Source organism: Corvus hawaiiensis, chromosome 4 (genome assembly GCF_020740725.1).
Source record: "Corvus hawaiiensis isolate bCorHaw1 chromosome 4, bCorHaw1.pri.cur, whole genome shotgun sequence".
Taxonomy (NCBI): Eukaryota; Metazoa; Chordata; class Aves; order Passeriformes; family Corvidae; genus Corvus; species Corvus hawaiiensis.
The window spans coordinates 24,376,873-24,665,230 of NC_063216.1; the positions used below are offsets into that span (position 1 = coordinate 24,376,873).

The window sequence follows — 288,358 nt, forward strand, 5'->3', positions numbered from 1 at the left end:
TGGAGGACAAATTGCATTTCTCTGCCTCCAGATGTGACCACCCCCAAATTTCCTGTGCCAGGTATTGCTAACAGAGCTTGGGCAAAAGAAATCATGAGAAGGTGGCTTTCCAAGCGCATACCATGAACAGTAGGACAAAGAAGTGATAGCTCTTGGCTGTAAAAATGAAAAGTGTAGATCCTAAATTATTGAATCTAAACACTTCAAGAAAGATTTAACAAGGGTAAAATCCTATTTCTTCTATAATCCTATTATTTAATAATGTAGGAAACCAACAACAAGGTAATAAATTTCAGAAAATATTATTCACAATAGACTGCTGTCAGTAACTTGACTTAATTCTGTGTATTCATTAACAGTTATACTCGATCAGAGCACTTTGAAGTAAGATGGCAAGTCTTGTCCTATTTTATCTGAGGAGGTAGAAGGGACAGACTCATCATACCAAAGGTTAAAGGAAGTATTGCTATAACTTGGAGTTTTGAACTCCAGTCCCTAAAGTGCACTGAGTAGTCCCTCATGGAGGGCTTCCATTAACTTTTGATATCCAGGGCCTCTGCCTCCTGCCCTCTGTCACAGATACACCTAAAGATATATAGGCACCTTGAACCTCAACCCCACAATTTATAGGCTGTGGATGAGGTGGAGTTCCAAGGACTTCATCTTTCATGGTGACAGGTTTGTGCTCTTGGACTGAGATCTCCATGCTACATTTTTTCTGAATCATAATAAATACTTTTTTTTTTCTGACCAGCATTCTGATAACTATGATGTTCAGAACATGATGTTCCTGAAAGACAGAAGAGAGGATATTTGCTTTGTCCTTTTGCTCTCCAATTGCCTTTTTATTATATGTGCACATTTTATAACACCTATACCTTGCGCTTTGAAACTTCCATAGGGTTACGGACTTAGCAGAGGCCTGGAAGATTAACTCACACTAAGTCTTATTTAACATCACTATCTATCTTTTGTGATTTCCAGCTTCCTGAGCTGCCCTAAGCAACCTTTTCCTGGATTGCAGAATGGTTTGTTTGATCAGACTCTGCATTGCTTAGAAGTAGGGCTATTAATTTTGGCTTGTAATTGTAACTAAGTATCAAATAAATGCAAAAATGGTAAAAAACCCCATCCCAAACATTGTGATGATAAACTGAGACTAAGTGCCACTTTCTGGGAAGTTTTTCTGTTCCATCAGGGTCTGAACATTCCCTTTTCTTCACAGATAGTGCTGGACATTCATGTCCTCTCTTTCCCACATGCCTCTGGGTACCACAGTTTGTCACTCTCATCTCAGACATTTGTCCTATCCTTCTTCTTTTCCTCAGTCCAGCATAGCTCTGGATGTGTCTGGATGTATCACTGCTGATGCTAGCCTTGCTGGAACAGTTTGTCCCCGGATATTTGAGGCTGCAGTCTAAAATTACCTTGCAGGAAGGATAGGGTTAAAAAGCATCATGGGGTTCACAGTAAAGTATTCTCTGGGCAAGGATAAGGCACATCTAATCTACAGGATGATCTTGCTTCACCAGTACCTTACAATTGTCCTACAGGACTAATTATAAATAGTTCAGTAATCATGAGCTGGGAAATGTTTTTAATGACAAACCTCACTTCCAGTGCTTCTGTGTCCCTTCTCCCTGGACAAACATGTGGCAATCTATTAATATTAAACCAAACGTTGCTTTTTTAACTGATAAATGGGAACCATGTTATTGGTTAACAGCTCTGTTTGGAAACAGTTTTAGAGGTGGTCATGTAACAAAATGGGAGGAAACCCAAGTGGCAGCACAGAGCCTTAAAGCTGAGGTGGCAACAAATGCAGGCAGTCAGATAGGAAAGGCTGTCAGAACTTACAAACAGGAGAACAGGGCTGTTTGATTTGGAAATCAGGTTTTAAGCCGTATTTTCTGATTGCACAATTGAATTTAACTCTTAGCTAACAAACAGACCTGGCATTTGAAGTTGCAAAGTCCAGGATGTTTTCCTCCTGGCTCATAAGAGTTATGAAGTAGACATTTTTTGTTTGTTTGTTTTTGTCACTGCAGTGTAGTTGATTTCAGAGAAGGCTTAAATAACATTGCAGAAGTCTTCCTTTCCAAAAGACGGCCAAAACTTCCTTGGCTCACCTGCCAGTTCTGTTCTGACTCTTGTGTGTCACACAGCTGTCAGTTCACACCACACAGTTGGATGACTACTGAGTTTATGAGAATATTTGTGACCACTCTTAATTTAGATGAAAGCTATGACTCCAGCAGCCAATGGCAGGCAAACATTGGCTGCCTAAAAGATAGGAGCACTTTCTTTTATAAAAATGCATTCTGGTTTCTGGCACTTCCTAGATGGCTGAGCTCAAGGGCTGGAGAATGTGAGGTTGGGACACTGTGATTCAGCTGTTTGCTGTATAGCATTCATTATTATCTTGTGTATTTTCCCACAAGGACAGTTATAAATAATTTTGTAGTGATCAGATGGGAAAAGTAAGCACAATCCTTACTCAGCACAACTGGAAAACAAGCAGTTCATCATCCCTCCCCCCCTTTCTCTCTCTGACATCCTTGTTTTTCCCTGACCACTTTTACTACTGGGGTAGTGGCCCCAGCCTGGGTGCTGGTGGTGCAGGGACTCCTCACCTGTGAGGGTGAACAGGAGGGCAAAGAACCATGAGGAATGCAAGGAACCTGACTCTGCCTCCACCTCCACATGCCAGCTAGATCAAATGGCTGTAGGTCTGATTCAGGGTCCTCTGAAGTCCATGCAAATATTTGTGTTGATTTCAGTGGCTTTGGATCAGCACCTGTGTACACAGATGAAAGTAAGGCTTTTTTTCCCATAAAAGGACAAAGTCATGTTTTCCTTTCATAGAGAGATGGGAAGCACCAATACTGCTTTCCCTGCTCTGGTCCTAGGATAGTCCCTCTTGGTGTTGCTGTGCATCCTGATTAGTCAGTCTAGCTGATCCCTAGAAAGTCTTACTCGTGCACGCCTCCATTCTTCTTGTTCCAAGACAAAGGAATGATGCATGTCTTTTTCCGCCTCATAGGTTTCAATGTTCAAGGGGTAATGAAAGCCCAGGAACATTTTATGGAATGTGTCCATTCCAAGAGAGGGAAAATTAAACCTTTTTGCCTAAGGCATCTGTAAGTGAGTGTGAGTGACACAACACCTTAATTCTTTAAAAGTGCATTCCACTTGTGCTACCGTGCGATTCCTGTTTTTCCTTTAAAGCCTTTGTACCTGAAGCTGTGTTTTAACTGATTTGTTTGGGTTTTTTTCTTGGAAGAATATAGATGAGGAACTCACAAGCAAATAAAATCTTAGGCTACACTCCAGATAAGTTTGCCATTTAAGTTCATGTTTATGTTCCTGCATCAAAAAAATTGTAATAAGGTCAAGCCCCAGGGACTTGCATGATTTTAAGAAAAAAAAGAAGAATTTATAGCCCATGATTCATCAGTTTGATTGACTGCTGTTGAGTTAATGATCTGTGTTTAATCCATTTGCTTCACTTTAATTCTGCGGTTTCAAAGTCTATCTCATAGGTTGATCAAGTCCCTCAGTATAAAGCCCTACTTTTAAATTTGGATCACAAAAACTTTCTTTTACATGTCATCAGGATCATAATGAAGTCAAAATGAAAAAGATTATGGCACTAATTCTGTGGGATTAAAAAATTATTTCATATTGTTTTTCAGCTGGAAGGAAAAGATGGCTTTCTGCATTCTTTTGAAATGCAAAGGAGTTCAGTTATTCTATTCCTGGAGTATGTTTCTATTGATCTCTTATGATTCATCTCTGGAAGAAGTCTCTAGATAAAACACTTCTAAATAAAAATCTTGTCGTTTGGGGGAAAATGGACATTAATGGTGTTTGGAGAACCCTTGCAAGGCTTTCATAAGTGACAGTACTTTGATGGAGGCTAAGATTCTGTGTTCTGGTCAATAGTACAAAATTTTCCAACTCTTTATGGAACACCAGTCTGGGGCAAAGTGATGGTGATGCGTTGCAGGAGGTGACGAAGGTAAGTATGTTTGTGTGCAAATAAGAAGAAATTAGGGAGACATTGGTAACAGGAATATGCAGCAATGACAGATTTGGAGGTCAGAGAATTGTGGAAAGTCAAAGATCACAGAAATTTAGAGAAGCATGGGGCATAGTGAACAGCATCACTTTGGAAGCCAGGAGGGTAAGTTGACCACAGAGAGGGAAAAAGTGAATGAGAGGAATGAGATTTGTTGACTCAAGAGCCAAAACCCTGTTTAGTCATGGGAGAAACATAAAGGGTGGTTGATTAAATATTAAGTGAATACTCGGAGAAGGTGAGTACATAAAGTTATACGAGATGCAATTGATCAGAGCAGAAATTGAGGCCACGTGATTTCTGCCAGGTTTCTGGAACGGTCAGGGCGAAAAATTGCTGGCAGACATCCTATGTCCTTACTCTTAGGCTATGTACAAATAATTCTTTACAGTCCCCAGACCTTTGTGAATCACCTTCAAGGCCATCTCTGGCACCATCCAGAATGCCTGACAGGTACAAAGGGTGAGGGTAGAAGTACCTGCTGAGCTGATGGAAGGAGCCTGGCCAAAGGACAGAAAGATCACTTTAGACATAATTGCTGTTTGGTTTTTATATTTATTTTGCATGTTAGAGCACAAGTAAGGGTTAGAGTTGAAGAAGCTTCTCTTTATTTTCTCTAGGTTTTTTTCCAGAATAATTATCTGAGGACCCAGCAAGCCTGATTTTTAAGCTCCTTACTAGTTCCAGAGAATTCTCAGACAAGTGAGGACAAATAATTTTCCTATATTAAGTGTCTGGTGCCATTTTTCCCTTTTTCAGCCTGGGTTCTCTGTGCCTCATGCTGGTAAACTCTGCTGCTTCAAATCTCTTGGTTGCCTCTCTGGAAAGGCTGGTTGAGACCCGGATGTGTGATAGGGGGTTGGGAGAGAGCACAGCAGAGATCAAGGCTCCAAGGTCTCAAAGGTAGCATGTGGTTGGGGTATGTGTTACACATAATTATGGAGAAACAGTTCATTTTGGCTGATGTTAATCGGCTGGCAAGGTTTAGTGAAGACACAGGGAAGAAGGAAGGCAAAATAAAGAGATGCAGGGGCAAGTTTTCCTGCCATGAACAGGGATAAACAAGGAAACCCACTAATTTTAGTGTCATCCCTGTAGGACTAGGTGGCACCAGTGGTATGTATTCACAATCTGGCAGAAGACCAGACTAAGAGCATTGTTGACCCAAGTCCCGAACTGTTTGAAAGGAGGGTGCTTGTCAGAAATTATGAAGGAAGGGCTCAAGAAATGTCTTCATTTGGAGCCTATCAAAGTTTTGTGTGTTGCCCTCAGAGCTTACAGACATACCTCTCTTCCTCAGAGAGTGTGGCATGAGCCTTGATGGCCAACCTGCCTTATCCACCAGAGACACTTCTTTGATTAAAGAATCCTGGCCCTTCTGGGTTGAGTCAAACTTTTGATACAGGGCAGAGTTGGTGGTTTTAGAATTGTGAGGTGCAAATATACCAGAAAAAAAAAAAGGCACTGTCTACTGAGTAGCAAAAGTTTTGGGAGTAAGACTACCTGTAAGCAAAACCAGACTAGATTTGGCTCAATTTAGGGTATTCTAAAAGCTTGGACTGTGAGGACAGATGGGGCATTTCAGCCAGATACCGTAACGAGCAGTGCTTGCAAACACTGCTTGAGAGGTGTGGATGTGACCAAACGGTAATTTAGGGTGTCTGTCAGAATCCCACTGCTTTCCAAAGAGTGATTTTGAGAGTGGAACATCATACTACTGTGACAAAATACTTGTGCTGCCTTATCCAGCTGTCTTAGCTCATGCATAAGGGACGAAAAAAGGAGAAGTTAGAAATAATGTAAAGTGTCTAGCATATGACAAAAAAAAGAAACTGTAATGAGTACAGGAAATAAAATTGAAATATAACATTATCTGATTATGAAACTACACAGTGGAAGGAGTGTGACAGTGGTAGCCTATTATGTTCAGTGAGCTGTTAATAATGGACTGTCTACTGGAAAAATTTAAGATCTGTGGCTGTGAATTCAAGAAGAACACTGAAGACTCACATGTCACCAAGCCCTGGAGATAAGTGGGAGCTGGGCTGTGCACATATCCACCGTGCTTGCAGACAAATAGACAGTCAAGCTGCCATGGCTGGGGACTTGGCCCTGGGCAGCAAAGGAACCAAAAAATCATTCTTGAATTTCTCTCACTAGGGACTGGAAAAGGGAGAGCTTGAGGCTGTGGTTACCTCTCATACCCCTGCTGCCAGATTTGCCTGAATATGATTGTAAATTTATATTGTGTCCCATTAAGACTTTAGCAACCTGCTACCTTCCTAGTGCTATATCAGTACCAACTAGTCTCTGCTCTCTGCACCCATTTTTCCTTGTCCCCTGCTTGTCTAGGAGAAAGATACTAGTGTTGCATATTAAGTAACTATATTCGAAATAAGACCCATAGCCTTTTTTAATTGTGTGACGATAAGAAGAAATATCCATAAAAAGACAAACACATTTGTTTAAAAATTATATCTGCTAAGGTATAATTTTATCTGCTAAGGTGGTACAATGCATTTATGTTTTAACCTGAAAATTTTCTCCTGCAAATGTGGACCTCTTGACGACTTTTTTTTTTTTGAGAAATTAGATCTAGATATTCAGCAAATATTCTCCCAAATCTCGAAGTGTTCTGAAAGTCTGGTTTGGATGGTGGGGTGAGAGTGGAGGATATGGGCTCTTCTAAAATGATGCCCTAAATCAACACTGAGGAATACTAATTTCCATTCACATTGAAGAAGTCTTTCCTGTAAGTCCTGTCTTAAAATAGAGTTTGAACTGGCTCATCCTTGTGGATTTTCTGATTTACTCTAAAAGTAGAAAAATTAAAATGGAATCAGTGGAGCTGGTTCTCTAATACAACAGGTTAGAGTTTGCAAGGCCAGCTGCTATTTCTCATATTCGAGGTAGTCAGGTAAAGGCCAAATAAACACCTGGAGTGATTATTCAGCAGAGAGGGGCTTGCATGGAGTGGAGGGAGATTAATTCTGGCAGAAGTCTCAAAAAAGGAAGATACAGGCAATCAAGGCATGATTCTTTTAAGAATCACCACAGGCTATTGCTTTGCGGGGTGGTCACAGTAAATCACTGCTGTCGCCAGTGCATATAGTGATATTAGGGGTTATAAAATTCATCTAATAATTAAGAGAGTGGCTCAAAATGAAGCACCAACAGTAGTCTAAAATGATGAGCTGAGCCAGACCAAGGTCTTAAGATTGTGAAAATAAGAATTAGAAGGGAGGATGGAGCTGAATGATCAGAATTTATACATACAGATTATAGAAGAAGACATATTATAAAAATTATGCTCAGGAAATATTTCATAGTTCAAGAGCGTAGAAGTACACAGCCTGATAAGGCAGGCTAGACTTGAGTTTTATGTAGGAAATTACTGTTTAGACTTATCTTTTCTAACCTCAAGGTTCTGTGTTTGAGGGAATTATTCTTGGCTTTTTTTGGGAAGCTAAGGTCTAGAAGTTGTTCTTTGCTAAAGAGACTTTTCTGGGACAATATTTTGCTCAACTTCTATCTTAGTTTCCCTTTTGAGTTATCTGCCTGTCATTATGGGATTTACATTCCATATACAAAACAAAGAAATCCAACACAAACATACTTAGGTGACATAGAACTAGTGAACATACATGGAAAATGATTCCTTTCTGTAAGCAGAAATGTAATATAAAAACATATTTAAATGAAAACAAAAATTATGGATCTGTAATTGTAGTATTTTTCATGTTGAAAGCTTACAGTTTTAGACATTGAACAGTACATAGGAAAAAACAATCTTGATTTCACACTACAATATCTGTGAGTGGTTTTTCTCATATAAGTAACTGTATTCCAGTGTGTAAGACCTCTGTTCTGCCACACTTCAGTGTGCAACTTCGTCAATTTTGTTTAGGACAGCCATCAACCCAAATGAGTAGCATATTTGGAGTCAAACTTCCCAAAAGGGGTAGAAAAGTTAAAGTTACTCACATATATAATAGGTTCTGTGTAACTGCTCAGATATGGACAGATATTTATGAATTTGCAGGATGGAATTATTAGATCTAGGCCTTATTTTAGATTCTGGTCCAGTTTATTACTTTGTCTGGCCAGAAATAAATTCATGTTTTAGATCTTAGGGATTAATCTTGCAAATGAGCAATGCAGATTTACTTTTACCATATCTGAAAAAGTTTTAAGGTATGTTAGTATTATCAGGCTAAGGTTCTCCGGGCAGGGGAAACCTGACTTTCTCATTGACTTTCAATTGGTATCAGCAGAGTCAGGATTTGCAGTGGTATCCATGATATATGAATTTATATCCATGATATAAACCATAAGGAATACATATACATTTTTAAGTGTCCTTTAGGGACTTTCAGACAACTTTCCTATAATCTTGTGTTTTGTTTCAGATCTTGCTTTCTGGCATACTTCTGCTCTAAAACCAAGATGCAAAAACATTTAAGGGAAGTAATAGCCATCTCATTTGCTGTCTGAATGATCATAATATTCGGTCAGTAATCAGAGGAAGAGGACTGAGGTTCTTGTGTAAAGGGGATGCATCTGTGAATAACATCTTCGTTGGCACGTCCTTAACAAAGACCAGATTGCTGATATCCACAGCTGGTTGCAGTGCTAGGTCTCAAGGAAAATTAAGGCTGACTACCTCAAGGAAGATGGGGCTTCTAGGAGTGTTTTTAGAAGGATTGTCATGATTAAATTTATAATTTTTTCTCTAAAGTCAGTAATGGAGGAGATATAATTTTATCACATTTTTAAGTGTAGGATAATGGATGAATTCAGGATGGAGGTGACTTCTTCTTTTTCTTCTTCTTGAGCAGGGCCAGCTCTGAGATCAGACCAGGTTGCTTAGAGCTTTATTTAGTCTGGTCTTGAAAACCTCCAGTCTTCCTAGGTCTCCACTGTTTAACTGTCCTACTAAAGAACATTTCTGTGAGGCAGCAGGAGATGCTGAGCTGGTTTATGTGCTTTCTTGGGGCAAGCCAGGAACAAGAGAAAATTGCTTTCCCAGATGAAGTTTTCAAGAACCAGGATGAGAAGGTCCCTGTGAGGGAAAGAGAGGTGAGTTGCAATTTATTTCTGTACATTCTGTTTCTAAGAGTGGTGGGAGCTTGGGTGTGGAGCAGCTGTGGGATGTGATTATTCTCTGTTGTGGTATATCTGCTTTCTTCAAAATAGTTTTGTGATACCAGCAGTGCTTGGAGAGTCAATTTCAAAACAATATAATTGAAATGTCAAATAGTTAACAGAAAGGGCAGTGGTTACTTAGTATAAGAACAGTAAAATTATTTTCATGCACCTGAGTGACAAAAATCACACTAATGTAGTAAAGCTGAATGACCAGCTCTCAGCTTTTAAAACAGTTGAATGCCATTCTGATAACTGTAAGGTGTTAAGCAGATCTACTGGAGGGGCATGGATAGTCTTATAACTGTATAGGTTATAATTATTGTGTAACAGTGAGAAATGTATCAAGGATGTAACACAACATTGCAGACTCTAGTTTACTGCCAAAACATACATACAACGGAAATAAACCTTTCCGTGCTCTGGGGAAGAAAGTTAAAGGGCTAGCAGACTTAGAATGTGCTAAATGAAGTCAGAAGTCAGTGAACTGATGGTATGGCCACTGTATACGTTTAGAAGGGAGGCAAAGATATCAAATAATCTCTTCGCCTGTGAGAAAAGCTGGAAAGGCCAAACCTACATTATTTCCTTAAATTATTATATTCTTTGACTTTTTTTCTCTGGTCTTTGGTTTTGGCATGTTGACTTAGAATCTTTTCCTTGGGCAGATAAGTTGAAGCGCTTTCACTGCAGGATTCCACTGACACATAAGATGTACCAAAATCTCTTTGACTGGAATTAATGATTGATGATGGCTTATTTGGGACAGAAATTATTATGTGTTATAAAAAATCTATGCAATGCATGCCAAGCAAAAAAAAAAAAAAAAAAGCCTTAAATTGAGTGAGAACTAATATCCAATTGGGATGAGTAAGGCTGGTTATTTAGGAAACCTACCATGATTCGTGCGTCGTGACAAAGGAATTTGACTGAACATGAGTAAGGTAACTGGACAAGTGGAAAGACTTCAAAAGAGAGAGGCCACCCAGAGATTCACAGCCTCATTACTATTTCTAAGCAGACCTATTCCCTGATTTATTATAAATATTCCACTGAGCATATTGCTAGGGGACGATAGTGAATGCTCCTGTGATTACAAGGGGAAAGACTCAGGAGACAGCCACAGAGGAGCTGAAACTAATTTTTCTCTGATTAAAAAAGAGTCCAAAATGAGACAAGTTTATGTGGATTGAGACTACACTTTGGGAACAAGATGATCTGTGGGCATATCCTTTCAACACATAGATTTGACTAAGATAGAACTGTACTCAGATTGGGAAATGCAACTGCTGGTTATTGGATTGACTTATGAGTGGTTTCATGTATATGTTTATAAATCACTTGAGGTAAAAACAGACCATATTACCACGGCAATCTATGTGATAGAAACTACTTCACAGATCACCCTTTTAGCCTCAGAAAGTGTCCATTTATCATGAAATTGATTAAAAAAAAGCTTTCAATTTGAAAAGGACATGATTAGAATATCCATGATTATGAGAGGAAGCATGAAGTGGTCTATGAGGGCTCTTTTCAGGGAGATCCTTGCCTAAGCATAGATTTTTGCAAAGGTGTTGGAAGTGAAATGGAACATGCTGAGATCGAGGGGGTGTCACTAGGTAGTGTCAAAATGTCCCTGTGCTGACTGTTGGAGAAGTGGTAATGGATTTTAAATAATCTTTTCTTCTCCTTAGGTCTCATAATGTGTAGCTTTCTTTGCTCCAAGGACCTGAGTATATTATCAGAGCTTAAGTATTAACAGGTTTCTAAGAAACAGAATGCTGATAGATAAACAAGAAGCTGAAACAATAGGAAGATCTTGCTTGCTTTTGTCTGAATTTGATTCATCATTTTGGATTACATTATTTTTTAATGAGAAGGGTTTTGTTTAAGTTGCTGTATGTTACATCTCAGAAAGCAACCAGTTATGAATTTGTATTATGATCTCCCTTCCCCCACATACAGGATTCCAGATGAATTAATAACCAATTGTGTTCAGCAGTCCATAAATTTCTACTCTTTTCAGCCAGCCTTTTATGAATATTTGCATGGGTTAGCAGAAATATTTTGGTTATGAGAATATATTCTGGAGCGTTTAACAAACTTATTCACATTGAGCACTGTTGCAAAACATCATACATCTCGCTGCACAGAGATGATGTTAGAGACTTCAGGGCAGAAGAACAGAGGTTTCAGTGCCAGAATGTAATGGGTTTCTTGAACTGAAGGTGGTTAACTGTGGTTAGCCAGAAGTACTATACATCAAGAATGACGAATTGGGCAGAAAATGAACTCCAAGAATGTACAATAGTTGCCATTAATGTCTCAGAGCATATTTCAGGCAAATCCATGGGACTTCCACTGAGGGAATAAGTTGATGATCTTAACAATGCCCTTTCTTATAAGCACTCATGATGGTAAAAGCTCTCAGAAGAGAATGTCAGGAGTCACTGGCTTTCTGTTTCTTGAGAACAAATGTGCCGCCCTTAGAAAAGGAAAGCCACAGGAACTGAGGGTAGAAACTTCCAGAAGTGCTCCCACTTCCAGAGCTGGCTGGGCAGCCTCATGAGCTTCAGAGTGCATGGTGACACTGTGATGGTAAACCGTGAGGAATAGAGGGGTTTACTGCTAACAGAGATCCCAAAGGCATCAGTAGAATCTGCTTATGACTGTGGGGAATTGTGAGAGTTTACCATGTTTTCTGTTCCATAGTTATTGATTTATTCTTTACTAATTGCTTGAATTCATCTGTGGTAGTTGTTAGTTTGGATTGAAACATTTGCTTTTCTTATCTAATTTTCCAAGATTAAGAAATATCTAGAGTGTAAGAGGATATAATTTAGCTACCAAACCCAGTAGCTGGGTCTTTTATGACCCAGCCCATATCCTATGGCTAATGCCAGGAAATACCAGCACTCCTTTGTGTTATATTGCAAGGTCTAAAATGCTGAAAGAATGTTATCTTTCATTAAATTAAACAATCCTTCAGCAGCTGCTCAGATAAGTCATACAAGCAGTAATTTTATGTACTGCAGTAAAAGCTGAGATGCCCATTTTGCAGCTCAGAATCTTCGCCCACTTTCCAAACTCTAATAGGACTTTTTTGATGGGTAATCTATTATTGCCCCAGTGCTACTGGTGCCCACTAACAGGGTACTACTGGTGTCATGTAACCATAAATATTTGTGTGAATGAACTCTTAGTAATGCCTCTGGCACATCACATCCCTTTCCAATGAAGCAATGTACCTATCTGAAAAAAAAAAAAGCCAATCAGGTTTAACTCTTCAGTGGTGTTTTGTCTGTGATAGTTCTCAGGTGCAAATAACTTTGCCTAGAAATATTTAAAAATATTTTTCAAGATATATTAGGACAAAATCATTTCATATCAAACATTCCTGATTATTCTGGATTATTGATCAGTATTTTTAATGTAATGAGACTGCTGCAGTCTTTTCCAATAAACTTCCTTTTTAAAATGTGCCTTCATGGTCTACTGCAGAACACTGAAATCTCATTCTTTATGTGCATACATTCACCCTTGATGAAAACCTTTATTTTTAAATAAAGTGTAAGCTCAACATTCTAGTGAAGAACGGCAGTAATAATATTCCTAGAAAATAGAAAAGTTCAGGTGATATTTTCTGCTTGTAAATAGAAGTGATGAAGCAGTTTCACAGTTAAATTGCACCTTCTTAATTAAAATACTTTTAATTTACTTCAATTGGTTGCTTAAGACTCTTTTGATGGCGTCTTGTTTTTTCATTATGAACAGTGAGAACAGTGACTTTATAAAAGCTCTTGCATGTCTTTACCTCCCATTTGTCTTTTTCAAGGCTGAAGAGGTCTAGATTTCTCCTCAAACATAGGCTACCCCACACTTTTCATACTTCTTGTCATCTTCTTTTATACTGTTTCTAGTTCTTGGTTTGGTTAGTTTATGCTGGGGCATTTTTGAGAAGAAGTCATCAGAACCACATGGTGGCTTCGTAATGTTCTTTGGTTTGGGTTTGAGAGTAGATACTTAGAGAAGTACATTAGAGAAGGTTATTGTACAGAATCCCTCTCTTCTCCCACTGCCTAGAGCTTGCTTTAGTAACAGAAGCTCTTTTGTCAGAAGTGTCTACAGCAAAGACTGACCCAAATTCTCTTATCTGATTCACTGGGTAGGCCTGCGTTTTTCAGGGCAAAAGTGGTTTGGTATAAAAAGGAAGAAAGGATCAGGGACTCCTTAATTTAGTAGGATGAAGCAGTGCAAAACTCTGACCTAGGATGTACATTCTGGATCAGGATTATAGAAGTTATCTTTTTTCTTAAATGTTACTTGGCCTGGAGGGGGAAGGTTCAGTGGTTGAACCCAAAATAAATAAGTACTTGTAGTCAGCCCAAAATAAAATTTTTGTGTGAATTGAAGCAAATAGTCATTACCAGTAGGAATGCTCAAACTCTTATGGATAAAATGCAGTTTCTACAGTCTGATCTCAACAGCAAAGGTTCTCAACAAATATTCACCTTTTGCACCGTATGCTTGCATGACACACAGTAACCCCACATCCTGTTGCTGTGAATAAGAATAAAGGCTTTCCTATACATGTTTTCATTTTTCCTGTTTCTGAAAGAAATGCAGTGTTGTTTAACAGCAAATCTAATTTGGATGTGATTATTACTGTTGAGAGAATAAGTGCTGGCTGGCTGGGTAGGGAGCCAGAAAAGGTTTCTAGCTACAAGCAAAGAAGTCAGAAACATGGAACTCAGCAACTCCATGCCCCTGATAAAAAAGAGAATACAAATTTTGAGAGAAGGTCTCTCTCACAGGCACAAAGACTTTTGCATGTTGGGTACTGAAGTATATCACTGGGTTGCTATGGTCCCAAAGAAGCTTTAAGCAAGTGGGAGAGATCATAAGCATTTGGTGTTTGTAATGAGAAGATAAGGTAAGAAAGGCACATAAGTCTCACTTCTTTAAACTTTTGTGTATCTGCAGAAAAAGCAGGGCTTTGTAACTTTTTCTGAGGGAGAAGACTCATGCTTTGGTCTGTTCACTAGTACCTGGCTGTGGTTGGTCTAAAACCTGGGAAGAAAGACTGAGTTTACAGTGGTATTACAGTGATATCCAACTCTGGGCAAAAATTTCCTAGTATGAGAAGAATAAATAAACACAAAATCACAGTGTGTTGGGGCTGAGGGGGAAGTAAGTGAGGAAATAGAGATATAGGTTTACCCCTCCCCCCCAGGCCCCTCCATCCTTGTAGAGGACCACTTCTGTAAGAATAACCAGCCAAGCATAATATAGTTATGTAGGCCCTGATAAGTAAATTATTTAACTCCACCCTGAAATTCCTCAGAATGCACACAGTCCCCAGATCCCCAGGTTCCTTGGAAATTCTCTTTGGCACAATTTTTAATGACAGTAGAGAGCAAGTGCAAGACAAAGTGAATGTAACAGAAGACTGGCAGAGTATGCAGTCAATAGTTTGTATAACCTGCATGATTCTGAAAGTCGCGTTTCACTTTATCTCGAGTGGGTTTGCTCCGAGTCAGTTACGATCTCTCAGAATCGCTCACCCCTCCATTGTGTGCTTGTATCACTACCAGCAACAGAAGTCATTTATTTTGCAAAGAAACCATGGTCTGTGCTAAGCCAGCAGCTGTTACTGTACATGCCTGGAGTTGTAGCACGACTGAGAACCCTCCCCCAGTTAAGCTGAAATGAAGGGTGTTCAGTAGATCTCTGGGGGACTCTGTGACTTGTAAGAATAAGAAAGCATGTCTTATGGCAGGAATTGTCATTGCCGATACACATTCTTTAACTTATAAAGGTTATGAAGAACTCACCATTGAAATAATTTAAGTAACTCTGTTGGAAATTCTTTTCCTTTAAAGATCTCAGCCAGAAAATTGGATGCATTTCTAAAGTTTTTTTTTAAAGACAACACAAAAAACCCCCTACAGAAAGCAAGTATCCTTGTGCAAAATTGTTGGTTTTGTTTGTTTCCCTTGCCAAATCCCCAATTTTCTATCACATAGTTTCAACAAATTTTTTTCTGAGAGCCCGAAGACCAAGAGAGATCACATGAAATCTATGAAGTGCTCTTAAAATTGAGAGGAGGGGAAAATCCTACAAAGAAAAAAATGTTAAGCTGTTTGGACCACAAAAGAATACTTGGGAAGTTTACTAAGACTTGTCTGTGTCTTGTTGATTTGCCCTGAAACTGCTAAACAGCTAATGAAGCAAAAGTTCAACTCGAACAGTTTAATCTAGAGCTGACGGAAAAAATACTTGGAGTAAAATATTTCAATATAAAATGGCTTTTTTCCAAAACCAGAACTTTCAGGAAAAGCTTTCAGTTTCTTCTAAATTTTCTTTTTTTTTAATTGGAAACAAAGATTTTGTGCTTCTATTAATATTTTTTTTCCTTCCTCCCTGCACCCTTCTTTCTTTTGCCTCTGAATGCGATGGAAAGACTAATGTCGAGGGACTACTCACTCCTGAAATTTTCTTTAAGATTTTCTTCCTTTGTTTCATAGGGGGTTTTGTTTGTTTATTTCTCAGCTTTGAAAAGACTTTAATGTAACAAATAGAGAAAGCTTTGAAAATTCGCAGATTAGATTTTCTGCTGAATAAAATTAATGCTGTCCAAAGAAAAAGAATGGGCTCAAAAATTGAAATTTAATTTAAAATTTGACGAAAGCTTCATCGTTCAAGCCACGTATGAACAAGCAATGTCAAAATGTTTTTTCCAGGCCATCAGATTATTCTGTTTTCTGTAGATTGCAGGCCATAGCATAGCACCAGTTATTCCTGCTAGAACTTAGTTACTGTGCGCAACAAATGTGGGACTTCTGGGATTGCTTGTGGACCTCCATTTTGTGTGTGAGCTTTCCAAGGTTGGCAGATGCTGTCAATTATCACTTGAAACTTGACTGATAACTTTGCCACTGTGCAGCAAAGACTGGAGAGCTATAGGCTTGCTCTGTATTTTCTTCAAAACTCACAATGCACTCATAGGAATGGTTGAATTTCCATCTAGATATGCCTGGGCTCCTTAGAAATGCCTGGGTTTGACACCAGGAGTCAAGACTGCAAAACAAGCACAAGGACCCAGGTGGATGCTTAGACATTTTGTCTGTGCTGAGCTTCAGTCTGCTGCAGATGGACTCCTGCCTGAGGCACCTTAGGTCTCTCTGCACAGCTGTTCTCACTGCTGAACAGAGATATCTTTAGAGGAAAGCTTAAATATTTTACTGACCCTAGACCTCAGTTAATGTGAAATATCAGTCAGAGGACTCCGTGCTTCTGGGAGCACAATCAACCAGCATAAGCCACAGACTGAACACAAATGAAACATGAATGCTAATTGAACATCTGAAGCAGACCCCCAAAGAAGGACAGCAAATAACTGCTGGTCTTGGGTGAAAATAGGTGTCAGGCTGTGGAAGTGTCAGGCTCTCCCTGAGGTCTCACTGCAAAATCTCAAGGTTTACCAAGTTTTCTATCCTGCCGGTTTGCAAGGACCAGTACTGTGCTCCCATCATGGTGGAACCCACTGGCATTGGTGTAAGAACTCTATTCCACACCCCTTGGCTGTGAATAACCTAGGTGTTCCCCCTTACTGTTGTTTTTATTTGAGAATGGGTAGTGGAGAGCCTGGGAGAAGAGTCAAGGGACACAGAGACAAGAAACAATGGAACTGGGTTATGATTATGAAAGAAACAGGAAAGATTTTTTTGTGGAACCCTGAATTTTAAAGGATGGGTGCAGGAAAAATATGTCAAGAGAAGGCAATGAGTAACTGTGAGATTAGGAAGAAGTCCAAGAATTATTCTAGATTTTAAACAATATGGGACCAAGTGTATGAAAGAAAACAATTCAAAGGAGTAAGTGAATCAAACAGAAGAGCATTTGGTAGTTTTGAGGAAGGAGGAAAAATATGTAGGAGAGGAGAATTTAAAGCAGAGAAACTTAACATTGGAAAGAAAAATAATGATTTGAGAAATGTGTGTCAAATTTGCTTCAGAAATAATAGTTTGAGTAGGTGTGAAGGGAAGAAAAAAGCTCACAGAGGAAGTGGTAGGGGCTGCAGAAAACACATGGAGATGTGAAAAGTGTCAGGAGCTCAGAGAAATATAACAATGAATTGTGAGGAGGAGTATTTTGGGGTGAAAGGCATACAAAGAAACAATTTTTTTTTCCCTCTTTTTTTTTTTTCTCTGTTGTTTGTTTATTCCACTGCAGACAATGTGATCTTTCTCTCCCTGTCCATGCTCTTGTATCTCTGGCTTTGCTGGTGTGATAGCCATCCCTATCACTAGAGGATTTGGTGTGCAAAAACTAGAAGGATATGACTGTGCATAGTGTCAATTGTGTGTGCTTGCTAACAGCACAGGAATCAAGGCTAGACTGACTCTAGCAAATTAAACAATGCCAGGGAATGTTCCTGAGAGCTGAAGACCACTTTTTGCCACTACATTTTTAGCATGGATGCTGGCAACACTCTGACCCAGGTCAGATAGCACTGTCCTAGATGATTCCCAAATATTGCTCAGGAGTTACTGCATGCCAAGGGCAGCTCCCAGTAGGCAGTTTGGATGCACTTGCCCCAGTTTGGCAGGTAAAGGACGTGAATGGGATTGAGGCAGCCTGTTCTGTGCCAGATGTTGCTGTGGGCCAGGGAACATTCCTTAGTACATTTAGTTTACTAGCATGGATGCAGCCAAAGAGTGCATTGTTTCCTCTCTTTAAAAGAGAGGATGCAGTTGCTCCTTAGCTTAGAACAAGATCACCTTCCTTTAGATAGAAAAGGTAAAGAGTTAGAAAGCTTCTGGAAGAAACACGTGAAAAGGAAGAGACAAGATACACACAAAAGAGTAGAAGCATCTCCAGGCAATGGAAGAATGGGAAACTACAAAACTAGAAGTGCCTGTATAAATCTTGGGTGGGGAGGGGAACCAAACTGAAGCTAGAGTTGTATCTGGATATGCTGAAACCATTGCCTACCCTGATGAAAATATCAGTGCTGTATTTGTACAGGTGTACATGTGAGGTCTTTTCTGTGCTTACAAGCACTAGGACAGAGTATCAGACATGGGAGGGGACAGTGTCACTTGTTTATCATCCTCTGTAAAGGCTGTGCTCATGAAAGGAAATGTAGTGAATTATGCTGCTGTAGGCAGAACATGCAGTCCAGAAGCAACATGAATCTAGTGGGATATGTGAAAATGCTGAACTTGCAAACTGGCAGATGATCGGATGGAGATACTTGGATGTTAGGTACAACTAGATCTGGAAGTATGTACACAGTTTTCAGGTCATTCTTCACTTCCTGCTAGCATTAGTTAAAGTCCACATGTTGATGAAAAATGTTTTATAAAATTATAATTAATGTATTTAAAAATGGTATTGTTTTACTGGCTTGCGTAAATTGTGCCTTTGTACCTAGATCCATCCAGTCAGCTAAAAGAAATTACTGATTACAAACAGCTTTTAATGTGAATACCCTGACAATGAATACAATCTTCTGGTGTGCCAGAAGTGTCGCTTTGCTCTGTTAGCAAGGAGAGTCTACAGGAAGATCCTGCATGTTTGCAGGACATTGGAGAGTTTAACAATGGAGCGCGGTGCTGTGATCTTGTCAAGTGAAATCCTCTGGCCTCGTATTCTCCATCTGTTTCCATTCAGGTCAAGTGCACGTGCTTCTCATTTATTACTGTCTGTCATCTGCATGACAGGAATACTGAGAGGCCCCACCTGAGATCAGCTCCTGCCGATTCTAGATATTGTGCAGACACTCATACTTAGTTTATAGCACAAATGGCTGGGACAAAAAGAAAAGGATGAAATAAAGAGCTTCAGGTGGAAGATCAAGAGCTCCAATGCAAGTAGACTAAGATGAAATCCTGCCCTCATGTCACTAAGAGTTTTGTCATTCATTTCCATGTGACCTGGATTTCTACCCTGGCTGATTTGTGCAAAACTCTAGGGGAAATCTGCATCAGAGACAGGAATTGAACCCTGAGTCCTCATCCCGTGACATCGCCCTTCCTGACAAAGGGGTGGGGTGATTAGATCTGCTCCATGTATGGTTCTCTCCACAAAATTGATGGAAGCTGTTTATGTTGAGGGACTACAGGCTTGGTCTGTTTGTTCCTTGTAAATCTTTCCCCTTCATCTCTTAGTAGAACCTCTGAGTTCTGACTGTGTGAGATGAGTAAACCCAGCAGGTTCACAAAGAAGGCACATATGAACCTTCTACAGCCTGAATGAGAGCTTAAGGTTGGAAGAAATCCAAAACCTCAAAAGGAAATTCAGCTGAAATGACCAACTTTTGCCTGGTTTGGGGTCAAAACCTAGGGAAAACAACACTTCAGATGGTTTCTATATAAAAAAACATGAAGCCACCCAGGTTTATAGAAAACCACTTCAAATTTTCTTACTGTGCAGCCAGGTTCAGAAAGAAAGTATGGAAAATTGAGTAATACTGCTCAAGTTCCAGATTGATGGCACAGATTCAAAATATTTTAAACCTGCTGTACTCTAGGTTCATTTCGCTTTCAAAGCTTGGCAGAAATCCAGTAGCTACCTCAAATGGTATCGTACCAAGATACTTACCAGACATTTGTAGTCTTCTCCACCAAACCATTTGCTAAGCTTTTTTAGTTTTTGTTTTTTTTTTTTTTTGACATTTACATTTAAACCTCAGGGACTCATGTTGATCCTCCCAGAAAACTCATGGCTTCTCATGTTCCTTGGAGTTTTACTCTCAAGAATTTTGATTTCAGACAGGTCCACCCAAGCAAAGGAGACATAATGCTAAGGTCTAAACTAAATACAATCCAAGAGTTCTCCTTAATGATACACCATCAGCCTACAGTGCCTGTAAAAAGACAAGACTACAGGAATGCAGTAAATCAGTAGTTTTGGTAGAGCTAGAGCTCACGAATGCTTGTTCTTCCAGCAGTTGACAGTTGTCAGCTTCATCTTCAGAAGTATGCGAGAGCCTTTTTGTCATGGTGAAATGTGAGACAATAATCCTTCCTGTGGACTAAAAATGTGTTTGCTAAAACTTCACGGCGTTAGATAAGGGTCTGCAAACAATGATATATTGGCCACTTACATAGAGCAAAAGCCTGGAAAAGAAAAAACCTCTTAAGAGGAAACGGTCCTGATTCAAATCTCACTGCAAATATTTGCATTGCTTTCCTCATAGAATCTGAGTACTGTGCTTAACGCTGAACTAGATAGTCACTAGCTTGGAATTAAGTCAGGTGAAAAAAAAATCACTGTGATTTCAATAAAGCCTTTCTTCTTGGGAAAATCTACTAATGATGACACTTGAATGAAGCATTAAAAAAAAAGAATTTGAATTCATTAAATCTTTTCTAACTGAAAGGTTGTATGCACAGACATTATTGAAGGATCTCAGGTAGAAGTTTTGTTACCTCTGGTTCTGATGCTGCCTGTTATCCATTATGAGCTGAGAAAAACTACTCTTCATAGCATTTGAGCAATGTTCTTATCACAAATGTGAATCAGGATAGCATATTTAGTCCATGAATAAGACACAAAAGCAGGTAACACAGAGATAAAAAGTAACTTCTCTGTAAGACAACACCTTACACTCTGTGTGTTTTTAGCAGCCCCCAGGCTGCCTTTAGCCTTCTCTGAACCAAGAACAAGATTTCCATAGAAAATAAATGCTCTTTTCACCTTTACTAAATTTAAAGTTTGCTAATGTTAGCAGTCACATTATGTGAATAACATTCCTTCTGCTAGTCTCTTTTATAATGATGAGAAACAAAATTGAAATGGAGGAGAAAAAAATAAGGAGGATATAAGCTGCAAGTGAATTAGATAGCACCTAATCTATGAAAGAAGAGGGCCCATCTTTCACCATTGTACTTCTGTTTGTATTGTGCTGTCAGATATTACAGAAGCTTGTAGGATACAGATGCCCCAGGGAATTACCTGCCATTAAATCCTACCACTGCTACAAAGGAAGAATTTTGTCCAACTTATGAGAGAGAGATAAGTGCTTAGATAAGAAAACTTCTGATTTCATTTCAGTGCTACCATCTGGTGGGCAAAATGCACACAACAAATATCCCATTGCTGTAACACTGGAACATTCTGATACAGTGAGTTTTTGTTTTATTTTGTGAAGGAAACATAAGATATTATTAAAACAACTTGAACATCTGGTTTGGGGATAAAGTCATTTTGCAGTGTTGCTGCCAACCCTCAGGGCCAAGTGCAAAGAGAACAACCTTCCCTTCCAGACTCTCCATAATGCATAACACCAAACTAAAATTTCATGTCCAACACAAATGAAGAACAAAATATACTGGAGCTGGAGCTGTACACATCTAGGGAAATTCAGCTGATAGCTTGAAAGCCAGAGAATTGTATGAGATTGAAGCTGCAGAATTTAAAAAACGAACAGCAGGGAAGAGGAGTCATGTTTATTATGGGTAAGTTAAAGACAAAGTTACATCAGGCATTTTGAGGAAAAGAAAGGAAAATCACTAGGAAATCTATGTAATTAGTTATTGAAAGGATCTGTTGAGACACCATAATGAAGAGCGGTGCTGTTTTCTTTGGTACACTTAGAACTTATGCTGTGAAGGTGGAAATAAGGGTAAGATCCAATCTTCTGCAACTACTGCCTGAGCTTTTGAGATCTGGAAGAAAAGGGACTAATAGTTCCAATTTTGTTACTTACTTTCAAATGAATCTAACCCAAAACCTCAAACATTTATGCAAACTCCTTGCCTGTTAAGATGTACGTAACTGTCATAACCACACAACTTAAATTTTTACAAAACTTTGGGAGCGTTTTTGCTGAAAATACTTCTTCGGGGTAGAAGTTCTGGTGTCATTTAACCTTAGTATGGCTGAGATTTTACCCTTGGCATTCTTCAACTTTCCTATACTGTAATTTTCTTAGATGTAAACAAGAATTAGCCACTGATATTTCAAATGCTTCCAGTCCCTACTCGAATGCTCTTTTTGGCCGTCTGCCTGCATGCAAAAATGAACTGTATTTTAAAAAGTGATTGAAGTTGTATTATACCATCAGGGATTTCTGTCACCTTTAACCTGGCATAAATATATTAAAAGGAAGCCCAGCTACAAAAATTTAATCAATAATGAGGTTTTTAGGCAGGTGTGAATAGTGGTCTCTTAGATTGATATATTCAATCCTGTGATTTAACTTGGCAAGCTTTAGAATAAAAATCTTCAGTGATTAAATGCTGATATTGGTATTTTTTGAGTCTTGGGTAATGTAAATCTACTACTTCAAAAGATCAGCTAGTAGGTGACTTAGTGTCTCTAAGAACTTCCACTAATGAGGACAACAGTAATTCATGATAATTTCAGCCTTGGTAATCAGGTTCACAGAGATCTGGTCAAGCATTCCAGAACTCCAGCTTCATCAGGAAATTTGTACTGTGGTTGAATGAGAATAAATAACCTTCTCTGAGATTTGTCTCTTATATTGTTCTACTGAGTTCCTGCCAGCCTGTCAACTAGAACAAATATTCATTTCTTCCAGTATACATTAAAGTGATTTCTATTTTTCCTACTACAGGCTTGGCTCTTGACTTAGAAGTGATAGAGATCAGATGCAAGAAAGACTGAGATGAGTTACTGTGTTATATGTAAAGAAATGGAAACCATTCTTTGTCTCTTGATAAAAAATGTTCCTGAGGTTTCTGAGGTTTAAGCCCCTCTACACATTTTATGATGAAAAGGTGAATAAATAATAGAAATTCACAGATTTTAATGCCAGAAGAGCAGAAAGAACAACTGCTGTTCATTTAATCAGATTTCCCACAGCAAGTATTTCAAGGGAATATGGAAGTTTGTGGAGTTTGTGGTGTGTTTTGGTTTCCTTTTATTTTTAAATGCAAGTGTATTATCTTTTGAGATATCTCTTTTTTGCAGTACCCCAGAAAGTCAATGATTCAATGATTACTCACATTAAGACCCATACAGAGGAAATGACACATGCTGGCTCAGAGATGCTACTTCTCTCATGCATGCTGTTCTGTATTTTTGGTGGAGCAACACTGATCAGAATATCTTTTGCCAAATGCTGAGCTTGAAAGGCACTCTGGGAGTTTGATAGAATGTACTTTCCCTTCAGTTTAAAGAGTTAACTAGGCATTTATTGTCAGAGACAGACTACCGGGTTTGGCAGAGCTTCTCTGACCCTGTGCTTGTGTTTATTAGCACACTCAGGTGAGGCCCAGTTACTGCTTTCCTTTATGGCAAAATCACCTCAAACCCCATGAGGCCAAAAGTAGAGCTGCTGCATGTATGGCATGGAGCAGCTTGGCTGCCTCTCTCCTGGGACAGAGGCCTCAGAGGAATCTGGGGGTCTGGAGCAGCTGCCTCAGGACAGAGGCCATATCCCGACTTAGTGGTATTGGCTCTTGGACCCAGCTGAATTCAAAGTTTACCATATGCCCCAACTCCTATGGGGATGGATTCTTCTCTGCTTGAGAGAAAAATTATTTTGTATCCCCCTTTACTGACCTATATTGAACCTTTCTCTTTCATTTCAAGCCCTCCTGCATCATCCCAGCCACAAGTTATTCCCTAGAAATTGCTTTATTTAGCGTATTTCTTCATTTTGATTGCTATGGTATCTTTTAGAAGGAGATCTTGTTCTGATTTGAAAACTTGACTTGATAAGTTTTCCTTCGTCTCCTCAACGTTCAGGAACCCTACTACATATGTGTGCATACGTTTATTTATTCTTTGGCCTTGAGTTAGGATAGTACATGTCCAGGGAAAAGACATAAAAACATGGCCAAAAGAAAAGGATGAAAAGAAAACTGCAAGGATTTCTTACTCAGGCTTTAGTGCCTTTTGAAGAAAATTCTTTTTGACATTTTTTCACAGTTTTTGGCTTGGGCTTTGTGGTAGTTTGCAATAACCATTTTGAGGTAAATACTCCTTAGAGAGCATGACTGGAAAGATCTCCATGTCGTGATAAGGTGCTGGTAATACTTACTATAGAAACAATGTTCATTTGAGATGATCTATGAGATCTGCTAGTTTTTCTGTTGCATCATTCCATTTTTTTCTGATGACCCACTCAGATGGGTGCATGAAAGTTGTCTTGGGCTCTGGTCTTCCATAGAAGGCATGATTGTCACCATTGAAATGACCTGCTCCTTAATGAAGCTTTTCTGGCCTTCATAATTTTCTTCATAGCAGACTACTGGCCTTGCTGCTAGTGTCCATGTCATTAGGTGTGCTCAGAGCTGCTTGTTTCCTCCACAGGGAGCCCAAGTTGATTTTTAAACTGAGAGTAGCAAAGATGGAGTTCTGCAAATACTGTGTATTTTTTGATATGTCTAGCAATACTAGATTTGAGAGAGGCAATTTCCTGTATTTAATGTTTTAGCATGCTGAGTGGTGAAGTAATGACTATTTTCAATAACTGATTTTTTTTTTTTTCCAGTGGAAGCTCATTCCCTTTTCATACAGCAGCTGCTTCCTACAGGGCGACTTTAAGGCTGCAGACATTACAAAGAGGTATTGAAAGCCACAATGGCTGGATGTGCTTCAAGTACATCGGAAGAGAACCCTATTGGCCCTCAAAGTGCCTGGGATGGGTGGCATGGGATTAGAGGATGGAGAATGGTACTCCTATTGGATCAGAAGCTGGATCCCAAGAGTCCATCTGTTCTGGGCTTTTGTTGTTTATCCATGCATTAGCAATAATTTCACATATATTCTGCCAATTCCCCAGGCTTGTCTGGTTGTAGGGTTCCTTCTGCCAGATTTTTCTGCCTGTCTTCTGGAGCCCTTCTCTGGGGGATCACTCCCACTTCCTTTATGTCAGAATGGATAACAAGGCACTTACCTCAGTAAGCCAGCAGAGTCTATCCAACCTTTCCCTGCAGGCTTTGCCTTGGATAACGAAGGGGATTGTCTCAGTGTCTTGTGATAGAGTCCTTTTAAAAGCTGTGGTGAAATAGGGTTTACAGTGATACTGGCTATTGAGAATTTGATTTCTCTGGTGCTGTTAATAGAGTTGTTTTTTTCCTCCTTCAGCTTTTTGTCTCATAGCAATACTATCCATTCATTTTATGAACATATGAATGCTTTTATGATCTTTCACGGCCAACAATGACGTCTGGCACTAGAACATTTGATCATGGACAGCAGAACAGAAAGTGAAAATGTAACCTCCCTATAGAAATTTTAGAGATTTCAGGGGGGATATATGGAAAATACAGATTAGAGGAGAACCTTCCTGCAGAAATGGCTGGCTTTCCAGGCTCTTCTTATTGATGCAGTATATAATAAATGGTACTATATCACCATTTAACTTTTTGCTGCTGTATTTTGAATAGTACCACAGCCTAATGAGTGAAAATCTTGGATTCCAGTACTAGCTTTTTCAAGACCCAGTAGATTCTAGTGAAATTCCTTTTTCTATATTTTTCTTTTCTATAGTATTAAACTATGGAGACAAGCATTTCACCAGACCTATGGAACACATTCTAACAACTTTCCTGAGTCTTACATTACACATCAGCTCTATAGATGTGAGGGGGGGAAAAAAAAGCCAGTCTCTTTTAGAAGGCTTAATTAATAATAAACAGAGTGGGTAAAAACTGCTTCTTATTTCACTGGACCTGGGATAAAGATGATGAGTATACAGTATTTCCAGTGTAAATCCTCCTATATACCTATGTTTGTAGCCACAGTGTCTTTATTTGTAACATAAGTTTACTCAAAAGTCACAGATAACTGTAAGAGAGACAGGAGACGAAACTGCAAGCAAACAACTAAAAAAAATCAGAAACCAAAAGACCAAACCATAGACAATACATTTCTATAAGGGCAAGATGAAGTTCAAAGAGAGAGCTCAGACATTCATTTATGAGAGATTTACAACTGTACTGGAGAAATATTTAAATATGACAGTTCCTTTGTTTATGGGCAAAATAGCATGTTCCCATGCAGATAAATAAAATGCATTTCAATATTATTAAACTAGTCTTTGTTTATATGAGTTTATTCCAGAATTCAGACTAAAGATAAGGGTTTGCTACTGCAAATAACTAAAGATTAACCCAGATGTTGGTGTTGTTTCTTAGAGGAGTAGAAAGGAGATTTATTGAAAGCAGTGGACCTGCTGTTGATGGTTTCTTATCTTTGGTATTACATTTTGTAATGTGTGGCAGAGATGAAAGCAGTGCATGGAATGGATGAATGATATTTAAGTAGTTTGTATGGAGCAGTTAGTAAGAAACACATTTTGTACTGGATGGCGGATAATCTTGAAACACCCAGCCTTATCTTTAGTGCTTCTGTTGAATTATATATCCTTATTAAAAATCTCATTTTCCTTATGTCTCTTTCATTGTTATAGAGAAAAACGTTGTGTTTTTTCCATTAAGAGTTGTGGTGTTTCTTTTTCAGGAAAAAAAAGGTGCTGTTCTGCTCTCTAAATCTGAATGCCATGCTAAAGAATGGGATGGAATGTGACTTTACCATGGATTAACAGATAGGGAAAAACCTGCTCACTCCTAGTGCACAGAAGGACAGCTGCTACTCACTGACTGTAATCTCCCGGGAACCATGGAAGCTGGAGGCCCCATTCAGTCTGATAACCAGTTTGTGCTCTTGGCTCATACTTACGTAGGAGAAATACCAATAGCCACTCAACGAGACCATGAACAACAGAGTGGGGAATGCAGGGAGAGGAGCATCAAAGCTCCACTTATTCTTCCAGAAATTTGAAACCTTTTAGTTTCCAGCCCAACTTTAGTCCCAGACAATGTGCAACCACTGACACTGTTATTGTCTAGATTTTCAAATTTCTTCTCTCTATCTAGTTTATACTTTTCCTTATGTCTGCTGAGCTTACAATCATTGGGACATCCAGCAGCCTTTGACTTGCTGGGCTGAACAACCAGTTGGTTTCGGTCTTCTTCTATAAGGCAGGTTCTGATCAGCTGTGTGGCCATTCTCTGTACCTGCTTCATTTTCTACATCTTTGCCACACGTGGGTGGTCAGAATTGTATTGTATTCAGAGTGGAGGCTTGCCAAAGCTTTCTGGGATGACAATAACGCTTCCCTTTCTTTAGCAAGACATGCTAGAGTCATAGCTGTCATCTTCTTTGTGGCTGCATTTCATTAATGACTAATCATCAGCCCTTTCCCCCCTTCTGTCCTGTTTGTGCTGTCCTAAGATCTGTAGCTGCGCACTGTAACTGGTAAGATAGGTTTGGGGTTTTTTGCAAGGCAGTGCTTGGACATTGCCATAAAACTTTCAAAAGAGAAGTTCATTCTGTTGACACTTTTTAGGAAAAAATCACTGCTCATTCTGATCTCAGTAGCCAAAAGATTATTTTAATAGGTGTGGCATTTGCAGGTAAAATTTAACAAGTGAGGTTGGTTTGTGGCTGTTTTTTCCCCTTTTTCATGCTTCGGTGTGATTATGATGAAAGATCCAGAGGTTCAGATGAGCAGAGTCAGCCTGTGTCAGATGGTCCCACATCTTCTTGATTCACAGAGGGAAAGGATTCACCAGCTGAGTAGCAGGACCACATTATTTAGGTGACTGACATTTTCCTAGACAGTGCCATTTGGCAGCTGTGCTCATGGCCAGAGTTGGAGGCTGCTTAGCCCTGCCTGCCTTCCCTCACACCAGCCTGAAGGAGCTGCCTGGACCAGGGGTCAGTTATTGAGAAATACACACAAACTCTCACAGGCGTGGGGGAACAGAAAAGCAGAACAGTCAGGGGTCCCCTCATTCTCTCAGTAGAACACACCTTGGTGTTCCCTTATATCCCAAATCACCATCTGCTACCTAATGGGCCCCAATGCCCACCTCTCAAATTCTTAGTTTCATAATGCCTATGCAACTACAGAGATCATAGAATCATATAATGGTTTGGATTGGAAGGGACCTTTAATGGTCATTTCATTCAAGCCACCTGATGTGGACCACATGTTGATTCGTCTTCTCTCTAGGAAACAAATTTAAATCAGTCTCTATTGTTCTCTGTGTTGTGGTCATGACAGTCACCATAAGGTGGAGTCTGGGACATTTGAGTAGTTGCTGCAAACTCTTATCAATAGGATCCAGCACCACCAGTCCTTGATTCCTGGTTGATATAATGCCCCAAGGCTGTTTCCCCAAATTTTTAGGGAAGAAGCCTCCATGTTATTTCAAGGATTCTTGGGACATTGGTTCTTCACAAGGAAAAAAAAGTCAGTGGAGAGGCAGATCTTTTGTTAACTGGATCTTTTGTTAGTCTCTAAAGACCCCCTTCTCTCTCCCTTAACCTCAGAATAGCTGCAGGCATTTCCAGGGCGCATCCCAAATCTCTACTGGTTTGTATTCTTCTCCAAAGAAAGTATAGAAAAGCAAGAGGAAGCTCCTGGCCAGAACAGCTAACAGCCCACGAAGCCAGGCCTGTAGATAGCAGAGGATCAGCAACAACAGCATCTCTTTTTCCTTGCCTTTGCCTAACTCTTAACTTGTTAGAGGATTTTAAGAAGCCTGGATAATCCTCTGCCCCTGCTTCCAGTGTTAGGAGCTTAAAATCCTGACAAACTAAGCCCTAGTCAATGTCTTCAGAATGGATTAGGTGGAATGCTCTAGGATTTACTAGAACTCCATTGGGAATACACTAGGAATAGTTTATCTCTTCACAGCCTATTGATACATTAATACTGCTACTGCTACTACTATAAACACCAATAATCATAAATATTGCAGCTTATCTTGTACCAGATATACAGGTATCTGAAGGACACCTAAAACTGATATAAAATACCAGGTATATTTTGGATAACAATTCAATTTTTAATCTACTTTATGTTTACTTTCCTTGGGCATTTGCTGTTGACACTGGTTACCTTGTCACTGTAGCCCAAATTGCTTTTCAAGGCATAATTCTCTGCCTTCTTCTCTTGAGCAATTTGTTTTGATTTCCAGTTTCTTTTCCAGTGGGTGGAAAATATGGCCATCAGCAACAAGTGATTCTTTTGCATTGAAGACACGGGGCTCTCTTTTTTTTTTTGGTAAGACTACTTTGGTGCGTAAAAGCAGCTTTACTGCTCTGTTCCAAATCCTGTGATCCCAAAGCATTTGATCAAGGCTCTCAGTGGTTTCTCTGCCACCAGAAGGTCCCTTCCTTATGCTGCTCTTAGCTCCCAAAGGGCTGTTTCTTGAGCTAGAGTGTAATAAGGCTATAAGGTCTTTCCACTTACACTGTTATCTTGCTGCCCTACCCAACGCTGGGACTTGAGCTGAGTGCTGCAGTATTCCCAAACTGCCATCCTCCATAACCCAGAGCCCTTTTCAAAGCCTGTGGAGCCAGGTGTGAGGTGTGTTTATGTCCCTGGGTTGCTGCACAGTAGTCTTGCCGGAGCTGGCAGGCTGGCCTGGACCATAAGGGTGTTCTGAGAGGCAGGCAATTCAGAAACTCAGGAGCCACTTCTCTGCGTGCTGGCCACAATTCCTGTTTCCCCTGCCAATGTGCTTATGGTTTGGCATTTGTAGACACACCGCAGCTGTCCAGTTGATAAACTGACACACTCTGGGTGGCCCTCATCTCTTGAGATTTTACAACTGCTGTTTGCTCCACCAGACATGAATTGAAGTCTTCCAAACTCTCCCACAGAGACTTTCCTGGTACTCTGGTGTCAAGTTCAGAACAAGAATCTGGAGCAGACTTTTTATTCCTAGTAACACTTGTTTTCCTACAGTGTTGCTCTCCTTCAGCTAACCGGTGCCTGTGATGAACACGTGTTTCTGTTCACTGGTTCGTCCTGCTCAGCAGAAGTCAGAAGTTATTTACAGAACCCTGCAATCCATTAGCCCTCTACCCTTGAAGAAAAAAGGTCTGTGTATGCACAGCGAAACTCAGGATTACAGATCAAATGTGTTGCTGTGCATGTACATTTTTATGACCCTTGTGGCTCTTTCTGGTGTTTCCTGCATGCTCGTTGTCCAGGTTAAAGAAAGAGGCATCACTTACTCATGCACAGTAAAATAACATTGAAAAATGCCATCTGTGTAGCAGTGATGTTGAGAAATACAACTGCTGGGTTGCCTGCATGTAAGGTGAATTGTGTAGCATCTTTCAGTGTGTGGTATGTGTCTCTCATACAATTTTTGCTTTACTCACATATTACTCCTGGAATATGTGGCTACTTCATCTAGTAGAAAAGAAAGAAAATAAATAACACCAATAGGAGGTGATGTTTCAAGCACAGGGAAATGAAATAGCTTTAGTTTTCAGTGGCCACCATCAAAATCTTGTCAGTCTGGTTCTTTTCCAGCTCCACATCACGGCATTCAGGTAGCAGTGAAATGGATTTACAGATAACTCTCATTTAATGCCAAATTGATGCCATGGTGGAGCAACTGTTGGATTGCAGACAGAAAGAGAGGTATTCATTTCCTTTTGCTTCTGCAGTAGATTCACTGAAATGTGTTAGCTCAGCTGTGTGCATATATGCTGATGTAATCAAGCCAGGTGCATGCACAGGATTTTCTAACAGGAGGTGGAGATGAGTCTGGATCATGTAAAGAGGAGCTGGAGAACTGTGCAGGATGTTTAAAGGTCACAAGGATGCTTAGCATTTTGTATCAGACAGGTGAGGAAGAAAAATAGCACAGGGGTAGAGTCATTAATGTGCTGAATGGCAAGAAGGGTACAAGTTGAGCATTTCAAGGTCCAGAATTCCAGATTATGTATGGTGCATGGGAGAGAGGAGGGGACTATGCTCCATTCTGAGTTTTGATAGAAAAGGTTAACGAAACTGGGCCTCTTATAGGAAAGGCAGGGAATTGAGTAAGGATTATTTAGGGAACAGTTTACTATGCCACTTGAACCCAACCGAACTTTTTGGTAGGCAAATATTTGTTTCAAGCAAAACAGACTCTGAAGCAGCTCTTATAAAATGTATAAGGTTTTTTTTCCTTGTCCAAATACTGCATTCTAGTTCAGTCTGTTGATTTTCTTTGTCTTCTCAGGAGCAAAGAGAGAGATGGGACAATGGTGTACAAGAGGACGGGCAGATAAACAAGGCTGAGTTTGTAGAGAAGGCTCTCCAGACTGATTCTTGTCACCAGAGACTTGTACACCATTAAAATTCTTCGATATCTTCTCAGATTGTATAAGTGAAAAAGACATTACATAAACTGCCAGCATTTTTCTCCTTTTTCACTTTGAGAACCACCCTTGTGGGACAATTGTAAGGAATTTAGTGGGGTTGGCTCTAATAAGTTTCTGTGGATAGTACTCTAAAAATACAGACACAAGAGGAAGCAGTGTTGGGTTTTTCCGGTTTTGTTTTTAAACAGTTACAGAATTCTACAAAAGGGATACAATTCTTTTAAAAAGCTTTATAGGTTACTGTGAGAAACCTTTCAGTTTTCATTGCATTCTGTTCTGCTTTCAGTACAAGGAGGCGCTGGCAGGTATTTTCAGTGGAAGTGAGTATGTGCATTCAGTTCTCACCAAATCCCAGCTGGATCATGTGTTTAATCCACAAAACTTCATGTGACCTGATAACTGCAGGTTGCTTCAGTTTTGCATTCTTAAAGAGTTCACCACTTTGACAGGGATTGTTATTCCATCCCTACAAGAAATGGCATGCTGCTGCAGCCCCAGAAAGCCTGAGTGTCCAGCTACATATTCACTGAAAGACTAGTTGAATAAGGAAGTAAGTCATGTCCCTCCATGCTGGTGATCAAGGGTGGCCATCACAAATTATTATCACCTTTGGCCACCCCAAGCAATAACTCCCTATGTTCACCCTTCCTTCTAGATCACAACTGCTGTCTCTTAATATTAGTGGTAGTATCCCAGTAGTCTGGGACAGCAATAGTCTGGGATAGAAAAAACCCTCTTTTTTTCTAGTTTCAGGAAAAGTTTTGTGACCCATGAAAACTTGCATGGAATCCAAATCCAGTTACTTTAGTTTCCAGGTTATATGGAGGTCTGAGGTCAGCTTCTCACAAAGAACTGGGATGCAGGGCAATGTGTGGTCTCACACAGAGCTCTGGCACTGGGTCATATAGGAAAGCCCTGGCTCATAGCTGTCCCTCTTCAGCTGTCTCTCTTTTTCCCCCATGGGGTTACTCAAAATGAACTGACTTATGCAACGAAAGCTGACCGAGGTCTCTGTTGGTAAATCCAGTATTACAGGCCTTTGCATAATAGTTCCAGGATCGGTCTTTCTCTCCATCTTCCCAGAAATTTGATAGTTAAAGATTATGACACCTCTGCAGAGTGACTTTTCCAGAGCACTGACCATTCCCTATGAAAGTTTCTTCTGTCACTGCGTTTACAGTAACTTTGGAAACAATTTCTTCTCTCCTTTTTTACCTACACCAGTTTGGTATTAGTAATGTTGTTTCCAAGGTCAAATCTATAGCAGTATTCATTTTCATGAGGATCACTAGTAACCTCTTAAACAAATGACCTCATAAATGACACTTTTTGTCAAAGGCTTTTCAGGGAGAGCAGTGCCATAGACACATACGCACACACTCTGCAGCTGGGAAAAAAGCTCTTCTCAGCACTCTTCTTCATGTATATTTTTTGTAGCCAAAAACTAGAGTGGGAAAGAAAAAGATAACATCTGAGTTGGGATGACCAAAGTACATGGAGAGAACAATTTAGTCTCTTAAAACAATGCAAGAAGTTAGATTCCAGTAGTAATTCAAGTGAAGGCAGGAGGTTGGGCCAGATCCAAACATCTATGCAGTCCCAGTGACCCAAACTATCACATGTGATATACCTCACTTCTTTATTTGCTTGTTTATTCTGAATGACTACAAGGGCACTGGATGTGATAAAAAGTGGACAATGTCCTGAGTTCAGCTGGAGTGAGTTAGGATATTATCTTTCTGGAGCTTGTCCCTACAGTAATGATGATACCCGTTTTGGGGTTAATTTTCTGTTGAATAAGCACGTCAGGTTTTAAGGCACAGGTCCAGACTGTAAACAAGTCAGTCTCTTTGGAGCCTGCTTTGGCAGCTCTGCTGAGGTTGCTATTTGTATTAAAATATTTGCTAACCTATTCTTCATAAAGCCAGGTATGTTTCCGTGAAAAGGAGAGGCAATGTTGACATCTGTCCTCTTGCCAGCAGCAGCAATCATATTACCTTGCTATCTCAGCTAGTCCTCCCCCATGCTGATGCCCTAAATAAGGGACTGCTGAAATTCTGACCCAGGGCTCATTACATTTCTGGTCCACACACAATTTTGAGTCTCTGTGCAAAATTTAGTCCCAGAATTTCAGTGGCACCGAGATCAGAAGAAACCTTACTGCTGAGAGAAATCAGTGATAGAAAACTCTGGGATGTAAATTTTAGATGAGCTAGACATTTTCACATGTGGCTGACAAGCAATTTAAAGCACTAAGGAGAGTTCAAGAGGGAGTTAAGTGGTCCACGTAGATATACGGATACTGGAATAATTTGGATGCATTTAGGATACAGGATAGACAAAGAATTCATCTCATCCCTGAGCTCTTTGGGGCTGTGACTGCATTTTGGTTCTCAGCTTGTATTAAGTTTTCTGTAGCAAGTCCGACCCCAGCTCTAATAGATCATTGTAATGGCTCTGTTCACATGACGAGGCTGGGGAGTGGAAAGAAAACAACCTAAACAATGTAAGACCACCACAATCACTTCAATTTTTTTTATAGGTTGCCCATAAAATTGTGGGCACTTTTCAGACATAGAAAGTAGCATAGACTTGGACTTAGATCTTTTAGCCTAAAGCTTTAGCCCAGTGCCTATTCCTTGCACTTTCAATACTCCCATTGATGGGAGTAGTAGATCTAGCTCAGGATTATTATTTATGTTCCAAGATTAAATGAGGTGTCTACAAGAAGAAAAAGAACCAGCCTCTGGGGACAGAAGGTTGCTGTCCCTTTAGTATAAATGTGCAATCTGGAGTGCAATAGTAGGTTTTACCTGGTCAAGGGTTTGATCCTTCCATTTGCCATTGGGTAGAATAGCTAGTGATAACTTTGCTTTCCTGTTCTCCATTTCTTTTCTTTTGATATACAGTTCAAAGTCTGATGAAGAAATGTGAAAAATATTTGATGCCGTATACACAAAACAGGAGTTAATTCATGCACTCTGGTGTTTGATTTTTAAAAGATGGTATATATATCTATAAGGCACAGAATTTTTTCTTTGAAATAGGTAAGATTTTTCAAAGCTGGCCTCATCCTGCTCCCACCAAAATGACAGGTTAAGGTTTCCTTTCTCTTCAATAGGAGCAAATATGCATTATGAGCATATTTGGGAGCATTCCCTGTCAAGAAATTAGGACTAAGCATCGCTGCTGGGCAGATCCTGAAGTGATTTATCAGCTGATGAAATTAGATGTGCGTACACTTTACTCAGTGTAGCTGAGTTAATTTATATCTGACCATTTGTTCTGGGAATTCCTAGTGACTTATTGATATAACTATGACAGGTTAAGTAAACAGGAGAAATTAATTTTGTGGGAAGCGGTGGTATGGTTGTTACTCCCACTTATATTGTTGGAAGTTCCAACAACCGTCAGGGCATTTCAAATCCTTTTCCCATTTTATACCTGAAGGTTGATCTATTTTTCTGAAGGCATGTTTATTTTTTTCCTAATGGTATTAGTTGTACTGATGTGAGATACTATCTTTCTCTGCAAACTTAGATACGGGGATTTCTTCAAGATGTGATTGTTACAGCTTTTTCTCAGGTGTCAGTATCATACACAGCTGCCTCATTTTTTTCACTAATTTCTGCTGCTCTTAATTTCAGCCCATTTTCTTCTCTCCTTCCCAGTTCTGCCCATTCCCATCCATTAGGCTTCCCTTTTGGCAATCTTTATGCTGAACTCCTCTTAATTTTTTTTCCTTATTTGGTGGTATGAATGAGCTTCCTCCACAAAAGACAAAGTACTCCACAGTATCTTTATTATGCGTTTTGGCATTTTTTGATTCTCACGTAATTATAGGCTGAGTTACTTTGATATGGATCTGATCCAGCTTCTGAGTATTTTGTTGGTTTGCATACACTCAGTGTTAAAAATTACTTTTTCCTTTTAAAGTGAGAAGCTTCCCATATTTTTCCCATCTTTTTTTTATTAGCTTTTCTTGACAGTAGGTCAGGTTAGGTGCTTTGCCACCTCTGCTGCTTCTGTCATCTCCTAATGTTGAAGCTGACTTCTACAGAGGCTGTTTTTTTTATCTTTGAGCTTTCAGAGTAAGGTCTGTATGAGAGGTAGTTTTGGTTTTTTTTCTTTCTCTGCCTTCTTTGCTGTCTCTGCTTCTTGTCTTTTGGTTTGGCTTTTGTCTTTCTGGTTTTTTGGCTCGGATGTATGGTAGTAGAGACACAGTTACTGTGAGCTGGCCGAGAGAAAATACAAGACGGAGAAGCTCTTCCATAATTTAGTTTGATGTGAGATCTTCCATTTTAAGGTTGATTTTGAACCCCACCCTGACTTTGTCAAGCTGAAATTAATCCACCTGAAATTGCACAGGGAAACTTCTATGTCAGACTACAATTTTCCAGGAAAACGTGACTGATACTAGGCAAAATATTTGGGAGATACAAAGATATTTTACAAAGTGGGGTGATCTCACTTTTTGGATGATTTCCTGATGTTTATTTTAAAGAAATGTCATGACTCAAAGCTATCTTGACCGAGAAACTCCAAACTTAGGTTACTTTATTGTCCCTGGCAAGGATTGGTACTTTGGACTTGGTTTGGAAGGTGTGGGGGGGGAGTGTTTATAATTTAGATATTACTTGCAACAACATCCACATACATTAGAAACACATCAGCTCTCCAAATACCACATTCTGGCTTGTGCATTGTTTATAAACCACCGACCCAGGAGCCTTTGTGCTCTTTGACCAGCGTGCAGCTCTACACACTCCTTTGGAAGCACATAGCCAAAGGCTACCAGATGCCTGAACAGTTGCTATTATATCCATTGAGCAGGATGTAAGAAGCACTCAGTTTGAAGCATCTTCTGATCTCCACAGGAGTTTCTACAGAGTCTGTCAACTTCTTGGGCATCCTTAGGATTGTGCTGGCTGAGAAGACCTCTCAGTGCCTCCCAAACGTGAGGTCTCAATGAACCCTCCTCCTAGCCCACTGCTTGACTGGGAGTAGTTCTCTGCATTAACTGTGGCTTTTAGGAAGCACTTAAACATTTCTCTTAAGCCCCAGAATGCTGAAATAAGGACATTCTCTAACCTAGAATTGAGTCCAAGGAAAAAAAGAGTAGTTGAAAGGGGATGTGGAAGTACTTGTGGATAAAAGGATAATCCTGAAATTATGTCATTACTCAAACTGCTCAGGTACTGGCAAATAAACATATGAAAAGCACAGAATTAGGGCAAACTGGACCTAAACATCCTGATAGAGAAAATGATTTTGTTATGCCTGAATTTTAGTACATTCAAAGACAACTTGTTCTGCCATGGAAGGACTGCACAGCCTCTAAATATTCTGGTCCATATTTCCTGGAGTCCCAAGCCTGCTTTTTGTGTTCTTCTGCTCTCAATAAAACTGATGTAGGTCAGGCAAGTACTTTATTAACTGGTCTTACTATGGCACATACTAGGACATCTTAGGAGTGAGTTTTGAGTGAGCTGTGATTCCACTGAAACGTGGAGGTGGCAGACTTGGCCTCCAGCTGCGGATGAGTGCCAGCAGGACAATTCTGGTCATGGGAGCAGGAAATTCAGCAGAGGCTGCAAAACTCTCCCAAGATGGGCAAATTAGCCCTTACTAAGCTCCTTGCTGGCACAGTGAGTCAGCTACCGGTGTGCAAGCAAGGCAGCTTAGGTTAGATAAGTTTACATTGCAAAACCATTCCATCTGCCACGTAGAGAAATGTTGAAACATTTTGAAATTCCTCTAATAGCAGTACCTTTATTCATTATGAGTCTGGGAAATTGTACCACCTAGTAAAACCATAGTCCAGACTTATTCAGTGTGCAAATAGTCCCAGTAATTAATTCAAACTAGTGCGATCAAATCCATTTCCAAAAAAAGGAGACCACACACCTCCAAGATAGCGGTTTGAATGCTTCTCTTTTGAACATCCCAGGGGTCAGGGGAAAGTAGTGAAGCTGAAATGCTCCATTCTAAAATCTTCCATAGAGAAGTGCACCAACAAGGAAAAGTTGTCCTGTTGTGAAATACATGCATTTTGCTATTTTGGATCCAAGACCTCTGTTCCACTCTGGAGGAATGAGAAACAAATTTATTACATTAGTGAAAGGGGCAATGGCTGCCTCTTCAGTAGAGACCTTGTGTACTCCAGTGATTAGATTTGGGATAAGTTGTCCAGGCAAAAGAAAAATGGAGCTAACAAATTTAAGTGCATCTTCTGAGAAGCACGAACTACCTTTTGCCCTGGGAGGGGGAAATTTTGACTGGTTAGGATTTTCTAGAACACAATATTTCCTTCATGAAGAACATCTCCTTCAAAATCAGTCTCAACTGTGTTTGCTGTGTGTTTCAAACAACAACAGAAACACTTTGGGGATAAAGGATAATTTTCTAGAGAATGCTTTGGTAAAACAAAGGGTCTCTAGCCAAATACGACAATAGTCAACATAGTTCCTTTTGTAGTTCACAGTTAAGTAATGTTACTGAAAGTTCAAAGGATTGGATTAAATTCCTCTTGGATTTCCTGTGATAATCTCAGTTGGATCATCTGCTCCTACATGCTAGAGTTCACAATGTCTGAATCTGTTAAGGAAATATGACATTTATTAGACACAACTTTCTTTTACAAACCTTCCTCATCTGACTGGGACAACATATGCTATTTAAAGGTCTGTCCTGCAACTAATGAGAATTTTGCATAGATAACCAAAAAATGATGTCAGATGGGAAATAATGAACTCCATTAGCCCTTTACCATTAAAAAAAAAAAAAAGTGATTTTGGACTTGGTTTCTCTCTCTCCATGTGTTAGAATCCATTTATTTTATACTGCAATTTCAGGGGGGTTTTAGCAAAGGTTAAATTCATCTGGCCTTGCATTACTGTATGACAAGTAGTTTGGTGAACTTTAAGGATCAGAGTCCTTGGATATAGACTTGTATTTCAGGAGATGTGGTTTGTGGGGTTTGAAGGATAAAACATCAATCAAACGGATTTCTTTTGAGCAGAAGAATTATTCTTTGAATTTGCTCTTTGTATATTTATTGGCAACCCTCATTAGCTATTTTAAGGACACTTACACTTTGCAAAGGATGTTTATATGTTTGTTGTGTTAAAATCTAAGTGGGCAAGTACTAAATGTTCAGCTAATAGAGATTAACATAACACCACTAATATTAAATTTACTCAGCTAATTATCTCTTCTGTTGTCTGTGAAGTAATTGGAAATTCTCCTGTCAACTTTAGAGGACCAGTTTTTGCTCTTTCAAATGTTCAAACAACTATATTTAGGAATTGCTATGCTGGTGAGTGCTTTGAATTCATTTGATAAAGAAAGTTTGTAATTTGTTGCTCCATGTGGTGAGAATGCATACATTGATATTTTGTTTGGTTTAATCTATTTTTATAGAGTACTTGGGGAGAAATGCATAAATTTGTATAGTTTAGTCTTTAAGTCAAGTGAGTGTAGTGACCTCTTTTTGGCTAGTTCTTAGTTTCTCTATTTCTAATGCAGAATTTCTCTCATAAAGGTTTTCCTTTATGACAGAGGCAAGGTTGCTAATTCTGCCTATTAACAAATATGGTTTTTACTTGAGCAAGGTTAAATGACTGATAGTGATCTGTGTCATGACACAAATACAGGTATGGAAGGAAGTTTGTGCTGCCTTCCCTGAAAGAATGCCTTTGCTGATTTTTATAGGATTCATCCAAAACTCAATAAGAGAACTCTTCAGTGCTGTTAGAGAGGCAGAAACATTTCCAAGAAAAAGGAAAATTTGAAAATCTGCATTTTCAGCAGTGACTATTACCAGTTATTCCTCAGTCTCAAAGTTCACAAACAGAGAATTCAAAGGAAAATTTGGAAGAAAATCCAAATGAAAAGGGGCCCCAGTTTTCTGCTTCTCAGACTCTTCTTTTGAAGTGCCTCCACCCAGACAACTGAAGCACTAGTCATTTTAGAACTCTCAATCTCATTCTTCTCTTTTCCTCATCTTTTTCTCTTTTCCTCTTCTCTTTTCTATTAAGGTCAAATCCTGCTTCTCCTGATGCCAATAATAAAACTCCCATTGATTTCAACATCACCAGGAAATATGCAGTTTGTTATTTACCACAACCACCACAATGAATCTCTGGGAAGAATTCATTTATATTCATTCCAACAATGCCATGAAAAATGGGCTCTTGCTATTTTATCACATCCAAACTGTTGCTCTAACTCTAACATCCTAGCTGTTGCTAACAAGTCAGTGATGATTTGTAAACCAACAATTTATGGTAACCACATTCCATCCCCATTATGATATGTGGTTTGGAAATGGAAAAGTAATCAAGACCTCCTGTTAAGAGACTTTATTTCAGTTGAGGGTTTCTGTAAATAAAAGCATTTTGAAAGGATCATTGCTATATGATTCTAACTCCAAATTGTTCATTTGATCTAGGCCCCATCTACGCTCCAAATTCCTGCCAGGCTCTGTCTGTCAGGAGTGTGAGATCCCCAACAGTGGCATGAGCATACTGGCAAAACTGTTTTTATCAGTACAAGTATTTTCACTCAACTGGATAGTTTCACTAGACTGGAACAGCAGTTCCATTTCTTGGAGACAGCTATGTCCATTCCTTGGAATACTTTGCAATACTTTATCAGCACACTATAAGGGTACTCTGACATAAATAAAGGCCTCCTACTACAGTTACAGTAAGAGATGAAGGATTGCAGTCAGCCCCATGGTATGTAGTGATGCCCTGGGGAACGAAGAGCCTGCGTAGTTTGTGCAACACTTTGTCTTGGTTGTAAGGATTGTGGGCAGTCACTATGACACTGAGGAGGGCTTTCCAGCACTTTGGTGGGAGACCACCTAGAATCACTGGTAAATAAACCCAAACAAGGGAATTTTGTTTCTGTACTAGGTTCTGGTACCAGCCAGGTTGAAAACCTTCTTTTGATCTCTTTGGCACTAACACACCATGTCCTCTCAACCCTGTGTAGGAAGCCCAGCAGCCTGGCTTTGAGGCTAGAGACACTTTGCTTAGTGACCTGTTGAAAGAGAGAGCAATTTAGGCAGTCTAGAGAGTAATCAGCCCTAAGTATTACATGATATGACGGTAGAGACCACACTAATTAGGAGAGAAAGCTCTCTTTTTACCTTTTCCTCTCCAGCAAAAATCACTATTTGATTAAGTTACATATCCCAGAATTGAGCACAATTCACTGAGGGTAGGATGTCACCTCAAAGGGTTTTGCTCTGATTTTCTATTGAACAGAAGACTGACTACTAAAAATCACTCTTAAAATTTACTTTTATTTTGTGACCTAATTCTTTGAAGATGATTTGAGCATGTATGAATCCTCATGAGTTGTTCATTAGCTTGGCTGTATTTTAATGGTACAAAAATGAATAGATATTTTGTTATTAAGTAACTTTTTAAGTAGTTATCTCTGTAACATTAAGGTGAATTACATGGTTTAAAGGAAATTTTACCTCATTTAGTAAAATAGACTGAAAAATAAGACACAAATCCTGGCAGGAGAGCTTGTTCAACAGCAGAAACTAAGCATATATCCATGCTAAAAATGGTTCATGGGGTTAGCTCTGGTTTAATGTGTTTCTCCCCCCTCCCAACCCTCTGCTGTAAGTAGAATGTCTGCTTGTTTGTGATGGCACAGCAGTTCATGAACCTGCGTTGGACTGCTGGAATTTGGTTAAGGAAAAACAGTTTGTATAATGGAGGGAATAATAATGGCAAAAGAGTTTCCTGATCTGTCATAGTTGTGCTGCCAGGTGTGGTGTGTAGCAATGAGTGCAGAAAGGCAGAGAAGGTTTTAGATGGGACTGTCTGAAACCAGTAGTAGTAGCAGTGCCAAGGACAAAACTTAAACTAGTTTTAGAAAAGAGCTCAAATATTTCACTAGAGAGATGCCCAGTGTGTTGTCCTACAAGCTGCTAGACATGGATTCTGGTGGGCCTTGAAAGGACAATCTGTCACACTCTGCAGCCACTTGAGTGTGATGATAGGGACCGCTGCAGCCCAGACTGCTTCATCCCCCTGGAGCAGCATTTGATAATATCTGGCCTCCCCAGTTCTGGAAACAAGTCAAAATCCCAAAGCTGGATTACATGATTTTATCCCTATCACTCATTCTTTCCACACGGCCCTTTGGGGCATGGAATAGATATCTCTTCTTTATTCTCAAATATTTATTCTCACAGATATATTAGGCCTTTGGCGTAATACATCATGCTGTTCTTTAGAAAGTCAGTGAAAAGGAAGAATATTGCCCACATTTTTTCAGTAGTAGGAGTGCGTCAAGTAACAGGGCAGGAGCTCAGCCAAGCCCCGTGTTTACATTAATCTGATGCTGCGCTACCACCTTGTGGGCAAAAGGTAAATAGCGCTGAGCTGCTCGACGCGCAGGGACAGGGTCCTGGGAACAAACACGGCAGTGTATGGGCAGGCGACGGTGGGTGGTCTGCTTGATAAGGACAGCACAGTCTGAATCCTCCAGGCTGAGGCAGTTTGGGATCTGGGCAGCCAAGAGAAGCCGAGCAGATTGTGAAAATCTGCTGGAGCTCTGAAGTGTGATAGCAGGTGAAGGGTACCCTTCAAAGGGTTGTGACAGCCTGGTATTCCTGTAGGATATAAAGAGAAGCAAGTAGGATGAAATCATGTTCCTATTATGCTAGAGTACCAGTGCCTTTATATAAGTAACACTTCTGATCTGCTTGCTCTTAACCACAATCCTCAGAGCTACTTACAAGTTCCTTGACTGGCTTCCACCTGCTAACTCCAGCGACAAGTCTCTTGGCAGTGTGTTGCCTTGGAGTACCAACACCTCCATGGTGTTCTCTCCACATTCCAGGATTACTACAGCTCTCTTGAATTTCAGTGCCGTGCTTCAGGGAAGAATAGAAATAAGAAAGCCACCTAAAAGTCAAGTTATTGAATATGTTAGTAATAAGAGTATTACTGGTAGCCTCTTCATCCCATCAGGATTTAGTACCCCATGGCACTTAACAGATTCCAAGAGAAGACGTATTCAAAACATCATCTTCTTTTTCCTTAAATCCCCCTGCACATCTGAGACTCTGCACAATCAGATGTAGTGTCTGATGTGCCTCCTCACACATAACTACAGAGGGATTTAAAATACAAGTGTTTCTCTGACATCTGTTACATGCCAAAGACTTCCCTGGAATTGTTCAAGGAATGACTTGGCCTGGCACTTAGTGCTGTGATTTAATTGATACGGTGACAGCTGGTCAAAGGTTGGATCTTGGAGGTTTTTACCGACCTAAAGATTCCATGGCTCTGAGATTGGCTGAAGGTGAAAGCATTTGAGGAACTGCGACTCCTGTTTGCCAACAGGTCAGAGTTCCAGATTTACACCAATGCCCAATTCTGGGATGGGATGTTATGCAAAATCTTACTGAGGATTTCCACATCCAGAGAACCTGTCCAACGAGCCCAGTTAATTTGATATTACAGAACAAACCTTTCTCAGTTGCTCTTCATTTAGAGCAGTCCGCATCATAAATGAGGTGTCTGCTGGAGTAAGCACATAAACTTGGGTCTCTAACATGACTACAGGTTGTCTTAGTAGAAAGCAGTAGAATTCTTTCTGCTTTCCTTCTGTCTCACCTCCCCCATCTCTACATTTTCATAAGACAGTTTGAGCATTTTGTCCAGGATTGCCTCTTCCAAGCTCAAGAATGATCCATCCTGACAGACAGGAAGCCAAGGAAAGATGGCAGGAGGCCTGCATGGATGAAACAGAAGCTCCAGAAAAAGCTCAAACACAAAAAAAGAAACATGCAAGAGGTGGAATTAGTTTCAGATCTCCCATAAGGAATATAGACACATTATATCACGCAAGGATGAGGTTAGGAAAACGAAAGCCCAGCTGGAGTTGAATCTGGTGAGGGATATAAAGGAAAACAGGAAGGGCTTCTACGAGTGTATTTACAGGAAAAGAAAAAAAAAAAGGGGGGGGACTGTGAAATGTAGGCTTGCTGCTGAATGAGACCATGGAAAAGCCTGATGAACTCACTGAATTCTTGGCTGGAGATATGGGACAACCAAAATCTTGGTGAAACACTGCACCTTATGATGATTAGCCCCAGGCACCACTGCAGACCAGGGAGATCCACCAGCTGCAAAGCAGCTTGGCAGAAAGGGCCTGATGGCCTGAGAGTGCTGGTGGACAACCAATTGACCATAAGCCAGGAATCTGCCCTTGAAACAAAGATGGCCAGCAGCATCCTGGATGGCATTAAGAAGGCCACTGCAGGCAGATGGGGTTGGGTGAACCTTCCTTTGTGCTCACCACTGCTGAAACAACGTCTGGAGTGCTGCAGCCACAAGGATAAGGACAAATATACACGGGCAAGTCTAATGAAGGAACATGAAGATTATCCATGGATTGGAGCATGTGACATACAGGAAGACACTGAGAAAGCTGGAATGGTTTTCAGCCTGGGAAAGAAGGCTCAGTGGGATCTGAACAATCTGTATAAATACCTGATGGAGACAGTAAAGAAGCAATATCCTGTGAAAAGAATCAAGACAATGGGCACAAAATCAAATATATGAAATTCAAATTTTAAAAGCTTTTTTAAAATTATTGTGAATGGTCAAATGCTAAAACAGGCTTCCCTGAGAGTTTGTGTAGTCTCTATCCTAGGAGATGTTCAAAACCTGACTAGACATGATACTGACCAACATGGTCTAGCTGATGTCTCTGGGTAGGGTGCTGGAGAAGACAATCTCCAGAGGTCCCTTCCAAACTCAGTGATTCTGTACAGTAACACATTTATTATTCCAGGCACAGTTCTGATAGGACTGATGCCTCTTTGTAAAACTTCTTTTTCCCTTTTTGGCAGAGAGATGAAAAACATTTCTATCTTTTGATTTCTGCTTTCAGGATAACATTCAACTCACAGTTATTGTGGGACATGAGTCCTATGTGCTGTCTTCCGCAGTTTTCCCTGCCCTACTTCTCCTGTTGCCCAAGGAAACTTACTGAAGCATCACAGCTCACCTCTAGCCCCAGCTTCTGTCTTACAAGGACATGGAAAAGACTCAAGTATATATTATCTTTTCATGTGCTGTAAGCACAGGACATGCTTGAGGCATGTAGAACAGTATGTGCTCTGCAGGCACTCGTCCACTCCAGCTCTGTGTGAGAGTGGTCCTTTAACTCAGGAGTAGATCACTCACCCCTTACTCTGCCTCAAGCATGGCAAAATTGCTGCTCAGAACTACCATGTATCCAGGACTCTCCCATTTTTTTACACCTGCTGTCCTTTTGCTTCTCTCTTCCACTGTCCAACAGTGTGAAATAGCATAGCTGCTGTGGAGTAACAGGTTGTGTACTACAGCTCTTAATCTTGAAGATGTGCTAATTTCATCTACCAAGATCTTGTTAGTGAAAGATTTTCATGTCATGCTTGAAATAACTCCTTTGCTGAGGGTGGAAGTCTGTTAATGTGACAAATGCTGAACCTGTTTCTCTGGAGAGAAAATTGCTAGCAGAAGACTGTGATGGTGTTGTAGGAGGAATTCAGGGTAAAACAGTTCTTGCTGGTTTTTGTTGGTCCCCTCAGCCACAGGAGTACATTCTTCCTCACTCATATGAGTGGGGCTCCATATGTAAAAAAAAACTTCTTCTCGCTCCATTTTTCCTAAATGATACAATTTATCTTGCTTTGTGTTGTACACAAATATAAACAGGATTTCACAATCTCAAAGCTGTTACATTAGAAAGCAACCTGAACTTCCTTTCCTGAATTCTCAGGCAACATAGTACACCATAGAGCATAGCCTAAGACAGCTCTTCTGAAATTCTGTTCTAATACCACTTTTTATCAGCTTAGATATAGAACTAAGCCATCTTTGGGAATCACATGGGGCCCTGCAGTCCTCTGTAACAATTTTAGTGTCTTCAACTGTTAGTCAACACTCAAAGTCTTTGGTAAACTTCTTGAATGTGAGGAAGAATTTTCAGAAGGTGAGGAAAGTCTTCATACAGCCCATCTTTTCCATTTAAGTAGTAAAGAGTGATGTGTTCTCTAGGTTTCTGTATAATGACATCATTGCTTCTTTGCTTCACGTTTTCAGTCTGGTTCTTGGACAAATAGAGACATCAAGGCAGTCGGAAATCAATTTTCTCCATGCAATTTTTTTTTTTTAAATCTATCTTTAGCTCCATTTAACCGAGTAATATAGCAATACAGAAACTAATGATGTATCACAAAGTACAGAGAAATTGTTCTTGAATGGCTTGCCCATACCACAGACAGGCAATATCATCAGAAAGCCAGTACCTCATTAGTGATGGCGTGGAATTATTCCCAAAGTGTGTATGCACATGATAGCAATATTGGATGATACATTTGTAACAGAAAACCCACTCTGGTAACCTTTAATTTGTTTCCTGACCAAGGATAAAGATTGTAATTGGAGGAAAGTTACTAAGCAACAGTGGCTAGCACATTTCATTTACAACACTCCATCCTCCTCAACCTCCCTGCAGCTCACACAGTATTTCACGAAGGGGCTAAACCTCAGATTCAGTTGCAAAGTTTGCCTTTGTAGGACACTAGACACAGAAATCAAGTTAAATCATTTTATTTGCTCAGATTTAAACCAAGAAATATGAACTAATTCAAGAGTCAGAACCAAATTGAAATGTCTGAAGTACAAGAATTAAACACAACAAAATTCATATCATCATCCAGCACACATTCCATTTCTAACCCATCAGTTTTGGGATTCATTCAGGAAATACTTAAAAACAGGCCTTTTTTCCCTTTTTTCTTTTTCTTTACTTTTTTTTTTTTTAATAATTTTTTAAAAATTTTTTTTATTTTACAGGTTCTATTGAGGCTGCTCCTAACAGACTTGTACAAAACACAATGTTGATCATCTCTGTCATCTTGTGAGATGTTATTGAAAGACAGCATTTGTTAATTAATAGATTAATAGATATTTTCCTTCTATTAATTCATTTTAATTGTCTATTTATATCAGAGTATCCAAAGTGTGCCAGTCTACCACTTCAAGAAATATTGAATAATACTAACAGTGGGGTTTTTTTTTCTCTGTCAGTAAATATAAGAGGAAAGTACTAAATGATGCACAGTGGTATGACTGTAAATGGATCCTTTATTTTTACTTCCACATTGTAGCCATTAGCCTACTCAACAGAAATTTAGCTGTTGATTCTGAGTCTGCAAGTCAGATCAGTCAAACTGGCTTCACTAAAACCAGTTTTATTGCACACCATGCCTGAACTCTACAACTTCAGCAACAGCTGAAATAGACCACATCACAGTAAATGGTATCCAAATTTTTATTAAGCAGGATTCTTCTAGTTACTGTACCTGTACTGTACCTGACAAGTGTTAGCTGCTATGGTTTATATTTAGATGTTTATGTTTAAATCTATCACGGTTAATGTTGTGAAAGGCGTACCTTGAAGATTAGCACCACTGGTTATGGATGGGAGCAGAGATTTGTTTTGGATACATCAGAGGGTAGCTGTCACTTTCTTTACCCAAGTGTAACCATTTTGCCAGGTCTTAATTGCCTTCATCAAGGGCCAGGTTTAAGTTTAAGAGTGTCCATGTGTTGGTCAAGTTCCACCCAAAACCCTGGGAAAATAATCTTGAACTTTCTTGTGTTCAAAGAGCTGGTTTTCCCCATTTGCAAGCACAAATCAAAAGGATCGATAAATAACATTTTAAACTAATAGAAATAAGAAAGCTCTTGACAAAATAGTTAAACAGGGTAAAAGACAGCACCTAGCATATAGTTATAGAAACAATAATTTTACAGTCTTCTGCTGAGAGGGCAGTGCTTGGCCAGCTGCTCACTTTTCCTTCCTAAGGCAGCCTTCACTTAAAATTTAGGACTACTCTGTCTTGCAAGGCAGTAAGGCCTTGTCACCTTCATCTTTCACAGAATTGTAGAATCACAGAATTGTCAAGGTTGGAAGAGACCTTCAGGATCATCCAGTCCCACTGTCCACCCAGAACTACCATTGTAACTCCTGAATGATTAAACCACGTCCCCTAGTGCCAGATCCAGATACCTCTTGACCACCTCCAGGAATGGTAACTCCATCACCTTCCTGGGCAACCTATTCCAATGCCTGACCACCCTAGCAGGGAACAAATTTTTCAGATATCTCACCTGAATCTCCCCTGTCTCAGCTGAAGGCCACTTCCTCTTGTCCTCTCACTGCAGGTACAGCAGAAGAGACTGACCCTCCCTCCCTACACCCTCCTTCCAGGGAGTTGTAGAGAGTGACAAGGTCCCCCAAAACTCTTATTCTTGAGACTAAACAAACCCATCTCCCTCAGCTGTTACTCATAAGACATTTTCTAAACCCTTCACAAGACTTTTTGCCCTTCTCTGGTGTGTTGTTTCTACACACCACAACTCTTTTCTAAAGACCTCTTTCTGCTCTCCAGCTTTTGTATCCCATGTCGAAAGTAAATGCCTTAGATAAAGCTAACACTCCTCAGGCACGGTTAAAAAGTCTTAAGTGACCTTGACTCCTCCACACTCTCACAGGTACAAAATTTCCTCATTTATGCTAAAAAGCTCCCGTTCAGACAGAAATGTTTCTCTAATATAATGAAGCAGCATATGCAAAGCAAGCATGTTTCAGGCATATCTACTGGTCCTTTCTGTTCCTCATCCCTTTGCTCCGCCAGTTGTCAGCCTTTCTGCTTCTTTTCCAGTCTGTCTTTCTTTCCCCTGGGGAATATGTGTGGTGGCAGAGGGTGCCAGAGATTTGCTTTCACTTTGGGCCTCAGCCACCAGCTTTACCCAAACCTAATGTATATTTAATATGATACAGCCAATAACCCTTTCTGCCAGCTTCTGATCATGTGCCAGCTGAAGAATGCTGCGAAGTAATGTGTTCTGACTAAATCTCAAAGCCCACGTATAAACTCCTGATTAGGGGTGGGTGAGATTACTGGGGATGTGTGTATATACCCCTCTGCTTCTATGCCAACTGGAATTTCTCCATACTGTAGGATATGTACGGAAGCAGACTCCAGAGAACCTTCTGTTTTTGCAGTAGGTGCGGAAGGCAAAGCTGCTGCAGGGTTTTTCCTGGTAGCTTCACTTCCTGACTCAAGAAGTCGTGTAACACTTCTGTGCACGGTTAATTAGTGGTCGTGATTTACTTGGGGAATGATGGCGTTTCAGTCATGGGCATAAGGAGATCTTCATGTGTGGATTGTACACACTGGAAGAATACAATGCAGGTTTCTTTGGGAATACACTATCTATTCCATGGAAGCTTGATATGTTTTCTTCTTTCTTCATGGATCAGCAGAGATAAAGAAGACTGAGGGTAATGAAGTTTCCCTTCTTGGAAGGTCATTTTCTTTTTTCTTTTTTTTTTTTTTTTCTTTTTCTGCTCACCCCTCCTTCCCCTCACCCCCACCCCAGCCTTTCTTGAAGGGGTTAAGAAAGGTTTATATTCACCAGGTAGTACAAAGATCAAAATGTTAAGGGAACCAGAGGGAAGTGATGGAGAAGGTCTTTCTGAGGATGACAGCTCTGCCTTGTGATACAATACTATTTCTCATGGGAGTGGGTGGGAGGCCAGCCTAAATTTCCTCTTCCTGTCCTGCCAAATTCCCCAAATTGCATAACTGTGTATTCTCCTTACACAGTGGTACCCTTGGCATCCCTAGCAAATCTGCAGGGAAGCAGTGAAGCAGCTGGAGGCTTGAAGGTGGACCAAAATTGGTAGAGGACAGACTTGGTTAGCCAAAAAACAAAACAAACCCAAACCCACAAACTGAATTTACTAACTCTCCCATCTATAACAGAACAGCACAATACAGATTTAATAACATACACTATTTTGTTCTAAATGCACTCCATCTAGGAAAAATAAGTTTATCGGGATAAGCAAAGGGCCCATGGGGAGTTCATCAGTTCAGATTCAAGTCACAAGATGTGTTTTACTTGGCTTTGGAACCTTCTTGTGCAAGATTAATATGAAACTGCTGAAATGCAAACTGACAAAAAGGCATATTTTTACTGGTTGGTGCTTTTTCCTCTGTGCCATTATTTTAATTGGGAGGCCCCATTGCTGCCTTTCCCATCACTGCTGCCTTAGACTGACAGGAGGATGAGGTATTTGTTGGCTTCTGTGAGGAAATGAAAGAATGACTATTGGAAGAGCAGAATGACCAGTGTAACTCATAAGGATGTAACCCTGAAGGCTTTTGTTTTGTCACTACACTGAATCAAAAGAAAAGAATGTGGACCTTTTCAGAGGGGAGCGTCAAACATGGCTAGCCTGGGGTAGGTTCTGCCTGAGTAAGGAGGGAAGATTTACCTCCTTTGGAAAAATATCTACACACCTTAAAAGTTCAGGTAGCCAAATCCATTACTTTTGTAGCTTCACCAAGTTTCACTGCAGCCTACCCTAGCCATGTATGCCAGCTGACTATCACTAAGACAAGGAAAAAGAAAGTACACCCACTGTGGTTTTGATAATCTTGCTCTTATTGCCTATGTGCAGCACCTTAAACAGGCTCAGAGCTGTTGCTTGAGATTGCTTGAGAGGCTGGGTACTACTCAGCATGTGTAAGGGTGGGAGAATCTGGCTCCAAAATGGTTTCTTTTTCTCTCCTTGCTACAGGAACTGGAAAAGACAAGGGTGTGTGGGCGGGCCTGGAGTCCCTCCAAAGAAAGTGTGAGGCCTTGGGCAAAACAAATCCATCAGGTCTCTGATTTCTTCCAAATATAGGTCTGTTCTGAGTAATAGCCAAACTCAAGTCTAAATTCCACATTCAACCATTTCAGAGGGAATACTTGAAAAAGACCCTATGGCCCAGAGTCCGTCTATAGAAAATATTTTGATAGCTCTTCCGCTCTGGTGTTATCTTCCACTTAAAAAGAAAGAAAAGGAAAACACACAGAATTGGAGCACATGATTCAATTTGCACTGTAAAAGAACTGATTGATGAAAATAATACTTCTGAAAACAATCTGTTGTGAGCTATCAAATATTTTTGCCTATGCACCAATTGGCAGGAAGCAGACAGATAAATTACTACAAGATGTAAGGAAACAAATTGCTCTGAGGAGGAATGGTATTTGTGTGTGTGTGTTTATGAGCAGGATAAGTAGAATTAAACCCATAAAAGCATGCTGAGAGATCATCTTCCATCACAGCAGAAATATACTGGAAGCAAAGGAACTCACTTCAGCTCTGTCTCTGGCTGAATTTCTAGCAAAACAGGGCTTATGATATGCAAGTGTTCTCCTGGAGTAGAATTTTTTAAAAAATTAAAATAAAAAAGGAGCTTGGAATGTTCCTGCTGTTGAGAGGAAGGGGGTCTCACAGCCACTTTTGCCAAGATACTTCCAAATTTTTCAGGCATCACCACATTTTAATAAAATGGAGCAGTTGCAGCAGGTCCCCAGATCCTGAATATTACTGCCCATGGGAAAATTTTCTGAAGTGCTGTAGACATGAAGGTTTAAGAGACCGCATTCTTTTGACTTTCAATAAGACAGTTTCTATAGAGCCTGACAAGTGGAAAAATTACAGTGAGATAAGGTCTGTATGAAATAACAGCCTGTGGCTTTCTCTGTGGTGACTGTGTACATTTTCCTATCTCACAGTGAGCAGCTCAGGCAGAGTTGGTGAGTCCTTTTCCCATAACTCCTTTTCCATCAAGAGCCAAACCACCTCACACTTTCCTCAGAGCTCAGACCCTGTACACTGGCAGCTAGTGGGTAGCAGTGGACAAGGCAGCCACATGCTAAACACAATTTTGAATAAATAAACAGAGCTTCCAAGCGGCACGGGATAAATCTACCTTACATTTGTGGATAACTATCACCCAGCCTGCGCCATGAGATCCACATTTTCCCTGCTTATGCCATGCCTGTAACCTGCATTGACCCCATGGGCTCGCACTGCTGCTAAGAGCAGAGGGACCCTTTCTGGTCTTGGGCATCATCTTCTTTTCCTGAACTACCCTCTATTTGTGCACAGTAGAGGAAGGAAGGGGATATGAACAGCATGGAAGTCTGGAAGAGGAGACTGATTCTGGGAAACAAAACCTGTGGAGTATAAATAAATTTCAGGCACATCTCAGAGAGGGGTTGGAGGGGGAGACAAGATGGGTTGGAGAACATATCAGATATTTTTTCCATAGCAAGGCTATACAGCTGCTAGTGGCTGATCTTAGGTTTTCCACTAGGTGTTCCATAGATTTGGCGTTTTGATTATTACTACAGTCATCATGATACTAATAAGAAGCAAAGATTTCTAAAGGTATCCAGGAGAATCTGAATGCCATGAAAAAAGCAATGCAAGCCTATTTGCTAAAGGCCTCTTTGCAAATCTTTCCTTACACAAGAATTTCCTTCCCAAAATTTAAATTTCCCATTCAAAGTAAGCATCCTTGTATGTGACAGAGCCAGAGCATCTTGAGCCTTTTATTTTCTGCCTTCTTTTTAATCAAGATACAACTATTCTGTGATCTTAAGTGTGACAAGAAATTATTTTGTCATATTTGCAGGCTACTGAATGAGATGAGTACTTAAATAGTGAGCAGAAGTGCTGCTCTTACAAGCTCTTCTATTTGCATATTTTAAGGGGACCATTCATAGTGTGTGGGCAATAGCTGATGCTAATTGCTAGCAGAAAGGAGTTAGCTGCAAGGACTGCTGACTGTAGGCAGCTAGCCAGCCTCAGAGGTTGTGATCATGTCATTAAGGCAGCAAGTAAAACACTGTGGGGATGGAAAGTTACCCTGCTATTTTGTGACAGATAACTTGAAAAGGTGGCAGGGGAAGGAAAAAAACCTGTAAGAGTCCCGTAACACTACAAACAGATGTAGCTCATATCACCTACCAAAAATTGGAGTAAGCTGATCTTGTTTGTTGTTGAAACATTCTAAGCAGGAGCCCATTATTTTGTCTAAGTCAGCAGCCTAAAATATAGTGAAAAGATTATCTGAACTGAGCTGGTTTGTGCATTTAAGATTTCTGCCTGTGAGTACCTCTTCATCACTAAGCCTTCAAGAGCTAGCACCACCTACAAGTATCTCAGTGACAGGTGAGTTGTATTGCTGCGGTTTTAAGAGAGGTTTTCAAGGGACAAGCAGAGGTTTTTCAGTTCCTCTTTTATCTGGTGGAGTGCCCTCTTGACTTTCTGTGGTGTGTTCAGAACCTCTATGCGGCTGGTGAAGGGGTCATAGTGCAGAGCAAAAGGCTTCTTGATCTTCATCGTGTAGTTCCTGTGGGGAGACAGGACAGAGCTTCTAGTGCAAGAGGCATTTCCTTAAGTGCAAAACCTGCAGGACCTAATTTCTCAGTTTGTAGTCATGGCCTTACTGGGGAGCCGAGGCTGCTGTGACACCTCCTCACTGCATCTCCTGAGCTTTGCCTGGTGCAGTACATCCTGCCCACAGCTCAGCCACATGCAGCCCCAAAGATCTGCAGTGCCTCATCTCAGCCTGGCTGGCTTAAACCCATCTGTGCTCTCACAGCTCCGCGTTCACACAATTCAGAGTTATTACAACCACAAGCTGAGGAATGCAGGAGCACAGCATGTCTGCCGCCTTCACTTCCAAGAAATAACCTGGAGCAGCTCTTTCTGTGTAATTTTCTAAAAACCTGTTGATACTAGGCATCCTGGGCTATTTTTCTGTCTCTATTAAAAGAAAAAACCATGATTGCTTGCCATTTTTTGACAATATTTCCATTAAGTACATGCTGGTAGGAACCCCCTGTGCTGATGTTGCCTTATGTTTTCTGTGCTGACAGATTCTTGTGCCTTCAGTCATTTTGAGCAGCCTTGGCTGTGCAACTGCCTTGAAAAAATGTATGAAAAAGCTTCATGTCTGAGAGTGGTGTATTCCTTGTCCTCATACATTCTTTTCAGGTTTGCCTGAGTCAAATACTCTGCAAGTCCTCTCTCTTCTACCAGTGAGTACTCACCCACGTTTTTACACATACTTAAAATTTAATGTGAACATTCAGATTTAAGATGAGGAGCCTAATTAGCCATGTCTATAGCCCCAGCAAACAGTGCTTCTAGGGAAGAGGGAGAGAGAGTAGGGAAGAAGTCTGGCTCAGGTTCTCTTCCTCTAATAAATTCCTCATTTCAGCTCCTACATGCTCCCCAGTAGCTCCACAACTAACATACTGCCTCCAGCCAGAATTGGTCCTGTTGTTCTAACTGTTGGAGATGAAGGCCAGAATTTAAACCCTGCTTACTTAAAAACACAAAGAAAAAGAAAAAACCATCCATCCTTACTGCACAACATCACAGTTAAGGAAATGTGTTTAGAAACACCTCAAGCTAATTTGAAATAATGTTATCTAGGTTGCAGACAGCTACTTTGTTGAAATTAGATTGCCTGTGAATGCTGATTCTGCATTCTTGTGCAGATATAATCAGAGGAGAAAGGCAATCTTGTTTTTAAGCCCCCTGCTGATCCATGTTAATTCCAGAGACTGCTATAAAATTTCCATGTGACCCTGGGTAAATCAGTTCTTCACGACCTCCTGTTTGTATGGACTAGCACATAGGGTGGGATTGCACTCTCACAGTTCAGTTACAGAATTTACTTCAGAAGCTGCTAAAATGAAGCATTGTTAAGATGAAGCATGGAGCACAGCATAGCAGAATATAATTCTGAATTCCTATGAACCTTTTCTGAGATAAACAAGCCCATGCTCAACTTTGTTGTACAAAAGCCACTATGCAGATGCAATGAGATAGCCTGACATGGTTGTTGCAAAAGTAGTAGATGTATTTGAGATTAAGAATCAACCCAGTGTGCCCCCCTCAATGAAAACACCCACAAACACTTTACTTACTGAAGCTTGACTTTGGCATCTTCCAAATTTTCTGCTATGAAATAGACAGGCTGGAAGGCTTGATCCTGATAGGGGTGAACTGCAGTCACTTCTGGATCAAAAGGCTTGTACTCTGGCTCGTTTGACAAGGCATACTTTGTAGCAGCAGCAACACAGGTTAGAGCACGTGAATGAATAGAGAAAGAATTAGTCCCTGCTGGTCTGTGAAATTCTCTCTAGGGAATAGTTAGGGGCAATATAAAGTCCTGTACTTTCATAGGTCAAAGCTGGGTTTCATAATTAGCAGTTAATAAACCAAATAATAAATATTTTTTAAGAGGGGAAAAAAAAAAGAAAAAAAAAGAAATATATGTTTAGCATGATGTAAAATTGGATAGCATAGCCATGTTCTCAGACAGGGAGGGGAAGGTCTATGGCACCCCCCAAAATACAAATATCTAGAAGAAAAAAATAATATCATGCTGCTACTTTTTGAATAGCATTGTAGAATATTTGCAGTCCTATCCAGCATTACTTTAAAGTCCCCTAGCCCGTGTCACAAATTTCACAGTTCCTGGTGCACTGAAGAACAGATGACAGAATGTGTCTGGTATTTAATGCACAGCTTCCAGGCCAGTATAGAAGCCTAAAATCTTCCCCGAAATCCAAGATATATTTTTGGACCCACAGAGGTTCTTCTATATGTTCTTCTCAAGTTCTTGTACATTGTCTCCTCAAGCCAACAGGAGGCTTATGGAAGCCACTTCTGTCCACAGTGCAGTCCATAGGTATCTCTGTACCGTTCGTTTATATTTACTGGAAATGCCTTTTAAACCAGCCACCTGCACAGAGTCCTGGGAAGGCAGCTCTGCTTAGGCTTAAAGTGAGTTCCCAAACACCTTGTCTGCTCGTGAAACCCAAGTGATGAACTTTAAACCTAGCTCAGCCCCAGTGACATTTGAGCTGCACCACAGATGTGCCTAAAACTGACTGGCCTCCAGCTGGCCAGGTTGGTGAAGTGTCCTGGGTACAAACCAAAAGGAAAAAGGCAACTCATCCCATCAATGCTGAGACCTTTTTTTCCACCTTCAGACTGGACAGTGGCTCCCACCCACCTGGAGACAGTCTTTTAGTACCCACCCTTCTCTGAGATCTGCCTCTTTGCCTTTCTCTCTTCTTCCCCAGTCTTCAGAAGGCTCCCTTCACCATTTTATAATCCAAATGTCAACTCCCAGGGTACTACTTGTAAATAACTGGTTAAGATGCTGCACAAGACTTTTAGTTCAATCTGCTAGCTGGAAAAATTCAGACAGTACTCCTAAGCACATATTTAGACATTTCACTGAACTGGTGCAGAAATAAATACCAGGCTTTAAAAAAAAAACCCTAAAAAAACACAAAGCCCAAAAAACCCCCAAGAATAAATAAAAGATGGTGTTTTTCTTGCTCTTAATTTGCAGTGTGTAATTGAAGAATAAACCTTGGATAGCACTCATACAATCTAAGATGGTTGGTATACACAAACATGAGGCTGCTCTTAGAATCTTAGAAGCTCTGGGGAACTAAAGGGAAAAGATTTCAGTAACTCAAAACCTGACAGGGGTCCCACTGTATTGTCAGTGTTGAAGCAGAACTGAAATCCCATTGATTTCAGTGGAAGTTCAGCTCGAAACCGGATGGCCTTAAAGGCCTCTACAAGTTAAGTACTGGTTGTGCTGCAAGAAAAGCATATGTAGCACTGAGTGTTGCCAGAAGTGTGGTATGAGCCATAAGATTTTACAGTATGTAGGACAGAGTCCATGTGAGTGTTAACAGAAGAAGCATTTTGGATAATGTAGAACAGCTGACAGAATATAGTGAAATAAATAGTGCAATGCTGAGAGCTGTTGGAGAGGAATTCTTACAGTTCAGAGGAGGCAAGTTTGGCCAGCAGTCAGACCCATTACAACTGCTCCGTTTAGACTCAGGGATGGTTATCCTTCTGATACCTAGCTGCTGTTACTAAATGCTTCGTTAGATAACAGGGATTCAAGTGCAAGACTCATGCAGAGAGTGTCTAGCTCTACCTCTCATCTTCTGCCTTTCCCCCAAATTAGGAGGCCCTGAGTTTGGGCAGGATCAACTCATCCAGAGAAAGTATCTACCTGAAGCTGAGTTCGAACTGGTAAGAGTGGATGCTGTGGAGGAAAGGGAAATGTTTTGAAGATTTCACAGTCAGGATGTGGTTCCCTTGGTTACAGTCACACACCCACAGAGAGTCAGTCCAGGCTGCAGTTCAGGGATGTTCCCAGGCTTCTTGCTGATGCTAAGCTCTCATATAACATGAGCTGGATAACTGCTGCTTGCCCTCTCCCGCTGGTTAGTTGTTATCTTCTTGTAGCCAACCATCTAACCGTAGTAACTCATGCCCTTATTCCCTCCTTGGTGACTGAATCATTCTGCTATTCCTGGCCTAGAAGCCTTCAGGGACAAGGAAACCCCTCCCTTGCACAGACTGCTGCAGTGTGTCTCCTTCAACACACGAACTGCAGTGAGAATCCTACAGTACTTGCTATATTCACTGCCAACAAAGTGCCAAAACTTCATCGCCTCTGCCAAATAAGTTGATCAGCTAAATGATAGGGAATCAAGTCTGGGACCTCCATGCAGAAGTCTGTGTCTGGGCCCACTGAGAAGACTGGCAGATAATTATTAGGTTGGATTATGGCTTTCTGACAAGCAGCAACTAAACTTATCTAGAGCAACAAAATGAAGTCTATCACGAGCCTCACTATCTTCCAATCTTCATCTTCTCTAACAGATCTGTCTAGACACTGCTTTACTTCTAAAAAAATCCCTCCTGTGAAATAGGTACTGCACTACACAAATCTTCTCTCTTCAGCTGTAAAAGAAGCAGTTGGTACATGTTTGCAATTTGCTAGCGGGTGCTTAGGCATTGGACCTCACTGCTTTACTCCCACTGCCAGTGTCTGTACTGGACTTAGAATCAGATGCTCAGGCAGACTAGAATGAATAAATGGAAATATTTCTATATAATAAAAATCTACGAGATGAAATCAGCTAAAGAAGGAAATTTCAGCACTTAAGTTCATGTGTATTATTATCTTGTGTACAACAAGTTTCAGGAGCTCGAGGTGGAACGCATGGAACCACTAAGCCATTGTCCCGGAAGGTGCACAGTGAGGAACTTGCAGAGCTCACAAAGGGATTGTGCAGGGTGCATTAGAGACATTGCTGGTTAACTGCTTGCCCATCTTCAGATTTAGGTGTTATTTATGAAAGGGACATGCTGCAAGGGGGATAATCCTTATTCATTACCTGTTAAATACAAATGCTATCATCCCTGCGTGCATTTTCAGTAATATGATGGATGAAGACACAGGTAGACCCATCTCTATCAAAAGTTTATCCAGTAGCTTTACCCAACAACTACCAGTGATAAAAGCAACAAAAAACTGCCATTTATCAGCTCAAGGACAGTTAGGACTTCCATTGTCAGCTTCAGAGGTAGGGAGTTTGAGATGCAGTTGTGCTTTCATGTTCTATATCACACGGTTTTGTGCACAAGCAGTCCTCGCCTGCAGTTTTAAGCAAAAGCAGAAGAGCTTATTGGTGTCTGGGGAAGAAAAGGGTGGAAATAGAGGAGAGAGAGCACAAGGCTGGTGCATTTGACTCCAGACACCAAAGCGGAACATTTCTGATGAGATCTTTACCTTCTTTTGAGTCAAACTTAAACAGAAAAAGGAGGTAACCACATGCAGATAGATTTTGTCATGCATATTGCTATGAAAGCTACATAAATGCCATCAATATCATTACCTCTGCTCTTTAGTACCCTGTTTAACATGTACATGACTTTGATTTAAAACCATAAAGTATTAAGCCAGGCAGAGTAGAATAAACATTGCCTTGAATTGTGCTTTGATTGGACATTTCTGATTTTACTGGGTAAATAAAAGCAAGTTTCTATTTTCTGTTTGTTGTCTGTGAATATAGCAAGTACTGAAGGATTACCAGATAAACAGGAGCTTCAGCAGTACATAGTGTAAGCACACTTCTGCTGAAGTTGATGAGCAGTCAGGCCAAGCTCAGGCTTCTATGTAGAAAGGAAGTCACGTCTGTTCCTCTAGAGGGCTAATGAACAAGCAGATCTTTCAGCTTATCAAGAGAGAAAGCTCTCCACAGATTTTCCTCACAAAAATCTTCAAATTGCAAGTGTCATGAGGAAAAACAGTGCTGAACTCAGCAAGTGGTAGAAATTAAGGTTGATGTCTGGGACGGTTTCCCTTTCTTTGTGTTAATTTCAGCTGCTCTTCTGTGGGGACTCCTACTTGAAATGTCTTGAGATACATCAAAATGTTGTTTTTTCCTCCTGTCAATTGACTGGGAAGTGGGTTGACCTGTACACCATTGGGAGAGTTTTGTAAAATGTTTACTGTCATAACAACCCAACCATCTCCAGTTCTGGGAGTCCAAGCTATGCTAATTCAGCCACAATTCCATGTGAATGTATCATGTATCTGGCTGTTAGGCTGCTGAATTTATGTATTAAGCTTAAAATATATCTCCCATGAAAAAAGAGAAAAAGGTTTCTGGTTCATAAAAATGCTTGAAAAGAGTGGTATTTATTTTCCTTTGGCTCTTACCAACTAAAAAAAAATCATCCAGTATCTGCACAGCTTGAAGCCTTTGAGCCCTACTGATAACAGCTTAGGGTTTTTGCAATTAAAAAGTGATCAACTGCTTCAGTGTTCTTCAAAACTAAGGAGAAATTAATATCTCTCCTATCAGCTGTTTGGTCAAAGGAGGGGAAACCCATAAGCTTTCTGAAAAAATGTATACAAGTCCTCTTTCTACAGTTAATTTAACTGAGCAAGGCAGTATGAAACCTGTGCACACAGACTTTGATCTATGTAAAACTAGAGCTGAAATTAATTTTGAAATTTGTTTAGGAATGAAAAATACTAAAGCATTTTCTTTTTGTCAGTGTCCATGCTATCTCCAGTTTCTTTGCACTTCATTTGGTCCAATCAGTCAGTGCATTTCCAGTTCATATGTGTGTGAATGTCAATGGCATGGACAAAAAAGCCAAGCTCATAATAGGCATAATATTGCCCTCTAGTGAGTAATTCAGAAGGGAACGTGAGTTTTATGTCAGTCAGCTGCATTACTACTGGCAGGAGCAGGAAGAAACAAATCTAATATTTTATAGGATGGTTGCTTTCATTGCATTTCATCTCTTTAGATGGAAGACAGGTAGAATACCACAGTATTTTTCCCTACTCAGTAACTTCTGGGAAGGGAGAATTAATTTCTTTGTGAAAGAAAAACCTGAATTTCAAATCATATTGATTTTTTGTAGAAAAACATAGTTTGCTTTTACCAGAGTTCAGGAAACTGGATTATAGAAATCTTTCTATACTATGTATTTGACACATACCATCAGCTCCCCATAGGATGAAAGCAGTCCTGCCCCGTAAGCTTTGATCAATCCATTTTGCTTGCAGAGGCCAAATTCCACAGTGAACCAATAAAGCTGGGAATAAGAACAACTTGTGAAAAACAGTCTGAAAAGGCTTTTAAGCTTCTCATCTTTCCTTTAATTTTCTTTTATCTTCATTCCTTAATATCTTTGTGTCTTCAAATTTTATAGTTGCATATTTTAAGAAAATTTTTTTTTCCCCCTCAACATATAACACACACTAAATATAACATGTATTTTTTAAAAACTTGCTGTCCCACTCAAAAAAAGAAAGTTAAAAATTTTGAATGACAATACATGGGTAGATAAAGTCATATCCTTTTCTTTCTTTGGAAGATGTTACAAATTACCCTGCAACCTCTTAGCCCTGAGCCTCTTCATAGCCAGTGGAAGCTGACAGATTTCCACCCACAGTCCCCAGAAGGACAGGTAGATCCTGACAGAGGGTTTAAGACCTTTGGAAAGGTACTTGAAAGGAGAGTTTCCCTCCTTCTTTGTCCATGTGATCTCATTCAGAAGAATTGAAGAATGCCTTTTTCCATATTGTGCCAATTATAGCTTAGTCATGCTCCAGAAGAAAATAATGATACATTTCTCTGGGCTTTTCTTGTGATAAAGCATACTTAACACCATAAGTCCTTTGCCTGCTGGACAGTAGTGGGATGAAAGCAACTCTTGGCTCTGCCAAACTTTTAGTCCTTCCCTTATCAAAAACTCCAAGGAAATGGACATTGGAGAACCAGTTCTGGACGCAGCCTGATGCCCTGAGAAGCTGGATAGGCATTGTGCAAAGGGAAAACATGGTAAATGAAGCATTTCCAGAGTATGGTTTCATGCCACAACTCTTCAAGGTTCCTTTAGAGACAGAGAGCACTTTGCTGCCTCAGACACAGCAGGAGAGCTTGGCTTCACAAGTATGGTGTTTCAGGACCCTGCTTAAAGAACTGCAGACAATTTGTAAAACAGTGTGAAGCTCTGTATTATTCTGTCTATTCTGCCTCTTTCATACATTCTCTTTCTTTCTCCCACCCTCTCTCATACACCTTTTCATTCTGATGACTTGGTTTTAGCCTTCAAATTTATCACTGAAGAAACAACAGGCCAGGATCTTTCTTTTTGCAGGATCCTGAGTTGCTTTCTCTAGAGTTCAGCAAATAATTCAGCATTTATATTCTGTAAATGATCTTGATCCTTATTATTTCACAGTGAAAAGTCTTTTGAGTATCTCCTCATTGTGCAGGAGGCTTTTTTGGCCGCAGAATGAGACATGGGAGGAGGAGGAATTTTTTTAGTGCTTCTTAAGATATCCTGTATTTGGCTTTTGGTTAGTGAGGTTCCTTCAAGCTCTCACTGTTTTAACAGAGTACAAAAAATGTATTAGTGGCACTCTGGATGACAAGGACACTGGCAGTTTCCCATCTCTGGTGCATGGATCCACCTGCTTAGAGAAGTCACGGGCCTGAATGAAATAATGGCATTTCAAAATTTGTCTTACAAATGTTGTAGACCATAGCAACAAACAATTTTGAGATTCTTTAAAGAAACTTCTAAACTAATTGCTAACATTCTCTTTATAAAGAACAGGGAATGACAGGAACTTCCAGAGATAATGATGGAATTCATGTTAGACTTTCATGTCAGGATAATATATACACTTCAAGTTCCTCTCTATCTTCACTTTCTAGAAAAGGAACTCAAACAGTAAGTCTTGATTAGGTATATAAATTTTAAACATTTTAATACTGAGATGTTAATCCAGAATAGGTTTACTGTTCAGAATACTTGATGGCACTTATAAATTTTATTCTCACAGACCCTGAACCACAGGTAGCCCTTTCAAAAAGGTGCCCTTATTCTACATGGCCAAACCCTGGATGACACTATGAAAGTTTCAGACACGAGACCCATTATTCTTCTAATCTTAACCCTATCTCTTTTCTAGTCCTACTCAGTTCAGAATCAGGAAGAGGTGCTTGCAGAGGAATGCTTTATAAGCCATGGGCCTTAACCCAATTTCACCAAGACCTGGGGAATGATGCAAAATGGCTCTCTAGGACTTAGAATTTTTTCACCCTAGCAAAGGCATGGATCTTAATCTCACTCTAACCTCTCTAGACCCAGACAGTGGAAGAGGAAATGTGGACTGCCACTGTCATAGTCTCCTCCCATCACTAGCCCAGGATCTGTATGATGTTACAAAGAATTCAGCACTCATACCTTTTGCCCTCCAAACTTCAAAAATAATGGTAGTGTTACTTAATCCTAACCCAAGGATGGATATCTGCAGATGGATTTTAGGTGAGCCACAATCTCCTTCCTGAGTGGGACTGTGGACTGGGTAAGGAATTTCAGGAGTGACATTCTCCTGTCATTCACTACCTGTACTAAATGAGTTTCACACAGCTGGGTAAGGGTAAGACTCTTCTCCTCCCCTGAAAAAATCATCAGGACTGGTAAATGGCTTCAATTATCAGAAAAAAAAAAAGTCACCTGGCCTCCAGATGACTTTCATAATAAGTTTAGATGGCAGTAAGGGGCTGTACAAATCGTTTTGACAGTTGTAGACAGCCTAGTGACTCAGAACTGAATGGCAGTACCTGCTCTCAAACTGTTTTTAAGTGCTCACCTGTTTGGTGAGGTTAATGAATAGGGGGTGAACCAAATTCTGATGGTTTTCTGCACCTTGTGTAGGAGAAGATATAGGTATCACACTGGGTATTTAGTCTTTTAGATGAATCTGGAAAGTGAGTTGGGACCATCATATGGCTGAAATTGTGAAAACTTGTAAGAAGAAATTTTATTTCTTATAAAATCAAGAAGAGTAAGCATTTCCTCAGATGGAATCACATGATTCTGGGCTCCCCCAGAGGGACACCAGTCCCTACTCCAGCATTTTACTAACCTGTGGAGGAGAAGAGACAATCCTGCTGATGCTCCCATTTTTGTAGTTAATCTGAGACACAAAAAGAGCCTTCCCTGCACAGTAAGGGATATCCAGTGAATCATTTGGGGTTTGCCTCCAATATTAAACTGCCATCTGTACTTACTGTGGCCAGTTTCTCAATCTCCTCTTCAGATGATCCAAGAGAAGCCAGTCCAATATCCTAAAGCAAGTAAGTGAGCAGACAGTGTTACACTAGTGTGATTATTCAGCCCAAGGGAGAGAAAGAGGGGAAGGGAGGGCCACATAATTTCTAGCATGAATAGCATGAACTATTCATTGTTTTTGTCACCCAAAATGACCTTCCATGGCTTCCAGGATGCCTACCTCTCCCTGGCCCCCAGCTACATACCACTGGGAGTCGCATTAGATGAGTGTTTAATCCTCAGTGTTCTTTGTGTAAAATTAACCACCTCTTGTCTTAATGCTGGACTATCTACCGCGGGCAAAAATTTACAGGGAGGCATGAGAAGGGTTTTATCTTTGCCATTACCTTTCTATCCCTCACTCTTTCTGACAGCCCTTATGAGTGGGTCAGATCTGTGGAGCGATGATTCTGTTTACTTTCATCTGTGCTCCCTGTTAAATGTTATTTTCACAATAGGAATCTGTAGATGTCTCTTTTTTGCTATCCCAGGAGCCATATCATGCAACAAACAAATAAAATTAGGGCATTCTCACCATTCATCGTCTCATATTGAATGGAACAAAAAAGAGCTTTCATGGGGTGAATTTCAACTATGAAAATACTTTGAGGGGAAAAAAAAAAGTGAAATGTGAAAATTCAATGAATGTTATCCCATGTTGTATAGTCTGAGTTATTGATAGGAAAAGAAGAAAACTGAAAGCTTTGAAATTGCTATAATCTCTTATTTCTAATGTGTCTTAAGTTGCAGTATTGAACTGAAGAGGTTTCTTCCAGAAGAAATTAAAGACGACTAGGATACTTAAAGTACTACTCTTCTGATTCTGATAATAACCAATATTTATGATCAAAATGGCAACTGGCATGTATTCAAGTTGATATGACCGGAAATCACATCATATGAGGTGAACTGCTTTTCTTTTACAGATATTTCTTCAGAGATCTTCAGAGATCATGTTGGGACCTACATCATGTTACCCCTCTGATCTTATTGCCAGTTTCCACACTGGCCACTGATTGATAAGCCTGGACAATGAGATATCTTCTTCCCTCTGCCGTGGTTTTGAGGAACACTCATAGTTCTGAAGTCTTTAATTATGAGAAGTTATTGAGTTCACTCGGGTCTGACACTGACTGCTCATACTAAATAGCCCCTTATTGTACAAAGAAGCTCTGTTTGCTTTTTGGAGCCTCCTCACCAGTGTGAGCAATGCTGTGAGAATCTGGTGAGCTGTAAAGGGAAAAACAATTCTGATGAATGACATAGTGATGGACACAATTAAAGTCTCATGTGAGACAAGAATGTACATCCAGAGACAGAACCAGCTTGGAGGCTTGGCAGCTGTTGCTGTGTAGGTTCATGTGGTGTAGGACAGGAAGCCAGGGGAGCAGCTCAGTCAGTAGAGCTCAGACTTCAGCCCTACAGAGACAGCCTTCTCCAGACTGACACAGCCCTCCCACAGAGAAATCTCACAAGCTCTGCCTGCTCTGCCCTTCCTTCCACACCATGTCTGTAGGGAGCAGTGTTACCACTCCCTTGGAGTAAATGTCTCCCAGGGCACTGCTAGCCCACCACGCCTGGAGGCCATGACTCAGGCAGAATCCAGTCTTAAAATTGCATTTCGTGGTGAGCTGCATGTATTTAAGGCACCTCTGGCCTGCTATCCAGAGCAGTTGGTTAAAAAGCCAGCAGAAAATGTTCTTACCTGTGAGAACTGGGCAAACTCCTTGTCAGCCAGCATGGGAACATGACCCAACAACTCATGGCAGCAGTCTCTGGAAAATAAGTGACCTTCTTGTTTATTAAAGGCTTCCTTTTTCTGCCCTTCATGAATTCCCCGTGAAGGACTTTAGCCAACAGACCCCAAAGGGAGCTGATGTTAGTGGCTGCCTCCATACCTGGCCTGATTCTGCAAGGATCAGAGCATTCCCTCCTGCCACAGGCAGCCAGCTGCCCCCTGCCACCTTGTCTATTGTCTGCTTGGGATGGCATGGGCACTAACCTTCTATGTCACAACATCTTTGAAAGGTCCCTGTTTTGTCCCAGCATACAACAAAAGCATCTGTGTGAACTTGTAATTTTTCATGAAATGTAATTCCCGTTGTCTGGCCAGCACTTACTGGGAGAGTTTCACAGCAGGAAATCAAACCCCAACAGATGGTAACTGAAGGCAGGATGAAAAGATTAAACCACATATTCTTCAGTCTTTTCCTTCCCCAGACAACTTTGCAAGAGAGACAGAGAACCACACCCTCTCATGCATGACTTCCCCTTCTAACTCTCTGGCTACCAGTTTCTCAAATTGTTTCATTCTGTGGACTACTGGATAGAACTCCAGAGCCAGTCCCAAGAGAATGATCCCAAACACATACAGAAGGATGGAATTATGCCACGGCATCAAACTTACGGTTCTGGGGAATACATGGGAGAAGAGAAATGCCTAATATACTGTGTGCACTGGAAGACACGAAATGCCAGGCTGGCAAGGAAGTCACGAGCAGACAGCAGTCCTGCAGCTGGTGTCAGCTGGAAACCTGTTCTCTCTGCAAAGGGACACCAAATTTAGCTGTTTCTAGGGTTAACTACACAGCACATTTACTTTAGCTATAGATTCAGGGATCCTTCCTGCTCTGTTGCAATAGTTCCCTCCACCAAGCATAGCAGGCACACCCTGGCTTATCATTAATGTGCCCTTGTACTGTTATGGGGCCAGCTCCTGCAGCATGGAAACACCTACCCATCCAGCCTGTGTGTATTCACACAGCAATGAGATGAGGTGTGGCAGTACTGCCCACCCCAGTTCACATTTTTTGCACATTTACACACATTTACCTATGTTCCACATGACAGTGGTGTGTCTGAGATCACACATGGTCCCTACAGTCAAGCAGGGAACAGAATCTGCATCTGGATTTTTTTTTTCTTTTTTTTTCTTTTTTTGCCATTATGTTTGTCTAGAAGTCACTACACAGCCTTCCAGTGATGTGATCATAGGTGTTTTGCTTTGCACGTGTCTACAGAACAGGACAGAGGAATGCAACATTTCTGCACTGTGATTTCAGCTTGTACATCCAGTGTTACCCCGGAGCACCCTGCATTACCATGAAAGGACTGTGAGAGACAACTAGAAAAAATAACCAGTCTGGTGGTCAATAGAACACACAATCTACATCTCCATGGGAAACATGTTGGTGGTCTGCAAAGCTAAGAAAATTGAAAATCACTGCTTTCAAAGTGAGCCAACAATAATCTTTCTGAAGTCCTATATTCAAAATCTGTGCTGCATTCTCAGCTCCCATAAATGACATGTCATCTTCTTTAAAGCATAAAACTACATTTTAAAAAAATTAGAAATGGCTTTATTCTCAATTCTTTATCCATATTCTAATGTGTCAGGAATCCTGTAACCTTTTTTTTTTGTGTGTGTGTGTGTAAACAAAGAAAAAAAATCCCACCCAGAAACCAAGCCATTTTCAAGATTTGTTTTCGTTTGTTTTTTCATGTTTCTTCCAGAATTTCTTGTCTTACTCTGTCAGGCTATTAGTACTTTTCCCATTAAAAAAAAAAGAAACAACAAAACAAAGCAAAAAAAGCACACAGAGAAAAAAAAAAAGGGAAAAAACCAAAGAAGTGACAAAACATATGAAGAAATATAGGAATGAGAGGACAGCAAGGAGTGCTTCTACCTGACATTGAGATGGACTAGGCGGTGGGCATTTGTCAAAGTTATCTTCTACTGCTCCACTCAATTCAAAGGTAATCAGTACAGAACTACCTCAGAAGTGAGCAATATAAAGAAAACCCTATGGAGATTATGTATCTATCTTTGTCTATATGCTAGTCCAATCCAGAGGAATGTGAAAATTTCAGAATCTGGTAATCTTTGGGCTGAATTCTGAGTGAAGTGAAAATTGCACTGGCTGAAAAATATATTGTATGAAAACCAAGACCTTAGTAACTCAATTTTGGAAGGACTATGAAAGAGTCTAGGGAAATTTATACAGCTTTAGCATCCATGTTGGAGGAGAAGGAGAGAAAATGAAAATTACGGCTTGTGCTCCCTGAGATGTCCTTTTAAATATAGGCCAGTGAATCAGACAGTCTGCTGATGGAAGAGACTTGGCCAGCTGCCTTGAAAAGCCCCAGGAAAAAGTTATCTGCTGAAGGTAATATCTGCAAAATCTGAACTTCTAGTTCATGACTGCACAATAAAACCAGCAATCAGTAGAGAATTGGGGGTGTGGCTGGTTGGACCTGCTGCCCGAAGATCTGGGAAATCAAAATGCATTGAAGAGAAGGTCTGGAGCAGTTGACCTAAAGTGATCTGCAAGGCTTAATTCTTGGCCTAAAAACTGGTGTATACAGGCGGCCTGTGCATTGTAGTGTGAGCTTGCTTGAGTTCACTGGCTGTAATTTCTTCCAGCTGTGGAGCACAATGACTGCCTACATCCAAACATCTTTCCTAGAAAGAAAGATGTGCCTAGGTTCATCTAGTTAACCCTTTGGAAAAACACTTGCCATGTGTAAATAATCACACTGTTAACCACTTAATTCCCTTTAAGTAATTATGAAATATTTGTGAAGTACAGTTCATTTCTTTTCAAACCAGCCTCACTAATAGGTAATAACAGACAGCTCTCATGCTGAATCAAAAGGAATTGATTTCTTAAGGTTACAGATATTGCTAAGTTAAAGAGAAGATGGAAGTTTATCTGGCTGTATGGGCTGGTTTTAACACGAGCACTTTCTTTCCAGGTTATCCCCCTCTCTCTCTCTTCCTCCTATAGTTTATTGTTTTCAAAGCTGTCCAAGGGGAGGTTCAGAATGGACATTCAGAAGCTTTTCTTTACTGAGAGGGTGGTCGAACACTGGAATAGGCTCCCTAGCAAAGTAGTCAATGCCCCAAGCCTGACAGCATTTAAGAGGAGTTTGGACAATGCCCTTAACAACATGCTTTAACTTTTGGTCAGATTTTAGACCTTGCAGTTGCTTCTGACTCAGACTAAGTCTCGGCCGTGTGTTGGTGTGACCCAGCCCCCTGCGGGGCTGGGGCAGCGAGATGCCAATCAATCCCAGCCCATCCCCTGGATGGAGTTCCCCAAGAGGCAGACTCAGAGGTCGAGGGGCAACTCAGAAGCCTAAGCCGCATCCCCTGGGCCGTGCCTGGGTCCAAGCCACCTCCCCCGGTTCGGGAAAATCCTCGGTTACTCGGTTGTTCACTGGTTCTCTGTTGTCACTCCTGCTTCTCAGTTTCCCCCAGTGGTTCTTGTTAAATTGTATCCTCCCCCTGGCTTGTAACTCATTGGTTGTTTTCCCCTTTCACTGGGGTTTTCAAATTCCCTATAAAACTGAGGACGAGCTCGGGCAGAGCCATCCCATGCCATCGAATTAAACCTGTTGGAAGCCAGACCCGAACAGCCTCTCTCTTCCTTTGTCTCTGAGCTAACATGAGCCGATGCCATCGGCTCCTGCTGTGTTCCCTCTGCACAGAAGCCAGCTAGCTAGCCAGCCCAGCCAGCAGCTCTTTTCCTGATGCCGAAGTTGCTTCAGCGACACACAGAAGTAGCACAGCTGGACTGTCTCTGACCTGGGGCATGCCAGAGTCTGTGCCTCGAGCACCCTAACACTGTGTTAGCTGTCCAATGATGTCAATCTTCATGCTATTCTAGAAAGTATTCTGCCTAGTGAAATGACATAGTTAGAGGAAAGCAAGGTAGGACATCCATTCAAAGCCTCCTATAATGGGACAAAAATAGTTTCCTCTCTTTTGTCTCCTAATTGTCCAGCTGTTAACACAGCTCTTCTGAAAATATTTTGTTTCATTCGTGCATAACCCGTAGGCTAAAGTAATCCAGTTTTAATCTACAGTTTAATGAGGGTAGGACCAGTGGTTCCAAGAACCATTCTTTCCATTATCCTTAGCCATCCATTCCAGAATGGAATAAAATGCCTCTGAAATGCTTGATTCTCACTCCCAGTTAGTTCACACAATTAGCTTACAGTAGACACCTTGTGTTTATAGTAAATGAGTTGAAACTCACTGAGAACACCTTTCCAAATATTATTGGCAGATTTTTCAGCATTGCTGTTTGGGTTTTTTGGGTTTTTTTGGTTATGACACAGAGAAAATTTAGAACCAGAGCCTGTACAAGAAGTGAGCAGACTCCATGCAATCAAATCCTGTCAACCAACATGAACAATACAAATAGGTTTATGACAGGACAGTCTCACAGTATTCTAAATTCTCCCACTTTGATATCACCTGATACACTTCAAGGGTATGAATATCTGTGGTAATCAAGTCAGAATCACAATTCCTGGAGCTCCCTCCTGTCAGTTACTGTGTAAATTAAATGAGATCAATACTTCAAGAGAAAAATATTTATCAGCCCAATTATTGTAACAGGGAAGTAAGGTGGGTAGTTGAATAGAAGGGAGAATACATGAGAAAGTACATAATGCCTACACAGAAAAATTCCCACAGCTGGGTGCAATGGTGTTCGTGGAAGATGCTTTTCACATAGCAACCCTCCCTTCCCTTACACTAAACATGCAATAAAAGCCTTGTCATCAAACAGCTTAGTCTTCATTAGAAATGCTAATGTCTTAAAAACTCTTCAGTAGCAGAAAGCTTATTCAAGCTAACTTGTATCCCCTACTCTTATACAGAGCAGGTCTCTTGCTTTTCTGAGTATTGTATTTAAATATAATTTATTTAAAGTTAAGCCATATTTTTTATTGTTTATTTCATCATAGTGATAAGCTGTCTTCTCTCTGGCACATCTTTTCACTGAGGAGGAAGAAGGCAGCTTTAAAGTTCACCTTTCTTTACTAATTCTTGATAATCAGGTGGTTTACACAAAAGCACCTGGCCTTGGGTGCAGCCTGTGGCCTCATAAAGATAATGCAGGCTCCCTTGCTCTCCTGCTCTTTGCTAGTCAGCCCCCAGCTAACAGGTCAGCCTAGCAAACTTGTGTGTTCTTTTTCCAAGGCTGCATCTTCATGCCTTTATGGACTAACACCACAGCCTTTGTGCTCTCCTGTCAGCCACATGGTAGGCACCAACAAGTTTAGTGTGGCAAATGGTGCTACGGAGAAGCAGAGTTGTTTCAAAGCAGCTGCTGATTGACTAGAAGAATCTCCTGGAAATATTTTTCTCCAGCACACATTCCCATCCTGCCTCATGCACCAGGAACAAAGTGTACTTGAGAGGTATGTACCTGTACTTGTGTTTGGGTCTTACTGTCAGCATGGCTATAGAAGCATAAAACAGCAAAAAGGCTGTGAGGAAGTCATGCTGAGCAGTGTCTGCTGTGACTGTAGTGCTGCTAGCCCTGGGATTAGCTGGTTACTGCCACACAACTGCTGCCACTCACAGAACAGGCACAAACTTACAGCCTGGTCCCTCAGTGTGCCTGGTGTGAATGTCCTGTGCTACAGCTCCCTGCGCCTGAGGGAATGCTACAGCTCATCAGCTCTGCTCACCAGCCTGTTTCCTAGGAAATGGTTTGTGGTGCACAAATTTGTGCAGGAAACCCTAGAATAAGCCACGGTTTTTAGTGACCTGACCTTTTAAAAATCTGGAGACATCCTGAAGTTGAGGTATGTTATCCTCTCGGTAGCCACAGTGTTTCTCGAGCTGCTGGAAAGCATCCAGGTACTGTGTACAGGCGTGAGTAGGGTAAAGGCTCCTCAGCTTCCTGTAGACTTCTCCCCTGAAAATCAAAAACTGTACAGCATGAGACCCCTTAATAAATGAGTCCTTATCCGTCCTATCTACAGATCCACAGAGAGATGTAAACCCCCAGCAGACATCGTGGTCTGAAAATATGAGCTCAGGACACCTGGTGCTTGAAAGCTGGTGCTGGTTGGGTGTAGCAAACCAGAAGGGCTTTGTGCTTCACTTTTCCTTCAGAAGGTGTCCTTTAAGGACACCTTTAAGGACTCTAATACTCATACAGAAGTGTTTCTTGATTAGGCACCTTCTTCCTTACGGTGTTGGAGGCATCAGGGAAATCCCAGGGAGAGAGCTGAATCTGGGATACTCTGTTGTTCAGTTTAGGAACGGAATGAATCGGGTATTCTTCCCTTTCAATACTGGGGTAGAACTTGGAATGCTGGTCCTTCCTTTTCCATGCTGAAGCCTAGCCTAGATTTGCCTCTCAAAAACCTCAGAAAAAGCACCTTTTCTGATACTGAAGAGTAATATCTGGACAGGTGAAGAGGTTTGTATTTTTGCAGTTCGAAATGCCTGGCACGGGCTATGTGTTTGAAAGATATGCCAGCTTCTTGAAATATTTATCCCATTAAACAGAAAGAGACCAGCTGAAAATAATATATGTAACCTGATTTGGGCACAGGTTTTAAGCTTCTCACAAACTTGATGGTGCTTGGATTTAGAGTTGTGGTTTGGAATATATTTAGCTGTTGCAAAATAAGCAAGTAATAATAGGATGGCAAAGAACCTTATAGAAATGGTTATTTTTGTTCAGACGTGGCCCTAGGGTGTTAACAACTTTATAAACATTGTTTTATGAAAATTGAGATCATTCTTGGAAATGCTGGGTACGGGAAATGACCTTTGGTTGGTTTTGTAATTTTTCTTTTTTTTTTACTATTATTATTATTACTCTCTTTTTTTGTGATGCTATTGTTGCTATGGAGGTGATAGCCAGTCCTTGGTAAAAGCTCTTTATTTTTACGAATGTCTTGCGCAGCATGGGAGTAATGAACCAGAATGAAGCGGGGAGGAAAACCTTAGGAGGAAAAAAAGTTAAAAGAACAGAGGGAAACAGTGGCTGCTGTCACTATTGCAAAAGCCACAGGAGACTGGGCCATTTCCATGGAAGAATTAGGAAAAAATGAGGAGGACTAGAGATCAAGTGTTGCCCTGGCTTATTTCCTCATAGAATACCACTGACTTCAGTGGGGTTGCATGGGATTTGAACCAGCGCATGGTTCATGCCCAGACTGGAGTCTAGAGAGAGCAGGCTTGTTTACACTTCTGCACATATGGTCTCTTTTATCAAAGTGTCATTCTGCTGTGTGTCCAAACATTGGCTACCACAGAAATGCAGGCGGTCCCAGAGACCAGTGATGAACTATCCAAAGCTAAATGTACCTCTAAGACAATCATCTGAGTATTCTCCAAAGTCAAGGGAATAGCAAGTATGAAAGAACTGCTGGAAGCAGAGTCTATGGAACACTCTAGAAAGGAGATTCCTAACAAAAGATGGAGCCAGATGCTTGAAAGACTTTGAAGGCAATAACCTTATTTTACATAATTTCCTTATTGTTCAGGAAAAAAAAAAGTGGCACTATTCAACTTCATTATGAAGATGTGACAGGTGCATCCCCATAATTTTGTCCTGAATTCTCTGTTTTTCTTACACAGCTTTTACCCATATGGCATCTCTGACTGCTTAGATTCAGGGCCTTCCAAGAAGTTGTTTTGAAAACAAAAGCTCAGATCATCTGTACCCTCTGTTTTCTGAAAGTCTTATTTCTTCACTGGCTTGGTTTTCATTTTTATAACCATGTTGCTTCAAACTGAAGGCATCCAGCAACTCTTCAGAGTGACACCAAGGGAATTTAGTCTGTGCTACAAATTTTGCCTGCAATTGCACAGTGCTCAATTAAGTTGTGCTGTAATGCAGCTGACCTCAGGGTACGGCCTCAGGGGGCTGAGATAACAATTGGGAAGGCTAATTTTGGAAACAGCTTTACTTAACAAGGCAACCTGGGTTGCTGGGGTTGGCTGTTTAGGGAAATGGGCAGATACTCCTTTAAAAGTCTATTCTGTTGCCACAATGGGTCTAATTCTAGGTGGAGAAGAGCTGGAATGACGAAGGTTGGCAACAAAAGAGAAAAACAGGAAAGAACACAAAATTAAATTTTCTTAAATGTGACATTCCCACACGCCATCCCATGCCAAGATTGTTGGCTGGTGGTAGTAATCATGAGCATGACACTGACCATCAATCTTTGACTATTGAAAGATGCTATAAAAACCTATTTGAGCTTAATAAAAATGTGTCCTCCTGGATGAGTTGGATGCAAGGTTTTTATGTGGTCATGGCTTTCTGTGGCACAGTAGATTTTATTTTAAATAAAGTAAGTATTGAAAGAGATGGGATGGCAGTGTGGTTGAGGTTCTGGCATGACACAGCTAGTCTATGGATTTAAATTCTGGCATTGGAATAAACTTTGCATGTGATTTAGGGCAAATTACTGAAGTTCTCAAGTTTTCAGTTGCGCAGTTAGAAAATGTGGTCTTCATTCCTCCTTTCTCCCACCTAAGGCCTTCTTTCCATTTATATTGTAAACTTTTGAGAACAAAGACTCTCCTATGTGCACATGTGGCACCTTGCACAATCCCAGGACTCTGCTCTTACTTGAGGCATTTGGACATATTAATGCTTTGTAGTAACATGCAAATGTGTAATTCCTGCTGCTTACTGATATATTTTAAAGTCAGTGGGAGAAAGTGGAAACAGGGGTATTTCAAATCTGCTCTATTTCAAATCTGCCACATACTTCACATAATGTTTAAAAATATACTTTGAATTTTAATTTTGTTTAATTCATTGGTTGATTTTTTTGTTGTGTTGGGGTTTTTTTGGGTTTTTTTGGTGTTGGTTTTTTTTTGTTGTTGTTGTTGTTTTGGTTTGGTTTGGTTTTTTCTGAGTGGCAAACCTTCAGGAAAAACAAAGCCCCAGTGAAGAAATGCTGTACCCTTGTAAAAGTAACTTACCATCATTTCATATGATATCTAAGGCCCTTTTACAGTTTAAATAATGTACCCTGGAAGGGTATTTCAAAATTTCCTCTACTTTCAGTTTGAGAAAATGATATGTATTCACATTAAAAGCAATGAATACTTGTAGGAGAGCAAGCTATTCTGTGAATATTGAGTTAGCCATATCCTCTGAGTGAATTTCCATCCCATGAGTGAGCATTTTTCTCCTGGGAACAGGTTTGAAAAGGTGGTATTTTTGCCAGCACCATGGCTATGGTAAATTAGAGGTCAGTTAGAAGTTATTCTATAGGCTCCAGGTGTTTTCTGGGGATCAGCAGGAAGGGAGATGGTCAGGAAAATGCCTTTTGCTCTAGGATGTGAATAGTTAAGACCAGCCCAGAGAATGGCATTCTGCAAAACAAATGTCCAGAAGATGACATTTAACCAAAGAGTAAAATGTGGGGTGGATGAATACAGTTTTAAAAAGGTTATAGCTGTCTCACACTGCCAGTCTATCCAGGGACCGTTGTGGAATGGCACAGGAATTGGAGCAAAAGTACCAAACTCACCAAGTTGCTGTTTCCTGTGCTGTGTACTCGATGTGAGGTAAAGGGTCTCCTCTGTAATGAAGAGAAAAAATATGACATGTGTCTCAAGAAAGTTTCAAGTTCAGTTTCCAAGTACTATATTTTTGTTTTGCCTGCACCATGAATATTTGCTGGAATGAAAATAGAAACAGTAAAATAGTAAATAAGGAACTATTTTTTTGTCTTGGTCAGCTCTGATGTTGGCATTCTCTGCTCTGTTACAATGTGGGGAGGAAACAGAGGGATATGTAAGAAAGAGATCTGTGTTCAGAAGGTTTACAGATGGAATAAGAGACCTTCAGGCTTGCCATCACCTCTGCTGAAGGCAATCTAGCAAGCAAAACACAGTGTGTGCCTGGAGGGTCCCCCCAGAGGATGTGATCAGCACAGTACTGTCACAGAGAACTTTCATAAAGCCGTGAGCAGAGAGCTGCCCAGGCATTCACTGCATGGTTAGCACTGACTTCTCTGATGGGTGTTTTTTTCTCCTCTTCCTCACTGTTGCTTCTTCTGTAGCTCTGAGTCAGTTCAGTTCTGCTCTTGGGCTGTTCTGAGCTGGACTGACTCTGGTATTTGATGGCAGAGAGAAAACTGTATTCAGAAGTCTCACAAGACTTTGGAGACTCCACCAGTTCTTGGATGCCATGAGGCTGATAATCCACGATCAGTTTTACCTATACCTTTGATTTACCCTATCAGAAAGCAGTGTAATTCTGGTGAAGGCTTGCACATAAAGGTGGAAACATTTTTATTCTCTTACACAAGAACTGAGAGCTTTGTATATTTTTAGGTAGTTAATGTGCGTAGATGGAGACATTTAAAAAAGGAAATAACAAAAATAATAAATTGCTTTCCACTGTCAAATATATATATGTTAGTAAATAGTGTTCCTTAAATTTCCCTGAAAAAGATTAGCCTCAGCTCAGGACCGAGTCCTAAAAGGAACTAGAAAATTGAAATAAAGAGGCATATTGAAATCAATTCTGCTAAAACAAAATCCGGCACTGGGCTGGGATATGTGAACACAATCTTAAGATTTTTGCCTTAAAATGTATTTGCTGTGTTGTCACAAATGCCAATTTTGTATGGAGTGAAAGCTTTTGTGCCTGAATTTTGTTCTCTCAAAAGTGGCCCCACTGATACATTAACAAAATATTACATCTCTGACATTTCTTGCACATGAAGTCTGAAAGTACATGAGGAGCACTGAACTGTCTCTTCAGCAGCCTTGTACTTACACTCTGTAATTAAAGGCCAGGTCAGCAAAGAACGCCCTCCGTTTGTTATACTCCAGGTCAGCGTATCCCTGGGTTAGAAAACAATTTGGGGGAAAAAAAAGCCTTACATTATGAGAGATCTGTGGGCATAAGTAGAAATCAACAGAACCAGCACTGGATCTGTAGGAAGTACGGGCTCCCCACCCAATCTCCCCTGTGCATTTATTACTATGTTGTGAAAAACAGACTCAGCGGTATCTGTTTAAAGGGGAAGTTTACCTACTGAATACCAGAATTTTCCTTCTGCTCCTTCTGTGTTTACTAGAATTTAAACTTCAAGCAGGCTTTGCCAGCTATTGAATATGCATACTGACATGGAATCACATTCCTTTTAATTTTACATCATTCATAATAGGAATTAAAACTGAAATCTGAAACTGTGTGCTAATATAACTCATAAAACAGAGTTGATCAGCATCACTGTTCAAATATTTATTATTCTAAAATATTCAGAACTTACTGGAACCACTTGGTATACTACAAGCCAAATTTGTCCCTTAGGTTTATTCGCACAATTTTTAGTGTAGCAATAATACCAGTAAGCCTGCAGTTAATGAGTGTTGTGTGCGTGAATCTGAGGAAAGGGCTGGATCCTGGGAACATGTTTATTTTGTCATGTGCTGTGGATAATATGTTCATTCAGACGCCACCCTTGCTTGTCAGTGGCTGTAACAAGTCCATTTACACGAAAAAACACGAAGAACTGTTGGGCCAGGTTTACATAGATGCTGTGACCTCTCAGCTTTGCCCCTGCTGTTCTGAGGGCTCTGCACCCACCCTCTGAGCAGCAGGAGCCTCCCTGGGGGACCTGCAGCCAGTGACAGGGTGGCCCAGAAACTGGTGTCACAATGACATCAGTTTGATTGGTTTCAGCCAGTAAAGAGAAAGTAAAGAACAAACTGAAGGTGTGGAGATAAACAACCCAAACTGTCTACTTGGTAGGAAATGTTTATGCAAAATCTTTCCTGAGCTACCTTGAGCTACCTGTACATCAGCTTCTTCTGTGCTTTCCCCCAGCCTCTCCATTTTTTGAGCCCTGCTCAGAAGCATGATAAGCCCATGCTGTGCTCTCTCCTGCCACAGACAAGCGATGTTCAGTGCCTGAGGTAACTTGTTTTCAACTTGTTAGGGATTTCTAAATTGCACTACATTCTGCAATTTAAATTTATCCCCACTCAATACTTTGGTTACTCTGCACCACTGCTGCTTTCTCTCAACTTCTTCAGTGCTCACACCTTCTATTTGGCAAAGATGAGGGGAACTTGGTCCAGTTCAAAGAATTCCCAATACATGTTAATTTGTCTAATGAGAAACAGCCTAAGAGCTCAGGAAAATTACAAATACTTGGACTGTTTGCATCAGAAAGAAATGAGGAAGAATTAAATATGCCCTGATTATTGAAGATATGAAGCTCTCCTAGAGCATTATAGTTGAATAAGTGATCCTCAAAACAGAAGACAGACATAGACTTGGAAAGGCCTATTTCATATTACACAGGACTGTACATAGCTCACAACAAAATATGGTTTAAGGTTAATGAAAGGGACTAAATAGAATTCAGACATGTAGAGAAGGGAATGACAAAAACTTTCTTGTAGATTCTGTTGACACGTATCTACACCTGCACTGCATTTCTCAGTGCAAAGTATGTCCTTTTTCTTTCCTTTCCATGCATCCCTTCTGTGTGATGCTTGACAGGACACAATGCTGCTGTGACCTGCCTTGTCGATTGGCAAACGGCCCTTTGGAGTCCCTTTTGTGTCTGTGTCTAACTCACACCTCATCTGTACTAAAGCTGGGAAACTTTGATGAGAAATGAGTGTTTGTTTGTTTGTTCCCAGTACTTTGCCTTAATATTATCACTAGAGCAGGACTCCACAGTGCATTTTCCCCTTCCCTCTCTTAGAGTTTGTGCTTAGGGCATGGCTAAGAATACACATATAAAGCTCTTACAGTAAAACCCTTTTTGTGGTCCACTCCTGCAGGGACTCATGCAGTCCTTAATTCCACTGAAGATGAGTTTTTATCTGCCCCTTTGTTTTTGCTCTTCGTTCTAGAGTATTTCTTTACTCTTGAAGTTTCCCTTACAACAATCTCCCTACAGAGAGTTTCTCTTTTAAAGATGAAATAACAGTAATGTTAAACTTACAGGCTGGCCATGGTCCAAACTGGGATCATACTTCGTGATCAGATGGTGGCACTTGTCCAGATCTTGGATTTTTCTAGGGAACCAGGGCACTGGAGAGAAAGCAGAGAGTTAAACAAAAGAGTATCAAATAAATTTTAGAAGACAGAGTAAATAAAAGCTGTGATAAAGATTAAAAGCTTTCTTTTTATCAATATCTAAGAATATTCATATCTACATGTTACCATAATTGTCATCATACATGCCAAGTTGACTTGTTTCCTGGCCAAACTGGCAGATTGGATGAAAAATTATCTGAAATTAACTTGCTGTGATAATCTCTCAGTTTTAATTAGTAGAAACAATTTTTAAAGGCAAAAATATCTTTTAGATCAAATGTGCTGTTCTGTTTGACACAGGACAGCAAATTTATTTCAACATTCTGGATTTAAGAGTATATTTTGATCTTGTCTAAAAAGCAGTCTTACATTTTCATACCTTTAAAAGTGAAACAATATTTTAAAAGGAAAACGTGAAATTTCTAAAATTTCTAGAAACTGAACAGGTGAAAAAGCATCTTCAAGTTTTTTCCTTCTGGCTCATTTTTTTTTTTCCAGCAACATTATTCTTTAGCTAAACTTCCAAACAGCTTCCTTCTCATGAAGTGGGAAGCTTTTCCAGTGACTAAAACTAAAATAAAGTGTGAACTTTTTAATTTAAATGTCAGTATTTATGAGAAATTAATTTAAAAGGAAGTGTTGGAAAAACACAAAGTTGATTTTGCTTTCGGAGGTCAGACTGATGCTGTAATCAAACTTTCTGCGGTACAACTCAGGTCCATTTGGGGTCACCCTTAATCTCATACTGGACAAGACATCAGACATCTCTGTACTGAATGTTAAATTTAACTTTTGCTGTATTATATTATATCCAGGCACATCAAGTTTAGAAAAGTACAAACCTAAAAATACTCAGATATTGGGGAAACTCCATTTTTTTCATGTCTTACAACCAATTCTGTGATACAACAGAAGAAATACCTGTTTGACAGATGTCTTATGTGCACCCAGAACTTTTTTCTGAGCCTTTGTCTCTGGCTGTACCAGTGGTTCTGCATGCAAGGTACCTTTCCAGCCATCTATTACCATATCCGCTCAAAACCTGTACCTGATCACAGCTGCCCCCGGGTATGTCCCCACACACATCTTGCCTGTTCCTTGCAGAATTGAATGTAAACACACCCTCTTTCAACAGTGCCTTGTTTTTATTGTAGTTCCACATCCTGGCACATCTGAAACCTCCCAAGTCCCAAGGAAATCCTAAAGAAATGCTTCTCCAGCTCCTAAACCCTCTTTGGCTCTCCAGTTTCCCTGATAATAGTGATGCCCTCTTGATATCCCCACGGTTCCTGAGAACAGCTTGGCGTGGACTGCATCTTGTAGTTAGCCTGACAGTGAATTTCAAACAATACCCAAAGGTGCCCAAATGGGTCTGTATTAGTTAAAAGTGCTCTGGGAATGTCTGTCTGGCCTTGTCAAGGGAGGGAAACCCCATGGCAATTCTGTATTCAGAGAACTCAGCCTGTGAGCTGGACCCTCAGCCTTCTCTTCTGTCATCCTCAGGATTGTATTAGTCTCTAACGGCTGTATTCACCCATTCCTGCCTGCAAACAGGAAAAATACCTGTCTGCCCCTGTATTTTTCTTGAAGCAACCAGTTCTCTGCACAGCTCTCAGCACACAATCTTCCTGTCATTGAGGAGTTTCTAGTTTCTCCTCAGCTTTTTGTTCTGCTGCTCTTTCTCATCTCCCTCTTTGCTGGAACACTTTTCTCACCTCAGTTCTGCTGGCTATGATGAAGTGCTTCTTTTTCTGAACTAATGGCAATGGAAAGCAGCCATGCAGAGACAAATAATGAATGCACAGTCACTGGCTTTCCAGACAAATTAAATTACTATCATGAAGCTGAAGCTAAAACTAAAAAAGTTACTCCGAAAGAACAGCACTAATAGATGCATACATTGCTTACCTTTGTCTTCTCTGCTGGCTTTCACATCCTTTGCTACTCTCTTTAAGGTGGTGATGAGGATACCAACATCAGCACTGTGAACTTCACATTCAACAAAAATGTCAAGACCATCAGCAGAGTTCTTGGACTTTTTGGTTCGACGGGTTTCAAAGTGATAGATTTGAGTTTCAAACATCTGCAAGAGCCAAGTGTTCATATGATGAAGCTTCTCCAAAGACTGAAAATCCAGGTAAGTCTAGATACACTTCCACAGTGTCTTTAAAAGGTGACTAAAAGAAGTATTAATTAGAAGTGCATGTTAAGCAATGAAGACCAATAATGTCTGGTTTAGAAAGAGCTAAAATACAGACAGAGCTAAAGATTAAACACTGTAGAAATGGGTAGAGAGAGAATGAGATGAATGATGAATACTGTTGACTGTAGAATTTCATCTGTGCAGAAACAGTAAACGAATGGCCGGGTAACTTAAAACCCTGCCAGAATGAAAGCAGATCTATTGATGTCTAATAGCACCATAATCATTAAAAAATTGGGAAAATAAATAACAAGTACAATGCTTTTCTTTAGAGTTATTCATTTTCCCAGATGAGAGTGAGCACCTGGTGGGGGTACTTCAAGTGCCCAGACTACATAATGCCTGTGTGGTTCACAGCTCTTATAGTCTTTGTATCTCCTGCCAAATATGCAGTGAAAATTCACTGGCTTCTAACATCTCCACAGTCTGAGTGCTTGAAATGCTGGCCACCACAACTGCTAGAAAGAAACAACAGATTGGTATCTGCTCTAAACAACCCTTGCATAAAATGTTGATTCTTCTAAGAGACTGTGCCTAGATGCTCCCTTCCCCCAGAGCACTCTCCCTCTTTGCCCTGAGACCAGGCCGCCTCTCTGAGCAGCTGGAGCAAAACCAGGACAGTGAGAAAGGGGGAAGGCAGCACAAGGTGCAAGTCAGGCAGGGAGCAGGAGAAGGGTGAGAGAGGGAGAGATGTAGACTGGGAGACATGAAGGCAGTAGGGGCAGAAGAGAGGGCTCAGCAAAGGAAGGGAATATTGAGGTCTGTACCTCAAAGACTTCAGCTGCCTTAGAGAGCTCAATCTTCCTCACGTTGTAGAGGGTGAGGGTCAGAATGAGAGAACCTCTGTCATCTTCCCTGTTGGAGTCCAGGCTGCCTTGGCTGTTCAATGACTGTAAGCCACACATCTTCTCCTTGTTGGCCTCTTCTTTTGGGCCTGAGATCCCCACCAAATCCATCTTCATTGGGAGATAGGGGAGGGGATTGCAATAGCCAGGTGTTGAGTGGAAACTGCCTGAGGGTGAGGGAGAAATGGCCCAGGGAATTGGTGGGACTGGAGATGCAGGGTGTCTGTGTGGGCGGTGAGCTCAGAGCTGCCAGAAGCAGGGAGACAAGTCTGTTGCTGTGTGTCAGGCGTAGGGATGTTTATGTTGGTCGTGCCAGACGCATCAAGGGAAGCCGCCTGTATGGGATGTGCGCAAGACTCAAAGATGGCCCTCCTCCCCTTGGTGCCTTCAAAGTGCTATCCTTCTGCTCTGCTTGAAGGTGTCTGCAAGCTGTTCAGCCCTGGATGGGGATTCCTTTGTGGAGAGGCAATCAATTAGCCTGAACTTCATTTACATCTCCCAGTCTGGACTGACCTGCACAGTGTCTGAGACTGTCCTGCCTCCTCACTCTCTCACCTCACTGGGGCCCTCTCGGTATTGTCTACAGCCCCAGTGAACCAATGGGGTCTTCTCCCAAATCACAGCCCAATCCAAGTATTGTCTTCCCTGCACAGACACAATTCTGGGAGTGGCAGAGACATCTCAGCCAGAGTCAGAACTCATTGCCTACTTCTGAGCTTTTCCTGCTCACAGGACCTGAACCTTTTCTACCCTACCCCTCCAAGAGACGAGTGCTTCCTCCAGGCTACATTCCTCAGTTGGAACTTGTTTCATGATTTTATCTCCAGCGAAATAGGCTCTTAAAAAAAAACAGGGTCGCACCTTTTTCACGGGTGGCAGGACAAGGTCCAGCGGAATTCAGCTCTGCTCCTGACAGGGCAGGCACATCTTCCCTTCCCTTTTACTTGACATCAACAAACCTGGTTTTGGATATGAGCATCTATATCTTCATACCCCAAGTTACAGTGGGCCAGACACCCTGTGAAGGTCATCCTGCAGGTCCAGAGATAAGACCACCCCTCTGGCCTCCCTTTGGAGATAGAGCCATTTTTTATGTCCCCCTTAGCTTATCCTGGCTCGATCACACCCCCAAGTGCTATAGTGCTCTTGCCTCTTCCCTGGCCAGGGAAGAGAAACAAAATTTTGTTCTAAAAGGATCATGACAGCACCATGGGTTCCCTTGGGCCAAGACAGAGTACTGGGAAGGTCTCAATTTCCTCATCTACATTGCTGACAGACAAACCCATGGTGAATTTCACAGCACCATGCCCAGGAGGCAGGTCTCAGCATCCTGAGGAATGTTGGCTCCGCCAGACCTCAGGCACAGTGGGCTTTGCAGGGTGTGGTGAGTGCCAGCCTAGGAAGAGGCATCTCCCAGCCATGCCCAGCCTGGGCCCAGGGCTCATGAGACAGGCTACAGTCTGCCATGCAGAACACAGCCCTGTTGCCCACTGCAGCACCCTCCAGGCCTGGCTTGTGTCCCAGGTGACGCCAGGAGGGCAAGGGGGCATCTGAGAGGTGGTGAATGGCAGCTGCAACTGAATTAATTGGGTGGAGAAGTGGGCTTTAAAAGGGGAAAAGGCTCTTCCTACTCCCACATTCCCCAGCAGTGGTGGCAAGGCTGGGCACAGGAGAAGAAGGCCATGTCTGATCACCACAACCAACCTGCCCTTTTTTACTGTGCTACCACTGCAGATATCTCCACCCTGTATGAGCAGAGTGCCACTCATTTGAGATGGATGCAGCATTAATATTTTTAGTTTATTTAGGTTAATTTAGATGGTTACATCTGAACATCAAAATTCTGTGACAGCTGCTGGCATGGTTTGAAGCAGCAGAGGGACGTTCAAAAAGGATCCACTCCTGTGGACTGCTCCTGTGCTTAACCCCTTTTTCAACAATTTCTGCATTCTTTGGGGAATAAAATGTCCCCTCTCCAAGGCTGGTGTCAGATCTAGGCATCTTAAGACACCCACAGGAGTCCACTAGTGTTGACAAGCCCTCCCTCCATTACAATGATTGACCCGGGCCAAGGTCACTGTAAAGGAAAGAGCTTTATTAAAGGGCTTCTTCGATCACCTGAAACTGAGTTGGAGGTGGGGACACCAAGAAATTATTGTGGGATAGAAGAGATGAAGGCTACTCAAAAGATTAGCTTGGGATAGCTTAGTCAGAGTAGCACTCAAAGATTTATGGAGTGTGCAAATGCAGAGAAAGCTGGGCTTTGTTGTGCATTTCTAGGTAATGATACACATTAAGAAGGTTTTTTGTTTGTATCTGTTGTGAGACGGTCGGCGATGAAAGAGACGGGGCAGATTGCTTGGATGCAATAAGCCGATTTTATTGATACAGAGCTGAGCATTTATACCTTTTTTGCAGTTATATAAGCAGTTATATAAGCAGCAAACACTATAACAACCATATCTATGTTTCTTAATAACATTGCAAAACCAGAAGCTAGCACTATCACAGGTACATACCCAGCATGCCTTTTATGCTGACTGTTTCATTATAGGCCTTACTGCCTGCCACGGTTTGCGGCCTAGCAGCGCTAGCGCGTCTGCTTCTGACATGAGTTTAGCAGTGCTCTCACTTCTGCTTTCTAGCTGTATCTCCACATGTATCAGTCTCATAATCTTGGCTGGATGAGTGACAATCAGCTAGTGCAAGAGAGCCTTTTTTTGTGTTGGGGAACACCTCAGACGGGCATGCCCTCCTACCTGGGTATCTAGTTCTGGTTGACTTGTGTGATTACCATACAGGAGGAATTACACTGTTCAGATAATGCAAAAAGCATTTTCCTACACAGCTGTAGCTTTCTTTAAGCACGGAAATAAGAAGTCACCCATTAAGGAGTACTATTTAAAATGTGATTTATTTGCAGTATTTGGAGTACTTATGTACAAGCTATTTGTTCTGCAAGAAAATCTACTTTCCATACATTTCCTCTGCTTTTAAAATGCTGAACATTTAACTTTTTCTCATCTCTGTCTTGCTGAGCAGCCATGCTATGCTGCTTTGGCTGGAGCTATTGCTCATTTAAACCTGCATTAAGGGACAGAGAATGAGACATGTGGCATCAATATTCTCTAACTATTCCACTTGCACATAAAAGAAAATCATGAATCCTGGGTTCTCAATATCACCATGTAACTACTGTCATTCATAGCAACAACCAGAAGCAGAGGAGCTTGGAAAGCTGTCTGAGGATTAGTTTGAAAGACTTTACCCTTGGGATGAAATTGTCTCTTTGTAGCATACAGTTACCGCATGGGTCCTATTATATTAAGAGAGAAAAAGATGGGCTACTTTCTCACTGAAAATACATGTCAAGTGGGATTGAAAGATCTAGAGGGACATTGTGATGAGAAAAAAAGGAATAAAAAAGATAGAGATAAAAAGGATTACTTCAAAGCATCAAAATGATACCATTTTGCATAAGTATATGTGTATTAAAAAGAGTTCCAGCTGGTATCCTTAGATTAATGTTATTACCTACCATATATATAATGAAAACAGATGCACTTTCTATCTTCCTAAAAGATGATGCTTACATTAAAGCAGTATTGATTTTCAAACTATAAATACGAAATCAATACTACAGCAGGTATGAGACTCATGGACTTTCAAATGCCTCTCTGACTGTCCTAACAGAAATGTGACCCGAGTCATGTTAGTGTCATGATGCAAAATTGTTTCAGGCTGGAAATACTGTTCAGCTTTGCTTTCCTCCCTTCTGCTCCAATGTTCAAGTGCTGATTCCCTCCTTCAGCCAGGAGGTATTCTACAATGCAGACCAGTCTGAGAGGGCATTTAGCTGATTTGAGTGAAATTTATTGGATAAACACAGAAACAGCTTCCTGAACGGCAAAACTCTTCTCTCTCCATGCTCAGCCATTGAGTTAAGCTGGAATCACCTTTGGTTCCATTTGCTGACTCAGCTGAGATATACTCCAGGAAAAATAAAACTGCTTTCACCAAAAAAAGGGAGATTAAAACTCAAATGGGCAGTGGAGATTCAAAAAGGTGTCCTCACTTAGGGCCTGTCTTGAAAGATAACATGTTTGGATTTGAATGCAGTTAGATGGGACATAGCTGACCCAGGTCTTCCACAGCTTTGGTGGGGCCTCTAGCCACAGATAGTGGGTGAGTTAGGGGTTGGAAGGCTCTGATGTCTTCAGCTGCGTTGCAACAAGCACTTCCTCTCCATTTCAAAGGTGCTGGTTTCTACCTTCTAGGTTGTGAGAGCAGAAAGTTAGGAGACACCTCGCAGCAGTATTGAATAAGGCACTCTCAGGGAAGGACACGCACAAAAAAATGTAGCCTTCACACATCAGCCTTCCACAGTGAGTAGCTGAGTATGTCTATTAAGAGAAATCTCCCACTATACCCTGAAAGATCTCCCTTTCAGGATATAAGATGAAAAGTGAAGTGTTTCAGACTCCGTGGAAACCTTGGACAACTGGGAGGGACTGAGGGGAGAGTGACTGTGACAGAAGGCAAAGAGGATTACTCTGTTCATCATTGACATCCCATTCCTGGTCCCAGACCTCACAGGTGCAGCAGATTATTGCTCTGCATGGTGAAGATCTCCTCCTTCTGCTAACCTTTGGCACAAAACATATACAGGCTTCCCCCAGATTCCCAGAAATAAGGTAATTTTTATACATTAGTGAGAAAAAAATGGATTAGTGGCTGAAGGCCAGAAGAGTTGAGGGTCACCTGCAGATGTCTGTTTCATTGATAATCTCTAATAATTAAGATATATAGCATAAGCATTCCTGCACTACCCTGCAAGATAAAAGATTGAGGCTAGACAAATACTGGCACTTGCACATGGTAGCTTCTAGTCACTAGCAAGTTACAGCAAATCTTCATTTTATCTTCTGGAGGGCGTTGCAAAGGATCCCAATCTCACCTGCAAAGGAAATAATCAGAGCAGTTAATTCCATAGCTAGCCCATTTCTAACACTCCTGTATATTTTTTACCCTTTATCTCCATTCTCTTAAAGAATAGGGTGGGCAGAGAAGTGCTGAATTGGACATATTTATTAGGGTATTACTGGAGTCAGGTCTGCAGAGTCAGCCTTTTGGCTTCATCAGCCATACAAGGTTGGCTCACAGGATCAGAGGAGCTGGCTCTCTGCAGGCTAGCCAATGTGAGGGGGAAAATGTGATTAAACCCACGTTTCTCCTTCTCTTCCTTACCAAAACCAGCTAGACCCACACATCAGGATCCACCTCAAGGCCATCTGACCTTCCCTAGCATCTCCCTCAAAACTGGGTCTTTCAGATTTAAGAAGCTACAGTCAAGTGAAAATGCTTGTTGAAGCTTGGTTAGAATTGGGAAGTTATTTTTTCATGAGAAAGGAGATGTGTGCTGCCTTATCTTGGATAGGCTCAGAGCATTAAATGCAACCAGATGGAATCTGCCTTGTGGTTCCTATTTCTGACCCAAGTTTTGAGGAATTCAAGGTAAAAAATCAGTAATTTCTTACTATTGATGGTGTCAGCTAAGTTCTTCAGCTGCTTTGCATTGTCCAAGACTTCAATCCTCTGGGTGTAGGGATTATACCGAACAGAGAAAGGACGAGGGATTGTTTGAGCAAATTTCCTGATGAAAAAAGCCATAAACAAATGTGCAGTTGAATTTTTTTTTCCACTAACTCTTTTCTCGGTGTGTGCATTTGTTGATTGTGGGGATAAGAAAATCTATGGGAGGAAATAACTGAAATTCCTGCTGAGTGATCTGAGACCTGTAACGTTCTGCAACACACTTGAAACTGCATTTGTCCTTATCACCTCTGTTTTTCCTGAACAGCACTAATTAAGCCATTGACATGGCAACACCACTCCTGGTATAGGCCAACTATGTAGCAACCAGGATCTGCCAAGCTTGAAAACCTATTTTCCTTTCAGTAGTGCAAAATGTAGGAGTTCTAATCCAAGTCTGAGTTTCTGGGAAAATAAGGTCAAGTCTCTATGCCATCCTGGTGTGCCAAGGTGCAAGCAGAGACCTACCTTCAGGTATGGTTTGTAATAGCTTCCAGGTAATTTAAGAGCTAGAAGATGGTTAATGGAGTGAAGCAGCATTCTCTGTTGCAAAATAGTTAATTCCATGTCAGAAGCATTAAGATTTTGGTATCTTGGAAAAATATTAATTTGCATAATCACAGAACTGTGGAAAGAAGGACTCTGAATGAGATGAGATGAGATGAGATGAGATGAGATGAGATGAGATGAGATGAGATGGTCAGAGCTATTGTTCCAGGCTCCTTGTAGACCCCAGCAGGATACTGGCTTATATATCTGCTTTGTATTACTGAAGTTATTGCTGAAAGAGGAAGGGAAGCACGCAGGAGCTGATTATGGAGCCCCACTACACAGACTGTCACTCAGCAGGGTAAATCCCCTACACCCAGAACAGTGGAATATGCTGGATAGCACCCCCATAATGCTTCTTCAGTTTAAACCTAATTATTATCAGCTAAGGACATTGTCTCCAGCAGAATTCAGTGTGAAAAGGCCACAAGGTGTGACAGTGAAAAAGTATTACGTTGACTATGATGAATTTAGCAGCATTGGTATAGTTTTTCTAAGAGGAGAGATCACATTAGAAGATAGCTTTCCTAAATCTCAGCTGAAGGTAAGATGCCTGTTAGAAGATGAATGCCTTAAGCTGAGATCTTTTAGGTCAGTATAAGAATAATTCTTCAGAAAGGTATTCTGTTACACACAAACACACATGTCCAGATGCAAGCCACTAACACAGGCATTGGGCCAAGCCCCAAAACCTCTATCTCAATTTAACCACTTTTGTAATTTGGCCACTGAAACAAGTAAAAAAAGCTCCAAGATATTCTGTTGCTACTAACTAAGGCAGCATCTTCCACTTCCTCAAGGAACTTGCTACTCAGTTGGAGATGTATACAGAGAAGATAGAAGCTGTGTGCAGGATATTAATAGCACAGACCAGAAGAGAAGGCCATTTTTCCCAGGTATTTCCCCAGAGAAAAGGGCACAAGGAGAAGCTGCAGGCTTATGACAACTAAGGAAGCAGCAGGGGAGAGAGCTAGGAAGGCCTCAGAGCTGGGGAGCCTGAGGTAGCAGAATATCTTGGGATGCAACATAGTTTATCTGTGAATGGTACAAAGATAAGGGACTGCAGGTCTGGGACAAGTCCCTGTGTGGCATCTCCAAGTGAAAAATCTGTTGAGTGTGAACCAAGGCTAACTCCCAGTGGCTTGACTAACATCCAGAAATATGGTGTGGTGTGTTGTGTTTCAACAGGAATAGAAATTCTGTCAAGGTGAAAACCAAGCTGAAGCCCAAACACGGGCTGAGATATCCCTGTTACAAGAACCAGAACTGAACCTGGACATAAGTTCAGAGGAAAAGGAGTGGATGCCACGAGAATTTTTTACAAGAACTGATAATTCTAGTAATGGTAAATTTACTTGGTTTGCATTAATTAGACAGATTTAACCTTAAATGTTGGTGTAATTGCAATTGAACTGATAATTTTTTTGTTGCATTTTGGTTAGAGAGATGAAACTCTTAGTTACACTAAGCACAATTCTTGGCTTCATACATAAGGTATACTCCTGTTATTGCTCATTTTTGCCCAAGATTCTGAAAATGTAAGATGTTTATCATCTTTAGGCATTGCAGAATTTTTTCTAATGCCTCTCAAAACATGATTGTAAACCCAAGACCCCTTATGGCAATGGGATCCAATGTATTTGCAACAGATAAGAATGGGTTCTTCTCTGGAATGACTGGATTACCTCAGCTTTTCTTTTGCATCTTTAAAACTTTCAGCAACATAGTAGATAGGCTGGAACTCAGTTACGGGGTATTTCTGCACGGAAGTCTTCTCCAGGATTAGAGGCTGAATCTCAGGCTTACTTGATAAACAATACTATGAACAAAAAGGTAAGAAATTTATTTCAGTTTAAGAGGGTTTGAATGTGCTGTGAAAGAAATAAAGAGCCACCCCATTTCAGACAGGGAAGAGTTATCATTATAAAATGATAATGTGATTTATTGGGAAAGAAGCAGGTGTGAGTTCCCTGTGTATCCATACACTTACACATTTATCAGAGCTCTACAATGAAGCACCACATTTCATGCTACTTCTATGCACAAAGTATGAAGCGACACCAAAGATCTGAAGACATTCAGAAAATAAATTTGAATAATTCTAAAGATATTTGAAATATTTTCTAGAACACACCTGCAGCTCCCCAAATGAAGACAGCAGCCCCGCACCATATGCCTTGAGGGAATCTCCTTCCTTACACAGTCCAAACTCAACTGTAAACCAATAAACCTGGAAAGAAAATGAGACAGAGACTTACAATTCCTTGGTCAAAAGTAATATGTGTACACCATTTATTTGAAGACATTTGGAGTTTACATTTCTACATAAAATGTTGTCGTGTCAAATCCAAGTGTATAAATGCAATAAATGTTCCTTCAGATTGAAATTTTCCTGGGACAAGCACAGCACTAGATTCTGTGTGCCTGGGAATCAGTTCAGTTCCCTGACAAACAAAGCTGTGTTTTACTGTGCTTATCTTTGTCAGCAGGGGCAATGAAACTATAGTAATAAAGCTTTACTTTGGCTGGCCAACCCAGGGGACGTTTGAACATTAGTTTAGAAAAGTTTGAGTCCTGCTTCATACGGGGCATCTGACTGCAGCAGGGGCTTAACAGGCTCTTGGTGCAATAGGGAAGGAAGATGGTGTGTGGCCCAATTTGACTCCTGGGTCTGTCCTTTTGGAGAGATACCTGCCCTGATTCAGGAAAACTACCCCATCTATCAGACACGTCAAAGCTGGTGAAACTCTTTGTCCAGCTGGCCCCCAGTTGGCATTGGGGTGCTAATCTCAGAGGAACACCCTCGTTTTTATTCGAAGTTTGCAGTTCTGGGTCTCAGTAGTCTCAGAGGTAGCATCCAGGTGAGCTATGTTGACTGCAGAGGACATGATCTGCCTGGCAAAGTGCAAGAGATGCTTGAAGGTAAAACAACTACAGAAGCTGTCTCTTGAAATTTCCTGTGGGGATGTAGTAACATACAATCTTTTCTTGCCCAATATGTTTGTGCTGGAGGAAATCTAGTTTGGGCTTCTGTGTTTAATCACAACTGTCACTTTGAATAAGGGGTGCCAAAGCTATTTTCCTTTAATGCAACTGTTTCAGGGTGGGGTTTTCCAATCGTGCTCTTCCCTCTGATCCCATTCAGCTCTATGGGAGTTCTATCAGTGACTTCAGTGGCAGCAGAATTAAGGCAACACAGGGTGCATTGGAAAATTGAGCCCTCATTTATTAAATTACCGTAGCAAGTTTCTCGATGAAATCATCTGGAGCTCCCAGAGATGCCAGTCCAATTTCCTGTAACAATAAACCACTATTCTTCAAGCTGTTTATTGCAAACATTGTTCCTGCCCCCTCTTATGTCATTGCTCACATTTTAAATGTTACCATTGCTTACTACCACACACAAATGTTTACAGGACACGTTCCTATCATGCAAGATCAATTTTAAACCAGAAATCTCGCCAAAAATGAACAAAGGGTCTTGTCCAAATGTCATTTACAAGGCATGATCCTTTGTGCCTGGTACAAAGCCCATTGAAGTCAAATAAAATTTTCCTCTTGCATTGACAGGCTTTTGATCAAGTCTACAATGAACATCTGAGAGAATGATAGGGGTAAAAGGAGGCAAATCAATCACACCTACATACCTTATATATTTCTCTTTGTTTTGATGGGTCCTGATTAAAGGAGTTTTCCTGGAGCCTTGAATGAGCTATTTTTTCTGAATGACAGGGCATGATTTGAAAGAGTTTATTCATACCTTGGAAGATAAAGGAGATTTTTCTGGGAGGCATGCACTAGCTGGATTCAAAAGACAGACACGTGAGACTACGTATAACCAGGTTCCTTTCTTGATTTGCTCTAGGGAGGACTGCATAGTGCAAAAATCAGAGGGCTCCCCCCACACACGGAAAAGACATTGGAGCAGCTGTCACCATGTCAAATCCTACTAAGCCAAGGTACAGTAGCAAGTTGTCTAGAAGGAAAAACCAGTTCTGGGAAAGGACAAAGCCTGAATATGATACTGAGACCTTACTAAGATCAAACTGACTTTAAAATTTTGAGATGTTACATCAAGCCAGCCTTCCTGCCTTCCTTGTTTTCCTCATTCCCTCTTCCTCATTCCTCTTTTTCTTTTTTTGTTCTTTTTTCACTCTTTCCTTTCTCTCTTTCTTTTCTCTTTTTTGTTCCCTTTTTTCTCTTTCCTTTCTCTCTTTTCTCTCTCTTTTTCGTTCCCTTTTTCAATCTTTCTCTTTCTTTTTGTTCTCCTTTTCTCTCTTTTCTTTCTTTCCTTTCTTTTTTTTATTCCCTTCTTCCCCCGTTCCCCACCTCTCATTCGCTGCTCTCTTGTTCCCTTCTTCCCCCATTCCCCTTCTCTCATTCGTTGCTCTCCCTTTCTCCTTCCCTTCTTCCCCCTTTCCCTTCACTCATTCTTTTCTCTCTTTCTCTTTCCCTTCTCCCTTTCCCTTCACTCTTTTTGTTCTTGTTTTCTCTCTTTTCTTTCTCTCTTTCTTTTCTCTTTTTTGTTCTTTTTCCCTCTTTCTTTCTTGTCTTTTTTCTCTTTTTTCTTTCTCCCTTTCTTTTCCTCTCTTTTCTCTTTTCATCTTTTTCTCTTTTCATCTTTCTCTTTTTCTCTTTTCTTTCTCACTTTCTTTTTCTCTATTTCTCTTTTTTTCACTTTTCTTTCTCTGTCTTTTTCTTTCCTTCTTTTTTTCTCTCTCTTTCTTTTCCTTTTTCATTTTTCTCTCTTTCTTTTCCTTTTTCATTTTTTTCTCTCTCTTACTTTCTCTTTTTCTCTTTCTTTCTCTCTCCTTGTCTCTTTTTTTTTTCTCTCTTTCAGTCTTTCTGTCTTTATGCCTTTCTCTCTTCATGTATTTTCCTGTTTTCTGGTACAATGCAGCCAAAATTTTACTGCTTCACAAGGTTTGGCTTCTTTTCCAGAGACATCAGCACTACCAAAACGAAAGCTCCTCTCCAGACTTCTCCCATGCTTAGAGCTGGGACAGTTCCTCACTTTACTCAGCCTCCAATGTTGCTCCAATAGAAAACAAAACAAAATCTCCACTTCCCCTAACATTTGAACATCATGGTGAGGTAATAACCCATCTGATTCATGAGCTATGTGACTTCACTCAGAAGGATCAACATCTGCAGAAAGGTTTTAAGATGATGGCTTCACAGGGCCTGTCACAGGCAACTCACACAGGATCATGTTTGGAGTTGGACTTCATGATTTCACCTATGTGAATTGTGTCCAGATTTCAAGCAATAAATAAATCATCTCAGCAACTCTTAAACAGTATGTTTAAGATGAATCTGCACCACCCTTCACCGGTCTTGGATCATCCTCTAAATTACTGTGTGTTTAATTATATAAATAATATAACCACTGAGTAACTTACCTGGGAAAACTGAGCAAAACTGGGATCAGCAAAAAGAGGAACGTGTCCTAGCAGCTCATGACAAATATCACTGCAGGAAAACATTACATGTGAATAACTGTGATTCAGGAAAAGTCCAGCAATGCTGGAATAATGCCCTAGAGCCAGCACATAGTCAAGAGCCCAGTGAATTTGCTCCTACCAGCAGCTATCATTCATAGGAAAACATTTTGCTCTAAAATTATTCTTGTGATGGAAGTGCTTGCAAACCCCAGGGTTTTCTGTGTTTTTGCATCATACATCACTCAGCATGGACTGTTGGATTTTTCAAATACAGAGAAGTGATTTGGTGAGATGGAAAGGGGAAAGAGATAAGACATCCAAAAAAGGCAAAGTCTATGGAAGACATTACAGGCTGGCTTTGTGCATGATGACAATAGGGTAAAGAAAAGCAGGAAGGAAAATCACAAGAATCAAAAATAGAAAAAAGAAAGGGAAAAGATTTTGTGGAAAGTAGAAAGCAAAAAATCAAGGAAGAATTGCAACTATATGAAGCAGAATAAGAAATCTCTTTTAAAAATGGCAAGTGGAAAAGGGCAATGGATGGGGACAGAGAGAAACTGAAATGAAAAAGGGATGGGTTCAATGGTCTGGGTTTCTCCTATCTTACTGCCAGAAGTAAGTATTGCTTGCAATATATCGAGTCCTCCCTGTGCTAGATTTCATACCACTATTTGGGTGCTAATAGCTTAGCTAAATGCCATTGTACACTGCTCTCTTGCATCCCAGCCACCACACGAAGAGGCCTTCAGTAGCAAAACTGTCTCATCTGCCCCAGGAGAACTTGCAGAAATGGATGCAGATTGCTAAACAGAGTAGAAATGCTCTGTAAATGTTTTCACAAGAGAGCAGTCCCTTGGCTGCTCTCCATTAGCTCTGTTCCCAGGAGTGCTCCAGAGTCCCAAATGGTTATTCCGAGTTGGACCTGCTGTTGGAGTGCTGCAGCTTTCCACACTTCTCGTGCCAGAGTACTTACGGCTCTGGGGTGTACATGGGCTTGGATGCGTGGCGGATGTACTGCGTCGAGTGGAACACCCGAAACGCCAGCCCGGCCAGGAAATCCCGAGAGGAGAGCAAGCCTGCAACAGGACGCAGGCGGAACCCAGTGCAGCCTGAAGGGAGACAAAAAGACAGCGTCTTAAAAACAGCTGATGTGTTGACTTATCTTTATCCAGACTCCTCACAGTGGGAAAAGTCTGTTGGTTGGTTGGTTGTTTTGAATCTCCTTATGTTAAATAGCATTTAATTGTGTCACGGCAGGCAATTTTCTGCCCATGTATGCCACCAGCACAGCATCTGAGCATCTGTCCCATTATGCCCCTGGAAGCATTAGAGAAAGACCTGGGACACAGGATAAGTGATGTGCCCAAATATTATAGGAAGCCTTTGATAAATCGGGGATTGTTTTTCCTTCTCTGGAAGCACCACCCCCACTGATAGCTGAGGCCTTTCATTTCATTTGGTTCTTTAAGGTGCTTCAAACTTACTCTGCAAGAAATTTGAAATATCTTCAAGCTGGGGAATATTGTCCTCCCGGTAGCCACAGTACTTCTCCAGAAGTGGGAACACGTGGTTGTGTTCATAGCAAGCATGAGTTGGATACAGAGTCTTCAGCTCCCTGAAGACAGTGCCCCAGGTTTTCTTTTCCTCTTCCGTATAGGTGACACGAGGAATAGGTTGGCCGCTAGACAGAAAATTGATACCCTCAATAGCAACAACTGAAAATGTCCTATGCCACCAACATCATGCTCTTTGTCCTTTCCCATCTGCCATTTTTGAAGCATATTGCATTGTGCTTCATATTGCAGCTTTACTAGGACTGGCCAGGAGCTGCTGGTGCAGGAGGGGAGATGCTTTTGGGCGGACATACAGGTGCAAAAGGAGCCTCACTTGTCCCTAGGCACTGGCTGGAAAGGAATCTACTGACCTTGGCTGAGACAATGGCCTTCAGACAGCTCCTTGCATTATTGTGCTAAAAATAAATCAGTGTTTATTTGTCTTCTAAAGGTGTTCTTCTAAAAATACTTGCTGGCTGTTGGTTTCAACTTATTTTTCCTTCTAGATATGAAGGAGCCATTTTATTTCTTGCTCTAAAGAGCATTATATTTTTTCAAAAAAAACCAGGGAAACCATCAGCTCCATAAAACTGTGCCATAAAAGACTCAGACTCCAGCCAGTTTGACTTTTTGTAATTGTAAGGAGTAATTATGAGTTAAATCCCACCCTCAGGCCTCCACATGCTTAGCTCATGCTGAAGCTAACAGGAGTTATACAATCCCAAGCAATGCAGTTCGGCCTCCTGTGAATAACCAATTCCTTTGCAATAGTGTTAGGGCCATAGGTGAATCCAGCAGCTTTGAAAAATCAAAGGGTTTTAAGTAACTTAATAGGGTTAACATCACTGCTGGAATAATGCTAGAGTTTTCCAAGCCCCAAAGACCCACTGTGAAACTCTTGATGACACCCCACCATCTCCCACTCCCTCATTTTTTTCTTGAGCCTCAGGGCAGCTCCTCTGGAGAATGATCATTTTCTGCCTCTCTGTATTAGCTCTCCTTGATCTGTGGAGCTTTAAACATCAGGTTGAATTATGAGGATTGCAGGGGGATTTTTGTTCCTATAGCACTCCTAAATAATCCTCAACCACCTTCCAGGGCTACAGGGGGAAGCTATGGCTTAAAAACCTTTCAAATTTCAACTAAAAAAAAAAAATCTGGGGATCAATGGGGCCAGAAGCAAAGGAAGGCAGAGGAAAAAGGCAAGCTAAAAGCAAAGGAAGTCCAAGAACTTCACATTAAAGGTGCATTTGGGACTTCAGTCCAGGTCTGTACAGACTGTTTCCAATGTGTCTGAGGATCTGGATAACAGAATGAATATTAATAAGTCACATCTTGGAATATACTGGTTTCAGTTTGAATCTCAGGGGGAAGGGGTAGTTAATATTTTTAATTTTTTGTAGGACTTGGTGAAACTCTGCAAACTAGAAACTAGAATTTGTGATCCATTACGCAGGAAAGGTAAATCTTCTGTGGGATATCTATGAACAGACACTAGATCTGTTCACACCTGGACAGAAAATCTTATCCAAATTTTCTAGCTACAAACTGGGCTTCTGCCTTTTTTCACCTGACATTCTGTACTTTTCATCAACCAGTCCAATTTTGTCTCTCATTTTGTGATTACATTATTAGCTCTTTGGCTCAGGGGCTATCTTTTCATCCTGTGCAAAGTGTAGCACAAAATTTACAATATATGTTAATTTTCTCTTTGCAATCACAGTTTTTATCAGTCCCAGCAAGAATCAGGCCCAGTAGTACTGATCTATACACAAGTGTCTCTGAGAACAGAATTTTTTCTCCTCCAGATCTGATCATTGAAAGCAATCAATCAAGCCTGTTCTAACTGAATTTATCATCTCTATTAATTTATTTTTCTTGGGAAATGAAAGCATAAATTGCTGATTGCAGCTGGATTAGACATGATAAAAGTAGAGTATCAGACACTGAATTAGCATCAGAACCATAAGTTATTCATTATTTTAATAGTCTATGCAGATCCTGCTTTAATGTTAATGATAGGCACTCCTCCCCCAGCCCTGGTTTAATGGGGAACACCAGATTTATTCAATGCTCAGGTCTTTGTAGTAGCAACAGTCTGCTGCTCAATTAGACAACAAAGCTGGGAGAGAGGGGTGTTGTGGGGAGGGAAGGGAGATGATGTCTCTTCTGAACGTGTGCCTGGAACAATTTACTTTTGTTTTGCTGCGATTTGGGGATAAATGCACGAACAGGAAGATCTAAACACATGGCAGAGAAAAGCCAACAGATGCTTGTGGAAAAGCAGGGATTGCCAGCAGGATGAGCACCCTAGGAGAGGGCAAGAGATGAGGGCTTGCTTTCTGCCCATGCAGTGGGTACTCACTGTCTGTAGTTGTAGGCGATATCCGCGAACTCCTTCCTCCGGGCCCGGTACACAGGATCTTTGAACCCCTGAAGAGAAACAGCCACGGTCACTGCATGCATAAGGGAAAAGGTGAAGAGCCTTCCTCCCAGTGAGCACCGTCAGGTATGGCTGGTGAAGTCCAAGAAGTGCAGCAAGATCAGTGGGAAAGCTGCCTCTGTTCTGCCCGGCTCCACTCACACAGGGCACCGCTCCTTCTCGGGCTGCAGAGCCCCCGGAGCAGCCACTCAGCCACAGTCCCTCACCACCCCTCGCCACCCAAGTCCTTTTGTTTTCTCATTTCCCCTTCCTATAACATAGAGAAACTTGCTCCTTTACAGCAACAACAAGGTGCTCCTGGCAAGAGCAGCACAGAATTATCAGTAGTTGGATAACCCTGCCCTTCTTGTTTCCCTTGAAGCTTGCTGCTGTCCCTGGCACAGCTGGGCTGCTCTAGAGGAGCAGAATCAAAACACATTAGAAACACATTCATCAACTCAGTCAGACTTCTTAGGCAGATTTTCAGCATGAACCACACTTAAAAGCGTTCATTTTCAAACTGCTAGAGGATCAGTAGCCATTTAGCAGGCCAAAAACCCCCTATTTGTAGTACAAATTCAACCATTTGAAGGGAATTAATGACTACAAAGAATGTTTAATAGACCTTGTGGTTGGGAGCTTGACCTTTGCAGCTAATTACCAATAAAACCAAGGATAAGAAATAAAACCTCTAAATCTTCATCTGGGATAATCATTCTTCTACCCCAGTGTGCCTGCTGTTTAGACTAAAAGATCCCCAGGACCAGGAGTGCCTTCATGACCTGGAGTGTAGAAACATCCTCCTTCCAAGCTAGGATGCCTTTCTGCAAAGCAAATAGGAACAGCTCCCTGGGCACTGCATCCCTTAGTGGTGAATAGCACAACTGGACTGAGAGGCCACAAAACACAACCAAGAACAGGAGGTAGCTGAAGTGGAGTGTAAATTCAAGAGTGTGGATCAAAAAGATGTAGCCAATGGCCAAAAAAATGCACTGTCCAAGATTAACCTTTCATGGAGGTCGTTGTGATTAAATTCCGTGCATCACTTAACTACAAAAACACAGGCTCCTTTAATGTCTCTTGTTCTGCACTCTGTGGACTGTCACACCTATTTACCCCAGCAGCTGGATTTCTTTTTCAAGGCACAAGTGCTCACTAACTAATTCTAGGAACTGGAAGAGAGACGCTTCATTCCTTTATACATATTTTTCTTTTTATATATTTTTCTTTTCTTTTTTGGATTCTTTTTTTTTTCAAATACAATCTTGGTCTATTCCTGCGTGACACACAAGGGGGCCACTGGCTCAGTGTACCTCCTTTCATTCTGCCTTTCATGTGACCACAGTGAACATCATGAATCATTGTACATGGTACATAACACGTCTCGAATTAAGCAATAGGTAGTGAATGACTAATCACCCCATCTCAATTAAACTAATAGCAGCAATTTTTGTTGCACTGCATGTAATTTATTTATAATCATCCTGTCTCAATTAAACTAATAGCAGCAATTTCTGGTGCATTGCATGGAACTCAGTGTGTTTTGACAAATGAAAGTGAGTTGTTGTTTGCTTGGAGAGGGAATAGAGGCAGAAAATATTCTTGTATGTGAACAAAACTGAAAAACTGCAAAACAAATTTTTTTATCGCTAAGTCAATGAACAAAACTTTCTGATGCTACCATTTAAACCACACACTTTTTGAACCAAGAACCTCTTCTTTTGTCATGTCTCACCACAAAAGTACCATGTCAGAGTTAACAAGCACATAACAATACACTGAGCTAAATCATGTGTATGTAATCAAGGATGAAAAACTTTCTATCTCTGGGCTATAATATGTTGCTTCTTTTTCTTGTTAGTGACACACAAAGTGAGCCTGAAATCACTACATCAGAGCCTCTTGGGAAAACTAGAGGTGTCCTTGTGGTGGCCCTGTGCTCTGAAAACCACTACGACTTTTAAGATCTCCTGGCATTTGCTCAATGATAACAACCTTTGGTTTGATTTACTCCATAATCAGGGATTGGGCTGATTCTAACCCTAGAAATGTGGTAACCTTCTTGTCCTGTACCATGTGAGATTTAGTCTACTAGATCTGTACTAAAGCAAAGCAAATGTAAATGAGAGAAACATCTGTCCCAATAAATAGAAAAAATGCTAAAAAAAATTCTTACAGGATGATCAGCATCCAATTCTGCTCCATAGCTTAGGATCTGATTGGCAAACCTGTCCAGTTCCTGGATACTTCTCGGGAACCACGGCACTGCAAAACAGAAAAGAAATAGAGACTGGTGTATTTCTTTGTTACGTGGTTTTGGGCCTTCTGATATTTTCATCTTTTCATCATAAATATAAAGAAACGTGCTAAATTCTTTCAATCCTTTTCCCTGTAGTAGGAGACAAGAACAAACCAAGTAAGTTGCCTTGAATTTGTAGTTGTTTTGCACTGTTGGAAGAATACAGAGCATCAAGAGTGTCTGACCCTTGGTGCAGAGACTGCTTGTAACGTTTGTGATTTTCTGTTTATTACTTCTGTTCTCTTGGCTTGTCAAAATGTAGAAAATTTTCACAATAAGCCAGAATCACCCCTTTCAAAGGAACAACAAGAAACCCCACAACAAGGATACAGAATTTTTGTGCTCTCTGAAACTCTCTTTCTAAGACCTACTCGGTGGCCCCACTTGAGCTAGGATTCTGAAACAAAACTATCAATGGCATTCTAATACCTCAGACTAGCATTGGATCACTGCAGTCGTTACGCAATAATGCATTAACTTGATTAACTTTCCTGGCCTGGTTCTCTATTGCCTTGTAACTCATATTCTATACAGGCTGTCTATAGCCCAGCCAGCAGGAGAGAAGGACCATGTTGACTACACAGCGTGTATGCCCATGCGACCCTCTCTTTACCGAAGGACATAAGGTGAAGGACAAAGGAGAAGCACAGGGACATCCAGATGTGATGTGTTGCGAGAGAAAAAAGAGTAAGTCGAGTGTGTTCATGGCAATTCAGTACAAGGACTGAACAGGGGCAGCCTGTATCAGTAAAAGTTTGCAATTCATTGAGACACTTTCTTGCACAAATGGGTGTTGCTTGCTCAGCCAGTGCTTGGAAAACATCTGATCCCCCTCTGTGCCTCTCTGCTCAGCTGGGAGCCCTGCTGCTCGGCCATACCTCCCCATCTTACGTGGGGAGGTTGTGCCAAGTGAACCCGATCCTCGGCCAGCAGCTGCTGAACGAGTTCCCTGCAGTGCCTTGGTGATGGGGCTCATACCACACCTGATGGACCACCTACGGGATCGGAGGATCTCTCTGTCTCCGGGACTATTCAGCCGTGCTTTGTGCTGAGCCTCACAGCACGGAAGGCACTGGTGGCACTGGGTTTCTGCGAGGCACCTGCGCAGAGGCGCTGCAGCAGCCTTTCAGGGCACACTTTGGCCGCAGAGAGAGCGCCCGCTCCCCTGACTGCTGTCCCACCGCCAGCCTGGCTCCGTGCAGCGCTCCCGCTGGGAGCCTTCACATCAGTTTCCGACAGGCCAGGAGGAGCAGGCAGCTGGCGGCTGCTGGCCAGGAAGATCCTGGGCTGCCCGGACTTCCCGGGATACAGAGACCCGCCGCGGCGCTCAGCGGTACCCCCGGCCGTGCCTCCCCTTCTCCCGCCTAGCAGAAGTGCGATTTGCTCCGCCCCTCTCCAGGATGCGCACGCTTCTCTTTGCCATGAAAACCAGACTTGAGCAAGTCACTAGATGGCAGCAGCAGACCCAGGAAAGTCCCCAAATGGATTTCTTCGCTGCTGGATGTACCGCTGGTTCTTCTAGTTGCTCCAGAAACACTCTCCCCCCTCGCTGTTAGAAACTTTCCGGCACCTCCAACTCCTTCACGTAAACTGGTCATAGGGGGGAGTAGAAAAAGGTGTGTTTGATCCATAGGGAGGGGTCACTACTTAGACCAAGTGTAAGGTGAGCACACGCAGCCATCCTGCCCATTTTCTATATGGCTTTATCTCCTGGCTGTATCACTGAGTTTTCTGTGATGGTGGGGAATTGCTTCACTGGTCTGTGCTTCAGACTCCCCACTACCAACCTGAGGTGAGGCACACTGGTGAATGGTTTTGTATTAGGCGCTAGGAAAGAAAGCTGCCTGGCAGTCCCACAGCAAAGGATTTGTCAGTGTGAGAGAGAATAACCACTCTTCTCAAGGATGCACCATGACCTGAAGGGTCGAGGCTGTGCAGAAAAATTGCTGGTGGGGGCTGAAGTCTGCACTGCATTTCAGCAGTGATGTCTGTAGGGCTTTGCTGGCCTGAATCTGGAAGGTCTCACTGGGCAGGGTTTGAATCATTGCTGACTTAGTTTCCACGCTGACTTACTTTCATTAAACGTTTTATTCTCAAGATTGCCTTAGTACTTGGTGCAGAGCTCATGATAAACTCGAGGAAAAACTGACTCTAGGCTGATGTGGTGTCGGTCCTGGCTGTGGAGATAGCTGACTTCCTTTTTCCCTACACAGGCGCAGCAATTTGTCTTCCTGGCATGTAGTACTGATCCTGCCTACCCAAACACCAGCAGCAGCTAAATGAGAGCAGCTCTGAGCTTGCAGAGTTGGGTGAAAGTGGCAGGCTGTGAAAGGGAAATCCCAAGGATACTTCATGCTGTTTGCACTGGCATAACTGGTGTTAAGTTGGGTCCTGGAAAGTGCTGGAAAGAGCCTTCTCAGCTCTCATGGAAACAAGAACCAAAGATTCTGAGCAGAGTCCTGGGGCAAACACTGCGCTAAGTCCATAGAGCCTTCACATCGAGGGCCAGGGTGAAAAAAGGCTACTGGTGGGTCTTCTGCCTAGATATGATGTGCCAGGATGCTGTCCCCAGGCCTCCCAGAAACTATTGAAAAGACCAAATCAGATTACCCCCCGGCTGAATCTATCCCATATTTTGTTTGCAACATCCTCCTCCAGCCCATTCACCAGACTCGCTGTCTGTCTGCACAGCCATTAATGAATTGCCAGGGCGAGCTCTTGCAACAGTGGGCCTCTGTGAAGGTCTGAGGAGCAAACGTGGGCTGATCAGTAATAAATATTGATTTGTCTGTAAGTGAAACAGCAGCATTTATGGGATGGTGCTGGACACCCAAGTGGTGACCAAATTACCGTGGGGTCAAATGCTGAGCAGAATGCTAATAAGCCATTTATATGAGAGGCAGCGAAGCAGGGGCAACGAGGACTTCTGCAGAATCCTCCATTTGGACCATAGTGAGGAGGGTCAAAGACAGGTCTATGCAATTTATAGCAGTTCAAGGCCCAGGTTTAGCCCTTTTTTAAACAGTCTCAAATGCTCCGGGCCAGCCTCAGGGTCTAGCAAACAAGGCCCCTATAGATCCTCAACTCCCAGCTTGTTTCAGAAATGCAATAAATTGTCTGCATTTCCCTAATGCTGCAACAGAGTAATATTTAATTATTTTTATTTATGGGCTCCAAGTTTTTGGAAACAAGATACCCATCTTGTTTCCAAAAAGAGCCATTAAGAGATGCACTGTGTTTTTACAACACATCTTTCCATCTACACAAAGAGCTTTGGGCCCAGCAACTGCCAGCCCTTCTCATCTGAAGCTCTAAAGCTACATTTGGATTTAGAGCATTATGCTGGCCTGCTCTCACCTAAAATTACACTGTTGATCCAAATCTGATATTTGTAACTATTTAAATGTGTCAGTTAAATTTTGCATTTAGTTACGGAAAGATATTAAAAGCAGTTACAGGGACCCAAAAAAAAAAAAAAAGAAAAAGCCATTCATTTATCCCTTGCCCAATAAAGCACATATACACAGTGTTTAACACTGAGCTATACAGAAGGGACAGAATATAGAAATTTCCTCTGAGTGCCCACAAAGCAGTGCCCCAAGAATGGGACTGTGTGCTTCCCACAGGAAACAGAAAAATAAGGTTTTTCTTTCTCAAATCAAGAGCATGAGCAAAATGAATCCTTAGCAGGGAAGAAATAAGAGCATCTTAGGCAGTGGTAAAAGAATCAGTCCCACGGGATCCCAGACTTCCTCTGGAAGAAAACCTTCCCAGCCTTTACCTGCCCACTGAGACAAGTGTGGCAATAGCCCCACAAACCATATGTCTGAGATTTTGCTCCCTGCAGGCACAGTGGTCTTGTTCTGTGTTTTGGGAATACGATTTCACACAGGCACATCTGTGGACTAGGACCAGATTTGCCAGAAGGATACGTTTGAAAGACAAGCTGGCCTAAAATGCACCACAAGGCCTGTTATTTGTAATGCCATCACTGATAAAGGAGAGCATCTTACCACACTTCCTACAGCTCGGGCTGTCCCCATCTCACTCTGCCCTTGTAGCTGCCTCTGCCCAGGATTTGCCACCCACAGTTCATCCCCTAAGCAGGGCTTGTTTGACCTTTCAAAATATGGTCCTTTGGGGATTTCAGTTTGACTGGACCCTTATTACTCATGAGAGGAGTTGAAATCAAAAAAAAAAAGAGAGAACGGACAAAAAGAAATATCACTCTTCCTCTCTCTCCTCAGCAATAAATTGTTCCCGTTTCATACTATTTCTGAATTACTGAAACTAACAAACAAATACAAGTTATCCTCTCAAACAGAAGGGGATCAAGTCCCTTTTTGAAGCACTGACAGGATAATCTAGCTCAAAAACTCCTTTGATCAACACAGTAACATGCAGTGAAATCCTAATCCTACAGCTGACCACAGAAGTTTTTACTTCTGTGAGGTCAGAATTTCACATGCAAGACTTTCTTGGATGATATTTAGAGCTGTATCTCTGACTCTCGCATATGTTTATAAAAAACTTTATTATTTAATAAAATTTAATATGAACTTCTTCATAGTAACTGGAAAAATTAATGTTAAGCCCTGGTAGGTGCTGTAGCTTTCTTCTGGAGATAAAAAAGCCCCCAAAAGTGAACCTCTTCAATCTGACACGATCATAAATCACCTAATCAACCTTTTGTCCCCTTGTCTCACGAACAGAGAAAACTGACTCCAAAGAGAATCTGCCTTCTTCTTTTTCATCTTCAAATGTAATGTCATGGGTAGGACACAAAGGAAACAGTAAAAGGATTACCAGCATTGATCTCAAGAAGGTATTAATGTCCTTTCATGTTGTTCCTAGGAAGGAAGAGGAAGATCCAGACCAAAAGTATTTAAAGTCTGAAATCCTATTAAAATCACATCTGTTATCTGAAGAGGCATTTAAGTAAGTCTCAGACTATCTGCTGGGCACCACTGCACCAAGCAGCCTCAACTCCAGTAAATCTCTGAGAATTAGAAGCATGAACAACCCACAAAATCTTTCCTTTTTTCCCTCCAAAGGCAGAACTGCAACTGACCTCCCTGGGATTTCTTACAGTAATGGAGAGTTAGTCCTGTTCCCACCAAACTGGATGGCAGAGCATCCTCTAGCTTCCCAGAAGACCTAGTCAGAAGCATGGCAAAAAGTTTACACTGACAGAAAATCTCCAAATGAAAAAGTTTACAGTATAGGAAAATTAGGCACAGAGAGGGAAATGTAGCCATAAAGATCCAAGAGGATCTCCATCACTACAGGAAAAATAAGTAATTTCAGTATGTGACATGAATAGTCCACATCAATGTTAACCTTGTCAGCGCATCCTTACCAGTGTCCTTCTTCTTTGTCCGTGAAAGCTCATGGACTGTTGCTCCAATATCACTTCTCAAGGACTTGATGATCGCGTCCAGTGCTGGGACATTCTTGCCTTCCAAGTTAATGAAGAATTCATACTCATCTTTGTTGAGACGGGAAGGTCGGGACTCAATGTGGGTCAAGTTTATGCCTTTTTCCTACGAGAAAGAGAAAATTTGGTCCCATGGTTTTTGGGGGAAGGAATATGACATAAAGACTGGATAAATACATGTGTCAGTCAACAAACCATACTGTACAATCCAAATAAAAGTACACACTCGCCTCTTGTGGCCACTGGACTTGAGGACCTTCACAGCAGAGAGAGAACCAGAAAGGAAGAATGAGAAATATGTGGGATTCACCCTTGTCCAGAGCACTATCACAAAGAATATGCACTAGTTAAGGCTTAGAGAAAGGTGGAAGCAGGATACAAATTGTAAACAGGCTTTGTATTGTAAACAGCAACTCCAGTTCCTCAAGTACATAATGAGAGCTTGTCTGTGTTGACAAAGACTTTTCCCCAGGATCAACACAGGAAGTAGGCATTCCACCTGTAGAGTACCCTCTCATGGGAAACTGAATGCTGTATTGATGAGCATCTTGAAAGAAGATTGGACGAGCAAGCAGCTGGGCACCCTGTGAGATAAGCTTCTGCAAAGCCACCTGCACAGTTTCCAGGGCTGTGAGCAGCTGTTGGGCAGAGATCCAATGGGAAACATGGATCTGCACCAAAAAAGGCAGCCCAGGTTTGTGCAAATAAAAAAATAGGTGATTCAAACCACAGAGTTGCTGAGGTTGAACAGGACCTCTGTAGAGCAGCAAGTACAATAATCTGCTCAGGTTGCCTGAGCAGATTGGCCAGGGCTATGTCCAGTCAAGTTTTGAGACTCCTCAGTCTCTCTGGGCAACAGCTCACAAGTTTAATCACCCTCACAGAGAAGAATTATTTTCTTTAGTGCAGAAATTCAAGTTCTGTCTCGCCAAATATCTCTGCTGACCATCAGCAGTCTCTTAGCTCTGAAGAAAGAGATCATTGGCAACTATAGCACTCACAACTACAGCCAGTGGGAACCCGACCTCAGACATGCTGTTGTGTTGATGTGTAAGCAACAAGTAGCTAAAAATCCTATTTTTCCAACAAAAAAGTAAACAAAAATGTTGGGGTCTCCCCCTCCTGCCATGTGGTCCTGGGAGAGGGGCCCTGGGGGGAGGCACGGGGTTTCCCTGCGCCTGCTCAGCCTCGTTCCCCATTGGTTGTTTCGTGTTTCCCGGCACGGGCAGGGACCCTCAGGTCCCGTGATTGAGCAGTTCCCCAGCAGAGCCCCAGCCATGCAGCTGGAGAAATAAACATCTCTGAAACATCTACCAAGAATCAGTCCATAGATATTTCTTTCCATGGGCCTCGTTGTCTGATACACGTGTTGCAGTATTCCCCACTGTAACACAAAAAAAGTCCAGGAAAACAAAAAAGACCAGGAAAAAAACAAAACAGAAAGTCCAAAAGAAAAGTCCAGCAACATCTTCCCCAGTTAACTGAACTCAAATATTTTCTTGAGCACTATAATTTGAATATAAAAATGCTGCTTGGTTTGTTTGGGTTTTTCTTCCTTTTTGAGAAAAACCTTATAAACCGGTTTCAGTGGACACTGCATGCCATGGCCAGGTCTGGGCTTTTGTCGCCTGGGAGGAATATACAAATCCCTGGAGGACATCTGGGCCTGAAGATCACAGAATCATAGAATCATTACCCACAGAAGAGTTAGAGGGGTTGACACATGGTGCTCAGCAACCCTAGAGAAACTTTCGTTTTTCTTCTTTCAAGCTAAAGAAGACCCCAAACTACATGGGGTGAGGTATTGGCCCTGCTGGTGTCAATGTCAAACCCCCTGCTACAGTGGGGTCAGGATTTCATCCATGAAGTAACACTGTGAGGATCTACTTTTGACCTACAAGGAAGAAAAAGGGAAGATTTTTTTATCTGTAAATTCCTCTTTCTGAGCCTCTTTAGGGTTTTCTTTGCTCCTCTCAGTTCTTGCACAGTGCAGGAGGGCATCTGGCCATCAGCAGCAAAGGCCTAATTTACTCCTCCACAAAAGGCAGTTCATTCCTTGGTAGGAAATGTATATGTCATTCCTCTGTTTCCTGAGCACTGCACACTACAGATGAACTCAAATTGTTTGGCTAGATACCAATACAATGAGTTGAAAAGGTCAAAAGCACATTCATCAACTGCTGCTCTCGAGAGATGCCGTCCTCGCAGAGCCGTCTGCGGGAGAGAACGGCCACCACTGTCCTTGGCGCTGGGGACAGTTTGTTTTAGGCCTGCAAAGCCTGTTTCCCAAACAGACTGCACATTGTATCCTCTGCATGGTGAGGCACTGGGAGCTCCTGACAGAGAGCAGGCAAGGGAGCTGCTGTGCCTTTGCTGTGTCTCATCATCCTCATCATAAAAGTTTTCATCCTTATGCCTTGTCTGCATCTACACTCTTTTAGTTTAAAACCATTACCCCATGCACCATCACAAAAGGCCTTGCTAAAAACCCTGTCCCCATCTTTCTTTCTTGTAGGACCTCTCTGAGTACTGGAGGGCCACAATAAGATCACCCCAGCACCTTATCTTCTCGGGAAGAGAAGGCTCCTTAACTTCATCCCTTTGTTTTTTGATCAGGTGACCTTTCTGCTGTACCAGCTCTCCAGTCAGGCTCAGTGAGTAGCTGCACAGATGGCAGTGTCCCCAAAATGAATGGAATGATGGAGGGGTTGGGAATGAAGAGATAAGCTGCAGGGTGGGCGTGAGGCATGCTTAAGGCAGCAGGAGTATGAGTACCTCTCAAACTATCACAACCTAGGACAGTGAGAAAAATGGGGGGAAAAAAAGAAGATGGAGGAAGGAGCTCATGGAGAGAGTGACCTCCTTTCTTACACCTGAGAGAAGCAGCACAACAGCTGCCCACAGAGCATCAAGCTGCTTTGCTGTTTATTTGAGGGATATCTGCCACTCAGCAACGTGCAGAGCCAACCTGTTACATCTTTGTGCCATGGCTTCAGGACCTCACAACAGAGAAGCTGAAGGGAGAACCCTTCTGGTGACTGTTTTTAGAGCAAGAATCCAGCAGCATATGTCCAGCTCCCTGAACTGACGCTCCTGGAAGAATATGTTCTTGTGTGCTGTGCCTTGCTACTAAGCCCTTGATTTCAAAATATATACAGTGGCTCTGTTACTAGAGTTGCTTTACAAATCACAATTTCATTCTAGGCCAACTACTCCATCTAGTGTTTAATCTTCATAGTTTCATATTGTTCACTTTTCTGTAGCCTTGATGTTGCCAAAGCTTGGAATTACATCCATTTTCTCACAATAGTTGATGTTTTATTTAAAACTCCAACTTCTGGAGACAGACAGTTACCTAACAAAGGAGAATGGGGGCATTTTTTTGGTTTAGTTGTACATTTGGAACAGTTATCAATCTCTATCTGTTTTTTTAGTAGAGTTTGAAATCTTGACAATGGATGCCTTCAAAAGTCAGCTAATAAAAGTTATTTCAGTTCTATGAGCTATTTTTTGTTTATGGAACCTAAATCCCAGCCTAACACCTTTGGAAGATCTCAACTGTCATATGTTTGTGGCTGGATTCACACTTGAACTATTAATATTGATCTCTTCTGCCCTTCCCGTTTCAGAGCTGGTAGGAATCAGATGAGCCCGTAGATTGAGATTAGATGTGTCTTTGCTGAATTCACCCCATCATCCATTGCAGCTGCAAAGAGCTTTGAGAGCAGACTGGTACTTTGCTCCTTCTCTTCAGGTTTATGACCAATAGAGAGGTAGAGTCTCTCCTCTGTGGACACATCCTGTCATACAACCACATGTCTGCTGCAGTGATTCTGTGTCAGTAGAGAGGAGGGGTAGCTGTTCACCTTGCTCTGTTTCAAAGCAGTCTACTAGGCCATTTCTAACATAAATTTTGCAAGTGTTAGCAATTCTGAACAGATTTTGCACTGAGGATTGAGGGTAGCATTAGGCATAACAACTAATAGAAATTACAGGAGTATAGTACTGACAGATCCCTTGAAGTTAGTCACTCCCAATTTCTTGCCTTTTTTCTTAAAACCCGCACTCCTAGGGGTAGAAGAACTCAACTTTCATTATTTTAATACCCAATTTAACAGTACCTCTATCACTGCCCATTAGAGAAGGAAGTCTCAAGACATGTTCTCGGAGCTCAAAAATCAAGCTAGAATTAGTCCTAACCAAGTCAGAAGGGGGTAGCAATACAAATATCAACTTAAAGCACAGACAGTAGTGGATACAGGGAGGAGATTGCCCATGCTCCTCCCTGCCTTACCTCACAGTGCTGGATCTCAGCCTTGGCTGCCTCTCAGAGTCTGTGAAGAAGCTCCAGCCCCTTGCCCAGGTTATTCCAGTTATCCCATCCTGACCGAGCGCCACTTAGGCTGCAGCTGCCCCACATCAGTAATCAGACTGGTGTTACACTACACCAGCAGTCTTGCAGTGATCCCTGCCAAGAGAACTTAGTGCCACCCTCTGCTTAATGGCCTGGCCACTGGGAAAGGAAAGTTGTGTGTTCAAAGCTACACAGGGAAGCTTTCAGTAAGGATGGATACTTTCTGGAAATGTTATGGGTTACTACTTCCCATGACACACACACATCCTTCTGTTTACTTATTACTAAATGCTCCTATGCATGGCTCTAAAACTAAGTACAGCTGTGAAATCCAGCTGCAGCTTGTTTTCATGACTGTTGTCATTAAGTTTGGCTTCATCAGGAGACCCCACACTGTTACCAGATGAAGAACTTTTGACAACACTGTGGTGCCACTAATCAACATTTAGTGAGAATCTGGGTAAAATATCCAAGAATAAGGATTTTAGTTGTACTTCCTGATACCAAAAATAAAAGGTGAGATTTTTTTAACCCTTGCCATGAGCTAGTTCAGGGTTTCCTGAAGGAGGACACTTTCAAAAGCACAAGTATAAGCTCAGTGCTTAATATTCATAGATGAGATGACTTAGGAAGTTACAGGAAGTTACAGCCACGGATTCCCAAGGCAAAGGCAAAGGCAACCATCAGCTTTACTGGCCAAGGGCCTGTCTACTTCTCAGCTAAAGACAGTGCTTCCCCATCTTCTCCTTCACATCTGTCAGGGTCTTCCTTCCAAGCTCATGGAAGAAAAGTGTCCCAGAGCAGGTCCCTGCCAGCAAACAGCTCCAGAAGGCAGCTGGCCCTGGAGCAGCCCCTGGTGTCCATCATTCAACACTTCTCCTCCAACCCTAAAATTTGGTGTGACACTTGCAGCACAGTCTGGCTACAAAACGTGAAGCAAGACAAACCAAAAACATGTGACAGCATGTGGCATTGCACAAGCACCTGTGAAGAGGCCATTCTTCTCTTTAAATCCACATTGGTTTAGTAGAAGTCCTGCTCTTGTGGCCCTAGGAAGAGGAGGGATAAGACCAAGGATGGAGATTTGGAGCACTGTAATGAAATGATAGTAGCTGTGCATATGTACAGTATAATGAAAAAACAATCTTGGTAGGGGCAAGCCTGGCCTGTTCACCTATTGCTGTGGACACTTCCAATGCACCCCCTGGCCAAAGTGACTGTTTTATTCCCCTGATTTGGAAACAACCCAAACCACCGCGGAGCCAATACCTTCCCGGGGGACAAAGAGAGGACAGTCACATAGGACTTTCTGTGGAATGAAGTTCCTAAAGAGAAACAGAGCCCAGTTACCTCTGCTGACTCTGAAAGTGCCAGGTTTCATTTAGTACAGCCTCTTACTCCCATCCCATCCTTCCATGGAGCAGTAATTTACCCCCATGGAGCAGTAACTTACCCTGGGAGCAGGAGTATTCAGTGCAAATCAACTTTTTTTTTTTTTTTTTTTTTGCTTTTGAGCTAGACCCCCACCCACTGATGGCTTTACCTTGTACTGAAGTCCTGCTCTGTATCTGAGAAAGTCCCATCAGGGAAGAAAAAATTGAATGGTCCTCTCTGAGAATGGGTTGAGCAAATTTGTAATGTATTCCAATGTTTGCCACTTAAAATATCTGATGATCTGCTACTTGTAAATCCATCAGAAAAAGAACTTCAGAGAAGATTAATGTGTTCACAAATTCATGTGGAAAATCGGCAATTGAAACTGAAGGCAATCCTTTTTGTATATGGAAATTCTTATTTCTGGTATTTTTAATGATGAATTTAACTACAGAAAAGCCAGTCTTTGAGGGGGAACGATGTGGGGGTTTTTCTTCACTTTTTTTTCCTTTCAGAATGAACTTTGTTGTTTAAAAAAGTTACCTCAATTTCAATAGGCTTTTATCACTACAGACAAATAAGTATTTCTACCAAGTGTAACACTTGGGTCAACCCAAAGTGCTCAGCTTTGCTTTTTCAGTTTTGATTAGAAACCTGGAAGATTTCTCTTTTCTTGGCCTCAACTTCTGCTCAGTACATTTTTGATGTGTCCAGTGAATCAAAAAAGAAACACAATTTCATGATGACTGTTCTGTCTTCCTGATTTTAAGCATGATATTTTACTCATGTGTGCTATTCTGTTTCAGATGAAGGTATTTATTCAAGTTTTGGCTGCCTAGCTGTCATCTTCTACAACACAAATAAACAGCACATGGCTGCACCAAGGAGTACCGCAGTGTACAGCAGATCCCATTAAAATGAAGTTGGTGTAAAGACCCTGCTGGTGGGTTTGTGCTGTCTCTACAGCCACCCTCAAGCCTGCCACAGGGACAGAGGTGGCAAATGGGCTTTTCAAGTGCAAAACAATTGGGTTTGACAAGCAAAAAGTAAATGTCTGCCACATCCCAATATACAAACAGAGCAGCTAGGGTGGAAGCAAAGTGGATTCAGTTTTAACAATCTGCTTATTGGTGAGGATGATTGAGCTGCTATCACTTTACAGCACATCAGAGTGTGAGTCTGGCCCTACAGACACATCTCTCCACAGGACAGATGAAGAAGAACTGCAGGAGCTGTACTGCCAGCAGTGGCATAGAGCACTCCAGGAGGAACAGATTCATGCAGTCAGGAGAGGATTCACAAGGAGAGAAGAGACAAGAGCCAGGGATCAGAAAAGCTTAGAAGCCTGCTGAGGTCTGGTGTTCAGATGGATCTTCCTGAGTAAACATAAGAAAAAAGTGGAAACAATCAAGTATGTTTTGGGCATAAAGCCAGCAGACATAAAGAGCTGAGTACATTGAGGAGATTCCTCAGGCAAAAAACCTTCAAGCCACATAGGAAAATCAACAGTTGTCACTGTAGCCACATACTTGTATGCACTGGGACCTGAACAGAAAACTAGAGTTTGGATCTTTGAGCAAAAAAAGAAATGTGAGAGCGTGCAGTACTCTGTCAACTGCATGAGCAGCCCTGAAGGATGCTTGAGTAGGACAAACATTACTGTTTCCACAAAACACATTGGAATTCTCTTAAACTTGGTGTCTCAGAGGATGGAATTCTGTGCCATGAGCACTTCACAGCCCTTAGCCTTGTGCCTTCCCCTACCTTCAGTCCATCCTGGCTCCCATAATGGGGGCTCACCCCTTCCATCTGGGCTGTGTTTGGACACTAATTCCTTTCCTGGTTGGTGTGCCCCGTGGGTGAGTACAGATTCCATCTGCCATGATGCTTGTTGAGCCAGAAGTCCTAGACCTCATGATATAGAGGTGCAGACCCAGGCTAGAGCACACCAGAGCTCCCTTTGGGCTCTTGCACAACAAGCTGTGATAGGAGCTAAAGTCTGGCAAGTTTCACCCCAGCACAGGAGTAGGACATGGGCAGGATGTGAACCTGGGAGCGCACAGCAGGGAGGGTCTCAAGAGTGGCTGAACAATCCTGCCAGAGTAACAAATTTTTTTTTCAGTTCTTAAACCAAGGAGAGGATGAACCTTCCCAGGTCAACATGGACACCTCCTCTACAGAAAGGCATCCTGTGTGCTCATGGCACCTCAAGATCTCTCCTTTCTTTAGGCATCCCCTCAGTTCCCTGTGTCTCACTCTGGATCTTTCATCCATGCTTGCTTCCCTGGTAGAAAGGGTTTATTTTCAATTCTTTCATATTTGCAGCTCACTCAGCCCTCTTCCTCTCCCCTTCATGTCCCAGAGTAGTTTTACAGACTGTCTAGACAAGAGGCAAAATCCTCAAAGCCAGTGCTGGAGGCACCGTCCCTTAGACCACTCCCAAATCCGAGCTGGGAGGAGAGGGTTGAGCTGTGCTCTCTGCCTGCATTCTCATTCACGAGTGCCCCAGAGAGATTCCAGGAGTCTGGGCAGCTCCCAGCCTCAGCAAGGAGCAGAGAGTTTACAGACATGCAACACATGGCCATCAGCACTGGCAGCTGCACAAGGTGTGGACCCCCTCCATGAGGTCAACAATTGCAGTGCCATATCTGCTCCTGGGAACAGCCTGATCCCATTCTGTGGTTTGTCAGTTTTCTCTTTTCCTACTTCATGCAGTTGCATGAGGCCATAACAGCCAGAGCAGCCATCCTCATATCTCCTCTTGTGATGCCCCTCTGAGACAAACCCACCGCATTTCCACAGGCCAGCAACAAGTTGGTGACACATACCTGGGGACAAGGCTGGGTATCTCCCTGCCCAAGGAGCCCACCCACAGAGAGTCTGAGCTAACTCCTGTAGCATCTCACAGTTGATGTTATTAGGCAGTGAAGGAGTACAAGATGAAAAAATTCTCTCAGGCTCTTCCTGTTTGTTCCTATTCACCTGCATATCACATATTTTCCCTGTCTATGCTGTGGATGAGCACAAAGTCTGTGTCTCTGGGGCACCATGGCTATGGCTCAAGTGGAAAAGGGGGGAGGTTATCTCAGCTGTGCATGTACATAAGACTTACACCTCTGTGCAGCTCTTGGAACGGAGTTAGAACAGCCCACAGACTGCTCTGGCTTACACCAGGAATTCACTAACAGCCCTGAGGAGCTGTTCTTGTACTATTAAATCCCATCCATTCACCTCCCCACTACAATGCCAGATGTAAAACTGATAAAAGAGCACCTATGCCAGGTCTCTTGTCAAGCCTTGGTGCTGGAGGAGACTGAAAATTAGCACAGAAAGCATTGGCTTTGTTGGGATGGAAAACCAAGTGAGTTTGGGAAACCAACGAACCCCTCAGAGGCCCTCAGGATCACAGGGTAAAACCATGATTCAGATGGTCTAGCTGCAGTATCTGCTTTGGGGCAAGAACAATCACGTCCAAAGAACTGGATATTTCTCTCTTTCCTATACTAGTTCTCCCAAAACTTTCTCTTTAGAGCTGATAGCACTTTAGTTAGTAGACAGCAATGCATTTAATGAGATAATATCAACAGCCTCCTTAATTCACTTACAGACATGCACATCACTGACATATGGACATTTTCCAGGACTGTATCACAGTGGTCAGTTCACAGATTTAGGCTTGCTCTGCTGTTGTTGGTGTGAGTGTCCTTTTATCCTAATGAATCAAATATGTCCTGTAACTCATAATTATTTTTCCTTTACCAATAACACACAACCTTTCATTTCCCAGTAAATTCAATTTATGAATGGAAAATATGCAGGCCACAACTTCTTAGAGTGTTCTAAAGAAATCACTGTTTTCAGGCACAACTATTACATGAAAACAAAAAGCCACAGAACCAATATAACAGTGTATTTGCTCGGGAGCACAGAGAACACAGCTGTGTGTGTTGCAACACAACCATCCTGCATTTCAAGGATTTTGTGCTTTTCAAACAACATTCATGACATCTGGGAAATATTTCTGCAAGAATAAAGAGGCACACAATGTCCTGAAAGGTAAATGGCTCCTTGTTTCCCCAAAAGCTTTCCAAATCACTCAGCATAAGTTACTGAGTCCCTTTGGTGTAAAAAAAAGTCCTGTCACTTTTATGCTGTTCTGTAGGTACCCTCTACCCACTCTGTAGAAGTGCTGCAGGTGGGAGCTGATAGAATTTTTTATATCAGATTTGTTGAGGAGGACAAGAGCTAAGAGGTGCCCCCAGCAGAAATACCTCATGCAACATGCACTGTCAGTCACATGGCTCACATGCAGGGTATATTTGCCTTACAAGTTATAAGGCAAATTATTTGGTTAAAAGTCAATCTCACGTCACAGCCCAACTCACTCCCACCTGTTACTAAAGCAGTTATGATGAAGTATTTCCCTCGTAAGTTGGAAAAATGCATTTTTCCCACCCTTGTGTCAGTTAAAGATAGAGGTTTTCATTTTAAAAAGCTACTTCTGCTCCAAGACTTTAAGGGATTTTAAGCCCAGAAAAGAAATGCAGGCTGCTTTCTCCTGCAACAGCAATGAAATAGAACCACAAACACAATCTCAAAGACCCCAAGAAAATGTTGCTGCCATACAAAATTGTAAAGACCTGAAGGAAAATATTTACCTCAAATGTGCGCAGGACTTTAGCCAATGCCCCAACTTCTTCTTTCAGAGAGAAAATCAAAGAAATCACACCATTTTTATTGGAGGAGTCTTCAATGTACCTAGATTCCTGAAAGGAAAGAAAAAACACACAAATAAAAATGATTAACATTCACCCTAGTGAGTTTTGCCTTTCTCCATTCCCCTTTTGCACAGCACCAGCAATGCAAAGAGGGTATAAAATAGCTCTAAGTGGGAATCAGGGCAACCACTGCTGCCAGAAGCAGAGCAGATCTCAGGTTGCTCTGATTTATGATGGTAGAGATACAAATCCCTTCCCTCAAACTAGAGCCCTTGTGAGAGCAAGGTAGTCAAAAAGGACATGCAAATAGCCTAATATTATCTTTGCCTTGCTTCACCTCTCAGGGATGACCGGAAATATTACCCCACTTTGGTTTCAGCTATAGTGCAAATTCCTTCCCTCAGGCTTCCTTTTCATCAACACTCAGGGTTAAGCAGAGCAATGTAGATGAGCTCTGTGCAGAGGTGCAGACCATGATCTATGTTTCCCTTCAGTTCTGCTTGTACCTTCCAGGCATCCCCAGGAGCAAAGTAGTATTCACAGGAAGGATATGGAAGGTGATTTTAAAACAAAATAACAACATCAAGGAAAGAAAATAAAAGGCGGAAAAAAAAAAAAAAGAAAAATGTTGGAGCAAACATTTAGATCTTCCCTAAATCCCACCATGAGTAGACTCAGGGCAAAATGTGGTTTTGTTTGTTTGTTCCCTTTCTCTCATTGATTTTCTGCTCTGCAAATTCCAGTACTCTCAAAGGTTTATTTTCATTATCTTCATGGTTCTCATTACTAGAATGTCTTTGCATGTCTCTACATGTGTTTCTTTTCACAAAAGCCCTGTTAAGCAGGGAAGAACTATTTCACCACTTCAGAAACAGGAAACTGAGCCCTGGAGTGGAAGCAGATCTTAAAAGCAATCTGGGTACTTGGCATGGCAGGTAAATGCTGCTGAGATTTCAAGAATCACTTAATTTTTCTGATATCAGAGTAAATTTGATGCACAACCATCACAAACTTTTGGAGGTCACATTAGTGTCATATTTGCTTGTTTGTTTTATTTTTTGACCATCTACTGGCCTCAGACAAATTGCCTGTGGTTGGTATTTCAAGGATCACACAGACATCTGCAACACAGATGGGTCCTGGTGTAACAAGTGCTGGGCTAAAGCTATGTTCAAGATACCCATTCAAAAATTCTTTATAAACATCTGTATTTTCACTCAGAGTCTGTCCTCATTATGGCTACTGCTCAATTGAACATATAAATCAGATTTTAAAGAGTCCCAGTTCCCAAATATTGTCCTCAGTAAAGACAGCCTTTGTAGAAGACAAATTAATGATCTAATCCAGCTGCCCTGAAGCCATAAAGTTCTTGGTGGGCCTACATGTCCTGAGGCAGAGCTATGAAGAGCTGCCTTCTTTTGTAAAGTAAATAATTGCTGATGCTTCGAGTTGTCTCCAAGGCTGCTGCTAACAGACTGGCCACACATTTTTCTATCTGGCTCTGTTTCCAGAGGCTGTGGTGTTTTCCAAATGACTTCCAGCTTTATGAGGGACCTCTAGTGGGAGCTGTAGTAGAAGTGCTGGCTTTATGTACCAGAAGGAAGATTGCCACCTGTTCACTTGTGACACTTCCTGCAGCATCTCTGTGTCTCCTGAGTCCTCATCCAGCCAGGGAGTCAGCCCAGCTCTTACATGGGGAGGACCAAGAGGAAAAGCAGCTGGAAGTGATGTGTCAGCTGGCTAATGAAACCCATTTACACCTCAGCAATCACAAGGGAAAACATGACAGGAGTCTGGCAAAAGTCAAAACAAATGTCTGTACTACTGAAATTTTATGATAGTGTGACCAAAACTGTCATCTCAAATACTGTCCATGCATTGCTTTTTCCTTCTGTTTTCACCCACCACAGCCAAAACTGATCTTAAGGACAGAACTGGCTCCACCACTGTCTGTCCAATGGATTGAGATTTTGGTTTTCACTGTCTGCAATGAAACTGCTCTAAAAGGCATGCAGCTATATCTTTTAAATATTCTTGCCAAGTCATGCCGTGAGGACCAACTTATATGACAGATTGATTTGAATGTGTGTGACAAATGAAGAATTTGTGGTTTGGATACTTGCAGGGGATATAATGCAAAGTTGAAGTCCTGCAAGGTAATTCTGATAATAATTATTGATCCCTTTGTACAACGAGATTACATAAAAAACTTTTCCAAACTCATTGGTATCTAGCCTTGATTTGTTGAGATCAGCTGCTTTAAATCTGTCCACAATCATTTTCCCACTCTTGCAAATTGATTTATACTGGTGCTTAAGAGAAAGACACATTGCAGTAGGGAGCAGGCACTAATGCCATAAACAGCCTCGTAATTGCTTAACTTCTTGCACACCTGCATACGCACTCAGTTCACTGGAAGGTCTTTTAACAACCATCAGTTCACACCTGAGAGGTGATGTCACATCTCTGAGAGGTGACATCTTTAATTGCAAAGGGGGAGAAGACTAAAATTACTGCTTTCCTGATACCCAGTTCTTATCAGTATATATGGGGGCAGTGTGCATCAATACAGTACACTGCAGGCAAACCTCAACACATGCACTGGAGGTGATACACAGCAGCACAAACACAACATTATTGTTGAGCTTTTTCTACTACTTATGCATACTTTTAACTGTTAAACAGCTTTCCCATTCCCATTCTCAATTTCCCATTCATTTTGGACTTTAACTTCTCATTCCTCAACATACATGAAGGAATTGCAGCTTTAGGGTAGTTTAACTCTTGTGTTACTATTGTGATTATGATTCAGAGTTGAAGAAATAATTTCATTGAAAATAAAATTGTGTGTTGAAATTTTGTCTCTGATATGTATATGTGATTTATAAATATATTGTGCAATGAATTCAGCTCTATTTTTCTTCCAGCTCTGGTTTTTTTCTAGGAAGTAAAATAAGAACCAGTTGATGAGCATGAAAAACCATTCCTGGACCTAATACAACCTCAAAGAAAGTCATATGTAGATGCAAGAATAGGCTTACCTGAGCACAAATCTGCATTTTTAGTTAACCACTTTGCACATACATTGATATTGCCTTTCTGACACAGGTGACAGTATTAGGAGTCAATAACATAATCCTGTCAGCTTTCTAATCTGTTGCTGAGACATTTAGCTAAAGCCCTTCAGAGTGAATTCCAACACTGTTAAAGCCAGAGAAAGTTTTCCTTGCAATTTCAGGGACATAAAATTTTCACCTCTGCGTTGTAAAGTTCAAACTTACTAGATATGCAAAATAGTAGGGGAAAAAAAGGGGAAAAGTATTTCAAATTAGAAGATTCCTAAGTTATTTGTGAAAATAGAACTAGCTTCCAAGGCAGATTTCTTAAGGCATTTAAATGCTGATCACCACAGTTATCATTGGAACCAAGCAATTACACAAGTATGATAAGCAGCAAGGTGAGACCCTAGAGAAATGTTGTGGGAGTTCAACCGCAGCACACAAAGCAGTAGGAATAGAGGCTTCCTTGGCATCTCTGCTCTTAAAAAAATAGAAGCCCCTTTTTTTGCACATCTCATGCAGCTTGTCTCTGGCTTCGGCAGCATTGCATAGGACACATAAGTGCAGAATTCAGTCCTAATAATTAACCATGCTGGCCTTAGGTTACATCACTTACCCCTGCAGTAACATCAGTGCCTGTATTCAGAAGGCACGAACTTCAGACTTTCCTGTATTTCCCAAAGCAAAGAGTTCAAAGTCAAGCAGTAAACATTAAAAAAGAGGACATCAGAGTCCCAAAATTTAACAAAAAGCCCCGCCAGAAAAGAACATAACTTCATCTGTTTTCCTTTAACAAAAGAAGACAGATTTCTTTCATCACATACATTTAAGACCTTTAATAAGCTTCTGATTCTTTCTCTTTGCCATGTATGCAAGGATACTGTTGCAATGTTTCTTTGCATTCTCACTGCACTCTTGTGAGCACAGTTAACAGCAGACAAGTACAGGGGCTGCCAAAAGTGTTCACGTACTGAAAAGCATCAAGACAGGCCACCTTGATTCTTCCCTTCTTGGGTCACACTGCATCTCAGAGAGTGGAGGACAAGAACAGGAGCGCAGGAGTGAGGCAGGACACCCCTCCACCTCTGCAAAAAGCAGGCAGAGATCCCATTGCTTACCTGGAAAGGGTCACCACTCATTTTGCAGTGCTGTGAGTCCATGTTGCAGAGGCAGCAATGCCCACACAGGGAGGCCCTTTCACTACAGCAGGTAAAGCCTTCTGACCTAACTGCAGTGGCCAGAGATCTGTGCAAAGGTATTTAAAGTGGAGCAAGCAAGGCAAAGCCATCCCCTTCCCCAGCTCCCTCCCCTGGACGGCATGCCAAGGGGGCGTTCTCCCTGCATGCCCACCACACCCACCCCTGGCACACGAACCAGCCACTCCACGTCGGCCATCCCCTACAAGTCCCACGCCTGCGTGGAGAGACTCTCCAGCAGATTGTTTCTATCTGCACTCAACGTGGATGAGCAGCATGCTCTGAATTAACAGCGTTCCTCCTCCTGATCAACATCAGCTGTTTTCATTTCTTCACATCAACACATCGTTTTCAGTTCAGCCTCCTGCCCATTTCTTCCCGCTGCAGCTGTGTGCTCAGCCTCAGGTGGGATTCCCTTCGGGGTCACTCCCCTTGAACAGACATCAGACGTTCTCCAGGATCTACTCTTTGGATGTCAAACGCCAGGCATGGAAGGCTCTGGCAAAGCACAGCTGAGGGTTTTGTCCTTTAGCAGGGCCTCTGGGTCTGCTTCCAAAGAGGTCAGAGAGCAGGAGACATCGCTCCACTCACCAGACATTGGAGAGACACGCAGTGCGAGGGAAGCATGAAACAGGAGTTTCACACACTGGGATATGAGCCAGAACATGGGGAAAGGGAAGAAGGTAAAGGAAGGAAAGGAGCAGGCAAGAGTAGGTCAGAGCTCTAGGGCAGGAGGATGTAGAACTGCAGATGGTGTGTGTGTGCCTGCATATAGTGTCAGCCATGGAAAGCACAAGGGGAAGAGGGTGGGGCACATAAATGATTTCAGGGAAGGTTAGTAAAGTACTGATACAAAAGAGCCCAGATTTGGTTTAATAAGAGTCACGAAATGGGGTAAGAGAAATTGGAAAGCTGTAGCCTGATATCAGAGGGCGGGTGAAAAAATGAAGCAACTAGGCAAGTATCTCTCTTGCTCTTTGGGAAGATGAAGTCTTAGACAAATTGTGTCAAGGCAGGTGATCTTGCTATATTTTCCTGATGAAGACAAATTGTCTTTACAGTTCTTTTATCCTTGAAGGAAGCTCTACTACACACACCTGTGGCAACTCAGATTGGTGAACACTAGCGAAGACTTACTGTGAATTGTTCATACATGTAAAATCCAGTAGCCTTACAGTGGGGAAACTGAGTGGAGCCATTTTCATGGTTCTCGGTCCAAATCCATGTTGAACCCCATGACTGTGGAGCCAGCATCCATCCCACTGAAATGATCAACTATATAACATGCACCTGAAGTAACTCAGAGTTTTGGGTGCAAATACATACATTTTTCAGAAGAGCTGCTTCTTTGTGCATCCTGAAACTGCATGTAGGGATAGAAAGTTAATTTCTGAAGTGATCAGCAAGCCTGTGGTATGGGCTGGCAGGTCAAGATAGACAGCCAAATGTGATGCACACTAAATACACTGGACCCTGCTGACATGGCAGTAGGACAGGGCAAGGAAAGATGGAGCGGTAGGGGAAAATATCCCCAGTAATTGCCAGCAGCATATAAACTACTGTTTAACTACTCAGCCAGTAACTTCATTAAAGTAGCCAGTATTTTGTATCCTGTGTTTGTGCAGCACAAGGCATAGCCCTATCCACGATAGGGACACTGAAGGCCACCTTGGAAAAAAATAACAGTGAGATGAGGATGGTGACAACACTGATTATAGTCCCTGTGCAGGACAAGACAGACTCCAGCAACTAGTCTTGTTTACTTTCCCCACCCACCATGCCTTGCCACCTGGTGTATTTTCCAGTGAGATAAACTATTCTTTCATCTGTTTGTGCCTTCCTCTTTCTTTCCTTATCCCTTTTCTTTTCACTAAACTTTCATCTCTCTCTTTTACTTCTTTGTGGCTTTTACATGCTCTTTGTTTTTCTCTTTTTCCATCCCTTTTCTTATGTATGTTCACTCTAGCTAACGGTAATGGCAAGACAAAGTAAAATATCAAATACCCAAAATAATGCTCATGCCAAATCACTGTAATTATGTATTTTGCCTCCTCCTACCCCCCTGCTTTTTTTTTTTGTATTTATTTTGCAAATTTCTCTCTTACCCTCATTGTTATACAACCATAATAATATTGCCGGTGTATTGCCACCAGTTCACTCAGTCTGCATTGTCAGAGGTTGCCTGGTAGCAAAAGGCACTGGCTGGAGGAAGCAAAGCTCCATCTTGCCAGGAGGAATTCCAAAATTCTCCTGTTTTGGAGCAAAGTGGTGTGTGGGGGTGTGTGAGTGTGTGTGTGCTCAGTGACGTTACTCTAGGAATATGCAATTGCATCAGTGTCTGTTACCTTGGGCCATTTCGGAGTCCAAATTGCTGGAGCTTCCCTGTCCTCTTTGAAGTACTAGTTCAGCATACCAAGCATCAGTTCATCCCCCTGCAGTGACACTGCCAACCAGGTTTTCCCACTTGGGTTTCAAGTTTCCTCATGTGCCTGATTCTCCAGCCCGTGTGAGCACCTGAGCTTTAAGTCTGTTTGTCCTGCTCTGGGCTTTTGCTGCAGCGCTGTTCAGCCCCTCTCCTTTCAACCATATGCAGATATGCACTGATGTCCCACCTTGCGTTTGCCTAAAAATACGTTCTTCCTCAGAAACACAATTTCTTTGGGTACACACACATACGCACGTGTCACATGCATCCCTTTCTGGCTGTGCTCTCAGCCACAGCTCACAGGGCTCTTCGCGCTGAAGTTGGCAGGCTCTCCTGGCCAGCACGATGCGAGTTCAAGGGGCCACGGACTTTGGCTGCTTTTCAGACTGCTCTTTGCCGCCCTTGCCTTTAGCCAGTATTTGCAGACTGGCAGCTTCCCTGGAGCTGTGAGTCTTCGTGTCTGGGCAAGGATGTTCCTTCCTGTGCCAGGACACTGTGCCTATCCTTGGCCTGCAGTTCCCTGCCTTCCCTCCTGGTTCAGGATGTCCCAGTAAATGTGAGGGAGCAGTGAGCAGTGGAAGAGGAATTTTCTAGTGAAAACAGAAGCTGGCGGGAAAAATTCCCAAATGAGGATTCCATGAATGTTTCAGGTGGTTTGTGTGCGTGTGTGCACGGCAGGGGGCCATCCCGCTTATCAGTATCGTGAATGCATTTACCAGAGGTCTCAGGGTGCTGTAGCTCTCCTTTACACCCCAGACACGCAGGATTTCCTCACACCTCCCTCTGCTTCGTGGTGGCAAAGCCGCCCAGCCATATCCCCTCTCACTGCAGAGCCGGGCTCCCCGAGACCTCAAGGCTTTTTTGGCTGCACCCCATCCATCCCGTCCCCGGTGGATTTCCCTGACTCCTTGCCGCCGGGGCACGGGTGGCCGGGAGGTGGCACTGTGTCCTCGCGGCAGAGACGGCTGGCGGGCGCGGGGGATCCCGGCTGTCCCCGCTGCCTGGCCTCCCCGGGAATAGGGGGGGATCCTCTTCCCAGCCTGCGCAGGCATCACCCAAACCCTCTCCTACCCTTCCTGCCAGGGGACCACTGCTTCGGAGGAGAGGGGAACAAACTACCCCCCACCCAAAAAATTCAGCTCTCCAAAAAGGGGCGATGGGGATATGCGGGGGGGCAGTCCGGTTTGATTTATACCCCGGGGCTGTGACGGACGTACAACTCGTGGCCGCACAATGGGGCCACCCGGCAGAGCCGGCAGCGAAGGACCCCGCTCCGCGGGCGCGGAAGGCAGGGGAGCAGCGGCGGGACCCGCGGGAGCTGCGGAGGAGAGAGCGGGACGGGGCCGCGGGGGGAAAAGCTGCCTCGGCGGCTGGCTTGGTTTGGGGGGGGGTTTCTCTGGTTTTTTTGGGGGGGTTTTTTGCAGCCCTATATGCAAACTGTCACTTCAGGTTAGCGCAAGACCTGATGTAGCTCATTAGCATGAGCTGTATCTAATATGCTTAAAACCTCTAATTATTTATTATGCGCTAATTGGCAGCCCAAAAAATGTCTGCGAAGTGATGAGTGTTCATCCCAAGACGCCTTTTGAGGAGAGTTCAGCAGTGTCCCTGGTCAAACGTCATTTTTAGTTCTTCATTGGGGCACAGGCTTTATTGCTCTTGTAGATGATGCAACACCAAGAAAACTCGAACTTGCTATCCCGATAAACAGCCTCCTCCACTCTGGGCAGGATGGGCAACAATTACTCAAGAATAAGGTTTAACGCTAAAGTTCTTATTTCCATAAAGGGATGCTTAGGAAGAGGCATTAAATTTTATCAAGTATACAAAAGTGCAAAAAAACGGTCCTTCAAAATTACTTACCCAAAGGAACATCTCGCCTTTTCAGGAGAAAATCACTTTCCTGACTTCTAAAAGTAGCAAATTTTGAAAATTATATTCACGTGGAAACTGTTTCAAAATAAGTTTACCTCTCTGGGGTTGACCCCCCCACACTCCCTTCTAAGTGCCTCTTTTTTTTTTCCTTCCAAGTCTGTATTATGTTTCTTCGGGCAGCACCAACTATTTATTTATCTTTATTCTTTCTGTCTTTCTTTTCATTCATTATTCGCTCTCCCTCTCTTTTTTCCCCCCTTCCTTGTGTGTGTGGCTTCTCGGTCTGATCTGTAGCTTGTTACCACCCACTGCACGCTCTCTCCTGCAGCCGAGGTGTTTCTATACAAACTTCAGCGTCCAGTTGTCATATTAATTATTACACTGAGTAATGACTGAAATAGTCAAAATAAGGGGAGACTCAAGAGAGCTTTTTCTTGCTGCTCAAAGATTCAGCAAAGAAGCCTTGCAACAAAGCACTAATTGGTCCCCAGAAATACTCTGACAAGGCATGGAAGATAGGTTTCATAAAGCCCAGCAATTGTGAAGGGGGAAAAGATCCTTGAATAGACCCCACGCTTCTTTTCTAAACTCTCTTGCTGAGCAAAAAATGGACTGCTTCTTGAATACTGGACTGATCTTGAATGCTATACCCAGCAGAGAAAAAAATGCACCATTTATTGTAAGTTTTTTTCCAGCTATTCATGTGTTCTATGTGGAGAATAAGCTGGTTTTGTTTACCATGAAAGACCTTTTACTTTATTTTCACTCTTGGGGGGGAAGCTGGAAAGGAGAGGGGGAGGGCGAGGGGAGGGAGAGAAACACATGTGCCCAAATCCAGACGAGCTGCCTACTGTAACAAAATGGAGTGTAACAAATCCTACAGAAGTCCCTAATGTATCGATTCTTTGAAGATCTATATAGATTAACGACTTTCGTTCTGCTTTTCCAAGACAGCATTTAATCATAACGTAAATGGCCTTTAAAAAAGAAAAGAAGTGGGAAGAAAAAAAAAAAAGCATACCAGAGTAGGTATTTTTTAAAAAAGGCAAGGACTTCAAAAGACCTTATGAGTGTGGCTACAATTTAGGCACACAAGAAAGTCACTATAACATAAGGAAAGTTCAAGATTTAACAAATAAATAAACAAATAAATAAATAAGACCAAAATAAAAGTGCCACATGAAAAGGGCAAGGGCTATTTATCATTATATTAGAATTAAGAATTTTAAGGTGCAGGTGCAGGACTGTGCATAGGACTGGATGGAGGCAGGGGACCTTGGAACAATATTTATTATTTAGGAATCTGGTCCCTTACTCTGCACAGTGAGCAGAGCCCCAGAGCCCTTACCCTGCGCAGTGAGCACACAGAGGAGCTGGTGAGATTGGAATCATCTCAGACATGAGGGGTGAGTTTGTTCCCAGGTGGCAGTGAGTGGAAAAGGACCATGATGAGACAAGGGAGGAAAAGGCTCGGCCCCCCTCATCCATCCCCCCCACACACACATACCCTGACCCAGGGTAGCCAAATGGGTACAGGGCCACGGAGGCACAATTACAGGAGTTACACTTGGTGACCTCTGGGACTCATAGGTTTTGCCTTTTTAAGAGCCCTCTGAGACTGGAGAAGAAGGGACCCGGAAATTCCAGTCTCATACTGCCACTTCCAGGAAAAAGGGCAGGGCTGTCCCTATGTGCTGTTTCTACACCAGTTCTAGAAATGGGCTGCTCCAGAAGAATTAGTCTGTTTAAATATATTTATAGTTTACAGGGCTGCAATTAATTTGATATTTCTGTTAGCACTTCCCAAAGTCACAATGCGGAGCTGGTGATGCAACAACTGCTTCCAGTGCAGTCAGTTCTGACATCAGACAAGGGATGTTGAACAAACCATCCAGAAGACTTGGAACTGCCTGGAAAAGGGAGAGCTGGCCAAACAGGAAATACAAGCAAATACGTTATCCTGCTAAGGTCTGGTTGGCCTGCCCAAGAGCAGATAAAATAAGTTAAAACATTTCACATGTGATGAGACAGTAGGCTAAAAGTCAGAAACTGGTCTGTGATCAGTGAAGAGGCCCCAAATAAATATTACCACACAGAACTACTTCACATTTTTCATCACACCTGCATTAAAAGCCAACATGTTAAAAAACTACTAAAACACTAGTTAGCAGGTGCACATTAAGGTTCTCCTGTGCTATGTTTCTGGTTATCACTGTTTAAACTCACACACACAGCCAGGGTCAGGGATCCAGTGGCAGATGAGAAGTGATTCCTGCAGCTCCAGGCTGCTGTAATTGAGGTCAACAACAGCACAGGGCTTACTTTTGCAGTAATTTCCACCGAAACCTGAACATGGACCCTGCAGGTCCCCTCCTTCCATGCTTTGGAGCTGCTGTGAGTAACCAGGGATTAAAGCCACCTGCCAGGGACTTCCTAGAGCTGTAATATGACCATGGCAAGACTGTCATACCATGGCTCTGCTCTTTTTAGTGGGTTAGAGAGCACACATATGAGTTTGCAGAATAGAAAGGTGCAGAGAGAAGTGGAAGTGAGACAGAGCTGAAGAAAATGTGTTAAAGGTTTCAGAAAAACACGGATATGTGAAAGGCAGGAGGGCAGGGAGAGAATGCCAAGATCATCATTATCCGGTGCTGAGCCTGGTCATGTCTCCCAGGCTGCCTACACCCCTGCAGCCCCAAGGGTCAGTGTGACCCCCAAGGCACACCAGCCTCAAACTCTCAGCACCTCAGTGCTGCTTTTCCTCATTTGGTCCTGAACCACAAGTGAGACTCCACCTGGGAGGAGCAATAATTTCCCCTGCATAGGCCGGGTCCATCCTGACTCCCCAGTTACAAGCCAATGCCATTGCCTGCTTGGAAAGCTGGTGACCTACTTCCACATTGTGGGGTGCAGTGGGAGGAGCAGGGGATCAGTAGGTTCCCCGGGACCAGCAAGCAGACTGTGTGGCCTGGGAAATGGGATCTGGCAGTGAAGGGCGGGCTGGCTGCACACCTGCCGGCTCTGCCCAGCACACCCATAATTTATGAGACAAACCTCCTCTCTCCCTGTGCTGGACCTTACAGGGACCGTCCGCGTGGGACGTGCTCAAGACTGGTTTGTTTTTCCTCTCCTGACAGGCTCACCCCATGGTGCTCAGCATTCCAGAGGGGTAATTCAAGGTGACTTCTCCCGAGAAATCTTTACCCTGCCCTGCTCTCAGCCGTCCTCCTCCTATCACCCAGCCCGGCTCACCCGCCGTTGTCGCTGGCTAATAGAGCCATCAGGCCGTCCGCGGGGCGTGTGCGGGGCCGGGCACACGCGGCGTCGGCCGCTGGAAGCGGGCGGGGGGGGGGGACGACAGCCCCCGGCGGTGGGTCTGGGACACTCACGGAGCTCAGCCTGGCAGCGCTCGGTGAGCGAAGGGAGCGATACCAGGCGTCCCGGTGCTCTCTAGGCACAACGGGAAGCCGAGGTCCCGCACACGAAGTTTCCCTTCCCGGCGGCCCCTGAACGCGCCGCGTCCCGCAACGGCAAGGGCGCTTCTCCCACGGGGGCGCACCGCTCTGCCTGTTCACGCCGCGGGACGCCCCCGTGCCTACGCATCCCGCACCGCCGCTCTGCCCCCCTCCAAACTCCGGCAGGTGCCGCTGAGGTGGCCCCAGTAGAGAATGCCCTGCCCACGCTGGGGCTCCGCCGGGAGTCACCCGCTGCCTCTCCCTCAGCCCGCCGCCGCAGCGCTCCGGCCCGCACCCCATCTCGGACACCCCTCGGCGGGCGGGCAGGGCTCCCCCCTTTCCCTTTCTCCCTCACGCTCTCCCGCCCCCGCGCCGCCCTCCCGCCCCCCCCCGCGCCGCCCACGCGCGCCGCCCCCGCCCCGCCCCCGGCCCGCGCGGCGCCCCGGCGCGGGTGTTTGCTCAGGGCCGGGAGCGCGGCACGCGCCGGGCGCACGCACTTGCGACAACAAACCCGCGAGCGGCGGGGGCGGCGCGCGGGGCGGGGGAGCGGCGCCGGGGGGCGGCGGGGGGGGCGGGGCGGCGCGGCCGCCAGCGCGTGTGCGGCGGGGGGCGCGGGGGCTCGTGTGTGTGTGTCCGTGTGTCCGTCTGTCTGTCTGTCTCTGGGGGGGTGTGTGTGTGTGTGTGTGTGTCCCGCGCTGAAAAGGCGGCGGCGCTCCGCGCATCGCGGCCGGTAAAGCCGGGGGAGCGTGGAAGGCGCAAGGTGCAGGGTGTGCGTGTGTGTGAGCGCGGGGGGTGGCGGGGGGGAGAGTGCGTGTGTGTGTGTGTGTGTGTGTGTGCGTGTAGGAGAAGGGGGGGGGGGGGGGGGCGAGCCCCGTCCGCCCCTTATAAGAGACACAATCCTCAGCCACTTTTTTGCAAAAGGGGCTTTGCAAAGCAGCCTGCGCACACGCGAGCGCCACGAGCCTCCCCGCGGCCGCCGCACGGAGGGCGAAAGGGAGGGGGGCGGGCAGAGCCGCCCGCCGTCCCCGCTGCCCGCCCGGCTCCGCCGTCCGCTCCCGTCGGTCGCCGCTGTCCCTTTCCCCTGCCGTCTGTCTCCTAGCTCTTTTTTTTTTTTTTTAATTTTAAACTGAACGTCGCAAGTTTTTCCTTTTTCTCTTTTTGATTTTTTTTTTCCTTTTTTTTTGTGGTGGTGGTGGGGGGACGGGGACCGGCCGTCACTCGGGCGCCCCCGCCTCGCAGGACGCCCCCGCGCCCATGGCCAGCGGCAGCCCCGCCAGGATGTCCAGCGCCACCGGGCAGCCGCCCTTCCTGCAGCCGGCGTGCTTCTTCGCCGCGGCGGTGGCCGCCGCCGCTGCCGCCGCCCCTCCGGGGCCGCCCCCGGGGGCGCCGCCGCCGCAGCTCAGCCCGGCGGGCGGGCAGCCCTCTCCGGGCGGCAAGCCCTCGGCGCCGCGGGCGGCCAAGCGGCAGCGCTCGGCCTCGCCGGAGCTGATGCGCTGCAAGAGGAGGCTCAACTTCAGCGGGTTTGGGTACAGCCTGCCGCAGCAGCAGCCGGCCGCCGTGGCGCGGCGCAACGAGCGGGAGCGCAACCGGGTGAAGCTGGTGAACCTGGGCTTCGCCACGCTGCGGGAGCACGTCCCCAACGGCGCTGCCAACAAGAAGATGAGCAAGGTGGAGACGCTCCGCTCCGCCGTCGAGTACATCCGCGCCCTGCAGCAGCTGCTCGACGAGCATGACGCCGTCAGCGCCGCCTTCCAGGCAGGCGTCCTCTCGCCCACCATCTCGCCTAGTTACTCCCATGACATGAACTCCATGGCGGGCTCCCCCGTCTCCTCCTACTCCTCCGACGAGGGCTCCTACGACCCACTCAGCCCTGAGGAGCAGGAGCTTCTTGACTTCACCAGCTGGTTCTGAACGCCGGCCGCCCTCTCGGCAGGTGGGTAGGCGCCCGCCGAGGGCCGGGGGATGCCGGGGGGATAGCGGGGGGGACGGACGCGGGGCGGCGGGGTCGCAGCCCCCTGGGGAGGGGGCGCAGCTGGGGCTGCCCCCGCGGGCGGGCACCGCGTGTCCCGCGGTACTTACGAGCGGCTCTGAGGCCCGGAGCTGCACCGGTCCCGGCGCGGCTCTGATCTCCTCTCTCTTTTATTGTTACAGGACAGTTGCAAAAGGGAAAAAAAATAAAAACCAAAAAAAAACACGCAAAACCAGATCACACACAGAGTGACAAAAATCCACCTGTTGCATTTCCAGCTCCCTTGCCGTCGGAGGGCGGTGCGGGCACGTCTCTCGGCGAGTGGGCACAGCGCTGCGCGCCGCGGGGGTGGTCGGGGCGGTCGCCCCCCGCCCTGGAGACCGGCCGGCCTTTGCACTCCGTCGTACTGCCACGGACTGCGCCCCGGCGGAGCGGGTGTCCGACGGGGGAGCCCCGGGCCGCGGAAAAGGGCGCTGCGCCCCTCGGCCGGCGGAGGAGCTCTTCTTCCTCTTCCTCCTCCTCAGCAGAAAGGCGGCCCTCTCCGCACCTCGCCGCCACCGCGGCCCTTCAGAGACTGGCGTTCATCATCTGCGGACAAAGTTAGTTTCCCGATGTCTGTGGAGATGCTGAAGTTAAGCTATGCTGTACTCAAAGAAGTCCCTGGAGCCCCGTCTACCCGCCATGTACCCGTGCCTCTCCCTCCCCTCGATCCAAGCTTTTCCTCTCGTTTCCACCATAGAATGCTTCCAATCTTTTTTTTTTTTGGTGAATTTTTTTATGATAAGAAAATCTATTTGTATCTATCCTAACCCCGTTGGGGATATATTAAGCTATTTTTGTACATAAGAGAGAGAGAGATTTATAGAGGTTTTGTACAAATGGTTTAAAATGTGTATATCTTGATACTTTTTTTAATATGTAATGCTTATTACCTCTTCATGTTTAGACTCGTAGTCAACGTTACCTTACAACTGCCATTTTTGTATGTGGTTTTGTAAAGGACTTGGATTTCCTCCAGATGTACTTTAGCACCAATGTGTCTTACTTTATAGAAACTTTGTTAATGTATTAATAATGTCATTAAACAATGTTCAAAGTGAACAAAGTTTATGCAGCTATTGTCCAAACGCAAAACGGTAGCCATTTGTTTTCATATGCTGCCTTTTGGGAAAAAAAAAAAAAAAAGGAAAAAAAAGAAAAACCAGAGAAGCAAACAAACAAACAAAAAAAACCCCGACACCACTGCCTTTTCTTACTGTTTTATTAAAAACTTACAAAGGTCCTGTATAACCCTATTTTATACCAACTAGTTTCGTAATAAAACTTTTTTAAAATTAAAATGATCAGCTGCCTACCGCATGCAGTTTTTTTTTTTCTTTCTGCTGTTGACAACGGTGAATGTAAGGACAGAATGTTAATTGATGTTATACCGGAGCTAAGTTGCATATGAAGTGTTTGTATCTGATGGATGTAACATATATATCTTTATCTATCTCTATATAAATATGCAAAGATGTAGCGCTATCACCATTGTTTTCTTGCCCTTCTGTGTTGCAAATGTGTACCCAAATCAAAAGGCGAGGGGATGATTAATGCTTGCATTGTCCTTCCTGAAATCACTGCACATTACAGAATTCTCCCCAAAGCCCAACTCTTAAAAAAAGAGGGCGCTCCATGCCGCGTTTCGGCGGTGTGACCCTGTCCTCCTCCGCGGCTCTGACCCAACGGGACAGAAAAATACGGGGGATGGCACAGCCGCCGCCACCCAAAACATGGGGCGCTGTGTTGCCTCTGCGGAGGCAGTGGCTGGGTAAATAAAACCGTCGCGGGAAAGAAGGGAAGCGAGGCGAAGGGAGATAAAATTAAATAAATAAATTGACTAGTAGAAATAGGTGGCAGCGTAGAGATATCGGTCTTTCCAAACTTGTTATTCTGCCCAAATAGCGTGATCTGCCTGTAAAAGTATCCCATTACCAAGACTCAAAAAGAAATTGTACTCTTCCCCCCATTCCCCGCTTTTTTTTTTTTTTTTTTTTTTTTTTTTTTGGCTAGCCTGCTTGTTGTCAGTTAGTAAGGACGTGACCAGAATTCGCCTTCTTTTCGCCTGGCTCCTGCATCACTTGCAAATTCAGTTTGCGTGCACCAAGCCAAGCGGAAAGCAAAGCGCAAAATGCATCTTACAAAAAAAAAAAAAAAAAGAAAAAGAAAAAAAAAGAGAAAAAAAACCCAACAAAGACAGGGGAGAGCCAGTGTGTCGTACGGAGTTAAAAAGAAAAAAAAAAAATCTAGCCTGCTCCGCTACAAATGTGCCGTCGAGTTGTGAGGGATGAGCTATTTTTAAAAAAGAAGAGGGAAAAACTTTGGTGGAGGAGCCCGGAATTTTCCTTTCCTCTGTGTGTGTGTGTATGTGTAACTATAGATTAGAGATAGAGATAGATATGTGCAAGGACGCATATGCACACATGGATGTTTATACGTGTGTATGTCAATGTCCTTCCTACATTGCTTTAAAAGTATACACACATTTGCCCCTTCGCCTCCTCCCCCCATGCCCTGAAATGATCAATACGTGATTTAATCGCGGGGGGGGGGGAGGGAAGAGAGGGGGGAGGACGGGACGGAAGGACGGGACACGGTGGGGTCACGAAATCCCTCATTACTTTAGCACAAACACTCATTGTTTTAACCGCTCGTGGAACTAATGTTTAGTTATGAAAATAATAACCGTTATATGCCGCCATCCGCTCTCCCTTTACAGCATCTCCCTTTTTATTTACCCACTTTTGCAAGTGCACAGATAAGGTATGCAAAGAAAGTGTAGCGAGTAATTTATAGCTATGAATATAACATTAGGATAATGTTTCATTCTGTTACAAAGGCGAAATTTCTCTTCCTTGTGTAGACAGGTGTTCTTTTTTGCTCACTTCTGAATAGTAAATATCCAGACTCATTAAACTAAAGGCAAAGTTACGCTGTTGTTCGCTACAATGTATAAGACAGGCTCAGAAATTCACCACCTCCTCCCTCCCTTTTCCCCTCAGCCCCCTCCAGAAAGAAAGACAGAAAGAAAGAAAGAAAACACACACACACAATTTTACTCAAGATAGGGAAAGGGCAAAGCAGGATTGGGGTAAATCTCATTACATCTGCTCTAATCGCTTAGCAACACAAAGCCTTTTCTTGTATTAGCGCGGAGAGCCTTTCAGCGCTGCCTGACAGACAGTATTCAGTTAGCATTAGTAAACTCCATAAATCAGGGACTTCTTTGGGCGCAGTATAAGTTTTAGAACTACTCAGGATTTGGTGGGGGGGAAGAGGAGCGGAGAGGGGATGTGTGTGCAGATGAAGGTTGCTTTGCCACGGATTTATTAATTTATCTACCTGTGTGTTTATTTATCGTAATGCAGGAAAAGTGTCCCGTTAACACATGCCAATCCCGGGGTGTGTGCCCTCCCCCAAGCCAAGACCCTCGGGCAGCGGCGAGGTAGCACGGCGAGGCCCGCGGAGGCAGGCAGCCCTGCCCCCGCCTCCCCACACCACGGCCCGCGAGATCCGCGCCCGCGGAGCCGGGTGGGAGTCGGGGGGAGCCTCCCCGCGGCGTGGAATTTCCCCTCACTCCCCATTCCTGCTCCTCCGCTGCCCTCTCCCCACAGCCTCCCCTGTGATGCTATATTATGCCCAAACTTTTTTACGCACGCGGGAGCAGCGCCGGCCCCGCGGAGCCTCCGCGCCCTCCACCCCTCCCGCACAGGTAAGAATGGAGGGGGAAGCCCCCCAGGTCCGGTCCCCGGGAAGGCCTGTGGGCACCCCTATGAGCCTCCTCTTGCCCCCAGCCCTCCTCTCACCTTCCCCTCAGAGAGAGGCGCCGACCCGCACCCAGCCCCGCTAGCACTGGGTTTTGGGGAGCCCGGGGATTCTGTCCCTGCTTTAAAAATCTTTCTTTTCCCCCTCTCTTTTTCCCTTTTTTTTTTTTGTTTGTTTGTTTGTTTGTTCCCCCTCCTTCTTCCTTTTTCTTTCCTGCCCCTCCCCGCGGCGCAGGTCCTGCCTTTTGTGTGCGGGCTCGCAGGGGCAGGCGGGGGGGCGGCGGGGGCCGGGCAGGCAGCGGGCAGCGCTGTCCCCGCGCGTGTCGTGCCTCAGCCTTTATCCCGGCGGCGGCGGCGCGGCGGGGGCCCGCCGGGCTCGGGGGCGGCGTGCGCCCGCCGCAGCTGCCGCCCGCCCGCTCTCCCCGCCCCGCTCCGCTCCGCGCTGCCCGGGCCGAGCGGCGGCCGGGGCCGGCAGCACGCGAGGGGAGCGGGCACCTGCCCAAGGCGAGGCGGGCGCGGCCGGGCGGGGGCGGGGGGGACACACACGGGACGCCCTGGCTCACCGCTCCATAATGCAGCGCGTATTACTCAGTGCATTCAGGGATTAGCCCGACTTGAAGTGTGGGGCGATTCTGCGTCTCCCTGCTTCTCGCCTCTTGGAAAGGGGAGAGGGGAGAAGCGGCCCCCCGGTCGCCCCCACCCCCCCTGGTCCGTCCCAGTGCGCAGCAACTTCGAGCTCCCAAGCGAGCGAGCTCTTAGCGTGTCAGGCCGCACAATGCGGGGCTAATTCCTGCTGCAAAAGGCAAGTGGTGAAGAATCAATCGCAGGCTTTATACAATCAAAAGGGATGATGGGCTTAGGGTTGCGAATATTTTTTTTTTAAAGTTCCCTGCCCCAGTCTGAATTTCTCCTGCTCCTTACCCCCGTCCTATTAATAATCCCATGCAGGAGATTGCAGACCGAGGTAAAGCTATCATTTGTATGCGCCTGAAGATTAATTTCCCCCATGTACCAACTCAACGGCATAGTTATCTCTTTAACAGGGAAAACAGTTTGGCTCCATTGTCGGGTTGCCAAGACCGCCTTTTGAGAAAGGGAGCCCGGCTAGCCTCTGATCAAACTCAAAGGTTAGTTAAAAGACAAAAACAGCTGAAAATCTTCATGAATAATGCTGTTTCCCCGAGCCCAGTGTAGTGCAAGCGCACATTTCAATGCCACAGCATTTTGTTATGCTGCTCGCCTAAGTCAGAATTTCACAGAAAAGGCAGAGAAGAAAAGCTCCAACAATTAGAGGAGGCCTGTCAGAAAACATTAACGCCTTCCTCGCCCAGCCTGTCAAGCGTGCTGGAAATAAAAAACGGGCATAGCGAATCGCACCTCCACCCTCTGGAGCTGCAGGGCGGGGGGGGTGGGGGGGGGGGGGGGGCGGGCTTGGGTTAGGGACAGAGAAGTAAAGAGAGAGAGATACAAATGGACAGGCCTGGGCAGTTAACAGTCCCCCTCAGCTTTGCAGTTCATCCAAAAGCTGAAAAAAGAAGGGGAAAGGACCTGCAGCTGGATGCTCTAACTTGATATTCATCTTTCTGTTTCATGTTCCAGAATTATATTTGCTCTCAGGACCATCACACACACACACACACACACACACACATACACACACATACACATGCGCTCACACTGTCCCTCTGCACCTTCAACATTTTCCTGCACCAGCCCTGCAAAACACATGAGGTACCTGGTGAAATAGCAGCACGGCATTTCTAAGTTTCCATGTCTGTGGCCATGCAGATGTCCAGTGTGGCCAGCCTGCAGCTGGGCTGAAGGACCTCATGTCAGAGAAGATGTGCTCATGTATAGCACCAGAGCCATCTTACTCTTTAGAAATTTTTAGGAAAATGTGTTTTAAATGTACAGCTTTAGCTAGCCAGATCAACAACCCATATGCTTGAGTCCTTTTCCCTAGTTAAATACCTATTGACAAGGATACTAAAATATTTAAAGCTTCCCCTGCACTGATGTTCATTGCTGTAAGTGAACAGTTAGACTTTGACTTTCCTGGCCAAAGCACAGATTTTTACCAGTCATTTAAATAACAAGAGAGCTCTGGTTCTTCTCTTACTGGGAGCAAAACCTCAGACCATCACTTAAATTCTTTTTTTTTTCTTTTGCCCTTGTTGCCTTTGTTGTCTCATTGCAAATACGTGCATATGTTAATAACTGATAAGGAGCAGATCAGTACTCTGCAGCTTCTATACTCAGCCTTCTGCTGGGTGGGAAAGTGTGGAAGAGATTACTGCTGTGCATTGTAGCATTGATACGTGGATTGAAAAAATGTAATTCCAGCAAAATACAAAGTGACTGAAGGAAAGGAGTATCTCCAACCCTCCAATCTGAGGTGTTCTAGGGGTTATATCTGTAAAGGGATACAGCAACACAGTTCAGACAGAATGTGAAAGACATCAGACTTTGCCCGTGGTTAGAGAGCTGGGTGATTCCTAAATATCCTGTGGGGAAGAAACTAACCTTGGGGACAGGGGCCCCAGCCCTCCATCCCACGCACACCCTGGAGCAGCACAGCACATCCAGGCAAAATGGTACTTGCTGCTCTCCTTCAGAGAAGGCAGGGATTTCCTGTGGCTTTGGAGCCAGATATGTCCCTTGAAGGATGTAAGCGAAAGAAAAGCCTCGCTGAGCACGGGGACTTTCACTGGCTCTGAGTCCTCTGTCCTGGAGAAACACAGGCAGCCATTAGGAGAGGGGAGAAGTCTCAAGAGATACTTTTTCTCCCTCTATCTGGCTACCTGGTACTTATTATTCTAATTGCAGAGGGCTAAGATGGACAAAAATGCAGGGATGGTAAACTAAGGGCATTGATCCTGGACTGAAGCTATCTAGATTCATTGCTGGCTGTGACTTTGTCCTAACTCAATGCATTTTAGCCCGAGATCCACAAGTGCTAAACAGAGACCACAAGTAGTTTCTCACAGGTGCCTGGGGATATGCAGCATTGGACGAACATGAGAAAACTGGCAAGATCGAGGGGATCTCTGATCCAGACTCTGCTTTGTGCAAGGTGCTGTGGGAAGAGCCAGTGCATGCTAATAGTCTGCCTTATTTTGCTGGGGGACAGACAACCCATGTTTCCTTTTATCCCACTGCAAACACAGTTCAAGCCAGTTTTTCATCTTCACCTACTACCCAGAAAATGACAGTTACATATCCTAGAACATCAGAGTAAACATCTGTATGTTGCCCAATATGTTACCTGCAAGTTGCTTCAGAGCAAAATTCCTTTGAAAATGTCACCCAACAAAAAATGTGTTTCGATCTTCTCTTAGACCCTGTAAACAACTGCAGCAGTCAAGTTGCAAAGTTTTCCACTGGTCACTCCTGCTTTACACAAACATGTAGCTTTCTTGCTTTCTGCTTCTATATAGTCCCAATAGCACTGGGGAAGGAAAGGTAAACTTCCCAAAGACACCCTATAACCAGCCCCAGTGGCATAATCCAGGCCTCTGCTAAAGGGGCGGGGAACTTTCTTCTGAAATGGAGCCCAAACTCATTTGGTCTAGTTTCACAGAAGCAGATCACAGAAAGACCACAGGTTCCAGTTTTGGGATGGGGTCCTCCTCCCTCCCCACCAGTCACACCATTCTTTTGCTCACTCTCCCCTCCTGCTGCTGGTCACAGCTTGGAGCTCTTTTAATTTGCACTTGCTGGACTGGCAGGATGATATTACTCTGGAACAGGAAAGGAAAAGCCCCATATTAGTAAAGTGTGAAATGCAGTTTTGACTGAAAAGGGAAGCCATTTCGACATGATTATACCGTGACAGTACAGATTAAAACCCTGCCATATGGCCTAAGATAGGTTTGTTCTTACTTTCAGGTAACAACACATTGCTAATTAAGTGGTGATGACATTTCCAAATGAAAAAGATAAAAAGAAAAAAAAAAGCCACCTGTTTGTGAAATAAAGACAGTCAAGAGAAGGGAAGACATCAATCGGTGCTCATAATAGTGGAAATCAGCTCTCTTTTATCATTGTGGTTTGCTTTGAATAGGAGAGAATTTGTTTGATTGGTTATTGAGTAAACAATAATTCATGTGTGCACTTGTAGATGTGAACACAGTGCTCCTGAAAGGCACCTGACTGACAGTGCGGGAGCGCAAAGTCCTGCGTCACATCCAGGACAAACACAGCCTGGGCAACAGCACAGGGAGGTTCCCCACCCTGCTTTGCCAAGGGCCTGCAAGAGGGTGATGGAGGTTTCTGTGAGCAAGGCAGGAAGGCAGCCTGCCTCTTAAATGGCAGTCACATTTAAGCACATACTTTAGTGTCTCTGTACTGGAGATCTTTGCTTTTGCATCTCAGGGGATACAGCAGCAAATGATGGTAGAACCAGCTGATACAAAACCCAGAGTCCTGCCTACATCCACTACTGTGTCTCTGTGGGATAGCAGTAGATTTAAGACAATAAATGGAATAATAGCAGACTGTTGGTCTACAAGCAAAGGGTCACTTTAACCACTAATAACCAGCCCTTTGAAACTTTCAGATGAAAGGCATTGTTTAAAGACCCAAGAGTTTACTTGCAGTTTCTTTTAGTTGCACATATATGTATGTGTATAAATTCCTCCATGCCATACAGACTCCATTTGGAGCAGCTGATCAAAAAGTCTGAAATACAGGCAGTGGGACATACTTTACTTCATCTTAAGTTTCATAGCAAAGCACATTTTAGGTTACTCTGATGCACACCATGTGGGCCTACCTAGTTATGACTCCTGACTTAGCAAGGACATTTACAGTGCCTATGAAAAAAAAAGGAGGCACAACTTCCATACTGCCAGAGTATCACTTCCATCTCTTCCTGGCTGTGTTGCTGCTCAGATGAACTCCAGAGTTTCATGTGGTTCTCACAGATTTTGCATGCTCGATGATTTGAAGTTGGAATTCAGTAGCCAATTAAGGTTCTAGACAGATGTATGTCCATGGATGAGCCTGGCAGCACTTTATAATTTCTGCTCTCAGTTTTTTGTTTCCTTCTCCTCTACCTCTTTGGCCTCCTGCTTTTCATATCTGGGGCTGCACCAACTTGAGAGTTATGCCTGAACCAGCTTCCAGGGTAAATATCCATTTGCAAACATCTTCATGTAGACATTCTCACATCTCTCACTAGCACAGCATATTGAGAATAAGTGTGGGATGGAAGGAGACCAGAAAATCAAGAAGAAAGCACAGATGAAGCCTTCAGAAGGATCTAATAAGCAGGTACTACCTACAGGAATCCCAAATCCCCCTGGTCTTCACCAAATGTTTGGCTTCTGCCCCTTAGGGTCTTGTGGGTGAGGATGGTGGCCAACTTCTTCTGCCTCTGAGACCAGCAAGCCTGTAGAAAATAATGCTGGGTAAAAATGCTGGCAATTGTCTCTTCATGTGCAAGGAAAGGAGGATGGAATGGACCTGCAGTGTCAGGATGCAGTGCAAGAGGCTGTGGCAGAAAGTCACAGATATCATGACAGGGAGAGGGGGTCTTAGGGGGTCTTAGCAAACAGCAGCGCCATGTACAGCACAGAGCAGGGCTCTGATGAGTAAGATGGGAGTGTACAGAAAGAGCAATGCTGAGCAGATACTCCTGACACCCTGGCAGTGCCAGCCCCAGGGGACTATTCTGTAGCAGTCAGCAGCACCCCAGGGCTCCTGCAGGTCCCTCTCCTTGTGTTCATGCACATGTCAGAAGAGATGTGTTAGTGCAAATCAAGAATCTTGTGGAGAAGGCTGGCAGGAGTGTGAAATAAACAAAGGAGGATGATGGCTTTGTCCTTAATTCACCTATTTGTTCTCTTTCTGAAGGCAGATGTATTTTCAGATATATTTTCTTCTTCTCCAACACCCTGTGGCTATCACTGTGAGGAGATTACAATGTACAGACAAACAGAAATAAAATAGCTGCTGGAGAAAGCAGTGAGCAAACCTCCTTCCCTCCTCCCCTGCTCCAAAGTTTAACCTCAGAAGACCACTGCAGCCCCAGGGCAGGTGATGAGGACAATGACAGATCCAAGAGGGGCACTTTACTCAGTCTGGGTTGTCCCTTGGCTTCTCTGCATGGCCAACCCCCATCTTCTTGGCACTTCACTTCTAGTTACCACTACTCCTCTCTCTCTGTGTGGGGAACTGCTACGGACCAATGGAGCATTCATAAATAGAACAATGTTTAATTAACACAACAGTAGGACAGACTTGTTGAAATACTTCCCAGACAGCAGGCAAGGGTCCTGACAAGGAGACTATTATGGGAATTTTAATGAATCCTTCCAGAGTGGGACAGCTTCCATACACCTACATTGCAATGACTAATTTTGTTTGTGAAAATTGTATTGGTAAATGATGCAGAGTGACAATAATGTTGGGGACCAGCAAACTGAATAAAGTCACTGGGTTACTGTGTGAAATACTGCCTACAGACAGAGCAGAGTGCTTACTAAATGCACTGCAGTCATGGGTCCGAGTGCCCAAAAGCCCAGCTACAAATGGAGTTTGCGTTAGGCAGGCAAAGAAGCAATTAAATAACCCAAACAAGGATCTAGCTGTGCCAGATGACACCACAGCATGAAAGGAAGCAGGGGCTGAACAGCTACTTCTGTGAGACATGACCAGGAGCATGAGCCTTATTAACACCACTGTTAAATGCATGCCTGCTAGCTGCTGCTGCTGTAATTCAGACCACTCACAGGTATCCTTGCCATCTCCCTTTCTAAGAAAACAGGAAATTAAAATTGTCTGCCCCAGTGATGGGCCTGTGTAAGGTTCCCACCTGATACAGCAGCCTACTTCTTCTAACAGGGATGTGAGAAATGTGAATCAAGGGGCACTGGAAGGACAAGGTGTACAATGTCAGTGCATTCCCTTGAGCTCACCTCCTCCTAGCTCTGTAAACTTTTCTTGCTCCTCTAGCAGGGACATTGTACACCATCAGTAACCCAGTGGCTGCAAACAGTAAGTACTAATGAGCTGAGAATTACAGAAAGAGGTTTTTATCCTTAGAAGTCTTAAGAAACGAAGCCCCCAGGAATACAGTCTGCAATGACAAATGAGTTATTCTTGAATTTTCCAGTTCAGCTGTCCACTGCTGTGGTGTATAGACAGTAGCCAGCAAGGGACTCTCTGCAAGCCCTGTTCTTCTGACTTCATCGTTATACATTTGAGGTATTTTTTCACCAAAGATCTAGATTTTAATGAATGGATCCAAGATATGCCTTATCTATCCAGGAAGTCTGGCCACCACCAGTTTTCTTCTCTAATTTTGCCATTGTCTCTTCCTTACAGGCACGTCACATTTTTTTCTGGAGTACAACAAATTAGGTGAATGCATATGACTATTGAAACATGTTGCAATGCATTCAAAACAAAACAGTGTTAGAAGGTTAGCTTTGCATGGAAGTGTATGCAAGAATAGTAAGAAGAGCAATCAGATAAAGGTTTTGGCACATTACTTCACAAATTCAGGAGCAAAATCATCTCGGAATTGTTGGGCTGCTTGACAATGATGTACACAGACCTGACCAAGAAAGCCAACAAAATTATTGCTGGAAACTTCAGTAACACATGAGGATTTCACTGAACTGGACTCAAACTTTGCAAACTGCTTACCATAAGCTTTCATTTGCTGAGGAAAAGAGATGAGGAAGGAGAGGATATATTCTTTCTACTGCTACAGACGCTGCATTCAGAGGTGCAGGTTGCAAAAACATTGATTAATTTTTATCCCCACGCATCTGTTTCCTGTTGAATTCTTCCTTTTGCATAATGTGGAGACTTGCCTGTCAGATTAACGCAATGCTTCACCCCCAGACAAAAGTGCTGGCCTCTGACAAATCCATCTAGAGCACACCTAGCTCCATCAGTGGGCATATTATAAAAGGTAATGAGCTTGACACTCCCCCCAGCTCCAGCTGCTGCAGCAGCGTGTAATGAGCCCTGCTCTACGGGCTCCGACACTCGCACTAAAACACCATTGAGAACTGAGACAGCATGCCACTGAATTTAATTTACTGCTTAGCATCAGCTGGCCCCAGATGATGGAAGGTCATCTGTATGGAGGGTCAAGTGGGATAAACAGCTCCAAATCTCCCTTCTGCCCAAGGGCTCGGAGCTGGTAAGCCCCACAGCAAGCAGGCACAGACGTGATGGGGGCATGGTGGCTAAGCAGGCTCCACAGGCAGATTCCTTTGGAGCATCTGTTCTCCCAGATGAGGAACCCCTCCCATTGATCATATCCTACCAGCATTTTCACAGAAATTTAGAGAAAATCCCATGCAATAGGCCAGGTTCCTTGGAGGAGTTAGTCTGCCATTGTAGGTATTTCTTTTCTGATGGAGTAACTTTCCTACCTTCATAACAGCACATCACATCGTATTTTGCTTGTAAGGTATTGAGAATTTTCAGATCACAAAGTACCATCATTCTGTTTCAAGAAAGTGAGGCTGGAGGGAAGGTTTGAGTAGTTCAGAAAGGGCCAATGCCAGAGGTAGAGGGAAAAAAATAACAAAAGAGAAGCACATGGTGATACTACCTTCAGTGGCTCCAAGGATGTGAGTAGCCAAGGCAGCGACATTGTATTTAATTGCTCCCAGAGATTTTTTTCTGCCGTGGGTTTGTATAAATATGTTGTAAGTGACTCTAAGCTTTGGGTGGATATAGAACTAAACCCAGTCACTGAGAAAATTTAAAAGATTAATTTGCTGTGTTCAACCTAAGGGTTGGACCTGCCTCTGCTGACAGAGACTAACTAGTCATAACTGGCAGAAGATCTTGGGAGAGCAGGACTGAGAAACACCAGTCTGGCAGGGAAGAGGGGCTCTTTCCATCTGAGAAGATGGGTAATGCTCTTTAAGGATGTCCCAGACTTAAACCAAGAGATGTGACTATGCAATAAGAAATAGCACAGCCAGATCCAGGCCCCTGAAAAGCAGAAAGATGTTAATGTGGATGGGGGCCTGGGGCATGGTGTGCTCCAGGCAATTTCTGCATCTGCTCTTCAAAGACACAGCTATTGAATCCAATGAGACCACCTGAGGAGTAGGAAACCTTCCTGAGAGAGCAACACAGGCAGGATCAGACCCCCAGGGAGTGTAATATAGGTCTTTAAAAATTTGCCTCACTGTGTGGTGGCAGGTTTCTCGCTGGCTTCTTTGCCTGCGCGCCCGCTCGCGTGTCCGTACTGCGCGGTGCATGTGCTTCGCTTGATGCAGCCCTTATGTGTGCATGTTCTTCCACTGTTCACAGGACACCAGGGGCTTCAGACAGGCCACAGACACACACGTGAGCCTGGCAGGGCCCAAAGACAGAGCTGCACAACTACCTCCATATGGGCAGGCTGTGCGGCACAAAGACAGGTACCATCGCTCTGCCTGCATACTGGTACTGCACAGACTGAGATCACATTCATACCCCAAACATTTCCCTTTCTTTAGGTATTGCCACCTCTTCCAGTGCAGACAAAGACCTGTTGTGAGGCTATGCTCCTGTTCTGTGCAGATGACAGGTGGGAATGGAGGTTTGATATAAATATACCCTGGTCTGAAGTGGATTTGGAGCAGAATCTGGTCTAATTTTACACCCTGAACAAACAATTTTGCTTTGCTCAAAACTTTTTCTAAAAAGAATAAGCTCAATTAAGAAAACCACAACAGCACAACTTTTAAAAAATACCATCGTTATTGTTCGTGTGGGTTTTGGGTGGGCTGTGGAAATTGATTTACGAGTCAACCACTTTTCTCTTTTCTTGCCATCTCTCGCTTGAGTGGTTTGTAGGCCTTGGCCCTTTCTTTCACTCAAGGAGAATAAGGTTGTCTATGGAAGAGGTCAGCATTTCAAATTGGTGGAGTTCAACTGCACAAATGACATAGAACTGACAAGAAAAGACAGGGGGTTTGGAGGTCATAGACTGCATAGGTCCTGGTTAGGGTTTTCGCTTTGTGATGGGACCTGGCACCAAAATGAATTAAATAACAGGCTTAAGGACTATTGAGGGAGGGCTGAATGCAAATCAAAGATAAGTAGAAGTTTTCTTTCCTAAAAGGGGAATAATTTTTTTCCTTACCTCCCCCTTTCCATATCTGCACAGGCAAGGTCTGCATGTTAAACATGATTTAGCAGGCATTATTCTGGAGCCTTTTCATCAGGTTTCTGCAGTGATTGCCTATCTTGGCCTATGATTAATGATCTGCTGTGCAATTTGGAGGCTATAATGACTCAACAATCCACACACAAACTATATAGTCGCATTCCTTTTGCAGATTTGCCAAGCTGTTACCAAGGGGCCCACAACCAAGCAGGATTGTTAGAGAGATAGCTAAACATTTCTGCAAATGCCATTCTGCTCTTATCTTGCTGAGAAGTGCGTTGGGCAGCAGGCTCCTTTACAAAATTCAAAGCCTAGATTTTAGCGGTTCCTTAAAAAAAAAAAAAATCTGGACTGAAATAATCATTAAAAAGGCTGGTAAGAAAAGATCCTGGTATATGGCCTCTCAGTGATTATACAGACAAAATACTTTCTTTGTTTCCAAATTTTGAATCTGATTAATTGAGGCCTAATGCTATTAATGCAGTTTGAAAGCAAAAAAGTCAATCTTTGGAAACCCATGCCATAAATGCAATCTGAAAATCCAAGCAGATTTTGAAATGAAAGCTTTGTCTCCATTTCAGTTTCTATACAGAAATAGGTTGTAGGATTTATTTGTAGAATGCAACTGGACCTGTATCCAGATAAAAACTGTCCATAGAAAACTAGTTCATAAACTTTTTTTTAAAGCATAGGCCTTGATGAGGATGATCTTGGAAAATCCAGATTCTGTTTATAAGGTTGTTTTCAATAAAAGTAAATGTGAAAAGGAAAAGTGAAGACAGCTACCAATGGAGTCTGTCTTTCAGACAAAAGTTATCATAAGCAAAATAATTTTAGAATGATATATATATGTCCCTGTTTCCATTATTAATTATTAGCCGAAGCTCAAATAATTCCACCATGACCAAAAAGAGTTCTCATATTAGCTGGGTTGCAGTCACATTTAGGTTAATAATTCATCTAGTTTTAGTTTCTGCCTTTTTTGTAGGCAAGAGGAGATGCGAACTAGAAGCGCATATAGCATGTCCCTGCACCCATGTACATCCATGTCTATGTTATTGTTGTTACTATTATTATTATTAAAGTGCTTGGGAGCTTTAAACACTGTGCTGATACTGAATCCTCATAATAACATTGAGTTCTCTTGAAGAAAGATATCTCCTAGTCCTGTACATAATGCCCTGAGACCCTGATTGTAAAAAGCCTTCATGGTCCTAGATTTAAGTACAAGTGATTCTCTGCGTCCAGGCTTAAGCAAATACATCACAGTTTAGCCTGTGTCAGAGTGAAGACACAGATGTCTCCAAGCCTTTGGGAAGAAGGCCTTTCTGATTCCACTGTAGGCAACATCAAGCCTCAGAGCCCGTTGCGTTAGAGAGCACCTGTTTAAAGAAACATTTTTTATGCCATAACACAAATAGGAAAAATACAATATGCAACTTGAAGACTCAGAGCAGTCACAGTTTCCTACTCCTTTCCTCTTGCAGGGACCAGGAGTAAGAAAAATCCAGTTAGGACCACAAACAAGCAAAGCAGCATTTACCCTGTAGGCTTTCAGCCTTATGCCAAGAGTCAGCCCACAGCTATGCACTGTGGATATCCTACTGTTTTATAGGTTTTAAACTAATCTTTGCCTCAAATATGTACATAAATAAATAAAATCAGCTGTGAGCAGATTGCTGTACAGCCATGATAGTGTTGCTGTGCATGTAAGTCTATTAATCTATGAATGGTTGTGTAGCTGACACTGCCTTCAGGGCAAAGGATTGGACTAGACGAGGGTCAACAGCCTTTCAGTGATGCTCTTCTAGCCTGTGGTTATCAGCACCAAAGTAGGGGTTAGGCAGGACAGACAGAGACCATTGGTAGCTGGAAGATACTGCCTCAGAAAGGCAGAAACCTGCTGCTGCAGTGGGATCATTGGCCTGAGCGAGACAAACACTTTCCTGAGTCAGGGGGTGAAGCAAAGGCAGCAGCAGGGAGCCCTTCCACTCTCAGCATGCCATGGCCTCTGGCTCCCAGCCTTGCCTATGCCTCTGAAAATCAGTGACTGTCTTCTCAGGTAGATGGTGTCTCCAAGTCTGTTTGGGACTCCTTTGACTTCACTGGAGTTAGGAAGCAACAAAAGTATGCAATTTCCTCACAATAAAAATAGAATCAGAGCACACCTTTACAGAGGAAATATTTTGTTTGGGAGCCCACAGGTGATTCTGAGAAAGATGAAAAAGTCAACAAAAAATTAATGCTAATTTAAAAGCATCTTTAGTTGCTTCCTATGTGTGAAAGTTCCTCCGCACATTCACATCCATATGGATAATAACTTGGATGGGAGCAAGGCAAGGATCCCCACTGGCATCAGACCTCCACCACCCTCTGTATAGGATGGCACTAAGAGGGACACAGAGTCTCCACCACAGCCATGTCCTTGGCTTTTCTACTGGAACCAGCTGTTACAGGTGGGACGTGCTTCCTGTGAGACAGCCAGCTGCCTGCTGGGCAGTGTGATCAGCTCAGCCTTATTTCACACCTCTCACCCTCTGTCTCTTTAGCTAGCTTAGTCTGAACTGTTGCTTAAAGGTGAACCGGAGAGAGATTTCCAGAGATCTTGGGTGGCTGAAGACCATGGTGTCTGGGTATGCAAGAGACACAGTTTATATTCCAAGAATGACTTGCATATGGACACAAGAGAAATAAGAATCACTCCAGCTTTGCTCATGGCAACTTTTCATAGTCCAGGTGTTTCAGGAGGAAAGACTGTGGTCTTCAGTGATGGCTCAGCATTTCTGGAGGGCTAGAGTTCAAGTGCTGGAATTCAAGTCTTAAGGAAGTTAGAGACTTTTACAGGTGCCTGCAAGGCACAAACTAACATGTTTTGGGATATGAGAATGACTTAAGTCATACTTCTCCTTCGGTGAAAGTAAATTTTGTACCCCCGAGAATGTGGACAGATGTGTAATTTTACACATGGCAGTGAGATGAGAAAACTGAATTTCATCAGAAGCTGAAAATCTGCCCCAGAATCACCCAAAATCACTTCAAGCACTGGCATATCTATCAATGAGTAGTCACCAAACTAACACACAGTGACTCTCTCAGCTAATAGATCATTTATTCAAAATGGGTGTAAGAGACAATCACACTGGCTGTTAGCAAACAGTGGCTGACAGCTGCAAACACCATTTTCACGGGTTGTTTTTAAAGTGAAAATTGTATAATTTGAGACAGGCAAGCAGGGATGACCACAGACATTTCTACGTAAGCCTGTCCACAGAACAGCTTGCCCAGAGTTGTATCTCTCTGTTCACTTGGGAACCATCATTTTTGCCCAGCTTACGGAATCACATTTAGGATGCATGTCAGCCACTTGCAAAGGCAGGAGCTAGAAGTTAACCCTTTTAAATAAACAGAAAGTATTGAGTGATCAGTTCTTCTATAGAGAATCCCTTTCTCCATGCCTTTTTTAAAGTTAGTTGAGCACCTTTATGTGCTAAAGATAGGTTAAATGGGGTCATAGGGCTAAAATAGCTAAGAACTTCAGAGAGACTTGGAAAAGGAATATAAATACCTCTTTCCTACACTGCCTCTAGTCATGCAGAAGGACAACAGTGTATGTTCCAGAAATAAAAATCTTGGCCTTCTGAAATATTTTGCTTTATAGTTGCTAACTAAACACAGGGCAAGGCAGAAATCCTGATTATGTCTTGTGTACTTCATTGGTTTTAGTAGGAACTACGGGACAGACGTTCCACAGACCAAGCTGGTAGGTTTTGATGTATTTGCCCCAAGACAAGCAGTGTAATCCAGAGATTAATAGAATAAATATCAAGGACTGAAACATAGTATTTTTCAAAGCTATGAACAGTTGTGTTATATGGACTGTGCCAGAAATCTGAGCTTCAGATTACTTAGATAGGGGATCAGAAACACATAAAGTGTTAATATCTGCTCTTCCAGATGTGAACTTCATTAATTTAATCTAAAACATCTTGAGAGATAATAATACACGTATTTCCAATTACAACAGTTATTTAAACAGCCCTAATCTTGCACTTCATGAAACCATTTACATTCACTGTAATGTCAAGCTCTACAGGGGAATACGTTAACAGAGAAAATTTAGCACCTTCTAATTACAGTACTTCTATGAAACAGAAACAAAACTGAGATTTGAAGGTTGAGCTGAAAGCAGGAACTATTCCATGGCAGATAGGAATGCAAAAGCACCAGGGCAGATAGATGGGTATACTACTTTTCACTTCTCTGTGGAGACACTGGCACACAAGTCTGGGAAAAGATGTATTATCAAAAAACCCACATGTAATTTTGGAGTAAGAACACTTTCTCATTGAATGAGTAGATTCCATAGTTGTAGGTCATCAAAGAGAGCTACCATGTAGTTATATGCTCTAATCTTTCTAAAAGTCTGACACAGCTCATCAGAGAGTCACATCCCAAAATCATATACAGGATGAGTTGCATCTATGCAATATTTTCGGATTCTTGCTCAGAATGAGAAAGTCAGCTCTGATCTTGGCCATCTACTGGGGAGAGAGAGCAGCAAATGGCAGCACAGTATTTCCCTGTCAGTCAGACCTGAGGCTATCTGAAAGTACCAGTCCCATTTCACTCCTGGGGCTTTGCTTCAGCTCTGAAGGCCTCCATGCTGCTCCCATGACAGGCAGCTGACTCAGGCTGGCCTCCTGCTTGGCTCTGGGAAGCTCAGCTCTTGGGGCTACCACAGCAGTGTGGAAAGGACAGCTAAGAAAAAAGTCCCAGGGCCAGGATGTCACGTTAATGTACTGAAGCCTAAAGGACATGTCAGTAAACACAGTGTGAGTCTGCAGATGGGAAAATTTCAGATTATTACTCCAGACATGGTGCTGGCACTGCATCAGTGTGTTGTCCTCCATGGCACCGGGAATGCACCCACTGCTATCATGGATACGTGGGTGGGCAGCTCAGAGATGTTCATGGTCCGTTGAAATTCACAGTGAGTTGGGTACCACATGGCTTCAGCAGTCTTTGTAAATCTTGGCCCTACTTACATTTTCTGGTTATCTGATAAGGTTTTCCCAAAAGTGACAATGACTTTACTGCTTTGTAGCAGTAACAATCTGCAAGTGATACGATAGCAGGCAAAGACACCAGCTTAGGCTGGAACATTTTCTATGACATCACACAAAGAACAAAGACTATTTCTATCAAGCAAGACTTGCTGTAAAAAGCTTTTCTCTCATATCACTACATTTGATCACCAAAATACACATGCAACTTTTTTGAGATGCAGCAGCTTAGTTCCCTCTTTGAACTTGACTGAACCACTGACTGTCTATAGCTGACAAAATGACAGCAGAAATGCAAGCATAGGAATATGTAATTCCTGAAATAAATCCAGTGCACCCACAACACGTGATTACCTCAACCCTTTGGTGATGTTGATGTTGGGGGTGCCATGTCTATACTGCACAGGTATATAACTGACCCCCTTCCCACCCTACATCCCCCTTGGTAACTGGTCATTTGCTGGTGGACAGCACAAGAAGTATGGTGGTTCCTGTAAGGGCTCTGGCGCGCACAAAGAAATCAAAATCTGTCTTAAAATAATGAAGCAATCTTTTGTGCAAAAAGATTCAAAGTGGAGCAAAAGCTCATCCATCTAATAAATGGCCCCCACCCACCTGCCAGGGGAAAGGCTCAGCAGTGCAGGGGACAGAGGCTGAAAGAAGATGATAGGGAGGGATTTTTTTTTTTCCGAATTGCAATTGTTTGGGTTTCTGATCCAAGGTAAATGACAAGAAATCGAAAAACACCCCCAACACACATATTTCAACTAAAGTAAGTGCTTGGGATTATTTTTTCCCCCTCTGTGTCTGTTTGAAGGTATTCTCTGAAGTTGACAAGCACGTGTTTTGGAGACCATTGAAAAGTTTCTGCCATAAATAGAGGAGGCAGCTTGGCTTAAGTGTTGCTAGGGAATACCTGGCAACAGGCAACAATAGTCCTTTTAGAGAGCCCAGGGCAAACAGTGACCGTGGTAATGGGGTGGGCTTAAGGGAGGCTCCTTGCCCAAAGCCCCTCCACTCACACTGCGCCTCCAGCCCTGGGCTGTGTTCCGGAAATTCCCTGCACAAAGCCTGCCATTCAATGGGAGGTGGGCCCGTGCGTGTGCTTTTCTGGCAGGGAGGGGGCTTTCAGAGGGAGGGGGCCTGCTTGCCAAAAAAAAAATCCAAACTTTTTTTTTTTTTTTTTTTGCAAAGGCTAAGAGAAGCACAGAAAGTGCTAAGTTTGTAAAAGAAGCTGAAAAGGTTCAGAAAGGAGCATAATGGGGCCAGGGAATGCCCCATGAATTTTGAACAGAAAGCAGAAAAGAGACCCTAAAAAGCAATTAGTGATGCTGCTTGTCGCTGAAGAGGGAGCTTGAAGGAGGTGGGAAGGCGCAAAAGGAAGAGGGCAACTCCAATCACTTAGTAAAGTACGAGGGAAAGGGGGGGCAGGCATAGAGAGAGAGAGAGAGACTGGCGCCTTCGGGAATTTTTATAGTAAATGTAGATGGAGGCACACGGCAAGGGCAGCATCCAAGGAGCATCTAGAGCCGAAGGCACATGCCAAGATGCCTTTTAGCTTTGCCTCCCCTGCCCATTTCTGCAAAACCAGGGAAGCAGCAGGGCCGGGCTGCTGTCTCTCTGCTAGCCCAATGTGCCACAGGCTCAGCCTCAAATCCTCACGCATCCCTGAGAAGAGGATTCCTTAGCCAAGGGTCTCTGCCTGACAGTTGAAGGCGATGGGGACATTTCTAAAAGACCTCCACTCTCTCTCCCTTTGCTTTCCTCACCCCATTCCAATTTCCAGAGCCTTGCACAGACGCCTATTTAGCCATATATTCCCTGCACAAAATAAAAGTAATGCTGTCTGCTCATTAGCTGGGAGTTGTTAGGGGGAAAAAAAAGAAGGAAAAAAGGGCTGTCTGAACAGGGCTGAATAGCTATAACCTTAATGGGTTGTCAGAAGTCTGCAGGCAGCAGGGTGAGGGGAGCCAATCCCCCTCTAGTCTTTTGTCCTGGACATTGTTTAGGATCAGTGGTAGCTCATTAGGTCGGGACAGTAATATTCCTAACGATTCTGTGGGGCTGAGGCCTCAGAATGTGTCTTCAGCTGTTTTCCTGATGTCAATCTGATTCATGGGGAGGCATTTATCTCGACAGAGATCTTTGGTAGAAAGCGTTATTTACCTTTCATACCCTGATTACTAACCTTTGACAAAAGTTGCAGCTGGAAGGGGAAAAGGGGGAAGCCGAGAGTCCTGTTGGCATAAACTGAGGTGTGTTATAGTGAAAGGCAAGCTGGAAAAGCCAAGTAGATGGGGCCTTGGCCTACAATTTGACCTTACAGCTTGCCTCCTTGTATTTCGGATTCCATCGGTAAAGTAAGGATAATCACCCATTTTGTGTTCTGGTAGTGGTGGAGAAGAAAACACTGGAGTGTGAGGTTTCCAGGCAATGGGCCAGAGAAGTAGCTAAATTAATACCTTTTCTGTATTCAGGCATCCTAGAAGGGCTGGGATTTTTTTGTTAGTCGTTTGCTTTTTCTGGTTCCTAACAAAAACAAAAACCAAAACCCAACTGAATTAAACTGTAAATCAGAATGGATTTTTCAGTTGTGTATGATTTCGCTTACATCCTATACTTATTTTCAGCCTAGAAACATGAATCTGCTGAGGCAGGGAGCAAAGTTAAACTCCCACTTTCCCTCAGGCATTTCTGCAGGCATGGGGCTGAAGCAGATGCTGTTCACTGACACAGGCCAAATCCCCCTCATTGGTCATTTGTGTTGTCCAACAGCGTCACAAATCCAAAATGACATATTATTAAAATGATGAAATTAAAGAATAACTGATCACATGGCAGATTTCCTTGTGATTAGGCAACACATTACATATCCATTTGCCAGTCCTGCCAAACACAGAGAGCAAAGTACATTGTCATTCTCTACCCTCTCCAAGACTTTGCTTCTTGTATTTAAGGCCTGGGGTTTTCTAAGGAAACTCTCAAAGCTCCATGCAGCTGCCCTACATCCCTATTAAAAAACAGCCAAACTAACAAGTAATGATGAAATTATTTCCTTATTTATTTTGTGTTAGAAAACAGAGTGGACAATGAACTGCTCTCTGAAACAAAGGGGCAAGAACTACTCGTCCCTTTCACTCCAGTAAGAGGAGGGTAAGTACGCAAAGGTCAGTGTACAGACACTGAAAGGTTCAAACCAAGAGCACGAGGCAATGGAAACAACATCCCCACATCCTCAGTGAGTGCAAAGCAGCTGCCTCCGTGGTGCTCCAGAGCTGGCCAGAGCTGGAGCAGCTGCCGTGGGCATCCCGTGAGCCAAAATAGCCCCCAGTGGCTCTGTCACATTCCCTATGCTAAGACCCTGGGGAAGGATTTGGTACCCCATAGGACACCATCAAAACACATGGACAGATGCAGAGAAAAAGCTTTGGGTTTCTCCACAGAGGCTTAGCTGTGATTTGGGTAACTCTAATACCTGGGGTGAGCTGCAAAGGAACATTGTGAATGATGAGGTCTCCACAAAGAACCCTCCCACCACCCCAAGGAGGGATGGAATTTCAGACCCACATTTTTATATTCTTCCTGTGGGAAGCATTATTCAGCTGCCAGTGAAAAGCCTGCTGGGCTAAATGTTATTCTTCACAGGTTACCTATTTTTGAGAGAGCATGAGCAGCAAGAGGTATCTGCCACCAGCAGACCATGACAGAGTGAGCAGGTCATGCCTCTTGAATAGATCCAGAATGGTTTTCTAGGTGATGAGCAGCAAAAGAAATGCTGCCCAGAAATGAAGCAATGCGATATATCTCATCATCTGCAAGACAGCTTTTGCTCATCAATTTTACTGGTTTCTCTCTTACCAGAAATATTAAATATCAATTTCCATACCTGGGCTACAACTGGCAGAGGTGTCTGTGCCCATATTCACATGAATGAATCAAGCTTGGCAGGCTGTAGCAAAAAGGGTGTTTTTAGTAGCAAGCTATTAAATAACCAGCAGCATTGTTATTATATGACAGAAATACTACAATAACTAATGGGACACATCCTGCTCTCTACCAGAACCAAGCAGAGAAAAAAAACAATCAGCAGAATCACTCAAAGGTTTCTGAAATATTTCAATCTCTTTTAAGATCGTCTCTGTGTGGTATTTCTAGCAGGGGAAGTAAAGGGATATGAAGACAATACTAACTCATACAGTGTTCCCTGGTCCATACTGATTTTTCTATCTTGTGCGAGGCTTAATAACTGCAGGCCTGTAAGGCACTTTTGAGAGTTGCACTGAGATTCTGACTGTGTGTAATGATGTCAAATGATATAATTTTTAAATTTTATTGTAAAAAGAGACTTGTGAGCCACTGGGTCGGGTTGCCCGAAGAAGTTGTGGATGCTACATCCCTGACAGTCTCCAAGGCCAGGATGAATGGACCTTGGAGCAACTTGGTCTAGTGGGAGGTATCCCTGCTCATGGTGGGGGGGCTGGAACTAAGTGATCCTTCAGGTCCCTTCCAGCCCAACCCATTCTGTAGTTCTGTGATTCCATGATGCACCTAACGCGTAATCACACCCAGGGCCCATCTGCACACATTTACACCCCACTCACGCTCACACCCGTGCTCACACACGAGTGCACAGACCCGCGCACGCCTCCCGCTCGGGGCAGCACCACGGACAGCGCCCGCCGCCCGCCCGCGCCCGGCCCGGCCCGGCCCGGCCCGCTCCGGCAGCCAGCCCCGGAGCGCCCGCTCACCGCGGGGCTGGCAGCCGTGCTTGGGAAGCACGGAAACTTTTCTGGGAGCCACAGGCAAAACCACGCTGGAAACGCTTCCAGTTCCCAGCAAAATGCGCGAGACCAAATCCCTGCCGGGTCCCTTTGGTTTCAAAGGGGCTATTTTTAGAATCACCTCGTTTAAACACTGAGGAAACATGCCTACCTGGAAAACATCCCTACGGCTGAGCACATCAAGAAAAGCTCCCAGGCTGCACCTCAGGACAGCAAAGGCACAGACATTTTGCCTGCGATGGCCTTGTGTTCTCAGGTACATGTCTAATACTTTTTATGCAGCATGGTGATACAAGCCATAGCAACATCGCACCCCCTCATGCTCCAGCATGAGCCCACAAAATAGCTTCTCCCTTAGCCAGTGAAGACTTCAGAAGTGATCGCCTGGTTGAGATGACATTCCTAGCTTAGAGATGAATGTGGCTGTGGTTCTTGCTGAACATGTAATGGTTAAAAGATGCTTGACTTTACTGGGACACAACAGCTGGAGTTCACCAGGCTTAGTGCTCACTACTTGGGCACAAAAGAGGCTTCTTCAGCAGCAAGACTGAATGAGCTGAGGCTGCTGGCAATGTTTAGAAAAGCAGATTCATAGATGGATGACATACAGTCTATGTGTAGAAATTAACACCATGACTGGCAGGCAGGTCTGAGGGACATCAGCACCCTGAGAGTGACTGGCTGTGGGCTGTGCAAATTCTGCATGGGTCTAGATGTACTGCAGAGTTCACAGAGCTCAGGTGAAAAGTGTAATCTAGCATCTTCAGCATCAACTACTCAATATCTTTTTTGATCAACTATACAGACACTATTTTCTATATCAACTCCCCCTTACATGACACCAGAAGAAACAGATTTTGGGTGCTATACAGCAGTATGCAGCCAGCCAAGCCCTGAGCTTTGTAGAACCAGGGATGTGAGACTGAAACCAGTTAAACTGTGATTCTCAGGTACCATGTGTGGCCATTTCTCTAGGATTTTTAGAATACATCTAACAGAAAGGGTATACTGAGTTTCTGTGAATGTGCTGTGCAGAGCATGGATTTTGTCCAACGACCATGAGACCCTTCAGAGTGCTCTGTGGTGTTCAGCCATCCATAAACACCTCCAGAATCTCTTGAATTAGCAATGTTTATGAGAAATAAGGGTGTAGATGTGCCAGATACAACCCCTTCACAGCTGTAACAGATCTGACAGTTTAAATGAGCACCAGGTGGGAGAAAGAAAGCTTTGCATTCACACTTTTACAGCAAGTGACCTGTCCATTCCCCAAATCAGTTTGAAGCTGGGGCAGAGCCCAGCAGAGCACAGTGCTCAGGGGGCCTGTCCCTCCGTGGGAGAGCATGCTGCCATGCAGACACACTTGCAGCAGGATGAGCAGCTTTATCAGCCTGACACACACACACATAGGCTTTTCCTTTCAGCCAGGAGAATTTGCCTGGGCTCAGCTCAGCTCTCTGTCAACACATGCACAGCCTTGAACTAGCAAATTCAGAGCCAACAGGGTGTCTTTTCACTGAGCTCCCTCACAATGCAGCCATGATCTCTCTCACCCTGTCTGAGGCTCAGCCAAGCATGCAGAGTAAAAGACCCTCCACTATCCCTCCCCTTCATGCTTTCTGGTTGTTCTGTGAGGTATGATGGGAGACAGGGAAAGAAACTCCTGTCATTTATTACCAATCCAAACTTCTTTGATTTATTTGTAATCATCTTCCATGACAAACACAGTACCAGATACTGTGTACCATGCTGTAACAAAGTACTGGCTTTATTACTGCATTTTTATTTTCAGCCTTGTGGCTGTCAAACAGCATTTGGGTCTAATTCATGGCATCACCACAGAGGCTGAATGCAGGCAATACAGAGCTGGGCAGCATGTGATGCAGCACGTGCTTAAAAAGCCCAAGCTGGCCTTTGCTCAGAGAGGAAGCAAGTTTGCAGTAGCCCAAAACCTTAAACAGCTTATCCCCTCCTCCCTGCTGCAGCACAGGAGGCAACAGTGCAGTAAGGACTCCAGCCCCTGCCTGCTGATGCAGAGATGCTTTGGACTAGTACAAGGTTAGGATGTTCAGCAGAAACCTAAGAAACTGAAGAGGAAGATCTCTGATCTGAGTTCTCAGAGAGGAGAATTGAACACACATCTTCCAAAGACAGAGGACCAGGTGCACAAACATAGTTGGAGGTGAGCACCACTTTGCTCTGGTGGGTAGCTGGTTAGTGATGCAGACTCTGACGTCCCAGAATGAATATAGATCCTATGCAGCCTGGAAAACAGGGCACCTAGTTACAGTTTGAACCTCCTGGCTGGGACTAAACAACCTGAGTATTACAGCCTGAAGAGTGGAAAACCCTTCAATGATGTGAGCCAATCTATTCCTACCTAGATAATCCTGTGGCAATTAAAACATCATAATCAAAAATCCTCTTAAGGAAGGGTGGGTTGTGATTTGTAGAGCTCATTGAAAGGAAAAGAGTGAGATGAAGAAGTATGAAGGCCTTAAAGGACAAATTATCATCTCCCAGCCTAAATCATTGGTCAAGAAACTTTCCACAAAAAGAATAAACATAGAAAAGCATTTTCAAAATAAGTGTGGAAAAAAGGCAAATGTCCAGTAATGTATTAGGAATATTTTTCTCCAAAGTAATATATGAAGTGGCTGCATAAAAGAGAGGAAATGCAATTTTAGGTAGAGCTGTCTGAAATGAATCTGACAAGAAAACAAGATAAAATTGCCTGTTTATACTGTACGAAAAGATGTTCGCCACTCTAGCTGTGATGGTGGTGTCAGATGTGCGTTTGCCCTATTCCCACATGGATTCATGGTGGCTGCACAGAGCCAGGCAAATGTGAGAGTGCTGGTGGCAGCTCCTCCGAACTCCCACCTGGCCAAGACCCATCACACGCCTGCCCAGATATGTGGTCTGTCAGACCTGGAGAAGGTTCACATGGACACCCTCATGAAGCAGTGTGGACCTAACCTTGTGTCCACCACAGCACGTTCCAGAGCTTCCCACTGATTCTGACCATCACAGGGCCATGCTCTGAAACACGTCAGCAACTAAAACACAGTATCCCCTCAGTGGCTGCTCTGTATCACGAGACATGTGTGAGCACACCAGGGAAGAAAAGGAAAATCTTGTCCTTGATTTTAAATAGCCACAAGGGTATAGATCACAGCAGCAGCAGCAGCCAGCTAACAGGCTCTCTCAACTAGGAAAAAAGCTGTCTTTTCCCAGGCAGAAATATCAACATGGTTTTTTTTCTTTCAGCTGTTGGATCAATAAATCCTTTCAGACTAGGACAATTAGCCTCTGAAATAACTAATTCTTCAAGGGAGAAAAGGGACAGACTCTTTCTCTTTGCTGAGGTAAGTGCTGCAAAAGTAGGCCTTTTCTTGCGGGCTTACCACTTATTAAGAAATTATGTCCTTTCCCCTTGATGCTGGAGGCTGAAGCTGAACCCATCTTTTTTGCTTAGTTGTTCCATGCCAGTTTAAAAAGCTTTATTTGTCCAAGCAAAGTTTCTCTGTCACTGCAATTCACCTGAAGAGATACTTCTTCAATGGTGACCCATCACTATGGGGCAAAAATTCCAACTCTAATTCTTGAAAAAGACTGATTTCTGTAGCGCTGAAAGAGAAATTGAGAAACCACATATTTTGGGGCGTAGCAAAACATTCAAGAAACAAGTGGGAAATCATTGTTCAGCTTGTTTTTAGGAAGCATGTAGAAGAGTCTTTAGTGCAATAAATGACCAATGCTTGCTGAAAATTAATCTTAAAATTTTCATGAGCTGTTTTCAGCACTGTTACCAAGTTTTGGTATTTTCTTTTCTCAGAAATGTAGACTTCTTTTCTCTCTGTCTCTCTCTCTCATTTTCTTAAAAAAAATTATAGCTTTTTTAGTAAAGAAAATCAGTGAATTTTGAATTCAAAACCATTCTGACAGTCAAGGATGCTGTCCATCTCCTCCAAACAGAAATTGTGTCTTCACTCTGATGCTCCCATCCCTCCCAACACTCACTTTACCACAGGAAACCTTCTCTTTTTGAAGTTTCTCTTGGCTTAGATCAGTCTCTAAGAAGGAGAAGATCCTTTCTGCCCCATCCCTTGTAGTGCTGGCTCTTTCCTGTGTGAGATCACTTTGAGTAATTGATTTCTAAAAAGCCTGTGCCTGTATTTGCACTGTAAACACAAACACTGCATCAGAAATCTCCTTTCAGTACATTCTGCTAAGCTTAAACAAAATTCTTGATTTTGGAAACACTAGACAAGCCGTTGTAAATCACCACCTTTGAAGGCATAAGTCAATGCCTTCCTTTTGCTAAGTACACTTGTAAAAGTGCACACGGACATTTTCCAGAACTTTGAACAATTCATTCTACCAGTTAGACGAAAAATGGTTTGCATACACCTGTATGGAAAGTGATATCTAATCTTTTATGTTTGCCATTGGAGAGTGCTCAGGTCAATCAACATGCAATAGAAGGTAGTGGTAACTCTTATTTTTTATTTAATTTTACAGTCAAGGTTGAGTATTTGTTTTTGAAAGATTGGAGGAGTTGGTTGGCAGTGCCAGGGAATCGGACTCTTTTTATCTTTAGTGTGCTTGTTATGAGGAGGAGGCAGGTGCAAAGCAAGCTTTCTAACACCGTCAGCAGCAATAATCCCCACCTGAGCACTGCCTGGCCACCTGCTCTCCAGGCACAGAGATAACCCAAGCTCTAAGTTCGTGCACTTCTAAGTCTTTGCTAAGTAAAGACTCATAAAAGACTCAAATTACAGTAACATCAGTGGGTATGACAATATATCAATATTTGATCCCTGACAGTGATTTCTTCCGGATTCATCCCAAGGCGTGCAGCCCAGTCTGAAAGGGCCTAACCCAATATAATGCACCTGTGGTTTATGGAGAGCCTGTTCAAAGCCTTGCTGAAGATGGCATCTAACTTCCTGATAACCCTCATGCCACCAGCCACCCAGCTTGTTCTTACAGCCAAGGCATCCTCAAAGCTACTGAATGCTGAGCTTGTCTTTCAGTCAGTAGTTAAAATCCATAAGCTTCTCATGCAGAGACTGGCCTTCAATTTACAGTGGGATTTGTCATTTTTATGGGAAATTACTTTCTCCCTGCTTAGTGACACACCCATCCTAAAACACAGTGTGAGGTGGCTGCGAAGAGGTGCAGCAGACAGGAGAAAGCAGAGATGTGCAGAAGCAAGTTTTTTAGCAGGCAATGCAACTTCTCTTATGTAGGGTAAAAAAAAGAAAAGAAAAGACAGATGAGGCTTGGCTTCATTTTTCTGTTATCTAAATAGATTCATTTATAGCCTGTAAATTACAACTGTCTGCAGGCAAACATTCCTTACTCCCCAGTCCTGATACAACCACGTTCCTTCCCACAGGTTGAACTACCAGGTTTTACTCTCCTGAGAGATTTTAAAGCTGCACTTTACAGAGATGCCACAAAATACACCAAGGAAACCAACTGCAGCAAGGAAGCCCTGCAGAAATAGAGCTTAACCTGCCGGTTTGCTTATTCCCTTCACAAAAATATGCTACATGCCATTGAAAGACCTGCCAGCTAAAAATCCTTGTTTACATCACTCTCCTGCAGGGCAGACATCCGTGGGCTAAGGGGAGGTGGCAATAGGAGAGCAGTTCTGGAGTCTGAGCTCAGCTGAGAGGATTGGAGGAAGATGTGTGAAGTAAAAAATACTCACTAAAACCCTCGTTAGCACATAATTAAGAAGCAGAGAAAGTTATTTGAGGCTGATTTTACGACTATGACAGGGGAAAATGAAATAAAGGCATTGACTTCCCCAAGTTTGCAAGGGACAAACTTGTCCCTTGGACATGATAAAAATGAGACAGTAAATGAACTGGTCATTGCTGACTCCTTACATGGACCCAGCTCAACAAACCCACTGTAAAAATCTAGCCCAAACCATCAAATTTTCCCTCATCCACTCCCCTCAGGAAACTGCTAAAATTCACAGCCTACTCTCTGAACTGCAGGTGAAGCAGGGAGTTACCAGTACCACCTTTCACAATGCTGTTGGCTTCTTTGATATGGCTCTCTGGGATGAGCTGCAGGTCTCATTATCACCACAGTGCACACAGATAGGGAATGGAGAGGTTGGATGAAACTGGGATAAAAATGGAGGGGAGAAAATTAAGCTATCTGGTGAAAATTAATGACAGGTATGTACTGCTGGTGAAAGATGGACTAGCATAAAATTGTGAAGGTTTCTAGTACTCTTTCACTGGAGATTATGCAAAAATATTTTAAACTTTTAAACGTTTTGGGTTTGTTTTTTTTTTTATCAAAGCATTATTTATTCCACCCCACTCTTTCAAGCAATGGGGAAAAGTAAAATAAATTTAAAAATTAAAGCCAAAGAAATCAGCAACTCTTCCGCTAACCTTGTTAGCAGACCTTTTGATGCTACTATCCTCACTACCTATAAGCCCTTCAAACCTCACAAAAATTTTAAAAATATCTTAAATCCACTTGAAAAGCACCATTAAGAAAACAAAGTCATGGTCTCACATATTCTAGGACCTCTAGAAACTATAATTTGTGAACTCTGTAAATGTTGTTGGTCACCATACCGCATGTCTCCAGCCTATTGACATTGTGTGTTCCATTTGTCAGAGCTTGTCTTTCATTCTGTTCATACGTGATACCTTTCCAAAACAAGTGCTGCCAATGGATGACTGAGGATATGCAGGCAATAAGAGTACAGGAAACTGCAGCAACACTGTAACTTTCACTGTTCCATAAGGTGGAACAAGGCCAAGGATATTTTAGCATATTCAGGAAGAAGAAGAAAAAGAAAACAGCATGCAGAGAACCATTCTACGCTCAGTAGAAGTACAGTTACTTCATGCTGGATTTATCTCAGCACAACATAACAGCTTTCCACAAAGTGGTTTAGATGGAATTCCCAGGTGACTTGTTGTGTATTTAAATACTGCCTGCCTGAGATTTAAATAAACAGCTTTTATATTAATTAGAAACAAATCCTCTCAATTGGAAGGTATTAACTGTTTCTAAATTGCACACACAACACTTACTCAGACTTTGATTCAGTTACATGCTTTTAACTTGCCAGCCACTCGTAGTCTAATATGCTATAACCACAGTTTACAGCAGTGCAATAAAATATTGATTCAACTGTTTTAACCTTTCATCGATCGGCATAACACGTAATTAAGTCCTAGGAGCAAGCGAGCAGCTCATTGCTAGCACACCAGCCTAGGTATATATTTACAGCCTAAGCCCAGAAGAATTGTTTGATGCATGTCTTGCAGTAATACACATGCCAATTATCTCTTTGCTGGCTTCTGATTGCAGTTTAATCAAAGACACTCCACACCGCGCAAGTAGGACCTGAACATGGACCGCCAGGCTCTTCACTGACCGAGTGCATTGATTTCACCAGCTGAGAACCTGACTCAGATGCTTTGTACTACACTGATTGCACAACCCCTGTAAAAGGGCCTGTGGCTTCCAGAAAGCACAGGAGTTTTTAGTTCCACCTGATACTGGGAATACGAACTCCCTCTAAAGGCCGAACAAAGCTCCCTCCTTAAATTCACTGGGTTATTTAGTAGCTCTAAAGTTTTTAGAGCCTCAGAATCATCCCTCTCCCTAAGGTAACCACCTTGTCTGGCTCCCAGGAACAATGTTCTGCTTTTCTCAGCTTTGACCCCATTAGGTAAATCCATGTGGATTTTTTTTCTGGCTGACTAGCTGAAAAAAAGATGTTTTTTCTCTTGGTTTACCTCACACCATTCAAAAAAGCTAAACAGATTCTCAAAATGTTTATGATCAGATTGAATAGGCCAAATTAATCCTTTGTGCTTGCAGCCTGTTTTTCGTTAATTAGTGGAAACCCAACCTGACAATATTCAATATCACAGTTTCCAGACTAAGAGTGCATTGCTGAGATAAATGGAGTAGAAGGAAGATGTCAGTTCCTGGCATTATCATCCTCCTGTACAATAGCATTTTGTTTGTTTGTTGGAATATATATGATAGTGGCAGATAATTTTTTTTTTTCAGAGCCTAGGACATTTCAATAAATTCATGTAAATAAAATATACAGACAAAGAAAAATTGTGGTTATACAGCTCTTTTTGAAATCTCCATAATCTTGTACAAATCTCCTCTCTTTTGGGTGCCCTCACAGACATGTTGAACTCTGCTCAAGCCAGCTGTGAGAGGTAAAGATGACCATGGTGAGAATATTACTTTTTCTAGATATTGTCCTTTTTGAAATGAACACACTGGCAAGACATTTTAGAATTCTTTAAAATGGCTCCAGAAAAAAAGACTTTCAAGTGAGGAGCAGGTATTAAAAAAACCCCAACTCAATAAACAAACAAAAGAATCCAACAAAACAAAGCTAAAGTTATCCTGTCTCCTTTGTAACCTTCCTCCCTTGCTATGGAAGAGTGAAAGTTTTTCTTGAAAGCCAAACCCCTGTGGGTTTGCAGATTATTCCCTGCACACAGTGATCAAAGAGCAGGCTGTGGTTCTGAGCAGACCACAGAAATGATGGCCAGAGGCCTTGGACTGTCAGCAAGGCTGACACGCTGCCCCAGCAGTGCTGCACGACAGCACCTCCATCACTTCCAGCCACTGGGACACCTGACTTTTTGTGCCACACAAGGCAGTCTGACAGCCAGCACTTTTCCCATCCTTTTTATTCCCTTGAAACTGGAAAATAAGCTGCAGTTTCTCTTTTGCAAGGATCCATTTCTCCATTAGTCGTAGTTTCCTGGGCTTTCACATTACTTCTGGACAGAGTTTTACTCACTGTTGTGACAAGCGCTGTGCTCTGTACCCCACACATATTCCTGTCGTACAGCACTTTTATAAAGCACAATGTACCTGAATTTTTTACTAAGGGGTTCATCCCAGCCCACTTGACCAATAGTCATCTCTATTTAAGGAAAATTCTCCATGCTCTAATTGGGTCATTTTGTAGTCAATGTGTCTGAACTTCAATTACAAATTAAATGTTTAACAGATGCAAGGGGGTTGCCTCTGGAACAGAGTCTTTACTCTCCTAGGTTTTTTTGATGAGTCCTATGAACTCACTAATCCAAAATCTAGGCAAGTTCTGTGGCCAGACCCCATTGTTAATGGAAAACTGGAATCATCCATGCAGAACCACTGATTTGTGTCCCCTAGCAGTCTGTCTTATATTAAATGAGATTAAATAGTGGGTTTTTAAGCTATTGCAGAAAACGCTAAGAATGACTTTCTCAGGCTGACAACAAACTCCATTTTGCTGACATCCTTCTCAGTGGAACATTCTTGAAAGACATGGTGCCCCACAAGAGGTCAAAGGAATGAGGTGCTGTCCCAGCAGGCCAGCAGGGGACTTGGATCTGCATTTTCTTCACCTCTCCACAGATCCTCTGCCAGTAAAGTACAGCTGAGATTAGGTTTCAGGCTTTCTGAATCTTTCTGGTAAGAAAGATTCATCTGGCTGTTTCTCTTCTAGCCAAGCAGACAAGTTCAAAAAATTGAGACCTGGAGCCAGCTTAATCATGCATTGCTTCCTAGGGAACAGGGCTAAAAAGGAGGAATACAAAAGAACTGCACCATATCCATACCCATGCATCAAACCCCAGGCAAAGCAGCGAGGCAGAAATACTTTGATTGGCAAGCTTTGCTGTCAGCCATATCTAATGAAAGAATGTCTTCTCTTGGACACCTCTGCTGATCCCAGCTACTGCATTATCACACAGGAGGTACAAATTTTCTAGCAGAGCTTGACCTTCAGGAACATGAAATATTCACCCACTAGAAACTGTCCTGAGAACCATATAACTAGACTTACCCTGCATTTTCAAATTAAATACTTTCTTGTTAGGCAATACAGATCCTGCCAACAAAACTGAGTTTACTGTTTGGTTTTTTTTTTTTACTAAGAACAGGAAACAAAAATTTGTTTAGATAATGCCAAAACATTTTGTTTCAGTAAAGTTGTTCCAAAACATAAAGAAGTGCTATTTATTCAAATGTATACATATTCAAATGTATAGAAATGAAAAAGTAACTCAAAGGGAATTGATTCCTGATTTCTGAGTTCCTCTAAACCTAGATGTGATCTCAGATGTCCCCTCTTGGCTACATTATGACACAAAGTGAGATAACGACGTTTAGTTACTGTCATCAAGTCAACACCACTGTGTTAAATTCAGATAGAATCTGAATCAGATTTAAACTCAGATAGAATCAAATCTGATTGACCACAAAGCATACTGTGTGTGTTATCTCAGGGCTCTTTCTGGGACAGGAAAGTGCCAGTCCTTCACAGCCCTGGCTGGAGGACTCAGAGCATGTCAGCTGAAGGAGTAGGATCAAAACGACAATCAGAAGGGTGACGGGTCTTGCTGGGATGACAGGCAGGGCGTGCATGGGGAGTGAGCACATACATGTGTACTCTGTTGCCCCTAAACTCCCCGCTGGCCCTTTTCTTGTGAGCCAGCGGGGCACCAAGCCCGCTGAGAGGACTGACTTGTGCAATTTCAATGCCCTTTAGTGATGCACAAGAACAGAGCCGACAGGAAAACAGAGGAGATGGGGCATCGCAAGGCTGCTGTTTATTTGCACAGCCGCAAAGCCCACGATCTGCCCATGATTCAGGGACCATGATTTGCACAAGATTCAGGCACCAGCAATTGCAGATATTTATACTGATAATTCTTTGTAGCAAATATTCTAAGGAGATCTCCTTTCAGAGACTGCTACATTCTAATAATGAAACAAAGCAATAGATGCCTTCAAAGTCTCGCTTAGAATCACAGAAATCCCATTTGTAGGCATTAGTCAGGGGGAACATCAATACGTCATCCCAAGCCTGTCCTACCCACCTATTATTCTTACACATCTTTGGGGGGACCAAAGTGGTAGTCAGCAGCCTATAGTTACCCAGAGGTTTACGTCAAAAGCAGTCAGTAAACTAAAATATGCCCCTGTTCTCAGTGACAGACAGCAGACAAAGGTAACACAGAAATCTGAGATGGGCCGCTTTCCTCAGTGACCCAAATTCTTGCTTCCTTCCTTGACCCAAAGTATTGCTTTCTTCCACCACAAAATGTTCCTGAAGCTACCACGTGAGAAAAGAGGGCAGAATACCCAAATGTCCCATTCTCTCCCTCCCCAAATTATTCTAGATATCCATATCCAAATCCTCAGCAGCTTTGTTTGTGGTAATTAACTGTAAATACTGAAATGCATCTCTTGATACATTTCATACTCAAAGGTGGCACCAAAAACTTTCTCCAAGTTTAGTCTTGCAAAGTAACGCTGCAAAAGTACATCATTATTTTCTGAAGAGATTAAGAAATATCCATGTGGCTCTAACAAATAAATCAACACAAATACAGACAAAAAAGGTGACATCATGTGCTTATGTTGACTGTTTCGCTGGTAAAGATGTTTTAACTTCATTTAGAAATGCCTTCCTCTCTCTTTCTGGATACACATGTGGAACATTCAAAAAGGAGTCCCAGCTTGCAACACCCAGTTTGCAAAAGGAGTTCTTGGGAAGCAAATTTCAGGGTCTATATTCTTCTTATGAGTCACTTTATCCACTGCAAAACTATTGCAATGAAAAGATTTTTTTTTTTTTTTTGAGGTAAAGCACAATTAAAATGACCTCCTTTGCTTAAGTTAAAACAGGAGTGAAATGAAGAATCTGACCCATTCCTCTAATTTTACAGGCTCAATAGTAATCTAGCTATGCTATTCACTTAGAGAAACCATTAATTTTGCTATGTGACTGAAACTAGAAGGCTTCAGCTTTCTTTCTCTCATTTTCCTCCCCTCTTTTTGCTCTTTGTCTATGCACCTGTTTGCACCACTTTACCATCCCATCTGAAAAACTTTGAGTAATCCTCTGGCACTAACCCTGGTGTGATAATACTTCTGTTATTCAGCAGCATAATTACAAAGGACAACACAGATAAAACAAGTCTTTCACTTCTGCTGTGAATATGCCAGTTTTGCCAGTCTTCAAGGTGAATGATTTCTAAAACCTTCTGTATTTAATGTTAATCTAAATTCTCCACACAATGAAATTTCCAGCACTTTAGGGAAAAATGGTTACTTTTGATACATCAAAGTGAATGCTAATGGTTGAAACTTTTACAGCAGCTTCTTTAGCAGCAACCTCTTCCCCAAAATACTTTATCAACCTTGAACGGATCTGCTGAGAGACAGTTCAGTATTAGATTTTGCTTTGACAAGGGGAAGCTACAGCAGAGGGAAGTGTAATGCTGGAACCAGGCAGCAGACCAGTGATATAGGCAGAAATAATTCCTTTCGCTGCTGCATCATAACCCTTTGGACCTTTGTAATATCACCAAAAATTATGAATTGGGTGGTGTTTGTTTTCTTTTGGTTTTTGGGACAACTTTAACTAACTTATCTTCCACCTACAAGAAAGTTTGCTACCCAGTTAAAAGCTCAGCAAGACAATTAAATCTTGCCTAGTTCCCTAGCTCCTATTAGGGATAGGGAAAGTCAACGTCTTCACATCCCTTTTTCCCTCCTGCTTTGTCCCTCAACAGGGAAGGTGAAACTGCATTATTCTGTGTTTTCTGAGCAGGTTTGGATCATTTGGGCTGGAATCAAGGGGGAAGAGTCCTGGTGGCTTGGGTCTCTCCTCATGGATTTCAAACTGGTGGCTACTCTTGTTAAACCCCCAGATGCATTTTCCTGAAGGTCTTATGTAGGTTCAAGGGGTGAAACATGACTCAAGAAGAAACCTCACTCCAACAGGCAACAGGGAGCACATGGAGAGCTATAAAACAAGATAAATCACCCTGTACTCTCTTTTCCATAGCCTAAACAAATCATCTAAGTTTAGAACCAGTTTTTCTCCCCCACAGATAGACAAATATTATTCCCTTGTGCTCCTCACGCATGCTGTATTTTTGTCAGACTGCTGAGCTGTTTGGGGCCAGACAGCTGTTCTAGAGCCATGCTTAGCTCTGGGCCCACATCTGGGCATGGTGATGATACAGTGGTAGCAGCAGCAAATTTAACAGGTAAGAGGAATTACAAGTAAGTACCCATCTGCCATGAATCTTTAAAATATTTGTGATTGTTTTTTCTGGAACGTTTGCTCAGCCAGAGAGAGTCCCCAAGGACAGGGCTTGCCAGACAGGAGCCAGTCTAGCACAGCCTCCTGTGATCTCTAAGAGAAAAGAATAAAGTTACTGATCAGTGCCTAGAAGAAAGTCAACCACGTTTCGTGGTCCAAGTCAGCAGGGAGAGCTTTGGGTACTCTCAAGGTCATCTCCAAACTAGTGGATTTTACCTTGCCCCCCAGAGAACTGAATAAGGCCTAAGGAGAAGAAGGACATCTTCAGCTGGTTCTTCACAGGCTTCTCAACAACCTTTTTAGCCAAACTAGGAAAATTGTCACACAGGAGCAATAATTGGCCACAATGTCAGCAAAAGGTAAGCTAAAACAGAGGGAAACATTAACCTCTCCATCCACGAGGGTTTTGCTCCTCACAGGCTGTTCCAGCATCTCCAATTGCTCTGTGACAACATCCAGCCTAAATCAAACCATGTGTGATGGGGAACAGATCTCCATATAGTCTTTCTAGCACTTGCAGAAAAGCAGTGATCGTTTCCAAATCCTGTCATTTTCCACTCAAGGAAACCACGGGATTGAGAAGTTGTTTCAATGTCTGAATCAAACCAGAAACTATCTAGGTTTGCAGCTTATTGTCCATGAAAACTTGAAATGCATAAAAAACATTATCCCAAATAGAGCACAAATAGCCTGTGTATATATCAATTCCATGAGGAGCCTTCCAAGGGCACGAAAAAATAACATCTTCTGCACAAAAAAGGCAAAAAAGAAACCTAATGAGTTAATTCTCTGTACACAGGTTCATCAGGTGAAGGATGTCAGTTATTTTGTGCATGGGCATAATTTCAAAGTTTCAATTTAATTAGGATAATTTTCTAACAGTTTGGCTGTTCATCAGAACCTCATCAGGATAGAAATTGGGCAGAAACCCTTCTAGAACAGACCTGATTGTGAGAGATCTTTCATTCCATGGTCCTAGCCAGCTGGAAACACTGTGAATAGCCTCTTCAATGGTATTTCAGTCTCCTGCTTTTGGACCCAGATGAAACCAGGAAGTGCTGTGAAACCATAAATACCATTAAAAGACAGAGAGGGAGAAAGATTAACCAGATTCTGGCCAAGCTCCAAAACTCTGCATTTCAGTTTGGGGCAAAGTTTCAGGCTGGTTTTCACAGATCAGTTTGTCCACCTCAGTTATTTCCCACTCTGACATGATATAAAGTGCCTTTGCTTGTCTTTTGTTCCCTTATAGACAAAGTGCTGGTCATATTCCTTATACATCAGGCAATGCATGTGCAGAAAGAGAAAGAGGACTGAAAGCATGGCAAGACTCCACAGCTAATTTAGGATCAGAAATAGTGGGCGGGAGAAGCTGATTCCAGCTGCAAGGGGTTATATGGAAATATCCCTCTCAATTTTTCAAAGTCTTGTCCCATGTAGCACTGTTGGTCATTAGCTAGAAATAATAATATGTATTATTGATCACAAATGAATAGAGAAATTCATTATATAGATCAGCAGAGACAAAGAAAAGGTTTTTTGTTCTGGTTGTTAACAGAGAGAGGAGCCAGGAGGAGTCCTTTCCCTCTTACCTGGTCCTGTGTCCCAAGAGTCAGACACATGGTAGGAGATGGTAGGAGCAAGGAAGGAGGGCTGCTGACTCCTTAACCCCCTGGGTTTTAAAACAGCTGCTCAAATGCTTTTAAACACAAATGTAAGTGGTGTCCTAAGCAGAGATTGGTGTATTCTCTTACATTTGGAAACACTCTTCTCAGATGCTGAGCGGCTCCTGCACCCACAGGGTACCTTCAGCACTCAGCCTCAAACTGCAGCGTGGGGTACTGCCTCAGGATTTGAAATTGTGTTGTGGGATCATCTGAATGGGATAAACTGACTACTTCAGTGCCCACGGGGCTCCAGTGAAAGCACAGCCACAGATCCTGAACACACCACTTGCCACTGCTGAAACAATATGGAGTGGACAGACACATCTGGAGCAGACTGAGGCAACATCAACAAAAATGGCAGGTAGAAAGCAGCATATGATTTTCCAGAAATGATTTTCACACAAATATATTTACTTTTCCTTTTGGGGAGAGCAGGGGAAAAGAGAGCTGCACATCCTTTACAAACAGTGCTGGTATTATTCACACTGCCAACCAAACCACTTAAGCGACAGAACCTTTGCAGTACCACAAGTGTAATACAAAAAAACAACCAAAAACCACTTACTTCCTTTTTTTCCCCCCTGAGTATTGACATTCTTGTGCAGTATTAGGAGAGCTAATTTAGCTTCCAGTTCTAAGAATTTTTGAATCTATAGCCAGTAATTATTTGCATTCAGGGGTACAAAAGAGGAAAACAAAGCCCACAAATTCTAGCACATTCATGTGGGATTGGGAGTTGAATTAGGATCCTCACACCCCATTGAATTATCGGCCCCCCTATTAGAGCCTTATTAAAATGGTAATGATTATAATGCCAGTCATAGGCAGGCTGTCGCACCTGTCAAAAAAAATACCCCGATTATCCTGTTCATTCAACTGTCTGGCATTCGAATCCATGTCTCAGGTTTACTGTTCTATGAAGTTTTTCTTTCTCTTTCTTTATGTTTTTTTCCTTTTTATGAAGAAAAAGAAAAGATACAAGAACAAACACTTTCACAAAGGTGATAAAAAAAAATCCCCTCTAATTTAGCACATCTACTACACATGTGGTGTTAAGGTATCTAGGACAGCAGTCTGAGGACATAGATACAATTTCACTGAATTTCTCTATAATGAGGAAGAATACAGAGGGCTACACTAAAATCTCTTTAAAAAAAGGAACGCTGCTTTTTAAGAAGAAAAAGAACTGTTGGCCTTCCTCTTTCCCCACACACACGCTCCATTTCTACACACAGCCATGATTACGTTACTCAGAGCATTAAAGTCTTTCTTCATACACAAAATAAACACCTTGGATGGTTTAAAGGGACAGTCCTGAAAAGATCAACATTAATCCACAGGCTTTGCTAAGGATGAAATTGCATTAATTCATTTTCTCCTTTGAAAGTAGTGAACATATAATTCGAAATAAGCAACACTAATCTAGGGTCTAATCGTGAACACATTTAGTAAAAGGACACTGGGGCTTGAAGACCTCTACCAGCTTTCAATTTAAAATCCTACAGTGATTATTCCAATAACCTGTTGTTAATAGCAAAAACAACATTAAGTTTAATAAAGATATATGGATACTTGGCTATCCCTAAAGTAGAAAAACAGCACAGACATGTTCCTGAGAATTTAAGTGACAGTCAGGTGGAGAGAAGATTAAATATTTTCCACCCCATTCAAAAGATGCCTTTTTCCTTTCCTCCAGCCCCGTTGTATGAGTTTTTCAAATACCACAGCATAAAAGAACGTCAGTGGAAGAGCATTTAGGGGCTGAATGCCTTCAATAGCATCTAAGACAGATGCTGTGTCACTGAGTGCCCTGGACCCTTTTGGGAAGTGAAGCAACCAACAAAAGACCGGTTGGATTCTGTTTGTTTTGGTTTGTTCCAGAAAAACATTTTTGATGAAACATGAAAAAAAAAAAAAAGCTAGCGTTTTCTTAGCATTGGGAATAATGAAACGTGTAAGAACTGCACTTAGCAGCTCCTGAGTGCATAAAGCACTGGATTTTTTCCTGTTTTCACAGAAGTAACTAGGAAAAAATGCCTTTATTTTAGAAGACCACATGTAAACTTGTAATGACTCCCGTTCTAAGATGATAGGGGTTGTATCTAAATGTTATTTTTTTAGTCATTCATTGTGTTTCTAAATACAGTTTTTCTGAGCTTACAACAGCTAAAATAATATTTTTAAGGTGAAAGGGAACAGAATTTGAAGGATGTTATAGTGAAAAACAAGAAGTAACCATAGAATTGTAGCAAATAAATGAGTGAGCAAACAGCATGCAGCTGCTGCCTATTACCTCCTTGGTTTAAACACACACACATTTTTATTTTTGGACCTGATGCTCCTCAATATTCTGTTTTCTGCTTTTTTAGATGGTAAATACTTAACAGTAGAGATGGATGCTGCTTGTTCAGTGCCTGCAAAGGGAACACCAGGCCTTAAAGAGGACTTTGGAATGATGCAGTGATTCCTTTCTTTAAAATCCCAGTTATCTCCATGCAAGTAGAGTTGGGTCAAGCTCAGAAATCCTGTCTATAAACAACCATGCTCACTCAACCCAATCACTCACACAGTCAGAGACATTTGAGCAATGTGTTTGAACAGTGAGAAATAAGCATGATTTCCATTCTCCACTCCTAAATTCAAGGGGTGACCAGAAGGCTGAAGCATCAAATTTAAGTTTGAAGATCAGATGAGCTTTGGCAAAGGGTAAATGATGCCCTGAGACCACACCACTAACCTCACAGCACGTGCTGTCCCAACCCTGCTGCCTACTCTTTCTTGCGTTAACTGGCCTCTGCAAGCTCAGAGCTCCTTATCCCCCATCCCTGTCTCCTCACTGTCTAAATTGCTGGAATAAAGATTCTCCCTTCTGCATGCTGACCTCAGGAGAGCTGCAGCACCCAAAAGTGATAGCAGGGAGCTGCAAGTGCTTGAAGGAATGAGAGAAACTAGAGAGGATGGAGAGACTGGGACAGGATAGATGCAGGTGCTGCCTGAACATGTTTCTGCAGGTGGCACATTGCTTGGATCAGGTGAGGAGCAGCTGGAGCAGTGGGACCACAGGCTGTTTCCCACTATCTTAATGCACCTCCTTTCAGATGCTTCAATCAAACAGCTGCAAGAAAATTCAGCAATCTGTCTTCTGAGAGCATTACTGAGTGAAAGCTGGAACTGATTAAACACTACCATAGCAATGGTGACAAATGACTTCACTGAGAAGGGTCTCAAGATCACTTCACCAATGACTCACTAGCCCAGAATTTGCCTGTCAGAGCCCAGAATGTGAATATTTTGAGGCAGTGCCCCAGGTTGCACCCTCCTCTTTGAGGCATTTTCCCGCTTGAATTTCACCAAGACTCATGTGGTTCTGTGGCTTTTAATCTTGAGTGAATGAGTGTTGCCACCCTTGTGGATGTGGTAGCTAGAGAAACTATCCATTCCTTAAAAAAATCCTCAACCAGAAACAGACCACCTACCCATTATTAACCAGGGTTACCAGTTAAAAACGTATGAAGGGGGTCACATGAATGGACAGCAGTGTGTATGTTTTATTAGTTTGAACAACAAGGGAATAGATGGATGAAAGATAAGGTAATGATTTGTGACAGGAGCCCAAAATTTGATTTCAACAATTAAATTACCCTTCTAAGAGATCCCCAAGGAAATCTATTAAAATACCATCTTCCCCTATCCCCAAAGTATACAAAAGCTGCCTAGTAACTGTCCAGTATCACTGCCTTTGTGACATGTTGGATGATTCCCAAGACAAAAACCATATGCTGTCCGATGAATGGTAGAGCAATCAACAAGGAAAGGCTATTCTTTAAGTTACTTGCCCTAAGGAAATAAAAAAAGAGAGAGAAACCACCACAAAGTTTGCACTAAAACATAGGGTTTGGTTTTGCTCACTTGGTTTTTCACCAGATAATTAGAAGTACTCCCAAGTCACAAAACCACATCCCTAGAAAGTGTGAGAGGATTTTCACTTTTGACGCCGTAAAACTCTGCATCAGTGGCAATCCCCCATGTTCAGAGGAGCATGCAGCAGTGAAAAGTGCCTAATGCTTGCTCATCATATTAACCCTTTCACCAGTTCCCTGGGACTGTTACTGAACCCTAAGCTTTCCCTCTCACCACCACTCTTTAGTTACCTTGTAGTGTTATATTTAAGGTTACCCCTGCTGCATAAATATTGCTGTTTAAACTCAGAAATTTCAGATGTGCAGCAAAGATGAAACAAAAGAACATATTATGAACATCTGCATCATTACAGAGCTAAGGGAGATCCTTGGTTTGACTCAAGCTAGATATACCTGTTTGGCCTAAAAATAACACTTGCAGACAAATGCAGAATTCAAAGACTGAGCAACAGAGGGCTTAGGTTCTTACTTACCTATGGCACATCTCAGGTCCTCAATTTGCTTACTCACACTGAAAAATCTGTCTGCTGATGATAAGAAGCCACAATTCAGAAGTGGCATTTTGAAATACCAGCATGGTATCTGCTACAAGAAATCAATATCATGCACTGATGTGGTTGGTATCAGGAACAAAGCTTGCTCCTAGTCAGTTGCCCAGTATAGTTCAGAGTACTTCCCTACAAGCTACTTTCATTATAGATTATATTTAAAGAAACCAACTGCCAATCATCATTTCTCTATGCAATGAAACATTATGTGTTCAGATGTGATTTTAGAAGCTATGAATAAAAGGCATTTTTTTAGTGAGAAACCTCAATTTTTTGAGGCAAGCATATATTTCAGTTTACTGCTTTGTCCACACGCATCCTCCAAATCCACAAATTTTGGCATTCACATAACTTTCACTGAACGTCTCTTTCAGAATAACAAAACCTCATCAAAATGTGCAGAATTTTAAGCAAAGGAGACGTTTATGTCTAGGCAGATGCATACAATTAAGTGTTTGCAGGACTAGGACTTAAGAGGTCTGGTATCTAGCTGTAGAGGGCTACGTGCATCTCAAGGAGGAGCTTTGTAAAGAGCACCAGAATGCTTTACCTACCTAGCCTGGAGCACTTTCAATTCCAAAGCTCTCGAGTCTATTCAACTAATCAACAATCTCATAAAATTGCTGCAAAATTCAACAACAACAGAAAAAAAGAATAAAAAGATAATTTTTTACACAACATGATTTCCCTTCTCTTAGAGAAAACTTTCAGCTCTTAGGAAAATGAAAGAAATTTTAAAGTATGATATCTATAACTTTTCCAGATACACTTTCCCTCTATATTATTACTTATGATACTGAAGCCAAAAACCCAGATCTGAAAACCGCTCAAACCCTTCTTCAGTCTGGCCCCAAGTCTAGTTAGCATTCTGTTCAGAATATCCTGCTTTGACTGTGAAAAGGAGCAGTTACCTCTTTTATAAGCTGCTTTAGAGAGGAAAAAAAAAAAAAAAAAAGAGAAAAAGAAAGAAAGAAAGAAAAGAAAAAAGAAAAATTCTGTCCTTGAAAAGCTTGAATAGATGCATACCATTATGAGTCTGGTAGGAGTGACTGGGACAAGTACCTGAAAACACACTGAGGCCAAAACCTCCTCTGATTTACCACAGCCAGGGTTTTACTCCATTACTCCATTTCTTACTACACATAAACACATAAATTCTGCAAAGCTGCTGCCTAACCCCAGGGACAGGTGGGGTCCCTGTTCTAGTATTTCTAAGGCCCCCTAAAGATGATGTGTTGATATGGGGATGCCCATTAAGGTCCTGATGTCTGGAATGCACTTAGACTACACCTGAACGCAACGAGATTCCTTGTTGTGATGTTCTCCTGCTTATCTTGTCTGAAAGACCTGACAATCAGTGATCCCTGTGCCCATCAGTAACTTGCAAAATGCAGCAAGGCAAGAAGAATCACCTGCCCTGCTGCGGTATCGGTTGGGTGTAACTCTCGAATAGATAATTACGAATCTCACATACAGCCCACTTTCCAAAGCCAGTCCTTTGGGACTGCAGAAGATCTTAAAGTGACAACAAGAAACACAACACTTACAAAATCAACTGTCGCAGACTGTCAGTTTGTGACTGTTTTTGAATGGCAATGATCACATAAAACATGGCCTAAAAATGCTCATCATGGCATCACTATTACCTTTGATGTTGGAGACTGCTGTAGGTCTACACCCAAAACTTTTGTAAGGAAATGTGTTTGATACATGTGCAATGCTTCTTGGTACTTTTATAATACTCCAAGCCATAAAGTGGATACTGACCTGTTAGGAAAAAAGAGTAAAGGCAGTCAATTTTTTTTCCCATTAAAATTATTTCAACAGGTAAAAAGAGAAGCCTCTAGTTGATATACAGCATAAAATGGAATAGAAGACCATTTCTCAGTGCTTGCACTGAAAAGCATCTTTGGCTATGATTGTGGTTTACAAAAAGCTTAATTTTTCAGTGACAGACAAAAAAAAAAAATCACCTTTACTTTTCTTATGAACACCTTTTGTCACCTTATAACTTCCTGGCATGTTAAAATGACCAGGAAGAGACTGTAGGATACTCACAGAGATTTCCAAATGTTTCCAAAAATTTCCAAATCAAATCCTTTTGACTGGAATTTAGCCATTAGTCCTGACTCAGGAAAAATCAACAGTGTGAACTCTACAGAGCAGCACATGGTAAGGAAGGGGTGGAAGAGCACAGCAAGCTCTCTGCCATGTGCCCAGCCAACATCTGACGTTAAGCACCGTGGCCACAGCGCAGTCTTTCTGCATCATCCCAAGTGTATCATTTGGAGGATGCTTGGGGCGTACGGAGCATGTCTGGACAGTAGTCAGTACACGATAAATGAATGTCTGATTTGCTTAGCAGTTAAGCAGGCAGGATTCTGCCCACTCAGTGGCAATGTAGGAAAGAACACAACACCATAGAAGTAATACATAAACTGACAAACACACACACACACATGCATGTTTTAGCTTTGATTCTCATCTGTGGCTTTTACAGTATGACCCTGGTAAAGCCACTACACCTTCAGATCTCATGTTTCCAGGTGTGAGATATCCATTCACTCTCCATTTAGCACAACAAGGGCTAAATTCTAGCCTAATACAAATAACAAGCAGCAGGTATATGCTTCCAGGAAGCATTTTGCCAGTCATGTTTCCAGTAGCCAGGAAAAATTCTGGTTATCCCCATGAATGGAAGGAGGGGAGCTTGCCCAGGGGCACCCTGTCTCTATACCTCTTGGATCCCAGTAATGTAAGAGCTGCCTGTGCCTCCATGCCAAAACCAAGGGATTGTTTCCAAATCTGTGAGCCAAAAGTGTGATTATACTTTTTTTGGACACACCTCCATTTCCCTGGTTGCTCCTTCCTGCACCTCTAGTTCCAGCAGAAATCTCATTGTCTCTTATCTTTCCTCCACAGGATCTTGTCTATTTTTAGCCAGAGCAACGATGGATTTTATTTTCTCTTCTTTCCCTCCATCCAATCCCCTCACCACAACCCCCCCACTGCCATCCTATGCATTTGCAACAAAAGTGGAAACTTCAGAAACTATTTGTATTTCATGGGCATTCACACATTGTGCCAAAATGATGGCCCAAAAGTTTGGCGGGTAATCTCAACCCTAGAATTCGTGAGCTGATGATGAATGGCTGTGAAGCCTTTGTGATTGCTCAGGCTCCATTGTGGCTGGAACAATGGAGGAGGACACAAGTCTGGCTCAGGAGAGCAACGGATAAAACTGTTGGGGAGAATAGCGGGCTCCTGCCGACATGACCACTTGTTGACATTGAAAGGATTCAAAAACAAGTGAGCAGAAACAGAAACGATTCTGTTCGGCAAGGCTATTAGTTGCAACGTGTGGCAGTGGAGCGGTCACTCCTGATGTGTTTCCTCGCTAATGAGCCCTGAATGCCCTATTAAACTGGGATGCTATAGGCCCAGCGCCACTGGGACAATGCTATGCATGAACGACTCCCCCAGCACCTATTGGCTGCCCGCATGAAGGAAGCAACTGGCAACACTCAGATTTAAACGGGGCTGACAGTACAGTTAAATGATCATTAATTAGAGTTGCTGAACAGATAGGGACTCCAAGCAATTCTTAATGACAAGATAACAGTCTAGTATTACTCAGCTTTGTGCAAGTTCAAGCTCAGACCCCATCTCGGTCTTTGTACTGTACATGATGAGTGTCAAGTTGATTTTGGTTTCATTCCTATATTCACAAACCATCAGAAATCCTGACTGTGTGTTGAGGCAGAAATAGAGATTTTCATATGTAAAGATGAAAATAATCCTGTGTTAGGAATAGATTTTGTGCAGAAAAATTCATATTAGAAAACCGAAAATAGAACAGTAAAAAGAATATCACTTCTATCAACATGTCTGTAAATGAATCCATAGGGAAGTCACCACTCACCCATTTTCTGTGCCCTTTCATCAGCCTCTCTCCCCAGTACTTAACACGATCTATTCATCCAACTTCACTCCAGCCTTACAGCTCAAACCCCTGGTTTGTTCCATCAATCACTCAATACTAATCTGGGAAAATAAGAGAACACATCACCAAACTATCAAGCATTAGAAGCAAAAAGTCAGAGCAAGACATGAGCTCTGGCTTGAGGGCATCATTCCCCAACCATGGGTTTGGGAAGAGCCTTACTCTAAGAGTACATTACGTCCTAATCACCAGCTTCTGAGCTCTTCTGAGCTGGTGACATCATTTGGTGAAACAACATGTATAGCCCCTCCTTGCAACAGGATATTGGATTAGCACGGGTCTGATTTTCTACAAGAAATCCTGTTCGCTGAAGATTATTATTGACTGTATACAGTCTAGGATACAGTATAGTTCACAACCACACAGTACGGCTCCTAAAGGCTTACAGGCCCAGGGCACTTGTGAAAGTTCTCCCACCAAGGACTGAAGTGGTGAGACAAGCAATGTGCATTTGTGATTAGAATAGTGATTATAAGTATTTGGCATTCATATTTTCATTTGGCATTGTGGGTTTTGTTAGAAAGTCTTCTTAAATTGTGAAAAGTATACTGCAATAGCCACCTTAGTTCTGCAGTAGGTTAGGTAGGAACACATGTATATAAGTGATACTGAAAACTAAGAAAAAGTTTCTTGATTGAAACGTAAGATTACATAAACTCTTAGTAGCACATTATTCTGAAACTTTTTATAGCTTTATTTGCACATTTTAACAAAGATACTGTAGAGAGGGAGGTAGATCATGGCTATGACAAGATTGTTGCAGATTGTTGAGCAACTCACTTTAGCAATTATTCATATTTCTTATGGAATTCTCTGACATGATGCATACAATATAACATGAGTACGTTCTACGAATCTTAAAGCACCTCCATATAGGCCCTAATACAAGTAGTCCCTGATCCAGAGGATTTCTGAGGCAGCACTGAATGCAACTGCCAAGTAAACAAATTTCTTCTTTCATCTCTTCCCTCCTCATCTCTGTTGAAGGAGGTAGCCTTTTTAAAGGAAATGAGAATGTCATGGTAAATGCTATCATATCACCCAAGAAATTTCTTATCTGCTTTTAATTTTTCTTATGGCAGATTTGGGGGCGGGGGGAGGGGTGTTGTTCTTTTCCTTTGCAAATCAGTCTGTGAAAGCCTTCCCCAGAACATGCAATCTACATCCAGAGTATTAATTTCTCCAAAGGGAAAGGAGGTGAATGACAGTCAAGCCTGGGATTATGGGAGGAATATGGTTCTTCCTTTAGCAGCAGGGCAGCAGGCATTGCTCTACAATCACTACTGAGGTGCAAAACAACTTGTGAAATGGCATTCTGCTTAGTAGGCTCTAAACCTTGATTTCTAAGTGTAAAATTTTCCCAGCTAAAGAGGAATCAGAAAGATTCCAATACAAAGAATAGTATTACTTTTCAGGTAGTGTGAGTCTTATCATGCTCCACTGATCAACAGGATGAGTGGAGACAAGGATGAGGCTGCCTCCCTACCTCCCTCTTTATTTCCCCTTTCTCCCTCAACAGTACTGCATCCTTCCAGCACATACAGACTCAGCAGCACAGAGTGGACTTACACATTTTGATCCATTAAATGCTGGGCCAGGACATGGCAAAACTCACTCTGACATCATGAGATTGAGGATCTATTTTACAGAGGCAGCAGGTGGTTGGGCTCTTTGTCTGGCAGGAAAGGCAGTCTATCTACATCAAATTCCAGCACTGAGACTCTCAATCACATCTGAATTTTCAATGTCCCAAGAAAATCTGTTCTTTTATTTCTGACTTCTAGGCATTAAACATAGTCTCAGATAGTAAATCTCTAGATTTGTAGAGCCTGTCATAACATTGGGGTTTTTCTAAATGAACAAAATTTAGGCACCTCCCTGGAACTGTGAAATACTAGGATTGATTGACAAAGTGAAAACAGAGCCTAAAACCTTGCATTCTTCTGAAGACGCTCACTGATTTTATAATTCTCTCAAGATTTACATGACATATTCTGTGAGACTTTACACAAAGCAGGTGAAAACATGAGGGGACCCTGTGAGAAACACAACAGGAGTGACATAGATAAAGATTTGACTATTTGGGTATTCATTTCTATTTAAAGTTTTACAGAAACTGAGATACAACTGCGCCATTGAGCACTTGCCTCAGACAATTTGTAAGTCAGCTTGTTGTGTTATTATTTGTACAATAATCCCCAGTTTACTTTTCCAGTTCAGGCCTCTGTCACACATGTGGTTGCTGCGATGTTCAGAGCTCCCAGCTAAGAGGGGCCCCAGGAAGCTGGGTGCAGGATGAACATATAGGCTTTATTATGTTAAAGCCCACACAACAATTACATCCTCCTCTTGGCAAAGGGATCATTGAGGAGGTGTATTGTTCGTTTGCTATTGTCTCTCCCTCGTTTGATGCCTGGGTTGAGCTCTCATTAGGCCTAATTGGACATTTGCAGCATGCCCTCAGTGGAGGGTATACCTGTGTGTTCTCCATGCCCAAGGGCTGACTGGAAAACGGGATGGCTCCTTCAGGGAGGCTCTGGGGCCACGTTGTGCTGGCCAGATGAAGATCTCTGAGGGCCAACGCTGCCAGAGCACAGCTGACAGGCCCCATGAGCAGTGCTTGGGGTTGAGACCTCAGCAAGAGCAAGGCAGAGAACTGCAGCATCCCCAGAAACCCCCTTGCTTCATCTGGAGAAGGAGAGGGATGTCTAAGCCATGTGCAGTTTGTCCCAGAGGGTTTAATTTTTTCACTTTTTCTAAAGCAGTATTACAGCTTTCAGGTCAGACTTCCTCCATGGCACTCAGGCAGCCTGTTAGATTGGGTTTATTTATGACAAAACCAAACAAACCTTGCCCTTTTGCTTATGGTGGGCTCTGTTTTAGTTGTTAAGATCAGGAAAAATAATATTGCATTTAAGGTAAGCTCGGAGGAAATACGTAGCCAGCCTTCCTACCCACCTAATGTATCTGTTACAGGCCTCCTCTGTTGATTTAAACCTCGGTGTTCATTTATACTCCGAGATGAAAACCAACACCAAAACAAACCCCACTTTTGTCAAGGAATATTCAAAGGAATGTCGTGTCAGCAAAACTTCAATGAAAGCAAGGAGCATTGAGATGCATAAAACTATAATGTCTCCAGTTCCACATAGCTCTGTACCATATGGCCAGAGAGAAGCAGATGGGCCAGGTCACAGCGGGGGAAGAGAGACAGAGGCTTGGGATTGTTATCTGACCCAGTGGGCCAACACTAACAGACTGTCCCCAGTGACCAGGCTATTATTATCAGAAAGAGTTGATAAGAATGTGATCCCCACATTTATTTGCCCTCAGGTAGTTTTCACATGGGACACCTCATCAAAATGACCTTTTTTTTGCAGACGTTTATTTTGAGGCTGGAAGGGAAGATTTGACTCATGAAGAAGCCATGAATTGCACTGCACTTGTCTTTTATTGATTTTAGATACCAGCTATTCATATCTGTTTACTTGACTAAAGTTCAGAAACTTGCTTGTCTAAACAAGATAAATTCAATAAATAATGCAAAAATTTTTTTAAAAAATTATTACTATTATTGCTGTTACATGGCTGTGTAAACATCAGCCCAACAAAAATAGAATTGAATAGCATGGTTATTGACAGAGAAATCCTGGGATGTCTGAAATGATTTCAGCAGGAGAGTTCTATGTTATTGTGTTTCTCAGTGAGCTGCCCAGTATTAGCAATAAGAAAAGTTCCCCAAACTATTAAAGTTCAAGGTATAGTTACCTAAACATTGCACGGGAGGATTTTTGGAAGCATTATTTCAGGAAAAAAAAAAACCACAATAAAACCAACAACAAAAAGGTACAAAACTGCATGAAAAAATACTTGCATAGGAAAGTTGGAGACAGAAATCAGCTATTCCTGCTTATGATTCAAAGATGCCAAATATTTCACCTGAGATGCAGAATGGACCCATTAAGAGTAGTGACACTGCAGGTTTTACTCATGAGATTATCTGTGTTGCATTTTATGGCTTTTGCTCTCGAACACCTTACAGCTCCCAGCTGACACCTTCCTGGAGGCCCAAGTACCACTACTCTTAACTTTGCATCTAAGAGAGCTCAGCATCTGCCCCATGGGGGGGTGCAGACTTCCTGACCTCCTGGATCCCAGCTCTTCAAATCACAGCCATCCTTGTTCCTACTGCTGAAAGAGGGACCTCAGCCACGAACATGAGGGACCGATGCTCTTGCTAGAGCCAGGTGCCCCTGTGCTTGGAACAGTGGGGATCATGTCACCGCTCGGTATCTCCAACCAGCTGGAACATTTACCATGGTTTCTTTTTGCCCAGGACTGGATGCTGACATTCCTTTTGGGTGAGTTATTTCTTAGCTGTGCGACTTGGATAAACAATAGGTGGAGATGGAGAAGTCAATTTTACAACAATGATATCATTTGTTCCTCCCATTCTAAGCTGTTTTGCATAATGGAGACTTTGCTGACCAGATATTGCTGCTTGACCTTATGCACAACTAACTAGTTATTATGGGCTGCAAAAGCAGGAAAGCTCTGTGTCCAGAATCTCTAAACCTTATTAAAATGGCCATTTGGGACAATGTCACTCTAATTTAAACAGAGACTTATTGCTGCTAAATGACATTACTAGAGCTCATGGAATTTAGGCAGATCGTTACCTCTTGCTGAGCTTGGAGCCTCTGGCTGACCTCGATGTGCATCCTCTCCTCGATACACCATCCTTGGGAAACTCAGCACTTGCACTGAGCCAGGGATTTGGCATGGAGAGGGGTGATTTTCTGTTTCCCACAGCACTTACTCCAGGTTGGAGATGTGTTAGGGAAGGGGGGTGTGTCTGTGTGTGTGCATCTGCATATGGGTAGGGGAGGTGGACAAGGGGTAATCAAGCCCTTCAAAGAGAATTTTGTCTGTCCAGGATAGTCTACACCACTCACCAGTGTTTGGGGCCATGGACTAGCTCAGGATTAGGATCCAATGCATACTGTGGCTGAGCACAGATTTTGCTGAGTGATACATCATAACTATTCATTGCAGCCTTTGTGGGCTTGAATTAAACTTTTCTGCTATTGACTTCCAATAGGAAAAGCATTCCTAAACTACAGGAGCATGTAAGGAAAGCCCATTCCTCATCTGTAGAGGTGTCAAGAGTACATCTAAGAGAGAAAAAGGAAGATGTTTGTTGGCTTACCACTCCTGGATTTTCTCCTCTGCTGAAAATGGTAAGGTTTCTACTGAAAATTAAGGTTATTCAAGGTAATTTGAACATTTCTGGGTAAAAGAAGTCCTGGAGTCCCTGCTGTGAGCATGGATGTGAGGACACAATACCTCTGGACGTGCCCCAGTGGAGCTGGTAACCCTCTTGTGGGAGACACACAGCACCTACCTCAGCCATATGCTGCCAAGTTACACAGACTGACATAGAGATACAGCATAGTCACAATAGACTACCTTTATTTTCAGTTCCATGGAGGCTCATTTCACCTCATCTCTACTTTTGTAAAGTATTTTTGCTCTTGTGCCTCTGAGGTAACTTGATCCAGTTATTTTTATTTAGTCTAATCTTAAAAATACTATAAACCAGCTCTGATTTGAATACCTGACTGATTTGCTTTAAGGATACTCTTTGCTCTTCTGGACTGACTGTCTTTTCTCTCCATGTCCCCTACTTTACAAGAAAAAGCTTCCATTGACTGGTCAGACACAGAAATACTTCTGAAACGCAAGCAGCTAGACTTCTGGGAAAGGGAATGATATATTCAGAAACGTCCTAGAAATGACAAAAAGCTATATGAGGGTGCCAAAACTCTGATCACTTACAAGAACTCTTTCAGTATACACACAGAAGCAAGAATGACAAAGAACAAAGAAAACAGAAGATGTAAAGAGGGCAAGAAAACTAATTCCCAAAGTATTAAATGTTTAGAGACAGAATATTGGTCATTTAGTGAAAGTGATTTCCCCTGGTGACCGGGAATGCGGTAGAAACAAAAATCAAAGTATAACTCTGCTTAATATACATTGTCTCAGCTTGATGCTGCAAAGGACATTTCATTACAAGCCAAAAGAACAGCCCTCACTGATGCTTGCTCGAATGCTTCAGTTTCTGGATTAAGCTGTCCCATTGTTTTGAAGCATAGTTATGGTTTAGAGATCAATGGGGCATAGACTATCCTAATCTACTATGAACAGCCCATAGCAGAGAAGGGACACTCTGCACTAGAGAGCCATCTAAGTCTTCTAATTACTTTGGCTACTGATAGATTGGCTCTTACCCCCTTGAATTCCTTTGTCACTGAGGAGTTAAAATTCATGAGCGTCTATGCTGCTGAATGCTTACTCCAGTGCTGCTATTTTCTGCGCCAAGCTAGCCATCACCGCAAAGAGTCGGAGGTCTGTCAGGCCATCTGTTACATAATAGTCAACAATCTCTAAAATCTGGGGAAACTGAGATGGAGAGAGCAAAGATGATGAAGGGTTTAAAAAGAACAGATTGCTGCCTTGCTTGGAAGGGAGGGAGGCAGGGGGAAGGGGGAAATAAAAAGCCCTGATGGAAGCAGAGACAAACCCGATTAGCACAGCCAGCAAAACAGTCCCCCCAAAATATTAATGCACCAGACTGGTGGGGAAAACAATGTTTTAGCGCTGGACAGCTGAAGGAGGCCACAAAAAATTACAACTGTAATTTAGGCATTGTCATAGACAAGCAGACACTGAAGATCATTTGAGAACATCCTCTAAATCAGTAAAGAAGACCACTGCAAATATTTCTGTCTCTGTGTTATACAACACACTGTTGCTGTACCACAGGAAAGTAAGTGTAGTATTTTCATTCCACTCTTTTCCTTTCCTCATTTCCCTCTCCCTTTGCAAAGAGGTGTTTGCTGATTTTAAGGCATCAGAAAGGTGATGACTCGGAAGTAGGGCTCAGCTACCTTGCATTTGTCTTGCTACGTGTCCACATTTTAAAAAAGACTGACTCTCAGAAGAAATATTATCCATTTAACTGCCTCTCCAGCCACTGAAATTGTACCAGCGGTAATACTGGCTGGGTGAGCCACCCAGCTGCATTTAAACTCTCCTAACATGAGCTGACTTCTAGTCTGCTCTGCCCAGTTGTGTCTGTTCTTATCCTTGCTCCCCTCTCTAAAGCTTGCAGAGCTTACTCTACCAGCAATAACCATAATGCTGGTGTCTTCTTGATCTCCTCTTATGGGGATGTGTCAGACTAAGCACACTGCAGGTCTCAGCACCAGACTCCTTGGAGCTTCCTCCAAATGGATGTCCATTCTACATCAAGGTACAAATTTCACCCCCAGACTCTCTTGACATGAAAATCCACTGAGAATCAGAGGTCTTATGGCAGTTTCAGGAAGCTGTTTCTGTTTGAACAGAAACGTGAAGCACCAAGCAGACTCAGGCTGTGGTTCTGTCAGCCCTCTGTCTTTCAGGGACTAGGTCCTACCCACGGGATTCAGTGGCCTCTCACATGAAAACACATGATCTTTACTCCTGTAAAGTTCATGTGCTTCAGACCATTTCATCAGACAACACTGGAATACTCATTATGTATGTGCTCTCTAGCTCAAGTGCTTTGCTTTGTTACCCCTTTGATCAAATAATTTTTAAACTACAGCAGAAAACACAATACATGGCAGTTGAGGAAGGGAGAGGAAAGGGATATTTTCTGAATGCACATAAACAACTAAAGATGCAGGGATAAATTTGCTGGTTAACTTTTCATATGACAGTAACCAATGCCAAAGCAAACACATCATAATGGAAGCAAGTAAAATCTGTGTTCATTCACTCATTGCTGCTACTATAGGTTAAGGTGGTTCATTAACTGATATACAAGTGCATAGTGTAATGCACCCCTCTTAGCTGTGTTAATGGATCACATAAGATAATGCTGACAGATGGAAAAGATGAGCTTTATTGGTCTGATAAAAATAAACAATAAATGCAGGCAGTGCTGAACTGGATTATCATAGTGCCACATGAGTTGTGTAATGATGTTAGCACTGGCGCCTGCCTCAGAACTGATGCTTCGGAATACTAACATTGAGCCACTTGATACGTGTTTGATGTCTAAACAAGTCACATCCTTTGCTGAGAGGAACAAATTGCGATGGAGACTGGCTGTGGGGCTTCAAGTTTCAGATAAAAACCTGGCCAGAAGAATTCCATCCAAATAATTGTCCAAAAGACTTTCTACTTTTAATCGTATGAAATATGTGGTTGGACCCTTTTTGCTTCTTTTGTTGGTTTTTTTTAAACATCCAAATAACTTGGTCCCTGCTCTAGTGCTAAAGCCTTGTCTAACATTTCGTGCTGGGAATGCAAAGCAGGGCACCAAGTACAGTAGTACAAATAACACTTTATTTACAGTTTCATGGCTTTCAGATTTCCTGTCTCCATAATCACTTCCTACTAATTTCCTTCTGTTTTGTTTGAAATGGTAGTCTTTTCAAAGAAAGTGCCCAAAGAAACAACGCCTTTGTAAGGTTTGGATTAAATCACGGAGGTTTTTATACTTCTTTTTCTGTATTTCCCAGTACCGGTTTTCTGCATTAACAGAGTTTGTGCTGTATGTCTGGATGGTTCAAACAAGATCGTGATAAGAGAACTGCAAAAAGGCCAGCACTGAAGGGCCAAAGTCTCAGCTGGAGGAAGCTGGCACAGCTCCATCAATGTGCATCAGCTACAAACCAGCCTCACTTGAAGAACCAAATAAATGTTTTAATGCTGGACATGAAAAACTTTCAAGCACTACCATGACACTTGGAAAATTTGCTAATACTTGATCACATACAAAACATTAAGATAAAATCAAATATCTGTGTTGTAGGAAGTAAATAAAAGCAACTACCACAGAAGTGGTGTTTCTATACAGGAAGAGCAGCTCAATCTGAAATTAAATCCGCAGAGTATTTGACATATTTTTATCTTCTCTAGTGGTTTCAGTTGCCTAATGAGCAACATCTCCTACAGCTATATTTAGACTCCTCTACATTATGCCAAGTTGGCTGACCAAAATGGGACAGATCCCAAATCCTCTGTCACTTTTCAAACTGAAGCTAACAAAAAAAAAAAAAAAAAAAAAAAAAAAAAAAAAAAAAAAAAAAAAAAAAATCTGTGCAAAGCCTTAACGCTGAGTAGCATGAGTAGACTGTACCCTTAATATTACCTCCTTGTTATATCCCAACTACCTGGCCAAAATTACCTGTATAAAAATGAAGGCATACACCCCGTTTCCACTGCTGACCTCTGGCCTTCCCCTTCCTTCAGAGCTCTGATTTTTCTCCAGGCCTTCCAGACCCTGAACACTACCCTTACTTCCGAAAACAGAAGGGTAAGGAATGTGTGTTATTTAATTTATTAGTGGGTTATCTATAGAATTGTTTAATTAAAAAAAAAAACCTCATACATATGCCAGTGCTGCTGCTGGTCAGTGTTGACCAACCAAATATCACAAAAATGAAGATATGAATACTGGAAATGTTTGCCACCCTTCTCACACTTTTCCACGAATGGATCTTTGACTTTACTTACACTGTAAGTCAATAAAAGGGCAACTTCTTTCAAGACCATCAAAACTTGCTAGGGGTTCAAGTACCCATCTCATCAGCATCCTCTTGCAAGGACCCTCATAATATATTAGTTTCCAGAAAATTAGACAGTCGCCTCTGGGCAGAGCTCCAGTGTCTCCAAATGTGGCTTTTACAATGCGTAGTTAAGCTCTGCTTTCATTTTTCAAGTTGAGGGAAAACCCTCAAAACCTTTTACTCTTTCCCTTCACTGAACACAAAAGCACAGAAGTTTAGCTTTTTTTGGCTCCACACCACCTTCTTCATCAATTAGTCATTTCTCAATATGTAATACAACAGTAGTAGTAGTAGTAGTAGTAGTAGAAGAAGGAGAAGAAGAACTTTGAAAAATCAAAAATTTTATGAATACACAGAATTTCTGAAAGAAAGGAAGGATTTGATATCTGTCTATGGCTTTCCATTATACTAAGCTAAAATGCACTACAGTATTTCTACAGAGATACTAACATTCATTACTTTTCTCAGTGAGATGATACATCAGATATTTACAGGTACTGCACAGTCCAAATGGCTTTATGATCTTCTGGAGAGGACATAGAGACAGAGAAGAAAAGATCTGAACAGGCAAGAAGTGATGTGATTTACAGCTTCTTTACTTACACTTTTTACTTAAAAGTCATTCACATGTAAGACTAATACCTTTTTCTTTTTTTTTTTTTTTACCCCAGCTATCTCTCATGGAGCTTCACTGCTTACCTGGATAATTATGAGGAGCACCCAGCTTTTGACTGGAAAAATCCTTACAATAATCTACAGCACATTTACTAGATTTGAAAGATCCAAGTCACACGGGAGATGATGGTCATGCCTGCATCGCAAACTGGAGGACACTGCAGAGATTCCACAGCAGATGGAGCCCTGAAGAGCTATACCTCTAAGTTTCAGTGCCCCACAGCCTACACCAACCAGCATGGTTCTGGGAACAACTTATCCACAGTACAGGCGGTGCTGCTGTTGAATCTACACGTCATCCTCCACAGGACATGTTAGACTGTGCACCTTCTAACACAGCTGCTGAGTGTCTGGGCCTGCTTTGCCTCACACCCAGCTGAGTTGGCTCCCTCTGGACCACAGATTCTTACAAATCCACTTTGAGGTTTACATGAATTAAGGTAAGTAAATGTGATCAGTGGAGACAATCTGTTCATATTGAGAGTATATTCTCTGATTACGCTTGAAGCTTTACCACTCTCGTCTTAGTCAGACCGGCATACTTAAAATACACATTCCTCACAGGATCATTATAAAACATTCCCTCTTTAGATTCAACAATCCATGTAGGACATGGTGTAGGGTTGTGAGCTCTCTTAGAAGTCTGTGTTCAATCTTCTGTTTACTGTCTCTGGGAGTTAGAGCAGAAGCAAGATCAATTTTCTCTCATTGTAGTGATAGGCAGAAAGGCTTTTCTGGAGAAGAGCTTAAATAGGGGCAGGACTGATCTCTTAGAGACTTTTATCAGACTCTGCCGGTGCTTAGAACCTCCAAAAATAATTAGTAATGGCAATTTTAAAAACCCAAACAAAACTCCCTCCATACTAAAATAGGTCTTGGTTACAAACCAGGAATGTCTTTTCTAGGAAAAGGACATAAAAGCTGAAGTTGTAATGCAGACATTGGGCACGGAGAGTATAGTTTCTGTTTTATGGGGAGAGAGAGCAAATATGGAGGCATTCCGTGCTTCTTATAACCACAAAGTTGTGGACTGCCTCCCCTGCTCTCAAGTTCACCAGGTGTGCTAGTTTATACTTGCAGTTCTATCAAGATGAAAATGAAGTAATAGCATTCAGGAAATGACACATAGAAAGGAAGAACCAAGTGAAAAAGTAGTATCAGGCATAACCTGAAACTTGAGCATCCTACTTCAATCAACTTTATATCCCAAGTAAATGTGAGAGCTTAGCAAATCTTTTAAATATGCCTTTGATCTGTTCAGATGCTCAAGAGAGAGTCCAAGACCAGAAACCTGGCACCCAGGGGAGCTTTTGTCTAAAGAAAGGTGCTCTTCAGGTCTCCACTGAATGAGAGAGGGGCAGAAGCTCTGTGGGAGGTGTTCTCCAGCTGTGGAGAGATGCAAACACTTTGCTGCTGTCCTAATATTTCACACTCCAGACCAGGCCACAAGACAAACAACCCGGGTGTTGTTTCAACTGTCTAATTTGACATGGTTTAACACTACAAGAAGTGAAAGAAAACCTTAGCACCCCTCCCACCCCTCTCCTTGGACCAACTGAGCTGTCACTGTCTGCACAGAAAGTGATTATTCGGTTGAAAACACATTTCGGCCTGATGCGAATGGAACAGACTTAAAAAGTGGAGTTTCCTTTTGTGCCTCTCCTCCAAGGAGAGTGAAAAGCAGCAAGAAGAGATGCAGGAGGGAAGGAGGTGACCACTGTGCACCATCAGCACTCCATGCTGCCTGTTCTGCAGCCCACCCTCAGCAGGCAGCCCCAAAGGCAGCCAGCTGTGGCCTTGCCAGTGGGGTGAAGAGTCTTGTGCAGGCAGTGACAGATATTTTCAGGGGGAAATGTACAGAGGGAGCTGGAAAAAAGTGTTGGCGTGATGGAGTTTCAAAACCAGAGCTTTGCTAAGCAGCAGGCTGCAACCTTTGGTTAAAGTTTATCTTGCAGAGGTTGATAGCTTAGCAACAAGGAGTATTTTCATTTGTTTTGTACAAACAGAAGAAGCAGCATCAGGCATGTCAGAGTACAGATGTGTCAAGGCATCAGGGGAGAATCACTGGGGAGCAGTGATTTGCAGCACGGATGAGCAGGGATACCCATCTCCAGCAACATGGGACTCTCCTTCACACATGAGAATGAAATTGCCAGGACACAGAAAGGATTTTCAAGATCCCATCCAGAGTAAAGTCATTTTACTTATATATGCTAAGAGTCTATTTTCGATTTTAATGATGTCCATGAAGCAAACTTCATGGAGTTGACTTCCTATTTTGAAGAATATCCCTGACTACTAAAGCTCACTTTAATCTGGGTGCAGAAGGATGTAATATATGAGGAAAAAAAAAAAGCAAGTCATATATGCAAGTAGCAAATAGCTGCTCTGCCATCATACAAACTGAGAATTTGTATCTTGGGGTGTTTTTGCAGCCTAACTGGACAATTGACCTCTGTCCCCATTCAACATCTTTCCAGGCAGCAGTTTTTACTTTCAGCTCAGTACTGAAAATCAAGAGTGAAGAAGCTGTCACATCCCACCACATCATGTCCTTCATTCACTCCCCTAAGAATCTGCACACACAGCCAGTATCTCTTCCTGTTCAAGTCAATAAATATTTTGATGGCTGAATACCAGTGCATTTCACAAACTCTCAACAGAGAAAGTACAGCAGCAGAAAGGAAAAGATGCCCTAATTATTCACAGGTAATGATCTCAGGTTCTCACTACACATTTATATCCCTACCCTCTGTTAATGAATTCATAATGTGGTAAGAGTTGAGCAACAGCAGAAAGCACACCTTACACAGCCAGTCTGATGTACAGCTGTGACACTGTTGCATAGGTCCTCCTCTGCTCCAGTAAGTTTTCACCTTAAAAAGGTGAAACAAATTTCTCCAGAGCTTTCCATTCAGCAGAACTTAGGGGAAGCAAAGCCAGAGTACCCTACACCAGCAGATGCCTGGGGGACCACTCAGTGCTCCCATGGGATACTGCCTCCTCTCCATGTACCTGCCAGACATGCAGTGAACAAGGCAGGGCTCCAAAGAAGAGGGGAACTTTCACCATTAGCACCAGGGCATTCCTCTTAGACATTTTGAAGAGAAGCATACTGTACAGAAATGCCCTCTGACAAATTTGTGCAAACAGCCTTCAGACCACAGGCTGACACAGGTCTTACTGACACTGGCAGCACCACGGGGTCGTTTGCACACGGATGGTCGGGGCCTGGCAGCACATTAAGGACTAAGGCTTTTGTTACACTCTGCCACAAAGATCTTGTTGTATGGAAGTGTGCTTGAGCAAGCTCAGTTATCAATGTGGAAACTGATGCAACTGAGTGATTAGAAAGCATAGTTCCTTCTTCCTATCCAGTCACTAAACCATCTTTCACTGTCTTGGAAAACACTGTTTTTTCTGCAAAAATATTGTGGAAAGAGAGCAAAGTGGACTTAGGACACCACTAGGATAAGCTTGCCAGCTCCTTACATTCGAACATCTTGAAGTGGACCTTCCTAATCCAGAAGTCTGGTGAACATGTTATGGGTTGGTAGTGCTGGGGGCAGGGGAAGGTAAAGCATTGGTGTATTGCTTGTTTTAGTTTTATGTATTCAACTTCTCTCTCTTTTAGACACACACACAAATACACATCTTTCACAATTTGTGTGATATACAACAACATGAATTTTGTCAGGTTGCACAAACATTTATCCTAAGAAAACAAGTGTTTCTACTACTTGCACGAGCTCCCAATAAACAGAAGGTTCCAGCAGATCTACAGTGGCACCTTACCTGAAAAAAATTTCAGTGTTCAACTTCATCTCACCCAAAGCTTTCAAAGGATCAGAAATATGAAAGCAAATGGTCACACCTTAAGAATTCCATTGGATTCAAAACTTACAACCTGCCAGATTAAAATCTTCTATAGCAATGATCCATGCCATCAACACCTGAAATTTTACGAACAGTCTTGTTTTCTTGAAAGGAAAATCTTGTTTTCTTATACCCATTTGTGATTGTTTTGCAGATCTACAGAAGGTCTTCCACTTCCACAGCAAGGCCAAAACACCTTCATTATGCACAGCACAACCCAATAAAATGTCCCCACCATGATGTAAGAGAGAGAACTCTCACTAATCAGCACACATTCTGAAAGACACAGCCCAAATTACATGAATCAAAATCTAAATGTAATTCCAGACTCAATATTCTAAATTCAAAGTGACTCCTATAATTATAACTTTTCCATATTTAAAACAATAGGTTGAGTGAACAGGAGAAAAGAAGGGCGTTGAATGAAATAAAGAGAAGAAGGATCTCTGTGTCATAGTGAGTCACAGATTTGTCTCATTCAGTAATATTCACAGATGAACGAAACACTCCTCTTCCTGGCCGGAAGCACTAAGCTCAAGTGAGCAAATACCTAGCAGGAGAAGCAGTCATTCAATTAGAAAAAGTTTAAAAAAGAAAAGAATCAGAGTCTCTCATAGAATTGGAAATTATGGAGGACTGGAGAGGCAAAGTTCAGGTCAGCGTCTGAAGGCTCATAATTCAGGGTTAAGAATAGGATTTTCTGCTGTTAGACAGGGACGTGACCAATGAAGGTGACAGAAGAGATGAAAGTTCATGTGAGATTGGCCAAGAAAGACAGAAATGTGAGCTAGAAAGATGATGCAGATGTGAAAAATATGATGTAAGGTCTGTTGAGGAGGGTATTTACAGTAGAGAATTACCAGTAAGTAGCAGCGGACTTATTTTGTGCTGATGGCTGGAGGTTTACTTACCCCCTTCCAGATTGCCAGAGACCCCTCTCTGATCACCCCAAAAGGCTTGCTGCCAGTCCCCTGCTCCTGGGGCTGAGCTGCAGGGTCAGCCCTGATGTGGCACCACTGGCCAACATGGCTGATTGGACTGAGGGGAGCCTCACCGGGGCCTCAAGCAGGAGCTCCGGATCTGTGTTTAAGCTCCCACACTTGCCCTTGGACCCCACATGAGCGACATTGTTGACCCTGACCTGTGGTCTGACTCCTTGGCTTGACCTCAGACCTGCCTCATTGCTATGGATGTGTCTAGAGCCATTAGGCTGCATTTGACCCTGGTGACTGCCAGTGGAGGATGTGACCTGCTCTCCTCTCTTCAGTGCTGTGGGGCTTGCCAGGGAGCTCACTGCCCTGCCCATCCTGCTGCCCTGCCTCACCCTTGATTCCCAGCTCTCCTGCCCTTGCTGTGCCCAGATGCAGGAGGAGAGAGCCTACCTGGAGCAGGTTCAGGGTGATGAAAGGAGCACAAGGGATACTGACAGGGCCTGCTTTGGCCAGCCTGGCAATACCAGAGCTCTGAGCTGGAGCACAGCCCCCTCACTAAATATCTCTAAGGTAAGCAGGCGGAAAAAGGAACAAGCTAAACAAGCTGGCAGTGTTAGCATGAAAACAAATGTCATTTGGAAATTAGACACAGATTTCTTACCATCAAAGCAGCTTGTGTCTTGAAAGGCCTGCTAATCAGTGCAGAGGGAGCAGGAACGACAGCTTTTAGATAGAGCTTGAACAGCTCACAGAAATGATTATATGACAGGCAGAGCAAGTGCCAGATCCAAGCTCTTATTTGTGCAATGAACACAACAATGCTCAGCACATCCCTAGGGCTGGCAGCAGACTGGATACCTGAGGAAGCCAAACTTTTTCTTCTCACTTGTCTTTTCACTACAACCTTTGTGCCTTGTTTCCTTGCTTCCTTCTCTACACTGCACATTCCTGGCATTGTGACTCCACCACAGCTGGCTAAGGGGAAGGAGAGAGAAGTCCCCATTTATCTTTTTGGCAAATTCCCCCTTGTTTTAAACACTTTGCTTTTTTTGAATATTAGTGCTACCATGCTCGTATTAGATGTGCCTGATTAATTCCTTGGTGTTTTACCTGGTGAATACTGAAGTTAATTACAGTCAGCATGCTCACTGCAATAGACATTTTTCTCTGCACTGTTCTCTCACAGTGAGCTAAAGAGAAAGCCTGAGCCCATATTTGAAATCCTCATTCAAATACTGCATTCAGTCAAGCAGTTTAAAATTGCTTTTAGGGAGGGAGGGAGGAGAGAGGGAGGAGGCTTGGGGGGAGTGTGGTCTTGTACTTGGTGACTGCTGCAAGCTGGAACAGCACGGAGAAGGAAGGGCCTGTTTTTTGATATTCATAGCAGGGAATTTAATTTAAGGCTGATGTGTTGCTGGTTGGAAATATGTATTAAATACCCAGATGCAAGAGAAATGGGTAGAGAAAACAGCAAAATAAATACAGGATATTGGCTCATCTATGCCGAGTGCTGATTTCCTAAACCTGGCACATTGGGGATTCACTGCCTGCCCTGATTTTGTGTGTCACTGATTTGGCTAGGATCTAAACACAGAGCTTCACAGTTACTGAACCACTGTCCCAGACCCAGCCAAGGCTGAGCACAAAGCAGGCCTGAACAAACCAGCAGGCAGACTACAAAGGAAAAGCAATTGTTCTGCTTAGCAGCAGCGCTGTTTCTGCTATGCTTAGCATAGGAACAAGTTAATTTGGGAGCACAATCTTCTTAAAAGGAAGAGCTCCTTAGCCCAGCTATCCCTAGGTTTCATGCAGTGTGCTGCCCTTTTTACTGTGCATGAGCCATGGATGTTACTCACAATGTATTTTTTATTACTCAAATAGTATAAAAGCTTCTGATAAAAATCAGCTCTCTTAAACCTCTGGCTGGCATCTTGTTAAAAACTGACATCATGTTTCCCTGTCATCATTGGCTCACGAGGAAGTTTCTGCCATGATTTAATAAGCAAGAAGAAGGATTTTACTGTTAAGACAAAATAAACTGCAATATCAAAACTTTCATATAATTTTTTTCTCCAGTGCCCTTGGTCTAAACTATTTGGTCTTAACTGACTCTCCACAGAGGTAAAGATACATCATCGTGAGTACAAAACATGCCTAAAAAATATAGAGCAGAGCCTCTAAATGCACACAAGCTGTCCACAGCTCCATCCGTATTAACAGAGGTGTAGAGACCACCAGTGTCCAGAAATGAGCCCCAAGACAGTTAAGCAGCCGAGAGCAAAGCAAGGAGGGGGCACCTGAGCACACAGACTCACTGTGCTGAGATCTGCAGTGTCCAGCATGGCCAGAGGAGCCTCAGAGTAAACAAACTCCCTTGGCATAGGGGATGGAGGGCATTGTCCTGCTAGCAGTGCAGCACAGGCACCCCCATTCTCTCCACAGGGTGTGCAGGCAGTTCTGTCAGGAAGGAAGAGATACAATCTTGTCTCTTCTTTGCTATAGTGATCATCTGCAGATGGTTTCACATTTCTTGGGGGCAGCTAATATAAATTAGAGCAATTTTCAACCCCCTCTAAGACATCCAGGGCATCCAACACTGGGCTGCCAGAGATGCAGCTCGCACTTTTCACTCACTGCTGGCTTAAGCTGTGCTCTCCTCAGCTGCCTGAGCTGCTCCTTTGCTACCCTTGACAAGCTATCCCATAGCTGTGTACCACTATACTTTGTTCTCCCACATTTTTTTGTAACAGCCTGCAAAATGCCACAAAAGGAGGACAAGCAGATCCTTGGACCCACTGTTTCTCACCTGCCAGGGAGCAGGGGACACTGCAGGGAACACAGGGCAAGATGGTGAGACTTCCTTCCCTCCTCTGCAAAGCAGCAGAGGTCTAAATTCCACTCTGTCCTCATTCAGCAGAGCCAGCAGCTGCACAAGGGCTGAACGAAGACCCCAAAGCCCAGCCCCACACTTGGTGTTGTGCAGGCAGTGGGGCAGTGCTGCCCTTCAGCCATGCCAGGGGCCATTCCAGAGCCATCAGCTGCCGTGGATGGAGCGGAGGCACCGAGCCCTGCTCGGGCACTCAGGGAATGAACAAAGTGAGTGCTGGATATAGCACCCTCATTCAAACAGCATTGCATTTTAGCACCAGAAATAGTATCTTTTTCTTTCTTCTTTTTTTTTTTTTCAGTGAAACTACTGGCAGAGAAAGATACAACTTAGCATGAAAATAAGTATCAGAATAAGGCCCTAGCTGAATAGTCGGTACTCTGCATAATTCTCTCTTTTCATCCCTTCAGCCTAGATCCTCTCCAAATATTCAGATCAAAATTTGCAAAGTAGGTCCAGCATTTTGGCCATCCAAGTAAAAGCTGGAACATTTGGATTCTGCCTCCATCATATCCCTCTACTTTGAATAAAATCAGCTCTCTGATTTTGCCATCAGGCTAATTATGAAGTCTCTGTCCCTTTCTTTCTCTCTCTCTGTCAAAGATCAAAGAGCCAAAAGATATACACTTACTAGTAATAAAGAAAAGAAATATACCATTTTAAGGAATGCATTCAATTCTCCTCTCTACTAGTACTTTGTGCATTCAACATCTTACTTCATCTTCAGCATATGAAAAATCATGTAAGAGGAAGGACAGAGAAAACCACAGGTCAGGATAAACTGTGGAATGATATTCCTGCCATTTAATGGCAAAAGTCTGTTTCAAAGATCCCAACATGCTTTACAGAGTCTACATTTAAATGATGCATTGTTAGACAGTGGAGAAGACCAGCAGAGGGAAGTAGTCTCAAATTATAAGTGAAAATTAAAAATTACAAGCAAAAATACAGAACAGGAGACAAATCCAACCACACAATTTTCATTTTAACTCTCTGGACAGTACAGTAAAAGGGCCAGCACACACTCCCATCAAAAGCAGTGGGCATAACCTTTAGAGCCATCTTTCTTAAATCACAGATGAATTCAAATGGGAAGAGGCACGCAACAACAAAAAAAATAGTTGTTAATGCATAAAACTACTGTATGACTTCCAATAGCTGGACTCAAGAACCCTGGTTAAATACTGACTTTCTTTCAGAGTCAATCAGATAATAAGACCCCTTTAGAAGCACAGAATAGTTAAATTCATCACCATAATTTAATTGTAGAAGGTTATTAAAGAGCACTTCGACTCCCCTCCTGCTTCGGCGCTGCTTTTGTGTATTAAACTCAGACTAATCAAATTGCAGATTCCAAGAGTACTGTATTAGTCATCCCCATCCCTTTTAATTTGTTTAATGGCCTCCTTTTTTCTCCCCCCTCTTGTGTGTGTGTTCTGACTGGCTGTGCAGTGCTTAGGCTCACGACATGTAAATAAAGACTGGATAGGGGAACAGTTCGTCGAAAAGAATAAAGCGTGCCTCCATTCTAAAGTTACATTTGATGTCAGCGTAATTCATGGGACGTGTACTGCAAGCAATGGTGCTTATTATTTCTGCTTAGCTGTCTACAGACACAGGAGAAGAGGGAGAGGGGGAAAAAAAGGAAGAAAGGAAAAGAAAAGAAGTCTGAATTTACACTTACTGCTTCAAAAGCCCTTTTGTGCTTCGCCAACTTCTCCTGGCTGAAGATGCAGTATTTTGCCAAAAAGTCGACCGCAAGAGCAGACAAAAAAAGGATAAAATAGCCCATTTTCCCCACTTTTCCTTAAGCATTTTTGTAAACCACTATAAAGAGAACTATTTTTTTAGATGCACAACAACACTGGCCACAGACACCTCCCCTTACAGAAATTTCAATTTATGGTTTGCTTCTTGTGTTTTGGTGGGTGTTGTTGTGGGTTTTCCTTTTTCTTTTCCCCTTCTCTTTCTTATTTGGAAATGTCTTTTCACCTGGCCCAGGGCACAAAGTCAAAGTTAGCTGTGAATAGGAGATGTTTAACATGTATAAAGCATAAGAGCTCCATCCTGGTCAGGCAGTAGGCTGGGAGTGTGGCGAGGGCTTGTTGTTGTTTGTTTTAAATGTTAAAGAAAATAACCTCTTCAGACTCGAGATCTGCAGAGTGGCATCCTCCATAGATACTCCCAAAGATACCACTAGAAATTAAATTCCTTTGGTTTGTTCCAGTCAGAAAAGACAGGTATTCAAATAAACTTTTCTCTTTCAGTATTAAGGAGCTATATCACAGAAAAGACACACCTTTTCCTACTTCTCTCTTACTGAGGTCAAGTAGGACACATTAAACCACTAAAAAATACCATGCAGGATTCCCTATCCTCAAGTTTTTTGCTTGTTTCCAGGTCTATCACCCAAGAAGACAAAGTATGAAGCTGGCCTTGCTTCCTCACAGAATGAAAAACTGCTGAGAGTAGGATGAGAAAATTGGAGGGAAAAGTCTGGTCATGCCACGAACACAGGCGGAGCTCATGAGCTCTGTGGATGGGACCAACTCTGCCACCTCTGCATTCAAACTCCTCCTAATACTTATTAGTTCCTTTCCAATGTCTTTCTCTCCGTCCCTAGGCTGCTACTTCTACCACCTCATCACCACCTTCATAGGAAAGAAACCCTACTTTCACATCAAGGGAAACCGCCAGGAGATTCAGGACCTGATGGGGGAAAAGTGTTGGGTCTCATCTCTTGCAATTTCCTGTTCATTTAGAATGAGAACTGGAAAATAGAGATAATCATTTGCAAAAGCGTGCCAGAAAAATAATCTGAATTACCATCATCATCATTATCAGTAAAATTATTTTACTATAAAGAGAGAAGGAGTGATTCACAGTGCTGTGGCAATGTGGTATTCTGGCTGGTATCTAAACAAGCTTGCAACATAAATCTCTTGTTTCCTTTTAAAAGAGTACATTTGTCTTCAGGTTCTGTTTTGGGGTATGAGCAAGAAAGGTTCCTATTGGGAGGGAATGTTCATTGTTTGTTTATTGCTGTGTCCTGAATGGTACAATAGGACAAATAAAGATGCCTGAATGCCATTGTTTCATATTCTATAAACCCCAGATGAACCAAATCTGTGTGATAAAAACAACAAAAATATCTTGGCTTTTCATGTCAAAACAGCAGCAGAGATTTCTATTTCAAGCACGAATTGACAGATGCTCCAACATTGCTGTTATCACATGGTGTTTTTTCTAATTCTAAACTAAACTATGACGCTGAAAGGAATGAGAAAACTAATTTCTGGCCAAACTGGTTTTGCACAGGTCTATCTTACTGTCAGCCTCTAAGAAAGTTTTAAGTCAAAGACAACCAAAGCACTAATCGCATAGGTTCTGGAAAAGAATTGCACTGTGCTTAGGATTCAGCACTTCCCTAGGACCTAATACCTGTTTTTACCACAAAAAATTTTCAGAAGTTGCCCTTTTTTTGTTTGCACACCGACATGGGCTTGGGAGATGTGGAGTTCCAACCCTCTGGGAAACATCACTTCTGGGAAGATCTGCATTGGCGCCCTCTGGTGATTCTGGAAAACAGCAAACCATGAAAGAAAAACTGTCATTTCACTTGTAATAAAACCTTAATGTTTCTTCTCATCCAAGTATTTCATAAAGTTGCAACTCCCCTTGCAACTGAGTGGTTAACCAAATAGCCCTGTAACAATTTCAGGAGGGGAAAGATGGAGGCTCATGTCTCTCCCAGAAATGTAGGATCAGGAAAGAAAACTTCAGTTCTTATTTAAGCAGTTTTAAGGTCAGATTAGGATCTTAAACAATGTATTCTGCTTTGGTGAATGACAAAGGCCAAAGGATGCAATATTTTCCTGTGTAACTGGTCCAATTATTTGTACCTAGCCAAAGCACAGTTTTCAGGAAGACTTTCCTGTGTTGGTCTGAAGCTGGCAGAATATGGAGAATCCCATATAGATGTATGGTACACTTTTTTGAAGACCAATGTTTGGCTTACATGACACTTGAACTTGTTTTAAATCTCAACAAAATCAGTTTTTCCAAGGTTAAAGAACCCTTTTTGTAGTATATCCCCCCTGCAAAATTACTTACATGCTGTAGTTAAAGATGATGCCTGGAGGAAATTAAATGAAGGTCAGTCAGTATTTCTGTCAGACATTTTTACCATTCCTTAAAAGATTTTTTGGTGATTCTTGTCCCCCTAAAAAGACTGACAACTTTTTAAAACATGGACACCAAACGGTATGGACAGCCTCACCAGCACCATTGATCTCTCCTTACTTATTCTTTTCCTCCAGTATGGCCAAAGGGGCAAACAAAGAGCAGATTTCTATTCCAATCTTGGGCAATAACTTCAGCTTTAGGAAAAGGTTTTTCTCCAGCCATGTTCCACACGCATCTGTTTCTCTCTCTTTGTTTATTCTCCCCATCCCCAGGAAGTTTTTAAATCGTTGATCAATTTTGACCAAGTGAGACAGAGGAATAGATGGTTGACAGGAATTAAGTACCTACAAGTTTCATGAAAATAGGCAGCAGAGTAGAGGGAGGGAGGGAGGCCCTATTAATTCCCTCATTGAGGGAAAGACCTCAGCATGAGCTCAACCTTTGTTACAGCCTGGAAATCCACACGAGAGAGAAATCCTGGAAAGCAGCCATCATTAGTAGCACCGCTCATGGAACCACCTGTTTAATTAATTATTCTCTGCTGTAAAGAACCGTTTAAAAACAGCTCCATAGCTTTCAATATAAGCTTGCTTGCAGTGCCCCCAGTAGGAGTCACAGAGACTGAGGTCAGGGGGAACTGGGCCCCATGTGCATTGTACCTCTCATAATATATACCCTAAAAGGCAGCTAGAGGCCTTTGGGCTCAGTCAGACCCACGTTTGGGTCTGCCATATTTTTCCTACTGTTGCTCAGCACTTTACAGCCAGGAACTCCTCTGCCCTCCCACCATCGAGCTCTGTCTCCTCTCCCTGCCTCCAGGGAGGGAGCCCAGAGCAACTGCATCCAAAGTCATGCTCAGGCCCTCACTCTGTAGCTACTCAGTTCGCACAGAGGAGGAAAGCCTAAGAAAAACCAGCTGCCAAACTCTAAATAAATCCATCTGAGCATGTCTGCACTGAAACAGCATCATGAACAGACCAGATTTATGGGACAGAGATAGTGTGTCCCCTCGGGCTGGGCTAGTTAGTCACCCTATACCAAATGTGGAGGCATAGAATCATAGAATATCCTGAATTGAAAGGGATCCACAGGGACCATTGAGTCCAACTCCTGGCCCTGCACAAGACAACTGCAAGTCGTGACTCCAAAGCAGGTAAGCATTCCACCTTTGCAGAGACATAGTAGCGAGGCTATTTGTTCCTTAGGTACAGGTAGAATCATATTGTCTTTATTCAAGCCAGCAATAATTCTAACAAAATATTTCAAAGGGGGTTGCAAAACTAAAATTTAATCCCTTCGAAGAAAAAAGAAGTAACTAGTAGTAGTACACTTTTTTTAGTCCAGTATTTCTAAGATCATACCTCACAAAGGCACTTGAGAGAAAAAACAAGCTTTATTACTGCTACAAAGAACAGGAAAATTAGTGTTGGGTTCTTTGTTCCCAAGCTGAGCACAGCCTGTAGCATTTCCTTCATGCACACAGTCGTGCCTGTATATCTGCTTTCTGAACCCCTGAGTGCTTTGCAGGGTGCACAGGGCATGATCCGTGAAAACAGTCCTAAGTTTGCAGAGAAGGGGGCCCAGCAAGTGGGTGTGAACAAGGGTAGTGAAGGGAAAGGCAAGGGAAATACAAGAGGATTCCAGACACACTCAGGGGAACACCCAGGCGTGGGGGACACTTGCATGGGGATCTTGTGGCTGTGCAGAGCTCACGGGCTGTGTCAGCTTTGGCAGCACACCCCATTCCTGAGGAGGGGAGGGTGGCTTACTTTGCTTTTGTAAACTAAAACTCTCGTACTTGCAGTAAGCTTCTCATATTAAAAGAATATTAAAACTGAAAAGTCAAGTACTTAAAAGCCAGGAAATTATGGAAAATACTCCAGTATTACGTTCTGAAAGGCCACGTCATGATGCAAGAAGGAGGGTAGAAGTCAAACTGTACTGGAAACTTTAGCTTTGGCATTTCAAAACATTTCAAAACAAGATAAAAACTGAGGGAGCCATATCATGAAATCAGTCCCAACCTCTATTCCTACCCAGATCTATAACTTCCATTTAGTTTTTTATTGCATTTGTTGTCTGTTCTTAAAACGATTCAGAAGATCTTGGAACATTTTATGAACATCAAAAGATTAACCCTTAACCTTCCCTGAATAACACATTTTTCCCAGTTTACAGACAGGGAAACCAAAAGATTAAGTAACATTTCCAAAGCCAGTGAACACAGTGGTAGCAGACACAGAAAACCACTGCTCTTCAGCACCGTGCTTTAACTGGAGACAATGGTCTCCCATGGGATATCTGTGTCAGAGCTTTGAAGGACATCAAACTACACCAGGCTGTCAATAGAGATAATGGAATAATTGGCAACTGTGTCTAGGATGCTTTTCCTTTCAGGAAAGCTGGATTAGGATCTTCAGCCAATTAAGTAATGCTGTTGACTGGGCAATCATAGATTGCCCAGATAGAAAGGAAACTACAAGGGAAAGAATAACCAGGGGCTCCATTAAATTCTAAAAACAGTATACTACTTACAAGAATCTGAAGAAGCTTTGCTGGAGTAGAAACTAACTCATATTGGGACTTTACCACTAAAACACCAGGGCTGGGAACAAAAACCTTCAGGTTCCTAGCAATAATTCTGAATTAACACGCTTGCTTTTCAGAACCAACCATTACATATGAAACCAGGGAAGAGAATAATACAGTGTAAAAGACATAAATTGAATGTCAAAAGTATATGCATAGGTATACACCTTTCTTTCCAAAAATCAGCCCCCTTTAAAGTGCATCAGTATTTTGTAAATGCGAGGGGATTCCCTTCTCATCTGCATTTGACTGACTTTAAAATCTCGTGGTTTTAACCAAAATAAATCCATTTTATGTACCCTATTGCAAGAAATATATGATAATGAATTCAATCAAAAATGTTTTCTAAATGGGGCTGTCCAACGCTTTTACAGGCTTTCAATGTTTGCCATGAACCTACGGGCAGAGCTAGCTAACACACCACCACTGGCAGATAAAACACAGAAGAGGTTCAAGAGTCTGTAAAGTTTGTACTCCCATATTAAACAAGTAAAAGTAAATTGAGGCACACAGCAACACTTTCATATGAAAGAGGAGACCTCTTTCCTAGGTTAAGGAGGTCCAAAGGGCACCTCATTTTACAGGCATCACCAACAGGCAGTCCTGTAACTCCCAGGTGTGGAATCCATGAGGCATTGTAAAGAACTCACTTTATTCACCCTTAGAAAGAAATACACCTTATAAATTTAAGATTCAGACTTTGATCTGAAACTAGTTTCTCTGCTCTTCTCCCCCCTCCTTCTCTCTCTCACACATACATATAAACATAGAAATCTTAATATTCTGGATACCTCTTGCTAGGTTACACAAATATTACCTAGTCTTTGCAAATAAGGGTGTGGATGCCGTTGTAACAGCAAAGGACAAGCCGGTCTGCCATTCCCAAAGCTCTGCCATGAAATAGGAAAGGCCTAGAGAGGAAAAATTCAGCTGGATATCACCAAACTCAGCCTCCCTGGGCATTAAATATATAAGCGCAATCTCTTTGATAAAGATTGCACAGGTTAAAAGAAGATTCCCAGTAAAGTGGGATGAAACTGAAGAAGGTCCATGTGTACCCCTCCCATATGCCCCACAGATGGGCAGGACAATCTATTTCACAGCACCTTGATAAAACTTGCACATTACCATATTGTGTAGCTCAAACAATGACAACTGTCATGAAGAAACACATTTCTCTCAAGACCCCATTCTTTTGGACAGCTTTAATTTTTAGCACCAGTTTTTCCTTTGCTAGTCCAGCTGCCAAGTCCAGTCATGCTTTCCTTTTACACTTTGTATTCACTTCTGCCAAAGTAGAAGTAGACCTGTACTTTTCTAAACCCTCCTAAAAACTTTCTGCTGACTTTTGAAAATGTCTGGCTCTATAATATCAGGCAGGCATTCTGATTCATGCTACCCCTGTCTCATGCTTCCCTGGTTAGGCACCAGTTCAAGAATAAGGATTTACAGAAAGTTTTTTACCTCATTAGATCTTACCCTTTCAGAGTGTATTAAAGTTCAATAGCATTGGAGCTTGATGTCTGGCTTTGCAACTAAGGTTTCTTTCAAGATGCACTGTCCACAGAGCTGTGGGTCATTAAACACTTTTCAGTTTCTTACCATCAAAAATGCGTCAGCAGGAAAAGCCTCAGCGATCCTGCTTTATAAAAACAAGCAGGCAACCAAACTCACAACAGATACTGTCATCCTTGGCCCTGATATGAAGGTTTATTAGTGAGTTGGAGAGAGCTTGGGGGCTTAATTCTTCACTTGCATGAACTTTTGGGGTCAGCTGGCAAAAACTTGATCAAATCAAATCAATTCCAAGGCAGCGCCTGTCTTGTCAGGACAAAATGGGAAGCCTTTTGTTTCTGTGGGACTCAGGCCTTATCAGCTCATTCTGTCACTCATGCTTCCTTAGCCCACTTGCAAATCCTCCTGGATTTACTGCAGATGTATGAAGCTTGCTGGAAATAATAGTACAAGCAAAGAGGCTAGTCCAGCTATCGACTCCAAGCTCTGGGTAATACCAATGGGAAATTATTCACACAAAAGGTGCGCTGGGGTGACAAATGAAGAGTGTGCTTTGGCCCTTTGGAGATGCTGGGAGCTTGGACAAAGCTAACACACTAATGCCAAACAGCTCGCTTTATCTGATTACATACTGAGCACTTGCCTCCCCTTCCCGGTACCAGCACCCTGCCCAACCCTCACACTCTCCTTTCATGCACACAGGTTGCCTTCTTCTATGCAGTCTAGCATGAAATGGAAATCTACAGCAAGAACCTGTCTAAAAAAGCATTATATACTCCTTGCTTTTCTCAACAGACATCTTCAATGTTTAAATACAGCAAAACTGAATATTCCTCAACAAAATGGGAGGAATGCGAGGAGAGATTTATGCCATGTTTTCTCACATCTGCCACCAACACCACTGAGACAAGTAAATAATTCTTTTGCTCCCTTTTTAACATCTGAGTTTCTTCTACCCCATCAGTGCATGCCCCTCCCTTTCTTTTTTCTTTTTTTTTTCTCAAAGTTCATAAATATATTTCTAATGGGTATCCTGCAGCAACTGCATGGAAAGACCAATTTAGTCCTTGGGTCAGTTAGGAAGCATTACAGTTCACCAACTACCACACTACTACTGTTTTGCCCCCAGTAAAGGATGCACAATGAAACCAGCATGGGCTGAGCCTCCAAAGGCCTGACTGCTCTGGATCTTCTGTGTGAATCACACAATACTGCATTAGGCATGGCAGCAACATCGAGGTGTGCTGTGAAGGACTCTGGGAAACTTGCTGACCTTCATGAGGCTGAGATCCTTAGTCAAACTGTGGATAACTTCAGCACTTTCAGTATTTCAACAAAGCTTATAAAAAAAATGGTAAGCAACTTTTTACATGGGCAAACAGTGATAGGAAAAGGGGCAATTATTTTAAACTAAAGGAGGGGAGATTTAGGTTAGATGTTAGAATGAATTTCTTTGCTCGAAGGGTGGTGAGGCATTGAAACAGGCTGCCCAGAGATGCTGTGGATGTTGCCTCCCTGGAAGTGTTCAAGGCCAGATCAAATGGGTTTCTGAGTAACCTCATCTAGTGGGCAGCATCCCTGTCCATGGCATGAGGGTTGGAATTACATGATATTTAAGGTCCCTTCCAACCCAAACAATTTCTATTCTATTCTATTCTATCCTATCCTATCCTATCTTTGGAAGTCTGTTCACCTGAAGCTCATGAAGTGCTTTGAGGTAAATTCCCATAATGGAAGATTTCAACTATATCAGAAACAGAAGCTCCTAACAATGGCTTTACTCTGCTGATTGTAAGAAGAAGGGACACAAATGCCAATAACAGCAATAAAGCAAATCAGACATGCTCAATATATAACCCTTTGGTGTAGTTAGGAAAAACCACCAAACTGCTATATTGAGCTCACTGACATAAATAAAATAAGAGGATTATTATGACACGTCTTCCATTGCAATAGCAGCTCACAGAGGTATGAAAAAGAAAACACAAATTTAGACATCAGCCAACCTGGAAAATTATTTCTGAGAGTTTTAACAGAAACTGAAGCAGTTCTTTCTCCTCATTTCCCGAACACCGAGGAAGCGCCAGAGCTGGGAAGAAAGCTAATATTGTGCCACAGTTTAAAAAGGGTAAATGGCACGACCTAGGTAATTATAGACCTGTCAGCTTGACATCAAACCCAGGCAAAACAGTGCAGCAGCTGATAAGGGATTTGATTAATAAAGAATGGAAGGAGGGAAATATAATTAATGCCAGTCAACACAGGTTTATGAAAATAGATCTTGTCAAACTAACTTGATTTGTTTTCTGAATAAGATTACTGGTTTGGTTGATATAGGTAATAGACTTAGGACTTCTACTGTGTATTTCACTTGGTATCACATGAAACTTTTGTTAAGACACCGGAATAACATCAAACTATCATGCTACCTATTCAGTGGGTTAAAAACTGGCTGACAGGTTCAAAAATGTCATTACAAATGAACAACATTTATTGAGCTGTATCTTGGTCCACTCCATTTTAACATCTTTGCTAATAATGTGGAAGAAAAACTTGTCACTAAAGACCACAGAGGGTCAGTTGATCAGGAAGATGATATATTATTAAGCAGCTTTGCTGCTGGTTCAGAGTAATCAGGATTGTTTAGCTAAAACATACGGCACAGACTCAAGCTCTGTCCCTAAATGTCCTGTCAGTACCCAGACAGCCTGGAAGGCAGGACTACAAGGATGGTGTCTCTCCCTTACTGCATTATTCAGCACATCTACTCAGCAAGCATTTCTTCCATCTAAAGTTGCTCAAGTTGGCTAAAACACCCACACCATGGCCAGGTCACATCCACTCACACTGCTCCACAGCTTGTGCAGTTTTCTGTGAACACAATCCTGCTTTTGTTAGCCCTTTACTGAGATTTTTAGGAGTCCATGGCCTGGGTTGCCTCCTGTTCCCAAAGCGAAGCCCCACTCCTTCTCTGTATGGATGATATATCTACAAGATGACATTACAAATTTGTCAAAGTGTTCCAAAATCAGAACCTGCATGAGCACCTTGTTACCTGGCTGGTCCAACAGGGATGGAGGCCTGGAGCAGACTGAGGCACATTAAGGGTCTTTTACGCAGATGATAGTTCAGGTGATGACATGCTCACAGAGACAGACCTCAGAAGTGAGCAGTGCCCACATAGCCTTAATGTGATATTGATGCCAATGTCACAGAAAAAGTGTCCAAGTCCCTCTCCACAGCCCATTTAAGAGGGGACCAGAGAAAATCCTTGCCATACTCAGCAGAGCAATTCTCATAACCATGTAACTGTTAAAGAGTTTCTCTTTATGACGCTGAGTGATTATTATATGAAATATGCTCTGAGAAGCAAAGGAGAATCAAGCCACTCTCCCAGCATGAAGTTAGGAAGCTGCCCCAAGGTCTTCATTTAGTGAATTTTTTTCACTAGGGTAAGGATTAGGACAGGGTATTCACTGACTTTCACAATTCCCAGAAAGACAAAGCTGAACAAGTGACATCTAAGAGCAAAACTTGGAATTTGCCCATCAGATTGAACTGCTTTCAGTTTTGTGTAAGGCAAAAAAGGGCTCGTGACACCACAGAAGTAAAGATGCACTCCAACTGTTGAAAAATTCTTTATGGCACCCCAGATGCCTCCTGATGGAAACAGATTTATAAGCAGTTGTTAAATTTCTGATTTGGACTTCATGCAGGAAAAAAAAGAAAAGACAGCAACTTTTCTGGTTTATTTTAGGATTCTGTTAGGTACAGTTCTATTTTAGACTTAATGCAAAAATTTCTTTCTATCAACACTTTTGGCACTGAACAAAACCTCAGCCTTTGTTATATTTTTATGGGGCCTGTTGTTCTATCAGAGGTATTTTAATGCATATTGTTGTTTCTGTTTTAGCGAGTGTTGCTCATTTTGTCAGAAGCAGATGGTGTTTACTGAATCTTGTTTGTTCCAAAAATAAGCAACATCCAACTGTTCAGTGTGGAGGTGTGAAAGAGGAAAGGTCTGATGCATAAACACAGCTTCTCCCTCTTACTTCCCCTTGCTATTCTTCTGGTGAAAGAACTGCCAGTGTCTCCTTACAAGCCTCTAAAACTGAGGAGTTTGTGCTGTCACTCTACCAAAGAGGGCACACAGCTCCAACCAGCGTTGCTGCCAGAGCAAAGCAGTAGCTAACAGCTCCTGAGGTGCCAGCTCAGAGAGCTTTGTAACAGCTTCTTTGCAGCCCACCAAAGGAAGAAGACACTTCTTACTAGCTAGTGTTAGCAGGCAGCCTAAATTAGGACACATCGGGTTCCCTCTCTGGTCAGCAGAGGGAAGGCAGCTTTTTTTTGGGTAGCACAAGTAAGGTGTCTCTGCTGACTAAAGAGACAACCTGTCTTAGAGTTTCACAGGCAAATGACTTCTCCATTCTGCTGACTTCCCTCCATGTGTTGCTGGGTAGGAAAAGCAGTGCAGAGGCTGCACAAGGTCCCAAGGGATGGATGCTTCTGTGCATCTTCAGATTGCTCAGAAGAACACAGAGCAACCATGGTTTTCCAGGACTGGGCTCTACCAGAAGGGGTAGAGATAGATATATTCTATATATCAGGGGTGAGAGGATAGATATATTCTGACTCTCATCTAGAAGCCCAGAACAGCACACAGGAGTCACAAGGAGACAGTTTTGCAGTCAGCATTATAAAAATGAGCAGGGACAGAACTCTGCCAGGATCCCAGACACCAGCTCCACATCTGAGGTTTACTCTGCAGGGACAGGCACAGATGTCCAGGAGTACCATCTAACCAGGCCTTGGAATTGCACTGTGCTATCCACACACACCTGAAAAAAAGCAGCATCAAGCCTTCCCTTGGTATTCACACCTTTGCTGTGGGCTCCACCTCATTAATCCTCCTCCTGACCTGAATGACTCAAGGCCAGTTGCTTTGCTTTGATTAGATTGTTAAAAAGTGCCAATTTTGCCAAACTATCTGGCAGCACACCTTAACATCCTTTTCTAGATAAGGCTTCTTAATGACTGCTGAGGGCAGCTGCTTGCCTGCAGACAGGGCTGAGAAAGGATCTTGGAACACCAGCTGCTAGGCGCTGTCAGGCAGGAGGACCTGTGGCACCCCAGAATATCTTTTCTGAATAAAATATTAAAAAAGATAACCACTGCAGGATACCCTCTTATGCTTTTAAAACACTCCAAGTTTGCTTAGTGTTTATCCAAAAAAGCTAATTATACTTGCTCCTTAAAGTAAATTGCTCGATAAATAAACACAGAAATATGAGCCTAGTGACTGCCACGCTTTCTTTAAAATGCTGTCTGAAGGTTCATCATGCTAAACACAAAAGAGAAGGGAATTTCTTGCAATGCACTTATTAAAGGCACATTTTCTACAGAAATGATTATAGCACAATATATCACGTAATTTGCTTTGTTAGCATTTTCAGTGCGAACCTTGCCGACAGCAAGTGTGGATGGGAAAAGTGGCTGCAGAGCCACCACTTGTGTTGTTAAGAGCTGTCAGCAGCAATCAGGAGGAGGATGCCCCAGCCCAGAAGAGGAGCACTGACACAATGAGCATGGCTGACAACGGGGCAAGAAACCCCACGGTTTGCCCCATTTGCCATTTACATGGCACTGTTTCGATCACTAACAGCAGAACATCCTGTGGTAAGTCTCCAGGGATACAAATGGGATCCAAACAAGGCATGTCTATGTAGCTGTATTTTTATCAAAGCAGCCAGAAAGGTACAACATGGAGTTATGTGACACTAATGTCCTCGTGCTCACTTAATGCCACAAAATCCAGTGTAAAGCACACCCAATACAGGGAAAAAACAAAGTGGCTCACATGACAATCACATTGCATGACATAAAACTGGCAAGTACAAAACTGACCCATTTAAAACAGTTCATGACTTTGCATCACAGCCATGGTACTTCTGGCACAGCAGGTGGAGGCCTGAAGTCAGTGGTATCTTGTCATCCACCCACCACCTGGGGAGAGACTGTCCAGAGAAGCAACAGGGAACACATCTCGGTGAGGTTTGAGTTGTGGGCTTTTTTTCTCGTACAGACACAACCAATTAAAAGGAAGAGATAAATACAAAAAATGATAAACCTGAGATTGACCCCTGAAATGCCTATTGACTCTAAAGAGCAAACAGTTGGATATGAGTTTGTCCCCACTGAAGTTAAACACCCACAGGACACAGATGCAATTTTCCCTGCAAGGCACCAAAACAGTTCCAGAGCCACCAAAGCCTTGGCATACACAGCAAGGAAACGGGGCTGCTGAGGTCAGGAACTGCTCTGGGCAGGCTGTCTTTTTCATGCCTGGCCATGGCCAGGCTGCAGGTCACTGGGTAGATTGAAACACTCACAAAAGAAATTTGTCTTTCACCTTTCTAGTCTCTTGAGAGACTTTTATTTGCCACCACTTTCAGTCTGATGGATGTTTTAACTTTGTCAAACTGTTCCTAGTAATTGTATATTAGTTTGCACTGCCTTTGAAACTCAGTTGTTCTCCTGAAAGGGCAGGAAGTGGGGATTAAGTCCACTAGATGTTGTTTGAACAACTTTCTTTTCACTCAGCATTGTGACTCTGCAGCTTGCCAGCACATTTCAGCCTCTTTCCAGGAACTGGCACTGCAGGATGAAGCATGGCTGTCTGAAGACCTGGCATCTGTACTGACTTTCATAGGTACCACACTGGAGGAATTGGAGAAGAAAGCTCAGTGGCAGAGGAGAAGGAAACATCCCTGGCACCACTTTATGCAAGTGGAACACAGAGGACCTGGGTTTCAAAGAAGCCCTCTGCTGCTTGTGGGATTCAGCAGCAGAGTACAGTATTCAGCTGGAAAATGTGACAACCTAATCATCCTGAAGGGTACTATTATTGTCTGCTTAACATGCTTTACAGTCCCGATGAACAGGAAAGGCTGGCTGACAAGTGTAGGATGATGTATCTAATGGCTCCATGCTACCGTGATGGATCCATAAAAGGAATCTAATTTCACAGTTTGGGGAAAATACAGACCATACACTCGGCTCTTTAAGGCCACAGACTTCAGCAATCTGGACATATAATTCCAGTTTAGGATATTCTGGTCATCCAACATTTTGCTTTACTTGTTGCTGCGTAATTTAAAGCTGGGACCAAATCCCAGAATCTGTGAAGACTTACACATTACAGAATGTAAATCATGTTTGCCAATCACAGGCTGAAATCAACAAAAATTTTTTCCATTCTAATCAGATGAAACAGTGCATTTGAAAGCTCTGTGGGTCAGGATTATACAGCAAAGCAGCTTAAATTTCACATGCAAAAAAAATTATAACTCTCATGCATGTGACTGGTGCAGAATCTGAATTTCTTCTGGGCAATTGCACATGACAATCTAATTATTTTATAGACACAAATAGATTCAATTGTGTAAAAGGAAGGCCTGCTCAGGTTTTGAGTGTATTATTTAGTTCTTAAAATAGACCCCTTGTCTCTTCTGCTATCATGAAAGGTATCACTTTACAGAGGACATAATCTTCAGAAGTGTATTTGCGATGATTAAGGGTTATTTGGTAATCACAATCACATCTGAAGTATGGGAACAGAATAGAAAATGGTGCAGGCAGGAGTTTGATTCTAACGCTGCAGCTCTTCTCCTCTGATCTGGGGAATCAAATACAAGCTTAAAATTAAAGCTTACTATCTTGGAGGCTGGAGATGGTCATATCTTCAGTACCTTGGCAAGAGCTATCTGAGCCTTCTTGAGTTATGAATTAATATGAGTCACAGAAAATAGAATATGCTGAGTTGGAAGGGACCCATCAGGATCATTGAGTCCAACTCCTGGCCCTACACCAGACAATGAAAGACTTGTGCTTCTTCTTCCTCTCACTGCTCTGCACCTTGGGGGTTTCTGTAATCCAGGCTGGCAAGTCTATCAAAGTCTATGTAAATCTCATTAAGACCTTCTGCAGACTTCAGAAGTCCTACCTGCAACAAAAAACTATCTTTCTCTTCATGTGAATCTTAAGTGGTTCTTTCACCACTAGTAACAAAAGGTAAATCATACATAAAGATACAGATTTGTTTCAAATCAGGAAAAAAAAAGTCATTAGAGACTAGTGGGGCATATCTTTTGATCCTTCCCTGCTCAGCAGTTAATAAAATCAAGATGTTAGTAGTTCAAAGTGCTGAGTGCTCATGCTTCCCTTGTCAAGTAAAGAAGTTGCCTACCTCATATTCCCAGCATTGTGAGTGTTATCATTTCAGCTGTCTGCTCAGAAATTTTGTACAATTATCTTGGTGTGTGTTATTAGAATAATAAATGTGTATGTCCTGTTCATAAAAGTCTAGAAGATTCATCTTAGAACCTAAACTGGCTACTAGAAAAAAACCCCATCAGACAAATCTGTCTAGGGTTCAGCCCTATCTCATTAAAAGTTGTGTTTATCCAATTAGTTTCATTTAGCACTTTAAACTGTCCTTTAGGAAACCTTCAGCTGAGTGACCATTGTTTGGGGGGGATGAAGGACCTCTAAAACCCCCTGGGCACTGTAGTGCAAAGAATCAGCCCAATGTAGCTGTTCTTTTTGGAAAACCAAAGTTTTTTTCATGAGGAATTTAAAAATTGAGCCAATCAATGAAAGCTGTTGGTTGGCTTGCTAGAAGCTCAAAGCAAATACATGCTTTGAGAAAAAAAAACCCTTCAATACAAGGGCCAAGATGATATTTTTATTTCTAACTACAGCCAAGTGCAGTGGTTGTAAGAGTGAGAATCCTGGACTTTGCTGAATGATTTTAAGAAGTTAAGTACAGAATGCCACTGGACATCTAATCCTTCTAATCCAAAATTTATGCAATTATTTATTTCAGTGGGTGATTCCCGTGAATAAAGTGAGCAGGATTTGGCTCTGGTTATGGATAAGTGAAGAGGATACCAAAGCATAAAATGGCAGCTTAGAATGACAGAGGAGCTCCTAACCCTGGGGAGCCCATTTACGCGAGCCAGCATGGTTCAGACAAAGCACTGAGAGGGGACACGGTCCCTTTCTGAAAAGAAAGAAAGAAAATTGCCCCTAAAAGAAAAATCCATAATCAGGATGACCATCAATAGAGGAGATTCCCTGTTAGTGAGGTACCTTCTTTCCACTGAGAAAATTCCCCACATTTGTTGAATCTGATCCAGCTGGCCTGACCTGGATTTTTAACCACCAGATGCATTGCAAACAACTATGGATATTCTAAAGAAAATCAAATAAAGGCTTTTTTTAGACTAATAAGTAGCATTCTTGCAGATGGATGCAGAAGACAATCAGTCACAAAATGGATAAAATTGCTGTCCCCCCTTCCAAAATATTTAAGGCGCCTGCATCAAGCTGCCTTTGGTTTGTATACATATCAGATTATAGAAGATCTGTCTCTTTATAATTTTTCTTAAAAAGGATGGCAGCCTTAGTTCAATTGAGTTAGTGAGACAATCCTTTAAGCTGTGTCAAAATGCCAGTTATCCTAAGATGCCACCCAGATTTGAATAATTTAGAAAGAGACAAAACCACAGAAAGGAGGAATCATCCTTTGACTACTTCTGCTTTTGACACGGCTGCCTCCCTCTCCTTTTTACCAAAGCATCTTCCTCTCTCTATCAGTCATGACAAGTGCCAATCAAACCTTCTGTTTCTAAGGTTCTGGGGGAAAGTGAAACATGAAACATTTTCTAACAATCAGTGACCAAAAGTCCACTATCAGTGTGTGGTCTGGGGGAAGCCAGCCTTTTCCTTTTTCACTTCTAATCTCTGACCCACTATTTACCTCTTCTTTTTTTATATACTTTAATCTCTTTGTTGCTCCAAAGGATCCTAAACAAATTGTAGGTCAGTGCGGATTAAGCTGCTTTGTTACCAATGATTAGTACATTTACTTTTGCTTTAACATCTTCAGCAACAGCTGAATGTCAAAAAGATCCAGCAAAAGTTTGTTTAATCACAACAAAAACTATACCCACATAGTCTTACAATTGCATTGTCAGTCTCAGCATAAAAAACTGGGATACAATAGGAGACAGAGACCATGGACCTGCATTGTTAACACGTGTTTTCAGAGGTACTATTCCAGTAATTCAGTATTACTACAACCAGATTCACAGTAACCATTATCAGATAAGGATAAAAATTAAGCTTCAGATATTTGCCTAAGAGTCTGAATTCTTCTCCCATTTGCACAGTAGTTGCACTGGATTCAGAAACAGTTTATGCAGCTTGACAATTGTGGAAATGTATTCAGTAGAAAAGTTGAAGTTGCTCGACAATCATGCAAATACATGGATCAGAATTCAAGAGGGGAATTATCAAAAACTGGGCTAGTTTCAAAAAGATGTACAAGGATCATAGCTCTTAAAGCAAGTAGATGTCATCTAGACATCACTAGGCATTTCTAGACTCAGGTAAGCTTTCTTAAACCAGCATGGCATCTGCCCGGCCTATGTGCAGTGGAGTGAGTATTGCCATGATTTACCATGTAATAGGCCATAAAAATCAAAAATGGAGAGAAGAGGCAAGAAATTTTATTTGAAGTCCCTTGATGCTGAAATTGCACCTACTTACATCACTTTATATATATACTCTCTAGCAAGGCCAGGGTCAGGAAGTTTTTGTATGATGCTCAGAGCAAGTAAGACCGTCTTTACACCCTATTTCCCCATCTTTGCACATTAAATTCAAGGGTTTTGCCATCAAAGTGGCATTACCAGTCTTGGTAGTGTTTTGCTTTTACCTGACATTGTTTCCTATCCTCCAAGCACCACCAGAAATACCAGACCTGGCCCCTCTTTTTTCATGTCTCTGACAACTACTGCCATTGTCTTCTCACATTTATTTGATGTAGGAAGTGACAGTTCCAATCTGAATTATCAAATCACTACCTTCCTCTGCACCAAACTGCTCCTGCCTTCTGTCACCACGTAAAAACCCTTCTCATTTTCTATGGGGAATTACCCAGAAAAATACTGCTAGTACAAGAAGTTGTTGGCAGTATCTGATATAACTGAGAGTTTGGTAAGGTTTCCAGTTGCTTTTAATTTCAGAACTTTAGTTGTTTCAGAGTTTTCGCCAACAGTGGTAATGTGGTGATATGAAGGCTTGTATGTCAACAGCTATTCCTATGTTCCTTTTTACTGACAGAAAAATAAAACTCATGCCCAGGGAACTTTTAGAACTGTTTGAGTGATTTGGAAATTGTAAAAATACACACAAATACACAAATACACATACAGTGCCTTATAAGAGAGACCCAAATTTGCCCATTATAGCATTTTTGAAGTATAATATCTGTGTAAATACATCACTACACTTGAGGCCAGAGAAAGAATGAACACAAATGTGTTTAATATTGGAGAGAAGAAAAGCCCAATCATTGGATTATAAACCATCCAAGAGCTGTAAGGCCCCCAAATCGAGCAATCAAACCTTCAAAAGCAAGTGCTATCTAAGACCAGCCTTCATTCAACAACCCGTGAGATGTGTAATAAAGACAAACCGAGAGATCAGGTGAATAAAACCCAACAGCAAGCATGAGCAGAGATCAGATAAGAAAAGGAACTAGAACCCAGGGATAAACCAGCAGTTTATCAAAGGAATCAGAACTGTTTGTTATTAGATATACAGGCTGGTGCACTTTAACAAGAGTGTAAACACAATATATAAAAGTTAAGAACGCCTTACGGAAACAATCCTCAGCTTACCTGTACCATCCTGAGTCTTGGGCAATTGTGCAGTAAAGTGACTGTCTCAGTTCTCCAGTGTGGATTGAGTCTCATGAAAACCTCTCAAAAAATATTACAATAAATGAGACTGAGCAAGGACCAAGAGATTTTTATCATTTTCTAAATATTAACAAGTTTATCAGCAAAAGTACCCAAGCCCTTATTTTAGCATAATGGTCTTTAGTTTTCATATTATTCCAATCAAAGGTATCTGAAGAAATATTTGACAAGAAAAGCATCAGAAAATTTGAAGATCAGTGGAATAACTGGGTCTTTCTTTCATACCATCTTTAACAATTAAAAGGTCTTTCAAGAAGCCTATTTTTCTTTATATATATATATATACACCTGAGAAAGGAAAATGAAGCCATATCAAAAAAAAGAACTGCAATCGTTTCTCTAATGAAGTGATGGACACAGTGCAATTTTAGCTCAGACAGTTTAAGGCCCCAACAAGTTTGCCACCCTCTGCCCAGCAAGTCATGGGGAGGTAGACCCAAGAGCAAGGACTAAGTGCAGGTAGCCTGAGTGGCTCCAGGGTTACTTCTCTCCCCAGCCTCTGCAAGGGCTCTGCAAGCCATTTGAAGGCAGTTTGCCAGTTGTTGCAATAAGGACCACTTCCTTAGCACAGTGGAAAGCTAATTTCAGAAGCTATTCCTGCCGGTTGCCATCACCTGCCATAAATTTGTATGTGACTCACTGTTGCTTTATTCCCATGCATGGGGCCCAATCTGCCTCTCCCTCTTGAAAAGCCCTCAAATCTGAGCTATGGGACAAAATAGTCCGGCTGTGAGAGGGTAGCTGGATAGACAAACCACAAGTTACATCAAAAATTTGGGTTCAGACCAGAAACAAGCCTACAAGGGTGTCTCTCACACTTGTAAAACAGCAGCTTGCAGGCTGCATCATTTCAGTCACCTCACTTCCACTACTTCTCTTCCCCCAGTCTGGTCAGCTTTGGCAGCATATTTTGCCCTGCTGCTGCCAGAGGCAATGAAAATAATACACTTAGGGGTCTTGGCTCCCACACAAAATCCTTTAAACTTTAAAAAGTTTTGGACTGAGAGAAAGGGTCTTTACCTCCCCACAGTACATGACATTGAGGACAGATACCTATGATTATTTGATGACTCTTTAAAGTCAAAAGAAATATTAAATAACGCATTAATAAAGAGCAGCAAGTACCATCATCTGCAAAATAAGCTGTATCTTCAAGTCACTTTTTACGGACAAAAATGCAGGGAACTGAAAATGCTGTACTTTTGAATGTGAGGACTCACAAGGGATCTCAGGGGAAAAAATTATAATCTGTATCTTTTTCTGCTGCTGGCGCATTTAAAAAGAGCTCATGTTCAGGTTGCCCTTGACTGTTTGGTCTTCAGGCAGGCAAAGCTTCCCAAGTAATCTGGAAGAAGGTGTAAAGACATTATCTGTAAAGACTGAGATAACCCAAGTGGCCTATTTGCTGGAAGTGCATGTACACTACCTTGCTCCATGGCAAACCAAAAGAAAAAGGGCTAATTTAATAATCTTAAATGAGGCTTTAAGCCTGTTTTGAAGCTAAGACCTTTGAAATGTCTGAAGAGCATCATCTCTATATCAGCTCTCTGAGCATGTCCTATGCAAGAAATAGGGAGGATTTTAAAAGTTCTTAATGCAAGTATCTACATAAGTAACACTGGTTTAGCTGCGAAACATTTACAGACCAGACTTTCCTGAGTCACTGTCTATGGTAATTAACTTTTTGAGACTATTTTTTGCCAACTACAGCTCATAAATTATTGTGGTTAGATTGGCCTAATTATAGAATGTGTGCAGACCTTTCATAAATAAAATACCACTGATGTCTTCACTCTAATTGTTGTGTAACTCTAGCCTCACATGTCCAGGAGTAGCTGTGCTAAAACACTGTAAATCAGTTTAGCAGTTCCATTCACACATTGACAGACTCTGTGACAAACGGGGTCACATTTCCTACCTAGACAGCCCCTGCTAAGCCATCAGTTTTAAAAAGAGTAATTTGAACAGGGTCATGTACAGAAATACATGATACCATACAGAGGAAACTGTCATGCTGTTATTTCTGCCCCCACCCCTACAAAAATAAGTTATTCTGCTACATAGCTAAATGTTCTTTTTGTGGTCTAATTCACTGTAAAACTTCAGGAAAACATTAAGCAATTAGCAACAATAATTTGAGGAGTTTTTAGCAGAGGACTTTAAAATGTAGTTCAGTGTAATGACATGAAAAAAAGTTCAGTGCTGGGCAACTCTGCGAGAGAGGGTGAAGACTGAAGACTGCTTCTGACAATAGCACTGATACTTGGTTACTAAATGTTATTTTCAGTGACATTTCAGAGATGTGAGCTGCAGACACAGGGTTGCCACTTTCCTCTGCTTCCTTTCCTGTATTACCTGTCAAAGCAGCACAGGTCTAGCACACTCTAGAGCCTGGAGCTGGCTGTGGACTGAAGCAAAGCTGGATGGTACTGGGTGATGTCAGCACTGCTGCAGGCAGGTGGACAACAACACAGCTCTGTGTGTTTAGGTGTAGCAGGAAAAACCAGGGATGGGAAATGCACATACAAGATATTCACTTGACTAAGGTATAATGTTCCAGAGCAGCTGAAGAGATGCAAAATTATTTGACTGGTAGGGCTGTACTCAATTTTCACTGTCTTTCACTACATCTGAGGGGTAGGAACTGCTTCACCACTTTGAAAGAAAACCTAAGACTCTACAGGAGTGGAAAGGTTTGATGGGGGCTGAGGAGAAGGTGATCCTCACAGAGATCTGAGCACCTAACAAATCCTGCACAGAGCCATCCTGCCACAGAACTGTCCCTGCTTCCCTTATTCCTTCACCATGTAAATTAAGCAGCAACATAGCGTGATTCCTGGTCCCAAATCTGCTCTGTTTGTGGGTACTCCTGCATCATTACCAAGAGACCAAACCTTCAAATAGTGCTTGTTTTGCAAAATACATCCTTAATAGTGAATAGTGAATTCAGGACATGTAATTATTTGTCCGTCATGTCACAGCTGCTTACTTTCTTATGCCTGATTCTTTGAAAGCTAAACATCTAATTTTACACATTCAATCCCCCCAAAGAGGGAAAATTCCATATTTCCATTAACTATTTAACATTAAAATTAACTCTGAATTTATAATAATTCAATATTATGTGGACTATTACAGTACTTGCTGAAGGGAGTATGTCCAGTGTTAAAATACTTAGAACAGCTCACAGACAGACTCTTACAGGACCACATGAAAATTATTTTTTTTGTTTTGTAGAGAAAAAAACCCAGTCCAGAGAACCACCTGTTTCTGTGTTTTCCCATACAATTGCAAAATTCATGTCTTCTTCAGTCTGCAGTTAACATGTATGTAATTAACTGTATACTTGCTTCTGCTTCCTACTTACCCAGTAACTGGGAGAGCCAGCAGCAACCTTTAACCAAAGCAGATTCTGATATTTTTATTCCCAACCACTCATTTCAACACATTTCGGGAGTAGAGAAAGCAATTTTGAGGGTACTTGGTGATTTTATTCCAGAAGGCTGCAAATAAAAACATAACGAGAAGCAATTTTCCTTTAGAAGCACACAAAATCTTGCAATTATCTTCTGGTACAGAAGAATATTCACGGCTTTGTCAGAAAGTCCCACCCTAAAGTAGAAAGCCCCACCCTAATGTAGAAAGCCAGATCTTTTACACTGATTTCAGTATTATAAATCAGACACACCGTGCCCATTGTCACACTTCTTAGTGGTTATATAAGGCTGTGCTATGGAGACACTGCACTACACGTAAGGACACTAAAACTGAAGATTTAGTAGCACAAAGTGCTGAGTGCCCCAGCTGTGGACTGGCATGTGAGTGCCTACACTGGGAATGATCCATGAGGCAGCAAGCTGTGCATGTGGAAACACTCAGCAGAGGAGGGCCAGGCTGCAAGGGCACTTCGAGACTCTGCTCCAGGAGTGTCCGACCCAGGGGATGGTCATCAAGCAGACCAGCCATGTTCAAAGGCAGAAATGAAGGAGGAGGGCTTCCAAACTGCAGCTGGCTTATGCCCACACAGTGCCAGTGAGTGCCAGAAGAGACTGTGCTAGCACTCCTGGGGGATCAGCCTTGTACTCACAGCCATGTATGAGCAGGAGAGCAAAGACACCCAGCTGCAATGCTTCCTCTTCACTTCTGCCCACCAATCCTAAGCAAAATGATGGTTTATATGGGTTCTGCTGCAATGTCTGTGCCCGTTACCTCCCTCACAGGTGTGTTAGGTATCAGACTGCTACAGTGAAAAGAACTAACCCTAATACAGTGTTGATATAAACCCTCTGGGAGCTCTGATTTTGGAAACCAAGCTGCCTGTAACTTCATTTTGTTACCATGGGTAGGAAACCACTTTTACTGAGTCTTGTTTTATAGCCATGATACACACAATTTGCAGAGGCATCTTTTTTTTCCCCTCTCTCTTTATAGCTTAAAAAACACTCCAGTAATGGAGAAGTATAAAATGTATTCCTAAATACTAAAACTAGCCCTTATTTCCAGAGAACCAGAGCCCCAGTTCACAGCCACACTGCCCCAGGTGTAGTCATTCATTTCAGCATCAAATATACACCAAAGTACTGTTATCAGTAGTTATTTGCTTTGTGCAATATGTGAGGTCTCTGGGCATGGATGAGACCCCACCACAGTGGGACACGTATACCTACAGAGAACATAACCTGGAGCTTGTTCTGCTTATGTTAGACTCTCTTCATGCCCAGGCAGGATGTGTAGCCCACAACACTGAGAATTCAGAGAATCTCTTTTTCTACCTTTGTTTAATTTATTTGTTTTTGGTGCTGATTGCTTTTCTTGATTTTGACATGGAAATTTTTAAAACAATTCGTTTGAAAGATAGCAGAAGTGTTATTAATTTAAATATATCTTTAAAATAGCTTGCAATTAATTAACTAGAATAAAGCCTTTCAACAGCTGAATTGTTTAGCATTAAAGGGAATATGACTTAGCTGGAGAGGTGTATTTTGACCACCGGAGGGCTCCTGCTTTTTTTTCTATTCCTAAATAAAAGCATGTAATAGTTGCTGGCCTCATTTAAAATTACTGAAAGAGTAATCTGCAGTTAGCAATATATTTGATCAGCTTCACCTGCACTTCTACTTGGACAACTGTGGGCAGAATAGCAAAGTACATAACTTATAAATTATTCAAATAAAATCACAAATGCTTTCACCAAATATTTTCAGATTTCAAAATTGTTCATATGTTGATATTACAGTTGAATATCTGGTTTGTGATTTGCATGGTTACTTCAGATATTAGTGCACCAAAGCCAATATAAACTTTAATTATGTTCATTTGTATGACTCATTTAATCTATTTATCATTTGCCAAAAAGCACAAATGGCCAGATAAAAGACCACTGAAGACAAAGAAAAAACTGTTGATTTGCATTGCTTCTGGATGAGACCGAACCTGCATATTGCACATTCCTCCTGCAATTCCATCAGTGAGAAACAAAAAAAAAAAATCACTACACTGTCTTTAACTGAAAAAACCAGCCAGAATTTAGAACTTTTATATCTCAACACACAGTGGAATCACTCTTTTAAGGGACTGCTTCAGCTTCAAAAACTGATTTTCAAGCCTGCTCAGGATAGGAAGGCAGCACCCTCTCAGATATTTCTGGAAAAAGAACAAGTAGTTATTTTCAGAGTTCTGATGAAACATGTTGCTCTCATGTCACTGACCCTCATCTGATATGGACATGACAGTCCAAGTCACAAACCCTCCTGTTTAATGATAACAGGTCGCTTGACATGTTCCACGGAGCTCTGCTTAGACGTTCTGGTCCTATTTATGGTTTAACCCAGTTTCTTCTTGTTCCAGACACTCAGAGCCTTCCAGGCTGATACTTCCTGTTGACACTACCTGAAATGTCTCACAGGGTTTTCTCTTGGGCTACATTTGGACCTTTGTGTGGAAGACAACATAGCCCCAAATCCAAGTATTTTCCTTTTCCAGTGTGTAAAGGTTGTCAGTCCTTTGACATCTGCCCAGACACACACATTCCTCCTGCCCCAGGGTTGGTGCTGCTCATACTACAGGGAGAGAAGTTTTGCTGGGATCTCAGGAGGGGCCACACTATTTTTCCTCTTTCCCTTGCAAGTGTAAAGTCTTTTATAAGAACATCTTGGCTTTGCCCAATACTTAGAATCATAGAACATCCTGAATTGTAGGGGCCCACAAGGCTCATTGAGTCCAACTCCTGGCCTTGCACAGGACACACCAAGAGTCACACCATGTGCCTGAAAGCATTGTCCAAAATATTTTTTGGGTTCTCTCAGACTTGGTACTGTGATCACTGACCTGGGAAGCCTGTTCCAGTGCCCAGACACCTCCCAGGTGAAAACCCTTTTCCTAATATCTAACCTAAATCTTCCCTGATATAACTCCATGTCACAGTTGCAAGCTCCACTCATGAAACAGACCTTTGGCAGGCATTTTCCAATTGAATGCTGTACAGTTGGCATCATTCATATGACAGTGCCAAGTTAAATATGTAAGTTTGACAAAAATCTCCTGCTGCAAATTAACAAACCACTTTATGTACTCCTGATGAAAGATGAATGTTCCATACATGCTAAAATGAGAGACTGCTGGGAACCTGAGGAACTAAACCCCTTAAGTTCTCTGATTTCTGATAGAACACTGGTTCAGTAAATATTTATCAAAATTATGGGTCCAGCTCATAAAGTAATTGAAGCAATATCTTTTGCAGGAGAAGATCAGTAGGATAGGGACAAATTCTCATACATATTTTAAAAAATTTATTATGGATCTTTAACATTTTTAAATGTTATGAAGAAACACATCACAAGGCTTTTATCCTCCTTAGGCTTTAATTCAGTGGGCTGGAACACTTTCTAAAAACAATGCAAAATATAGCAACGAATTCTCTGCCTTCTCTCACTTTCACTCAAAATCTTTAATATTTATCTAAACTTTCACTTTGATCTGCAATTTCTTAAGGAAAGACACTTACCTTAAGTGCATTTACCACTGTGAGTTCTGAACATCTGTGGTTCTGGCCACGTGACAGCTGCTGCTTTGAAGCTCTGGCCATTGCCCACCAATCCAGTGAAAGATGCAAATCTGCAGGGTGAAACAGATTGGCAGTAGTCAAGCCCTTAGGAAGCTTTGAGGACCTTGCAGCTCTTTTTGTTTTGAACTAAGGAAGTTCTTCTCACCATCTGTGATAGTCTGGACCGGCTCTAAGCACAGAGGAAAAGACTGGATGTTCTTACAATGGGAAGCTTTTACAGTGGGAATGGGCAGCCATAACTTCCTAGTGGTAGTTTGACTCCCAGGTACTCATTCTTTGGGTTTGCCTATTCTCCTCTGAAAAATGATGTTCAGGTTGCTTCCTTTCCTCTGGCCATGCTGTCTCACCTTACTTCCCATGGATTCTTGAAGCACAGATTGGGCTAGCACTGACTTAAACCAGGGTGAGTTTTCCTCACAGAAACTCAATTGTAAAATGCTGTACTTTATACTTTAAAAACCCCATCCCAAAAGAAGGACCCTGCCTGATTCATTTTATGGGGTCTTTTCTTTCTCCTCAGATAAAGAAAAACTTCCCACTCTAAAATTGCCCAAATAATTGAAAGTTACTTTTCCCAATTTTGGATAAATTTGGGGTTTGAAAACACCAACAAAATAATTTTTCAGGTGCTGATTGCTAGGTTCTATTTCAGTCTTTCCGGTTCAGTGCATTGCACAGATTGCATCTGTTTATAGACCATGCAGGCCCACAGGTCGTGTGCAACTTCACTGAAAAACAGGAGTGCTCCAAGGGCTCCAAGACTGTTTGCAGCATCATCACACCAGAGGCTCTCACCTTGATGACAATTATATGTAAGAGCCAAACACAACACAAATATCTGCAGTGACAGCAGGCAGAGAACAATGTAGCTAGCAGTCAAAAAGTTCACACAACTACAGCTCATGTATCAGGATAATTGTTGGAAGACCTGAGCCTATAGCCCCTCCATGGGCTGTTCTGATCCCATCTCATCCCGTCTCTTCGGTGTTAGCAGTCCTGTTGCATGTAACACACTCTCTTATTTCTTTCCTCTTTTTAATTATGGCAGTAAAGGTTTGCTCCTGAATTAAATGTAGTTAAGAAAGCTTCCCATCGTTGTGAAAAAGGACCCCTCCATGTTTTTTATCTTTAATACAGTTAATTTGCAGGGTCCTTTAAGAGCAGCTGCCAGTTTCATGTGTCAAACGACTGCCACACAAAAGAGAATGTGGCAGCGAGCTGTGGGTTTTGCTGACACAGCACACAGTTTCAATTGAAAACAAGAAATAGAAGGAGCCATTTGAGAAACCTGACACTAGCTGTTACCTTTAGAAATCAAAACTTAACAAAATAAAGGCGAGCATACACATCACCTTTTCTTCTTTTAATGAAATATTGTTAGATGCTGTTGAAGATACAGGTGATCAGCAAGTCCTTCTGAGGAAACATCTGTTACAAAGGAGAAGAGAGGGAGATGAGGAAGGTGCCATTTTTCTATCACTATAGTAAACACCTAATGCACCGTAAACAGAGCAAGTCATGCGGTAAAACATGAAAAAGCTTTTTTTTTAATCATCTGAATAGAAATTTAATATCTTTGCATTTGCTAAGTAAGGCAACTTGGCCAAGCAACCAGATACACAAAGCCTCATGCATTTATTCTGCCTTTGTGGCTACTGAACAAAGCTTCTAAGTCACAAGCGTTAAGGTTGGTATTTACTAAGCAGTTGCACATGAGGACTCATTAGGAACATTAGGGTATCCAAACACATAAGGAAACTTGAGAAATGAAATAGCCATGTATACAGTATGGCAGAAAAAAAAAAGTCCATGTGCATTTCCAGTAGATTTTTCTCCTTGACTCTGAGGTCCAACAGCCAGAGTCATCTTCCCAGACCAGCCCAGCTGTGAAGTGCTGAGCAAGAGCAGCACAGTCCTAGGTCACTCTGTGAGGAGCAAATGACTCTCATGTGGGGGGGGATGATACTAAAGGCTATAGAAAACCTTTGCTACCGAACCTGCCCATAGTTACTGAGCTGCACCAGCACTATGGCAAGAACAGGAGAACATTTAAAAACCCAGCCATTATAACCCAGGAGACCTTTGAAATTTGGTGGTTCTGTCTAAGTATTATATTGATGCTGTCTGCCAGCTTCCCGAAGTCCACAGAACTTGGCCTTGGCTCTTTTTAAAGCATGGTTTCAGAAGCTAAGAGCACTGTTACTGTGATCAGCATGCTTTGGTTTTCTCCTCCTTTTCTGCTGTCTTGGAGGGAAGAGTGGCCTCTATCAAATGTCAAGGTCATATAAATGTAGCAAAATTCTAGCCTGAAAGAAGGAAAACCAATTTGCTAGACAGGACGGAGTAGCAATAAAAAGGCTTGTATCGACATACCACCAGAGCCCTCGTATTGCAACAGCAAGACAGCCCTCCGCCAGCTTTTTGGCATTGCTGTTTGCACCACTGCAAGCACTACAACAGGAAAAAATCTTCCAAGAAGCCTGCCAAATATACAGGCAACCTCTCCCAACCCTAGGGATAAAGGCAGAACCAAAGCTGCACATCTTCAGGAGGTAGCAAATATTTCTAATGCTCAGCACTCTACGACAAATTAGAAACCCATTTATGTGTCAGCTATAGAATTGGTTCTGCAGACAACTAGAAAACCTTCATTTTGAGCAGAAAATAAAACAGGACCTCAGCTGTAGACCAGGCTATGGGAAAAAAAAAGGAAATTCCTAATCAGAATGTCAATATGGAGAATTCTTTAAGAGACAGAGATCAGATCTAGCCTCTAGATCAAACGGCTCTTGCAGATGGCATTTCAGTAGGCAAATGTGATGCTCTGTGCTAAAACCCTTCACAACATGAGCTTTAAATAAACAGCTTACCTTAAAGTACTTTGTTGTCCCCATTGTAGTCCTTCTCTGTTGCCACATTCAAAAATTTTATGTCTGACTGCAACAACTCTGAGAAGAGGGAGATGGACATTTCCCAACCCCAGGGCATTTGCCTGGTGCAGAGATTCCTAAGTTCAAGTTCCTGCCCTTAGATGGGTACCCAGAAGAAGCATTTTGTCTTTTAATTATTTGAGCAGCTCTGCATGGTACATCTTCACTGTACAATGTACTTCTATAGGGTATCTCTTCACCTGCACCACTTGTGTACATACATATCCTCATACTCTTGCCACTTTTCTTTAATTGCTCCATTTCCACTGAGTGTTTCTACCCCCTCTTTGTTTTTCTCATTAAAATGAGAGCTCTCAAGAAAGAATTATCCTTAGTTACAGCTCCTGACAGAGTGGGTTGTTGATATGGATTCCTAACAATCATAGATAATAAAGTATTCCTTAATGGAACATAAGCTGGCTTTATCAATCACCATGTTGCCATATGCAGCTGCATTGTTCTAATATTTTAAATGGTCTGGGCCAAATACAAGGAGCTAACTGGTGCCTGTGTGTGTCCTTGATAGCTACACATACAGACAATGCAGAGGGAAGGGCTACATTTAACTATTTTACAGAGAACTGGTTTCCACACCTCGAGCTAATTAATGCTTTAAGCAAAGAACCCCCTTCCCATGCCAGCAGGAACATGACATCCTGCATTCTAGCAGTTATGCATTTTGTTTCCAGTGAAGCTTGTAAAATGACCTTTCCTTTCATATATGTGAATAAGCTTTTATGTATCCTTTTTATTAATAGTTCCTGCCATTCTCTTCACATTCTGACTCATAGATACAGCTTTCCTTTGATATCATCTTTATTTGTACTTTAAGGCCATAATCGGTTCTTCAGAAGGTTTATGTATATACACACCAACATTTATATATGTGGGTGCAAATACATATATAAATGTATACACATGTATATATGTAACAGAGGTATGTATCAGGTGGAGCAAATGCAAATGAACATATAGTTTTGATTTGTCTCCCACTTTGTTTGCCAATAGGGAATTACTGAGACATAGCAGTTTCATGACTTGAAAGATGAGATCATGATACTGCTATTTCTGCACTTCCAAGGAGAGTGCAGGTGTTTCAAAGCATTTATGAAATTGCATGATTGACTCATATAGAAATCTATTGACAATAAGTTGAACCTTTGCAGCTAGGCTGTAAAAGATTTGATTATAGTAACAATAGTAACCGTCATGAATGTCATAAATCTTAAGAGAAAGGACACATATGTCACATATAATGCATGAAAAAGTTGTCCTTTTATCATGGATAACTTACCATTGTGTAGATACTCTGCTGATCAGCTACTGCATTATTTGAATAAGTATCTGATGTCTTGTTTTCTTTCAAGGAGGCAGGTGCAGGATGAAGCAGGAAGCCTGCCAAAATAGATGATAAATTGCCACTTGGTGCTGGGGACCAGTGCTTAACATTAATGCAATGCTGCCAGGAATTAAGCAGTAGAGTAATAAGAAACTAGGAAGAAAATAACTTCTCATCCCCATTAAACAGATCAGCTCCATTTTCCTTCTCCATTATAATTTCTAGTACATCTAAAACAAAACATTGCCATTGTCTCATTACAAGCAAAACATAATAGGATTGGAAAACATCCTATGATTGACAAGCCATGGAAATATATAATAATGATACCCATTGCTTTTCTGCTAGGAGAGTAGTCTTGAAGCTAAAAAGTTCAGATAAAATTATAAAGAAAAATAATTGCAGGGAAGTGTGGCCTAGATTTGGAAATCCCTACCCACTTTGGCAAGTGTTACTCCCTGGCTGAACTGGCTCATTCAGTTAGTGGATCATGGTGTAGTCAGAACTGACAGAGGGTCCAGAATGTCCTCAAGTTTCCTTGTCTACTGTTTATCCCTTAGTGCACTGAATTTGGACTAATATGAAATAAATTTAAAAATAATTTTGTGTGGTTAGTTATGTGAGAAACAAAGAAGCCCTGTAGCAAAATTGAAATTGGGTACCTACAGGTGAGTAAAATATTATACAAAATGCAGATTGAGTGAGAAGCTTTTCATTCATGCTGACCAAAAATAAAGAGAATGTAACATGAGAAATTAGTTCTTAGACACATTAGACTTTCCACTTTCCAAAGCCAGCAAACAAAAGCAAAACAAATACATGTTTTATTTCTCCTTTGTATGTACAATAAAATATGTGGGGAATATATAAGTTTATAAACAGTCTATGTCCTAAAAACTTTGACTTCTGAGGCACCTAAGGGCAAGTAACAGTTAAAGAGAGACAGTGATGTTCTGCTGGCATTTTGCTTCCCAGGAGCAAAACTCTGGTAGGAACAAGGATGTTCCTTGCAGGTAGAAGCAACCCTTCTGTTTTGGTGTGTTCTTTCCTAGCCAGGTCACCAGCTCATAGGTATTCTTAAAGAACTGGAAGACTTGGCCTTGGAAAGATGCTTGGTTTATTTGGTCTGGGCAGTGGTGCAGGATCAGGCATAAATGTATAACCAGAGACCTTTTTCAGGTAGCAAAATAGGATTAAACACACTGTAAACATGCTGTGCTGGATTGTCCCCCCTGATTTGGGAACAAAACTAGTCCTGCTCATATACACCGTTCAAGAATAAACCCTGTTCAAACCAGGTGTTTTAAAAATAATCTGTGCTTTGCCAGCTATGGAAAATATAGATCTTGAATTCTCTTCCCCCCCTATAATTAAAATATAAATATAGATATCATTTTGGTACATCCAACCCCAACCTTATCCAAATCAATAGGTACTGGAGAAACCCACATCAGCATTTTACTGGAATGCTGACACATAAAAATTAACTAAGGTCTTTTTCAACATTCATTCATCAGAAAAATTAAAACTAAATTGAACAACAGATGATCAATGTCATTCCTCTCCTACACCACAATAATTTACAGAAATCTCTATATTTTGAAATTGGGCCATAAGTCAAATATTTCATCCTCAGAAATCTTCATCTTGATATGGGAAACCTCCCTTATAGCTATAGAGATGAAAATCATTTAAGAAACATTTTTTTTAAAGCTTGCACAAGATCTATATTCTCATCTGTCTTATGTCCAGAAAAGTGCATGATGTTCAGAATGCAGGCTAAAAAGCTGTGTGCTATTTAATCTCATCTGCATGTCCTCCAGAAATATGCATCATACCACCAAAGCAGTGCTGGGACAGAGAAAGACAGCTCACCACTTAGGTGTTCATTTTTCAAGTTGTACATCCCTATGACACAATTCATTAGCAACTGTAGATTATGTCCTTGTTTTACTTGTTACATGTGCCATAAGTCTGTGTCTCAGTTTATTTTACCAAAGTAAATTTCCTCTTTGCAGGTTTGACTATGCCATGATTAGTTCGGTTTCTCCCACAGTGTACATAATAGGAAATCAAAGACAGCAAAAACTCTCAAATTACATCTCAAGACAATATAATAAAATTTAGAGGAGGGAGAGAGTAAAGCTGTAGCAAATCTGAGGAAAATTGAGTCTGTGCCTGAAATTAATGCAGTGAACTGATGCTGGAAACTGTGATGGTACCACAAAAGAGGTAACTCATTACCCCAGGAGAAACACAAGTGCTAAGTTGAGAACCAAATTCCTTTCTCTTTTATACTCAAACACCTTCATGATGCCTACATGAGCATACACACAACCAAGGAAAGCACTGGTCCTTGAGAACATGAATTACAGGCTGGCATTTCAATGCTTCTGGAGTAAGGAGGAGATCTCAGGCTCAGAATTTCCAATTTATGAGCCTTGCCAGTAGGGTCATGATGTCTAGAATGAATACAAATATGTATTCCTAAACAGCATTAATGATTTTACATCCTCAGCCACTGAGGTGTTACCCTTGACCACAGGGGCTATGTAAGGATGGCCTTCAGGACTGGCTTTATAAGAGCTTCACTAAAAGGAAGATGCATCTCAGCTCAGTGAAAACATTCTTGGCCTCTATAGATTGGTACAGTTCACACGGGTGACTTCTCTCCCAGACAGTTGGACTTAGCACATTTACTGGCAAATATATTAATTGCTGTCCAAGTGAAGATTAGATTTACTTCAGAGTAAAGTCCCATTGATGTGTCTTCCTACCATTTATGTTCAACAGTAGATTGAAGGTAGTAGGTTCAATAATATTTTGCCTCTTATATCCTGCAAGATCTTTGGAAATTTTGCTTTCTTCCTAAATCATTTTAATTATGCTTTTGTGGTGTATCTTTTCCCATTTCTGGTGCTCCATTAGAGCAAGTTGATACTATCCATTCATGTATTCATTGTTGCATACATAACCAATACTCAAAACTCAGTTCAGACATGGAAAACAATGCTATTAATTACACTGACATTTTCTGAAGGGCTAAAGTGATTTGCTGATTTTTTTTTGTGAATAGTTAAGAGAATTCCTTAAAAGTTCTGACTTCTTAAGAAAGAAAGAAAGAAAGAAAGAAATGCCACAATAATAAATTACAGCAAACCAGTGTTAAAGAATGAATATCCAGATTTGGATATCCAGATTTTCCAGTGCCTTTCTGCACGTGCATTCCTCTTTTTTGCAGTAATTGCAATATTCCTCTAAAAGGCCTCTTGCAACATAGTACTAAAATGCCTTCTGTGATCCTTTTCTCTACAGTCAACATCAGCAAAAGCATTTCAGTTGAAGTCTGAAATGCTTTTTACTGCTATATTACTATAGATAATAATAACCAAAACTGCCAAATACCTCATTTCTATTGCAACCAAATAAACCCTACATACAAATATATAAACACCAGTGATTTAGTGTCATTTCACTCTAATCTGCCCCAAGAGAATCTATTAATAAGAACTTCAGCCCCTTCGCCTTCAGGGCCAGGTCATAACAGTCATGTTCCAGATCCAGACTAGCATTCATTGAAATGAATGACATTATTAATATAAATCTCCTCTAAATAATAAAAAACTTGATTCCTTCCATTTACTTATCAGTTACCCTACTAATACTAGTGCTCACCCTCACAACCTCAAGACTTCAAACAAGCAGATTAAAGCTGAGCCAAGCAATTGATTTCGATTCTCAGTCAAGCAATAAGACCAAAAATCCCGAAACACACATCTGTACATAAACTAAACTCAGTGGAAAGAGGAAGCAGAAACTGTATGTGTATTGGTTTTCTTTATATCATATTCAAGTCTGAAAAACCTGAAGAAAAAAACATACGGGAAAACTGATGGACAGCACCTATTATGCATCTAACTTAAAATACATGTTGATATTTCCCATGGAAGTAGAATCAAAAAATTTTATTGCAGAAGTCCATGCAATGATGGACCTTGTTTTGACATTATCAAGTATTTCATGGTGATATTTTATATTTCCTTTTTTTTAATCTTATACCATAACGTAAATAATAACAATGAAGATAAGTAAGAAAACGTTGAAAAAATTTGTACTTGAAAAGAAAAAAAATCACTTTGGAATTTTGGTTAAAAATTGTGATAAAATCTGTATGATTTGGAGGAACACACCTTTTTTCTAAAATCAGTATTTTCTAAAAGGGAAAGACATCAAAACAGGAAATATTCAGCCCAAATAAAAAGAGCAAAGTCATTCAGAAACATTTTAGAAACCATCTAAATCCTACATAAAGTATTTCAGTAGGAATCAAAGTAAGTTTGCATAGCCTCTGTGCATCATCTCTTTCAATTCATGTTTAAATTCCTACATGAGAGAAATCCCCCATAAATGAAAAATCTCTGGTTAAACATCATCATTATGATAGAGTGCATTGGATTGGATTGGATTGAGATGGGATAGGATAGGATAGAATAGAATAGTTTCAGCCGAAAGGGGTTTACAGCTGTCATCAGCTGCCTGACTCAGTAGTAGTTTCTTTCTCACCCGATGATCCTGGAATGGTTCCTGAACATCAAACAGGGAAACAGTGCTATTTCTCACATTCTGTCACTCTAAGAAAGCTGCATCAATCTATTGTTGTTTTGCCAGACAGGTGAAATGATTACTGTGACAAAAGCAAGCCCAACATGACCTTCTTGCTAACCGTGTGATCCAAATTCTAGCAAATTGTTGGAAAGACGCAGAGTTGATGTTAAATGCTAAACTTTTCGTCAGTGGATTCCTCGCAGATTACTCAACACTTCCAAGATAATGGAAAATGCTCAGGTGGCTGGTGCACCTTTTAGTGAGGTCTGGGGAGTCCAGTTGATTACCTGGAGAGCAGCCACAGCTTGTCTCAGTGGTGGGAACACATGGCTTGGACTAAGCCCGCCTTGGGGTGAGCGTCTTGTTCATACTGCACTCGCTCACAGGATTAATGTGGGAATTAGCTCAGTCAGCTCCCATATGAGCAGCATTATGTTATCCAATTTGCATAGTCTCCCCATGCTCTCAACACGATACCAGCCCTGACAGTAGGAGCCTATGTGTTTGGAGCAGAAGGTACAGCGCTCTATCTCCAGTGACAACCATGACGTCTATATGGCAAGGGCAAGCAGAACACTTGACAACCATGAAGTTTGTATAGCCTGTGAATTGTTACAGTGGACATATTTTGGGACATCGGCAGCCTGTGAGAACTCTTTGCATATTTTCCTACTAGACCTGATCAAAAGAGCAGCCACCTTCATTTTGTTTATGAGAACCCTTTAGAAATTTCAGATACTGATCAAGTAATAAATACCCATCTCACTGATGACCATAACAAGGACTCTGCCATGCTTACACTAGACTCCTGTGAAAAAGGCGTGGGTTCCCCTTCAATCTATTCAGCTATGCAATGTCCTCAAACAGTGAAAGGGAAACCATAAAACTGAATGTGATGCACATCATCCCAAGAAATTCATGCCCTGTGAGTCCCTTGGCAAAATTCTCCCAGCTTCAGAAATGCTCTACTTTGCAAAAGAGCCTGAAGCAATTTAACATCAGATCTGCTTGGTTCTTCCTGGAACAATGTCAGATCTCTTGAGATGAGAACTTCCCATGACACACTCCAATTAGAGTCGGTGTCAGTAAATAGGCCTCTTGTAAAGACCATCCAACAGTCTTCCTGAGAACCTGTTCTTAGCTGCCTACAGAAAGCTACAATAGATAACTACAAAACTCAGTTTAGAAATTTCTGGTGTTGCAAATTTATTTTCTACTGTTTAGAGATAAGGAGTTTCAACCCGTTATCAGTGTGATAACTAAATAAATTATAACCAAGGACTATGGTAACAGGTCAGCAGAGAACAGACATGGCAAAAATACTGTGTTTTCAGCTAAGAAGAATAGCTAAAAAACCAGATTTTGTATCTTGTTTGCATGACTGATTTACAAAAGTAAGAGTTGCAAGGTAAACAGGAATTACTTGAAGAAAAGGTAACTGTAGAGATTGAAAATTTCCGTGATCTCAAAGAAGCACTTTTACAGTCAAGTGTAGCAATTACTAACAGCCTTCTGTGGCAGCAGACTGAATTACAAACAATGTTTTAGCCATCTATTTCAGGTCTATGATCTCAAATGCTTAAATACTGCTGTAGAACACTTTGCAGCACTAGTAAAGGCATCTACTAGTGAAGAGACAAATATAGTTATTCACTGTTTGGCCTATCACAAGCACCATTCAAAAGCTTCCCATAAATGTTATCATTTAGATGAAGTAATTGTATTTTTTTTTTTGATTCAAGATTACCCACTATATAACATAATAACACATACTATTTTAAAATTGCCTTGTAGGGTAAAATGCTAGAGTGAGATACTCTCACCCTGACTGTGAAAAACACAGCTTGATGCACTCCTGCCATTTTCAGAAATCAGGCCACCAGGTCAGCCAACTATGGTTTACAGAGATTTAGCTGCTAGTCCCTAATTTTAAAAAACTTGATATAAATATTTTAAACACATATTCCATGAGCTATTACACTGAGTTCTCAGATGTTCTGCAAGGATTCATAAACCAGCACTTTCTAAGTTACCTCTCCTTGTTACAATAAATTATGTTGTCCATTCCTCTGTTTGATTGGCAGCCTTTAAATCTTTCTTCCCCATTGAGTTGGGCCACGTGAAGTAACTGCAAAGAAGATCTTGTTTTCAATTTTTCAGGGTCAGATTGTCTTTCAGTAACACGGATGTCATTCATGACACAATGAATGAGAGTCATACCCAGGCCACCAAAAGAAGGGATGTTAACTCTGAAAATAAAAAGAAAACATCAAAAGTAATAGTAAAAAACTCTGTTTAAGTCAAAAACAGGCAGGAAGGCAGGCAGGCAGAAGCAGGGACTTATGCAGAAAGATAGCATCAGGCACAAATCCCAATATGTTCTCTGCGTGACCAGTTTACCAGTGCTGCTATTTACAACACAATAATTCATAGCAAGACTAAAAACCCCCACAGCTATAAATATTCACCACAAACATAGAACATGCTCTACATACTCCAAATAAATTAATCTACCTGCTTGAGAACTATTTTCTGCAGTAACTGTAAGAATATAAAGAAAGAAATAAAACATCCTTACTAGAAGCAAGACAAAACATAAGTATTAAAACTTGGAGTTCTTCTTTTCCTCTTAAACCAGTTTTGATTATGTGATGGGACTACAGTTTGTTTTCACCTAGGTTGGTGCTCAGATGAGCAAAGCTAAATATTTCCTTCTCTGAAGTAAGAGCCCTGAAACCATATTTTTCACCCAAGCATATTCATTGCAGTCAGAGATGAGATTTTAACATTATTTTATTTGAGGTTGTACTTTTCTGCGTCTTTTCCAGCTCTTTCTCTATTACCATTATAATTTCCTGAGTTTTAAGTGTCAATTATCATGATCAAAAGTTTGGAGAGAGAGGTTTAAGTCATGGCCACTCCGCCTTCCCATCTGGGTCAGCTACATATATGCAAAGAGCCATTAAAAAAGAGAGGGAGAGGGAAAAGGAGGATGGAAGGCTTCACCACACTAAATGAAAAGCAAACAATATCAGCATCCTAAGGAGATGTACCACTCTGCTGGGAAAAACCAAGACAAAAGAATTATCTGACACAACAGTTCAAAGCATATTGCACCTGTCAAAACGTCTGTCATCTTCTATAGAAATGCACCATTCTAAAAGAAAAAAGGGAAACTCTAGCAAAGTCACTCAGAAACAACAGACCACTTTGTCTCCTTCCTTCCAGCCAACTCCTCCATCTGAAAGCCATTTAACTCAATGCTAAAGATTGCCTGGAAGGACCAGACAATAGGAAGGTCTCTTTCATTGTCAAGGACAGTTACACTTTGAAGATGATGCTCAAAAGGGGTTAAAATGGGTCAACAAGCAATTGTTTGGTCTATCCAAGGAAATGTGAACAGAACATTGTTAAAGTCACCCACACAAAAAAAATCTAAAAGAGCACATCTTTAGGCTGGGCAAGTATGGGGGGGCACACACAAAATGCTGATGTAATGTCATAGTGAAATGGAGATAAAAAACTCCTACCAGTACAAATGGTAAAACTGAATTTCAGTAGATAGGTCAGTTCTTAGCAACATGCATCCAAAGCACAGTAAAAGCGAGAGACATACAAATTTACTAACAAAGGGAAAAACAACAGCAACTGACAGAATCAGATGTCATTTTTCCATAACTTCATTTGTCTGCTTCCAATTTTCACAAAATGCCCTTGGGAATCACTGTGAGTTGTACGGCTAGATGCAAATGGGTACATCTTAGGTACTGAAATGGACTTACTCATTTGTATATAACAGCTGTTTTAAAGGAAAAAAACTGGAAAATACTTTTGCTTTCGTGCAGATTATCTAAATCAATACTTGTACAGCCTACTGAAACCTCTTTGAGTGTGCATGTTCTCTTCATGCTTACATGAATCACAGAAGTTGCCATTTTATAAAAGCTTCTAGACTTAATTTACACAAATCTAATTCCTAAGGTAAATCTTCCATGAAATAGAGGATTCATCTAAAGCCATTTATTTATCCAAATCCAATCCTTATTTTTATTATTAAAAGTCTAGCTTCTCTTCTAGTCAAATTCTGGCTTGTTTTTGACTCTTAAATGCAGCATTGTATAGGAATATAGGCACCAAGTCTGAAAAAGCACCAGTTCAGCAGAACTAGCCATGAAGTGTATTCATTTGCATCTGCATTTGTAGCAAAGGGACATTCCATTATAAGCAGCTTCACACAGGAAAAATGTCTAAAAGTTCAGTTCTGTTGAAGGTAGCGGCAAAACTTCCAACAATTCCACAGCAGGCAAGGAGTCAGTTCTGTTTTCACAAGCTTGTACCTCTGAAGTAGGTCAGTGATCACAGAATCAGAGAATAGCATGAGTCTCAAGGGACCCACAAGGATCATGGAGTCTGGCTCCTGGCCCTGTACAGAAGCATGCCCAAGAATTCACACCATGTGCCTGGAAGTGTTGTCCAAGTTCTCCTTGAACTCTGTCAGGCTTGTTGCTGTGCCCACATCTCTGGAGAACCCGTTCCACTGTCCAGCCACCCTCTGGGTGAAGAACCTTTTCCTAATATCCAAACCTCCCCTGGCACAGCTTCACGGAGTCCCCTCAGGTCCTGCCACTGGTCACCAGAGACAAGAGATCAGAGCCTGCCTCTCCTCTTCCCCTCATGAGGAAGCAGAAGATTGCAATGAGGTCTCCCCTCAGCCTCCTCTTCACCAGACTGAACAGACCAAAGGACCTCAGCTGCTCTTCATCTGGTTTCCCCTCTAGACACTTCACCATCTCCATGGCCCCACTTTGGACACCCTCTAAGAGCTTTAGATCTCCATTATATGGTGGCACTCAAAACTGCCCCCAGGACACAAGGTGAGGCCACCCCAGTGCAGAGCAGAGTGGGACAATCCCCTCCCTCAGTCAGCTGGGGATGCTGTGCCTGATGCACCCCAGGACCATTTCTTCAAGACTGAGAAATAATGGACATAACGCTATTTACCATTATTATCTCTCCCATTAAAAAAGCAACTTCAATCACCTATAACTTCTATAATGTTTTTTCCCTTGTAGAGCCAGATATTCCTAAAATGCTAATCAAAGGTCAATGTTTTCAAGAGTTTGCAAAGTCATTTTTTGGTATAAAATATATTTCAGCTGTCTTTTTGACAAAGAATTTCATCTCAAGTAACGCTGGAAACTTGTCTTATAACAAGACCTGATCAGTTTTTAGAGATATGGTGAAATCCCTTTTTTATCTGCTTGTTTTCTTTACTTCACATCCATATACTGGCTTCCAACAGAAAAAAATTAAATATTCAAAAATATTGATGTCTTAGAGTTCAAGCAGCACCACACATGTCTATGAATGTAAAGTGACTTGAAAGCCTTGTAGACTTATCCTTGGTACTTCACACCCTTTGTCTCTGAATTCCAAACTTGTTTTTTCAGAAGCCTTTTATAGCCTCATGGAAGTGATTACTCAGTACTAAAATTAATGGGAGTCACAGTAGTGCTATCAGGGCCTCTTTCAAAATTAACTATTTTCAAGATTTTTACACTTGCTGCAAACCTGTCTCAAACTAGACCACTCGAAACAGTGATGAAAATGATCATTACACAATCAGTTGCACCTGCTGTGCAATTTAGATTTATATGGCTAAATCAGCTTCACAAGAAGTGCCTGACAGGGGTCAGAGTACAAAACTCCCCCTACCAGCAGTGTGGGACAACTGAGGTTAGAGCGTTATTGTGGTTTTCCTCCTCCTTCCTGCATTTTCTCTCATATTCTTCCACTAACCTCCACAACACAGTGTTCCCCACTCACTGCAATTGCTTCAGGTGACTTCTCCCCCTCTACAGCTCATGAGTCACAGAAGACCATGTCCCAGAGAATAAGAGAATCGTTGTCCCCTTGGTGGGTTTTTATGCTGGGGATGAGAACAGGCTGCTGCACCAGAAGCAAAAGAGAAAGAAAACAATGTTTGAGATCACGAAATGGGGATGCCCCACATGCAGTTGTCCTCTCGGGATATGTGAAACCTCTGTGTGCTCAGGGTCAGTGACAGCTCAGGAGAATGAAATGCTAAACTCTTAACAGAGCTACAGTACACGTGGGAAAATCCTGCCTGCATGATCTAAGACTGAAACTAAACTCATATTCCGTATAAGATTCCAACTATAAATACAGACAAAATTTTTTTCCCTTTTTCTACTTATTATCATGATCATGCACATTTTTCTCACTGTAGAGAAAGAAAAACATCCTGCCTGTATCTATTTCTATTGGAGGAGATTGGCAAATAATACCTGCCGAAATTTTCCAAAATGCTTTATCCTAACGTTGACACCTGGCAAAAGAAAAATCAGCTTTAATATTAGCTTGGCTAAGTGGTGCAACTGAAAAAAAATTGTGATGATGAATGTGGATAGATGTCACTAATAGCACCATAAATTGAATAAACTCAAAATTCAGTATCAAGTACAAGGACTTTTCATGACAGATGTGGGTTTGAGTTTGGTATGCTTTTTTCTAATTAGAATATAATTAGGATTTATATTTCCCTGTAGATAACACAAAAATGCTGGGTCAATTTTTCTGCTGGTGTGCCTCTGTGAAAGGCAGCTGACAAGCAGCAAATTTGTCTTTTTTTTCTTGGCTACAATCATGTGTTTATCATGTGTGTCTGTACAGTGTTAAGGCAGACATATCCTCCAATACTGACCATTCTCCTGTATTCATGTATGAACATGTGACCAAGAGCAAGATTTAATCACAGATCATTACCCCTCTTTATAGAAAGACCAATCCTTACATCAGGGGAAGGAGAAAACCATGTGTGACTTGAAAAGCAATTATAATTCACGAATAATGACTAGCTGTGGATCAGAAGGAACAGTTCACAAAAAACACAGGTGTAAGTTTTCTGAAACAAAGTTTTTGCAGGTAGTAAATATATTCAAAAATCCAAAGTCTTCTAATTAATGACTAAAGACCTAAAGTGCTATGTCTATCTGATAATGCAATTGCAATGAATCATTTAGCCAACTAGAGCATTTCAGATACACTTCTGAAGGTGACAAATATAAAAAAATTCCCCTTTGGATAGTTTTTTCAGTGTTTTCATAAGATATCAGGGGTTTTCCTCACTAAAAAAGCCTGCTTCATCTGATCTCAGGAGTGTACCTGACTGGCACAATGCAATTCGATTCTGTCACTAGAAGAACAAATACAACTTTGTTCTCCTTTCATGTGTCACCATAAATTTGATTAGATAAATTAATATTTCAGGATTTTTTAGGATTTTTTTGTTTCTGTCTACCAACGAAAACAAAGAATCACACACAGGATCCTCCTTGTCTTTCCAAATAATTCCCCCCCAAGTCTAGGTCCAAAAGGCAGCAGGGCCAGGTGCACACATCAAAGTCCTGCCAGCCAAGCCCCGGCAGCAGGGGCATGAAAAGCACACAGCCAAGAGCAGATGCAGAACACCAGCCAAGCTCCTGGCTGAGTTTCACGTAGCTCCTGTTCTGCTGCCAGAGAGCTCTGGCCACCTGCCTGGCCAGCTCAGGACAAGCCAGCCCCACACCACTGGAGCCCCAGCAGCTTCAGCAGCACCTCCTCGGGGCTCTGCTGGCGAGCGATGCATTCACACTGAGAGTAAATAAATGTGAACTTAGAAAAGAATGCCTGTTAGCCATGTAACTGAGCAAGGAGGCAGCAGAAGCTTAAGGTACCTTGGGGATTAATGACTGTGCACAGAGACCCACATGTTTGAGTCAGGATAGCCACCTCAAGTACCAATGAAACAGCTTCAGCATGGGCTACCTGCCCAAACACTTACTGGGACCCATTTTACAGCACATTTCTGAAGCTGACTACATTAAAGCGAGCTCATACTCACCCATCCTCTGTGCCTGCAGGTGAATCGTAGTTAAATTTCTTCCTCTTGAGAGCAGAGACCTCAGCAGGTCACAGCTCCTGCTTCTGCATGGGAAAAGCAGAGACACAGCAGATCAACACTCCCACCCAATACAGTGTCACCTGTGAACTAAGGGTACATTTGATCCCCTCACCCAGATTGCTGATAAAGACATTAAACAGAGCTGACCCTAGTTCCTAGTGGGACCACCACTACTCACCAGCCACCAGCTGGATGTAACTCCAGCCACCACCTCTCTCCGGGCCTGGCCATACCAACAGTTTTCTACACATTAAACACTGCACCCATCCGAGCCATGAGCACCCAGTTTCTTCAGGATCATGCAATGGGAAATAGTGTCAAGGTGGACTAAAGTCCAGGCCAATAACATGCACAGCTTTTCCCTATCCACTAAGCAGGTCACCTGCCATAGAAGGAGATGAGGTTGGTGAAGCAAGACCTGCCTTTCACAAACCCATGCTGGCTGGCCCGACCCTCTGGTTGTCCTGTACGTGCTGTTTAATGACACTCAAAATTATGCGATCCAGGACATTCCCTGGCACTGAGCTCAGGCTGTCAGGCGTGTAGTTCCCCAGGTTTCCTTCCAGCTTTTCTTGTAGATTGGCATCACATCAGCTAATCTCCAATCATCTGCGACCTCCCCAGTTAGTCAGGACTGCTGGCAAATGATGGAAAGTAGCTTGGCAATCTCTTCTCTGAGTAATACTCTAGGGTGGCGTCCATCTGGCCCTATAGGACTGTGTCTGTCTAAGTGGTTTAGCAGGTCGCTGACCATTTCTCCTTCCTAGAATCATAGACTATGCTGAATTGGAAGGGAGCCACAATCATTGAGTCCAACTCCTGGCCCTACACAGGGCGCCCCAAGAGCAACATCATGTCTCAGTGTTGTCCAAACACTCCTTGAACTCTGTCAGGCTGGTGCTGTGACCACTGCCCAGGGGAGCCTGTTCCAGTGCCCAAACACCCTCTGGGTAAAGAAACTTCCTGATATCCAAACTAAACCTCCCCTGATGAAACTTCACGCTGTTTCCTTGAGTCCTGTCACTGATCACAAGAGTGAAGAAATTGGTACCTGCCCCTCCTCTTTGCCTCACAAGGAAGTTGTAGGCCTCAATGAGGCCTCCCCTCACTCTCCTCTTCTCCAGGCTGAACAAACCAAGTGTCTTCAGCCACTCCTCGTACAGCCTCCCCTCCAGACCCTTCACTGTCCTCACGGCCCTCCTTTGGACACTCTCTAATGCTTAATGTCTTTTTTAAATTGTGGTGCCCAAAACCGCACACAACACTCAAGGCAGGACCACACCAGTGCGAGCAGAGCAGGACGATCACCTCTTTTGACCGATTGGTGATGGATTATGAGGGTTTCATTCTGCTCCCTGTCTCTGTCTTTTAGTTCAGGGGGCTTGGTATCTAGAGAACAGCTCATCTTACTACTAAAGACTGAGGCAAAGAAAGCACTAAGTACCTCCAGTTTCCCCATCCTTCACTGTATCTTCTTCCTCACCTACTTGTCTTCCAGCATGTGGGGACAGACTGCTCCTATACCTTTAAGTTCTCCTTCTTGGAGAATGTCCATTCTTCCTGGACTCCTTTGCCCTTCAGGACTGCCTCCCAATGGACTCTGCCAAAGATGCTCCTAAACAGGCCACAGTCTGCCCTGTGGAAGTCCAAGATACCTATGCTGTTAATGTCAGCTGTAAAGAAATGAACTCAGATCTAAGTACACTGAAATGCCACTGGGAGTATTAGAAGCTTGATTTATCAAGCCCCAAGTGAGTTTCATTCTCTACTATGATTGTAGTAGTAAACTTTGGTTTAGACCCTCCATGCAGCACCACAAAGAAGCAGTTCCGACAGTAGATCTAACATTTATTCCTAACATAGTGAAAAAACAACCTAAAATGTCTCTTTTATCTCTAAGCTGAAATAACTAAATAAAACCCCACAGTAGAAAGAGTTTTTTTAATACAGATAGTACCCAACAGCTTTGGTGCCACAGAGAAAATGAATGCAGAGAAATGTGGGGTTTGACATTTTTCCCCAGAGCCCAATTAAAATAAGCAAAGTAAAATGCACAGAAATAAAATATGTCTAGCAAATATGTTTCTCCTAGCTTGATTTGCTACACACTACTGCACCACTGAAATGGGAATATTAGCAACAAATTATACTTCATATTAAGGACAGATGAAACGTATTGTTAATATGTGCTATGTAAGGCATAATGAATCACAGACAGTCTCCAATTAGAGTTTTTTCCAGAATAAATAGTCATTATGCTCTAGATTAATAGATATTACAGCCAGAGGGGACTACTGTGATCATCTTTGACCATTGTTATCATTGCTTTTCAGTGCATAAATCAATTGTTAAAACCTTACTTTAGACATAATTTAATTATGAGTTATGCAACAAAACACAAAGGAGCTTCACTGAAATAGTCTATAATTAAGTTCAATGAATTGCTTGCCTCCCCTTCATTCCATCATTATTAAGATTTGTTCTTCCTGTAGTTCATGAAATTTAGTAGCATTTACAGCACTGAAGTTCCAAGTGGTACAGTTATTCAAGAAAAAGCAACATTTATGTAAGGAATTAGGAATGCCTGCTCAGGAAAGAAGGGTTCACATGTTAAAATAAATTTAAAAAAAAAGGCAAAGCGGCACGCGATATACCAGATTCCTATTGTGAGGCACAAATTCTTCACAACACTGGGAGACATTGCAGAACAAAAATACTATTAGAACTGTTTCAAAGGGAACATTTTTGGCTAGGATAGAGACTTTTGACATTATTTATTAGGTTCAAAAATGCTTAACAAAGGCCTAACAATAGTCCTGTGGAAACCACTACATCTGAGGCACTTTCTGTTGTTATGTGCAGGCATTGATTTGAAGATGGCCAGCATTAGTAGAACAATTCCCTCACAGCAGTCAATGCAAGTGAGCATTCATACACACACAAGCAAAAGCCTGTGAACAAACCATATGGAAACAAGAAAAAAAGTAAACATTTATTAACCTCTTTGTGGGGAGATGGGTGGAAGAACAGGCAAGCAGCGAAGGAGACGGTCATGCCAAATTTCTGCTAAAGAAGGTGTTTGCCCTGAGCATTTTTTTTTTGTGGAATATGAAAAAGGCTGGAGAATGTCTTCAGTGCCATGGAAACTGGGTCTTCTGGGGCTGCCAGCAGTGCCACCACCCTTGGCCACCCAGACACACAGACTGTATGACGCTCAGGTTGGCGGGTTTGGATGTTGCTCCTGCCCCCTTCCTCACCTGTGGCTGCGAGGACATTGGCAGTCGTGGAAAAGGCTAAGCAAATTTATGGGAAAATAAACATAACTGAGGATTTAGCTCAGCAACTATGACATACAGACACACACAAAGAAACAAAGACTTATTATTCTCACTGCAGGGATACAGAAATACGTAAAAGCTGTGCAACTGCTGCGCGCAGAAGGTTTGTGAGTGGTGGAGGCTGATGAAATGGTGCCTGTAGACCGCCTGACACAAGGAAGACCATCTTCCTACCATAGTTGAGCCAGAAAGTCACCTCCATCCTCACCTGAAGGTGGATACACTAAGACAGTGACCAAAACCTCATTTGATTTGTACGATCACCGGTACCTGAACATCTTATGCCACTGAAAAGCCAGAATAATGTCTCACAATTAAACTTGAGGGTTACAGCTCAGTTCCTCTTCTTTTGCATTAACCTCAATATAAGCTTCCTTATGATAGAAATTTTCATTTTCCAGTGTAATCAGTATTTAAATTGATGTTGGAGGAAAGGGAGAGGAGCTCCATGCTTTGGAAAATGCACTCTAAAGATAGGTCTTTCATTTGCATTTAAAATGTGATGAATCTGGTTACTGGTTTCTGAAATATGCTACAGAATATTAGCTGATATAAAGAAATCTCAAACAGGCTTGGTTTGGTGCTGCTGAAGATGAGATTGAAAAAGCAAATGAGTCCGTTCAAGGAAGGAGGAGGGACCTAACACAGAACCAGTATGTCCCTGGCCCAGCAGATGCTCTCTCACAGCTGATTAACCTGGACAATGCCCTGCCACAGCCCCAGGAGCAGCTCACCTCTGCTCTCACCAAGCCACAGCCTCCTGAATCTTTGCTGTTGCACCAAATGCAGCAGCGTTTTCATCCAGTGGCTGTGTTGGCCCACAGGGTATAAGGAAATTTGGGTCCTTCTTTGTCCTCCACATGGTAGGGAACCCCATCCCCCGGATTGGGGTGTCTTGGAAATGCCACGATACCACAAGCCATTTGCCATCTCCTCTAAAACAGACTGAAATAGATGGAGAAAAAAACCGCAAACATTATACAGCAGAGCAACAACCACCAAGCTAAAGTTAGTAACCCACCACTTATCTTTCCTTTTACATGAAAACACTGCCTTTCCTGGATTTACAAAGATCCTGAACTTCTAAATGCCAAGGGGTGACAGGAGGCAGAAATGCTGCCTGCTTCAATCCAGCAGCTCAGAATGTTTAAGATTAGCCCATATATCCACACAGCTATCCTTACTTAATAATCAGGTTGTACGCAGAAACCCTGAAGACCCAGACAGAATCATAGATTACATATGTTCTTCATTTAATTTGTCTTCTCCTCATTTAGACCATTTGCTGCCAACAGTTTAACTCCCCACCCAGTCTGTCACTTTTTCTATTTGCTTTTAATTTTGGATGAGTTCAGTGTTTCAAGCCTGATCAAAACAGGGGGTTTGTGTGGCTTACTTCAACTCATTTCTGAAAATGTGAAGATTTCTAGCAGTGAACACTCCTGTCTCCTGTGCACTAGACCTTGACAAGCAATGGCTGAATATTTTCCCACACCACCTCAAGCCTGACTGGGAGGGACACATGCTTTTGTATGGACAGTTTATTATGTTAAACATACATACATTATATTACTAGGGGGGTAGGCTACGAACAGGGCTTTAACAAAAGGGCATAGAAAACATGCAATTTATATTAATCACTGTGTGCACTTAGAACTGCAGAAAAGTTCCTGAGTGCATTCAACAGTTCCATATTTTCTGGGCATATCTCACTGCATTGCCTTCAAATACAATGAAGAATGTGCTTAAGGATTCCCATTCCTGTAGTAAGTCATCTCTTAATTAGGAAAGTATCGCCTCTGAAGGCAGTTCGAACACATGCTTTTAAGCCTGACTTCATTTAAAGTCAAGGCCAAGATTAGATTTAAAATATTTTTTTTTTTGAATGATAGCTTATTTGAGCAGACCACCTGAACATATTAGTGTGATTATTATGTTACAATGCATGTAAGAATAGTAATTTGTATTGAATTACAATATTGTAATTATAGAATCATAAAATATCCAGAGTTGGAAGGAACTCACAAGGATCATTGAAGCCCACCTCCTGGCACAGGACAACCTGAGGAATCACTCCATGCTGGATGTGATAAATATGCTATTACATTATATTAAAATACAATAAAATATACTACTATATATTACATTAAAATATGTATAAAATAATAATTTGTATTAAATTTGTTTAAATAATTGGAATTAAACTATTAAAATGCTGTTTTGGTGATTTTAATTATAACAAGAGGCAATATACTATGGTTTTTTTAGCTTAAGGAAAATTTTAAAGTTTTTAACATTTTCATAAATTGTTTATTGCTTGTACAAATTAGTTTGTAGCCTTACTGAAGATAATGATAACTTTAAAAAATAATTTTAAAAGAGATGTTATTTATTTTAGGTACTCTAGGTGGCTTTGGCCTCATGGTATATGTAAAGAAAATTGAAACCAGTAAACATTTATTATAAAAACAATAATCTAAATGTAGAGATACCAGAATTTAGAAATCAGTAGGATGGTGGATCCAAAGAATCAGACTTTTGGTCAGAGATTGAAGCCCTCAGCTTATGTGCAATTCAAGAGGAATTCATGGTTAAGAGCATTTCCCAAGAGCTTCCACAAGATCATAGTAGAAGCTTTAAGGAAAAAACCAGTAATAACAGATCTTAAATGGAACTTCTTATCCACACATCTCTTGAGAGGAACATATACAATTGATTTGACATTAAAATTACGCCATTAGCTGCTCCATCACTCATTGATTTCAATCAGGTTTAAAATACTGTTCTAGTGATGTCAAACCAAAAAGAAAATGAAATGCCATAGCCCAAGACATGCACAAACAGCAAAATGGAAACACTCAGGACGTTTAGAAGCATATTAAGGGTTAGGAGAAGGCCAGGAGCTCTCTTAAGTCTGTTATTTGAGGATTGCTGTGGAAATGTATGTTCAAACCCCAGTTGTGCCAGCAAGCACCTGGGAAGTGGTCAGCAAAACAAATGTGACAGCCCTATTCTTGTCCCAAAATGAAGCAGTATGTAAAGAGTGAAAATAACCATCTATGCTTGATTAATTAGGTTTGTAAGTATTCTTCAAGAACTAAACAATATTTCTAAAGATTTCAATAGTTCAAAGATTGCCCTATGGCCGCCTGGCCAATACATCTTCCAGCACACACAGTTTACAAGCATTTTTCTTCCCAATATGTTGTCTTCGTTTGGTGTGACATTGTTTGAGCACAGGTCTGTTTGGGTCAGCGTGGTTTTCTTCGCATCACAGCAGTGGTGCTGAGGACAGCACTCAGACCATACATCTTCCATGTCATTTCAGTCAAAGGCACATGATGCTTCCCGGTGCCCAATCAGGAAGGGTCCGGCGCTGGAACAGGGGGGCATATTGGCAAACTCAGCTTTCTTAATGACAGCCATTGTTGCAGACAAACAAAAGCACGGTTCTGAATATTAGCGTGCAGCCGTGTGTTAAGGTCATCTGTGTGGCACATCCATCATCTCCCAAAACAGGGGCCAAAATGCTTTAAAAAAATCTGTCCAAACATGGTATTTTCAGAATATGCCTCAAAGCTGGCAACCGATACAAGTGCAGTGACCACTTTGAACAGTCCTTCTCCTCCTCAGCAATTCTGCATAGGGGCAGTGGAGAAAGAACACAAGATAACAGATATAGTCTTCCTAACTGCTAGTAGGGGGGCTACTTTAATTAGGCTAATCAATTAACAAAATTAATCTAATAATCTGTAATAATTAGGCTGAACAGCAGTTCTTCCTATAAGTTAGAGCTCCACAATAGCTCTCGTATTAACTACTAATGGGTAGCAGCAACTCTCTGGTTTTGAGGCTCACTGTTACACTGCTCACCTGTGAAAGCATCTGAAAAATTGAAATTAAAAGGATATAATGCAGCAGGCTAAAATCTTTGACTGATCCTTCAGTAGTCATGAAAATAATGCCAGTGAGGTTACACCAATTAAATGTCAGTCATATTACTTACAGCAGCAACAGCTTCTCAGTATATGACGTTCACAGTCTGACCCTTAGATGGAAGGGACAAAGCTGTTGCAATCATTTTTAGAGGTCTCTTTAGCAAAATTAATAGATGACAGGAAAAATCCATCATCGGTGTTCATTCATTTAGTTAAATTATATAGTTGGCTCCTTTGTTCACTGAACAAATACTGACTTCCCAATCATTTTCTGCCCCACTAAACAGTTAGAAGCCAGAAATACTATTTATTGGTCACTTTGGTTTTAATAGCTGCTCAATGTAGAAAAGAATTGTACCAACACATATTCAAAAGGAAAATCTGAATATCAAATTTCTGTAAAATTTCTCTTGTGGTTTTCTTTTTTTGTTTGGTTTTTTTGTTTGGTTGGTTTTTTATTTGGGAAGATTATTTATTTAACAGTGGAACAATGAAGAGGACTAACACTGGAATACTCACAAGCATTTTGTGTGAGCAAGGCTGAACCTGACTGATGCACTGAGCCCCTCCAGCAAGGAGGCTGCAGCAGTCAGGCTGCTGGAGGCTTCCCCAGTAGTGCTGGTGTGGCAGCAGGTAAGTGCCTACCACTCTGTGACAAAGACCCTGGATGCATGGCTCAGCTCCCTGAGTCCAGAAGTGCTTCTCAGAGACTTTTCTTATGGCTCCCTGTTCCCAAAATCTTTCTCCTAAAAGCCAGTAGCAGATAGGTTGCTCGTGGTCATTACTGTTCTTACCTCCCTGGGTTCCTGCCAGGAACAAAGGACGGGTTTGGTCACTACCTTCTCAATCCACCCCTGGTGACAGCTCATCCCACACTCCATGGCTGCAAGCAGAGGTCAGTAGTCCCTGCCACCCCAAACAAGGCTCCCACCTACATTTCAGGTGGACACCCACCTGCCAGTCAAATAACACAACCATAGAGAGGCTTTCACTCAGGTCACATTAATAAAAACCCAGATGCAAACCCAAGCATCCCATGCAACAAGTATTTCCAATATTATTAGAATGATTGGGTCAGCTTCTCCATTGACTGCAAAACAGCACTTGTTCAAAGACTGAAGGAGCAGCCAAATAGATGAGTGTGCATGGAAAACAAATCTAGGCATAAGTTACTTCGCTGTTTGAGCCACAGAACTGATTGCATGTTAAAAGCTGTAATTGCCTTTGGCAGTGGGTCCTTTAGTGAGTGCCTGACTTTGTGTAACGTTCTCAGAGCAAAAATTGGATAACTACACAGAAGAGCCACTACATCCACGCATCCCAGCTGTCAACATATATCTCCTAATTTTTTGAGAAAAATCAATTTCTCCCTCCAAAAAAAGTCGAATATTTTGAGAAAAACAAAAGCATATAAAGTTTTCATTAGTAGGATAAGGAAGAAGTGTTTACTTCTTCAAAATCATGATTTTCTTTAGGCTTCTGGTTTGTTTTGGGTTTTTTTTCCCTACAGTATAGTCCACAAAGATTTCCCTAGGAGATGGTAAGTGCCAGAAACAACTCTTGGATTACGGAAAATTTTCATCTGCACTAAGTGATCAGAGAAAACTCAGTTCCTGTCTTGCATCTACAGCCATATCACACAGTTATACCAATAAGCTCAGAATTTATTAATACTTATGAAATCTACATGCTTGTGGCTGTCCATACATCTAAAGTCTGAGTGTTGTAAGTGTGCATGAGAACTAATCTACGTGGAGGAAAGAAAAAAAAAGATGTTTATTGGATGAACCATAATGGACCAAAACTGAGTTTTTTTATATGCAAAATTATGCAGACCACAAATACTTAGATTCTCATTTTGCTGGGCAATATGGGTACCACTATCATTTAGGCCATTAGGAAATTTAATACACCCCTGCTTTTGCCACTACTATCAACTTAAGTAACTTTTTCAATCCCAGTGTCCAACATGTTTAGCAAGTTTATCTACACAATAAATAAAATCAACTTACTGTAAGCACTATTTAATTGGTGGATATATATAGATCTACACTCCTGCTACTTATAAAAGCATCTGAAATTTTTTCTGACATCCCTTCCTCATATCATACAGAAATCTGCTCCCCAGTCTTTCTGCTCGTGTTTTTATCAACTTTCAACAACACTGAAGCACATGATCACAAAGAGTCATACAGCATAAGCTGGTCTCATATCCATGGCTAACTCATCACACAGTCTTTGCAAAATGCTCCATATGTTACTGTAAATGCAATGGTATTGCACACTCCCTGGCAAACAGAAGAAAACCACAAGACCTGTTTATCATTGATCTTCTTTAGGTACACTTGACAGGCAATACAAAAAGCTGAGGCTGACACAGACATCAAACGAAATATGTGTAAAGGTGACCAGTTCAAATAATAAGCCAGTGATTTGGTGACATTAGGTGGAGCATAGGTTTAGGAGACCACAGAAGCATTGACAGCACAGTAATGGGATTAACCATATTCGAGTAGAAGAAACATCTCTACTGTGCTTCAGCTAATCTGAAGCAGCCTGCTCTGAGCTCTGACTGCCAGACTCTGCTACCTGCAGTTCAAAAGTCTTGCAGGGCTCCAAGTCAAACTACCTTCAAGTGCAGCAGCAAACCCATGAAACAGTCTCATGCAGGGAGGATACATGCAATGGGGTACACTGCCTGAGGGGATTGCAGAGACCCCACGTCTGCAGGCCTCCACCAGCCCCTGAGACAGATTAGTCGGGACTAATATACAAGTATATAAATGATATATAATGTTAGATATTAAATATATAATTGCATATTATATGTATATGATATGTCCATATATCATATACACAACTATGGCTTCACTGGGAGCTCCCAGACACCCTGAGGTCTCTTCTGACCATCTGAAATGCAGTGGTTAGTGTTAGTTTTGTGACAAATTCTCTTCTGAGAAAACTGATAACTAACAGCAGGAAGGTTTGCTCTCCAACACCAATCCAATGAAAACAAAATTCAGCTTGAATTGTTTTCTGAGAGATGGATACAAGTTTTGCCCAAGATTCCCAAAGAAAGGGGCTGGAAAGTCCTTGCTTAATCTCCCATTTAAACCATCTGCTTGAACATAACTGCTAGAGAAAAAAAATTTACAGTGTAAATAGAATAGAGGGAAATACAGAAATAATAATTTTCTTTTTTTCTCTTTTCATTGTTTATGACCCTGAAACTGCTAATGTGTGACAGGAGAATGGCAGCAGAGTATTTCCCAAACTATATTGAGTTCATGGCCCACTTCCGCATATTGGAGATGGTAGCAAAGCCAAAACATCCAATAAACATTTGTGGTGATTTAGCAAACAAGGCTGACAAAGCTGAAACAAGGCTAATTCAAAAATTATTTAATATATTTTGTCAGAAAAAAATTCCTATGTTCTGAGTAAGGATTTCTTATCACTCTCCATGTGAATGGACTTAGAAAAAAATATATGCAGCAAGATTTTAAGTACATAACCTAACACTTAATGGCACATATAATCACCACACATCCCTCATTAATCTCCCATTTAAGCCAATTTGGTTCACATAATCTACATAAGATGCATATTAAACAAGGATGAGAACACCACAGTTCAGCTGTTCTTAAAGTGAGACGCATTTTACCCTAGCAACAGTACATCCTATCCAAATGTGTGAGTCCATCAGCTCAGCAAAGGACTGTGCCATGATTTAGGAGAACTGGGTGAAGAAGACAAGTCTGGGCTCCAGGACTTAGCCAGAAATGGCTGCATTGCTCTGTAACCATAATATTTGACATTTTATAGAGACTTTTTTTCTTGCTAACCAAAAACTAAACCCTGTATTTCGATATCTGGATGTTTGGAATTTAGTTCAATTAAGAAAAATTCAAAACTTTTTCCTAGAACTCGACCTCATTCGTAAACCAAAATATCATGCTCATGTGTCATCATCTGAACACTTTGATAATGTTCTTGTGAAAGAAAGTTTAAACCCAAAACTGTACTGTGAACAGCAGAAGTATCAAAACACAGAAACAAACTTATTTTCACACAAGGAAATGTTGTACAACCCACCCCCATTCTCTAGTTCATCTAAGAACCTGAACAATCAACAGCAAATTTTGATTTGAGGAATATTTCTGCCAAATTCCAATCTTCTGAGCACTTCAAGCAAAACAGTCAAAATATTAAATCCTACCTTTCCTGCAACGTGTGGTATTCCAGCTGATTACAAAGAAAAAATGTATCATTTGAAAACTCATTAGCTATTAACACAGAGATGAACTAATTTATGTCTTTTGCAACTGGAACTTAATCTAGGACACAGGCTGTTTACCTCATTTATTCCAAACCATTTTTGAGATTTTAAAATCTAAAGATTGCCTTGCATGCTTAATATATTTCAAAAGCAGATGAGGAACAGATTACAATTTACTAAATGCACCGTAAAAAAGAATATAACTTACTTTTAATAAAATACCCAGAAAAGAGCCTAAGAACAGACAAAGAGATGAGTAGCTGTGCATGGGGAAATCACTTCAAAATCATCTTTTGGATAAGAAGCACTTTATGAAGAAATTGATTTGTAATGTTTCTCCATCATTGTCTTAGGACAACATCTGGTGTTCTAAGAAAGGACTCCTCTTACACTCAGGTTCCTTGCCTTTGCTCTTTGTGATACAATGTTGTTAATATATACCTTTTAAAAAAATTATTTTGTTATTCTTGTATATCTTTATGTCTGGAAAATGGCACGGCAGTGTATATGCACATCTATTGCATGTTTAAGTGTAATTGTGTATACAGACACATTTTTATGCCACCTTCTCCTCTCTCCAATTCTGCAAAATGCCTTTAACACTTCACCTGAGGCCTTAGGAATTCTGCTGAATTTTTCTAATAATCATCTATCCACTTATGGATTCTTCTCATGGAAAAAAGAGACTGTTGGCCATTATGCCTGGCAGGCATTCAAGGTTATAAATTCCAATTATTAGAATTCTTTTCAAATCTCTACCCAAAATCTGAGGGACATTTTCCAGCCAGGTGAGCAGAGAACTCTGCAGCTTCAGATGGGCAGCAGGTGGAGCACACATGGAGGAACACCTGAAGAGGCACTGGGGGTTTGGGCATTACAAACATTACTCCAAAGGCTAAAGAAAAGCAGTGATCTGAAAATCCAGCCCTCTGTCTAGCAGCCTTACACTGGAAGTGCACTGAGACGTAGATTTTCTGCAGCATCTGCTGGATAATGGTCCTAATCTTCTGCTGGACTAACTTGCTAAAACCAGAAGTATTCCTTGTCTATAACACAGATAGGGATATCACCAAGGAGAAGTGGGATATGCACTGGCCAAGCAAAGAGCAGCCATCATGAACCAAGGAGATCACAAGAGCTCAGAAATGCAGGTAATGCATGACAGGACCAAGGGGAATGCAGCATATCCTCATATTGTGCTTGCTCACGCCACTGCAGGGGGAAAAAGCTGATTAGGAGGTTCATCACATAAAACACACTGGCTTACTCCTTTCTCCAGAAGAAATAGTCACTGGTGGAAGCATGATGGACTAGTGAACTTCCTCCTCACAAAGGAGCTAGAGCCAATAAAATGTGTTCCCCTGCTCACCTGTGGGAGAGTATCATGGCCTAATGAAAACTAGTTCTATTTACCGCCTCACCTGCAGAAATTAGCAACAGGATAATTCAAGATAAAAATACATTCTTTTCTTTTTGGTCAGTCTCTCCTGTGTGTACTTGCACAACTGCATCAAACATCAGAGGCTCTCTGTGAGCAGCACTGCAAGAGATGCAGATCCCACCTCTGGAATCGACAGGCCTGGTTTTGGTAAGTAAGAATGAAAAATGGGGGTTGATGGGAGGACCCTGGAAGCCACATGGTTGGTGTTCACTTGACAGCCTGCCCAGCAATGCCAAGGTCACAAGTTTGCCATATGGGCTGTTCACTTCAGGGTTGGACTTGATGATCCTTGTGAGTCTCTTCCAACTCAGAATATTCTGTGATTCTGTGTCACCATGTCAAAAGACAAAAAAAAAAAAAGACTATGTTGCTTGTGAACAGACAAGAGGGTAATGCCACAACAACAAGGCAATGGGCCTTTCTGCTTAGAAAGAGAAAATTCAAACCCTGTGAATTATAAAATAGTGCTTGAAGTTTGCTTTGTAAGATATCTTAATTCCTTTCTGCTTTTATTTTTGGAGAGAGGAGGAAGAGGGTGGAGAGTTGGGGGTGAGGAGGTCCTGTGTATGTAAAATATGATCATAATGAATGCTTACATAACAATAATCCTGAATCAAGAGCTCACATACCACATTTCACTTGAGAAACTTTGTGTGCTGCTCCTGACAAGATGGGCCCAAATCTCAAATGACTGTGAATGGCTCACCTGCAAGCTCTCCTCATGCAGTCTTTCACTTCACTTTTGCTTTCCCATTCTGTGTTCTGCAACCAGTATTACCAGCATCCCTCGGGGAAGACAGTGCAGCTTCAGAAGGGATGTGGCAACACCTTCACTCCTTGTCAACTCTTCTTCCAAACTGCTGTGAAAGAAGACATGAGAAAATTCTCAACTGACACAATTTGCTGTAATCAATTAAAATTTAATTTGCAGATAGTTCAAACCCACCTGATTTAATTTTGAATGACAATAAAGCTCAACAAATCTCTGCGTGGAAACTTGCAGCACCTTCCCCATTCAGGCACTGTCTGGATGATATGAAATCCAGAAAGCACACAAGTTGCAAAGGCAGCATGCTCAAATTAATCTTACCCTCCCATACTAGGCTCCTCTGGAAAAAAACACTAACTCATTTCAGGTTTGAGTATTCTGAACCTAAAACAGCTCTTATCTAAACTTGCCTATGTGAGATTTACAAATGAGAAGAGAACAAATAAGGAGTAATTTAAATTTTAATTTAAAACCCCTCCATTTTCTTATCCCTTATCAAACTGCCAGCATTTTTCCTGCTAACAATGAGCTGAGTGTCATGGGCACAGCACAGCCCCCTACCACAAACCAAGTAATCTCTTTCATCTAAAACCCTGATCCCTTTAATAAACAAAATACGAAAAGGCAGTCAAAATTACGCTCTGGCTTTATGAAAGAAACAGGGAAATCCTTAGAGCACAATCCCCTACTTGTTATTTTCACAGCCCATGTGACCCAAAGTCATTCTGAAGGATAAAAAGACAGAGGCTGCCACCAGATCTCTGCCATGATTTTTCCACAGTTCCCAGCCTTAGCCCATCTGTTATGCAGCGGCCACATGAATGGCATGTGTCAAGAGAGTCATCACTGTGCAAACTGTCCAAAGAAATCAACCAGCCAACTTCCTTTTGCTTCCATGGCTTCAGCAATTGTTGCTGAGCCGGCCACCATATGGTGAATAATTAGTTTTTCGACCCCACTCTAGAAAAATGTTCGCTCCATTGCCAGGCATTAGCAATATGTGTGCTAATGAACAGCACATGATGAATGCCTATATATTAACAAAAGTTGAGATTTTCTGGCAGAAAGCTGCACTCACTGCAAAAATCCCGGTTACTCTTAAGGAACCGAGAGATGGATGGCAGCAAGTCCTGGCTGAAAGGTGCAATTCATCCAAATTTCTCCATTTCTCAAACACTAAAGGAACTTTGCAATAAACCATCCCACTCCTCTCATCTTACCGCTCCCTTTCTTAAAATGATCAATTCCAGCCACGTAAAGGATTGGCAACGCAAAGCTCTCAAACAGAGGTCCTCTGTTCTCGGGCAATTGAGGTGCATTGTGTAAATACCCGGGACGCAGGTTCCTCCACACTTCTTTTTTGTCTGAGGGCTTGATGCATATGAATTTATACTGAGTACCTGCAGTGTGCAAGCTCCTTGAGGAGTCACTCCCAGACCTCTGAGCAAACACTCACCTCCAAGGACCAAGGCTGGTAAATACACCTGATGGTTCCATCAAATGGACTTAAAAGCTCAGCTAAGACCTCTAAGTACACTTTGCTCCATGAAGTGATTTTTTTCCTAGCACTCTAATTAAAAAGAGATCTTCCGTACATTCTTGTGTAGGATATATCCCCATATTGTGCAGGCATCATAAACTAATGATCACATTCAGGAAAGCTGGTGGTTCTGACCCTTGCTTATCGTTAGGAGAGTTCCATATGCAGCCCAGAGACATTTTTAAATAAAAACAACTATTTACAAACAGACTTGTTAGGATACAACCACTTGTCTTGGGAAAAACTGCAACTCTGGCATATACATTGTGTAAGTAGAGACATTTTAACATGCATCACAATTAAAACACCTTAGATGAAAGCCATTCTTCAGAACACGGGGAACAGTACAGGTTCCAAGACACCTCAGTTTCCTTCATGTAGATTCAATGGTGAAAGGCACAGAGCCAGGTGTAGAGTGCAATCCCTGATCAGATCCTGTTGCTGTCACTGCCAAACTTTGGGCAAGTCATTCATGCTTTCTGCACCACACAGCCCAGCAGCACCATTGCATCAATGGCACCCAGCTCTCTCCCCAAAGCATCTTTTTGGCCATATGAATAACTCAGAAGAAAGCAGAAGTCAGTGGGACCACAAAGGGCAGCTGTACACATGTGTGACCTCACTTCCCAGATCTGACTAGTGGGCAGGTTTTGAAATCTGTTATTTTATCGTGTGTTAAGCCTGTCCATTAGTCAGGCAGTTTTTTCCCAAGACTAATTTTGGACACAGCTGACACTATGCACAGTACTGATGGCTTTTGGTTTTCTTACATTTTTATTAACAGAACTTGGTCACAGATTTAACTCCATTTGGTGCAGTCTCAAGCACTAAGTGTCCCCTTTAACTTGTGTGAGAGTATCAAAACAAGAAATTATCGTCTGATAGCCAAATGTTCCACTAAATCTTGCTGATAACTGTAAGTACAGGCAAGAGTTCACCCTGTTTAGTTCAAATAGTGATATTGCCTATTGAAAAGTAAAATTTACTACCTGCAGGAGTCTAAAATTTACAGGAGAAAAGGACCACAGATTTATAAAGTTAATCTAAATGATGCCACAAGCTCCTTGGTAGCACTTCCCTATGGCAAACACTCACTTTTTTAGACATGACCACCTTCTTTCAGTGTCATTGAGTCATTTGGACATGCTGGGGACAGTAATTTAATTTTGATTAATGAGTAGCAATGACATACAAAGAACACAGAGTAGAATTATCTCTACACAACAAGAGCTGGAGTGCCAGGACTCTGGTATGGAGCTCTGGTCCAGTAGCAAGGCCAAGCTTGAGACTGAGTTAGATCAAACTCCAGGATACAGTTTCATGACTCTCAAGCTTGCAGGCAAAGCTGGTTTAAGACATTCCTGTCCTCTGTGCTTATCTGTGCTATTGCCTTCAAACTGCTTCTACAACTTCCCCTGTGCCTCACAACATAGAAAAGTTGTGTCCAAAAAAAAGTAACTTAAAAAAAGTAACTTAAAACCGCCCAAAATGCCTTGGAACTCCACCCCAATCAGTATTAGCTGGGGGACTATTTGTACTGTGAAAATTCCCAGCATTCAAAATAAAAGTTGGTTGTACCAATACATGGACCAATAGACATTCATAATAACAATGTTTGGCCAAACCACTAGGCAATTATTCAATTCTTTACATTAATAGGATTTACATTAGTAGGATTTTTACATACACAAAATAAATTAAGAAACCAGATAAACAATTGTGTTTCAGATCTCAGAACTTCTGTATTTTATTAAAATGGAATTCTGATTCTTTGTAATCAAAGTGATACCATTGGTACCCACGACATTACCTAATTCCCTGTAAAATCATTTGCCTGGTAAGCAAATATCCATTTTAAAACACATATCATTTAAAGACAGTAAACCTTCAAAGAGTTTATGACCCACCAGCTTAGATTTTGGTTGAGATAGTATTTCCAATCAAATTCTTCCCTGGTTCAGGCAAAAGAATGCTTCTTAGAGTGACAAGATTTCAAATAACACAACAGAAGTTTTCAGCCCCTTAAATTTTTCAAAGAGAGACATCCATCACTTTGTGGATGTAACATTTGCTGGCTGTGACTGGTCACAATGGGTGTCCCCAAAGATCTGGTATGTTTATCTCTTCATTTTACAACACAACCAAGTTTCCAGCACAAGTAAAACTACTCTCTGCCTACTGTCATCAAAATGTTTCTAAAAATCCAACCACCTAAAGCATCCAACCAGAAGATGAGCTACAGCAGCTAAAAAAGCTAACCCTATTTTGCTGAACAAAACCCATTCTTTCCTGTATTACTCGCAAAATTTCAATCCATCCCCAAAGAATGAATATCTATATAATTCTTCTATCACCCAGGATAATCTCAAGGCAGACTAGGTGCCTTCACTCCTGTGTGCAGAGAGGGCTCTCCACGGCTGACCAGGGACTGTAGGAAACTACAGAGACTCAGAGAAGGCCACAGAATAAAAAAACTGAAATGATTGTCACAGTTTCTCTTTGAGAGGAGGTAACAACAGATATGATTAAAGTGCATAAACAACAGATGGCCTAAAAATCAGGAGATTTTATGAGGGTTTGTTCAACACCTACAGGAACAAGGAGACAGTCAGTTGCAAAGTTCCTCCAGTCACTGGAGTGCAAATATGGTGATATTTTTCTAAATACTAGCCATGGAGGACACTTCAGTTGTCACAAACAGCTTGGGATCGTATCATCTTGCACATCTACAGTAATAAGAGAGAGAAAAGTCAGTCATTGCAATGATAACCAGAGTCTTGAGAAGGTGGTTTTGGTAATATCTGTGGTACTCCACTATGCCTTAGAGGGTTTGAGTACCAGGTAAAAATAACGTTTTGCACAGGTGGAACCACAGATCAGTTTTTCTCCTGCAGGATTTCTACTTCTATTGATGATAGGTGATACAGGACAAACACATCTTGAATCTTAACAGCCAAGAAACTCTACGGCAGTGATATCTGAAAAAGAGAACTCTTATTTGCTACCTAATTAAATTCAAAACCAGTGTGTCACACCATGAACCCAGAAACTTTCAGGCTATTTTATTGTCAATGTTCAGGTAGAACTAGAATTTAAATAATGGGTACCTGGGAAATCTATGAAATGTGAATCTTGTGAAAAGAATAGAAGGAGGAAGAATTAAGTACCTTTATTATCTTTACAGAAAAAGATTAAATCTGACTTTTAAGAAGAATAGCATACACCCAGAACAAAACAAAAAACTGTGAGAGTGTTCATAATGATGTAAAAGGTAAAAAAATTCTCAGAATAATTGTAGAACGCACAAGACCACAAAATCATTGTGCAAACTAAAGAGTTTAACTTTTAAAAAAAGTCAGAGAGATGGAATTAAGATATTGCATTGAAAATCTGTGGAATACCTTTTTCAGCTAGGCTTTGTAAAAAGGCCCTTCCATTTCAAAAAGAATATCTTTAAAAGTCATTATGTAGTTAAATGATCTTAAAAGACTGCATAGAGGCAGCCAAGGAAAATTCCTGACACGCATTTTAATGGCACTGGTGCAGTGGCATTTATAGAAATGCTCAAGATAAGCAGTAAGAATGTATACCATTATTTTTGTTAGTTGTGGTTTATTTAACTATCTTTAGGACTGTTCTAGTGGTTAAAGAATGCATCTTGCTAAAAGATAGAGATTTTCTTAAGTATTTGCCTTTAAAATAGAGAAATATTTGCCTAAACAAAGGCCTTTAAAGCAAAAAGGCTAATACCCTTCCGCCGATGAATCCAAATTTTGCCAAAGAGGGCTATGCTGGCAACCTGCCAGGAGCTTTAAGGCTGAAGCTAATTTGCATGAAATGGAGGAAATTGCAGCTGCCCTGAGAATTAATATGGAGACACAGACAGCCCCAATTGAGACAGAACATTGCACAACGGGATTTATGAATACAAACATGCCACACTTCCTTATTTAAGATGAAAGTAGCTATAGGCAACAGAATAAGTCTCCGTGAAAGCTACTTAGATACCTTTACCCCCACCTTTCAGGCCAAATGACCTCATTTCAAACCCAGGTGGGGGCTGTCACTAGACCACAAATGGAAATGAAAGTTGATTCCAGAAGACAACCACTTTCAGAAAAGTGTTTGAGCATAGGATTAAATCCCATTCAAATACTCTCCTGGAAAAGAATACAACTCAACGTGTCCTTAAAAGCACTCAAAAATTCTTTAATCAGGGCCTGAAAAAGCTCCTCCTAGTCATTACTTGTTGTCACCATCAACACATGGTTGTATGGCTCAGGACCACATGAATCACTGAAGCTGGATACAGGATGCTTACACATCTGCTCTGAACAACTCTTGAAAAATTGCATCAGTTTTTATTAGTTTGATCATACTGACAGGATTTCATGCCCCTCATGTAAAATAACCCCTTCATGTTATTATCAAGATTTCTACGAGATGTCTAAGTGATGTGTTTGTGTAATATCTCAATTTAATAAGTACAATTGTTGTGACTTGCAAGGGAAGAAAGGCACATTGCATTAAGTTTTCATCATACTTCTCATCCTACACAATTGTTGGCTGACCCTCAAAAATATAAAAACCTATGAAAGTACATCACAAGCAGTTAAATACACAATCTGAATTCTCAGCAACCAGACTTGGTATTATCAGCCAGTTCTCTTTATTCTCATTTGGAACTTCCTACATCCCTTCAGGAGGTTGGGTTGGTTCCTTACTCTTGTAACACACATTGTCTCCATACAAAGTCCCAGCAAAATCACACTCTTCCCTTCCTTTGCTGGCTGTAGCATTTAGCTTTTCTAGTGCTCGCTGTTGCACTGAAAACAATCACTGCTCCAGCAAAAGGGGCCATTTGCAGTATGGTCAATTGCACACTTTTGCCATGTCTTATAGAGGCTGTGAGGCTGCTTCTTCATTAAAGGAACACTCCCCTTACCTGTGGCTTAGACTGAGGCTCTTCACTCCCTTTATCTTCTTCACTTTTTTCCATATCCCAATCTGCAATAGCTTTAATCCACCCCAACCAGATACCCAAATCTTGTTGGACCTTGCAATAGTCATTGCTACTTTTCTGCAATTTCAGAACCCATCCAAAGACGAAGGACAAGACAGCCATGCAGGGTCACTAGGCAGAGCCCTGTACTCCTGCTTCTAAGGTAGATATCTAAAGCAGAGAGCTGGGATCACCTGAAAAGGTGTTTATCATTCTCTCCTGTATATAAAAAGAGTTTGGACAAGTAGATTAGTTCAGATTAGTTGCCTGACTTCTAGGTAGCTAAAATCCAGGGAGAGAAAATAACACAGAGAAATTAATGGAACAAGACGGAGCAACTCCTGATTTCCACTATCTTGTTTTTTTATGGGCCTCCTCATGGAACAGGCACAAACTCACACTGGTGTCCTGCAGCAGTTCCATATCTCTCTACACACAGGCAGCTACTTTTTTTCCTCCCCTTGCTGGACTGGTGTTTCTGGCCTGTTTTCTGCAGAGTAGAGCTTGGGCCAGGGCTGCTGCTGGGTACATGGGGGCTCTCCCCCTGCTGGCCCACCAGGTGCCCTATGCTCTGGAGCAGCTCTCTCTATCACAAAACACTGCACAGATCCTACAGAGACAGAGCACATATTATGTTATCCTTTCATTTACAAGTAAGCAGGATAGCCAGAGCAAACTTTGATTGCAGTAATTTTGTACAAAATCTGCAGACTGTTCAGCATACAGGCACTAAAAATGCACAAATAACCCACATACTTACCATCCTGGACCAGCAGACAAAAGCCTTGTAGCACACAAAAACCCCTCAGATCTAAAATTCAGAAGGTAGTACTTCTGGAAATAATTTGAGAGCCTGTGAAGCCAGCTTAAACTGTCCTTTTAATTTTAGGAGATGAGAACTGACCTAAAGCTGACTTACATTGTTTCTTCTGTGCTTGAGCACATTAACTTTTAATTTCAGGCAACAACAACAAAGAAAAACACTGCAAAAATGGACTGGGGCAATGATTTTACTATTGGCCCTTTCAGCTACAGTGACACATCAAACTAGTATTAAAATAAAATTGAAGAAAAATTATATCACCACTCCCCTGCCAGCTCACCCAGAAATTGATACACTAGAATAAAACCTTTATGTCTTTTGTAAACTAGTAAACACTCAACAGTTGTGAAAGATGTCTTAGTCAGATGATGAAATATGGATTTAGAACCTAACACAAGGCAGTCAGTTAAGAAAATAACTTTATTTAGACCCCATGTCTTTAAAGAACCCCTATTTCAACAAAACATTAAACCTTGGGCTTATGAGACTTTGCCTGATGAGAGGCAGAATGCCTACTCCATTCCTGGTGGGCAATGTGATGGCAGTATCAAGAGAAACACTTCTAAATGTATCTGTACAGGACCACAGGAAGTCAGAATTCATCTATTCCATCCGCTGCTCCAAGGCAGGATCAGCTTTATGTGTCCTAGCCCTGATTTCTACCAAAGCTATTCTGAGAAATTATGAGCACTTAAAGCATATATCCTTGCCATTAAAAAAAAAAAAATCCAAACTAAATTCTGAGGCTGTAGTTTAAAAGTACTATGTCTTGCCCTAACAGTCATGGACAGGAAGAAAAACACTACTCCCTTCTTCTTTGCAACAACCTTTCATGTTCTTAAAGACTATTTCCCGATTTGCCAAGAGCCTTATCATCTTTTCTGCTCCAAAATAGGCACCACATCTCTCCTGCGATCTGCAACCCAAGTGAACAAAACACTCCAGTGACCAGGGCTAAGGAGCACAGTCTCTGCACAGCGTTTCCCAGGACATGCCACACTTACCAAGTCATCATCATCACCACTGCAAACTGTAGCTGCTCATCAAGCTGGATATCTGTGTAGTCAGTTTTGCACAAAGTCCCTTCTAGAGTAACCCGGGCTATAATTCTCTGGTTGCTTAGGAGAGTGTTGCCACATCAGCTGCTCTCGAATGCTCAACTCTTCTCATCTAGCAACAGAAAGGAATATACATGTTTCATTTATGACACAAACACCTGGGTGAGGGAATTGGGTTTTTTTTCACTTTGGTGGATAAGAAATGCCTTTGAACAAAGAAACATTCCTGCAGTACCCAGCAGTCATGGCTCCCACTCTAAACAATACAACTCTACAGTTGTTGCTCATGTTGGCAGTAGCAATCTATATCCATTGGTAGTAGCAATCTGTATTCAGATATCGTATGTGATTCCCTTGCAACACATCACATATGTCAGTAGCCTTACCATTTTATCAGGGACATTGCTTCTCCTTTCACCACAGGACTTTGGTCAGCACCTAAAAGATGAAAGGAAAGATGTAAAAGGCTTTATAGTGGATACTTATGTGACACCAGTCTGTAGGGGACTGTGTTTCTACATTCATCATTAATGAATGGCACTTACCACAGAGTGAAAGATCTTATGCCCTATGTGTTTAAAATTCTGTTTATTGAGCAATTCCACCCACGTCACTACCTTTTTTGCTTTTAGAATTTCTATAGGAAATGATACTGCACAACCCTGGAACCACTCATTACCGATAGATAATAGTCTCAAACAATATTTTAACATTATTGGCTACAAAATATGACAGCAGAAGAAGGTGCTCAGCACAATTTAATTTGCAGAATAAAGTGCCACAATTTCTGCAATCCATGGTAGAAAAATGATTATGTAGCATGAATCAATTGTACAACACGATTCATGGGAGAATTTCTAAAACTCAAAGAATAAAGCAGGCTATGAAAAAGGGAATCCTAGGCAAATCAGATATACTATGAAAGTAAAGGAGGAGCTCACTGCAAGATGTCCTGCTGCTTGAAATTGGCCTTATCAGCCTGAAAGAGATTCATTTTCAGAGCAGCATTTGAAAAGAAAAAGTCAGACCACTGGTGGTTTAATGCTACAGTCAATCAAGTTCCCATCTCTGGCAGAGGGAAGGAGGGTTGGTTTTAGCAGAAGGAAACAGTGGGACAGAGAGAAAAAGAGTCTGAACACCTGTGTCCTGTGAAGTTCAGGGGATGCTGTAGGACAGAAACCAGTGGGGCTGGAGTCTGGAGCATTCTGTAGGTGGTGGGTGCAATATGAGAGTCACCCAGCACTGCAGCAATGGGTGTGTAAACGGGAGGCTGCAGCACATGTTGGGACAAAGGCGTGGGTAGGAAGGTGGGAAAAGAAGGAATTTAGGAAGCCTGACAAACAATGAGGAATAGTGAGAGAAAGATGTTTCCCTGGTCCTGTGAAAAAAAGCCCATCTGCAAGAGGATACAGAAACTCACTGTTTGAAAAAAGCATTCTGCTGGACTGATTTGCTATGGCACCTACATCCTTTAGAACAGATCTTCCAGAAGGCCTAGGATAGAGGATATCAGTTCATATGCACGCTAAATTTCTGTAAGAGACCATGACACTGTAATTTGTTAGGTTCAATGTAACCCAGGTGTCCTGGAAGGCAGAATGGCTGTGAGACTGAGCTAACAGACAAAGGCCAGAATCTCTAATTAAGGTGGATAACAATAAACACAGGCATGTATGTAGATAAAATATGGATATACAAGTCATGAGCAGAATATTTTTGAAAGCCTTCAAAATATTTTTTCTTAAGACCCTTTTTTTTATTACTGTATACCAAACCCTATGACTGATAAACACACAAAAAATCTCCAAGAATATTCTACTCACAAATATTAAGTTATTTTGCATCTTTGAAATTGACTCCATTAGGGTCACCTAGGGACCATAGTATGTCCTCTTTTCAAGGGTTAAAGCTACAATTTTAGCTCTGCTAAACCCTGAAATTTCAGACCTTTAACCTATCTATAACACAAGATTGATTACTACTCATCCTATGTTCTGCACTGATGAAAAGAAGTGGGGGCCTACAGCAGAGGAGGGGGTCAGCCTTCATCTACAAGGCAGAAAAGAATGCTTTTTGGAAAGCAAAGTTCATAAAAAAATACAGAGAACTGGAAGCAGCATACAGAGAGGGAGTTTAATAGTCAAGTGCTGGATGCTGGCATCTTATCACACAGATTCCCAAAGGCTAACATTAGCATGTATTTTCAAAAGTGAGTATATATTAATGAAAAGTGTGAGTCTGTACATCCTGAGTCACTTCTGTGCATGAGAGCTGCTAGAATCATGTGTTTCTCTGAAGCTGCCCCTGCCCACCAGCTCTACTCTCCAGTCAGTGACTGAAATGATACACAAAAGTGTTTGCTGCACAAAAGCAGATAGAGAGCATTCCACATGTGATCCCTGTCATGCTCTGCAGAACTAAACAGAAACACAACGAAAGAAAAAACACTGGATTTAAACTGAGTGTATTTTAGGCAGATAGGGACACTAGGGCAGGGTTTAGTATGCAGACAAATCTGCAGTATATGATCCATGGGGAAAAATTCAAGAAGCATATCTTATAGACAGAGAGGTTTATAGAATTCCCAGTGCCTATGGTACTCTTATAAACACGCCGTCTTTTGTTCCTGCAGGGCTCCAAAGAATAATAAAAGAAAACACAAAGCAGAAGAGGCACCACTGAGTGAGTGCAACAGTGTTTTATTAATCCATGTGATTAATCCAGCATGCTGAGGAAGATTCTTTACAGAATCAAAACGTTCATGTTTTTTGATCCACATGGATTAAGGGAGCACTGTGGCATTTGCTCAGTGGTGCTGCCTTCGCTTTGTGTTTTGGTTTTATTCTTTGGAGTCCAGCAGCAACAAAAGAGGGAGCATTTATATGAGTACAGCAGCATGGAGACTTGGATAACCTCCCCTCCCTTCCTGAAGGATGCTGCATGAATGTTTCTGAGGGCTATGTCTCTTGTTTGTGTCTACAGCCTGCCCTTCAGAAACCAAACCACTACCAAATAATAGAAGGCTGTTTCTGCAAATCCTGAATGACAGTCGTGCTGCTGAGAGAGCTTTCTATAAATCAGGCACATACCTGTGTAAAGTAACCAGACAATAATTAGAAACACTGGCTACATTCAAAATTTATGTTGGAGGGGAGGAAAAAAACCACAATTCAGCTGACTTCTTTTTGGCAAGGCAAAGGATTCAGGCATCATACATGGGACCTGACAAAATGCTTAACTCTACGCTTAGGGCTAAAGCCAGACCCAGACTTAACTGCTTCACATTTAACTTTTTTTGTGCTCAAAAGCTTTGCTGTAGAGAGCCTGAATTTCCACTTGTTTGAACTGAGAGCGACCTGCAACAGCAAGTTTGCTTGTAACTAAATCAGGTGTAAGGGACAACCCTTCAGCCTGACAAAAAAATTAGCATCTGATTTCCAGTGAGCCATCCCAGTCACATTTAGAGGACCACTTATTTGCTAAGCACCTAGGCAAAAGCATGAAAGAGTTTATAAACTCTATCCAGTATTGTAGCAGCTCACTTTCTATGGTGGTGTCTGAATTCTCCATTGCCATGCTCCAAAGCCATCAGCAGTCTCTACACCTATTTCTGAATTTTACCTTCGGGCTTTTTTGTACACTCATCTTTTGCTTGTGAATTACTTCTTTCCTACCTCTTGGATCTGGCTTCTCCCTATGACTCCCTAATCTTGCTGGGTTTAATCAAGGTGAAGTTTTTCATGGAAAATTGGCCCATTGTCATCCTTCTTATGCTCAGAACAAAGGAAAAAATTCCACATGCTATCAGATACAAAGGCTAACTTGACCAGACCACGCCAAGAAGAGCAATTCTGTTAATGCAACTCTAAATAATAACATATAAATAATTACGGTCTTTGCAAAGTTCAGGTCTCTGGCAAAAGGCAAATCCTGGAGAGAGGCATAAACCCTGCTTGAGATCTAGTCCCTGCTCCCAGGGAGCTCCAGTGTTTCTCAAAGAAATAGTCTCAATCTTTCCCCACTAGCCCAGCAAAGTTTTCCCTGACACTTCTCAGAAGCAGCATGACTGTTTCAGCTGAAACTGTTAAAAAGACAAGACACTAAGACAGACAGTAAATACAAAACAATTAAATCTGAGAAGTTAGAACATGTCCTTTTTGCCTTCCACCACTGATAACATAAAATTTAAAGAGTAGGATGGCCATACCTTATAATAATGAATAAAGATTACAATTTTCAGCAGCAATATCCAATAATCCATATATCAACAAAACCTTTTCCCTCTTACTCTAGGTGTTACAGCTTGTTTCCACATTTCACATAGGTTGAAGTTAGTTCATGTAAAAAATTAAAAACCACTCAGAATGCTCCTGGTTGTCTGTTTTCCCAATATTCTTCTTGATGACCATACATCAACTATTTTTCGTATATGACAGTTTTCTCCTTATGTCAGACATTCAACTTGCAACCTATACATAGAGGCAGTCTGAGAACACTTTAATACATTATGAATTAATGCTAAAGCATCTTGTAACCTAACACAAAAAGCACATTTTCATTTTGCCCTATATATTACTGGAAATTGTATGCATAGGTCACACTTGCTCCGTCACTTTCAAAATGCACTTCAGACCATTCTCACAGCTCCCAGTCTAGAAGACATAAAAATCAAAATTTATCTTAAGGAAACAGCAGACTTGCTAAATAAAGGAAGTCCTCTCCTGTTCTCAGCATGTTTCCAAACACCTACTGCTAAAGATTTGACTCAGTCCCTAAAATTGAGTTTCTTATTAAGACTTCCCTTATGAATCTCTGCCCTCTCTTGGCAATAATCCGAGATAAACTGTAGCCCTTAGTCAACCAGGAGAAATTTCCAAAGCACTTGGCATTTGGCCTCACACCAATTCTCCTTTGAAGCTGGAGACTATACAGAAAACCTCTTGCTCCCTATTGAGCAAACATTTGACCCTAGACTACTGGGAAGAAACAAACTGGACCTTCTGCTTTTCAGGGTAAGCGAAAAGGTTACACAGCCCCTCCTGCTGAGTCCTAACAACTCAAGGCAATATTCCTAAGTAGGTTCTGCATGCCGAGGTGTCGTCATGGCTCTTTCCAAGACACGGAATACGGTATTCATGGAAATCAGTATGACATGTTTGTGCTGCGCTTCCAGCCCATCTCGGAAAAAAATGGAATTTTGTGTCAGTCATACAGAAAGACGGAAAAGATAAACCACAATGAAAGCTTTCTTTGCCTCTGGACTGCACCATGGCAGGAGAAAAAGGCCCAAATTTTTACTTGCAAAAATTATCTAGAAGGTGACTATCTTTAAGAGATCAATAAATACACGGTGTTTTCCAAAAGTGAGAAGGTGGATGTAGAAAAGCAAAAGGTACTGCTGATGATGTAGCTGTTGGGAGGGTTGGTTTGGGAGAAATACAGCAGCCTCCTCACTCCTGAGAACTCTTATAATGGAAATTGGACTGCTCTATTTCAATGCTACTGCCATCCACCAAGTGGACTATGAGGAAGATTAAGCCAGATAGTTGAAATAGTTCTTCTTAGCATGAAAAAAAGTACTGGTATCTTCAGGAAAATTATAACCATAATTTTTTACAAACACAAGGCCTGCAAGAAAACAATGCAATAAGCAATACATGATGCCTTTATGCTGCTAATAACAAGCAAGAAATAGAAATTCATTGCCATAGACTTTTTAGTCATTCATAATTGTTGAAAATTTAAAAATTACCCTAAAGATGGCATGTGGTGTGATTCTACTGTATGTCTACGTCACAAGATGATGCTGCCATATACAATGCAAGAATAATTTTATCACACAAGTATAGTTATAGTAAATAATTTCTCCTTATTTTGAGTCTTATTAGACATTAATCCCTGAAGGGTTTTGCATAAAACACATGCTTATGTGGCCTCACATATTTTTCTGAGAAGGGGAAGCTCCTCCAGGTTTGACTCCCCTGTTTAGCTGGATTGCCCTGGAACCTGGTGCTGAGCCCAGGACCACACAACACCCTCAGCAGCACCACAAATCCAGGGCCAGGCAGGAAGGCTTCCCCTCCCTGAGTACTCTATAAAGTGAAACACCAGTGAGATTACACACATCTCTGTGCATATGACACTGTACTTCTACCCTGAACAAACAGCACTGAAGTGGAGGTGTAAGAAGTATTTTCCACAAAATTCTGCCTTTTTAAAATTCCAGGCATAAGAAGAGTTTATAAAGAGAAAGAAGATATATGTAGTTTTGGTACAGTTTGAAACTCAGACAGGTTTTTCCAGTCATCTGCACTTCTTGCTATCTCACATTCATTTTCAAACAAATAACTTCAATTTCTTATTTTAACATGAGCTTTTTAAGTCTAAGCATCAGAAGCTGGGTAAGATAAGGCCCACAGATTTCCAGGAGCTAGACAGAGACCAATTAAATATCACAGCATGTTGACTGCTGGAGAATCTGTTCTGGTTTATGCAGAGGTAATGTTTATCAAATGCACAGTAACCTGTGCATTTAACTTCGCATGTCAGCCCTCTTGTGTTTGCAGCAGCTCTCACTGAGTCATTCCCCCAGCATTTTAGGGCCTGAGTGAGCATCTGTAACCTTGACCAGTCCCCTGAGTATGTCAGACTTTCCACCTCCCCTCCACATCCCTCCATGTTTCTCAACCTTCTGGCTGTCAAAAGAGATGCCAATGACTAAAATAAATTTTTTTTTGCCTACATTATGCATGCCAGCCCTACAGTTTACACCTTGGGCATTTAACCCCAATCTCTTGGATAAGCCAGAGAAGCCTGGGAAAATGCAAGGGAGGAGATTTTGGCAGCAACAGGAGGTAAGGCTCATGGAGAGTCTGTGGGAAGAAGTAGCTCAGTGGGAGACATCCCTCCACCAGCCTCCCAAGTCAAGCCTTAGTCTTTGAGCCAGGCTCAGGACTTGCACTTGCTGCAGCTTCCAAGCTCCTGGGAGACTGAACACCCACCTTTAGTATCCTTCTCTGCAGGTTGTCATTCTCTGTCCATAACATGTTCAAAAACATTTCCATCACTTCTTTGCATACAGATTCCCTCTTCCCCTCTGGATTCCCAAATCCTGGCAAAGATGACAAAAGCAAATGCACTGAAAAGCAGCAAGGGGACCGACTTTGGAACCCTTAAACTCTTCGCCACTCCAGTTCTCCATTAAAGAAGCACTCATCCTTTGTGACACAGTCAAGAGCCTTGCACAGGATCAAGAGTTTTGCCAAGTAGAGGTTTATGCTCCTGCATAACTGCAACTCATAAACATTTGAAGTGTGGTATTGCAAACAGTACCTGCCTAATAAATAATAAAGACGAGAGAGAAGAGCAAAGCTGAACAGTGAAATGAGCAATCATTTCCATTCCATGAGTGCCTTCCCGTTTCACCAAATTGGCCTGCAAACTTCACAGCTTCCCTACAGCCATTTTCAGCATCTGTTTTCCTCATTTATACTCCACCTCTATGGCTTAAAAAAATAAGGATGAAAGGCTCAGTATGAGAAAAGAGAGGATGCGAATTTATCGCAATGGATGAAACTCTCTTCTTATAATGCAGGTGGGGGAGGGAAAAATCAATGTAAAACAAAGATCCGAGTCTTTCCAGCAAATGAAACCTCAAAAAGTAAACCATTATTACTGGGAAACTGTTCCTGAGATTTCTTAATTGTCTTATTCAATATGGATGCTTCCTTGAGGAGAAAAGTTTATTTCCCCAAGTAGACAAGTAGTGCATAGACCTGTATTTCTCCTTACAGTGAAATGCAGATTTGATGCCTCCCCCACCAGCCCTCGCTGCGATCATTGCCAGGAGAACTCCGCTCTTGCAAACTGTGAGGAGGCAGTGGTCAGAGGTCTCTGCTGGGGGCTGAGGACTCATTCGGCTGCTGAACAAATGACTGCTTTTATTGTTGTTATTAATCATACTAATGATGTCCAAACAAATACTTTCAAGGATGAGAATGACTGCAAGCACCTCTCAGATCTAACCATTCAGCTGATTTTGGTTTGTGTAATAAATGAACAGACCAGAACTATAGGACATGGAGGGTTAAGTGTGACTCATTGCAGAGAACATGCCCTTTTCAATAACACCCCTCTTCTGGTCAACTAAAAGCAAGGCCTTATATATTATACACAATCCACTTTTTAAACAAGGCAAACTCCCATACCACAAAGATACTAGAACAGTAAATATTGATTTTCTTGGCTGATGGTACACCTCATGCCACACAGGCCACTCAAGCATCTGCTTGTTACCAAAAGCTATTCCCTTTGTAAAGGAAGAAAGAAAAGTGGCATTATGTGCTATCAGCTGTGGATTGCAAATATTTAAAAGAAATAAATTTCTCAGAATGAAAGGTACCTTCTTTTGATTAAAAAAAAAAACCAACTAACTATTTACTTTAGGTTTGTACCCACTCCTAGCACCTGTACTTTTCAATTGTTGGCTTGCCAAGAACACTGTGGTTTTCTTCCTGGCTTTTCCCTTAAATAACTCTTTATTATGCACAAAATACCTATTAAAGATGAACAATATTTTACTAGGAAAAGGAGGTAGCTTGAAAATGCTGCAGAAAACTCCAACTATTCATATAAGTTTATATGTGTTCTGGTACATTAACAAGAGCTACACATATATATGCTGTGAAACAAAAAGCATTCACTAAATAAATAATTTATGTAGTCTTAGTTGTCTGCTTTTTTGGTAGACTTAAAATTACATTTTGCTAAAGTTGCATTTTACTACAACAGTTACAATAAAAGTATATTTGCAATTATATCAGAGTGGAGTTAGAGAGATCAGGTAGCATAAGATAATCTTTCTGGCTTTTTACAGAGAGTAAAACTTATCACTGCAAATTAAAAGACTGTATTTAGTGGTGGAAAAGGAGCTTCCAAACCTCTAAACAAATAAGAAGAGCCAAATACAATGATTTCCCCTGTTACATATAAAAGAAAAAAAAAACCGACGCTTTCATTAAAAGTTCAGAAACAAGGAGCCAGTAAATACAGAGGATTAGGGAAAAAAAGACAAATTAAAGTCTCTAGTGTTTGGAAAGATAGAAACAGGCATTCGCCAAATGCATCTTAGAAGAAAGTCCTACATACAAAGAACAAGGCTAGAGAACAATGTGTCATTACTTGGCCTAAACTATGGTATAGGGCTTCCTATGGGTCTCCTTTTCTGCTTTATTAATTGGATAAAAGAATCATAATTCAATTACTTAATGATTTATTACAAAATACTTTGCCCACACAAGATTTTTCAGCATGTAAACTCCACGCTATTAGACTATCTACTATTACAGGCCCAGCATTTCAGATTTCATTAGTAAATAAAGCCAGGTTTATTTGTAATAAAGTTAAGCCCTTCCAACCACTGACCATGGAAACCAGATTTTGAAATAATTCAGATTTGTGTTTCTGTTCTTTCTAATTAAGGGTAATATCGGGAAGGACAGACAGTGGGTAGCATTGTTCAAGCACCATGGATTTAAGCAAGAAAATCTGATTATCAGCTCATGTCAGAAGCCAAGCGATAATGCAGCTTAGCATTCGTTTGGGCTTTTGCTTTAGCCAAAAGATAATTACTGTTCGTTAAGTCTTACGTAAGTGTATCTAATATCTGTGGTCCTAAAAATTATGAATAGTAAAAGCACACAATAGGCAAAGAAGAGTTATTGTATCTATTATTTACTTGGGCTGTTCCATCATGATAATTTTATTAGCCAGGAAAGTTAAAATTCATGTCAAACTATAATTTCTTGAAGGCCAAAAAGTTAAACATCAACTCTCATGCAAGTGACACCAGAAGTTACATTTTTTTATGAAGACACAAAAGCCATATTAAAATGACCTCAGGCCCGTTGCTGCAGGATCTGTTCTTTGGGCTGTCTGCAGGGTGCCCAAAACTCTCTGCTCACACGAAAGTCAGTCTGGCTTACTTTTAAGGATTGGAGCCCTTTGACAAAATGCTAATGTTTTATATATTTATATAAATATAATAGTACTTAATAATATTTAATAAATCAATAATTATTATTGAACTAATATTTATTTAAACTAATATTTAATATAATAAAAGCTTGTGCTTTCCTGGGTTTCACATCACTGACACAATGTGTGAAACAAGCTCTGCATCCTGATAACTCCTCATTGTACCAGGCAGCAGATCTCATCTGAAGGAAGGAGATGAACTGACACTCTCTCTCAACAGGTTGGAAGGGACTGGGGGGAAGGAAAAGCCCCCCTGACCAGGAAGAGCTGGCACAGTGTGGTGGGCACAGGCACTGCATGCAGCAAGGCACCCTGGAGAGGGAGCTGGGAGTCCCACAGCAGGGGTCTATCTTTGACTGAAACCTCAGGTTATAAAGCAGCAGAGTATATATTTAGATGGCTAAATAAGGAGGCTCAGCTGCCTAAATTACTATATAAGTCAAATTGTCTCTGGCACACAATCCAGAGCAGGGACCTGACTTAGACACTTGAAATTACAGCAGCTGCTCCCTTAAAACCAGCCTCTGCTGAGCACCACTTGGGCATGAGCCCCTGGGTCCTCAAGGGTGACCTTGTTAGGAAGCAGCACCAAGGACCCCCCTAGCCCACCAGGAAATGACAGGCCAGCTACCAATGTTGAGGTCTGTGCGAATATGCTCTTTGAGACTTCAAATTGCCACTGAAAAATAGAAGAAAATTCAGTAAAAAGCACAGACTGCCAAACTCCAAGCACCAACCACCAGAAGAGCCAGGAGGTAAATCTCCTGGACTAAGTCATTACTGACCACCTGTATTTATGCCCAAACCCCTTCCTTAACTCAAATACAGCCTTTAAAGGAGTTGGCATTTACACAGCCAATGACAACTGCAAATTCTGTGTAGTGCTTTATGGTAGCATAAACACCTGATCAGGCCTGGTGTACACTAGAGGTGAGAAGTGAAGCAACACCATGTGCAGGGCAAAGAAAGTCCCTGATGAAAGCATTTGACACCCAGATTAACACAGGAAACTCATTAAAAACTAGGCAAACTGATTGCTGAGCAGAACAACACCTTGCCCCATCTGCCTGCTAAAAGGTAGGAAAGACTAGTCTGCAAGAAAAACAAGAAGGGTCCTGAAACTGGCTCTGCCCAGGGCCTGATTCAGTATATCCAGTCACACCTGCTCAGAGTTACAATTCTGATCACAGTAATCATTACCCTTGAAATAATAAATTTTCCTAATTAAAGCAAAGCACAAACAAGCTCGAAGATTTCTATACCTGAAAAACATGCTGAGAACTCATCTGAACAAGGCGGTCAATCAGAAATGACAGGAAAAAGGCAGCTTATTTGGCCCACAGGCCTCCCTGTTAATGACATGTAAGAGCAATTTGGAGACAAAGTAAATGGAGGAAAAGAAAAACTAGTTTCCTTATAAAAAAATATGCCGTTTTCATTAATATTAGAGTACTGTGCAGGGAAAACAAAGGTATCAAGCAATGAGAAACAGGTGTAGTCATGAAACACCACCTTACGTTTACTTTTTATTTGTACATTTTATGGTTGACAGGGATAATTAGGATGACCTACAATGACTTTTGCCATAGGGCAGGGCACATCTTTTTAACCCGAATAAAGATTATTTTATAAGGTTATATTAGCTTATATTAATTTACACTTGGTAGCTAAATAATAATTAGTACGAGAAGGCAAACTGCAGTGACCAGGGAGACCACTGCTACTGGTAAAGATTAGCTCTTAAGCATGGAGGATTTCAGGCATTTCCTGGAGGTAAACAGGAGTCTTCTCATTCAGGCAGACAGTTCACAGTACTCTTTGGCCCTGAAGATCCTAACTTCACACAGCTCTGAAGAAGTGGCCCTCACCCCATGTTCTCCAGCAAGGATGCGGATGCCTCAGAGGTAATGGACAAGGCTAAGCCCAGCGTGGGACAGGCAGGGTGGGGATCACCCATGTGGCTGCACTGGCCCTCCTCATGGTCCTGGTAACAACATCCTGGAATTAGCACCCCCCAGTGTGTGAACTTCGAAAACCACACTGGGCTTTTCAGTTTTTGTTGCCATTACCATGATACCCAGAAACATTTTATGGTTCTAAAGCCCATCACAAGATATAAATTTCTTCCTATCTAAAATTGTAACACATCTCGTTACTTTCACTATTCTTCATATAATGTTATAGTACCGTTAAAAAGCTCACTGTCATTAATTAAAAAATAGTTGCTCCAAAAATTGATTAAACATCTTTTTTCTTTCTCTTGCAAACACTCATGGCTATATGGTGCCTCATTGTTTTCCCTCGTTGAATAAATGTCTTTAAAAAGCACAAATAAAGAGAATTAAATGCTGTGTCAAACTCCTGGTACCACATGTTTAAACACCTGCTTCCCTTCATCAGTCCTTCATAACATTGTTAAACGATAATTATACATACTAATGAGTAACGAATCAAAATACTGTAATCTATCCTGAAAGGGGTTTTGCTAATAATGCACATAGGCATTAATGGAATATTTAGACTGTTCTTGTTAGAGAAAACATACCTTTCTATACAAAGAAAGAAAAACACTGTGAGCTTACTGCATTTTTCTCTCATCATACAAAACATGGGTTACTATTCCTCCAGGATTTTAAATACAAAAAGAGGGATTTGGGGCTATTCTTATGTTTTGGCTGGAATTATATATTGCAATTTGTTGCACAATTTTTGCTGCAGTAACTGTGGTTACCGGGCTGGGGATACGAGAGTGATGCACTACCCACAGGAGAGGGATGGTGCCATCCTCCCACTCATTGATTCATCTCATGGCCGTGACTGCTCAGTCCAGGGATTCAGGACAAACAACCTAGCTGGTCCAGTAAAAACTGAAATAACTTTTATTTCCTACTCATCGTTTCCTTTTCTAATAGCTTTAAAAACAAAAAAAAGTCACAGCAGATTAATTTCTTCATATTTTATCCGAGCTTGACAAGTTTTATAGTTCTAGAGGAAAAAACAGTCCCTTTCAAAATGGTAAATGAGAAATAGGCAAATATTTTACTGCTATTTGCCAATATCCTCTGATTTCAAAGTTTTGGGGTTTTTTCTGCAGTTCTTAATAAAAATAATATGAAAAACAAACTCCAGACAGCTGTGATGAAAACATGTAAACTAACATACTGTAACCTTGCAGGCTGGCTGCCTTTCAGATCATAGCTAAAATAATTCCCTTCAGAGCCCAGCCATGAATGGGAGTGTCTCAGTGCCTTAAATTCACCTGGCAGATGAATTTAAGTTGCTTATACCTGGAGGGAATATCACACTTATTACCACTGCATCTCTTTTTTCTCCACCATCTATCCCCCTCACACCTTATAATATGTAATAGCCTCATACAATTCTAAACTGCAATTTCATCTCATTTTATCTTTAGATGTGTGATTTTCCTGTGAAGTTTTCCACGGACAATAAATAAACCATCACGGAGTTCATCACTCCAGAGTGGCTCCAGCAGTGGGTCATTATCTCATTCAGCACTATGCCTTAATCCATGCACCTTAAACCAATATAACTGTTTCACACTGTTCACAAAGTAAACTTGGCTGCTGGTTTTATGCTGCATTCACACAAATTTAAGATGCTGGATAGGGTGTGCCAATGCACTTACACATAGTTAGTCCTGTTGGTTATAGCAATCAGCACTGATGGGATTTCCAAAACTTCCACTTTATCTAAAGCCACTAAGCATTTGCTTTAAATGCCACCCTATCTGAGCCTGCTGAAAACCTAGGAAGCAGTTTTAAAATCTGGGTCCATAGGACTTTAAGCAGGCAACCCAACAGGCCTAATTAAGTTTGTTACTTTCAGAGATGTAAATGTGGAGCTACTCCTCAGAAGTCAGCAAAATTACACCAGGTCCCACCTGAAGCCTGGGTACCTTCACCATGGACAAAACTGAACTGTTTGAACAACAAGGTCATACTTTATAACCTTTGTTGTTAGCAAAACAAAATGATAGAAGCAGAATAAATGTTGGGTTTTGTGTACAAACAAAATCAGAAGTCGTGGAAAATTTTTGCGTTTAAATGGATAATCAAAAGAAAAGGATAAATACAGGATAAGCATTAATATGTTAAATATGGATACTAGAAGATCAACATTGACGTCTTCCTCTTATTTTTGGTTCTGCAATACCTATAGCAGTTTGGTTTTAATTTCTTTTTTAATAATATAATCGCTGGTGTATTTTATGTGGAAATGTTTCCCTACTTGCAATACTGATAAAAATCTTATAAAATAATATCAAATTATGTCTACTGTGTTATTATATAAACAATTTCTCATATAGCTTTCTGTGAGTGAAAGCTAAATTGTAAAATTTCTAAAGAAGCCAAATATTATAGACTTCTGATATATTTTCTTCCTCTAACATAACATATTCCAGTTGAAAGTAATATCCTTTACTTAACTGATAAATTATTCAAGGTAAAGACTGGAGATTTTCTGGTTCATGTATATTAGCCCTTTCTTGAGCTTTTTCCGTGACACTGATATTATCTCATAACAAAAGAGAGGCATCAAAGAACAGCAACATATCTTAGTTCTGTTCCTACTGAAATTAATGTGGGTTATAAAAGAAGTAGTCGATATGCCAGAGTATTAATTACTGACAAATATCCAATTGTCCCAGTATAACATTGCTATAAATCTTGATAAAATACCATGCAACTTTACACTTGCAAATAACTGGGGGGTGGGGGGAAATATGTTTTGGTGGTGTTCTCGTTTACTTATTTAATTCTGCTGAATCCCCATATTTCCATTTATATTTCAGCAGCAGAAATTCCAGTGTTCCCATGGAGTTTTCAGAGAAGTGGAAGAATAATAGCAGTGGGAAAGAGCACACAACAAATTCTTACTTCTGTTACTTGCAGTCATCAGGAAAGCACAATTTTAGAAAAAAGTGACCAAAAAAGAAGGTGATAATAGCCTCTATCCTGTGTTGCTATGCATTACAAATTGAGTGTTCATTACTTACTTTGTCCCCATGTATAATGCTAAGAATGATGTAGCAAACCATTGGTCCGTGCTACAGAGCTCTTCCTGCCTAGTAACAGTGGCTAGGAGACGTGGAAATAAATCATATTCTCTAACCATCACAAATGTACAAGCAAATCGTTTCCTATACACAATCCGACAGCAGCTGTACAGTATGTGATAAAGCTGTCCTGAAGCTCTTCAAGTCGGTGTTTGAATCTGCTGGCAACCCCCCTTCTCTCGCTGGCAGACCTCTTGTCTCCACTAGAGGGTATTACCAGTATGTCTATACTGCCATAGGCACACCAGCACTGCCTCCACACTTCCCTTTCTAGGCTCAGAATTTGCACCAAACTTAGCCGGTTTTGCCCGTCGTGGACCAGCTGCCTCCCCACAGCTCTGCAGCTGGTCAGAGGGACATTCCCCAGCTGCTGCATTACAGACACGCACCAAGAGCCTGCAAGCTCCTGCTCACCTTGGCCAGCAAGAAACTATTTATTTCTAGGTGCTTTAGAGAGTCAGGACTTCAACTATCAGGGCAACGCTGCAGACCTTTACACACACCGGCTGCTGACCCCAGCAGCACATTGCACACCTCAGGACTGTAAGACCATGGAAATTACTTCTGTGTCTGCTCTGGGAGAGAAGAAAACTTACATGACTTCCTTTAAGAGCCATTTATAACAGAGGAAAACACAACATGAAGCTGACACAAATGCTTGGATTATTTGTAATGCAGAAGAAAAAAAATATGGTGACAGAAAGGCAAGTAGAGAATCTTCCAAATGTTGGGCAAATAAAAGCATGAGCCCACTGGAATAGTGATTTGTACTCATATAGGCAAATGTTGATTAGGCAATTCCTTAAGCTAAATGTTACCAAACCAACTCCTCTCCCTCCCAGACAGACTGCCATGATTTTTGTAACTACACAGCTTGACAAACACAACCAAGATCTACCATGTAAAACATCGCACAGAACACAAGCGTCAGTTCCTGCCCCAAAAACCTCACCATGAAATTGGACGGCAGAGGCAGGGAGAAAGGCCTGTGCCTGAGGTGAAGGAACACCAAAGCCAAGAGGCCAGGAACAAGTACTATTCCAGCACTGTCACAAGAAATATTAACAGCAGAGTTCACAAAGGTAGAGGAATAGCATCTTATGGGAGGTTTCATCAGCTGTTCCACCAGCTTTACTTCCCAACTGCCTCTGCCCTAAAAACCTCAGGGCTGAAGGAATGCAGAAAATTTCTATAGCTTGTGACTATCATTGAGAAAAGAGGAAGAAAATGGAGTAACTGTAGCCCTAATCCTGCCTCCTTCTTCTACAGTGTTGGGACACTTCATTGGATCATTATCTGAGGCCAGTCTGAGTCTTTTGGGTTACATGCAATATTAAAAAGCTTAGATGCTGTCCTTTAGTGAGATGCATCCCACAGCTGAACAAAAGAAAGACATTGAGTCCCACTTTCCAGTTCACACAGACTTGAATAAATGAAAGCCACCCAACAAGTTGGCTTTTATTATTAGCGCCATTATTAATCACATAATTATGCATAGTAAATTGACAATAATTACTTATATTATTTTGGCACCATTACTAAATATTGCTTCTAAGTGGAACAGCCTTAAGCATCTCCAGCCACAGCAAAGTTGCAATACTCATCCTCAGGGTAAAATACAACTTTCAAACCTAGAAACAAGCTGGGTTCATCTACATTAAAGCAAACGCTCCTACTTGATGAGAAAAAATGGTTTTTAATGTAACAGTAAACTGGATTTACATCACTTGAAGTCACTTTACATTTCCCTAATTCACTAGATTAAAAAAGGCTTTATCTGCAATGAAAACAAGGTCTAGCAGCTCTTCTGATTCACAGTAATTCTCTATTGATACAGGAGAAGGTCTGTAGAAAGAGAGAGGCAGCACTTCTGCACAGGCATAGCTGACATGGCCCCTGAGAGGGAAAGTGTGGAGATAACAGGTCCTGAAGTGGAGGTGAAGTTCAGATCAGAGCAGACTAAGTACCAAAATCTGATTCTTCATATCCTGGTTGAATTTTACTTATTTCCCATTTTTTACTGTGGACCCCATAGGAAGGCTATGCTGGGGAACACATTTGTGTGGGGAACACAGATATTTTATTCCTGCCCGTGCACGGCCAGCTGCCCACTGACATTTTGTTACCGTGGCAGTGCCCCAAACTGGCACAGCAGCAGCGGCTGCACAAGGCAGCCTGTGTTCAGCATACACCTGGCCTCAATACAAACAGCAATGCACAATATTAAAGGGTGTATCTCTCTGTTTAAAACACTGGTGAATTTAAGAAAGTGCCACAATTGACCATGGCGGATCATTCCCCCGAGGTGCAATTAAGCACTGTTTCATAACACCAAAGCACTGCCAGTTCTCACACAATATGAGTATGTACATATCAAAGGTACAGCATGTTGTGTCCCACAGGCAGACCCAGGCAGGCTAAATCCCTTCCATGCAGAGCAGCACAGGGAAAAAAACATGGACAGAGTGTGTGGCCTGAGTTTGAAGAGTGTGGTGGTCACCACTGAAGGCTTACTCCTTTCACCATTCATTGTAAATAGGAAGGAAATTAGGACAATTAGAACAGTTAAAATGTAAATGAGAGAAATAGCTGAAAACCGTTTTTTTCCCCCAGTTCCTACTTGTTTAAACAAAGCCCTAACAAGCTACAATCAGAGGGGCCTGCAATGGATCCATGGCAACAGAAAGACTTGGCCTATGGCTACCATCTTCCCCAGCACACTGCCATTAATTTACCAGATATACATGTACACATTGCAGGAAAAATCACCAGGCTCAAGCTTCATTCACTGAAAAAGGAGATCATTAGCAAATGAAAGAAAAAATATAACAGGTCAGCAATTTCCTTGATGAACTCATCTATTTATTTTTATTTGAAAGAGAAAGATGAAATTATTCTTGTAATTTTTGGTCTTTGTACCTCTAGTGAAGAGAAAATTGCACCTATAAAGCTGATTTTGATTCTTACACAGCAGATGAATAATAAAATCAATGCTTCAACATCTATGTATTCCTAAAATATTCTTCAGAGAGCATCTGAATAGCACATTAAATGCAGAAGGTGATAGTACTAGAAATACTACTAGAGATTACGCCAAACGAGGTTTTATTTGTTGTTGTTTTGTGTTGCTTTATAATCCTTGTGTGTGGAAAAGGGGTTATTTAATCAGTCAGAAGATCAAGAGCTATCCAACAGCATAAGAACACTTGTTCCAAACCTGATCAGAACATAAATTCCTAAAAACCACATAAGAAATGAAGTACACACAAAAAATAAGCAAAGCCATCTCCCACAGATATGATGGGAATTTTGGATACACTGTATGCTACTGATGTAGAAATAGTGCTTATTAAATAATGAGATAAAAAGCAGCTAACTTTGTGGGTGGAAAAGGGAGGCTGTGTGCGAGACTATAAGTAGGGCAAGCACAGCAGTAAATGTCTCCAACCCGTGACACTCCATTCACATGGGCTATGTAACAAGGGACAGCCTGCAATATATTTAATAAGCAGTGTGGTTTACTTTTATTCTGCTTTTGCAGGCTCAGCACACCACTTCTAGAAGAGATTTATAAAGCAGCTTTCAAAGATATAACAGATCTAAGGAGGCTCTCAGGTGTCACACCAGAAATTTTAGCTGATGTTTTTAGTCTTATCTCATGTGAGTTTGAAGTATGGCAGGGTGATCTGAGAGACAAAGCATGAGATGGCTCCATTATATATTGGCTGATATTCTTGACCCACTCAAAATAACCAATAATAAATAAATAAATAAAATCAGATACTTGTGACTTAACTCACTGTTATTCTCATAGTGGATTGAAGCCCTGTGTCAGTATTAATTGCTTACCTTTCCTTTTCCAGGCCAAATCCAGGAACCCATCATACATGTGTTCTAAAGCCATGCACAAAACACTTGCCTTGAGGTACCACCATGCTCTTCTATATTGCGTCTTGAAGCCATTCCAAGCTGTCTTTGCCTAATGAGCAATGCCACCATGTGCCTACATTTTGGCACTTTTATTAAAGTTCTATCATGCAAAGTGCTAAGCAGACAGAGAGGGGGCTGATGAAATCTGAGATGCCAGTAGAAATTAATTCTGAAAAATCTCACAGCACATGTTTGACTTTCAGCATATGATATACACCCTTGTGAATCACTCCGACAATCAGTGTCGCTAATTACTCCTGCTAGAGATCAAACAACACATGTAACACACTCAGCTGTGGTGTTGATGTAGGACTCTGATCCTGACTGGGGTTACTACCAAACTACCAACATTAACTGGAAGCAGATAATGCCCTCTGATGGAACACTGTCACTTACATACTTTCACTAAGTAATAAATACAATTTACTGTCTTTCATTGCAGAAATTCTCTCATCTTATTTCATGTTGTAATTTGTTTGACAGGAACATTATAAAGATAACTACATTTTAACTGTACTGTGTTTCTTTTTCTCTTTTAAATTATCCGCAGTGTCTGACAAACAGCAGTCTGCACAGTCACTCTGGGGATTCTTTTTCACACTATTTATAATCAGGGCAAATGTATTCTTTTAAGGTTTAGTTACTAATAAGGAGTAATTTCTTTTTAAATGTAAAGAGACGTTGTGGTTGGGGTGTCCAGCAGGACCATGTTCATCACCATTAGTGCTCAATCTGTTTGTGAAGTTCCTTAAAGGTCTAATAAGGCAAAACAGGAAGGCTGTTGATGAACATCAATACAAAAATGAGTTCTCAGAAGAGCTATAGCTCCAGCTTTAATGCTTGTAGGATCTCCAGACCTTCATGTTACCATGGCAGAAGCAACAGCAAACAAAGATGAGCCAACACTTTATAAAACAGAATGTGAAATATAGGCCAGCTATTATGGATATATAACTTAAAATAACCAAATCTTTTTTTGGCAGGCAGTCCTTATAAAGCAAGGCAAGAGATATTATTCAACGTTATTTTTCTCTAAATATCTAGGAAAAGACACTACATATGCATGTACATACACATGTTTACATTTGGATAATCTAGCATAATCAGGATTACTGAACCCTTCTAGGTCAAAACATAATATTTTAAAACATTTCACTATAGCCAACCTCTAGGAATTTCTTCATCTGTCAAAACACAACCACAACAGGGGTGGGAGATGGCAACCATGCTAATGATTGACGTAGTTATAGAGACCACAAGTGAAAACGCACTGCTCTGGGAGGGCCTAAAGAATGCTGTCAACTATTGTCAGAAAGCAATTTTGTCAGGGTAGGATCTCATATCTGTCCTGGGATAAATTTGAGTAAAATTTGAACCACAGAAAAAGTCAGGATCCAGTTTTATCTTTGATTCAAAGAAGGTCTTTCCCAAAGCATATTTTCTGAAGGTCCCAAGTGACAACCAATATTCAGAGCAGAACTGTATTTCCATGCCCAGAACTACAATAAAGCAGATCACTTCCTAGAAAAATTCCACTCAACATCAGCTATCAGAGCAGGGTGTACAGCTGTACAGATGTATTCCTCCAATGCTGCTTTAGAAGTCCCTGGGAGCAGATCATCCTCATGGGGTGAGACAACACACAGCAGCTGAGGATCTGTGGTTTAAACCGTTTAAGACCTGCTCATTCCCACTGATCTTCAACAGCACATGAATATATAGATGCCTGTGAAATAGTATTATCTAGTCAAATTTAGGTAGAATAAAACATCACTGCTTTCAATTTGAGTGCTCACCCATCTTCAACCTTAATTGCTTGCAAAACTATGTGGAAACATTAGTTTGCACCCGTACTCTCACAATGAGAAATATGCTTTCTGACTAGAATGACTATATGTCTCAGTATGTGCCACCTACAGATACTAATCCTGTATAATCACAATCATTAAGGTTGGAAAAGACTTCTAGGATCATCAAGTTAATCTAACCATTCACTTTCTCATGACAATAGAAAGGTATGTAGGAATGATCTTTGTCACCTTGATTAGCATAAAATGATTGAAATAACATGAGTAAGTCTCCTAATCACAAACTGAGGATAAACTAGTAGTTAGAGGTTGACTGTCAAATATCTATAGCACTCCACCTAAAGAAAAAGCATCTGTAATATGGGAATGGTTGGGGGCTACTGCAAAGTTTTGACCTCATCATGTTTCAGTTTGACCTCATCATGTTTCAATCACACGGGTATGATTTTGTAGATTAAAAAAGTATTGTAATCAACAAGGAAAAAAAAACATACTAGAAAGTAACAAGTATCTCAGATATTCATTACTAGCCATTAACCTGATTTTCTAATGAATACGACATTAGGCATTAATTAACAATCATTTGTGTTTATGTGGAACAGTGGCTGTATAATGAAGGTTGATAAATGAATAGAAATGAAACGAGGGAATTTTGGACACTTGTAAAGCAATTAACTTGTTTGGCATTAATTACATATTGAAAAGCTAAACCAAGTACATTTGCAAAGCCACTAGGACAGAGGCACAGACCAAGGGTAGATATAAAGACTAGATATAAAAGAAAGCTTTATTTCTTTTAAATAAAGAAATACAGCCAGAAGTATGGTATTAATGACAAACAAAGTCCATTTCTAGCAAAAGAAATCAGATTGCAGCCTGCATGTTAATAAAAAAAACCCATGAAAAGTAAAACAATGAAGCCAATAAAACAACCCCTCACAGTTGACAATGAAGTGCAAACAGGTGGTGTACTAGAGAGTTAATGTTTTTGTTTCTTAAAGAAAGAGCCATACAAGTGCACACACACTTGAATGTATGCTAATAAATGAAACCACCTCGCAAATTAGATGCTAGAAATGAGGGAATATGGAAGCTCATTTTACAGTTACCAGGACACATTCCCTCTAATGAGCTGGTAACCTGATCTTTCCAGGCAGTTTTGACAGCATCATTTCTGCAGTGTGGCCCCAACCCCGAAAACAGATGCTTTCCAGACCCTTTGCCTGCACGGACACCTATTAACTACAAGGGAGGCGACACAGCCTCAGCAAACACTGTCCACACATCTCTTTTGCAGTATCAAAGATCAGGGGCAAAAGGAGGAAAGAGAAGACTGCTGAGCAAAAAATGGGGAAATTTTTGCTTAGCTGGGATTTGCTAAAGTGAATCTCCCTTAGCAAAGGAGAATCGACCTCCCATGGCATATTGTATTCCTTTCCCCAGTCTTCCTACAGCCCATCCCCACAGGTCTCAATGAAGCAGTGCCATTCCACCTCACATGGCAACAATCCAGGAAAATCCACAAGTGCAGGAGCTGCTGCCCTGCTCCTGGCTGCCCTGAGAGCTCACAGGGAGCTCCTGTCCCACTGAGAAAGGACTACCAGCAGAGCAGGACCTCAGCTGACAGAGAGTCTGTACCATTTGACCCAGGAAACAAAGTCAGACGCTGCAGACTGAGAACCCCTTGTGCTATGGCAACACGTAGAAGCTGATGAGAGCTACCCCTCTTGTGAGGACATCAATTCCCCTGTCAGAGAGCTGGGCCTTCTTCCCTGCCCAAACCAGTGACCTAAGAGCTGCCAGCTCCCAACCCATGCCACCAAGAAGAGGAAAGGTCTTCTCTCTGCCTGTTGCCACTAGAGCAAAGCTAAAATTTTAAGCTTGTCTCCATCAAGGACTCATGCAGACACTCACACATCCTGAATTAGACCAAGAGACTCATCAGTAGTGTTTCCTATTTCAAAAGGATTCTGCAAACATTAGGTAAGTAACAGAGTTACATTTCAGAGAGTTATTAACAGTCTTTCTCTCTAGTCAAATGTTCTGCCATTGGTTCCACTTACAAAATGCCAATCTGATCACACTTACAAAACCCTACAGAAGATTACTTGTATCTGTGTATTTCTCCAACTAAAAGAGCTTTACATGCTTTACCGGATAGCTGCTACCTAAATTCAGTCAGTGTTCTGGATTTATAACCTATACCATAAAATCTGCTTATTCTCTCCTGTGTTGCAAGCACGTTCCCACAACAGAAGAACTAAATAAATCTTATCGTGCTCGGGCTCACAGTCAAGCCTTGGTGGATACATGTTTGATACTTCATGGTTCATATCAAAGACATGGTCTACCACCAATACATATAGGGAGAACATAATTTTATTTACCTTGGACCACAGCAATGAATAGGAGTAGCCTCATTGAAAATGAGTTTTAAACTTGCTCAGTGTGCTTTTCTTCCACTGCTGTGCCGCTTTGGTGCTAGCTGGGAACTCCGGTGAATTTTCAGAAAGACCCAGCACCACTATAGGAAACCACAAATCCTTAACTAACATATGCTAACTTTTCTCCCCCGAACAAAAGCTGCATCTCTGCTGCCCCCTCAGCAGAAAACACCAATCAAAGGCAACTCTTTTCAGGAACAAATGTTAGCCAGGAACTTCAGTTGTGTTTAATTAAGTTCTTCCGAAAGAAACTGCATGCTGTGGCACTGAAAAGGTTATCAGAGGTCAGCTGCTTGCCATGACTTTGTGACCCCCAAAAGGCAAAATAAAAGATAGTGGTATCCCTGCTGGTAAGATTGGCTTCCGCATTTGTTTCCCTCCCTTTCTGCTTTAATTTAATAGCAATCAGCACAATATGGCTGCTTTTCTTCCAACAATGGGATGGGCAGAAGTTAGATTTACAGCACTGCAAGGGGGAAAGCAGGAGAGAGGGGAAGCACGCTATGGCTCTTGATCTACAATAGGAACATCACTTTGATACCCGTAAATAACTTGCAAACCTACTTAAGATTCATTACTGTCAAAAGCTGACAGATGTGCACCTTTTTGAAATTTAGTATTACTGTATGGAGCCTCTCAAAGACACCCCTGTTAAGTCAAACAACTGACTTTTAAAATGGGAGATAATTCAGATCCATGCTGGATATACAATGTATTGGCAATACTTCTCTGAGTCACTATTTATAGAAGAGCTATCAACTTAGATGTAAAAATCCACATTTAAACCACTGACACTGTAAGCAAAACTACTGAGGAGGTTGACACGACACTGTCAACAACCTCTTCCAGGTGACTTTGGTCACAGCAAGTGTGTCCTACGGTCTTTGTGATTATCAAAGTGTGCAGAAGAGACAGGATCCCTTCTGGATTTCTCCTGAAGATTCCAAGGGAAAAGTCAGTATAATTCCAAAGATTTCAGAACATCAATTATTACACTGCTACCCTGATCTAACTTTAAAGCATTCCATCAATATTAGTGAAAATGCCTCTGAAATTCAGTTATGAGGATAAGGTAAAATGGAGTTTTTCAGCCTTCAAATTTTGTTTATCATTTTAAAGTGCAAGAGCTTTAGACATTAGAATCCATTTCTGTTACTGGCTGAGAAGATGCAAGTTGAGCTGCGGATTGGTTTTTATTTTTTTTTAACTATTTCCAATCTCTTCAGTTGCTGTCCCTCATGACTATTTCTCTGTCTCATTGCTGCCCAGCAAACTCCATTCTTTGAATATTTCCATCACAGGAAACTTTTCTGGAGCTTCCTTCAGGTGCAGCATGGGATGGCACCAGTAGCCTTGCTGATAAATGACCCCATCACGTCACACCAAAGCCTGACCTTATCCAAGTCCATGTCAGAACTGACACAGACTTCAGTGGAGACAGGACTGATCACAACTCTTTGCTCAAAATCAAGCTCTGCCTCTCTCCTTCTCCATTATGCCTAGTCTGCTTGCTGAAATACGATCAACTCAGTCCTGCTCCTAAAGCCAAGTCAGAGTTGTAAAGGCTTGAAGCAGGGGCAGTCTCAGCCCAGAGAGGGAGCCTGAGACCACGATCACCACAAACACTCAAGCTGCTAACCCCTGTTTGTTCTTAGCAATCGAGCCATTCACCAAAATAGAGATAGTTCAACCCCCGTGTTGGGTCACATTCATTTTGGGTTGAGGAGAGGTCAAGTGACAGGAATTGGCTATAAAACTGCAAAATCTCCCACTGAAATCAGAACGATTCAAAGTACATTAGGAATACAATGTATTTGTACTGTGAATATTACCTTCATTTGTAACCTCAAGAAATACAGCAAATAACTTCTCTACATTCTAAATGTGTATGATGTCAAATCTCAGGTTATTACCATGCTAAGCAGCACAGAGCAGAAAGTTAGATATGTTACAGCAGGACCCTGGATTTTTTCTCAGTAAATCCCTTTAGCAGTAAAGTATTAGTGGTTTTGTTTGCCAGGTGAATTGCTCTCTAGAAAATGCAGTTGGTCTTCCAAGAAGGATTATCTCTGTACTGCACTGATGTGCAAAATTATTATTGATAACTGCATGAATTCCAGCTGCAAGATGAGCTTTGCAGTTCAGAAACATACATTTTAAAGTCAATCAAAATTAGAAAACCAGATCCAAGATTAAAGTTATCAGAGATAAAAAGACACAAGCTACTGTTAGTTTTCTGTAGCAGGAATCAGTCCTGTTCTTCCCTCTGCTTGAATTTTCTTCTCTGTTGAAACACTGTAGTCATGAGGCTTTAATCAATACACAAAGCAATTACTGTCTAAAGTAAAACAATCTTAGCTCAGCTAAAGATAATGGAAATCATACAAGCAGTTATTCGTGTCTAAATGCCAAGCTTCTGGTTTCACTTCCAGACAAATCCAAATGACAAGGATACAATATTTGTTTTCCCTAGTAACACAAACTGGGGTGCCACAGCATGTACTTTAACAGAGTACAGCCTCCTGTGTTTATCCTCAGCTTGTTCCACATAATTCAGTAAAATACACAGACAAGTGCCACATCTGGATTTGTTACCTAGGCAGCAAATAAACTTCATCTGAAACCCCACAGCAAAATATGCAGTTTGAAATTTTGACTGGTGTGGCAAGTGCCTCATTTATCAAACTCACAAGAAGAAAAAAAAAATCCAAGTGAACAACAGCATCTCACTTAACATGAAGTTGCACTGGGGATTTTCAACTTCAATACTTGAATTTTCTAGCTCTTACTTTCATAAAACAATGGAATATTGAAGGGAGCACTGTAACACACCAGTGTGACCACAGACTCCTGGCTCTACTCAGAGAACAAGGTAAAACCATCCTCACAACAGCAATTATATTAGATTAACAGCAGAAATTTTGGTTCTACCTACTGTATCAGGTGTTTTTAATAAAAAGCACATTTTTAAAAAAAAATAAGAAAGCAAGTAGAGCTCATCGGTCAGAAAAAACCCTAAGAAAACCTGATCAGTCCTTCATATTTCTGTATAGTTCAGTAGAGGTTAGGAAAACATTTCTCATGTTTTTATGATACTGAATTTAAGGCTACTTTAAAGAGGTTTACAAATATCTTGGCCTTCAGAAGACTTAGAGACAGTAAGTGAGTACCATCTTCCAGCTCACTCTTTGTTTTAAATAGAGTTCTTTAATATTACTTGCTTCAAAATATTTTTCTGAAAGAAGTGACCAAGCTGCCATATTGAGCCACTGGTCAGTTTAGGATTTTTGTTGTCCCTCTGAAAATAACACGTCTTTACTCTCCCCTGTAATAGGAAGTAATTTATACTTCAGATATGAAGCAGATAACTTGGTCTAATTTCTATTTAACCTTCTGTGCTGTGGCTCAGGACATGATGCCCAAAATCTTCAGAGAGAAGCAGTACAGTGGGGTGGGGAGGAAGCTTACCTCATTATTATCCACTTAATGCAAGTGTAAGCTAAGTGGCTTTTCACAGGTGTTTTCAGGTATGAGCTCATCATGTAAATTATAAACTGAAGGAGGAAGGTACACTCCTGAGATCTGATGAAAGCCCATAAATGTGATTACAGGCATAAAGGCTAGCTGTTCAAAGGACAAATACCAATAAGACTTGAACTAACATTTTGTAGAAGATTATATCAAACCAGTGTATGAAAGTTGAAGATACCATTACTGTTTGTGGTTCATAAAGAAATAGGAACATGTGGAAAACAGACTGTGTACTAGCATTAGTCAGAGATGCTGGCAGTAAATCTTGATTTCTTAGACCTCTCGAGCCTGTACACTATCTTTCCAAGGAGAGTAAAACAACCAAATCTCATTGCTGAGATTATCTAGGATAAACTCAGTAATCCCTGGAGCAGAATTCAAGAGAGTAAGGGGGCAAGGGAGGGTTATGTTTTATTAATAAAGCAGCTTACATCACCTCAGATCATTTTGCCAAGTGGAAAATTGTTGGGGTCCCTCCCCTGCCGTGTAGCCCTGGGAGAGGGGCCCTGAGGGCACAGACACGGGGCTTCCCTGCCCCTGCTCAGCCTCGTTCCCACTGGTTGGTTTGTGTTCCCTGCGCGGGCAGAAGGACCCTTGGTCCCGTGACTGGAACAGTTCCTCGGCAGAGCCCCGGCCATGCGGCTGGAGAAATAAACATCTCTGAAACATCTAGCAAGAATCTGTCTGTCCATATATATTTCTTTTCCATGGGACTCCTGGTTTGGTATATGCGTGTTGCAGTATCCCCACTGCAACAAATGGTGGAGATTTGAGAGCAGAATGATCCCCGATCCCTAAGCGACTGATTTGTGTGAGTAAACCCTGGAAACTTTGGATTCCTCTTCTTGGTTTTGCTTTGCTATTCCATATCTAAACTATGGAGGAACCGTGGGAAGACTCTTGGCTCTCAGAGCCGCATATGGACATTTATCTTAAACTTAAAATGATTCTTGAACAACGATTTGTAAATTTTAGCTTGATTCAAGCTCAAAAAGAACTGAAACACTTCCTGGCATGGTTGTTTAAGAACTTTTTCTATGTTTCTTGGGATTTAATTCTTACCAAGGGCTTTTGGAAAACCGTTTGGACACAGTTAATACTGGAGTCAAAATATATGCCGATGGAAGAATATTTTCGTGAATATTATTTAGTTACCGAGACTGTTGAGCAATGTCAGCTGTGTCCTGGCGAAGGGAAGCGTGGCGCAGGGACCGTGCGGCCCAGGCCACATGCGCCGAGCGCTCTGCGAGCAGCAGCGAGGCAGTTCCCGCGCGCGGGCGGAGCCACGCGAGCCGCAGTGTCGGTGGCGGAGCGAGGTGCGGCGGGACCCGGCGGTGCCCGAATGGCCCTGCGCAGCGCGTGGTGGAGCGAGCCCCATGAACGCCCGGCCGAGAGGGGCGGTGCGTGGGCGGCAGCTGGCGGCAGCAGTGGTGGAACGGAGCCGCGCCGAACCGAAACGCGCGCTGGAGCAGGGCACGGGGGGGTCATCACTCGGGGGCCCGGCCGAGATGTGGGTGCAGCGCCCGGCATCGGCAGCGAAGCTGCGACCAGAGGAGGCGACGCACGGAGAACTGAGCGGCGCGGCCCGGCCCGGCCCGCACAGCCCCGAACGCGACCCCGGGAAGAGCGCGCAGGCACCAGCAGCCCTGACAATTCCAACATGGAAGCGACCGAAGGAGAGAACAAAGACGCAGCGAGACAGAAAACAGCAGCCACTCGGATAAAGGAAAAGATCATAGTAACTAAGACCTTAGGGATAGTAAAATGGTATAATGTTAAGCAAAATTATGGTTTTATAACAAGGTGTGACAACCAGCAAGACATATTCGTGCATAGAACTGCTA

General features: G+C 41.8%; 3 protein-coding genes and 2 long non-coding RNA genes across 6 annotated transcripts; 2 read left to right on the forward strand and 3 right to left on the reverse strand.

Moving 5' to 3' along the window:
- Positions 1–46,010: 46,010 nt before the first annotated feature.
- LOC125325436 (tyrosine 3-monooxygenase-like) lies at positions 46,011–80,961 on the reverse strand. Its single transcript, XM_048302468.1, has 12 exons — positions 80,641–80,961; positions 79,579–79,753; positions 77,576–77,664; positions 75,388–75,455; positions 74,132–74,182; positions 70,394–70,539; positions 65,232–65,367; positions 64,530–64,599; positions 62,785–62,841; positions 59,696–59,791; positions 54,277–54,410; positions 46,011–52,688 (listed from the first exon to the last, which is right to left on the reverse strand). Exons 1-12 carry the CDS (start codon positions 80,833–80,835, stop codon positions 52,529–52,531), a joined length of 1,377 nt encoding a protein of 458 aa, XP_048158425.1. The 5' UTR covers positions 80,836–80,961; the 3' UTR covers positions 46,011–52,528.
- Positions 80,962–83,077: 2,116 nt separating this feature from the next.
- PAH (phenylalanine hydroxylase) lies at positions 83,078–118,778 on the reverse strand. Its single transcript, XM_048302403.1, has 13 exons — positions 118,638–118,778; positions 114,401–114,508; positions 103,937–104,120; positions 98,455–98,543; positions 96,222–96,289; positions 93,788–93,984; positions 93,277–93,412; positions 92,262–92,331; positions 90,097–90,153; positions 88,994–89,089; positions 88,545–88,678; positions 86,256–86,371; positions 83,078–85,675 (listed from the first exon to the last, which is right to left on the reverse strand). Exons 1-13 carry the CDS (start codon positions 118,677–118,679, stop codon positions 85,632–85,634), a joined length of 1,341 nt encoding a protein of 446 aa, XP_048158360.1. The 5' UTR covers positions 118,680–118,778; the 3' UTR covers positions 83,078–85,631.
- Positions 118,779–127,305: 8,527 nt separating this feature from the next.
- ASCL1 (achaete-scute family bHLH transcription factor 1) lies at positions 127,306–129,963 on the forward strand. Of its 2 annotated transcripts, none has more exons than XM_048302674.1 (2): positions 127,306–128,403; positions 128,718–129,963. In XM_048302674.1, exon 1 carries the CDS (start codon positions 127,725–127,727, stop codon positions 128,379–128,381), a length of 657 nt encoding a protein of 218 aa, XP_048158631.1. In that variant the 5' UTR covers positions 127,306–127,724; the 3' UTR covers positions 128,382–128,403; positions 128,718–129,963. The 2 variants fall into 2 exon arrangements, with proteins under 2 accessions (XP_048158631.1, XP_048158630.1); XM_048302673.1 differs by having other exon boundaries at positions 127,307–128,403; positions 128,622–129,963.
- A 1,921-nt stretch (positions 129,964–131,884) lies between these two features.
- LOC125325407 lies at positions 131,885–196,593 on the forward strand. Its single transcript, XR_007203318.1, has 9 exons — positions 131,885–132,190; positions 133,286–133,369; positions 150,509–150,587; positions 155,486–155,583; positions 159,575–160,461; positions 179,528–179,846; positions 180,587–180,725; positions 185,783–186,226; positions 195,882–196,593. It is a non-coding gene; the product is annotated as an uncharacterized LOC125325407 (long non-coding RNA).
- A 34,989-nt stretch (positions 196,594–231,582) lies between these two features.
- LOC125324313 lies at positions 231,583–260,125 on the reverse strand. The gene is made up of 5 exons (XR_007202924.1): positions 260,073–260,125; positions 259,633–259,798; positions 251,201–251,354; positions 237,439–237,521; positions 231,583–231,784 (listed from the first exon to the last, which is right to left on the reverse strand). It is a non-coding gene; the product is annotated as an uncharacterized LOC125324313 (long non-coding RNA).
- Between the last annotated feature and the right edge of the window lie 28,233 nt (positions 260,126–288,358).

Coding starts and splice junctions, on each gene's coding strand:
- PAH (XM_048302403.1), bottom strand. CDS start 118,679: ATGGACTCACAGCACTGCAAAATGAGTGGTGACCCTTTCCAG. Junction 104,121..114,400: donor AAGTCCTGCGCACATTTGAG/GTAAATATTTTC, acceptor TCTTTCTCGTAG/GAAAAAGGCATAAACTTGAC. Junction 96,290..98,454: donor AATTGGATGCTGATCATCCT/GTAAGAATTTTT, acceptor GTTTCTCTTCAG/GGGTTCAAAGATCCTGTGTA.
- LOC125325436 (XM_048302468.1), bottom strand. CDS start 80,835: ATGAAGATGGATTTGGTGGGGATCTCAGGCCCAAAAGAAGAGGCCAAC. Junction 70,540..74,131: donor GCACAGGAAACAGCAACTTG/GTGAGTTTGGTA, acceptor TTTGATTTTCAG/GGGAGAAGTCTACAGGAAGC. Junction 54,411..59,695: donor CATCCTATGGGGAGCTGATG/GTATGTGTCAAA, acceptor GCTGCTACAAAG/TATGCCTTGTCAAACGAGCC.
- ASCL1 (XM_048302674.1), top strand. CDS start 127,725: ATGGCCAGCGGCAGCCCCGCCAGGATGTCCAGCGCCACCGGGCAGCCG.